The 217,411-nt window shown below is 37.2% G+C and overlaps 7 protein-coding genes and 1 long non-coding RNA gene across 30 annotated transcripts; 4 read left to right on the forward strand and 4 right to left on the reverse strand.

Annotated features, from left to right (window-relative positions):
• Positions 1–8,159: 8,159 nt before the first annotated feature.
• On the reverse strand, positions 8,160–54,437 carry LOC139963596 (nuclear pore complex protein Nup214-like). Of its 5 annotated transcripts, none has more exons than XM_071964484.1 (35): positions 54,306–54,437; positions 48,573–48,640; positions 47,672–47,804; positions 46,802–46,876; positions 46,024–46,172; positions 44,737–44,935; positions 44,225–44,353; positions 43,712–43,809; positions 42,242–42,339; positions 41,767–41,960; positions 40,994–41,146; positions 39,391–39,439; positions 38,012–38,787; positions 36,968–37,332; positions 35,942–36,091; positions 35,297–35,565; positions 34,421–34,594; positions 33,538–33,617; positions 33,266–33,343; positions 32,686–32,943; positions 31,845–32,244; positions 30,614–30,713; positions 29,665–29,743; positions 29,086–29,286; positions 28,045–28,203; positions 26,355–27,188; positions 24,733–24,912; positions 23,470–23,625; positions 21,505–21,606; positions 20,592–20,648; positions 17,912–18,004; positions 17,162–17,372; positions 15,278–15,417; positions 11,397–11,448; positions 8,160–10,711 (listed from the first exon to the last, which is right to left on the reverse strand). In XM_071964484.1, exons 2-35 carry the CDS (start codon positions 48,615–48,617, stop codon positions 10,675–10,677), a joined length of 6,273 nt encoding a protein of 2,090 aa, XP_071820585.1. In that variant the 5' UTR covers positions 48,618–48,640; positions 54,306–54,437; the 3' UTR covers positions 8,160–10,674. The 5 variants fall into 5 exon arrangements, with proteins under 5 accessions (XP_071820585.1, XP_071820587.1, XP_071820584.1 ...); XM_071964486.1 differs by having other exon boundaries at positions 29,086–29,283; positions 39,391–39,442; XM_071964483.1 differs by having other exon boundaries at positions 39,391–39,442.
• Positions 54,438–56,305: 1,868 nt separating this feature from the next.
• Positions 56,306–58,453, reverse strand: LOC139964218 (uncharacterized). The gene has a single exon (XM_071965643.1). It carries the CDS (start codon positions 58,150–58,152, stop codon positions 57,049–57,051), a length of 1,104 nt encoding a protein of 367 aa, XP_071821744.1. The 5' UTR covers positions 58,153–58,453; the 3' UTR covers positions 56,306–57,048.
• A 2,233-nt stretch (positions 58,454–60,686) lies between these two features.
• On the forward strand, positions 60,687–131,403 carry LOC139964219 (spectrin alpha chain, non-erythrocytic 1-like). Of its 19 annotated transcripts, none has more exons than XM_071965649.1 (58): positions 60,687–60,848; positions 72,871–73,137; positions 73,771–73,896; positions 74,549–74,689; positions 75,453–75,536; positions 75,856–75,960; positions 76,716–76,807; positions 77,365–77,509; positions 78,120–78,236; positions 78,817–78,990; positions 79,258–79,497; positions 80,327–80,437; positions 81,044–81,121; positions 81,593–81,748; positions 83,372–83,413; positions 86,595–86,799; positions 87,371–87,483; positions 88,040–88,225; positions 88,969–89,218; positions 89,923–89,990; positions 90,429–90,578; positions 91,210–91,302; positions 92,561–92,602; positions 96,721–96,855; positions 98,003–98,151; positions 98,594–98,708; positions 99,035–99,118; positions 99,708–99,815; positions 100,424–100,515; positions 100,962–101,106; positions 101,664–101,780; positions 102,866–103,030; positions 103,633–103,781; positions 104,297–104,596; positions 104,803–105,050; positions 105,725–105,909; positions 107,259–107,363; positions 108,197–108,306; positions 108,986–109,015; positions 110,400–110,498; positions 110,893–111,013; positions 111,678–111,710; positions 117,916–118,034; positions 118,720–118,951; positions 119,425–119,584; positions 120,071–120,284; positions 120,913–120,985; positions 121,236–121,352; positions 121,884–121,999; positions 122,710–122,886; positions 123,698–123,724; positions 124,653–124,707; positions 125,042–125,136; positions 125,643–125,744; positions 126,314–126,367; positions 126,669–126,815; positions 128,407–128,554; positions 129,692–131,403. In XM_071965649.1, exons 2-58 carry the CDS (start codon positions 72,898–72,900, stop codon positions 129,815–129,817), a joined length of 7,410 nt encoding a protein of 2,469 aa, XP_071821750.1. In that variant the 5' UTR covers positions 60,687–60,848; positions 72,871–72,897; the 3' UTR covers positions 129,818–131,403. The 19 variants fall into 19 exon arrangements, with proteins under 19 accessions (XP_071821750.1, XP_071821745.1, XP_071821754.1 ...); XM_071965644.1 differs by lacking the exon at positions 111,678–111,710 and adding an exon at positions 112,968–113,000; XM_071965648.1 differs by lacking the exons at positions 60,687–60,848; positions 111,678–111,710 and adding exons at positions 65,892–66,124; positions 112,968–113,000.
• LOC139964221 (NMDA receptor synaptonuclear signaling and neuronal migration factor-like) lies at positions 130,015–151,211 on the reverse strand. Its single transcript, XM_071965665.1, has 13 exons — positions 150,641–151,211; positions 149,701–149,807; positions 148,183–148,315; positions 146,003–146,071; positions 144,840–144,919; positions 144,016–144,114; positions 143,084–143,205; positions 142,196–142,270; positions 141,668–141,772; positions 141,203–141,288; positions 140,549–140,651; positions 139,739–139,814; positions 130,015–132,927 (listed from the first exon to the last, which is right to left on the reverse strand). The coding sequence occupies exons 1-13, from the start codon at positions 150,688–150,690 to the stop codon at positions 132,848–132,850; spliced, it is 1,185 nt and encodes a 394-aa protein (XP_071821766.1). The 5' UTR covers positions 150,691–151,211; the 3' UTR covers positions 130,015–132,847.
• Positions 134,220–135,803, forward strand: LOC139964222 (uncharacterized). The gene has a single exon (XM_071965666.1). It carries the CDS (start codon positions 134,933–134,935, stop codon positions 135,800–135,802), a length of 870 nt encoding a protein of 289 aa, XP_071821767.1. The 5' UTR covers positions 134,220–134,932; the 3' UTR covers position 135,803.
• A 957-nt stretch (positions 151,212–152,168) lies between the features above and the next one.
• LOC139964223 (uncharacterized) lies at positions 152,169–155,061 on the forward strand. The gene is made up of 3 exons (XR_011791914.1): positions 152,169–152,351; positions 152,634–152,711; positions 153,322–155,061. It is a non-coding gene; the product is annotated as an uncharacterized lncRNA (long non-coding RNA).
• A 615-nt stretch (positions 155,062–155,676) lies between these two features.
• LOC139963536 (uncharacterized) lies at positions 155,677–165,710 on the reverse strand. Its single transcript, XM_071964380.1, has 6 exons — positions 165,384–165,710; positions 159,620–159,760; positions 159,034–159,119; positions 158,128–158,356; positions 157,743–157,765; positions 155,677–156,905 (listed from the first exon to the last, which is right to left on the reverse strand). Exons 3-6 carry the CDS (start codon positions 159,091–159,093, stop codon positions 156,537–156,539), a joined length of 681 nt encoding a protein of 226 aa, XP_071820481.1. The 5' UTR covers positions 159,094–159,119; positions 159,620–159,760; positions 165,384–165,710; the 3' UTR covers positions 155,677–156,536.
• LOC139963535 (uncharacterized) lies at positions 163,186–214,934 on the forward strand. The gene is made up of 5 exons (XM_071964379.1): positions 163,186–163,545; positions 172,641–172,836; positions 179,890–180,026; positions 197,045–197,206; positions 207,528–214,934. The coding sequence occupies exons 1-5, from the start codon at positions 163,434–163,436 to the stop codon at positions 207,875–207,877; spliced, it is 957 nt and encodes a 318-aa protein (XP_071820480.1). The 5' UTR covers positions 163,186–163,433; the 3' UTR covers positions 207,878–214,934.
• Positions 214,935–217,411: the final 2,477 nt, after the last annotated feature.

Raw genomic sequence — 217,411 nt, forward strand, 5'->3', positions numbered from 1 at the left:
TACAAGAAAGCAGGCCAAAGAAGAGCGTTTGACCAAACTTGTTTTCAACTTGATAGGTACATGTCTACCCGCATATTGTTATACAGTTTCATGGCGATACGGTATCAAATTAATCTAAGAAAACGCAAAGGTAACCTATGCATAATATAGTTAATAAAGATACTTCAATATGTATAAAAAAAAATAATAGCTCAGTAATGCAAATTTTATACTGATATTGGTTCAGTTAGTATATATGAGATGGCCTATACATTTTCCATACAACATTCGTACATTTTCCCATATGATACATATAATACAAACGGGCGTGAAGTCTATTAATGAATTTAAAAATGTACTGGTTGGATAGGGAGCACTTCCGGTTGGGGTTAAGCGGGGTTGAAACGTATGCAGCATCACATATCAGATAAGATATTGATGTATGCTGTCATGAAGCTCCGTTGTGGGGGGGGGGGGGGGGGAACAATGTAACCTATGCTGAACAATGCTGAAAGGTCATCAGTAATGGAAGCTCCGTTGTGGGGGGGGGGGTGGGAACAATGTAACCTATGCTGAACAATGCTGAATGGTCATCAGTAATGGAAGCTCCGTTGTGGGGGGGGGGGGGTGGGAACAATGTAACCTATGCTGAACAATGCTGAAAGGTCATCAGTAATGGCACAAAAGTTTAGTGGGCTGAATAGAAGTTTTCAGAAGTAATTTCCGAGAGAAACTGACTCTTCTGCTTGTTCAAAAACATCCAGGAGTGTTAAACTAGGGAACTAAATGTCTCACTGTGGATAAATATCTTTAGTGTGGCTGTAAGAAAGCGATCGTCGGTGACCGTTGCCTGAATTTCTGGCATATTAAAAGACAATACTGATATAGTCTACCTTTAAGATCGGATGAAAAGTGGCATGTCTGTGAAACGAATTAGGACAAACCAGCTGCTGTAAGCAACTTATAATATTTGTTACGCAATAAAGTTAAAATTCTTTCAATTGATGCAACATGACTTAAGATCATTTACCCGATGACTATTGGTTCACCGATCCATGACGTCATCATTCGACAAATAAACTTCATTTTGAGTAGTACAAAGTTTATTTCATCATTAGTAGTGCTGACCTTCATGAAAATGGCAAACCTTTATTGCCACGAGTTCCTAATTAGCGGCCATTAATGATAAACAAATCCTAAAGAAAATGTCAAATGTCGCACAGGAAATGTGTAAGAAATTATCAACGCTGAAATTGTCATATGGTCCTCGGTTTTGTTTTAAGTGGAACGACTTTTAACTTGTTCTCTCTCAACTTAAATTGGGTTTTTTGAAACAATACTTGAAGATGATATATTTTTGAAGGGTAAAAAATGCACAATTAGTCTGAGAGTCTGTCTGATCCAATCTTCATTGGTTTGAACGAATTTTAAATGTCATCCTTCCATTGTTTTCTTATATCAAAATAATTGGTATATTTCGTAGAACAATAGATACTGAACTGACGTCATATCCGGATTTACTTTCATTACAGTTAGATCAAGTACATTCATTATTGGTATATCACATGACTTGAGCCAATATGCAAATTAACCAATAAATTTACTTCGCAATCGTTAAGACGGCGCGCCTTACAACTCTTCAACTATTTCCATGCAGAGTATAGTGAGAGCATTTGGTAGAGTAATCAACCAGGCTAACTTATGCAGTGATTTAGGTATTGCATTCTTGTACACACTGTCTGTAAGCCTTACATGATTGACTCCGCTAATATACTTCTGTAATCTCTTCATCAGTTTATATATATGCATAGCTTTCATCACTTGGGTTTCTACAACTTAAATTAACCCAGTCCTTAGTGGCTTGGCATTTGGAAATGCCTCTTGAATAAAAACACATGTTTTGAGAATGTGAACTTTGGCCCTATATATACACGGTGGACAAGAACTGTTGGTATGTAATTAACATGTCACTAAGCATGGTCAATACAACCTATGTGGCGTAAGAACATATGTTTCTTTAAATGTATAGTGTTTGCTTCTAATCTAAGATCTGAAATGATTTTTTTTCTTAATCAAGTTACATGACGATATGGTCACGTGATAATCTGAAGGACCTACACTGATTATTAATATTGTATAGGTCTGGTTTTAAATGTACTGTTGAGTCTAGAAGGTTACAATTACTAAAATTCCCAAAACGAACTTCCGTTGGTTCTAGCCTTTAAGAATAATTCCCAAGGCTATTGAAATTTAATTAAACCCTTCACCCGCCTTCCCCCTCCCACCCTCCTGCAACTAACGTCCAATATAATGTTCGACAAAAAAAGAAAAGCGAGGCATGAATGAAGCGCAGACCCAAGTTTTTTTTGCTTTGCATCCAAGTACTTGAGCTAACAAACAATTGCTTCATGACAATTCAAAGTCACCATATGCAGCAACCCCCCCCCCCCTCATTTGACCCTACCGCTGGCTTTAACAGTAGTATTAAAGCAGCTTGATATAAACTCATAAACTAGACTACGAGTTCAATTAAACACAGCTATCAGTAGAACTATTATAGCCAGACTACACACACACACATGCCATGCCAGCCTATAAGTAGGCCTATGTGTGCTATGACAAACGAAACTTTGGGTTTCTATATATATATATGTATATATATATATATATATATATATACTCCGTGTTATTGCATTATACGTGATACCATATTCTGAAACCGGGGAATGCACACCCCGTTGGTGAATTCGATAAATGGTCTTAAATTTCCTGTTCGCATGACGGGCCTGTTTCCGTTGTTAATGAATCTCAATAATAGTTTTCCTGCCGCTGAGCAGACGACAGCAGGCAGACCACAAGCGGATAGATTAAAAACAAAGAACATGAAAAACCAATCATAATCGCGAGTTAATAATGCATAAATACCCGTTGATTTATGAAGTTTGTGTTGAAGTCAGGTAGATGGATGTGAAGAATTAAATAGACCCGTGGACGGTATCCTTTGTTCGTTGTTAAGGTAGTATGATCGAAATCGATTCGAACCTTTATCATATTCAACAACTTAGGGGGAGGGGAGAGGACGGGAGGGGAGGGGAGGGGAGAGGAGGGAAGGGGAGGGGAGAGGACGGGAAGGGGAGGAGGAACTTAAAGATTAATTCAGAGTTGACGCTTTTAAATTGTCGGTGCTTTTTATCTTCAGGAATCACGCAAAAAGGTAACAATACTAAACTAGAATATATTCTATAAATGCTTTATTTCAAATTAAAAAAACAAATGAAAAAGGTCCACTTGATGCATTACAATGTTCCTTTTTTTTTCTTTTTTTCTGTTCTTAATTTTTTGTTTCTGGTAGGCCGGGGGCGTCAAACAGTGGGCTTACATTCCTTACCTCCCACAAGAAAAAAAAAAAAAAAAAGGCCACATGAAGAACAGGAAATACGTCACAGTTTGTTTATTTTGCGATTTATGCAGAACTTACCAGGAACATGCATGTTTCAACACGTTTTATCCTTCATATATAGTTTCCAATTCCTGGATTTAGTAGAAAGTTTATTATTACTTTCTGATCACAAAAATCGGATATTGCTTAACAAAATTTGCAGAAAACTGCATTCAGGAATAAAGAAATCATTGTACGGAAAGAGTATTTCCCTGCCCGTTATCGTTTCGCAAAGGGACAATACCAAAGTTAGATTTCACAAGTCGACGTAAAAAAAATAAATAAATAAATAAAATCAAAATCCTTTGCACTGATTCAGTCATTTACTTATAGAGACGGAAAGAAAATTGCATATAGTTGATATTGTTGTATATTTCACTTTTAATAGCAATATATATTGTTTGAAACCGCATTACAAAAATATTAGCACAACTCATTACCATTATTTGGTGGAATTTTCTACGTCATTAATGACGTCACAACACCCATATCCGATACATGATATGCCTGTAAAGTTTGCTTACTGTTCAAGCCTCTGTCAAACATACTTTTTTTAAATGTATTTTGTTTTGCGGATTCGCTTGACAAGATACATATCTATGAAAAGCCTATGAATTCTGGATTTTTTTTTAACGATTCCTAACGAAACCAATATCATTACTACACATTGCGGTGATAATTTTACTTTTCACACGATCCATTGTCCTAAATTAGGTGTCCTTATTAATCAATAACTGACATAAATGCACAGTAAAAATTGTACAAAGCAAGAAGGATTTATACGTATTGTTCTAACAGAAGGTTTTAAATATGGAGACAACCATACATTTCACTGACGTCACTCGATACTTTTCAAAGACCTATTTACTCTACCTTGTACAATTTGCTTCTTTACGTCTTCTCGTCCTAATCGAACGTAATTTTCCTTATTTTCCCCCTTTCTTTTCAATGTGAATATGAAAAACTTGAAGAACTCAATGGTGGGAATGGAGGGGGGGGGGGTCGATTGGTGGGTAGGGTAGTCGATTGGAGGGTATGGAAATGAGGGGTAGGTAGGGGAGAGGGTGAAGTGGTGGGAACCACTATGCCAAGATATTCTTACATCATCAGAACGTAAAAAGCATCGTCTTTAAATTAGTAAGCAAATTCTGACATTATAGCTTCCCAGCAACATTTGACGGTCTATCTAAACATACCACTGTGACGCAATTCCACGACTCTTTCCTATAAGTGAACCAATTAAATTTAAAATTACCAATTAACAAAAGCATGTCGTCCCTAAAAGGACAGCTAAAAAACACAGCTGGTTGCCATGGTGACTATTTATCTGCGGAAACACCAAATGTCAGCCAGGCAGTTATAAACCTCACTATTCTACGAACTAGATAGAAAGCTGAAAATGTTCGTTCCATTTCCTCGACAAATATCGCAACCGCTGCCTCTAATACTTTTGACTGTTATCATTGTATTGCAAGGAAAGCAGCACTCGAACCAGTCTGAAACGGCTTATAATATATCTTGAAGAAGAACCCAAACTGTTATATATTCGTTATTTGTTAATAAACCATGTGTGTTCAGTAGAGTGTCTTCTACCGTGTAATATATGAACAAGCAAGCAGGCTAGACTGCTCACGAATCAGCATAATTATAAAAGATGTTATGAAGTTTTCGGAGTCCATTCTTCAAACTTGGAACTGAGCATCACAAAATTTATCAACAAATCAGTTTTGTGTGAGTTTATAGCAGTTTATCAACCCACCAAGCATGTGTAGTCAATGTCCCTTTGTTACAAATACAATAGACTCATTGTTTGTACAAAAACTAAAGAAGGATAATCAAATCAGATTACAAAAAAAAAAACATAAAATGAAAAAGATGAATGAAAAACTCCACAGAAATTTACCCTTTTGAAGAAAAAAAATCCACATTTTTTCTTTCATTTTTTCCACCCTTGATATAGCCTCTATCACCTTGCAACAAAAAAAATGAATTTAGTCATGAATTTCCAACTAGGTATAGCCTTGACAAAATGAATGTCAATCATAGAAAACTATGGGTAAGATGCATCGCTCTGTTGCCCTGGAGTAACAGCAGGCAACTGAATATATCCTGACATATGGGGTTCTGCTAGTTTTTTCGAATAAATTATAAATTGTATAGTTAGGGGGGGGGATATAAAATCATGTTAAACTTTCAACAGTCAAATGCAAACAGTAAAACAGTTTTCATAAAACAGTCACAAAGGGACTCTTTATTTATTCATAAGCTGAACAAGTGTCTTTAAAGACTATTAAAATTGTGATCATATGTGCAGTTTTCTTTGTGATTACTTCATAAAGATATGATTGATGAGGATACCAATCACCCGTTTGAATCCATACCATCTTTTTTGTAAGATCTTTATACATAATAACTGAGATGTTTCTCTTTCAGATAAATTTCGAGCCTCAAATCAAACCCCAGGGGTTAGAGGAACACGTCACTGGTGCTTGTATAAAAGAATTGGGATTTTTTTTACGTTGCACTGACTTGAATCTCACAATGCAAATGGCACATTAAAGGTAGTCAGTATAGGCCCCAAATTATAGCACGCTATAATTACTAGAAGCTTTCAAAAAAGTACTTTACTGGAGGTCATTACTCTCCAAATTGTTCTCAGACATTGTTAAGGAACACACAAGATGACTGAATGTCCCAGTGAGGAAAATACAGTTTACGAATTTTGACCAATGGTGATCATATTTGAATATCTAGCATATCTGGGGCCAATACAGCATACCTTAAAAGCAATACACTAGGTGGAGTAGGAGGAAAATTATTTATTTCACAGTAATGTTACTTTTGCTATAGATAAAGTTACTTATTAATATAAATCATTTGATCATATTGCCTCCATTTTTTTCCAGAATGACACATAAACAAAAACAGAATGCAAAAATGCATTGAAGTTTAGTCCAAGCTTTCCAAGAGATATCGTGTTTACGTGTTTTCACAATTTGACCTCTGGTGACCTAAAATGACATTTGACCTCCCAGACAACAATAGGGTTCTTCTACTCAATGTGGTATTCCTACACACCAATTATGGAATTGGTCCATTTTTCCCTTCTTGAGATATCGTGTTTACAAGCAATGCATCAAACACACACACGCATCCACCTGTATGACTACAAAGGTTACGATTATCATCGAAACCAAAAAGCAGGATCAATAACATTCTTGTCCTGCGAAACTCCTGGTGTGATGAAGTCTTTCCTGGTTCGGTTCTCTTCACAAATCGTATCCAGAGTTTAAAATACTCTCACTACTTTTTCGCTTGGAAAGATTGCCTCACTTATTTGAAATTTTGAGCAAAGTATATGTCAAGGAATCACAAAGCCAACTGGCTTTTTCCTATGTTTTTTTTTTACAAGTCTCCTTACATTGTTAGGTTCAAATATTAGAAACAAGCATTACTTCCCAACAGATACAGTGGTGAAGTGGTTAGTGCCTGTACCTGAAGAGCAAGACAAACTCCAGATCATGGGTTCAAACCCCAGCGAAGGCAGTTTCCTTTTTATATACTTTTACCTCTTTCCTTCCATTATGAAACTTAAATATTGGAAACGAACATTATTTCTCAACAGTTACAATGGTGCAGTGTTAGTGCTCTGTGCCTGGAGAGCAAGACAAACTCCTTGTCTAGGGTTCAACCCCCAGTGAAGGCAGTTTTCCTTTTTCTATTCTTATACCTCTTTCCTTCCATTATGAACCTTAAATATTAGAAACGAGCATTATTTCTCAACAGTTACAGTGGTACAGTGGTTAGTGCTCTGAACTGGAGAGCAAGACAAACTCCTTGTCTAGGGTTCAAACCCCAGCGAAGGCAGTTTCCTTTTTATATACTTTTACCTCTTTCCTTCCATTATGAACCTTAAATATTAGAAACGAGCATTATTTCTCAACAGTTACAGTGGTGCAGTGGTAGTGCTCTGTGCCTGGAGAGCAAGACAAACTCCTTGTCTAGGGTTCAAACCCCAGTGAAGAGTGAAGGCAGTTTTCCTTTTTCTATTCCTATACCTCTTTCCTTCCAATGTGAACCTTAAATATTAGAAACGAGCATTATTTCTCAACAGTTACAATGGTGCAGTGGTTAGTGCTCTGTGCCTGAAGAGCAAGACAAACTCCTTGTCTAGGGTTCAATTCCCACAGAATGCATGTGTATGCTCCAAGTCCAGCCAGAGCCTTTTACTTTTCTGTTCTTTGGAGGACGTGGAAGTATAAAGGTAAGAAACGAAGTTTATTCATTGGGAACCAAAATGGTGTAATCGGTTGTTCCATAGGTGATTAGACATTTCTGATCAGCTCAGTTCAAGTCCAGGTTGAGTAATTGTGCAAAAGAACTTCGCCGCCACCCTCCTCCCTGACAAGAATTCCCAATCGGCCAAGGGAATTCGCCGCCACCCCTCCCCCCTGACAAGGTTCCCAAGCGGACAAGGGAATTCGCCGGCACCTCTCCCCCTGACAAGGTTCCCTCTCCCTGACAAGGATCAGTGGAGAAACAACTTGTCCAAACAACTTGATCTTTAAATATTTTGAAATGCAAGCAAAAGCCTTCTCCCACCTAATGGTCTAGTGGTAGAGAAAAAATTTTGGCAGCAGAATGTCCCTGGTTCAATCCCAACTACTGCCTTCTTTTCATCAAAATATATCCTACCTTGTTTAGCAGCTTGCAGAAAAAACTCATCTGAGCAAACAAAATGTTTCAAAAAATTCAATACATGTATCCAAAAATACATGCACTTTATTTATTTAGAACAAACCATTACATAGCAAGTGAATAAAGTACTTTTAACCATTCCTTACATGCAGATAGTTGTTAGAGAAGGATTCAATTTGATTCTAATATATTAAAGGTTAATAAAGGATAGTTTGAACATGAACTTGGATCTTTTTCATGCCAAATCTGTTCAGTGACAGGACTTTTCTCTAGTTCAATCACCACCCTTATCCTGTCCCGAAACAAAATTTTCCAATGAAAATAATCTCATAACAGACAAATGAATTTACCATAAACTTTTTTCAGCAAACTAATGCTTTACAACTTCCAAGTCATTCTCCCCCCCCCCTCCACTTACCACCTCCCAGACCACCTCCTTCAACTCCCCCCCCGCCCACACACACATATGCATTACTCCATTATCTTAGCAAGACTATAAATACACATGCCTGGGCACTTTTGAGCATTTTGGAACAAAAAATGTTCATATAATGGGCTTCAATATTTACTTCAATGCATGGATATTATTTACTCATATTTGAGTCGAAAATTCAACAAATGTTGATGTTGCAGTTTCATCATGATGATTTTCAATATTATATCAATGTAGACATGTGGACTTAAAAGCCACTTCCATGTATGATTCTGGATCACTTAGCTGATCCGAAACAAAAGCAAAGAATTAAATGATATCAGAAAATATATTAACAGATTATTGTCAAAAATGGAGTCCATCATACAATAGACTGGAATTGTATCTCCTTCTAGCAACTCCCTCCCTGGTAAGTATAACGCAGTGCAAAAAAAAGGGGGGCGGTGCAAAAATGCATTGTGGCCTCGATGATGTAGCTTGAGCAATTTTCTTCATTAATCTGAAGTAATGTAGTGAGGGTGTACAACATACTTGATCTTAGTAATACAGTGAAAAGCAGTGTGATGTGACAAACAATAAATTCACAATGCATGACACAGGCTGTCCTGAAATGACTATTGACCTCAACAACAGGCTTCTTGTACTAAATGTGATAGATACATCAACAAACTAAATATGACATCTGTCCTTGCTGAAATATTTTGATAATAAGCATGGTTTTCATAATTTGAACCATGGTGAACTCATACTTCATACGACCATTGACCTCCACCCACAACATTAGGCTTTTTGTACTAAATGACATACCAAATCTGTGATCTGTCCAAGCTTCCCTTGCGATATTATGTTTAGGAAGGTGTGTTAGTCCATGGAGCTATAAACTGTTTATAGCTCCGTGGTTAGTGTAAAGAGACAGGTAAGAGGGGAGTGAAGTAAATGTTCCGCATTTGTTGACTTCAAATGACCTTTGACCTCCACCAACAGCAATAATAGACACCTTAAATTTGATATGGTACATCTACAAACCAAAAATGAGATCTGTCCAAAATCTTGTTTACAAGGCTTTACGATTTGACCTGTTGTCCCCAAATGACCTCTGACCTCCACCAAAATCAATAGGTTTCTTTATTAATACACCTTCATACCAAATATGAGATCTGCCCATGCTTTCCATCTTGAGATATTGTGTTTACAAGGTTTTCACAATTTGACCCTTGGTGACCCCAAATGACCTTTCACCTCCACTAAAAACAATAGGCTCCTTGTACTCAATGTGGTACTTCTACACACCAAATATGAAATAGGTCTGACAGTTCCTTCTTGAGATATCATGTTTACAAGGTTTTCACAATTTGACCCTTGGTGACCCCAAATGACCTTTGACCGCCACTAAAAAATATAGATTTCTTGTACTCAATGTAGTACTTCTACACACCAAATATGAAATTTGTCTGTCCTTTCCTTTCTTGAGATATAGTGTTTACTGGGCGTCACAAACGCACTCACACACACGCATACATACGCCTTCATGAATGCAAAGGTTACGATTATAATCGAAACCAAAAAATGACACATCAAATGCTGTGATATTATTACATACTGCTGAGAAGCTAATCATGATGAATATTGCCTTAACATACAATCCACATACTTCTGATGCTTGGGTGAAGTATATTAGACAGTTAAACATCACGTACAAATTGATAAGCTCAAAAATGTCACTTCGTCAAGATCGTAAAAGAATCAACGAATCTAGACGTAAATGTTTGTAAGAGCAATACATGAGGATACAAGAAGATCTCCCATACAGGATTAAAAAACAGTTTATAAACCCACTGATTAGGAGCAACTATAAGAATGTAACTACCTCAACCTCTCAGAATGAGGAGTTATATATTACACATAAATCACATGAAATAATATATGATTTAGTATGAATGACACATATTTACAAATTAAGTCAAAATTGATGCAATATGCAATACACAATGACTTATATGCCCTCACATTTTGCACCCCTCCCCCCACCTTTTCCCTCACCCTTCCTCCTCCCTGGACAACTGTTCACAATCCTGCTCACACCTGCCACACAACTCCTGTGGGATGTCTTCTAGCTCATCTGTCTTTAATTTCTGTATTGAGAGAATGAACCAGCTCCAAAGCTGCAAGAAATAAAACAAAATCAAAATCTTTGAAACTGACAAAAGATCAGAAACAAAAGGAATATAAACTTGACAAAAGATCAGAAAACAATGGAATGGGTGCTGGTACAGCTATCTTGGATATAATCATGTCTCCATTCAGAAAGCACTGGTACAGCTATCATGGATACAATCATGTTTCCATTCAGAAAGTACTGGGTACTGGTACAGCTATCATGGATACAATCATGTTTTAATGCAGAACGTACTTCTCTCCACCCTTGTCTACTAATCCCCTTTACATCTATCCCTTTGTGTTCACCCTGCTCATTAACCTGTCTGTATTCTGTGCGTGTTTTTGTCCATTCTGTTACTGTTACTTGTCAATTAGCCTTTGAAGAAGATCTTGCTAGGATCGAAACCTCAGGCCAACTTACTTTTACACACAAAATAAAGATATATGAAATTTTTAAAAGAAAAAATTTATGACCTAGAAGGAGAACGTTTTTGTCTCTCGTTTCAAAATAAGTGGATCTATAAGCCCTTATTCAGATTCAGAAGGACTGTCATGAATATTGAGCTACTACTTTAATGGCCACTCTGTGAATTAACAACCAAAATGTTTGCGAGAATAGAATGCCATGAATCCTTGTTTACCTAGTTACACCTTTAGGTTTCAATCTGTCATAAATATAAAGAGACTTACGATGCGTTCGAATTGTTGTTCCCGAATCCACTTCCTTGAGTACTTGAAAATCCTATCGCAAAATGAAACCAAAAAAATGGAAAAAATATGAGCAAATTAAATTTACTACACTTATTAATGAGGCCAAACTCTCAGTTTATTATTTTTTTTAATCTCAGTTTGACTGACAGTAGATTGGTCGACAGAATTTCGGCTGACACTCCAGTGATTACACAAAAAAATTACACAAAAACATTAAACAAAAAAATGGAAAAAATATGAACAAATTAAATTTACTACACTTATTAATGAGGCCAAACTCTCAGTTTATTATTTTTTTTAATCTCAGTTTGACTGACAGTAGATTGGTCGACAGAATTTCGGCTGACACTCCAGTGATTACACAAAAAAATTACACAAAAACATTAAACAAAAAAATGGAAAAAATATGAGCAAATTAAATTTACTACACTTATTAATGAGGCCAAACTCTCAGTTTATTATTTTTTTTAATCTCAGTTTGACTGACAGTAGATTGGTCGACAGAATTTCGGCTGACACTCCAGTGATTACACAAAAAAATTACACAAAAACATTAAACAAAAAAATGGAAAAAATATGAACAAATTAAATTTACTACACTTATTAATGAGGCCAAACTCTCAGTTTATTATTTTTTTTAATCTCAGTTTGACTGACAGTAGATTGGTCGACAGAATTTCGGCTGACACTCCAGTGATTACACAAAAAAATTACACAAAAACATTAAACAAAAAAATGGAAAAAATATGAGCAAATTAAATTTACTACACTTATTAATGAGGCCAAACTCTCAGTTTATTATTTTTTTTAATCTCAGTTTGACTGACAGTAGATTGGTCGACAGAATTTCAGCTGACACTCCAGTGATTACACAAAAAAATTACACAAAAACATTAAACAAAAAAATGGAAAAAATATGAGCAAATTAAATTTACTACACTTATTAATGAGGCCAAACTCTCAGTTTATTATTTTTTTTAATCTCAGTTTGACTGACAGTAGATTGGTCGACAGAATTTCAGCTGACACTCCAGTGATTACACAAAAAAATTACACAAAAACATTAAACAAAAAAATGGAAAAAATATGAGCAAATTAAATTTACTACACTTATTAATGAGGCCAAACTCTCAGTTTATTATTTTTTTTAATCTCAGTTTGACTGACAGTAGATTGGTCGACAGAATTTCGGCTGACACTCAAGTGATTACACAAAAAAATTACACAAAAACATTAAACAAAAAAATGGAAAAAATATGAGCAAATTAAATTTACTACACTTATTAATGAGGCCAAACTCTCAGTTTATTATTTTTTTAATCTCAGTTTGACTGACAGTAGATTGGTCGACAGAATTTCAGCTGACACTCCAGTGATTACACAAAAAGTTACACAAAAACATTAAACAAAAAAATGGAAAAAATATGAGCAAATTAAATTTACTACACTTATTAATGAGGCCAAACTCTCAGTTTATTATTTTTTTTAATCTCAGTTTGACTGACAGTAGATTGGTCGACAGAATTTCGGCTGACACTCCAGTGATTACACAAAAAAATTACACAAAAACATTAAACAAAAAAATGGAAAAAATATGAACAAATTAAATTTACTACACTTATTAATGAGGCCAAACTCTCAGTTTATTATTTTTTTAATCTCAGTTTGACTGACAGTAGATTGGTCGACAGAATTTCAGCTGACACTCCAGTGATTACACAAAAAAATTACACAAAACCATTAAACAAAAAAATGGAAAAAATATGAGCAAATTAAATTTACTACACTTATTAATGAGGCCAAACTCTCAGTTTATTATTTTTTTTAATCTCAGTTTGACTGACAGTAGATTGGTCGACAGAATTTCGGCTGACACTCCAGTGATTACACAAAAAAATTACACAAAAACATTAAACAAAAAAATGGAAAAAATATGAGCAAATTAAATTTACTACACTTATTAATGAGGCCAAACTCTCAGTTTATTATTTTTTTTAATCTCAGTTTGACTGACAGTAGATTGGTCGACAGAATTTCGGCTGACACTCCAGTGATTACACAAAAAAATTACACAAAACCATTAAACAAAAAAATGGAAAAAATATGAGCAAATTAAATTTACTACACTTATTAATGAGGCCAAACTCTCAGTTTATTATTTTTTTTAATCTCAGTTTGACTGACAGTAGATTGGTCGACAGAATTTCGGCCGACACTCCAGTGATTACACAAAAAAATTACACAAAACCATTAAACAAAAAAATGGAAAAAATATGAGCAAATTAAATTTACTACACTTATTAATGAGGCCAAACTCTCAGTTTATTATTTTTTTTAATCTCAGTTTGACTGACAGTAGATTGGTCGACAGAATTTCGGCTGACACTCCAGTGATTACACAAAAAAATTACACAAAAACATTAAACAAAAAAATGGAAAAAATATGAGCAAATTAAATTTACTACACTTATTAATGAGGCCAAACTCTCAGTTTATTATTTTTTTTAATCTCAGTTTGACTGACAGTAGATTGGTCGACAGAATTTCGGCTGACACTCAAGTGATTACGATATCTAAGCTGATATTTTTTGTTTGCTCTCCCATTGCATTGATAATTGATTTCTCAATATTTGCTTACATTCTTAATTTCTTGGGAATATACTCAGCGATCATTGGGGCCTTCAGCTTGGTAACTAAGCTCTGATATCTGTGGGTAAATCCACCCAGTCTGGACAAGTTTGTTTCTATACTTTACTTTACTTTTACTAATACCTCTCTAAACTGTCCCATATCATGCTTCAAAGCACCGGTAGTGTCAGTATGAGCAGTATGAATATCATGTTTCTATCAGATCAACATTAGGAACTGTTCATACTGTCACTACCAGTGCTTTGAAGCATGATATGGGAGGACAGTTTAGAGAGGTATTAGCATCAGAAAACTGTCCCAACTGGCTGGTAAATCTTTGTGTTTTCAATCATGACAGCCCAAACTGACTGCAAAATTAACTATTGATTTGTATGTTATGAAGTAACCCAAAAGAACCTGTACCCACTCATGATGGCGTGAGAAACCATTTTTGTGTTTTTTTGGGACAAGCTTCCATTAAAAATCCCTGTATTTATTTACCTGGGAACCAGAAGTCTTGAAAATCCCATATGACCCCACTACAAACAATCATGTAACTTAATAAGTGAATATTAATTTATTCATAGGACAAATTCAATTTTGCATAATTTCAAGCAATGGCTCAAAATGACCCCTAGATCACTGCGATCCTTTCTAGGGTAGCGAAACTTATTTTGAGAGGTGCCCCTCCCCCCCTATACAACATTTACTCTCATTTATGAGGAACAATATGAAAAAATGTTGAACAACAATTTCTTGAATAGTTGCAACTTCTTTAAGCACCCTTACATGACTTCTTACAACATTCTCAGGATACAGGGAAAGGATACTTCCTCCTCACATACCCCTTCCCCCGGACACAACGTACCGTTTCCCTCGGACACAACGTACCCCTTCCCCCGGACACAACGTACCCCACAAGAGGTTCGCCAGGGCTATGAAGGTGAAAACTGAAAGCAAAAGCAAAAATAAAGGGGGAGAGGGGGGGGTTGAATACCAGAAGCCTTGGAGGAGAATGAATTCCTAAACACCTTGAGTGACCACCCAAACCCATCAAAGATCTAATGAGGTGCATTTTGTGAATATCGGACACACAGACCTACAGATGGACAGACAGATAGACTTTACATCTCACCGGGCTCTGCTCGTAGGAGCTAGAAATATCTACGCCGCCGTAAATCGATTCTGATTGACTGTTAAACTTGCCGTATTTTACGGTAAAGCGTTCTTACCTCCTCCGAACGCGGTGTTTCCACCAAATGCACCACCGGTCTGGGCCGCACCAAAGCCACCGCCTCCACCACCAGTGCCAAATGCAGGGGGACTGTTGGACGCTATTCCACCAAAACTGGGGGTATTTTGAGATGCAAACCTGTAAGAAAGGAGGCGAGACACAAATTGCACAAACTCAACAGAAGTCTTTCGTCTCGAGTCCCCTTGGGAAAGACAGTCCAGATTCGGAACTTATTTAATGCATATCATCGGGGTGCACTTGGTGCAATCAAAACCTTGCGTAATGTAATATGCTCTCATTGATATTCTTAGAAAGCCTATAAGACGCATCGACACCCGTAGAACCACTGTGCCCGAAGGGTCTGTGTGACACAAGGGAGGTGGAAGCACTTTTAATCTGGGGGGCACCGACATCAAAGGGCACTTTGCAGAAATTCGATTGGACTGATGCAGCCTTATATTTAGTACCCTTTATAACTCTTATTGTATTATCTTATTTGCGTATACACATCACTCCATCAACGCCCCCCCCCAAGGAAAATATGCATACTAGCACTGCAATATCCAATGTGTAAATTGGGAAACAAGGAACAAGTTTTCTTTTGAGACAAAATGAGGTGAAATCATGCTAGTTGCCATTGTAGGAATCTTCCAAATTAGAGTTTATTTCTTGTTAATATCTTTACAAATTTCCTCCATTCGAAAGAGCTTTGAGTTTGACCCACAGAAATTCATTGAAAGTCAGGGGCGTAGCCAGGATTTGCAAAGTTGTATGCACGACTATCTGAGCGGAGCGCCACCATCGGTTGGCGCGGAGCGTACAAGAAATTTTTTGGTTTTACAAACCCCTCAGATGGCTAGAAACGGCCCTTCCCGAGTGTTCATTCTGGTTCCCTGGCCTCTTGCTAACTTGAGACACCTCAATTTTTATGTAGCAAAAGGGCACATTTTTAACCTGAGGAAAAGTGGGGGGGCACGTGCCCCCTGTGCCCCCCCCGGTTCCGCCGCCCTTGGTGTGACACAAAGGTCAGGGTTTCTGTTCCTACCTTCTACCCGATGAGCCCAAAAAGGTCGAAAACCATTCGTGAAGTGGAAGTTATCTGATGTGTTGATATTTAGTATATTATATATGTATACATACAATCGTATAAAAGTGATTTACAAGATTTCTGTGACATCATTATCATCAAACAGCTTGTTAAGAGCGATTCTTTGATGAGGTTTACACAGACATTTGATCACTCTGTTAATTTCAATACGAAAGGGGAAATTGCCATCAGTGAAAGGCTAAGGTATAATAAAACCGAGCATTAATGAAACTTTCCCATGAACTCTGCCCACTAAACTTTGCCCTTCCCCTTTTGGCTAAGCAATGTCCAAACTTCCTCATAGCACAGTTACTAACACTATAAACTGTTCAAACAGGTTGTTGATTTCCTGCACATTTTAGATGAGGTTTATGTGTTCAAGGGATATTCCTTCGACAAACCGTGTAGAAAAGACTAAACTATTCCACACGGTTTGTCAAAACCACGCATCTTAATATGCTGTCCCTAAATCCATGATCACTTGATTGATTGTCAACTACTTGAATGGCTAGAAACACTCCCTAAGACCAGGAGGTGGAGCTCAGTGGGCAATCTGTCATGTCGTCTCAACCACGCATCGTTAATATTCTGTCCTTAAATCCATGATCACTTCATTGAATGTCACCTAACCTCTCAAGATGTCTCATTCTCGGTATTAAACATAACTTCTGCATTCGTGCTTGACGTACCTACCTTCCTACCTATTGTAGTTCAATATTAATACTACCATAATTTTTTTTTTATTCCAAAGGCATACAAAGAAACAGAAAAAAGGAAACAAATGGATAAACTCACCCTCCAAAGCCTGCAGAGGGTGTGTTTGGCATAGTTGATGATGAAGCCCCAAAGACAGACCCCGAGGGCGGACTCGCACCGAAGGTGCTCTGTCCCAATGGGTTAGAGAAGGCCGCTCCGGTTCCAAAACCGGAGGGTGACCCAAACGATGGTTTACCACCAAAGGCTGGAGCACCTCCAAATGAAGGGCCGCCACCAAACGCCGACGATGCTAGACCAATAAAAGAGAATAAAAGAGTCATGTACGTCCAGTGTGTTCCATATTCGTTGGCTCTTCTGCCACTGGCATGATAATACTAATGAATTATTATTATTTACCAAATTATATTTTTTATTAATATTATTATTTACCAAATTTATATAGCGCTCTTTTCATGCTTAAGCATGTTCAAAAGCCCTTATATGGCATACAAATCCCTCACTTCAATGTAACCCATTTTTGGCATCTGTAGGCCAACATTAAAAATTAATAAGACGAAAATTATATGCCTACCCCAGGTCTACGACATCATTATATTTAACTATAAATTGATTCCACGTTCAGAAAAAGATTTTTTTTTTAAATATTCATCTACTCATTTGGTAGAAGGCATAGTTACATTACTCCTCCGTCAGAAATATGTCGTACTTCACATAGTAAAGATTTTGTAAAAGCCCCCCAAAAAATCTTTTCTTATAGTTTTTTAGTTCTTTAAATCATCAACATGGAATAGAATTGTGTGAAAAGGTAATTTGAGATATTCATCCTACCTGTACTTGTCTGTGAGGCGCTGCCAAATCCACCAGCCACGACACCTCCGGCGTTTGTACTGAAAGACCCGCTGCCCCCAAAACCACCTCCACCTATACGAATATGACCAAACGAAGGAAAGGAAGACATTGGATGGCTTGTTTGTCGTTTAGACTTTTAGAATTTTAAATATGGTGTTAAAATTGCATTTGGAAATTTTTACTTTTTTCAATATTTTTTTTCAGGAATTGTACATCAGATCAGTAAATTCCAAAGGAAAAGGAAGTGGATGGTGAAATGGAAAGGGGGTCGACTGGGGTGCTGTACGAAAACCCTACCAAGTATTGATGGTAAGGTAGATGGGGAAAGTGCATGAATTGCGAGGGGACAGGTAACAGAGGAGTGACATTAATTAGCCTATATGATAACTAAGTTTTTTTTGGGGGGGAGGGGTGGGAAGGGGGGTTTGACAGACAGTTTGATGCTATTGTATGCTATTGCTCAACACAAGTTATTAATGTTTGCCTGCCACTTTTGATCACTTGATTAAGTTTAAAGCAAGTTATACCAACAATAATTTCATGGAAGAGTACTTTATGTACTTGTAACCTTCAGGTACGTCATCATTTAAAGCTCTCACATGGGAAATTCTGTTATTCATCCTTCAGCATTTAAATTTTCATTCCAATTCCTATTTCCGTCCGTTTCTATATATGTTTGCAAATACCGCTTGTACAGCAAAATATTTAGGATCACTTTAGTTTTCCTCATGAGCGCTGTAGAAATCACAATTTTCAATTGTTCAATGCTTGTCTTTTATAGCTTTGTAAATCTCTAGACATTATGAAATTCCAATCTCTTTTTTGTATGACAATCTTCGCATGCATGCTTTCAGAATTATGATATTGAATATGTTTTTTTAATTTTTAACATGGAATATCATTACACATATATAGCATAATACTATTTTCAAATATTACAACTGCAGATAAACTAATACAACTCCCAATCTTTTCCTTTTATATTTGCATCAAAATGTGCAAGTTAATTTTCCAAACCTATTTGATACTGTACAGCAGAAGCTTGGTCAGAAATAGGATGTCAAACATTGAATCTTGCAGCCTAGGGGAGGGGGTATAAGAGGTGGTGGGAGGGAGGGGGTGGGGGGTTGCATCCCACACACAACTTGCAAACTTTCCTTTGATGGAGATTGGTAATGAACCAAATGGTGGTATCATTTCGAACAGATTTTCAAGCAGGTGAAGAATTTACCATCAAAACCTTATGAAGTATACATCTGTTCTAATTTATACAAGTAGCTGGGGGGATAAAGGCGGTAGCATTTGAAGTGATGTGGTTTAGCAACCGGAAGGTTCTGGTTTCGATGCCGGGCCGGGTCATAGTGAGGTGGGGTTTTTACATCCAAGAGCAATCTACGGTTTTCCCATCTGAAAACGTCCTTAAAGGGTATTTCTTTTTGTGATCTGTTGACAGCTTCTCCCACATTAGTGGCCGCTTAAGCGTCGTAAAAATGACTGCCTAATTATCAGTTACTATTATTATTGATTAAGTGTTCGAGTTTTGCTTTCAGGTTTAGGAATTCTGTATCTACTACAATACTGAAAATGGTATTGTGCAGTGCACAAAAACTACTACACCATCTATGCCTTTATGTAGCAACTTGGTGATATTGCATAAAGCAGTTTGCTACAATAAACTGGACACATTATTCCCCATTCTTTGATATAAAACTTATAAGAATACATCACGATTGTGTTAAACCTTGCAATTGAGTATAAACCATGAGAAAATGTACTGCAGTGCGAAGATTGCATAAATGGCTCAAAATGAGGGTAAAATTTTGTATTTATTTATTTCAGTGTCTTCTGCTTTATTTTATTTCTGTTTTGACCGGCTTCCCCCCTCTCGTTACCCGTTTTTCTTCTTTCTTTTTTCGCAGAATGTCCCATGTGCCTGGACTAAAAGCCTTGCTCAAGATGGAAACATATTAAAGATGAATTTCTTTGATACATGCATTTTTGGTTGACCATAAATTCCACGACTGACGAAGCAAAGCATGAATCTCTGATCTCGGTGGAGCGATTGAAATCAAAACTTGTCGGAAACCATAGGAGCACGAATACGATGGTAGCCGAACAGATTACAGAAATGAAAACCTTCAAGAATGGTTACACGATCAAAATGCAGTTAGCTAAGTTTTCACTTTCATTCGAGGCAATTATAGTCACATAAAAAACTCTCTTCCTCTTTCCTGTCCAGGTACTCTGCCTAAAGAGCACTGACCAAAGGTAAACTACAAAATATTATTTCCTCTCACAAATATGAAAGTAACTTTGTTAAGTGCAAGATGATCCTTGTATAAATCATGGAAAATAGAATATTTTTAATTTGTGGTTGACAAAAATGGTTCGACCAGAGTTTCGACCCTCCCAGTAGATACTTGCCACATAATGAAAGGAAAAGCTGACATTAACTTAGAACGATTTTCCGAGGGATTTCCGAAGGGGTTGATATTATTGCCAAACTCCTTGGGAGGGCTGTTTTATCATCTCTATATCGAAAGGCCTAACCATTCAAGTTGAAGCTTTTTTGTTTTCTTTGACTATAGCACTGGTCACCAAAGTGACCGAAATAGAGGAAAAAAACAGCTAGTTGAACTGCTGAAGTTGTTATACTCACCAGAGCTGGTTGGAGAACCAAATGCTTTCGGTCCTTGACCACCAAACAGTGTGGTAGCTAGGAATTGTGAAAAGAAAATGTGAACAGCAAATTAAAAAAAATTTGTTCTTGATATCATCACTTATGCCTCTGCTGAGACGACGTTATTAAGAGGTCACTGGTCAATCCAATTCATTACTGAAATTACAAATTACACCATATTTTTCACTTCCCACCAGAATCAGTCAAAAAGTCAATACTGGACTGGAAATGTGACCTTTCCTCAGTTTGACTGTGGTGAACTTATTTGTGATAATCATGAAGACCCCCAGTCATGCAACTGACCCCCCCACTTCCCCACACCAACCCCTCACAAACACAAAATGTCTGATGCTCATTTAGGTCAAATGAAAGATTAATTCCCTGCATTGGTTACATTTGTTGAATCTGCCAACAGCCAGTATAAAGGAAAAAGCTACATATTGAGTTTCCAAAACTGAAGCGAAAAGACTTCAACCCTTAAATCTTGTTCGGTCATAGGCGTAAAGCACACACACACCGCCCGACCTGACAAGGACCAAAGGTTACAGTTGCATGAATGTATAGGGAGTTGCAGCATCTAGGAGGCCAATGATTCACACCAAGGCTGACTAAAGTGTGCTGGGTTTATCCCTCTATAGGCATGTTCATAGTTTTCCCATTTGGAACGGTCTCATCAATCGATAGACAAAAGCCCCATCCGAACTCTCTCCAAATCCACACGTAGCTGCTTGGCACATTAAAATAACTGCCTTTTCAGGTCGATAATAAATAAATATATAAACCTGACATTTTAGACATCGTCTCATTACCATGAAACCATCGTCAGATGTTGCTACACTTATGAATGATTCAATCAATTTTACAAAAAAATTTGGCAAAGTTTTCAATTTACTTCCACCGAAGAGACCGGATCCTCCGGCGGTCGAAGCCGCGACGCCAAACGGATTGATCTTTGCTGCCTCTGGGTTAGGTTTTCCTCCTAGGCCAAAGGCACCTACAAATAACAAGCCAGGAAAATCAAAGTTCACAATGTACATAAAACAAAAATGGCTGATTCAACCCATGACTATAGGTCACTTTCCTTCTCTTGCTATGGCAGTTTTATTTAACTCTACTTCCCGTTATCCTGATTCAAGCAATGAGTATAAACGTCTCCTACACAGTTGTGGAGTACATTTATAGCGGTAATTTGCTTTAATAACAATTGAGGGTAATATGACAACTTGTCTTGACTTGCTGATGCATCCGAGAGTGTGATATGCTTAAATCAGACCTTGTATTAAACGCCTGTTGTACTGTCTGGTCAGTGAAGAACGCTAGTCAGACCAAAACATATTAAAAAAAGAGACACTTTCTTTGTGACTTTTTCCTTGCCAAACTAATGTCAGCTTTATTAAGAAGGCAAGACAGAAAAAAAACCTTGAAAACTAAAGTATCTTTTTCGCTATGAAACCTGGTAAATAGTACACACTTTAATAAGATTGCAAATCTGTCGATCAACAAACCTTGCGTTCAATCTTTATTGACCTCGGTGACCCCAAGATTACCCTTTGTTGTCTTGGAGACCGTCCAGTGGCGATGTGGCCTGGGGAAGATGTCTACATCTGCTTCCCCGTTGAGATACTTTTATTTGATTAAGCATGCTTAGTTGGACAAGTTTGCACTATTTGGCACTAGTTTGCAACGTTTGAAGCAATTCACGTTCAAGTTTTATCCCCCCTTTCTCCCCCCCACAGATATCAACAAGTTTGATTTCTTTGGAATTTTTTGCAGACTCTTTCAAACTATTGTGAAGCCCAAGGGGAGGGTTTCAAACACTCAGTTTGAATGCCAGGGACCTGAGACACCCGATGCCTAGATTTTTACCATCATGTAAAGTTTATCGAGTAGATGATTATTGACTTATCAAAGTTTGATTGCCCAAACACCTATTCATTTTAAATAAAAATATAAACCACATATAGAATGCAGGAAGGAAAAACTAATTAAGTAAATCTTTATAGGACTTTCAGTTAATATGGAATAAATATAGAAATATTGATCAAATTCATGTCAACAAAAGGCTACTTTAAAATATTTGATCTACAGCAAACGAGTTTTGGATACATGTATCACGCAATTTGAAAAGAAAAAAAAAATCATCAAGGGGCCCCTGTGGAATCTGCTGAGTGCATCACACTATGTGAAATCATGTCACTTGGAGATTCAACACAGGAAATGTAACTGTAACCCAATCTGGTTTTACTTACCCTATAAACGAAACTAACAGTTAATAACAGGAAACTGCTACAGCTACAAAGTTTTGTATGTCCTTAATTGGTCGTTAATCGCTTTACAAGTTTACCCAGGGTGTAAGGTTCAGATGTCTCCTATCACAACAATGTAATCAGCTTCCAGAGAAGGTAAGTTTCGAGCTGTACGTGCAGACTATTTCACAATCTCTTGCTCGTTTACGGGGGCTGTGTAAATGAACCTTGCAGTTTTGTCAAGCTGTCAGTGTATGCTTTCGATTATAACTGACTTCTGGTAAAGAATTTCTTGTAAATACTGCAATTCGTATTGCACAACTCACCAAGAAGCCATAATACATTACCTCACAGCTCTCAAACATTTGAATATTTAATTGCTCAGTCAAAGAAAAGCATCTGTTATCTCTATAGATAGATGGTGACTGCCGAGATTATTGCAGAATTCATTACATCCCAAATAGAAGAACTTATACAGGATATTACCAGTCTTTCAGGAGCAGAATTTAACCACACACGACAATAAGATCAACAAGTTACTGCTTTCATTGTCTGTTCTTTCTTTTGTTCACTAGAAGCTAGAGCCCTATTTTCTTAAAATGTTTACTAACCTCCAAAGCTCACACCCCCCGAAGTGCTCTGTCCTGAAGCTGTGGTTGCGGCAGGGGTGGATGTCCCAAAGGGTCCAGCACTGGTATTGCTAGCAGTAGGTTGACTGAAGAGCCCAGTGGAAGCTGTGGTCGATGACACTGGTGCCTGTCCAAATGCTGGAACATTTCGCACAAAACAAAGAGAGTAAGATGAGAGGAGGATGAGGAGAAGCAGGAGAAGGTGGAGAATAAGAGAAAGAGAGGGAGAATGAGATGGAGGAGAAGGAGGAGGAGAAGGAAGAGAATAGGAGAAATAGAAGAAATAGAATGAGGAGGAGTAGGAGGATAAGGAGAAGAATAAGAGAAAGACAGGAAGATGGAGAAAGGAGGAGAAGGAGAAGGAGGAGGAGGAGGAGGAGGAGGAGGAGGAGGAGGAGGAGGAGGAGGAGGAGGAGGAGGAGGAGAAGAAGGAGAAGGAGGAGGAGGAGGAGGAGGAGGAGGAGGAGGAGGAGGAGGAGGAGGAGGAGGAGGAGGAGGAGGAGGAGGAGGAGGAGGAGGAGGAGGAGGAGGAGGAGGAGGAGGAGGAGGAGGAGGAGGAGGAGGAGGAGGAGGAGGAGGAGGAGAAGGAGAAGGAGAAGGAGAAGGAGAAGGAGAAGGAGAAGGAGAAGGAGAAGGAGAAGGAGAAGGAGAAGGAGAAGGAGAAGGAGAAGGAGAAGGAGAAGGAGAAGGAGAATGAGGAAACAAAAATTAGGTCTGCTGGTTGAATGCATGAACTTGAGACATATTTGGATTTTCTTTTCAGATTTTTAATAAATAATTGAGACTCTCCTTGAGCACAAACAATAACAATTCCAAAACAAATACTGAAATAGTCCAACAAACCTTGAAAACTTTCAAACCGTTTGGCCTAGAATTTGATAAATAGTAACACCAAAAAGGACCAAATGCCTCCCAGATGTTACTGTTTGTACTTTCATAGCCTATATCCACTAATCATAGGCCAATAGTGTTCCCATGAATACAACAAAATTCAACCGAAAAAATTATGCTGTTGAATGTCCTCAAGTGAAAAGGCAAAATATTTATCAATAAAAGGAAAACGACAGAGAATGACTGCCCCAAAATAGTACATATGACCTTCATTATTCAACAATTTTCTATACCTGTGATACAGTACCATTACAACCCTTGTATGATATTTTGCATTTCAGTGCAAGTACTTCCATAAAACTCCTATAAAGCAGATGACCTCTGACCCTCGTATCAAAACGGATGCAGACTAACCTGACTTTTGACCGAATGGAGAAGATGCTGATGCCGTACTGAATGGAGATGGCTGACCACCAAACACTGACTGAGTTGTGGATGTAGGCTGGCCAAAGAATGATTGGCTGGTTGTGGTAGGCTGTCCAAAAGAAAATCCACCACCAGAGCTTGTTGTTGTGGAACTAGAAACTGCAAAAGCTGTCAAGGTAAAGAATGTTGATCAACTTGTAAACAAACTGTAAACCGAGCGGAAGAATGATTGAAATATTTTCAGAATGCCGATGAAAATAGTAAGTCGAAAGGTAACAGCCACATTTCTTTCTGTAGGCATGTTTTCATACAAAAGAAAGGAAACATTTTGTGGTAATATTAATTTCTAAGAATGAATCTTACTGCATGAAATTGTACAATACTGTCACACCATGTATGCAGAATACTTTTAGAAGATCTCAGTCAATATTTCTTCACACTTCAAAACTGGTCAAAGTCATCGCCGAGATATCTTGTTGTCATAGAAACCTTGTCATGACAACCACAATTTGCTTTATTGTCACAGATAAGATCAGATGTAGCAACACAACCATCACCATCATTATCAAGGAGTATGTTTTGCAGCCACCTTTACTCAGTTATTATAAAGAATGATATTTGCCCTTCCAGCCTCCAGATAAGGGGTTGATTTTGGCCCTTCCAGTCTCTAGATAAGGGGTTGATTTCTGCCCTTCCAGTCTCTAGATAAGGGGTTGATATTGGCCCTTCCAGTCTCTAGATAAGGGGTTGATTTTTGCACTCCCAGTCTCTAGATCAGGAGTCGATTTTTGCCCTTCCAGTCTCTAGATAAGGGGTTGATTTTTGCACTCCCAGTCTCTAGATATGGGGTTGATATTGGCCCTTCCAGTCTCTAGATAAGGGGTCGATTTTTGCCCTTCCAGTCTCTAGATAAGGGGTCGAATTTTGCCCTTCCAGTCTCTAGATAAGGGGTTGATTTTGGCCCTTCCAGTCTCTAGATAAGGGGTTGATTTTTGCACTCCCAGTCTCTAGATAAGGGGTTGATTTTTACCCTTCCAGCCTCTAGATAAGGGGTTGACTTTGCCATTCCGGTCTCTAGATAAGGGGTTGATTTCTGCCCTTCTAGTCTCTAGATAAGAGGCTTTCTCAGCAGCTTGCTATGAGGGTCAGAGGCAAACTTTTGTTGCAGCAAATGACCTGACAAGACACAAAATCTTTCTCTATGCAGATTGAGCAATGTGCAGGGTAGCCCCTGAGGGTCTGAATGCCCAACTAGAGAAAGTCTGTGGTCACCTCACTTTCTAAATCTAATTAAACCTTTCACAGGTCAGATCTCTGGGTCACAGGTCACCTGTTGAGAACCCCTACTCTAGATGTACCAACATGAATCCAGTTAAGTCTCTTGGGAAATTGGGTTTATAGTTTATAGTATAACAAGAATCACTCACAAACACAGACTTGTTTAATAGAGACACTACAACATATAGAGAGAGACCAGCCGAATAATCTGACTCTCGCCACTCTCGACGTTGTGACATAGGTCAAAGGTCAAAACAAAAAAGTTCCTCATTAAAATTGACCATAATTAAAACTAAACCTTGCATCTGTTATATTACAAATATTTTACAAACCTGAAGTGCTAGCGGGTTGTCCAAACAAACTTGGTTTGGTGGTCGTTGCAGGAGATCCGAACAGCGGTTTCCCTGCACCTGAACCACCGAACAACGATTGACCAGACGAGGTCGAAGCAAATGAGAATCCTGAAGCGTCTGTTGTCGTCTGGGCAGGAACAGCGGATGTGGTAGCCGTCGCGAAAAGCGAGGGGGTCGTACCGGTAGCAGACGTGCTCGACACGATCGCGCCACTGCTGCTGGTCGGTGCGAAAGAAAAACCAGATGATGGAGCACTTACAGTCACAGGGGTAGCCTGCCCAACAAACGAAAATGAAAATGCAGATGTGGTTTGGGGTATGGTAGGTGCCTGGTTGCCGAATAAAGAGGTGGCCGTTGCACTGCTAACAGCTAGATTGCTGACAGCAGAGGTGGTAACAACAGCCGCGGCCGAAACAGACGTTGGCGTTGAGCTGCTTGGGGTGCTTCCTCCAAAGAGATTAGGCGTGCCACCAGGAGCAAACCCGGATGCTGAATCCGTACCTATCGATGGTTTAGACACCGGAAATACAAAGGGTCCAGCGGCTTCCGTTTCTACTGGTGTCGAAGCCGTCGAGGCGTTAACTGCTTCTGATGGCTGAGACGAAGGCGTTGCAGTTATGGCGGCGGATTGTCCGAAAGCAGATGATGTCTCAGCATTTGGGGCGGTAGAAGCCTTCTGACTGAAAGAGAATCCACTGTTAGATCCCCCGAACCCAAACTTAGACGAACTGGACGCAAAAGAAAAATTGATCGGAGCTGCCGGTGGTGGTGCAGCTGAAGCAGTATTCCCCTGCGGTGTAGAGCTGACAGGACCTGAAGGTAAGATAAATATAAATCATATAAAAATACATGAAAACAAGTCAGACCCAAATCCAGAAGCATTATTGTGTGTTAGAAAGCTATAGGTTTGTATGTCTAGCCCCCCACCCCCCCCCCCCCAAAGATGGTAAACTTACACACATTGTTCAATATGTTAGGGAGAAAATACTATACATTGTAGTAAGGAAAGTGTAGTTTTACTTCTGAGATTGTTGTGGAAAATTGGGGGGGGGGGGGGTACAGGGAGTTGCTGTCATAATCATACAGATTGCACAGTAAAAAGGGCAAAAAGGCATGGCTGCATGGTGAAACATATGGATCACATAATACAAATGACAGCCTTTCATTTTTGCTAATCCTTGAAGTCACTGGTTAGAATAACTTGCTAGACCAAAAAAATTCATTTAAACATCTTTTCAAACTTTCTTTTTTAGCCTTTGTTGAAACCTCTCTTGGGAACTGGGACTGCTGTATAAGCCGTACAAGATATGGGTGTGATAGAGGTACGTGAGGTTCCTGTTGAGAGCCCAACATAGCACCTTGCTTTGAAGTGCTGAGTAACGATATTGTTATCATTTCAAACCAATGACTTGGAAGGTTCCATTTTATTTTGCCCACATCTTTTTTTAGAAAACTTCTAAATGGTTACAAAAAGATCAATTTAGATTTGACAGTTTTTCTTTTTTAATACAATTTGAATTTATGGCTATAAAACATGATATTTACTTCTTTTTTGTAGATTGCTCTGCCTTGATAACTGAAAAATGATGAAAAAAATAACTGAAAAATACTGAAAAAGACTCTTCACATAAGGAGTTTTTGAAAACTAATTTGTGCCATGTATCTTTACCAGATTTTGGAGCCTTTGAGTCAGTTGGATTTTCCTCTAGAAGCCCCTTTAGGGTCCCATCTTTGGCTTCTGGGGTCTGATTTGTGTCCTGTGACGTCTGGGCTTTTCGTCCACCAAAGACTGCACTGGCTCCTGTAGGATTTTCTGTAACAGCACCACCTAGAGAGGGTTGATAAAAAGTACAGGGAATTTACAGTAAACGTTATACTAATGATAATAGCAAATAAGAAATAGTTTCTGATCGTTCAAGTAGATGATGCAACAAGCTATTTTACTGTATTGTTATTAATGATGGAAAAACACATCATAAAAAGTGGAGTCCAATTTCTCATATTTCAAACAAAGAAGACATTCGAAATGAAATAAAAAGATAGCAATGTTGTTTATTTCACAAAACCTAATGTTAAATGCACAAAGCTGCCAATATCATTTTAAATTTGGTAATAAACCCTGACTGTTGCTTTCAGCAAGTACAGTCAACACATTTCAATAAATAAGACATTTCGAATGACATGAAAGATGGTAATATTGTCGATTCCATAAAACCCAGCGTAAAATGTACAAAAACTACCTCTATCGTGAGAAATTTGATGATAGACTCCGACAATTGCTTCTATAGGCAAGTACAATCAAGAATGTAGCATAACGAGACATGCAGGTATTATGTACCTCTCCTAATACCATAGGCGTAGGAGCCCAATTTGATTTGGGGGGCTGTAACGACTTGCCCGAAAAATAAAACCAAACTTTTTCACGCGCTCTGCACGTTCAAAATGTTAATGTTCATATCATATAGGCATGCATCGGTATTTACATGGCATGCCAACTACATACAATCATTTGCCGTGTTATACCCCTTCCATATTGGTTAAAATTTTTGGGGATGTCGTTACAATAATAATGATAAGTTTAACCATTGAAAAACACATTGCAATTTATTTTTCTTTCAGTAGGTGCACGAAAAATTCTCAGCATATTGCCCGTTATTTGGTTGGGGGAGCTGCAGCCCCCCCGCCTCCTACGCCTATGCCTAATACTGACCTAAGAAAAACCCGCCAGGGACACTGGTGCTAGCGTTGTTGTTCCTTGTACCAAAATCAAACTTGGTTGATTGTGGGACTGTTGTTGCTGTGTCTGTTGGAGTCGATGCTGCCACAGGAGTGTGTAGGGCGCCCCCACTCTTTGGAGCTTCAGCAATGACGGCGCTCGGCTTAGAACTGGAGACCGACGAAGATGCACCTACTGACAAACGATACAGAGTGATTTCAAAGTTGGCAACATCTAAACTGGATTTCACCGTAAAATATGAGAAATTTCACCTTACAAAATTTCCTTAATGCAGTAAACCATCGGAGGAAAGTGGTCACTAAACTCACGTAAACTAGGAAAACAAAACAGGAAAATTATGGACAAACATTATTTGGAGTTCCTAATGTGTAGAGAGAGGGGATGGGATGAGGAGGGGAAGGGAAAGTGAAGCCACCAAGTGTGTGACTCTCAAAATGTTTCTGTGGAACCAAACCTTGCATGAAGCTGCTAATGTATGGATTACGATGGAACCCTCAAACTTAAGAATCTTAATGCTTGGCTACGTAATTTGCTCGTAAGTACTAGCTGTACCTGTTGACAAGCTTGGCTGAACGAATGGAGATGTTACTGTCGGCACTTCGACTGGTTTGGATGACACCGTTGGAGTATCCTGAAAATAATAAAAGACACCTTGACGACTCTTTGATGAAACAAATCTGATTTCCTTCAATTATTGTAATTTATGGGAAATCCAGTTAAGATGGAGTGGGGATGCGGATAATATGATGCGAGCATGATTAATTTTAGAGTATGGGAGAGGGGAAGGGGGTACAAAACAGAACCCAATGATCATCCCGATAAACTGCGAAAGCGAGCTGGATCAGGGGCCTACCAAACATGATAAAATGTTGATAAAACAAAGTATCTTATTTTAACAAGAAAGCAAGTGTAGCGGTCGTCACGTTTAAGTTTTGAATGGGACACAAAAGAGGGAGACAGAGCACAACAGACCTTAAAATGATGAATATATTAAACTAGACTAGCGACTCATGGAGATGCAATATCTTTAACTCTTTCCAAGCTGACATACATTGTGGTGAGTAGATAACTGAGTCTGTGATGAGGGAAATGTTTTACTGTCAGGGTATCAAAGTCGCACAAACACTCAACATTCTTATGACCAAGTCATGTGCTATTAGCATGTAGCTGGAACCCTACTAACTAAGGACATCTATCAGGTGTGTTCATTCTAACAGAGAGAACCTTGTGCCTACAAGACATTTCGCTACTCCTAATTACGATTTACCCAATTACTAAATCCAATACGGTCTCGTAGAGTTAAGCCAGACAACCTTTTTTTGTTCGAAAACCTTAGTATACGCCTAATTCCTTCCATTCTGGTGCAATTTTGGTTGTAACAGATCCCTATCTTTGCCTTTCAGGGTTAAGGATCATGCTAACAGATTGCTTGTAAGTTTTTTTTTAGTCGGGAACATAATATATTCCATCTTACTAACTGATTTAAAAGTAGGCAAGTTACCCTGACAGCAGTCCCTGGGGGTGGTACAGATTTACCACTGGTGGCTGTAATTTCCGAGAGCACTTGCGTTACCACCTGGGCTGTATCGGTATCCACAGAACTAAAACAATCAAAGATATGAGAGATGGTTAGTACTCAATTACCACTTCATTATATGTTTTTTGTAAACATTAAAAACACTTAACGTTGAAGTAGAATTATAAACCACTGAAACTCAGTGAAAGACTGGCTTACTCAGTCTGTGAAAGACTGGCTTACTCAGTCTTGGATAGACTGGCTTACTCAGTCTGTGATAGACTGACTTAATCAGTCTGTTATAGACTGGCTTACTCAGTCTGTGATAGACTGGCTTACTCAGTCTGTGATAGACTAGCTTACTCAGTCTGTGATAAACTGACTTACTCAGTCTGTGATAGACTGATTTACTCAGTCTGTGAAAGACTGGCTTACTCAGTCTGTGAAAGACTGACTTACTCAGTCTGTGAAAGACTAGCTTACTCAGTCTGTGATAAACTGACTTACTCAGTCTGTGATAGACTGATTTACTCAGTCTGTGAAAGACTGGCTTACTCAGTCTGTGAAAGACTGACTTACTCAGTCTGTGAAAGACTGGCTTACTCAGTCTGTGATAGACTGGCTTACTCAGTCTGTGATAGACTGGATGACTCAGTCTGTGATAGACTAGTTTACTCAGTCTGTGATAGACTGGCTTACTCAGTCTTTAATAGACTGGCTTACTCAGTCTGTGAAAGACTGGCTAACTCAGTCTGTGTCTCAGTGAAAAAGAAATGGATCACTATAATAAAAAGGATTTCATGGAAAGAAATATGATTTCCAAACCTTCAAAGAATGCTGAATGCAAGTTTAACGTCAACAATAACAATAAATTAGTCTTATATAGCCCAGAATTCAACCTGGATGCATTGCTTAATTTGCTTTACAGGTGTCAAGTTACAGTAATCAAATAGTAACAAAATGGAATGTTTTAATACCACACTTCATAAACTGTTCGAGCATGTCCAATGATCTTTAAGTGAACAGCAAGTGAGTTCCACAGTTACAGTGCACTCTGACCAATGAGAACGTCTCTCTTTTAATATGTCAATATCACCAGAGGGGTAGACTCTTGAGTAATGTGGAATTTCCCACACTTGGCATGCAACCACTGCTTTGGTCAAAAAATAAACAGTGAAATAAACTGAACTGATTCTTTTGAAAGTCTTAGCCTCACCTTGCTACGGCAGCAAAAGTCACCGGGGGAGGCATGGTAGATTTTAATGAATCAAGGTTCTTGATGTTGACGTTTGGTGGTAGTTTCGACGTGGTCGGTTCTCCGGAAGCCCCTTGTCCTTTAGTGGGTAATCTATTTAACGCAGCTGCCCCTGCCAGCTGTGCAGGAGTGGCCTTGGATGCATCTGCGCCCCATAGGACAGTACCCGTGCCAGTATGGGCAAAGGAAGATGGCGCAGTCGTGGTTGTTACCCCCGTCTGCGAGACTGCTGTCGGAGATGATACCGCCCTCGGTGGTGGCATACCGTTGCCACTTGCGACACCAACAACTGGAGGAACCCTCCCAATGTTCGTTGAACCTCCCACACTGACCGGGTGAGACATAACTGTTGTTGGATATGCTTCGAAGTGATATGAGAAGAAATATCATCAAAAAATATATATCGATTTATATAGCGCTTTACACCAGCAATAGGTCTCAAAGCGCTTTGCAGACCTTATATTACCCCTGGTCAATCCCAGAGACAATCCCTCTAGACGGCTGCAGTTATACACTGCGCCCAATGACAAGTTTCCTCACAGGTACCTATATTACCCCTGGGTGGAGAGAGGCAATTGAGATAAAGCATCTTGCCCAAGGACAAAAACATAATGAACTAGGCAGGAATCATACCAGGAATCGAACCAGGAATCGAACCAGGAATCAAACCATGTAAGCTCATTAAGCTGCAGCAATCAATGGATTTAAAGATCTATACATTCCTCAAAATTTATCCTTCTTCAATTTTCTTGAGACTTTGCTGAATTTTTACAAGTTAAGAAAACGTGTTTCTTTTTCTCACCAGGGGGCATCATGCCTTGTTTTGGAGGCATCGTGGTTTGCTTCAAAGGCATTCCATTGGTCATATCTTTCACAGGGGTACTCTCCCTCTGTGGTGTGATGGCCTGTTGGAATTTCGTCTCTTGGTTACCTCTGGTAGGGTCTGGACCGGCATCGTCCGTAAAGTCCAACTTCTTAGAGAAAGGGGCAGATGGGGTGTAACTTCCTTCAGAGGAATAACTCAGGGTAGGGGAACTGACTTGTTCTTCTCTGGATAACACTGTAAAGTGGGTACAAACGTGACTGTTCATTCGGATGTGGACTGATAGATATCGTAAAAAGTAGCAAAGTTTGCCATTTCGATCTCTCTTCATTTTACGATTTTAAAACTTTATAAACTCTTTTCAGCTTCCAAAGCTAGTAGATTACTGAACAAAATATTTTGAACTTTTTAGTCTGAAATTTGGGGGTTAATGCATCCCTAACAAAAACAGTAGGTCTTACCCCTTCCCTGCACCCCAAAGTCACCTTAGTTAGTATTTAGCAATTATTTGAAGGAACTTCAGTATACATATATATATGATAATGTCTTTTGCACTTACCTTTAGGAGATGATCTCATCGGAGTCTGTGTTCGTCTAGAGAGAATGTCACGCAGGAGTGATTGCTTCTTTGCAGATGCTGAAAAAAGTAGAAAAAATATTATTTTAGTAATGATTTTCTTCTTCTTTCGATAATACTTCTGGTAAAACTTTCCGATCCTAGTACTTAAAAAAAAGAAAAAAAAAGTATGATTCTTGGGCAGAAGACTACTCTAAAACTTTAATTTAACCTGTATTGTTTACCTACTCTAAAACTTATCCTCTATTGTTTACCTGGTGTGCGTCTTTCTCTCCTAGATGAATGGAGTTTTGTTTCCGAGAGCTTCAAGGCTAAAGGCTCAACTTCGTCAGATCTGTGATAATAAAAATAGACAACAGTAAAATATATTAGAAAACATAAACTTCAATTCAACAATTGACCTATGAAAATACAATGCTAAATTTGCTTAGACTATGTGGCTCATATAAGTGTCAAAGGAAAAGTAAATCAAGCGAAGATTATTGTCTGTAGCACAACCATCAGCAGTAACATGGTACAACTATCCCTGGCAGATTGATCGTATGGGGACTGTGATAGGGCATTGCCCTAAACAGAATAACAGTTTAAACTTATCCTGTCTGTATTCTGTGCGTGTTTTTGTCCCTTCTGTTACTGTTACTTGTCATTTAGCCTTTGAAGAAGATCCTGCTAGGATTGAAACATCAGGCCAACTTACTTTTACACAGTTTAAACTTATGGCAGTAAATGAATAAGAAAAAGCAACTGCCTACAGGAGGTCCCCCTGGGAGAGGGAAAGGGCAGGCGAAAGAGGAAGGGGCAATTCCTTATAACTGGATATCTACAGACTTTATACTTCTTGATCTAATAAATCAAAGTTGACTTGAGGAGGAGGTGGTAAGATTAGAGTGGATCTTAGGAAGTAGTTCATTAGCTCAACAGTTTGTTTGGGATATGTCTGTATATTCATTTGAGTTAACTACAAGTAATACTGATTATGAACAGAACAATATATAAGCAAGCAGAAGAATTTCTGAAGAGACAAAGAAACTGTTTGTTGCATATCCAGCAAGATTTCTGAAGAGTTGTAGCAATACAGACTGGTTTTTATTTCTCCTGATATTAGCAATACTTCATGAACAGAACTGAAATCACTACCTGAATCTCGGTGAGGGTAGGGGGCCTCTATAAAGAGCTCCGATGGGGTCATACTTCTGAGCTCGAACCAGTTTTTCTCTAATATCCTCCAGAGCAATCCTCTGTGATGCCATTATGTTGTGATGGTTACGTAACGTGTGGTAAACAGTGTCCATGGTTGGGGTGGCCAGTTTCCTATACAAAATAAATTCCAAACAAAATAAAAGAACAATATCTGGTTACATAAATCCAAGAAATAATATACCATCTTGTGGCACAATAAAAAGGGAGAGTCACCAGTAGTGCTTAATCTTGGTTGAAATTAAAAAAATGTTACTATCACTTGAAACATTAATAAACAGTAAGTTAAGTTAAAAAATTGTTTTTGTTAAAGAAGAGTTTGAATGTCAGCATAGAAAGGAACAAATCCAGTGTAAACACCTGAATGAAATATACTTTAAGGTGCATTTTGATTTTTTTTTGGGGGGGAGGGGGATTTTACCAAACCAAATGAGTATTACTTCAGTCATGATTATAATAGATCCAAGTGAAACAATCGCATGATTCTTTCTTCTTTTTGTTTTCACAGAGTAAGGTTATTGAGCTAGTCACTACTGAATCTGATGCAAAAATTCAACATTTTGACGACAAAGACACTTTCCCCGGCAGTACGAAAGACACTCCAAAAAAAAACATATTTAAAAAGTTCAAAACTAGGTCAATATTAAAATAAAAACCTTTGTATAGTAAAAAAAAAAACCTAAATCGCTTTTGGAATCTATTAATGAACAGCATCAATAAAATCATCAAATCAACCCGAAAGAAAAAAGCTGCTTAATACCAGAAAAAGGAAATGTCGGAAGTTTGTGTCGCTTGTCGCAAAAAAATCGACTTTACCTGGATCCATTCCTGTTCCCACGTCTTTGGTTTTCTTCCCATTCCATGTCCAGGCTACGATTCACATCTCTGCTCCCCACGTCCAGATAATGGTACATGCCACGGATCTCCTGCATTTTACTTGCCGTCTGGGGGTCCAGTTCACGAGCCTTCAGGAGGGTTATAAACTTGGGGTCCTTGTTGCGTTGTTTTCGGATTCTGCTCTCTTCCAGTAATGCGAAAGAACTGAGTAGTTTGGACTTGATGCTGTGGACATCTTCGTTAAGTGACTGACGAGATAAAGAGATTTTGAAAAGAGTATTTACAAAAAAAATTAGATTACTGATATGTATTTTGTGTTATGCATCTGAGGTAGTGACCTAATGACAGGTGTGCTAGTCTAAGTAGTCCAGCCGCTTCCATCGATGGGCCTCGGACAATTAAAGGCTTACTTCTCAAGAAAAAAATTTAAAGGGGTATAGAAATAGAACCTCGAATGATAGTGTTGTTAGTCCAAAACATTTGAAAAATATTTCTGTGCCCAAAGTCAACCCTTTAATGATCTCCAAACTATTATAAGACAAAAAAAAATGACCATCAGAAAAACCATAAAAAAAAAAATTCAGTGACAATTTGAATTTTATCCTTGACTTATAGATAGCATACCTTTGTACATTCCAATACATCTGCTTTAAAAGAGTCCAGATCAGCCATGTCTTTCCTTATCCGTCTGAGTTCCTCTTTATTCCCTATGGAATACTTTCCGTCTCTGGTGCGTGACTTTAGACCGTCAATTTCTTTTCCAAAATGTTCCATCTAACGAAGGAAAATAATAGCAATTTCAATTTATTTGTGTAATAGCCCACGAAACACTAAAGCATTGCAAAACTTTAATTTCTTCTTTTCTTAAACTCCAGAGGTATCTTTCATCTGACTAAAGTCCGGTAAAGTTGACTTGTCATTTGGACTTGCAACTGTTAACTCAGCACACTTGATTAACATTTGATCAGTATTTTCTATTTGTAAATATTATTGTAATATATTATTGTAAATTTTATAATAATATAATTATTTTTTATGTACAATTACACTATGGCTCAATATGACAAATCCATATACCATGTATGAGAGGTATCGATGAATTATACCATAATATAAGATATCATGTTTATGGGTTTGACCATTGGTGACCCAGATGACCTTTGACCTCCACCATAATCAATTGAGTCCTTCAATTAAATATATCGCATACACACGCCAAGTATGAAAGTATCCATGCTTCCTAACTTGAGATACCATATGTACTAAGTTTTCAATATTTGACTTCTGGTGACCTCAGATGAACTTTGACCTGCACCAAAAACAATAGGGTTCTTCTTCTCAATATGATGCATACACATGCTGAGTATAATAGTATACATGCTTCCTATCTTGAGATACAGTGTTTGCAAGGTTTTCAGCCTTTGACCTCTGATGACCTCATCTACATGCCAAGTATGAGATTCATCAAAGTTACCCTTCTTGAGATATCATGTTTACAAGCTGGGCATCACACATACACACTAACATACATACACCCCCATCATGACTGCATAGGCTTCTATTGTCATCGAAACCAACAAGCAAGAAAATAATCTTGCCTCAGTTAGCAGGATCATCTGCTTTTGACTGAATGTTTCCAACTCTTCTTACCTCATCTAGAATATTGGACATGAGGGCTGACTCTAAATGCTCTCCTCCTACTGATGTAGACACTGAGCTAACAGGACTGACCGGTTCCACTACGGGTGCATACACCTGTTTCTGTGCCTGTACTGCTGCTGCTGCCGCTGCTCTCTGTGCTTGCATGGCACTCTTCCTCTGCTCCAATGGAATGGTAACGCTCAGGTTACCGGGGGCCTTTGGGACGTCCTGGACTTTTGGTAACGTGATCTGAGATGAGGCACCTTGAGGTTCCTCTGTGACCACGAACGGTAAGGACTTCATCATGGGGGCTACCTGGTTTGGCGGGGCCACAGATGGGGGATTGCTCACCGGTGCATGACTGGTGGGAGGCACTGAAAGAGTATGAATTTCATTAGGTTATTGGTTATGCAAAGGGTTCTGGACATCGACATGTATATAAATGCATTAAAATGTCTTTATCTAACCAGTGTAACAATCAAATGACCCAAGAATCTTTCTTATTTGTTTTTAATAAGGGAGTTCATTACAAGGACCTATATTGCATGAGTTAACACTGGTAATAATATTTTGCTTATCCATTAAACACATCATATCACAACCAACCTTGCTACACTTTGGAGCAGCTACAAAGCCAAAAAAGGTAAGGAATTAAAGTGATCAGCAAATCATAACAATTATTTCAAAATTCTCTGTAAAATATGATCCGTCAGTTGCCATTGAATTAAGGGATCATAAAATCTGATCCGTAAGTTGCCACTGCATTAAGAGATCATCAAATCTGATCCATAAGTTGCAATTGCATTAAGGGATCATAAAATCTGATCCATAAGTTGCCATTGCATGAAGGGATCATAAAATCTGATCCGTAAGTTGCCATTGCATGAAGGGATCATAAAATCTGATCCGTAAGTGACCACTACATTAAGGGATCATAACAGTCTTCAATCCACTTTTGTAACATGCTATTTATATAGACATCTACTCCATATGAAACAACAAACCTTTTTCCAACATAAAAACGTAGAACAAAGAACAGTAGTTTGTTCAAACCTGTTCCTTGGGCCTTTGTGGGAGCTACCAAGGTTCCAGTTGTCTGTTGGCCTGGCCCTGCTTGACCACTGATGGGCTGTGATGGAGCCACCGGTTTGTCACTGCTTCCTGATGGTCTGGCGAAGGGGTATGCGGGAGGAGCAGAGGTTTGTCCCCCAGATGCAGATGCAACTGTCGATGGTACAGAGGCTTGGCTGGTGGTACTTCCAGGTTGTGCGTTGAACGAAAATGCCGGCTTTGAAAATGAGAAGGGCGTCCCTGAACTTTGACTCTGGTTGGTCTTGGTGGAAGAACCAAACAGACCCTGCGATTGTGTTCCTTGGCCTACGCCGGAAGAGGAACCAAAGAGACCCTGAGAAGATGCTGCACCAAAGGGAACCGTCTGGGCCGTCGATGGGGCGGGTGGGGTAAAAGATGGAAAAGAGCTGGTCGACGGAGCATCCGTGGTCGAAGAGGCTGCTTTTGCAAACGAAAATGGTGGCGTCCCGCTGGTTACGCCAGACGGTTGGAAAGAGAAGGAGAAGGGTTTAGTTTGAGCTCCAGTGGAGGGAACACGCGAATCATCTGTCGGCTGAGTCACTTGGGAGCCGGCCGTGCTCAGTACGGGTCCATCTCTTCCAAAAGCAGTCGAGCTGAAAGAGAAACCGCTTTGGGTTGTGCTTCCCGGTTGAGTGGGCGGTTTGAAGGAGAACGGCATCACAGAGGATGGCTGCGCGGTCGGGGGCTTGGGTGCAGGTGGCATCGCTCCCGTAGTAGTAGTAGTCAAATTTATGGACCTGTTAACAATGAAAGGGGAGTTAAACCTGATACGCTTGTACAACTTCTCTGGTTTTATATGTTAAGCCTCAGTTTCTTTTTATCTTCTATTCTCCTTTCTTGCCCTATTAAACACTACTTAGCTTTATGGCCCTATTAACCCCCTAAAAAACCCTTTTTATCCTAGTAGCTCTGTTCTGACTTATCTAGTCACCGTTAGGGCCCTATTAACCACTACAAAATCTCATTAATCCCTGTAGTTCTATTTCACCCCATCTACTCACCCTTATTGCCCTATTAACCCCTACAAACCCTTTTTGCCTAAGTGGTTCAATTTGAAATTGTCTACTCACCGTTAGGGCCCTATTAACCACTACAAAATCCTATCTACCCCTGTAGTTTTATTTCACCCCATCTACTCACCCTTATGACCCCATTAACCCCTGTTTACCCTTGTGGTTCTATTTCACTCTATCTACATACCCTATGGCCCTGTTAACCACTACAAAATCCTATACATCTTTGCGGTTGTTTTTTCACCCCATCTACTCACCCATATGGTCCTATTTAGCACTTCCACAGCCTATCTACCAACAGAAATGTCTTGAAAACTATCTACTCACCCTTGTGGTCCTATCCCAGCAGGTTGGCCATCCATTGCAGTTTGTCTGACTGCTGGGAGAACAATAAACAATAACATACATTTACAGAGTTATGTTCAATTAAACAAAATTAATATTAGCTAAGAAAGGTTGCACAAGAAAACAGGAAATGTCTACTACCAGGAAATGTTTTAAGCCGGTAATTTCCTGTATGATCAAACTGAGCATTCCAACCATTTAAGTGGTGGAAAATTCCTTTCAACTGGTTCTGTTCAAATGTAAACTGACACATTTCATCATAACTGCTAAGATCTTTCAAAACATTTATTACAAATGTTTGGAATAAATAGAAAACGGACAGAATGAAAAAGTAGAATGATTTCTCAGTTAGTTCTCCGTTATTCATCTAAAATAGAAAACTGACAGAATTCACGCAGGTGCAAAGAAATATATTTGACGTTGATTTTGAATATTTAGACAAATTCTTCGAGAAAACCAAACATCTTGATCCACTCTCAAACCCCATTCTCCTTACATCGAGACCTGTACCTGTATGATTATGATCATGTTACATCAAGTGAAGTATTGCATGTCAATTCGAAAGGGAAAAGATACTACACAAGATCTTGGTTAATAAGGTTGGCATGCTTTCTACCGTGGACTGTGTATCTGAGCCAACAGGAGCAGATACCTTGCCATAAAAGACACCCAAGACCTGTAACTGTGATGTTACGTAAAGTGACTATCACGAGTCTCATTGAATAAGCAATAGATACCACACATGATCAGGTTAAAGAGTGATGAGTATTTTACTGTGTAATGTTTACACGTGATCACATGATCCTAGCCAAAATACTGAAAAGAGTGGACACTACTTTTTTTTTCTTTTTTTTTAAAGTCACTCCAGGTGTTAGCTCAGTGGTTAACGTTGGCGCCTGCCAATCATAAGGTCCCCGATTCGAGTCACTCCAAGATTAATGTATTTCGTCCAATTACAGAGTTGTTGACAATTGACAATTCATAAATCATTGACGTTAAATATGAATCTAAGAGACTGACTTCGGTCAGCTTGCGGCTTTGATAAGCCAATGAGGCTTCTTCGCGAGTACCTGCTTACAGTAGGATCTAAAATACATACATAAATACATACATACATACAAGATAGAGATTGGTCATGAAAACCGATACTACAAATGATCTTAGCCAGAAAGGACTAGGATAAAAGTAAGGGAGCAGCTCCTACCAGAATCTTCTTCAACTGCAGATTAGGTACTTTCTTCAGTCATTTCATGACAGTAGGACCCTCAGTTACGAGAGAAAATGACTAAGTAATTAGTGGATGTTTGGATCCAATGCTTGACACATCTCATTAATACATGTATAAGATATCCCTGTGGGATGATCTGATCAGGAAAGAGGGCAGTTGCTCTACTATAGAAACAGGTGCCTTATTTGCATATATTGAATATGCATCACGAAGTACACCACAGATTATGCAGTTGTGTCTCACAGTGTTGTTGGAGATGTTTTTGTACCCATCCCTCAAGAACTGTTCATTTTTACTTAAGCTCAAAGGAACTTCAAAAAAATATATAAAAAAAATGATAGGACATGGGAAAATTACCTATGCCTTTGCTGACTCCCACTGTTGGTAATGGCTCAGTCCTGTACTGTAGGGACTCTTTCGATTCTTTGTTTATAATATGGAACGGGCACAGAAGTCCCTCCGATGACAGCAGTAGCAGAATCGGAACAGGGTCGAGTTTCTGTTTGTTCACTGTTTATGAAGTTAAGGACAATGGTAAGTAAACAATGGTGTGACCACACACCACCCGCTGATGGAAAAGACAAGGTATCTGGCAACACAATCTGTTTCTCTAACCCACCAAACAGAGAAATAAACTTTGACAGCAGTAGCAGAATCGGAACAGGATCGAGTTTCTGTTTGTTCACTGTTTGTGAAATTAAGGACAATGGTTAGTAAACAATGGTGTGACCACACACCACCCACTGATGGAAAAAAGACAAGGTATCTGGCAACACAATCTGTTTCTCTAATCCACCAAACAGAGACATGAAATTTTGACATAAACTTCATTGCTTTGCAATTGAGAAAATAAAATGTTTAATAAATTGTACATTGTGGGACACAATTTTTTTTTCTGTATTTAGATGAAAATTTGGATTATACTTCTTAAAGGTTAAGTATTGGAAGCTAAATTCAATCTTTCTAAAATCCCCATAAGTTCTTCTTTTTTTCCTTAGTTTCTTATTCTTATTCTTATTATTCTGTCAAATTGTTTCAGACCCAGAGGCACATAGTAACAATTCAGATGTTTTCTAGCATAGTGAGGGGCAAAAATACGACAAAAATGACCAAAATTTGTGAAAACTCACCAGCCAAGAACGGTAGTTGTGAAGAGAAATCTACGGCGAATCCCATAGGGAAGGTATCGTCACTGTCACATAGAGGGAGCTCTACCCTGGCTGTGTCCTCTAGTGTCCATACATCCCAACTAGTTTTGACATCTGGTTTGTGGCCCAGTATTCCTGTTTCCATGGAGTTTCCTGATGATGCGATGACAAATCCCCTACAGAATGGATCAAATTTTGGCATATATTTCAAAAACATGTACTTATGCTGTAAGGACAACTTTATTTCATTCTTAAGAGGAAGACAGAATATAATAAATTTGGTTCAATTTCAGCTTCAAATTTATGGAAAGGTATTAAAACAGTTTATTTGGCTGAGAAGAAAATAAGTGTCAAAAGCCAAAACACAAAATTCTAAACAATAACTAATCCAACTTTTTCCTCAAAAAACACAGAAAAGTACGAACAAAAGGTTTGAATGATAAGACGAGGGACAAACCATTTATCTAGGAACTTCATGTAGTATCTGGATTTTCTGTCCTCGCCACTTCCGTAGCAAATGTCTTCAAAATTGATGAATGACACAGGCTGTTCTTTCTACATTTGCAGGAGAAATGTACAGAACAAAATGTAAGGAACAATAGCATCTAAATACAAGGTCAACATTTATATGCATCACATAGATATTTATATGTATAAACATGTCAACAATGATTTGGTTAGGCGTAGGTTTACCAGATTCTTTTGGTTGAAGAGGGGGGGGGGGACACCGCATCCTGGAGGAGGGTCTAAGGTGTCTCACCCTTCCCATTGGAGAAAAGTTTGGGATTTTAAAGAGGGCTTCATATCAGATGGTGGTATAATAACAGCATATATATCTAATGTTTCTAACTTAGCTTCACGAAATAGCTACACTAACGTTAGTGTCAGCTCTTGTTGCATAAAATATCTTGTTGCAACCATATGTAGCCCATGTAATGCAGCTATTCTCGCCAAGCTTGTGGGTCTAATATGTATTCACTTATAATGTTTGTGTGTTGAAAACGGCTATATCATGCTTCCATAATGGCAACATATAGTGATATGCACAGCATGTGTACTTTGTTTAGTTTGCATATTGTAAATAAGTGATATTTTTGGAGATCACAAAGACCTTTAGATAATTGGGACAACTAAGTTTGCCAGGAAGACCATATTATATCGCTGCAAACACGGGACTATACCAATTAATTTGGACATACGGTAACCCTAGATAGGCTGTACAATGGTAAGGTGACACCATAGGTACAGGGGCATATACAAATATCAAGGCTAGGCTGTACTTACAGGGGCATGTACAAATATCAAGGCTAGGCTATACTTACAGGGGCATGTACAATGGCAAGGTTAGGCTGTACTTACAGGGGCATGTACAAATATCAAGGCTAGGCTATACTTACAGGGGCATGTACAAATATCAAGGCTAGGCTGTACTTACAGGGGCATGTACAAATATCAAGGCTAGGCTGTACTTACAGAGGCATGTACAATGGCAAGGTTAGGCTGTACTTACAGGGGCATGTACAAATATCACAGCTAGGCTGTACTTATAAGGGCATATACAAATATCAAGGTTAGGCTGTACTTACAGGGGTATGTACAAATATCAAGGCTAGGCTATACTTACAGGGGCATATACAAATATCAAGGCTAGGCTATACTTACAGGGGCATGTACAAGTATCAAGGCTAGGGTATACTTACAGGGGCATATACAAATATCAAGGCTAGGCTATACTTACAGGGGCATGTACAAATATCAAGGCTAGGCTGTACTTACAGGGCATATACAAATATCAAGGCTAGGCTATACTTACAGGGGCATGTACAAATATCAAGGCTAGGCTATACTTACAGGGGCATGTACAAATATCAAGGCTAGGCTGTACTTACAGGGGCATGTACAAATATCAAGGCTAGGCTGTACTTACAGGGGCATGTACAATGGCAAGGTTAGGCTGTACTGTCTCCTCCTCATCTATGTATGCAACAACCCACATGAAAGTTGAGATCCAAAGAATATCAACAACTAGAAAGAAAAAAATGACAAATATGGCAATTATTTCACTAAATCTGGCACAAACAGTTTATCACATACACATAGAATGTTCTTGGGAATATAAGTGCCATCTATATCGTACTTGACTATGGTCAACTCCAGATTGTGCACTATAAACTGTGTCCATCAGTGCACACTTTTTATGTGGTTACATTTCTGCCATGGATGCAGATTTTGGGTTAAAAAAACAAAACAAAACAACAGAAACTGGCATAAAAAGGATTCTCAGGAAATTGAGATATGATGAACCATCCAACATCAAAATGAGATGATATAACATAATCGAATAATAACAATTAAGCTGAAGACAGGGATCATTTCAAATTGCAAACACTCCCACAACAATGTTACTGTAAACCTCCGATGACATGTATCATTATAATACCTTTAACTGCTTCGTTGGTAAAGTCTGGCTTAGGCACAATTTTCTTCTGTTCCATGTTATGTGTAAACTGTAATAACTGGCCATCGTTGGTTCCAATCACAATCTGCTTCCCCTTCGGGCTCCAACAAACTGCAAACAGATAAAAAAAATATACTCAAACAAAAGTTCGCTTTCCTTTCATTTTCTCTTTTTCATACAGCATGTAATCTTTTGTGTAAGTTATCCTGCAGAGACTTCATAGTAGACCCTTTGTGGAATACATTTGAGCATTACTAAATTATGATGCGATGCAGAAATAAGCCTGTGCATAATGACACATTAACGACAGAATGAAGCGAAAGAAAAATTCAACAAAATGACATGCGGGACGAGTTGCCACTTCTCAAGTCGACATGGGTCTACACGACAGAACTTAGCCGGTTGACTAAATAAGTAAATGTTCTTGTCTTCACATAAACACTGCGGCTGGTCTGTTCCATTTCACAAGAGAAGGCAAACAAGCAAAAACTCACAAGCATCAGCTTTGAAAATCTGTGGTAAAGATGACAGCAGAGAGAGCTTGCCCTCTGACCATGTCCAAAGTTCTGCGGTGCCATCAGAGAGACAAACTGCAAAGAGTGAAGGAGTAACAGGATTCCACTGGAGATCTATCAGGTCCACATCAGTTTCCTTTGAGAGTCCAGTTGTAAGAAAGGCCTTTGCAGAGGACGCCTGAGGTAGAAGGAGATATAATAATAATAATAATCATAATAATAACAATCAGCAGTTATTTTTACGATACTTTAGCGCCCACAAATGTGGGAGAAACCCGCAAGGGCTTATGGATTACAACCTACATGTCGGGTGGCTTCCAATTGAACTTCTAAATGCAGTTTACTTGACTTGATGTTGTGCAATATTTGTTTTAAAGGAATTGGTGCAGTTCATAAGCTTGACTGAACAAGTATTGTATCAAAATAAAAGTGAAGGAAACGAACGAACACTTTCATGTTCCGCTTGCTTGCGACCATTACTGCCAAATGTGTCTGGCCAATGTCCTATTTAGAATTCAGAGTATTCACTCATAAAATAATATCTTTTACAGGATGACTTTGGGCAAAATTTTAATTTTGATGTGTAATAGTCCTAGGAAAAAGAAAGAAATTTGAGTGTTGGTAATAATGTTCCAATATTCAAGATATTCAACTTAAGTACATCTCTGGATTGCTCCTTTAAGGCTAAATTGATGATAATGTCCACTCTCCTAAATGCAGGCCTAAAAGTTTATGTTAATCCACTCTTTTATAAATTCCAACAACTAAACCAGTATGACCTGTTTTTTATAAAAATATCATATAAACAACAGAACAACCTTGCATGACATTCATCACCTTTCGCATTTAACAAATTTTGTGACCTATTGTAAACATGTTAACTGAGGCCATAAAAAAAGTCTGATGTCTCCCTATTGAGGAGTTAAGTTAATGGTCTGTGTGTTAAACCAAGTAGTCTAGCCACTTAAATAGTTGATGTCTCAATAACCAAGAGTAGTATAGAAAACAATTTGAACTTTCCTCTTTTTTTTCAGTCTTTCTATTTTTAGTTGACAAATTAATTTTGGACATAAATTTGCCCATTTTAAGGTTCCTTTGGTGAACTAACAAAAAATAGAATAGTGTCTTCAATTGCACAATATTTCATTTTATTGCAACAAATTTTCTACACTTTTTCAGTGAAAAATGCATATCTATGTACTTTCGCAATAGAAATCTTGTTTTGATACTTTGCTGCAAAGAAAATTTAAAAAAAGAGCTTCTGACCTGCTTACAAACATCCACAATATCAAAGATATGCACTCTCAAATTTGCATCTCCTTTGGTTATGACTGATATGACCTGTTCCTGACAGTCTACAGCAATGTGAAGGGGCTTGTCTGACAGAGAGAGCTTTTCATGGGGATAATCTGATACTGTAGATGAAAAGAAACAGAAGAATATCTATGAATAAAAGTAGGTAGAATAATCTCACATATGAACGATAAAAAAAAATATGTCATATTGATATTATGGTAAAAATGGTAAAATGGTAAAAGATAAAATGTATGATCCTTTTTTCACTATATTTGATATTAATATTTGTGAAATCAAAATTCAAGAGCACTGGCTTCTTTGATTTCTCTTCAGGTTGGCCATATATGTATTTAGGATGAACTGAGTGAAATGTTTCAGTCAACAGCCAAGGTACAGTACTTCACTTTGTCCCATTCTACCGACTGCCATGAAAGAGAATTCCTCTTTCTGTGTCTCACCATGAGCACAGATGGAGAACGAATAGAAACAAAAGAATCTGTCTCTACCTTGACACTTTCATGATGAGTAATCGGACTTCAGAAAGGGTAATTGTCCAGAGGTGCTAAAATTACTATTGAAAAAAGTGGTGCATAAAATTTCACTAAATGTACGGAACACCACAGCATGCTAAAGGTCCTTAATTTTTCCCCCCACTTTTCACCTTGTTTTGAGCAAAATTGTTTGCAGCTTATTTTTAATACCCACTTTCCCCTCCCCCTCCAAAAAATAATCCCATGGATAAGCATACCTGTAGTACCAGGGGATTCCTGCCTCTCATCAGAAATTCTAACAAGATCATCAATCTTAATGACCTTGATAGTGGCTGGAAAATGAGAGGAAAGATATATATTTATGCATCATTTAAAATTGGCATCATGCCATGATATAGCAGGCATAAATAATGATGTCCTTAAAATTTCAACTTGGGGCCCCTAGATGGATCAAATGGAGAAGTCTATTAGCCTACAATAGCATGCATCGGAACCTCTGTTCTGTGTTAGCCTACCATAGCATGCATGGAGACCGTTGTTGTATGTTAGCCTACCATTTAACAAGCATAGAAACCTCTGTTCTGTATTAGCCTACCATAGCATGCATGGGAACCTTTGTTCTGTGTTAGCCTACCATCATAAACATGGAAACCTCTGTTCTGTTTTATCCTACCATAGCATACCTAGTCCTTCACAGTGAAAAATCACAGCACAAACTTGCATCCATATAACCTTTTTATGAATTTGGAATCATTATTATCCAGGCTTTACGTGACCACAGTTTGAAATATAAATCATGTGACTAAGAGCTTTCTTTGCTTTGATGTCACATACCGAGATCATTATAAGATACTGTGCTTTCCTTAACTGAGCAATGAATTAGGAAGCTTTATTTGACTCCCTGAGATATGATGCATAATCTATGGATTGACTCCAAAACGATTGAACTATTTGTTGTCATCTTCAATGACAACAAGCTTTTTGAATTTGGTCATGTATATCTGACAAAGTAGCTAAGTTCTTTATCGACAGATCTGACCAATCCTGACTAATCCAGTTAATAGCTGAACAAATAGTTTCTATTATAAATCAGTGAGATGCTATTCAGAATTTTAGGGTGGCAATACCTGAATTTGTTCCAATAAATGCATAGCCATATTTTGCAGAGATTGCAACAAGCTGAAACCTTTCCTTTGGACTCAAAGTCTCTGGTTTTTCATCAAAAATCTGAAATCGACACAACTGCTGAAAGATCAAAGTCTGGAATAGTAAAAGAAACAAATATGTTATTACTTCCTTCATCAAACAAAACAAGTACAATATAGTCATGTATTTGTAAACAGTTATTTTAAAATGAGAACATATCTGCCTTCTATGCAATAACTATTGCCTCTACCAGATATTGAGGACACAAACTGAGTTCCTGGGTGGATCAAGGAGAAAATATAAGTCTTAGTGACGGGAATGGTCCAAATATGTGCTCCAAGATACCTGTTTGCTTATTTCAGTCGTTCCCCCTGGGTACCCGTTCATTACGCATTCAACTTAAAACCTAACTCGGCCTACACTATAGGGCCCATACATAAGCCAATACTACTACATATATGCTATACAGGCATTCAGTCCTGGTAAGACTGTAAAGAACCATTATATTTACCTGTGAACTGATTTATAGGGCAATGCTGCATATTGATATTTACTACTCAATATAATAACTTACTAAATAAAATTAGCACATGCAATGTTTTTCCCAATCTATGTAGTCTATTGGTAATCTATGAAAAAGATTCGCAACTTGCAAAAATGCAAGGGTGCAACTTGCAAGGGATACGGCCTTTCAAGCCTAATAGTGCAATGCCTATTGAACAAAGTACTAATGATAATGTGGTTTGCATGATTGAAGATTTTACTGAAAATTTGCATTCGTTGGGTTATATTTGCATAAAATTGCTGAAAATAAACAATGGGAAGTACATTTTACAGACCATAACTTTCTTACAAGAATTGTGTCAAGACTTCCATACGTACATTTACTTGTCGTTCACTAGGACCAATTCCTGCTTCATCTGTCATTTTGCATTATGTTGTGGTAGAAACTATCAAAGAAAAGAAAGAAAGATTTTTATACAAATTATTGTCCAGAACTTGATATAAACTGAAACATCAAGTTCAATACCTAGCCAAGGTGAATGTAGGTCCTGATGCCTCTGTCCACACTATAAGGCAATTTAGTGGATAGGCTATGGTGCACCACTAATACTACAGTACTGTGATCGCTTAACTATCGTACAAAAATTTTCAACGATCGTAGAATTTCGAATAATATCGCGTAATATCGAACAAGTTCGCACAAGTTCGTACACGAAGTTTTCAACGAAATTTCGCACAATTCTACGCATGTAAAAATCGTTCATTTGACCACAGGAATGTGTGCTTAATGAAGCAGAGAATTAACTATGAACGGGCGAGGTGAAAGATTAGAATTTTCGGAGCCGTTCCAATAAAGATGTCGAAAAAGAATCAATGAAATGAAAAGCATAGGCGCTCACTGGTCGAGGGCTAGTGGTTTTCCGCGTTCGCGGAATATCGCGGTAAAATGCGGAATTCATGAAATCTTGAAAAGCGAAAAACACGGAATTTGTTTTTCCCACCGATGCTTCTTTTAAAATGTATTTTCATGTGCGAATCAATTCACTTCAATAACGGGCACGGAAGTAATTTACGGGTAAAAAGAAAAAGTTTTTTTCTGTAAAATTTTGAACGAGATCAACATGTATTTTGCTTGGTCTATAACAACTGTCGCTACAGTGCTTAGGTTCAAACATTTGACAGTTTAATTTCGCCAATAGCCTAGCCCTTTGTTGGATTTGTATTTCAAGCACAAGAAATCGTGTTTCAAATGGATTTTGAAGCACAACGATTATTAAAATGCTTACCGTAAAATGCAGATGATGTTCAAAACAACACATTTCGTATATATTCCAATAAAGATCCGTGACGGAGGATAAACGGAAGTGCGTACGAACTACGATGTTGGTAAAACTGGGAATTTTAGACAAATTTTATTCTCACTCGGTAAGCCTTACTGATGAAAATTAGAAACTACATGTACATTAAAGTTTTAGATGTTGAAAATACCATCTTTTATATTTAGGAGGATACAAAAGATTTAGAACACCCAAACAATCCCCCTTCCCGACCACCTCAGAAAAAAAGAAAGAAACGTCTTGAAATGTACCATAGGCTCACAGTGCATTGACACAAAAGTTATTTCATAGCAGATAGCTCGACATACAGTAGATTGTTTACATGTGTCGCCAGACAGTGCAGTACCGCTCGAGACATCATTTGCATATTACACCAAAAGGCGGAATTTCTTTGCCTTGTATCAGATGTAGCTGGCTAGCAACAGGTGCACAGAATAAAATACCCTGGACGGACGGTCGACATGCAATGTTTGTTGGGAGTGATTGACAGTTGCTTTGTTACAGAAAGACGCAGCCTTTTGTTTAGTTGAAACATTGCATTTTTTTAGTCTAAACCATATGGAGTTATTTTCTACCGGGGCTTTCCTGATACGGCCAACGTTTACCACCTTTGAAAAAGTCAATGCACTGGGCAGGGAAATCATTGTTCGTACCTGAGGCGCAATATTTTGAGTGGGGATTAAGTAAAAAAAAATGTTTCATAGTTTCCAAAATGAAAATAAATCAAATGGAAAACCTAAATATAATCATATCAATTATATCTAGCAGATATGCCGACTTTGTGTGCGTACAATGTTCCAACAACTCTGGAAAACAATTTGTTCCCACACTTCACCCAAAAGAAATATTTGACCCCTAAAACAAAATGGTTGGGCTGGGATCGATGTCCGCACCTGTTTTAAACTGTACCATTGGACTAGACATAGATGTAAAAAAAATTCTTGGCAAGTTGCCAACAAGAAATTCCACTGCAATGTATTTTGCTAGTATTGCATAGTGTGTAGGCTAAACGCTTTTCTCTCCCATACACACATATGTCTCAGTACACTGGAGAGTTTTCGACATATTATTTTCGTCGCACCAAATGCCAAGCAATGCGAATACTTCATCTTCCGACCACATACTCTACTCTGTCTACTTCTGCGACATATTGTACAGGAAAATATCGATAATACTAATAATAATGATGGCCTTTCCGGTTATCTGGACGTCTTCAAGAAAGCAACTCAAACTTTATACTGTATGTATGCGGATATACACAGGCAGCTATACACTGTGTACTACTCAGCAATGCCTTACGTAATTCCTTCATTCTCGCTGCATCCGTCCATTGTACACATGCACAACCAGTATGAAAATATACACAGTTTATGTCGATACAGAAATAAGCAAGCGGCGGAAACCACAACTGATAAAATCCATCGTATCTTTTACACCCCAAGGCAATAGTTTATTTACATTGGTCAACGTTTACCCGGGCTTAGCTGTCCTAACCCCACCTCTCATTAGGGGCTTGATCAATCTTGGGCTTGGAATTCCACTATCCTTATTCCATCTTCAGACCGATATTTCCTCATACGTTACCGATATTTACCAACTACCAGTCGCCTCAACAGGGTGACCATCACCTCCCTTCACCCGTCCCCAAAATTAAAAAGACTTTGCGACTAAAACTACCTACTATGCCGATAAGTATAGTGAACAGCGCTAGCCCTGTACACATTACAGCACGTGTCTTCCTTGCATGGATCTTGCTATGACTAGCTTATATATATTACTGACGTCCAGAATGTTTGTTTTCCCCACTGATCTGTACAGATCAGTGGTTTTCCCCAGAATGCCTACGGAGGTAGGCCTACCTGAGGAAAAACGAGGAACGCGCGTACTTATTGCCCAATCACTGCAGCAGGATGAGCTAACAGGTGTTTATAGGGACCCTGGGAGTCTTTGGGCTATTGATTACCTAAATAGTAAAAAACTTCTTGTTCACGAAATGGACCACGTACGACGTTATTAAATTACGGCACTGTAAAACGGGATGGCACGGGGAACGGGCCCTCACCCACACAAGAATTGTTGTGCCACCCCCCTTCCCCCCCCCCCCAAAAATGACGAACATATTCGGAGACAGTCTGAATGTTTCTCCACTCAGACAATACCGTAACTCATTCGATATCGAGATTACGACGAATGATTACAGGGTAGGCTATATGATCAGAAAGCCTACATCGAAAGTTACGCCGTATACACCTCGCAAGAAAACTACGATAACCTTAAATGAAAAAACAATATTTTGGACTTGAAGATCTGGCTTCCCCCAAAATGCAATGATAAGGTTTAGACCCAGTACTTCTTAATACATTGAGTGTCCAATTACTAGTCAAAAATATTTTCTGAAGAAAAACCGTACGATATTTTTCACAAATATTGATGCTTAGATAAGTGCTTCCTCACAATCAACGAGACGCCCGAAATTCGCTCCGCTTACGTAAAACTTCTATATATATAACACGTTGAAAACCCGAGATTTTACACACCTAATTCCCATTGACATTGGTCACGGAACATAAGTAGGTCATCGACATTCGAACTTGGCAACTTGCCCAAGTTCATTGCACCGTGGGAACGACTCAATACATTGAACACGATGTAACATTTTCCCGCCATCTGGACGCCGAGTGTAACTTTAAAACTTATTGGAAGTAACTTTTGTATCAAATGTAAAGTATTGTATGGTACTATATTTTATAAAAGACGGTTTTCCTCAGGTGGTAGGGAAAAGGGGTGATTCGGTGAACTCAATCTCTTTGTATAGTACTTGGATACTTAAAATGACCATGTACATGCAGTTTCTATTTCTCTTTAGTAAGCTCTACTTAGCATTGTTATCCTTTGTGGATCTTTATTGGAATATATACGACAAGTATTGTTTGACGCCAGTATTTAACGGTAAGCATTTGTTAAATTTTTGACAGCTTCAAAATCCATTTTCAAAAAAGTCTGTTTCCATGAAGGTTTTATAAAATCGACATAGCTAAGGTAGGAAAATATTAACTTGACCACATAACGAAAGTTGTTCTATTATCCAAATAAAATACATGTTTCTCGTACTGAGATCTGAAAAAAAACGGGCGGCCATTTTTCTTCTTTTCCAGCGCTAATACTAGTTGGGAATATGTGGCAACCAATACAAAATAATTTTTAAGGATAGTTTAGATTTCTTGTAATCCGAATAAAAACACGGGAATCATGTAAAAGGAGGCCCATTGAGCGGACAAGAAACATGTTTTGTTTTTAACCGGCCCTTCTTCAAACTCAAAGTTGTTGGGTGGAAGTTTTTTTTTCTTTTCAGTTGTTGGGTGGATTTTTTTTTCTTTTCATTCAGTTGGAGCCAACGGTAAATTATATAAAAAAATTGACACAAGAAACGCTTAGTAACACTTTATTTTTCTTCTACGTTTTCAAATTCTTTCGGCAACTTTAATCCTATTCATTGAGCACAATAGCATTTCCTGCGTAGAAAACTCGTACATGGATTATACGAGGTGTCTACGCGGCAATTTGTTTGTCAACGAGTTTATTCGCGATTGTACTTGTTTATACGTCTTTACACGATCATGTGCGCGTACACATGTCCAGTTATACGTGAGCGGTACTGTACACTGTGCATATTGAATGTATGACATTGAGTCTCGTAACTATGTGCTTTGAACCATAGATGAAAGTTGTGTTGTATACTTTGAACACACGTAATATCAAAAAACGACTGTTGTAATTCTAAAAGGCCTATTCAACGATTTTGTGCGATTTTGTACGTTGTAAAACTGACCGCAAAAACCGCGAATAATTGTGCGAATTTCGTACAAAATTTTTCGTCCGAATTTTTCAACGATATTTTAAATCGCGCAAAATCGCATAATTTCGAATAACGTCGAATAAAATCGTACAAAATCGCAGAATATCGTTTCTTCGAAATTGTACGATCGTTAAGCGATCACAGTACTGTATATAATGACCCAATACTATAAAGCATGGAAGGTCTGATTTCTTTCACATCTATTTTCACAGTCTCACCCAGGTACAGTATGTAACAGGCTTCACTGAAAGAAGACTGCTGGATTCAAATAGGCCTAGGCTGTTTCAAGTACATCGTGGTTTGTACTTATAGGATAGGAAAACAAATTGTAGTTATCTCTTGTGTGATAAATTAAATGGGTGAACAAACATTTAGCCTGGACCTACCATTAAAGTATGATATTTGGGAGGCCAGGTTTAACCTGCATGATGCCATGGTACCACTTAACAGAAGTTTCTCATCACGGTATAATATAACAGGTTAAAGGGCCAAGAATGGCACATGCCCCATGGAAAGCCCAACCCTAGAAAACCCCAGCACAGGCATACACACACAAAAAATATAAGATTTTTAAGAAATAAATTTCCTCCGATTCGGCTAGTAGTTTTTCGTGTCCTAAGGACTAGTTGAATAAATTGTAGGCCCTCAGCATTGTGTATTTTCTTGAGAAAATGTTACAAATGCAGTTTACATGCTAAAATTAATAATACGCCTAGGCTAGACCAGTAAGCTGATGTTTTTTTCTCGCGCAATAGGTACCCGAGCAAAGTCAACGCGCGTCCATTGCATGATCGATATTTCATGTAGTATTAACTTATCAGGAACCAATGCGAAAATGTTTCCAAGTCGTAAAGCGAAATTTTACATGACAGTAAATGGTCACATCTTAAGCCAAACAAATTAAGGTTTCATATTTACCAAGATTAAAGTACCGACAGAGTGTTGAAACTACTGACTTTCCATTCATCAATACTCCAAAATTTTGAAAAACGTGATGTTGATATCATTCCGCTGCCTGACCATTTTGAGATAGTTAAAACGGCTATAATGTATGGAAGCCTCGAAAGGACAAACGACGACTCATGATAGCTTTCACCGTTCGTCAACCGATTTACAGCAGTTGATAGAACTAAAGACACCCATAGCTCCTAAAGTGTTTTTTTTCTCGTGATATAACTATTTGTTATCAAAAATATTGAGTACTTGGGGTTCTATTTGCTTCTCATACAGTGACATGCACATCATTTCAAATGTGTGTGTGTGTGTGTTTGGGGGGGGGGGGCGGATGGGGAGGGCGAGTAGGGTATCAAATTGTAAGATGTTATAAATTGGATATAATGTGGCAATTGGGTCGTAGAAGCCGACTCCCATGTAGGCGTTGTCTTCAGCCACCTTAAAGCAGAAATTGTAACTTTGACGACAAATGGTAAATTCTGAGGCATACATATTCGGACTATAAATTAGGTCTACTACAATTAGGTCTAAACGCAATATCCCATGCTATGTACTCGGTTGAAAGGGGAGTGGTCATCCCCGACTGAAGTTAAAATATTCCCCGACTGAACCATTCCCCTGACTGGCGACGGGAGTGAGTGCATGGCAGCTTTGTCGCACACCACTGCGTCAAGTAAGAATCACAATTCCATTGGCAACGGAATAAATACTATACAGACTGGGTTGCCAGTGAACAATCTACTGTGACATGACTGGTTGCGTTAGCTCTTACGTCATGTAACAATACATACTGTCACATCCTTGCATCTGGTGACTATACCAGCCTGTCTTGTCACGTGACATCTCTCAGAAGCTATGGAGCACGAAAAATAACTTCATTAGAAAAAAAATGTAAATAACAATTAACATTTTGGGTAAATCTTAGAATTTTTTAGTAAAGTACAAGTTAACCAAATTCAATTCAAATTGATTTCTCATAGGCCCTATTACCACACAGAAGAAATTCGAAAACATAGTTCAGTGGAAAACATACAATCATCGTTCACAGGAATGTACCAACTAATAAATTTGACAAATGACCCTGGTTTTGAACCCTCAGGGAGAAACAATGGCCGCCTGAGGACATGGACAAAATCAGCACATCATTTCTTATACCTGCAGTCTGTAATATGTTGGTGTATGGAACATACAGTATATATACAAATGAGTAAAGATACAAAATATGACAGAAATCAAGAATTAAAGTAAGCAGGTATTTTATTGCACTGTATTATACAAAAGAATTGAACAATTGATATATAGAACGTATACAAAGAAACTGATGTGTATGTATGACTCTTAAGAGGAATCTTTTGTAAGAACTGTAGAACAGAACCACACATACTTGACATAAGCAGTGTACAAGGCTTAAAGTCACACTGTTCAATATACTACATTGTATAGTAACTCAACATGAATTAGAGTGTTAAACAAGCAAGCTGGTGAATCTAATCTAATTGTTCTTTCTTTATCCTCACAGTTGAAACTATACGGTAAGAAATTATTAACTATACCGACCCAACAGCAAATATAATATCACCGTGGCAGTTCACAATTAAAATGTTAAAGAAATATGTGTTATCAGATTATGCATATAAATAAGTTAATGATGAACATAACACACTGATTTTCACACACTTATTAAAATGGGTTGTTGTCAATTTATAAATTTGCTCCGATATTATAAAGGTAAAGGCTCTAATATTTTATTCAATAACAAAGCATCTTTTGGAGTAAAACCAATCATTATTGAAAAAAATATATATGTATAATTGTGTTTCTACTAGTTCCCATTAGGCACAAATCATGGCCTACATAAAAAAGACTTGGTTGTGTTTTGCAGAGGCATCTATATAGCATATAGCCTTCTTTGCATATATATATATATATATATATATATATATATATATATATATATATATATATATATATATATATATATATATATATATATATATATAAATATATATATATATATATATAATTTAAAACAAGTTTAATTCATAACTATTAAAACCTCTGTATACGAAAATATCACTTTAGTTTAATATATCAAAAGCGTGTAAATATAATTTCTCTGGAACTAACAAATGATGTCATTTGAATGTATATGCGCCACATGATACTGTACATTCTTCTATACCCTATACCATAATCAGTAATTATGTACAGAAATTAAATTATTTATAGCACTCTACCATAAACCTGCAGGTATACTACACCGTGAGGCGGTAAATATATATATAACAAAGATTCAGATGTTCACTAATTCCTGTTGCAAAGTGCTCAGTACACAGAAGTACAGTAGAGCAAGTACAAAATATAGTCTACTTATACGGTAATTTACAGCATCTTGTTACTCGAGTTTCACGCCTGCAGTGTGCGGCGATCATCCCCGAATACTGAAAGTCGAGTAACAACATGCTGTAACTGGTAACCGTATAGGTAGAATATATTAATATATATTATATTACTATATATATTATATTAATATAAATTAAAAAATATATATATACATACATATATATATATATATATATAAATATATATATATATATACATATACATATACTTATATATATATATATATATATATATCGGTTTGTCTGTTATTAATTTTAATGAATCCTGGATTGATTGCACTATATCTCAGCTTCACAGGTTGTGTCTACGCACCTTTTCCATAGAAAATTGGTATAACACCGAAATTTACTGAATTATTCTCGAAATATTTAATGAGGGAATCAGCTCGAGCGACAAAAATGGCCAAAAGAGTATTTACATCGGAAACAGCATGGTGTGCTTTATCAGGGAGTTGACCAAACATGTGCTGGTATACATCAACCAATTTGTATGAATATCTGCCTCCATTTCTTCTTGGTGGTGATGGGGTGGCCAGTCTTAATGGGTCATCTTTGGTTGGTATATAGTCAACTCTGCGAGGTCTTTTATATGAGTCTGCTAAATCAAATCCCTGGGATCCTCCGCATGTTCTTTTAACCCGTAAACCAGACTGATGTTGGTCTGGCACATCAAGTTTTCTATCATGATCTTCCCTAACAATAATATGCTGGGCGCGATCATGACCAATACATTCTGAAGCTCCTTGGGTGCTACCCGGCAGCAATGACTTCGAGAAAAGACATCTTGCTACAGATGTCCGTAATCGCTTCTTTTCTGAACCAGCCATGTCGATTGGTGAGTTAGCTAACTTATAAGCTTGGCTAAATGGAACATGCCATTTTTTCGGTAATTCCCGTTTCACGTCCAAGCCATCATCTAAATCTCTGAAAGCTTGAAGCGTGTCACCGCACTTAATATCCAAGATTGGAAAATTGTAATTTATTCCCTTTAATTCCGCTTTCAACAACGGGAAATCAAACTCCATTCCATTGTGCGCTATCAAACAAATCGGTCTAGCTTGTCGAGTCAAAAACAGCTTGAGCAGAGTAGCATCCAACTCACCGAATTGTCTTTTACAAGAACCATTAAGGTTAGTATTGTCTAATCCTGAGAGTTCATAAGCAACTGAATGAACAGGTTTTCCAGGATTCAGACAAATACTCAAGCTATCTGTAACTCGCGGTAATTTTGGAGTCAGTCTGATACCGACCGTGGTTCTGATTCGTGAGACGTCTAACAATTCCTTGCGATGTACCGCAGTGAGGCAAATTTCGGTCATTTTTGGTTTGTCCATGGCGAGAACAGCTGTTGATTCTATATCCAAGAAAACAAACGTCTGAATTGGATTTCTCTCAAGAGGTTTTTCCATAATTTGACACAAAGACAAAATATTAAAGATTGACTAAATTGTTGAGCTTTGCAAGCTAATGTTTCCCTGTCTTGGGGCAGCACAATGATATACACTTGCAGTCCATTTCCTTCATATAATCATACATTACGTCGCCTCAAAATAGTCGAAGGGAAATTCTGCACTGAGTGGCTGTCGCTCTTTCATCGTGCTGTGCATAAGATATCATTAATGACGTCATCAAAACAGTTTGTCATTCGGACTGGTTTTTGGCAAGTAGCGACAAGTCTTTTGTACGGAGCTTCACAATAGACATGAAATATCGATAGCATCTAGGCCATAAATAGGCCTAGTGCAGGTTTATATCGGGTAAACATCCATTTCATCTCATTGTTAGTTTTATACATATATGGAAACGGATTTAGCTTTAATAATAATTAAAGGGATATTACGTTTTTCTATAGTTGATCGCTCGATTAAATTGCGGGAACAATTTTCTGCATATCCGCAGGTCAAAACCAGGTTCTATATTATAGGCGAATACTAATTTTTTCCTTCAAATTTGGTGATATCTATCTAATGAATGCACCTAATTGTCAGTAGCATATTTAATTACTGATTCCGTCATGGTAATTGAGTTGAAAATGTCCGTTTTGCATTGAGGATATATTCTTGCAATTATGTAGCACGTTGATGGAGTTTAAGAAGGTGTAGTATGTTTCTAATATCTAAGTGTAAATTTCTAAATCATGAGATCTCGAAATTAAGAATGTTTAGATGCATCTTACAAGGTCTTGTAAGTGCCATTTCCGGTAAATTGGGTCGCATTTTTTGGCAATAATTTCTTTCTACGCTACTCTAGGCCCAAATTTATGGTGGCGCTCCGCTTAGTGTCATGATGGTCCATTTTGGGAAACGGTCCACCAACTACAAAGTTGTTACAAATAAAAAGGCCCAAGTGTGATACGCACGTCAAAGCACTATTATGTAACATTTGGACGATAATTATGTTTCTTATCGTTCCTTAACTGTCCATGCACTTAAGGATCCTACCAAGGCTACGGCCCTGGTCGAAGTATCTTTATTTTATATGTTTGCAGGCACGTATGCAGGAATTTGTCAAGGGAGGGGCGAACCTGTAGGCAAACTAACAGAGCCGTATATATGGCTCTGCAAACTAGCGTACCGCCACCATAAGTTGGCGCGAATCGTACAAGAAAAGTTTGGCCGAAAATGCCTCCCAGATCGCTGGAAATGGCACTTCCCAGGCCTTGTAAGTTGCATTTAAGCTTTTTCTATTTTGAAATTACTAGCGATATCATAAAAAACATACAAAAAAAAGATGCTCAAGGGGGGGGGGCGGTCGCCCCTTCGCCTCCCCCCTTGGCTACGCGCCTGTATGTTTGTATGTTTCAGAACGTGTTTTATGTTTTATGAACGTGCCCAGATACTCCAATAGTGTTGCTTAAGTGCACTTATGATATCATATGCATGTTGTAAACATCTGTATAAGTGACAAGATGATTATATTCTTGTGCAAAGTTTAAGTATGTTTCCGTTTTGGGTTTAAGTTTCCATTTTTTAATCATGATATATTTATGCCCTAAGTCATGACACCCGGATGTTAAATAAATAAGTTCTTAATTTAAATCTAATCATTTGCATATTCGATAATTCGACTTTTGATAAATGATATTTATGACTGACATATATCAATTCAGGGACCAAACAGAAGCAAACTTGAAGATTTCTAGATGTGAGTCCGCCCCTTAGGTACTCCGCCGGGGCTTCACCCCTGAATGCGGCGCCGGGCCCCACCCGATAAAGGCTTTGCGCCAAGGCGCTCACGGACTACTTAAGTATATATCTATGTTCAGATAATCCCCCCCCCCCTCCCGCGGGTTGAAAAGATTGAAAAGTAGGGGCCACGGCCCCTACTTTTCAATTCGGATTGACGCCCCTGATTATAATTGGGGGATGGAAATCTTTGATGGAACACCGGCCATGCTATAGCTGATCCACTTTCCGCAGGGGTAAGGCATTTATCTGGTAAAATCACTTTACATTCAAACAACCATATATATTGAGATTTTTGAGGTTGTCATCTAAACGTTGTGTAAAATATATTTTCGCTCCCATGATTAGTGTGTCACATTGTCAGCCACCATTATGCCATCTCTTCAGTATACGTCATACTGTTATAATGTAATGGAAATCATAGCTGTCGCCTTTGTTTTCTTCATCTGAACAAGAAGTTGTAATTCCATAACAACTCCTAGCTGATCTGAATATATATATATATATATATATATATATATATATATATGTTTACAATTAAAAATTACCTTCCCCACCCCTATACAATATCCGTGACATCGATCCCAAAGCTTACCCCATCCCACCAATGCAGGCTTTCCACATTCGTAATTCTAGCAGCTTGGGACTGCATGCCTGGTCTTAGCCTGCCACCCTCCCTGCCATGCACATGCCACAACATACATACATGTATAAAACATATTGTTACCTTATAGTACATATTACATGTTACCTTGCCTATGATCGACGTGCAGACTGCAATATTATAACGTAACAAGGCTGTCAATCTGTCGTTTACAGTAGGTACAAAAAACTAAAAATTCAATCAATGGACAAACACTGAAACAGTAGTAAGCTGCAAAACGGTTTCATCTCCACAACTTAACCATTAGTATTGCAAGGTAATGATGACTACAACTATATTTTTAAAACAAATTGAACATTTATTCTGTTTGGCCTCACATTGGGGTAGATCAAAACAATTTTAAGATGTAATTTTCCAGGTATTTAAGTTTAACAAAGTAGCCTAGGCTTAACGTTAGGCCAAGGTTGGGCTTAATCCTATTCGAAGTAAAATGTAAACTGGTCCAAAGTCTAACATTAGGACTTAAGTTAGCGTACTAGGGCTACAGTATTGCGTTAAAGCTTGCAATGCATGCGTATAAATATGTAGTAAGTAATCAAACAACGGCAGCGTATTTTTTTGGCCTAACATTTGGCTCATTCAAAAGAAACATTCAAACAGAAACAACCCTTTGCTAGTGCGTAGGCCTATATAGCCTAAGCATAACCTTAATGTTAACTGTTACTTTTAATGTTAGACAATAGTGCTTAGCCTAACCATTATTTTAAGGCTAGTACTTAGTAGTGAGGTATCCCTACCCAAAAAGATCGTTTAGGACATCCAGATCCAATGCATAATGAGGCTTTAATGTAAGGCTGTAAATAGCATAAATCCAGTAATGACTAATGTAAAGAGGTTGTCATATACCTGAAAAGGCCTAAAGTTGGGGCCTATGCCTAACAAATACTAACACTAACAGGCCCCTGGGTAGTATTACTACTACTAGGCTGCTTAGTAAGGATAACCATATGTGTAGGAGGCTGGGGGGCTGCAGCCCCCCCAACCAAAAATGTTTGTGAAAATTCAGGCAATATGCTGAGAATTTTTCGAGCACCTACTGAAAAAAAAATTTGCAATGTGTTTTTCAATGGTTAAACTGATATTATTATGATCAATGTTATTGTAACGACTTCCCCAATAATTATAAGCAATATGGAAGGGTAATAACACGGCAATTGATTGTATGTTATTGGCATGCGATGTAATTACCGATGCATGCCTATGCGCATGAAAATTTTTGGATATACTTTTCGGGCAAGTCGTTACAGCCCCCCGCCAAATCAAACTGGGCTCCTACGCCTATGAGGATAACCCTACTCCCAGGGTAAGCATACATCCTGATTAATCAGGATTAGCGATCATTAGCCCTTTTTGGCAAGGTTTATGTACTGTCCCGTTTTGTGTGTTCTTAGTGATCTTCAAATATAGCCCTACAGTGTCACTGTTTTTATATATGAAAACCAAAGTACACATGTATTGTGCATCACTCTACTTGATCATTATGGAAATATAATCGTTCCCAACACAGAAACATTATTGATGGCTGTATATTAGCTACACAAGTTGACGAGGAAAGCAATGTAACATTGACTTTATAGAACTTTGCAACAAAAGCTAAACTTAAATATTAATGTAACTAATTTCTCAATACTACTTTAGGTACTGTAAACTTGTAGCTATGCTAGTAATTTATATGTTTCCCACTGTAAAAACCAAAACTTTTCTTCAGAGGGAAAATGGTACCTTAGACCCTTCCCCAGGAGACATTGTCCCACTTCTCAACCAAGAAAAGATTGTAAACTTCAAAAGTCAAATCAATTGATGTGAGATTTCAGTAATGCTGTTAAAAAAGAAAAGGTGCTAATCTTGAGATGTCATATTTTTTTGCAAGTTTAAGCTTAAAGCTATTGCCATAAATGTTTGAATTTGTGTTCCAACATATTAAAAATGCCAAGAGGCTTTCTTTTTCAATTTAACCGAACATGTAGTATTTTAAGTTCTCTTGCATGTACTGTAGGCCTATATATGTACAAACTTAGGCAAAGCTATAGATATGATGCAGATTTGTTGCCCTTGCATGATGGGAGAGCCTTTTTGGTGTGTAAATAATGAACAGTTTATTAAATAATGAAAATTTTCAGCAGAAACCCAAACCATAATAGCATGCAGGTGTATGTAACTTCACTCCCATGGCCTAAGGTGCCCAAATGAACATTTTGGCTGTCACTTAGGCTACTAAGCATTGACTTAAACTTTTCACTTTTCATAGTTGTTCAGTTGAAGCTGAAATGGAAAAATGAGAAAATCACCTTAAAGTGCGTATTTAGATTTTTTTAAGACATTTTGATGGACTTTTTTGATTATATATTACCATAACTGGGAGGAGGAGAGGGGGTCTTGATGGGGGCAGTATATGCCTCCTTGTGAGTTCACCTTCTTTTGAACTAATCTATTATAGCTTGGTAGGATCTACTATTGGATTGATATGAAAATTTGTCTGATGCTTTACAAGATCAATGGTAAAGTAAAACATAGATATATAAATGCCTTACTTTATGAACTTGTTTCTTGCGGCAGGTTCTACCTGTCAGCAACAGGAGTCTGTGCATGAATTTAGTGAAGGGTCGTGGGAATAGAAGGAAATGGGAGGGGTGGGGTAGGGGACTTGGTTGGTTGCACATGGTAAGGTACAGTATCGTTCTTTGAGAAGTGTATGGGATCTGGGGTGGTATTGCCCTTCTCATCAATAGAAAGTTACACTGTTCATTGCTGAATGTATAAATGCATATAAATATCATATGATTCGTAGCAGCTTATTGTGCATTGGGTTAGGAAATTTGTCACACCTAACAAGATTTACTCAATATAAGATGAATGATTAATTAACTCCATTTGATTCTCCTCATTTCAAGTGAACTATTTCATTCTGTACTGTGTTGAGATGGCTTGAACAGTTCTCAGATTTAATTGAGTTTGCTTTTGTTAAATACAGTCATTTCTATGCACAGTGCTAGTGGTGGTTAAACTGGAGAATGAATATATCCTACAAGTTGTGTTATTTTGTAGGGATGCACCGGATATCCGGTCCGGCCGGACTATCCGGCCGGATAGTGAGGAATTATCCGGTTCCGGCCGGATATTTTTCAAAATCGGGCCGGATCTTTTTCAAAATCTGGCCTGAATTATTCCTTAAAAAGGTGTTGGTATTAACTTAAATCAATGTAAACTATTTCCAAAAATTAATAAAAACATTCAAAGTAAGGAAAAAATTAGGTTTAACATGTTCAATTTAATTTTCTCAATGGTCTGACCCACTGTTGCTAAAGATCAATCAAAGTAATACAACTACTGTAATAATATGAAGCTATATACAATAAATACAGTTTGCAGTGAAATCATTTCTTGCAGCCTTCATCAGTTTAATATTGTGCAGTTAAAATAGACCATTCATATACTTATCAGTCAAAATACCGTTCCATCGAATCTTTACTTTCCCATTATTGTTGGCATTCATGTTTTCTCTGAATATTTATGTGTGAAACAACCTCTTATATGGTTAAATACGTCTGAATTTTTTTAAATTCCACAAAAACCACCTTCTTTATAATATGTGTATACCTCACCTAAGATTTGCTCCTTGTTTCATACTTCTACTTCTTATTAATGATTTTCTTTTGTGTAATGAAAAAATCCGGTTCCGGCCGGATCCTATCCAGCCGGATTTCATGTACTATCCGGCAAAATCCGGTTCCGGCCGGATCCAAAAATTTGGATCCGGTGCATCCCTATTATTTTGTACATGTATATGGTCAGTGGAACAATATTCCCATGCTATGCATAGGAAAGACCGAACCCTACATACTGTAGCAGTTTGTGCTGAAAGTTTGTGTTGGAAGTAACATTGAAAGCCTGTGATATTTCCTAAATGTACTAAAAAAAAATTTATAGCTGTTTGGGAAGTTGTCCATCACTGGTATCTGTATCACAAAGACCGAAGATGGCGGTCGGGTATGGGTCTCCTGTGCAAGTCATGTAATATTGTGCCCTTCATTATGTGGGTATGTAGTATATATAGTGTGAGATTGATCTCTGTATGATAATCTGTAACATTACTCACTATAAAGAAATAGAAAGAAAGAAGAGAAAATCCTCAAACTGTGTACAGTTAATGAAATCACTTCCCCATGTATTAAACACAGTTTGCTTATATATTATTTATTAATTTCATGTACAAATTCTAATGAACTTTGACTGCCATTGGTGTTTGTCAAGTTCTTCAAAAAAGAAAGAAAAATATCTCTCATTTCCTCCTACAATGCTGTTAGTAAGAAAACTGTGACATAGCAACCCATTGATCCAGTGATTTTATGTAAAGGATAGCTGAACACACACAGCAAAGTGACAAAATTCACTAATGAATCATTTGTAGACCATTAGGGTCTTAAATTAAAGCATGTTTTATTGCATTATACGGCACTAGTCCACATTACCATCTCATCTCGAGGCAGTTTGTCCTGGCAAAGCCCTCTTATGCTGTGTTAATCATGAGTAAATTTTCCTCCTGGTTCCATTTGACATCATCATCACCATGGTAACCACCGTCAGATGTTTTCTAAAACTTCATCTCATGGCTTCCATAATTGCAGCGTGTCTATATGAACAGTACATGCAGACACAGTTTCTATTTCTGAATAACGAAGCTCTGTCTTAATTGAAGCTGTTTCTCCTTGATATCAGTCTCAGATCTCACCTAATGAAATCCTCCTTTGTAAGAGTGGGTAGATGAAAACACATAATTTATCAGACAGACAGTCATACAGAGCTCTACAGTCCTATGATGGAATGCTTCTTGTCCATCCACTTGCAATTCCTGTACTAAGGTGTAGTTTTACATCTGATGCCTTCGATGACGACACTAATACTCGTCATGCAGGGATTCATGGCCTCAAGAATATGCAGTACTCGCTCAGTGCCTTTATCCGCTGTAGTCGAAGAAGTACAGTGCTAAAAGTCTGAAGATATTTATCATACCCACCGTGTCTGAGTGTTCGACATTGTCTTGACAGCTACCACGAATATTGAATACATCTGACATTGAAATATTTTCTAACTTCTTTACCTCACAACAAATCTTCAAGACTCTAAAAATGTATCTTTGAATACTATCAGATGACTTTCTTAAATGGAGTTACAGTACCTTATCCTGTGATGCGGGAAGTTTCCACATGGCTTTTGAAGATTCTGTCCTGATTGAAGATCTGCGACTCTCTTCACATTTATCTGGTCGGCCTTCCTGATGGATTATCATCAGTGAACTTTTGTAGCCACGAATGATACAAAACTTGAAGTGATTGGGTTTTATTTGCATAAACACCAGATTTGCCGTTTTGAGCTCTGACCGAGGAAGCCGAAATCCAGAGGGAATGCCAATCTGTCCGTTTTTGGACGATCACCCCGACTTATTTCTTCTCTTACTTTTTCTTCTGCTGCTTGTCTACTGCCTGTTCTATGCCTTAGCTAAAATCCTTCTTCGAATCTTTGCCCAATCAGCAGGTAGAGTTAATTTGTTGTTTTAGTTTGAAATGCTTTTTAGTTTTTACTTTTGTATGTGTCTGCTGTAATTTCTAATCTGTTTTTATGACTTTTATTTGTGCAAAATTGTTGATGGGTTGCTTACTTTGGTTGATGTTTTATGTTGTCAATTTACTGTATGATTTGAAACCTTCTACCCCTTTTTTACTTCTTTGTTATATTTATTACTTGTTTAGTAGTAATTATTATTATTTGGGGGGGGGGGAGGGAATCATCTCCTTGTTGCATGTTGTGTAGACTGCAGTACCTTCTTCTTGTATGCTCAATACATATATTCCTTATGTTGTGTTGCATCATTCAACTGTAGTTCTAGCTTTGTTGACTAAAGCACTGTCCACCGAGACTCTAGCCATTGACAGGTCCAGCCATCTGTAGGATGACTACTGTAGATCTTGTCAAGTCTCATTTGTAGATCCACGTTGGGGGGGGGGGTGGGGGAGATAGGTGTGTATAACGGTTTTAACCATTTTCAACAACAATGTGTAATAATGTACAGTATTAAATATCAACACAGGTCAATTGAAAAGACTTGCTTACTAAACAACCTTGTTTTCTATGAAGAACAGTGTAGTTTGTCCTAAATTCCATCAGCTATTTAAAATTTGAAAGTTTATTACATAGTCTACTAGCCTTCATATGGCAGCATTTGGTATATTATGGTGCTCTTGGGAGTCTTGGGAAAATTACGTGATTTTAATCATTGCAAGATTGGAGTGGTAAACTTACTGATACAATTCCTCCATGAATGCTAAGTGCACTTGATAATAGTAATGATAATAACTAATCTTATATAGCCCAGACTCCAAAAAAGTTGTTCAATGCACCTTACAGGTGCTGAAGGTGCAAAAACTAATAGTCAAGAGAATACACAAATTGGCTGTAAGATACATACATGTACCTCCTCCTTTTCGCTTTCCCCATCTCTCCCCTCCCCCCATACCCCCAGAAAGAAGTGTAAATAATAAGAAAAAATAACAAACTGTTACAGGTGCTGAAGGTGCAAAAACTAATAGTCAGAACTTGAATACACAAATTGTCTGTAAGATATCCTCTTCCCTCCCCAACCCCAGAAAATAGTGTAAATAAGAAACTGAATTGTGACGTAGGCAAATAAAGTGTTGTCAAGCGAAAAAACTGTTAACTACAGTTGGTGCTTGAAAGCAATTTTTAGAAGATATTCTGTATATGGGAAAGATGCTAAAGTTCCCAAATCTGCTCATATATCACCAGATTCTGAACTTTTCAGAACTAGATCACCGGGCTTGAATGGAAATCACCAAATTTAGCGCAAAATTTATCCAGAGTAGCAACCAAGACAGACCTATTTTGTCATCGGCAAAATGTGTATGACTTTTGTTCTTCCAAGGAAGTGTCTTGGACTCTTGGTATACCTTACTTACTTATACTTTGAAACAGATTATTCAAATAATCGCAGCTATTGTTTTCTTTATGCATCCAAATGGAATTTTTGGTGGGCGACATCATATTTTCTCCCACATTTTAAGCCGTTGGGAGAGGATACACATCCCTTCCCCATCCTCCACTCCCAGGAATTTGCCCCCGGTTTTGACATTCCTGTTAATGGTGGAGTTTTTTTCTCCCAAATTGAAGTTCAATAATACAATTTCTTTTTTTCAAACTAAGTCACTATCACTGGTCAGTAATTATCACTAGTCAGTAATGATCACTAGTCAGTAACGATTCTTGCTATACTCAACTTTTACTTGCATGTTGTCTAATAAAAAGAGTGATATGGAATATCCCCCTGATTATTCTTTCTAGAACTGTCCCGTTGTATTTGCCACACAGTATTTTGTGTCAAGTAAAAAGACAGTATTTGTAGCTCCTTTGGTCCAAATATGTGAATTTCAGATGCATTCCATCTGTTAAAATAGCCTGCCTCATAAAACGACCACAACAGCATCAGCATATTGAGAGACTTTAAACTACAGAAATTGCCCATCCCTAATACGTAAAATGTAGATTTACATGTGGGTAGCCCATTGCAGATGTTAGATAAATGGGCGTCAACAGGTGGGGGACGGGGGGGACATGTCCCCCCCCACTTTCAAAAGTGGAGGGGATATCATATCATTTGTCCCCCCCACTTTTCAGAGCAGTTATTAAAAAAATCACATGCATATGCGCGATTTTCTATCACAATTGCTGAGCTGATTCAAGTAGAATCTAACTTAAGAATCATTATCAATAAATTGCACTGGAAATTAGAACAGTGCTTGGCCCTTTATCCCCCTTCCTCCGATATTCACCCTCCCCGCTTCGTCCGAGACCTCTGATAAAAGTTTGTGCGATGTTTGAACGATGTTTTAGAGTGTTTTGTGGAAGCACCCCTTCTCGCCAGAAATGGAATTCCCCTTGCCCTACACTGTGAATCAGAGAAAACGACGCATTTCAACTTGAAAACAAGTCGAAGACCCCACCAGGAAGGTAATATCATATATTTTAGGCCCTACAGACAGTATTCTGCCTGTATGCAGGGTATTATATGATACCAAACTACCGAAAATATTTCGTTTGAGATGGACGCTGTGTAATTCGTTTCCCTTGGTGTCAGAACGGCATCTTTCTACCAGTACTTTCTGTCGGAATTTAGTTTTGTGAGACAAAATTTCTCCTCACAGATCTGGTTCTGATGTAACTAAAAACGACCCAGGAAGGCCGTCTCCTGCGATCTAGGGGGTCTTATGTACCCAAAATTTTCTGGTACGCTACGCGCCAACCAATGGTGGCGCTCCGCTTAGATAGTATAGTGTCCCCCCCACTTTCTGAAACCTGCTGACGCCCATGGTTAGATATATCCAACATGTATCCATTGTTCACCTTGTCCCACTCCCCCCTGCCTATGCAAAAAAATATGTCAAATATAAAGTACTGCCAGGTGGGCTCATCCCAGGTCACGAATCCGGCAATAAATCAGTTTCTGACACTTTGATCTCAAATTTTCCTCAAAACTTTAATGAATGATCTCATTCACAATACAAAATATGAAGACTGTTTTTTAGTTTTCAACTATCCCCTGTGACCACAGAGCTACTACATAGAAAGCCCACATCAATGTGTAGGGTATTTAGCACAGCTGTCCTGTGGTGTTCTTTTTTAATATCATAAATTTATATCTATCAAAGATGTATTTATATTATAACATTTATAATATAAGTTTTGTACAGAGGATCCATAGTAATTTAACTGTTAATAACTTCAGCGTCTTCAAAACTGCTATGTTCAGAAGTAGATTTGAACACTGCATTATTCCCCTGCAGTGCAGGATTATTCAGGAATCTAACAGTTAGTCACCACAGACTACTGTTGAGAATATCAGCATTAGACACCTGTAATCTACTTTATTTCTACCCGCTCATCTCTACAGATATATGTCAGACTAGACTAGCCCTTAGGAGCATAAATTATGACAATTTTTTATTATTAAAAAACTACCACTGCACAGATTACACTGTGTAACTGCCTCTCTGTGTCTGACTTGGCTTTCTCATCAATTCCCGCTGTTCATAATAAGTGTGCATGTACTACCCACATTACTGTTTACTGGGCTCCAATACAAACATTCCATGCAGGTCAGCTGACTGCTGCACTGTACATATACATACAGTATATGCAGTGTGAAGCTCTTTTAGTCTGCCTGTGTACGCCCAGGATCTCAAACCTGGTCTGGGCAAATAAGGATTCATAATCAAAACTAGGAGTTATTCTCATTTTCAGGTAAGCACAGAACAGTTTTTGCCTAGAATTTTCAGGGAAAATTTAAGTTTAGTCTCTATATTGGCAAATTTAAGGAAGAAGCTTTTGTTCTTTTTTTCAGAATAGAATTTAAAACATTTGAGCAGAACGTGTCTCCAGTTTGGCAGTGCTTGACACACCCAAATTTATACTGCTCTTGACTCTTGTGTTATATGTATGCATTACACACTATACATGTAGCTGTATTGATTCATTTGTGTGGGTTGAAAATATATGGTACACCATTGACATTCTTTTCTGCCAAGTGTCCCAGGATTGTGTTTGCTTTGGTTGGTAATTCAATGAATGGACTGTACTTTGAGCTTTTCAAATAACTGTGTTCTGTGTGGTAAGTGAAGTCTTTTGACTCTGTAAATCCGTTAGATTAGTAAGCAGTGGACTGTATCTAAGCTAGTGTATCAACGTTAATCATAAGTGTTAGCCGTATGAGGATTGTTGCATGAGTATACAGATGCTGCAGATTGCTTTGTAAATTTTCTTGGACATTAAAATAGCTCAGAAACTTCAAACATTTATATTTCATCTGATGGTAGGTTATTCTTTGTAAATGGAATTATCAAATTTCTGTTGAGAGTTGGAAATCACATATATGCTTACATATAATTATAAACCATACAGCTCTATTCAAGGTTGTACCAGTTCTGTTAGTTTGTTGCTTTTGTGAATTTATTTTTCTTTTTAGTTAAAACTGTATTCCTAGTGTAAGTCTTAGTTTAGTCATATGATTAGCATGTCTAATTTAGGAAATAGCATATAGTCTTTAGCAAGTACTATAGTTGTTAATAACAACAACAACACATGTACACCTACATGTATATGGTACTGGTCAGTACAGTAGAGTTAAGAAAATATATTAATAAATAAGAGAGGAGGCAATCATCTTGAGATCCTGTTTATTCCGCACGTAGCAGATAGTGGTGATATAGAGTGTCCATGATCCAATTTAGTAATTTGGTAGTTCCTGTGTACGCTTTATTGATGTGCTCAAAATGTAAGCTGCTCAATCAACAACCAAACGTACTGTGTGGTTTCAGTTGAAGGACTTTTAAGGTAATAGTTAAAACACAAAATTAATTTATATTATTAACAACAAAAAGAGCTCTACAAAAACAGAACTTTAAGAGAGAGAAATTACTTGGACTTTGTAAAATTTGAGAGGTACATGTAGAGTGCAATTGACCAAGTATTTAACTACAGTACCATTGGTGTGTAATTGTAGTTGATATAATGTAATATTCCTGTGTTGTTTTACCATTACCAATACTGTTAACTAACAGTGCTGGAAATAATCCAAAGTGCTGTTTTAAAGGGGAAGGTAGAGATATTTTAGTCAAATGTACAGTATTTTGGAACAGACTGGTTTTTAAAGTATTGCTAAGGAATCAGTTGGAATGCAGGATAATTATTAATTAATGAACATGAAAATGTTGACAGTGGGTATAAACACTATTTATGGTGAAGAGAGCAGTTAAAGAAATTCAGTGCCTGCACACCTTTGAAGTTATACCTGTCTATATATTTACTTTGGAAATAAACTGGTTTGTAACTTTTTGTACAGTAGGTAATAAAAAGAATCACTCAATTGAAAGATAATGAATGAATTTGTATCGATTTTGTTAAATTGATAAAGTTATTTTCTTTTTTCTGTAATGACAGCTTTAAAATAGTTAGTTTGTACACACCTTTCAGAAGACTGTTCTGTAGTCATACATACTGTATACTTTAGACCTTCCTACTGTAGTTCTTACAGTACTATTGTAATTACAGAATCAGTTAGAATTAGCATATATAGTTAAAAGTAACTTGTATTCGTTAGTGCTTAAGACAGCTTTCTTGCAGAATTTCTGTAAATTTAGGAATTTGTGAAAACAATGATATCTTGATCTTCTTTAATATCCTTGATTATTGTAAGCAGCTATTTGCAGTTTGTCGAAAATGTTTTTTATTAATTAATTTAGTATATGTACCGTGTACTGTAAAATTGAAAATAAGATTGTAATCGATCCAACTGAGGAAGCTTTCGAAATTGTGAAGGTTAATGAGCAAGTAATTAATTTGATTGAATGTTCCACATTTACTCCCTTAGCCACTTAACTAAGCAAATGCAGAGAACTAAGATAAAACCACCAACTTTAAAAGTTGACATTTTTGTACTGAACCCTTAAGTGCTACAACATCTAATCTTGCCTGTGAAGTACATTGTTACAGTATTTAGTATGGAATATCACTGAAAATTTATCAAAATCAAGGCTGAAACTGCAATTTAGGATGTTTTTCACAATAACGCTGAAAGTTCTACTGTACATGTCAATTGTCCATCTGTTGTGTTGTGTTGTGTTGTAATATCCTACGTATCCTGCCTACAGTAAGCTCTGTGTGGAAAGTCATTAAAGTTTCATGATTATCCGTTGTTATGCTTGATTTACTGTACATAGCTGTATGAAGCATTTCTCTATGAATGAAGGATTCTGGTGGCTGCATTATTAAAATGATAGAACCTTGTGGGGAACCTTTGAATTTTCTTTAGCCATCAAATTAGATGTGATTCTTTTTTTGTGAATCATGTGTTTACATACATCCAACCATACAGTTCATCTCGGTGCTGTGGCTGAGTGGATAAAGGCGGTGGCATTTGAAGCAATGAGGCTTAGCAATTGGGAGGTTCGGGGTTCAATTCCCGGCCGGGTCATAGTGAGGTGGGTTTTTCATCCAATAGCAATCTACGGTTTTCCCATCTGAAATGACTTTCTAAATTGAAAAGATTCCAAATTTGAGATAAAATGTTGAATTGGAAGCTAACCGACATTTAAGTTGTAATCCATAAACCCTTGTGGGTTTCTCCCACATTTGTAGTCGCTTAAGCGTCGTAAAAAATAAATGCTGATTATTATTATTATTATATATCTTTACTCTCCATTTTGGTTTTGCAGTTGAAGGAAAACTGAACCGAAAGAAAGATGACCGAAAGGAGTGAAGTCAGAATCCTGGAGACGGCCGATGACATCGCCGACAGGAGAAAGCAGGTGCTGGACAAATATGAGCAGTTCAAGCACCTAGCCAAACAGAGGAGGGAGAAATTGGAAGCTTCCAGAGAATTTCAGTTCTTCCGAAGAGACGCCGATGAACTAGAGACATGGATCTTGGAAAAATTGCAGACAGCCTCGGACGAAAGCTACAGGGATCCTGTTAATCTGCAGGTCGGTCTATATAACCATGGAGCAAACTATAGATCCTCATGTATTAAAACTCCATATCCTTAATATTGATTCCAAACCTGGAAAATGACAAAACTCTTATAAATGTGTTGTTTATGTTTGTGAACAACTTAAGTTACTTGAGAATTAAAGAAAGGCTAGTTATCAAATACAACTGCTTTATTTTGAATTGAACAGTTTTTTTTTTGTGGCCAATGCTACACTATATCCTTTTAAACCGAAGTACACTCCCACTGTATTCATTATGCTTCATAAAAGTATTTCAATTAAAATTTTAATTGCATGTTATGAGGGTTGTGAGAATTTTCCCTTTAATTTGGAAATCATGACTCCTCTGTTTAGGCTTTCCAGCCTCCAATGGTAGAACCTGTTTTGTTTCTGACTTACAATATTTTCCGTCAGCAAGAGTGAAAATAACTTGCTTGAAAACAGAAGGGAAGATTAGAAATGTTAGCAACTTAGAATACTACTGTATGTTAACACCTTACAGGATCCAAGATTGGCTACCATAAAAAAAGCTTCTGTGTTTAGAGTTATCAAGAGGTTTTCTGCCGTATCATTGCAAGGATGATTAACTAAATCGAATACATTTTGTTTCCATCCATATCTGTTTAGGCCAAGTTGCAGAAACATCAAGCCTTTGAAGCAGAGGTCCATGCCCATTCTAAGTACATAGAACAGCTCGACGAAGCCGGCGGTAAAATGATCAATGAGAGCCACTTCCAGTCAGACATTGTTGATGTAAGTATAATATATACATATCTTTCCCAAATTTGTCTCTCGGTGCAAAAAAATATAGAAAAATGAAGAAAGAAAAGATTAGAAAAAGCTGTGTAGACAGAAGATTTATATTTCATGCAAAATTGATACATTTGCTTACAAATATAAATATATAGTCTTGTCAAAATAGAATACTTTTTTGATGGGATAAAATGGAAATCAAGAGCACTCTGTTTGACTTTTCATCTGCTTGACAGGGAAAAATTGATCCAGTATCGCATCGGAAAATGCTAGTATGCAAAATTGTCAAATTGCTTTATATACAAACCCAAAGTTGTAAAGCGTTTTTTTTTTACGCAGGAACCATAGGCAGACAAAATGCCGAGCTTTCAAAACAGCTACACAAAATTTTGAACAAAAATTAAGTTTTACCTATGTTGGTGAAGCAGAAAAGTCAATTAATTATTTAATTAATGCTAATTGACTCAATCAGATAGAGGATGTTTTTCACTTTTTAAAATTGTGGATTTAATTTGTCTGCCGTACCCGTTGAATCACTCATGGCTATGAGTATTGGTTTCAAAAATTGAATTTGAATGTAATGTTCGTTGAAATTGCTAATCTGTTACGAAGATGGTGAATAGTTGAAGAGTTTTCTCCTTCCATTTGCCAGGCACGTCTGATTGAGTTACACAGGCTCTGGGACCTACTGCTGTTGAAACTGAGGGAGAAAGGTATCAAGCTCCTCCAGGCGCAGAAGCTCATCCAATTCTTCCGCATCCACGAGCAGGTCATGTTCTGGATCCACGACAAGGTCAGTTTATGCAACACCTCAAATTACTCAGAATGAAAGGAAGTTGTGTGGTTGAGTGTTGACGTTCAAGTGATGAAGTTTGTGGAATTTGAAAGCAGATGTGAAATTTTTAACAATTTTTTATAAATGATGTGTTTTGGTAGTTAATTTTTCATTAGAAGGGAATCATTGGGGCGTAGTTCATTTTGTAGTTTTGTGATCATGAAAATAAAAATAATTAAGGTGGCCAAATATAGATTGTGGAATTATAAGATTCCAAATTTGAGATTAAATGTTGAATTGGAAGTCACCGACGTGTAAGTTGTAATCCATAAGCCCACATTTGTGGTTGCTTAAGCGTGGCTAAAATAACTGCTGATTATTAAAAAATATTATTATTAAGAAAAACCTTCATGGTTGTATGTGGTTGGTTTCCTTGAAAGATAATCTGATTGTAGGACTAGATGTAATGTAGCCAAATGTTCTATATCTGCATTGATGTTCTCTAGTGTCTCCATTTACTGTTGCTATGGTAACTGTCATGTACAAATTCATCTTGAAAAATCATATGATTGTAATAACATTGTAACATGACAATGAAAGGATTTTCATAATTGCTGATAAATCATATATATATATATATGCATGATTATTCATATATATATATGGACTTTTGAATATTTACAAATAAAAACCAATTCCTTGCTGTTCAATGAATCTTCACACATAAGACTGTATTTTTTATTTCTTTCTTCATCTCTTTTCCTACTTTTCTTTGTTCCAGGAACTCATCGCGGCGTCAACAGACCTCGGTGTTGATCTCGAACATGTGGAAGTTCTCAGGAAGAATTTCCAAGAATTCAACAAGGTATTCTCTTTGTCCTGATGTATTTGTGTAGTTTTGACCTTTGTACCTCACAAATGATCTTAATGCAAGATTCTGGTATCTTATCAATAGTTTGTTGAATGATGGATGAACACAAATAATTTGCATTGGACCAAGGAGTTTGATCTGATCATCAAGTTTGCAATATAGGTGCATTCTTCACAAGTGAAACATTTTGAACTCCCCAGATTTTTAAGAACTTTCCATTTTTTGTTTGGCTCTCCCAAAAGTAACATGGAGGGCTTGTCATAATGCATGCATGCTTATATGAGCATCTTTTTTTTTTTCTTGTTTCTGCAAGGACTTGGAGGCTCATGTGGGTGAAGTGAACAAAGTCAACGAAGTGGCTGAAGAGCTTGTGGCTGATCAGCATCCAGAAACAGAGACCATTCAAGATAAACAAAAGGTATTTAATTAATTGCTTCATTATAGGAATGTTCACAGTAAAAACTTAACAGTCTTTACCCATGCGTTAATCATCGTAAATTATAGGAGGCAGGTGAATATGACAGGAAGAAAAACAAGCTTTAATAAAACAGTAAGAAGTAAAATTATTGAAGCAAATCCTCGGAGAGAGAAGAAGCAGAGTTTTAGCAGTTGTTAATTATATGTAAATGAGTTAATTATCAAAACAGTTGATATATATTATTGTGCTATGTTTATCACAAGTGTAAATGAATAACTTGTAAAAACAAAGAAATAAATAGTTAAAGGGAGCTTTCAATCAAATGTTTTTCACATGTAAAAGTGTAAATTATAAGCATCGTGAAAACGTGTCACAGAAACAATCTACCTTACGGTAAAACATTTGAAATACAAAAATGTGACACATTTTCAGAGGCCATTTAAAAAGCAAATAAGGCATTTGTAAATTTGATATTCAATTGATATGTTGACGAGGTAATTCTAGAAAAGATATTAGTAATATGGAAGTTGTTGGAATGACACACATGTAGGACGAGACAATCAGTTAGTGTATACATCGTGACAAATGTGGATGTGTCAGTTTTGTGGGTTTAATCAAACAGGAAAATTCAGAATTCAGATTTTTAAATGGTCTCCTTGGTTTTAAGAGCCTTTTCACGATGAGTGTAAGTCACAACTGACTTAGTATATTTTTGTAAGCCAGCTCATGCCCTTTGCCTTTTCATTTATTCTTAGGAAATGAACGATGCCTGGGACAGGCTCAGAATGCTCGCTCAAGTCAGATGTGAGAAATTGGATGGAGCATTGGAGATCCAGACATTCAACAGGTCAGTGCTAATTTGGTTTTATTTTTAAATACTTTGAGCCACATGTGAAACATGTATTGGTTATGCTCCCCACTCCACTTATGCTCTATTCCAGGTTTGGAAAACCTTGCAAACCATATTAACAAAGTGTGTTGGAAATTCATAGTCGTAGCAGAAAATCACCATGCAAAACATAAGATATCAAATAAACACAAAATATTATTATATATAAAGCCCAATGGTTTCATAGAAATATATGTATCAGCAGAGGGGTTAGCTTTACCTTTTCACTGTTAAATATCCTTATGTATCCAGAAATGCTGGTTTGTTTGCTGTATCTACAAAAAGCAGGAAATCGGCAGTTCTCACAAACAAAGCTTCCAGGAAATTCATCAAGGTTTCTGACCTTGGCCCTACCAATGCCCACAATGCTAGGGTAATCTGTCGACCTTTGACACTGTGCTATCTGGAGTCACTTTACCGGCTCCTAAAGTTGCTTTGCATTCTTCCCTTCTTTTCCTTCGATCCATCGATATGATGTCCTTATTTTTTGTCTCTGTCCCCCTCTTGATGTTTAGAGATGCTGATGAGACCATCAGCTGGATTAACGAGAAGGACACCCTCCTCTCCACGGACGACTACGGCCGAGATCTCCCCACTGTTCAAGCCCTGCAGCGTAAACATGATGGCTTGGAAAGAGACCTCAACGCTCTGGAAGATAAGGTAAGATTTCACACACTCTTTTCCATTCCCTCTACCATCTGTAATTTTGTCTATACTTATTATGTCTTTCTGACATGCATAAGAAAATGTCCAATGATATCAAGATGCTAATATATGCATATATTACAAATTAAGGATAAAATGAGACTTGCTTAGGAATTAGTTTCTATAATGTGATGTTTTCTGTTTCATGCTTTTTAAAAATTCAAAAGTTTTCTAGAAATTCCTTTCCCTGCTGCTTTCTTTGGTTGCATCTGAGCAAAAAAAGGTTGTGAGATCCATTGTTACATAATGTATAGATACTCATTTAAGTTCACATTACTCTCTAATGTCAATGGCATGGTGTATTGGAATGATATATGCCAAGCATTACTAAGAGTACTGTAGTGATTGGCTGTTCTAGTCACAACATTTATTGAATCTACTTAAGTCACAAAAGTATTCCTAGCTCATCTAACCACTTTTTGTGGATTGGGTAGTAGTTTGTTGGTCATAAATCTGTGATGTACCCTGAAGTTCCTGAGTGCTATTGTGTTGCTACTATCTCATTGAAATGATGGTAATCACTATTGTTCTTTTAATAAATTTGACCTTTGATCTCTTCCTGAAGGTCACTGTCCTCTGCGAAGAGGCAGACAGGTTGGAATCCTCTCATCCCGACAGCACTCTTGATATACAAAGCAAGAAAGACGAAATTGCAAACAACTGGGAGAATTTGAGGTCAAAGGTGAGTGACATATGCAAATTGATCTTCAAGATAACTTTTTCTTACTCTGCTAAGTGGCAAGAGGTTTTGTTAATAGGAGTTGAAAAAGGTGGCCCTCCGACCCACCATTCGCAATGAAAGGAAATGTCCTGGAGAAAATTTATGGCTTACACTTTCGTTTGTGGGGTAGGGGTGTTAATAGGTGGAGCATGAATGGGTGGGATGCGTTCCACGCCTGCCTCTTAATTCTATGGATGCTCACAGTGTATGCTTGGTATGAGCGGGTGTTCATCCACGATTTACTACACTGATAGGGTTTCAAGTGAGCTTTTTGTTGGCTTCCTAACCCTTGGAGAAAGTACTGAACTAAACGGAGTGCTCTCTATTGGTCTAATAAGAACACCTTGAGTGTTACATTGGACCTATCTTGAGTCAGATATAAGCCTGTTGCAGAAGAGGGGTTTGTTTGGACTTGGAAGCCCAACTTAAAATAGTAAGGGCACCATATGTGTAGCTTGCATTTTGTGTTTATTGAATTTCAAAACACTCTCTCTCTCTCACTTTTGCCATAACTATCCAACGTGTGATTATTCACCCCCAGGCTGATGACCGTAAGGTGAAGCTGGATGAATCTCAAAAGTTGCAACGATTCTTGACGGATTACAGAGAGCTGAATGTCTGGGTGGTTGAGATGAGAACCATCATCACATCAGAAGAACTCGCCAAGGACGTCCCAGGAGCAGAGGCGTTGATCGAAAGACACCAAGAACACAAGGTATTTACCAGATGACAATAAAAAACATGTATCTTTACAGGAAATACTCTTAATGTTCAAGTTTAAACAGCAGCTTCGAAGATTTCTGAATTCTGTCTCTTATAATTAAATGCTGCGGTTCCTGTGTACGAGAAATGCTATGCAACTTTGCACTTGAATAGCAACATGACTGTTTTTGCGTCGTATTTTGCCATGAAATGTGTAAAAGTAAGTTGGCCTGACGTATTTTGCCATGATTATCATTACCTGTTCATATTTTAATGTCAGAGTGAAATGGATGCTCACGAGGATAATTTCAAGAACGTGGCGGACGAGGGACAGGCTCTGCTGGATGCTGACCATCCCGCCTCTGAGGATGTCAAGGAGAAGCTTGTCACCCTGGCAGAGGAGAAGAGGAATCTGGAAGATCTCTGGGACGAACGAAACAAGAAATACGATCAGTGCATGGACCTGCAGCTGTTTTACAGGGACACTGAACAAGCCAACACATGGATGGCCAAGCAAGAGGTAATCTGGAATTGGATATTTATAAAATAGTTACTACCATGTTGAGAATGTTGTTCCTGAATGTGGGGGTTATCTTGTATTGAATTTAATTTTGATTTAACATAATTCAAGTACTACAAGGAGAAGAGGAGGGGGGGGAGGGGTGGTCGGGAATAAATGACGGAGGAGGGGTAGGATTTGTCAGCGTACACATTGATGAATAAAAACATTGTTGAACTGATCTGCATGAGTTTGTTTTTCATTGTGTACTGGAAGGAAAATATTTGTGTTCAAAACATTTATAATCTCTGAGGAAACTTGATAAGTTGGCTCATAGTTTGCTAGGGTGTTGTCATGTGGAAAATTTCTCTGTCTCCCATAAGAGTCCCAGGAAAAGCACTTTATTGAACAGGAACCAGTTTAGGTGAAAGGCACATTTCCATTGAGGTCACCAGATGTCAAATGTTATAAGCAATGTTATCAAATTGTGAACTTGCTATGGAGAAGAAAGTGATTTCTTGATATAACAAGTAAATCACAAAACCTTTTTAATTTATCATGCAACCAAGGAGTTGAATGATGAATCAGTTGCAAGAAGTGCAGTATGATTCAAAATTGTATGGCTTTGTTGGTCTGATGCAAGTTTTATCTTATGATTAATACCTTTTAGACATACCCTCCAGATCTGTGGCCAGTAACACTATCAGAACAATTATTAAATATTTATATTGAGCTGATATCTTTTTATTTCTGTATGTAATAAAGTATCGTCCACAAAGTTAGTTATTGAGTTACACCTAATTTATTGATTGCATGGCAAGCTCACAGTTGAATTCTCTTCCTTTGACAGACATTCCTACAAAATGAGGACCTTGGAGATTCCATCGATCAAGTGGAGGCCCTCATCAAGAAACAGGAAAATTTCCAGAAGACTCTCAATGCCCAAGAAGACAAAATCAAGGTGAGCTTGTAAACAATGTTTGTATATCTTTGATGCATTTTTTGTTTTATATAGAACCCTGTGTAGCTGCGTAGTTAAATTTATAGTAGTGAGGGAGGGGTGGGGTGGGCCGGGGGTGAGAGGGAGAGGAGGAGGAGGGGGAGGGGGAGGAGGAGGAGGAGAGGAAGTTGTTGGTTCCAAATTTCATACAGATATATTACGTTACCCTCACTGCTATCATCTTCTACACGAAACATTGCATGTCAAAGGTTATAGGGTTAGAATTTTAATGTCGATTTCTGGTGGTTGATCGAAGGTTAGGTGTGATACTGACATCAAGATATCTTATAACCAAATGATAATACAATTTTTCGAATTATGTGCTCTCTGCAAGAAAGGAATAATTCTGTTATTCCGTTATCAACATTTCGTATGGAAGAAACACTTGTTTTTAATATATTGTCAAGATTTTCACCAAACTTGGACAATTTTTTTTTTTTGGAGCCAATCAGTATGTTGCATTTTTTTGGGTGCTTTTTAAGCTTTTGGGGTTTATAAATCTTGCGATGAATTGATTGCAAAAAGAGCACAACATTAACTTGAAAGTGATATTTGCTATCTTTACAGGCTCTGGATGAATTTGCCACAAAACTGATCGAGAATGACCACTATGCATCTCCAGATGTAGAACAGCGTAGGGATGCAGTAAGTATTTCTTAATGAAGAAACGAAGGACATGCATCCTATCGTTCAATTCATCAAATAGTTTTACAACCATATTACTAACGTCAGAGAGGGGGGGGGGGGGGAGTGAAAAAGGGTTAAATGGTGAACATTTTTTAAAGATTGGCTGTAAGAAGTCCAAACTTTGTTTCTTGTTGTCTTCATTCCAGGAAGTTTTCTCTTGGGTTGTAAGATATAAACTTGCTGAGAACGTAGTTTTCACAGATCCACAAGAAATCGCCAGATTTGCTTTTCTTTCATACATTTTTCGTATCGATAGAGTCCTTTATTTCTCTCTGGGTCGTTAATGGACATGATTCTGTGACGAATACACCAGCCAAAGCTCTCTCATTCCAGAGTAGAGAAAGTTTGAAGCTAGAAAAAGAGTCTAAAAGATTTATTTTTGAGGTTCTTATTCTTCTCATGATGCTCAATCTTTACTTTTGTTTCCAGCTGCTCGACCGGCGCCATGCCCTCATTGATAGGTCAGATAATCGCAGCAAACTGTTGGAGGACTCGCTGCGCTACCAGAAATTTGACCGTGACGCAGACGAAGTCGAGTCCTGGATCCGGGATAAACTGAAGATCACCATGGATGAATCATACAAGGTGAGCAATATCACTACTCTGTGCCTGCTCATATTGCTAAGCAACGTCAACTAAACAAAAGCAACAGCTTTCAATATTTCTTCCTTTAAATAATAATTTTTTTTTTTAAAACAAACGCTGCCAACACAGGGGTATTTCTTTTACATTCTTTATGAAGGGCAACAAGGCAATAAACTAGTAGCTCTAACTGTGAAAGATGTTACATAATATTAATCTAAAAAGAGCATCCTGAGGTCTGTCTGAAATTTACTCTCTGACTCTTTGGATGCTTTCTTTAAATTTCCAATATTATTATTTTCAAATTGATTTGTTTTGTGATATCCAGACAATTCAAAGAACTCAATTTGTTTTCTGTGTATTTTGCTTCAATGTTGCTCAATTTTCCTTCGGAATATCATTATATAGGACAGACAGAATAAACTTTAACAGGAAATTGAAGAATGGGAAGAAATGCACCTGTCAAATGTATAAATCCTTTATCAAACTTTTTGCACATTGTATGCCCTGCAAATAAACCGTCATGCAAAATGTTATCACTTGGAGTGCACTTGGAAAAGCAAAACTTTGCAAGAATTTCTTGGCACAAAAAAGGATTAAAAATTGTCAAGAAAAAAGAGCAGAAGAAGAAGAAGAAAAAAAACAGGTGTTGGCCAGTTGCGAGCTAGTATTTGGAAAGCTCTTTTTGCCCTCTTTTTTGGTGATTTCCCTTCCTTTTTCTTTTAATATTGATTTTTATAGTCTATTCTCGTCAGTAATTGCTCTCTAAAGGTGGTGTTTTTCTTGCAGATAATAGAGGCAGTCTGTCGTCCATTAAATGCACATTCAACCATTCATTTAATTACCTGTATGCTCAGATAGATGTGTCTTTTGTTTTATTGTCCTACATGAGTATTTCGCACCCTGTTATAGTGATACATCCCTGTCCTCTTCCACAATTTCAGTTCCTCCCGTTTCATTTACGTCTCAACTCCCCCCCACCCACCCCATTCCTCTAATTTCATTTTATCCTTGTTTCTCCTTCCTATATTCAAATTTTAGTTTGTCTAATCTGTAGGCTGAGTTGTGTTAATTCATAAATTGAAATTAAATTAAAAAAAGAGAAAGGGAAAGAGAAAACAAAAGATTTGATCACACAATAGTTTAATTAAAAGTTACATGTTTGTGAATAGGTGTGTTCGATGATACTGTGGGATTCTCCACCTTTTATTTGGGCCAATGGTAGGGAGGGTCCAACAACATATCTATGCAAAGAATATTGTACGAATGCCGAAATTAACATTTTTAAAAAATTTATTTGTTTTAATTAAGGGGCTGACGCTAGTAGCATTTTCACTATATCACAAAAATCATGAGTTTTCCCTAATTCACTAACTTCACATTAATGTGCAAACTCCTAATATTAAAGCACTGTTGAAATAATGTCGTTTGTCACCCATATGCTAACTGTAACACTTGTGAAGTTTGAAAAAAGTTTTATTAACCCATCCCCCCCCCTCCACCCTCCTTACCCTCCTCTCCAACCCACCTTTTCTTCTCATCTGGGAATCAGATCCAGGCAATTAAATTATGGTACTTTTTTTTTGTTTGTTGTTTAACTCGATGATAATTTTGCCCACCATTTAGATGACTAGACGGAATGAGAGCGGTCGACTCAGCTTGATAGTGGTAAAGCAAAATATCATTCATGGCCAAGTCATGCCAATTGAATGCTGCCATATCATGAATATGCATATATTTTATTCTTTAGTTTTTACTTTTTTTTTTTGCTCTGAAGGAAAGTGCCATTTTTATCTTAGAATGATTGATTTTCCATAGTAGATAGAATCAGATATTTTCATGTTTCATCTGTAGATTTTTTTTTTAAATTTTTGTCCTTATATTCTTTCTGCTGCATGTTTTATTTAATTGAGTTTATTTATTTTTTGCTTGGTGGTGGGGACACTAATGTCACAAAAATTTGAATATTACCTTATATTTCTCTCTACAAGTTATGAACTAGGGTCTGGAAATGTCTCAGTTTTTTATAACAGCAAAACTGGAATTTTGAGTTAACCAAAGCCGCGATAGCCTCCACATGCTCGTTCTATTGGTAGATATGTCCTAAATCTTACTGTTATCCACCTTTCCAAAGTTAGTATTATATTCTTCACTGCAAGATCAGCTTCTAATGGTTGACTATTGCAAAATGTCCGATATATCAGATACACTGCATTCAAAGTAGATTCTGGGCTGTGTTTCTCTCTGAACTTTAGTTAAAGGGCTTTGATAAACTGTGTAAATTTTGGGTTGATATAAAATAGATGCAAATTTCTCAGTAACTAGCCATGACCATGAAATTTAGCTGAGTAATTTTCTTTTGCTTTTATCGTATACATTTATCATGAAATCTTTGCCACCATTTTGTTTTTTTCAATGCTGTCACACTATACTCCCTGTTTCATCTGTTGTTTTTTTCCTTAATCAACTAATATTTGTTGTGTCGTTCCTTAAAATCTCTCTCTCTCTCTCTCTTCATACACATCTTATTTGATGAGTCCTTAATTGATATTTGATCAAATGATTTGAGAATCAAATCTCATCTGATATGCAATAACATAATTTTGCTTTGTTCTTGATCAATTAATCAGGTATTTAAGTCTTGTATTATTTTGGGTTAGAGATTATGTCAGTCCTGGTTTTATAATATGCGTAGAAATACTCATTCCTGATCTCATCAGAGTAAAATATATTTCCATGTTAACTTATTCAAGAATTTACAATATTAAACATAAACAAAACCTTATCAAAAATGTTAAAGACTTGTTCAGGCTATTTATCAATAATGTGTTTGATTTTTATCTTTATCAAATAAAGTTTTTTGAGTTTTGACTCATTAAATTTGACAGCTCATAAGGAACCTTTTATCTAAGGTTGTGTTGCTAGGATACCAGTTAAGCTACTCTAATTACCAAATTTCAGTTTACACTAGCCATATGCTGCATTGGGCATAGACTTGGAGTGTTTTATAATTCAATTTATCTTGAATAATGTTTTTTTCCCCCTGTCCTTTGCCTTTGCAATGATATTATTGTCGGTTACACTAGATCACACTTCTAGTTTCAACTATAGTCTTAACAAACTTGCTCATGTCATCGGTGACATCCACTGCAAGCCAGAATCGCTAAGTCTCTTAACTGTTCTTTTGGATTCTAAGCGTCTCAGTGGTAGCATGGTTTACTAACAACGTGTTCCATCAAGGTGCATGGCATAACATTTAAGTCTATCATATCAGGGTTATATTTATATTTATAGTTTTAGTGATACTTAAAATTGCAACTGGTGCAAGTACGATCATGTAGACAAGACCCTCCTCACATTTTTCCTCCATACGAACATTTCGGTGCTTTATTCGCCATGAATAGTATATATTCGCAGCCCGTTCATTTTGTCAACTACTGTGAAATACTTTTCTCATCAGTGATAACCAGTACTCTTCAATTTATTAAAAATAAACTGTAGAAGATCAGTGCATGGATTGATGGTAGTTCACATAAGGTAGTTTTTAGATATAGTTTTTTTTAATTCACCAAAACTATCAGTGATATCCTTTAGATTTAGCCATGATTATTCTGCTCGCTTTCCAATATTTGTAATTAACGTATCAGTTAATTAAAGAATGATTGGATAAAAGAACGAGGTGGTGTTACCATTAGATTAAACCACATGTTCTATAATGCATGTTCGAAGTTCTTTAGAGCTGGACTCGAAAGGACGGTATATGATAATATGTCCCAATTGGGTGCAACCATGGGTGGTGCTATGGGAAAGTACTTTAGAGTCTAGAGCAGTGGTCTGCAAACTTTTAGGCCTGAGACAGTCGTGAGGATTGAGCCACGACCCATCACACCCCCCCTCCATCCCTCTCCCCCATTATCAGAATGCTTGGACTAATTCCTTGATGTTACACACAAAAAAATCCTTATTATATCCTCTGTTAGTAAGCTCTAAAAATTGTTGATAATTTTTTATGTCTGGATAAATGTTGGAGACCTTCCAAGAAAAAAAATTTGAACTCACTTTTGGGTCATGCCACAAAGTTTGCTGACCGTAGGGTTAGAGGGAAATAGTTTAGTTATAGTATATTTTCATATTAGTAGTTAGCTTTGTTAATCCTCCTTATCAGCACTGTAGTCTGATTTGATATCCCAAAAAGTGGACTAAGAACTTTCCTATCTTATAAACTTCAGTATTAGCTGAATCTCATTTTCAGGAGATATACTGTATAAATATATTAGTTATAAAGCCCAAGTTGGTGTAGACATTGAAATATTATTCCAACGATGCTGTAGGCTTTGATGTGACTGTAAATCAGAAGTTTATTCTTGTCAATTGTTCCACTTCTTGTTTTTCTCGGTTTATGCCGGAAGATTTATTGGAATATTCTGAACATGGACAAAAATGGTAAAAGTAATGATAATATATGTTTTAAAGTGAATCCTCAGGACCACCTCTTGTTTGTCGCACTTAAACGTGCAAGTGTTATAAGCTTTTGACTTTGACAAGAATAAGCTAGTTTTTGTCTCCAGAGTGTGTCAAATTTTGAAAAGTTCAAATGTAAATATATCAAATACATTGACTTCAAAGTTGAGTAGTAGAGGCAGGTGTAGCTAAAACAGATGGGGCTTTTTATTGAGGATAGAAAAAAAAGAAAGATTTATGTGAGAACATTTCTGGATGTTTCTTGATTCATCGTCTTCAGCTTATTATTTTTGTTTGTTTTATGGAAATATTTACATAATTTATATAATATCATAAACAAACATATATGCCTTGACTTTACACTTGACTTGTGTCTGTCCCTGTTTAGGATCCTACCAATCTACAGGGTAAGAGACAGAAGCAGAGAGCGTTCGAGGATGAGGTCAACGCCAACCAGGAACGACTGGACAAGGTGAAGGGTAGTGGGGAGGACATGATTTCTGACGAACACTACGCATCTCCAGAGATTCAGAGGCGAATTGAGGAACTTCTCAACCTCTGGGCTCAGCTCCTGCAAGAAATGGAGAAGAAAGGTAAAGCTAGGAATAATAATATAAAAAACAAAAGAAGTGCCTTCTTTGTTGTAGAAGGGGAGGAAGTGTATGTTAGGGAACACGGTTAGGGTATGATAGTTTCAGGTAATTGTAAGTTTCGTTTCTTGTGAATTGATAACGTAGCTTACAGTCTGTTTTGCTTGAGAGGAAAGGGATAGGTGTTATGTAAGGTTAGCTTATGGTTGGTCAATATTTTATGATATACTTATTTATTGTATTTGTACCTTGTAATTATTTCATGTTAAGAAATGGAAACATTGGTTTGGTCATATTTGAATGGGATAGATTTAGTTAAATTCAGTAATTTTGAGTCGGCTTACAAAGGTTGTTGTCCAGGTTGTTGGAACAATGACTTGAATCTTTGGTGAGAGGAGGGAGTAGGCGAGGTATAGTACCAAGAATGTGACCGTGGGTTGTGTTCGCTAGAATAGTCGGCTGGGTACTCAGGGCTTCGATATGAGCATATCTGTCGTTTGAAATATTTTCTTTGTCAGCATGCAGTCCATAGATCTCACTAAAAAGTGTTCTTCTCGTTAATCATTTTTAATAGCTACTCGCCTCGGTGAAGCTGACAAAGGTCTTCAGTTTGCTCGCAACGTGGACACAGTCGACATATGGCTGTCCGAGATCGACGGACAACTGGCATCTGAAGACATTGGCAAGGTAGAGTTTCTAATTAGTCTTCCCCCTCACAGTTAGTTTGCACACAATTTAAGAAAGGTTGTAACATCAAACTGTGGTAAAACACAAATAACAAAAGAAAAGTTACTTCCAACAATTTAAAGTGACACCTAAATTGGATACAGCATTTTATCTTTTGCAAATGAGGGAAGCAAACCAAATTTTTAACGTGCTGTTAGTTTTATGTCAGTTTTCTAAAAAAAAATTGGGGGGGTGGGGGGAGGGGGTATATATGGTGTGATGGTAAATTGTGCAGTGATTGTAAGGTGGTGCAAATGCCCTAGCTGTCAATCTTTTGGCAATAGCATTAGCTAGTTTGGAACTTTATCCAATGATTTCAGCTCTTTGAGTTGGCCTTCGTGATTTAAGTTGATGCAACAAGATTCTCATTGCGAACAAGACTTGTCTTATGCTGTTTTAAACTGAAACTCGCCAACCAGATTGCAGTCTGTTGTTTTAGGAATTATGATTATCCTAACGATGCTTTAACATCAACAATTTTTAGTCAGATTTTTTTAAATTAATTTTGACATAACAGGATCTGAGCAGTGTTGAGAATTTGAAGAAGAAATTCCAAAAGGTGGAGGAGGAGATCATGGCCAAAGAGGAAGTGATCCAGATGACCCAGGCTACCTCTCTGGAGTACGCAGTGGCAGATCACTTTGACAAGGACGCCATCGCAGAGAAGGAAAAAGTTGTGGTTCAGAAGTATGAAGCCCTCAGGGTGAGCTTGAACAATTAAAGAATATTAGCAAAATTACTTTTCATTGATATTGTCTCCTCATGTGATTTAACAGAATATACAGAAAAGGATGTATTAGGGATTGTCTTTCCACAGTTGCAATACCATGGCAATCTCTGATATATCAGATTATGATGGGCTACTTCTAATTTCTCCAAGGTGTTTTTTTCAAATAGTAGACATAAAAAATGAGAAACCTTCCTTTAGCTATGGTAAAATTGATTTATAGAATTTTTATCTTAAAGAAAACTTTATGTATAAAACTAATTGTAAACAACATGCTTTTAATATCAGATGGCATAACTGGAAATCTTTATTTGAAGTTTAATGATTTATTTGTTGTTGTTGATTATATTGACTAATGGTTTTAATGTACATGTTATTATGTATTGTACATTGTTTGGACTCTTGATGGAATGATGATAAAAAAAATATATATTAAAAAAAAAAAAATTGTTCAGGACATTTGAATTGTTGTGCATCAAGGTAATTAGGATATTGCCTCTGTAACATGATTACTGAAAAGTCAGTTTTTGTAAGAGGGCACTAACAAAGGAAGTGCAATGACCATTGTCTATTGGCCTCCATCCTCCTTGGCCTCCACTCTCCTTGGCATCCATCCTCCTTTGGTCTGCTCCCTCCCTGGCCTCCTCCCTCCCTGGCCTCCCCCTCCTTGGCCTCCTACCCAGCTGATGATGACTAAGTATATTCACTTTTTCCGACAGGCTCCTCTGGAGGCTCGTAAGAAGAAACTGGAAGATGCCCACCGCCTCCATGAATTCCTCCACGACTGTGACGATGAAGAGGCCTGGATCAGAGAGAAAGAACCAATCGCTTCCTCTACCAACCTTGGCAAGGATCTCTTTGGGGTCCAGAACCTGATGAAGAAACACCAGGTGTTGCAGGCCGAGATCAAAGGTCACGAACCTCGTATCACCGCTGTTCGAAAGCTGGGAGAGGAGATGATGCTGGAAGGTAATTGCGCATTGGTTGTCAAAGCAATTAGTTTTCATTCTCACATGGTTTGTCAAAGATCTGAAATAGGATATTTTCCAAGCAGTATGTTACATTTTGATCGCCAGAGAGGATTGCTATAAAGAGGCAGAGGAGCTACTTGTCTCTCTTTTGAATTTGTTTTTGTTTTTTTTTTGGCTTGTGGGGGTGGGGGAGTAGTTTATATATTAACTGAGCACTTAATCATTGTGTTGAAAATTACTACCAATATTTACAAAATGATCCTAAAAATGTTGCCAGTACTGTAATGTTTCCATAATGGATAACAAAGCAGATCTTTTTTTAGAAGCACTGGACATTTTCAAAAGACGTTCTTTCATGGTATGAGAACTCACGATAGATATAAAACATCTGATGTTTGTGCTTGCATTCTGATCATTCTGATGAAGGACAAATGATTTTTAAAAGTTTGTTTTCAGTTAAATTAAGATTAAAAAATCTTCCCAAGCTGTAAATGACGAATCTATGTTTGCCAGAGAAATACAAAGATTGTGACCTGAAAAAGCCAATGACAGTTTTCATGTGGAGGTAGGGAATAAAAAGTAGTAACTGGTACTAAGAAGTTGCAGTCTTTCAAGCTTTGGAATATTAGCTAAAACTTACAAAGTAACTCAGATTTAAGATGTGACAGGATCGATTGTTAACTCTTGTATCTACTTTCACAGGTCACTTCGCCAAGGATGAAATTGAATCTCGTCTGACCAACCTGGACGATAAGTGGAATAACTTGAAGGTAAGAACACATCAGTCTCGTAGAGTTTCATCTTCAAGGAGCAAATGGTCTTTTCAATCCTTCAGTTTCCTTTTAGAGTCATGGAGACTGGATTTGTCCAACCTCTTCTAGAATTCATTTTAAGACAAATACATGTCAACTTTTGAAAGAGTGAAGGAATGGTTTGTTTTTGGCGATAAGTCAATGAACAAGATTATGTCAAGGATTAAGAATTTCCAGATCAGAGGTAGAGATGGATATGAAAAAAAAAAAAACCAGAGTTGCAAATGTTTAATATAGAAAAGATGTACAAGGAACCTCTATAGAACAAGAAAATGAATTCATAAGAATGCAAATTATTATGATTATTTTTAATTTTTTTAAATTTTATTATTATTATTATGATTATGAAATGAGTTTCTCCAACTGTTTTTCTTTTCCAACCCTTCTTCATCCTAGGACAAAGCTGATCAGAGAGAACATGACTTGGATGATTCTCTGGAAGCTCAGCAGTATTTCGCAGATGCTGACGAAGGCCAGGATTGGCTGAAGAGTAAGGAACCAATCATCTGCAGTGAAGACTACGGTAAAGATGAGGACAGCGCTGAGGTAAGTTATAATGCACTCTGACTGCCCTGTTGTTATGCCCCATGGGAGGGGTGGAGGGGAGGGGTAGCCATTTATCTGTGTACAAAGGGTAGGTCTGAGGGGGGAGGGGTGGATAATGAGATTTTGTGCTTACTAGTGTCATTACTGTACATATCGACATGCAGGGTGCATAAGTCACAAAATTAATCACTGTAATTATATGTTTCCTTTATGTGCTTCTTATACTTTTTATAAATTTATATTTATACTGGAATAAATAAAATTGAAATTGAAAGTCTTTTCCTTCAAGACTCTTACCAGTATACTAGAACTGTTGAGTGAGTATAGAATGCACTTTGATGTGGACAAGTTAAAGGTGATGAATATCTTGAGGAACTGATTATTTCTATGCTGTGCAGTTGAGGTAAATGTGCAACTTGTGTGCAATTTGAAAAGCTAACTTCTTGAGAAGGAGGTTTTTGTCTAGAATTTTAATCTCTTCAACTTTTTCCAATATCTTAACTTTTTGTTAATATTTTTTTAAAGTCTTTCTTTAGGGATTATTTTTGTGGTCATATTGTTTTGTTTTTTTATAGGGAAAAGTATGATATTTTAACACTTTTTGTTTTGGGTTTGATTTTCTTGTCTGCAGTCCCTGCTCATGAAGCACGATGTATTAATGTCTGACTTGGAAGCTTACAAACCAACCATTGATCAGCTCCGTAACCAGGCCGAAGAGTGCAAGGTATGGTGAACAGCGAGTATTGGGGGAGGGGGGGGGGGATGGGCGACATGACGAGTGGGTTGAGGGATCAGAATTTTATAATTTGTGACTGACACAGGTACTTGATATTGGACAAAGTATTTGCTGAACTTATACGACTTAAACACACACTCAACTGCACCCTGTCGTACCAATATCTTCACCCTGTGGCACCAAAATCTTCACCCTGTGGTACCAGCATTTTGGGTCAACAGACAAGTTGCATGAGCTGGGTTTTTTTCTTTCATGTTAACTTCTCGCAAGTTTTCTGAAGTGTACTGCACAGTGGTGTGGTCCTTTAAATGAAGTTTTCTGCAGTGTCCTCGTTTCATGACGTGATGACATGTTCATCTAAATGACACTCTCAATAGCCTGTGTGGCATGAAATAACATTATCCTTTTGTTACTGTTCATGAAATAACATGATCCCTTTGTTATTGTTCATGAAATAACATAATCCTTTTGCTATTGTTAAGTTTATCTAGACTGTTCTTATCTTAACCGTTCTTAACCTAGTTTAATATCCTCTTTCAGACATAATTTCTCCTCAACTTACTTTTTATTTTGGCACATGATGCAACATTCCTTCTCGTGTTTTCCTTTCCTGTTTTACTTTGCCGGTTACAAATTTTTTTCTTCAAATTTGAGCTTTTTGTTTTCATTTTGTGTTTTTACTGAATGTGTGTGTCTTAAAATGGACCTTCCTCCATTTTTAACATGGCCTATGGAAGGACCAATGAATCAGTTTTGTTCCACGTAAAATCTCGCAGCATGTGGTTAATTCAATTATTCAAAAGTAACGCGTACCTATTTAGCATGATCATTTTTTCGAGCTTGACATTGTTTTGCTTTTCAAAAGTTTGGTACAGACAAAAACATATTCTCTCTCCATAGAGAGTAAAAATTTGAAATATTATTAGTCTGATATAGACTAACATGTCCTATATTTGCATATCTAAACCAAAATTTGAACAGAATGTCAAAAGAAAAAAAATTGTTTGTGATCTTTTTCGATAAAATTCTGCAATAACCTGCTTCATTGAAAGATGTCACCAGCAAACCTCTGGAGGAACGAAAGCATTTTAAATTTCAACCGCCATTTTTTTCCCCCCATTCTTATGATTTTCTTTCATTGTTTTTTCCATTTTCTTCACTCATCCCTGATTTTGTTTTTGCTTTGAGGGGGCAAATGCCCACAAATTTTACATTTTCTCTTTGAAAAACCATGTTTCTCTTCCAGTATGACCCTCTACTTGCAAAGAGTACTAGGGCAGGTGATAACGTAAGTCAAACCCGCACGTTTATCCCCAAAGCATCATGGTACTATGGCAACCACCTATTAACGTCTCATCTCTTTATCATCTCTTAACCTTCCTTAATTTCATATTCCTTTCATAGTTTTACTTTCCTCTAAGAAAACAAAAACAAATATGGACCGGATATGAAAATATGTACCTTTTGAATATCAATAACAAATAATGTAATATTCAACCATGCCTGGTTGATAATATGAAACATAAAAATGGTGATATGGGATAAACCATGGGTGAAAGGATACTAATAGATGAACTTGAAATGAAGATGAAAACATGAGTCGTAGCTTGGGAAACCAAGGCTAAGACTTCTTTGTGAATATTGATGGGAACGAAGGGCTTGAAAATGATGATAAAAAGAGGTTATAAAGACAATATTTTCTTGTGAATTGGCTCAATCAGACTGTTAGTTGAAACTATTAAAAGAAAACATATGAAACGGATTGACCAAGGGCTAGGGAAATCTAGGAAATGTGTTGAAGAAATTCTCTTTAGTTTTGTTAGTAAAAGAATTAACTCATTGAATATTCATTTGTAATGAAAACTTCAGAAAGAAGGGAGAAAATTATAATGTAGAAAAAAATTGTTGAATATTTAGTTATAAATAGGAGAGAAACGTGTGCAAAAGGAATTCCTCTTAGTGCATTAAATATATTACATGCGAAGAAATGGGATGGTGCTATCGGGAGGGCTGGGGGGGGGGTAGGGGGATTGGAGTGTATGAAAGTATTAATACCTGGGGTGAGAGAATTCTGAAAACATAACTAAAATTAAATGACAACAAATTAACATATATAGATCCATACATCATTTCAAATGTGAAAACTGGCAATATAAGGTTCAATAACTGCAATATAGGTTAACCTGCATATTCATTATGCTAATGACCATAATACTAACACTTATGTCATTTGTTGCAAAGGTAATCTGATATGCTTAACAATCCCAAATTTAATTTTACTGCTGGTGAAGTGGGCTGATCATGGTACAGTTATTAACAAAAGTAATATTCATGTACAAATCATTGAATTTTGGGGGAAAGTTTCAGATTGTTAAGGAAAGGCTTCATTTTGTTGGTTTTAAGTATTGGAAACTAAAATCTGCTGTTTGCCTTTTGGCATCCAGTTCCTAACCATTTCACTACACCTATTAAGTATTATTTGAATAAGATCGTAGTTGACACGAAAACAGAGGCAACCCACAAGTGTCATCACATGAATCTTTCATTAGTATTTGATTCCATTAGTCAGTAGGTCAGATCAAAATGCTCCCAGATGGGGCAAGCTGGGGTTAGCTGTTTGGGGGAGCTGTTCTTCACAAAGATCTCTGTCCTATACAGTATAAACTAAAGATGATGGTAGGGTTGGTATCTCCTTTAAGAGTTCCTTGTAAGGCAAGCATTGCATACACTTCCCCTGGACAGAGTTGCGATATAATATCATAATTATATATTTCTTCGCATTCTTAGAGGGTGTTACTAACCTTGCACCATAGTTTTATAGCTATGATAAAATATGCTTTAGTTCAGATAAAAAAAACAAATATAAAAAATATCTTCACTAGTAGGAAAATTCATAGTTGTTAACAAATCTCATACTAAAAGCTAAATGCTTTCACATACTGCCAGATAGTGCTATGCACGAGAAAGAAAATTCAACTTTAACCTTTTAGTGATGCACTTGAAAGACCTGTATGAAAATATGAGCTAGAGTAAATGATGCTTGTAAATAGCCTAAATACAAGAATGAGCTCCAGTTGTTCCAGAAATGCTAGAAGCAACTCTTTAGCTAATATTATTACTGGTTTTGATCTCTGAGAATACATACATATGTACATACTTACACGCACTCAGACACACGTACATACACGCATACATGTTGACAGACAGACATACATTCATACATCCTTAAATGCAACACTTAAATGCAACAGCATAGTAATTTTCAAATATAGTTGCTATGGAAACTAAATCTGCAAATGGCTTCATTAATGGATACCTAACAGACAGACAAGTGTTAAGATTGACTAACTTAAAAAAGTTCATTCACATCCCTCTCAATGGTACATTTTTTGCGTACCCATATTTGTATTCATTGCGATAAACGTTACCTACCACTGGTGCTCTTAAAATCCTGAGTACAAAACATCACATTAGTTTAATTCAATTTCCTTTATATCGCTGCCACCCATTTCCCATCCCCTTCCCTTCCTTCGGCTTAAAAACAATTAATCCAAATTTTGTATCGCAGAAGAAAAATTTGGTTGGAAAGACTCGTATATTTCTACTACAGTTGCAAATCCGAATACAATTTGTGTATGATGTCATCCAAATAGATAGTTTATCCCTTCACAAACATCCCGTCATAGTTTATCAGCGTCACCTAGATTTTAGAAGGGTTAGGCTTAGTAAAACATGGTTTGAGGAAGGGAAGTATTATTTTTTTATTATATATATATGAATCGTAACTTTACATTATTTTTACATGTTCAATTTTACTCTTTGCACTGTCATCAGTATTCAGGGTTTCGACACTCCATAAAAGTCTGTGAAAAAGTCACAGAAGTGTCAGATTAATGACTGGAATTTTCTAGCAAAACTTACCGCAATTTTTGTTAAAAAAGTTAGAAGCCCTGAATATTGAGCTCTTTCAACTTGACGATTTACGACTCGGAACATTCTTGTGCATTTTTGATGGATCAATCTATACACTTGGACTGCTCAATTGTTTAATATGAAGTATGACAGCATGCTCTTAGGTACTAGTTACTGACTGACAATCAATAATCACCACATTGACTCAATAATTCATTCAATATTTAAAGGGAAAGAGCACATACTTTGTAGAAATTAGCTTGCAAGCATTATTTATTTAGAAGCCGAACGACATGCCATCCGTTTTGACGGATGCGTTTATTATTCGCGTAGAGTCCGAAAGATGAAAGCATATAACTTGTAGAAATAGCTTGCATAATTTATTTGAAGCAAAACGACAATGAAGGACATCTCGGGATAGACGAGATTATAAAATTAGTAAGTACGGTATGACTTAGGTTATGTAAGTTATTTCACGTACGAAACAGTTTATAGATATTGTCTGTAAGTATGGGATGATGAAAAAAAAAATGTTCTTGATTTATAACGATTCTTGAAAAGAACGTTTATCAGAGCACGTTTCATATTTGAATTTTCTGTAATACTTTGTTCCTTTGGGAAGAATGCGACGATGATGATGATGACTGTTGTCAAATTTGGGAATAAAATTATATGTAGGAACATTTCAGATATCTAACATGTTTGAAGTCATGTATTATGAAAACCACTAATGTGTACAAGACTCTACGTTAAAAAGTTTTGCATTCTTGATAAAAGTTTTTTTTTATCTTATGTCATCCTCTCAACCGATTTCTGACTGATAACAAGCATTGAGGTGGTCTTATTATCGAAATGAACTGAATTAGTCTGTTATTCTATAATTGATAACCTCTAATAGTAAACAGCTACCATTCATTCACCTTTGACCTGTCTTAATGATGATTATGTTGTTTCCCACCTCATTTGCATACTGTCATCATGGTCCATCAGTAGTAAAGGTCCATCTAACATTATGGATGAAACCATCTCTATGAATAAGGCACAAATTTACTTCCATGGAACTTTACAAAGAGGAGGGAGGAAATATTAATACTTATTGATGAAATGACCAAGAGTAAAACTACTGCTGTTGTAAACAAATAAAACATAAATGGAATTAAATTCTCAGAAAAATTGTGGAAAGTTTGGAGGACTTGATTGGTCAGTCATTGGTAAACTTGATGTGATCCTGTGGACAACAAATTTATAAATGAACTTCTGAAAATGAAAATCTGATCAGAGATGCTTTCTGAGCAAGACAAGATAAATTGGTAAATTATTTGGAATTTTTGATAAGACTTAGGTAAACTTATATTTGAGTATCTGTATCAACTATTGCTAAGAGAAGTGTTTTTTTTCAATTAGGACAGGCTAGTGTTTTTGCTCTCCTTTTTGAAATGATGGTACACATGTTAGTTTTGGAGGTTTTCACTTTGTATTTTATGATTTTTACAGCAACAGCAATTGCCCGTGAGTGATGATGTCAGCAAAGAGTTGGTGGTAGCTCTATACGATTACACAGAGAAGAGTCCTCGAGAAGTCTCCATGAAGAAGAATGACATCCTGGTACTGCTCAACAGTGCTAACAAGGTATGTAAGCTGACATGGTAACATGAGAACCATGGTTTCATTAACTCCATATGGCTCAATAGTGCTAACAAGGTTAGTATGAACTATGAAGTCATGTAAGCTGACATGAAAACCATGGTTTCATAAACTAGATATGGCTCAATAGTGTTTACAAGGTTAGTATGAAGTCATGTAAGCTGACATGGTAACATGAAAACCATGGTTTCATAAACTCGATATGGCTCAATAGTGTTTACAAGGTTAGTAAGTCATATAGGCTTAAATGGCAACAGGGAAACCGTGGTTTCATAATTTGTTACAGCTCAACAGTGCTAACAAGGCAAGTATGAGGTCATGTAAGCATACTTGGCAACATGAAAACCGTGGTTTTCTAAATAAAAATATATTCTATTGTGCTAAGTACAAATTTGGCAACTACTGTAACATGTGCCATGGTTTGCAAGGCTGTGTGTCAATATACAGAAGGAGTCTCCATGACAAAATAATTTTGTCGTGATATTGCTCAAGACTGATATGAAGCTTAGCAAGTTAGGGGGTGCCTATATAGTAACATGAGAACCATGGTTTGGGGTAAAATGTTTGTTAGTGCTGTTTTTTGTATAGTAATGAGATGGCCCTGGTTTTGAGTGTCAATGTAGCTCGACAGACATTAAAGTCAGGGTCAAATAACATAATTTACATGAAGCTAGACACAGGTAAACATTTTACTTTATATATAAAGAGAGAAGAGAGATATGTCAGTATACTTGTTTATATATGTATACTTATATGTATCCTTGTTTATATATATAAAAATCTTGACTTGCTTACGATTGCTTACGATTGCTTACGATTGAAAGTAACTGTAATGCAATAAATTTACAGAAAACCACAGGAATATTTCTGAATGATATTGCGTCACTTCAATTATTTTGCCGATGCAGATTTTATATTCGTAAAATCAAAACCGCTACTTGTAACCTTAGGCTAGACAAGGCAAGCACACTGTACAGTATGCTCTCACCATTATATGGCTGAGCCTAACAAACTATATTTAAATCGAGAGGAGGCTGTCATCGGTAGATTTAGCAAATAGTGCCTCATTTGGTGAAGTGGATCTTTGTGATTATGTAATGATGTTTACCTCCTTTTTTCCCTCTTTGACCAGGATTGGTGGAAAGTGGAGGTCCATGACCGTCAAGGATTCGTTCCGGCCGCGTACGTCAAGAAGCTGGATGCTGCACAGTCTGCCTCTCAATCTAATCTGGTTGAGGAGCCGAGCAACATCATGGCAAGACAAGACCAGCTGGAGAACCAGTGAGTTGCAGATACTAATAGAATCAGGATCGTCTCTTCTGGATGGGGTTAAAATGGCATATGATGGGGAAGTGGGAGAGGAGGTGGGGGAGGTTGTGGGGAGAAGGAAACGACCTGATTAGTTTGTTGTATCCAAAATTAATATGGCGATTTTATCTTATCGTTATTTTTGATACTGTGTCTGATATTTTGTATGCAGCACTTCTGGAATGCTGAGCACTTTGTTAAACCCCCTGTACCGGTTCAACCCATGTAAGGGTTTAACCCCCTGTTTGGGTTTAACCCATGTACGGGTTTAACCTCTGTACGGGTTTCTAATTGCTTGGACAACCTCTTAGTTTTCCTCTTGAAATTGCTGTTGATTGCTGTACGTCCCTGTTTTGAAAGAAAATAAACGAAAGTGCATCGTTGACTCTCTAAAGAACTGCCTTTTTTCCGTCAGGTACGACAAGTTGAAGGATGCCGGCGAGGATCGTCGCCAAAAGTTGGAGGAAGCAGTGAAACGCTACGCCCTCATCAGAGAAGCTAATGACCTCATTCAGTGGGTTAAGGACAAGGTCAGTGTAAATGTGCTTAGCTTTCAGTTTAAGACTTTTCAAATACTTATGCCTTAATTGCATCGGGATTGTCATGAGAAGTAGAATATGTCTAGAATTTGAAATATGACTTGGTGCAAGAAGTTTATGAAAGATAGTGGTGGAGGGGAGGGAGGGGGGGGGGAGTGAGAGAGGTTGGTGAGGTATTTAGAATTTGAACTTTTTAAGCTTTGACATTACTATATGACAACATTTATTCTGGTTAATAGTAGAGTTTATTATAATAATAAATTTCAAACAGTCGTGTATGATTCTACTACATTGCTTTGGAATATTTTAAATCACAGGAAGCTGTTGCCAGGGCTGAAGAATTTGGTGATGACTTGGAGCAAGTGGAAGTGATGCAGAAGAAATTTGATGATTTCCAGAAGGTGATTATTATTATTATTATTACCTTTGTTCCCTTAATAATAAAGTGAATCTATCTATCTATCTATCTGTCTGTCTGTCTGTCTGTCTGTCTGTCTGTCTGTCTGTCTGTCTGTCTGTCTGTCTGTCTGTCTGTCTGTCTGTCTGTCTGTCTGTCTGTCTGTCTGTCTGTCTGTCTGTCTATCTGTCTATCTGTCTCTCTGTCTCTCTGTCTCTCTGTCTGTCTGTCTCTCTGTCTGTCTGTCTATCTACATTTCAGCTATGTAAATATGCAAACACCAATAGTTGCTTTCAAAGTATGTCCAAAACTTGCTATTGATAGGTAGCTCCCGATACTGAGTTTCATGAAAGATTCACCATTCAAGACATAAGATAATTTGTATCGTTCATGTCAAGTTTGATTCAGTACAGATCAGCTCCTTTGTCTTCTATAGTTAACTTGTAATGTAATAAGAATATTTAACATTTGGAGCAGCATATGTCAGACCCGGAGCAGCCCCCTTGTATAATAATACCTATCTATGTAACTTATATCTATATATGTAGCTAAATCTAACATACACACTGGTTACTCATATCTTTTCTCTGAAGGACTTGAAAGCAAACGAAGGTCGTCTACTGGAAATCAACCGAACTCTGCAGGACGACATTAACGTCGAGCCAACGCCAGAGGCCCAGGCTGTGGTCGAGAAAATAGAAGTAAGTTTCTTTAAAACTGAGGAGAAGATAATTCTCGTTTGTCGCAGAATGTTTGTTGTGCAGGAAGAAGGATCTGTCTAGTTTTATAACAAAATGTGTTGTTACCTGTCTGTCTGTTGTGTCATAAGTACATATAAAAGTGTCATCTTTGTGGAAAATGTAATATTCTATGCTGGTATGTGACTACCATGTATGTAAATACCATGTATTCCATGTGAATACCATGTATTCTATGCTGGTATGTGAAAGTGTGGTCCTAACACAGTGCCTCTAGCCTAATATATGCAGATATATTCATGAAACCATATTGTCAATTTAGTAGAATCTGCAAAATAAAAACATGGGATCTATTTTGATGTTAAACCGTTTGATTGAGAAAATCTGCCACAATCTTAAACAATTCAGTCTTTCTCCTGACAAAGTCAACTTTTAAAAATTTAAAATAGAAGAGAAAGGGAGAGATGAATCTTTCCTGTCGTTATGACAACAAAAACATAACAGAAATCAAGAGTAAGTGAACGTGGTGGGATTTGTCAAGCTTTCGCAGTGTATTTTTTTCCTAAGACGTTTGGAATAGTTCAAATTTGACCTTGATATCCTGTTCATAGGAACTAAACAACAGATGGACTGACTTGCAGAAGGCTGCCGATGATCGCTCTGAGAGCTTGGGTACAGCCCACGAAGTGCAACGTTTCTTCAGGTAAGGAACACATCTTGCAGTTGTTCATTCTCCTGTGTCATTAATTGGCTCTGGGAGGAAATACAATTCATGTTAATGCTGTTTTTGGACGTTTTTTTTTTGCAGTTGTTTTTGTGGTTTGACATTATTCTCATGAGCCATGTGGTTAATATTCACATACAAATGAATAATCCGTCTAATAGATACATTGGTTACACCATTTAGTACTCTTGTGTTATTAACCATTTAATCCAATAAAAAAAATACATGCTTGCCACACCAGTTTAATGTAACATGGTATCGTTTCCTTTGTAAACCATTGAAATTTAATGCTAAAATTGATTGTTCCAGGAACGGGTTTTGTTTGACCTATATGACAGATTATATGTCAATTGGAGCGTTGTAACACCACACAGTCTGTCAGATCTGTTTGTAATATTTTGAATTGTATATTTATCTCTTTCAAGGGATGCTGATGAAACCAAAGACTGGATCGATGAGAAGAACACTGCCCTCAACACCGACGATCTTGGTAACGATCTGCACAAAGTTCAGGCCTTGCAGCGCAAACACCAGGGCTTGGAGAGGGACTTGAATGCACTTGAGAAACAGGTACTGTATCGTTTGGAATCGATGGAGGATGTAGACTCCATGCTTGGGTGTTAATTTTGTCATTTAAATGCAGCACGGGGTGACCCGGGTCAGCGGTGACCTTTAAACTTCCATTGTTGTTGGTTGAAACTGCTATACTTGGTATTAGTAGCAGGGCTTCCACATCACACAGCTGTATGGTTTTGTGCATTTTTCTTGCAGTTAAAGAAACAGCAACTTACTGTACAGTGATCTCAAGCATATAGGTCTGATACCAAGCACAGTATCTAATGTAAACACACAGTTCCAAAATCAAGTTTATGCTGCATAATACCAGTTGCGAGGTCCGATCTGTAAATGTAAACCCTGCTTACCTTTGCATACAGCACCAGCAGAATATTATTATATAAAGTAGCATCCCTTTAAAACAGCTGGTTGTGTTGTCACAGTAATTTTCCTTGCCACAGAATATGTATGAACTGTAACTGTTATTGAGCCATCATTTCTACAAGTAAACTTACAACTGCGATCAACGTCAGTGTTATTCATTCATCTTTACATTCATCTTAAATCCTCAGGTGCAAAACCTTGATGAGACTGCAGTCCGACTCTGTGAGACTCATCCAGATCAAGAGGAACCAATCAAGGCAAAGAAAGCTGAGATTGATGAAGCCTGGCACACCCTCCAGGACAGGGTGAGTTATCTCTGAGAAACTTCAGATGTGCTTGAAGGTGGTTTGGATGAGTCTGTCTCTGGGGGAGGTGGAGGAGGGAGGGGGAAGGGAGAGAGGAATACAATTGGTTATTCTCTGAGTTGACTATGGAATTGTATATTCATGGGCAGTTAGGATGAGTTAGAGCAATGTGGAGTTTTGATTATAACAGTGTGTCTACGGGGCAGGTGGAAGGGGGGGGGGGGGGGAGAGGGAGAGAGGAATACAATGGGTTATTCTCTGAGTTGACTAGGGAATTGTATAATTCATGGGCAGCTAGGATGAGTTAGAGCAATGTGGAGTTTTGATTATAACAGTGTGTCTACGGGGGAGGTGGGGGGGGGGAGAGGGAGAGAGGAATACAATGGGTTATTCTCTGAGTTGACTAGGGAATTGTATAATTCATGGGCAGCTAGGATGAGTTAGAGCAATGTGGAGTTTTGATTATAACAGTGTGTCTACGATACAGGATGACATGCTACTGAAATCTACCAGATGTGACCTTACTTGGAATGTTACTCTGACATTAATGTTATGTTTTAGAGTGGCAGACAGGACTTGTAACAGAGTTGATTGTTATCGATAAGAAAGAAAGATAAACAATCTTGAATATTTCAGCAAATGGTCGTTTCCTTGTTGGTGTCTAAGTCTCCTTTAATTATGAAGATTCATTAATTAAATGGTTAATGAGAAGAAAAGAAGGTTCTCTTTTGTCCAAAATTGAGCGAAAAAATGTCCACTACGTGAAAGTTCAGACGAGATGTACCCTGCATGAGCAGTGTTCAAGTATAACATGAAATGAATAAACATATAAAACAAACACATCCAAACATCACAAAACATCATCTAATGTACACTGCTAGAGGTTTGTTCATCAACATAGGAAACATACTTAAAACTGATCCATTCGTGAATGTTTTAACATTCGACAGAAATACGGACTGTTGCTTGCTATCAGTCATGCTTAACTACACTTCTCATATTTACATCACATTCAACTCATCATTTTAGAAGATTTTAAAGTGATATTAAAAGTTGTGACTCCTTTTCGTTATTTTTATCAACAGGCCAACGGTCGCCGTGACAAGTTGGTGGATTCCCACGACTTTCAGCGTTTCCTGAGCGACTATCGCGACTTGAAGTCTTGGGTGAACGGCATGATGGTCCTGGTCTCGAGCGATGAACTGGCAAAGGATGTGACTGGTGCAGAGGCACTTCTGGACCGGCATAGGGTAGGCTAGGTTCTGTGTTTAGTAGTGATGGAATTAGTGTTCGATGAAGCAGTTCAAAAAAAGATTTGTTATTGTGTGATAATGCAGCCATAGATCCTATGAAAACAGCTTTGTCAGTCTAGTGAGCTGAGGCATCAAACGTCTGCATTTCCGGAGTGAAGGGATTTTATGAAGTCTAACATAGTTGAGAACAACTTCCATTTTAAGGCAAACCTCTGCCTTTTCCTTGTTTACAACTACCACTGAATCATAATCTTAAGTATATTGTACCACTTGGGGGCCCTCAAGAAGTTGTTTGTGGCCCACCCAACCCCTACCCCCACTAATTTTTTTATGTATATATATATTAAAAAATTGTGTTTTCCTTTTTAGGTGACTTAGCATTTGACCCTGATTTTTAATTAAAAATGATCCTTTCAAAGAATAGTTGTTGTTCAGTTACTACTAGTATTTTCGTCAACTGTTTCCCTCACATTTCGATTAAACAGAAAAATCTGTGCAATAGTCGATGTCGGTACATGTTGTGATGAAGTCAGAATAGCTGTTATCCCTCTTTTAGCTTCAAAGACATATTTATATATTTTTTCCCCTTTCATAATCAGGAGCTTCACACTGAGATGGAATCTAAAGCAGGAACCTTCCAGGCTTTTGAAGCCTTTGGAAACCAACTTATCATGAATCACCATTACTCATCTCCTGAAATCCAAGAGAAATTGGACGACCTGTCACAGGAGAAAGAAGCTTTGGATAGGTGAGTATTTTTGTGGCGCTAGGTCGGATTGGTATCAGATGGTCGCCAAAACCATGTTCTTAAACATGTAATCCTAGGTGTGTCATTGGGTGTGTTGCTTATCTATAACACTATCAGCCTAGAGGGCAGTTATTTGACTACTCTAACGCAGCCACATATTCATGTTGGAGAAGCCAAGTGCCAAACATGTAAACACTGTCACAAAATTTTTATTTCTGTTTGCAAGTTATCCCCTAATTTCGTATTTAATATTAAGGTGTAAGAGAAATTTAATATACAGGCGTAAACAAAAAAGTAGAAATTGGAAAAAGATAAGAATAAAATTAGGTATTAGTCGAGAGTATTAAAGAGCAAATTGAGGAAAACAAATGCCCCCCCCCCCACCAAAAAAAAGGGCAGTTGAAATTGTGATTGCAGACTGTCCAGGGCACTGCTAGCTTTTGAACTCTTCATGATCGTGCAAATGATATCTGTTACGTTAAATTCATGTGTTCAATACGTCTCCATTTTCTTAGGGCCTGGAATGACCGCAGAGTGAAGTTGGACCAATGCCAGGAGCTGCAGTTGTTTCTACGAGACTGCGAGCAAGCCGAGAGTTGGATGGCCTCCCGTGAGTCGTACCTGGCCAGCGAGGAGGTCACCGAGAACCTGGACAGCGTGGAGGCGCTCATCAAGAAACACGAAGACTTTGACAAGGCCATTGCCCAGCAGGAATCAAAGATCAATGCTCTAGCCTCGTTCGCTGATCAGCTGGTAAACGCCGGCCACTACGACGGACCGTACATCTCTGAAAAGAAGGATGAGGTCCTTGCCAGGTACTGAGAGTAATTTAAATTACTGTTTAAATCAAATTAATTGGGGAAATAGTATCAAGTTCTCCCTACTTTTGCACTGTTTCTCAAATAAAGTGTGAGAAATTTAGAGAATTTTTTGGAAGGATGTGTTTTTCACAGCAGAGCTAAGTTAGTTCGTTTGTCGCGATTGGTGCTTAATGTTGTTACATTTATTTTTGTTCATCTAGGTGGCAAAAGCTGAAGGAAGCTTTGATCGAGAAGAGGTCCAAGCTGGGAGAATCCCACACCCTTCAACAGTTCAGCCGAGATGCGGATGAGGTGGAGACCTGGATCATGGAGAAGATTCAGGTAGCAACCGACGAATCGTACCTGGACCCCAGCAACATCCAGAGCAAGCACCAGAAACACCAGGCATTTGAGGCAGAGGTTGCAGCTAATGCAGAGAGAATCCAAGCCATCATGGCTGTAGGACAAAGTGAGTTTATAGGAAATATATAATGGGTATGGGTGGGGAGGGAGAGGAGGAGGAGGGAGTGAAGGGGAATTGAAAAAGAAACAAGCCAAGTGAGTTTTTTGTATATAGATGATCAAGCAGGGAATGAGGGCAAAGGGTGAGGTTCTGGGGATTGGAAAGAAATAAGGGACTGCATTCGGGAGTGAATTTTGGGCAGTGAATTTTATTTGAGAAAGATCATTGTGGAAATGTGGGAAAGGACAGCTCCTGAGATTGGAAAGGAAGCAGGATTTTATCCATATGCAAATTTCTTCCTAGTGTGACGAAAATAATAGCGGTTGATTTAGCAGCAGTGGATTTTAGTAAGAAGAGGATTAGAACAGGGTTGCCAGGGGATTTGCAGTGAAAGGGTTATAATGTAGTCGAGGTTACATATAAGTCAAGAAGAGAGAAGGAGTATATTGATATATGATGCAAAAATATCCTTGCAATCAATAATCTGTATCAATAATAGACTGTACTTCCATACCCATTTCTCCCATTTTCTTACCCCCTTCCCTCTCCCATACCCTCTCATGTCACACACACTTTTCTCTTCAATATCCAATATAAACCACACATATCACTATCCTCACATCTTATATCACTCCATGATGTATTCTTCATGATGACCATCGCTCTTTGGTTTATTCCAGGGTTGATCGACAACCATCAGTGTGCAGGCACAGAGAATGCTGTCCAGAATCGCATCGTAACCATCGGCGACCAGTGGGAGTATCTCACTAAGGAATCAGCTACCAAATCAATGAAATTGAAGGAAGCCAACAAGCAGCAGACATTCAACATCAGCGTCAAGGACATTGAATTCTGGCTCGGAGAGGTAAGAACTTTTGTCTCCGAAATACTTCATTCCTCAATGTGTGACTGATTTCTTGGAATTCAGAGAAGCGATCAAAATTGTGTTTCCTGTACTGAATTTTTCTCCTTAGCTTGTTTTTCATCATCTAAGCAATCTTGAATCCACGTACTGAGGAGAAATGAATATTTTGTAGTAATTAAGTGATTTTCTTGATTGAATTAACTCTCAATTTATTCAGAGTAGTTAATATATTCACAAATTTTTACCTGCGACATTAAAATAATCTGTTAACATATTTAATAATCTTTTCCCTTGAATATATTTGTATTGATTGACACCCCTCTTTGTTTTTAATTTATTCAAAGTAGTTAATGTATTCAAATTTTTACCTGAGACATTAGAATAATCTGTTAACATATTTAATAATCTTTTCCCTTGAATATATCTGTATTGATTGACACCCCTCCTCTTTGTTCTTAATTTATTCAAAGTCGTTAATGTATTCAAATTTTTACCTGAGACATTAGAATAATCTGTTAACATATTTAATAATCTTTTACCTTGAATATATCTGTATTGATTGACACCCCTCCTCTTTGTTCTTAATTTATTCAAAGTAGTTAATGTATTCAAATTTTACCTGAGACATTAGAATAATCTGTTAACATATTTAATAATCTTTTCCCTTGAATATATCTGTATTGATTGACACCCCTCTTTGTTTTTAATTTATTCAAAGTAGTTAATGTATTTAAATTTTTACCTGCGACATTAAAATAATCTGTTAACATATTTAATAATCTTTTACCTTGAATATATCTGTATTGATTGACACCCCTCCTCTTTGTTCTTAATTTATTCAAAGTAGTTAATGTATTCAAATTTTACCTGAGACATTAGAATAATCTGTTAACATATTTAATAATCTTTTCCCTTGAATATATCTGTATTGATTGACACCCCTCCTCTTTGTTCTTAATTTATTCAAAGTCGTTAATGTTTTCAAATTTTTACCTGCGACATTAAAATAATCTGTTAACATATTTAATAATCTTTTACCTTGAATATATCTGTATTGATTGACACCCCTCCTCTTTGTTCTTAATTTATTCAAAGTAGTTAATGTATTCAAATTTTACCTGAGACATTAGAATAATCTGTTAACATATTTAATAATCTTTTCCCTTGAATATATCTGTATTGATTGACACCCCTCCTCTTTGTTCTTAATTTATTCAAAGTCGTTAATGTTTTCAAATTTTACCTGAGACATTAGAATAATCATTTAACATATTTAATAATCTTTTACCTTGAATATTTTCTGTATTGATTTACACCCGCCTCCTCGTCTGTAACTATTCCCTGTTTAGATGGAGAACACCTTGTCCTCGGAGGATGTCGGACGCGATTTGGCATCCGTCCAGAATCTCATGAAGAAACACTCTCTGCTTGAAGATGACATCAATGCTCATGAGGTACGAAAGATGGAAGTAAAAAATAATAATGCTATCAATTCCCCCAGAAGGTAGTTAGTTTAGGACATCAATGCTCATGAGGTACAAAATATGGAAGTAAAAGGTAACAAATAATAATGCTATCAATTCCCCCAGAAGGTAGTTAGTTTAGGACATCAATGCTCATGAGGTACAAAATATGGAAGTAAAAGGTAACAAATAATAATGCTATCAATTCCCCCAGAAGGTAGTTAGTTTAGGACATCAATGCTCATGGGGTACAAAATATGGAAGTAAAAGGTAACAAATAATAATGCTATCAATTCCCCCAGAAGGTAGTTAGTTTAGGACATCAATGCTCATGAGGTACAAAATATGGAAGTAAAAGGTAACAAATAATAATGCTATCAATTCCCCCAGAAGGTAGTTAGTTTAGGACATCAATGCTCATGAGGTACAAAATATGGAAGTAAAAAGTAGCAAATAATAATGCTATCAATTCCCCCAGAAGGTAGTTAGTTTAGGACATCAATGCTCATGAGGTACAAAATATGGAAGTAAAAGGTAACAAATAATAATGCTATCAATTCCCCCAGAAGGTAGTTAGTTTAGGACATCAATGCTCATGAGGTACAAAATATGGAAGTAAAAAGTAGCAAATAATAATACTATCAATTCCCCCAGAAGGTAGTTAGTTTAGGACACTAAATACAGCCCACACGTGACTTTGAGATAAGCAGAATGAATTGTAGCTCACACATAAAAGATCTTTCTACAATAAATATTAGAAAACAGCAAAGTGACGCCTGGGTTATAACGATATTCTCATTCTGCCTGTTTTTTTTCTTCTCAAGGACCGCATCAATGTACTCAATTCCCAAGCCGACCAGTTTATTGAAGCCGGACATTTCAGCCCCGAGGTCATCAAGGAGACCAAGATAACAATAAATGTCCGTTACACAAAGTAAGTCACAAAATTTGGCCATTCTCTTCATCGTTTTTTTATTTTTTATTTGTGATGCATTGGACAGAAAATATTTACTTCCAGTCATGGCAGTGTTTTGTTAATTATTTCTGAGGTGTAAAAAAAATTGAAGGGTTTCAAAAGTTATAGCTGTGTTATAAATCTATATATATCTGGTACGTGTGCCATTGGAAGATGGTAGCTGTACTGTACAGCTATATGCATCAGGGTATAGCTACTATAAAAAGTAGAAATTTATTTTGCATGTCATTTGCATATTTTCCAAAGTTTGGCATGTATAGTTTTAATATACCATTTATATATATATTTTGAAGAGTCTGTTTAGCGATCTATCCATTTGGTAATTTGATGAATGTAGCTATATAATATAGCTGTATGTATCAGTCAGTTTTTACCTGGAAGATTTGTAGCTGTGATATCACAGCTGTAGGTGTCAGTAACTCAATAGGTCAGGATGCCTACGAAAATATTAGAAGCGAAAATAGAAATAATGTCCACTTCTGATAGATTGGTATTTCATCGTTCGACAGTAAATGAAGAAAACTTTCTATTCTTCCATATGACATTTTGTATGTTTGTAGGACATTCAGTCTGCAGCATGTCTGCAGTCTCTGTGTGGAATATGTTTAGTTTCATATACTTTTTATCTTCTCATCAGGATAGAGGAATTGAAAAGAGGTTGTGAAAGGTGAAACAGTTTGATTCAATAATGTCATGCTCGCTTCAACAACAAAAAAACATGAAACAGAGAATACGATTTAATTAAAGAAACAAATGTTGTCATTCCATTTTATAAGCAATCACAAATCTTTTGACATTCTCCATTCATAATTTGCAAGTGCTGGGTAACCTTATACAGATAACTTATTTTCATAAGTGCTGAAGAAAACTTGTTCTTGGACTAGAACCTTGTCAAATTTATTTGGGGGAAGAGGGAGGGGAGGAGGGAGGGGGAGGAGAAGGGGGAGGGTGGTGGTAAAGGCAGATATGGCATGACATTCACAACTCGTACCTGAGAAACTCCATCCCAAAGATGAGTTTCTTAAATTAAAATTGCAATCCAAATTAAAAAATCATCTCATCATCATGATATCTACATGATGTACAGCTCATTATGCAGGCTTTACAGTTTTGTGATTAAATTTATATGTGTATGTATGATCTCGTCAAGAGGTAAGTTTGTAAAAGTGATTGACTTTGGTATTTGACACTGCAAAAACTTCATAATTCATTTGACAGGTTTGGATTTCACCTCCTTTGTTTTCATCTTTTGAGCACAAAAAAATAACAAAAGTGCTGGGGTGGGAGGGGAGGGGAGGGGGAACTGACATTGCAGCTGAGTTTTCGAAATCATCCTTTCTTTTGCTGCTCACTCTGACCTATGGAGACCGATCTGATCATTCTTTTGCCATATTGTCTTTTCAAGGATATTTTACGACCTACTCACCATGTGTTTTAAATTGCATTTAGAAAGCTGATTGATAAACTGTTAAACAAGTTTAAGGTCAATTGGTTCTCACACACACACAAAGTACTGTTGTCATAGCATTGCTTTGGAAAATCTTGTTTCTTTACATGAGTGAGTGCTTGGTGGGGGGGGGGGGGGGGAGTACTAGACTACAGGTCAGGAGGACATAGCAAGGTGATATAATCATTGACATAGTAGATCTTTGGGAAAAGGTTACTTTTACCAAGGACCTAATTCGTGAACAAACTGTTATGTATTCATGAGGGTCTGTTTTGATTTTGACTGTAAAATTACTTACTAGTTATTTGTGGAATACCTAAACTAGTTACCTTTAAACTGATTCACACCTCTAAGTCTTGAAAGTTTCAATTGTAACCGTAGCTTTTATGTAGCGGCGATCAGAGGAAAGAAGTTACTTTTTTGGGTCCTATCCTTTTACAGAATGACAGGTTCTAAAATATCTTTGCAAAAATAAAAACAGGAATGGAAAAGTCCCATTTTTATGCAGGTAACCTTTGATACCTTCCCTTATGAGGGCATGAGATTGGAAGAATATAATTTTGAATTCCATTTTTAACAAGTACATATTCTTCACCACCTTCAGGATCAGGACGCTCTGCGTGGTGAGACGTACCAGGCTGGACGAATCTCATCGCATCTTTGCTTTCTTCCGTGACATCGAGGACGAGGAGACCTGGATCAAGTGAGTCTTGGATGATTTATGCCTTTGGTCATTAGTTTGTACCAATTTGACAGAAAAAGCATTCCCAGTATTGTTGAAACCATGGTTCTACTGGAAACATTGATGAAATTGTGACTGGCAATTACTCCATTAAGTATTAAAGATCACAAATTGAAGAAACCATTACCAGGATAGTTGAAAATATGTTTGCAGTAGAGCAAGGATAAATGGTAGGTAGTCCACTAGTTAAAACTATGGTGTTATTTGTGACTTGACAGTTGATTCATATTGATTGGTTTAGTTCTGTGAACCCTTTATGATGTCATCCTTCATGCTTCCCATTGGTTAATGAATGAATATGATGTCATCCTTTATCCTTCCCATTGGTCAATGAGTGCATATGCTTGGTTCATAGAGAGAAGAAACTACTGACCATGTCTGATGACTTTGGTCGTGAGTTGACTGGCGTTCAGAACCTGAGGAAGAAACACAAGCGTCTGGAAGCCGAGATTACAGCCCACGAGCCAGCTATCCAGGTAAGGAAGGCCTCAAGTTTACTGCCACTTTTGTGGACAAATACTGCTGATATCATCAACGGGAGGGGAGGGAAGGGGTGGAAGTGGTTGTTTGATGTTCTCTGTTTACTTTTAGTTTCATGTTATTTGATAAATATTGCCAACTGGCACCATCATTTCTTGCTCTCGATGTATTTTTTCTTTTCAACCATTGATCTGTCTCCTTAACTTTACTTCTGACTACTCAAGGAAGTGTTCCTTTAAAGATTACCTGTAGAATAAATCAAAAGAGGCAGATAAAACTCAATTGTTACTAGAAGCTCCAACTTAATGATGAAGAACAGACAAACCTTTGCATAATATATGACATATTTGAAGGTATTAATAAAAAATGTATCTGTTTTAAACTTGTTGACACCTTGTGGTTAAATAGAGACCATCCATTATCCATAATGGACTAGGATTAAGGATTATTTCTAGCAGGTCAGCTTTTGGATAATCTGTGCTCATTCATTCAGGAAACCCCAGCTTTCTCCATTTGTTCATTTTCTCATATTTTCGCTTAATATCTTTCTACGTATCTATTTTCTTTTTTCCTCTCTCTTATTTGTTTATCTTTGAAATAGTTATTCCCTCTGATTCAGTTAAATCTATTGAAAACAAGAGAAATGTTCTTTTGTTACAGGCTATGCATGACTATGGACTTTGGGTCCTAGAGGTGAAATATTAGATATATAACAGGACCAGGCATGACCTTAGTAGAAGGGTATGACGGGCATTGAGGAGGGAAGCAGGCATTGTAAATATGAATAGTAAACCAATAACCCCCCCCAAAAAAAAGCAAAAAAAAAAGGGAAAAGATCTGTCTGTAGGAGAGTGGTCATCTCTTGTGGTCACAGTATTTTACATTGTGCATCAAAGATAAATTGCATATAGCTGATATTCTATAATACTATCAAAACTGGTGCATATTATTCATGCATATGTTACAGAGCCAGGTTTGCTCGTTCTGAAGCGGTGTGGTGGTATTCAGTGGGGAAGGGTCTGGGGAGGGAGTGTAGGGGAGTGAGTAAGGTAGCAATACAAGTAGTGTATATAAACCTCATAAGGATAATTTGTTTTATACTTTGAATGAGGATAACTTTGAGGTAATCTAAAGGTCACATGACCAGTGCCTGCTTCTTTCCTATCCTGTTTTGCTCAGAGTACTGATTTCATGCCTACTTGATTTAAAATTTGTGGGGTATATTAACCAAGGGAAAACAGCTATAAAACATTAATAGATACACTGACCAAAAATACTCACAGAGGGTGCTAACAGATGGGTGTTTTTCTGGAATCTACATTCTGTTTATATTTTGGTGCATGGAGTAACTGACTTATGTATGTTATGATTTAAGAGGCACTCAAGGTGAATTTATGGGTGAAAAAAAAACGAAAGTGAACAAACATTAGAAATTATTCTATTTTAACATGATTTAACCCAAACAAGAGGAGGACTGGTTAACTAACAAAACTATTAGGAACGATGTCTTATGTTTGTGTCAGTTTTTCTTGTTGAAAAGTTGCTATCAACCGCATTCATTAGCAAAGGAAACAATGACATCACTTTGTTGTCAAATAATGCAACAACAAAAAAAACAAAAAAAGTTGTGTTTTTGTGAAGATTTGAATGGAAATGGTTGAATAAGTACAGTACAGTAAAGTGGCCAAAAAGATGCATAGTGAACTCACCGTTCTGCTTTCGAAGGCTAAATTCCGTGGGAACTTGGGGAAGTCTCTGGTTTCAAGCATACCCGGTTGTCTTTTCCCCATCTCTGATAAATCTGTTTCTCCTCTTAGTCTTTCTGTAAAACTCCACTTTCTTCTCTCACTTTTTTTCTACTTCTCTCCTATATGTTAAATCAGTGTCTATATTCCCAGTGTTTTTTTTTTGCAGTTTTCATTTATGTTCTAACCATGCTTCTATTTACAGGATGTGCTTCAAAATGGTGATTGGGTTAAGCAGGTGACAACCACAACATTTAATAAACAAATTTTGCGTCATCATTTTCTTGTTTGTCTGCTCCAAAATAAACATTAAAATATAATTAATACTGTCAGACATTAAACTGCTATGCTGTTTTTTTCTAGCAAAATGCTTTCATTATTATTATTTTTTTAACATTGGGTGCCTTGTTTTTTCCCCCTCCATATCTGGGCATTAGAAGTCATGCTTTTGAGATGTATCAATATTTATTAGAGTGTGAAAGGGTTCTCTTTTTCTTCCCTTCATCTCTTTGACAAGTCTTGAAGTTTTGTAGCAGATGTGGATTAAATTTGACTACGTTCAAAACTTGAAATGTAAAGTAGAGTTTGTCCAAAGATTATTCCCCAATCGATGCAAATTTGATCTTTGCCGCTGGTTGTTTTCGGACTTGCTTTGTGGAAACTTTTTCCTTTTCATATACCACATGTTTTTCAAAATATATTTATTGTGAAATAATCAATGGAACTCTAACAAATAATTAGAGATGTAGGGATAGGGGAGGGGATGTGGAGGGGGGGGAGATGAAGGAAAATGAATTGGGATGGCTGCTTGAGATGACAGCAAACCTCACATAACTTTAAGCCTTCAATATTTGGTTGATTATCTCTGTGATCAATGGTCTCAAACAAAATTTGCCAAAAAAGAAATGTGTTTTAGTTGTCATAGTAGTCTTATTACAGAATGTTTCTTTGGCTTTAAAGATCTTCAAAGAAACTTCATGCATATCAGTATTAAGTGCAAATTAGTGTCCTTTTTAGCATTTTGAGCATTTTATTCAGTTCTCTGTGGAAATTTACAGGCAAAACTGTTAAAGGCCCAGTCACATCTCACCGGATTGCACGAACGGACAAGAGTACGCGCGAAAAACAGTCATCCGGTTATTTCCGTTGGCAAAAGTTGTCGGGCATGCATCTGGGGGTTGCAACGTACCGGACGTTCAACGGCGAAAACGGATTACAAACGTACAAGGGACGGACAGCAACGGACGAACAACGGATGAACAACGGAGCAACAACGAACGAACTAACGAACACCAACGGATAGTAACGAATTTACAACGGAAAATTAACGGATAAAGAACATACAAAACGTAGGAGTACCGGAAAAGTAACGGACATACCGGACTAGCAACGGAGAAGAAACGGCCTAAAACCTGGGCCTCCGGAGTGCCTTGAAATCAGGGGGTATCCTCATGAAGTTGATGAAAGATTTTGGTCTTCCATTCGCAGCTCCTGCACTAGTTGGTCATAAAGACCACACTGCCGTCTTCTCTGTGAACCTAGCAAGGCCCTAGAACAGCATTTCAGCCGAGCACGTCTTTTCCTTCTCTTCTTGACTTGTTCATTGGTCTTGATGTTGGCTTCAATGATAAGCATCTGTGCTTGTAAAGCTGCAGACACTGTGGTCTAAAGCTTGAATCTTTCTGAAGGGTCCATGGTGTATGTGTTGACGGTAGAGGTTATAGGAGCAGAATGAGGCGTGGGACGCTTGGAGTGGACAAGGTGGAGGTGACGCTGCATCTCCGTTCTATGTCCGTCTGTTATACTTTCCTGGCCTGAGTTCTTCCGTTTCTTCCGTGTAACGTCCGTTACCTATCTGTTCATTGTCAGTTCTATTCCTTTGCACTTCCGTTATTTCTACGTTAGCGTCCGTCGAATATACGGTATATGTACTGCACTTCTACGTTTCATCCGTTCTTTGTCCGTTAATGATCCGGTGAGCAATAGCAATAACCAGAGACGAACGGAGAAATACAGTATGCCAAACGCATGCAGAACGAACAAAACGCATGAGAAACTGATAAAACGGAAGCGTAACGGATTAGTAACGAATAAATAACGGAGACATTTTTCGGTGGATGTCCGTTCCAAGTTTTATGCATGTTCAAAATCGACACCGGACGAACCGGACCCCTCCGGTAATGAAACGTAGATGGACGGAGGAGAACCGCATACTAAACGGATACTAACGTACATCAACGGAGTGCCATTTTTTGTCTTCGTTCCCTCTCCGTTATTGCAATCCGGTGAGATGTGACTGGGCTTTAAGGGATAAAAATTCCCATAGTCATTTAAAGCAGTTATTGAGTTTGACCGTTAAAGTTTATCAATCATTCGTTACATCATGCATTTTATAGCAGCCTTTAGTAAGGTCCTTTTGCAATTTGGAAAATAAAGGACACTTTTCCGTTTTCTCTTTTATACTTTTCAAAAATTTAGTTCTTATGTCACCCTGTAGAGTTTTAGCTGATCTCATGCCAGGACAGAAAATCTAACTTTTTCTTGCTATTGGCTTTCAGAGTCACATTGCTTCCTCTAAAACTTCCATTCTTTAATTTAAAGTCAGTTTTATTTCACAGTGTTAGCATATATTCTTCCAAGGTTTCTTAACACTAAAATATCACAGGTTTATAATACCAGTTTTAGATCCAAGGAAAACAACTCTAAAACAGAACAGATATGGAAGAAAGTGAACATGGTTGAAATCAAACCTGTAGTAAAGAGCCAGACTTGGTATCGTTACGTCAGGAAAATGAAACATTCTTGCAAACGTCAGATGCAATTAGTTGAAATTTGATTCCTTGTTATTAAAAATATCCAAATTCAGTCTCGTTCTCTGCAACAACCGTTTTACACAGTTGGTCATTTCAGCCATTCAGTTTTCTTAACAGCTGAGGAATGTTGCTAGGCAACTGACATTTATTCTCTCTCAGTCCATCTGAATTAAAGCTACTATTAGACCAATATGGCAATACAGTCGAATACAAAAAGTTTTTTTTTTTACACATGATCCTGTTTCATCACGTCTTAGAGCTATCTAGCCATCGCATGCCGCAACACATACATGAATTAAGAACCTCGTCCTGTTCCAAATACAAGAGACGATCGGTTTTAAAAGATTTCAAAACAAATTTGCATTTCATGTTTGTTCAGTTGTAGTCTACAGATCTGTTACAAGTAAGAGCTTTCTCCCTCCAAAATGTAGTTTAGTGGTAGTAATGTCTGTGTGCCAGTGGTGAGCATGTGAATATTGAAGCGTTTAATAGGTCTTAGTTTGAATGCCACATGGTGAGGGTTTCACAACATTGCATTACTAAAGACGTGATTTAGCAAGTACCGTATAGATAGAAGTATTCTATATATAAATAAACATCTGCTTGCCTATACCAATCTTATATGGACAATAACTTTAAGACTTTAGATCCATCTGTGAGAAAAGACCCACCACCTTAATAATACCCCACATCGAAACCAAAGGTGTGTGAAAGTCATTAACAAAATGCTTTCAAAATCATGTAAAATAAATTTTTCCTTTAGTATTATTTTGCTTTACATTTGCCTACTCAGCTGTCTGTATGGGAGGCTAGCATTCTGCAAGTCATTAATATCAACAATATGGCTTAATATCTGAAGAGTTCCCTGCCCTTTGGCAAGGCTAACAACCTTTAACCATCACTTATATTAAATACTACCGTATTTTATGGCGAATATATCCAAGAGTGGACTAATATGTCTAAAAGCTTTTCTTTAACTAAAGAACACATTGACATTTCCAGACAAACAGTGTTTGGGAACATATTAATTTTTCCCTTGGTGGGGGCGGAAGGGGAGGGGGGACTTCTTTTGCACTGATTAATATTTCTTTGGGAAGCAGGAAGAGGGAGGGTGGGAAGGAACCTCCTAAATTAAATTTTGATATTTAAATACTGACCACTAGCGATTATTATTATTATTATTAATTTTTTTGCTTTCCTTTTATAATTCACTCCCGGGAATATTGTTACGGGTGAAGATTGTTTAACTCACTTGGGTATATATATAAGCGACTGCCTTCAACCTATCTCTATAAAACATGCTCACTTCTATTATTTTCATTTTCTAATGGTGCAACTTTCATAACCTTCAATGCTATACTGTAAAGTTCTTCTTTAGTCACTTTAATGAAAAAAATCAAGCAATCTATCGCCATGTCTTTATGTGCCATACATCACCACTTTCAAAATTCTAAAAATGGTTTGCAATTTATATTTTTGTACCAAATTTTATTTGATATGGTTGATGGTAGTGAGTATGTTCTGTGGAGGTGGGTAAAGTCAGGAGCCAGCCCTGGTTATATGGCATTACTAACAGTAAATTCTAAGTTTCAATAAAATAATTTAGAGTTGAGAATTTGGTTAATATTTCCAATTTGCTGTCAGGATTCTCTTGTGAATAGTTCATCCAAATGGATGTTTAATGACAAGAGTAGTTTTAGTTCTTTGGTTACTTCAACAATGTTTGTGTTCGTACACTATTTTTAAAGTAGTTTTGCTTTGCTTTGGAATTCCCTGGCTGACCGTAGAATTACATTAGACAAGTAGAATGACATCATTCACATTTATAGGTAATTGCTAGTTTCATTGTTTTCTTGAATCCATCATGTAGGTAGCTTTATCGATTGCTAAGTTCAACTCAGTGTTGTCCTCTTCCCCTTATCCTGTCCGCTGCATCGTCATTGCAGTAGTTCTGTTTTTACGGATTCAATTTTCAGTTCTTTCATTATCCTCTCAGAATCATTTAAAGATAGGGCTTATGTTGTAGGAATGGTTTATAATAGTTTAAACTGAACTTTGTAATTTGTCTGATGTTGTGATCGTTAAGCATGATGGAATTCTTTTAGTCGTTTTGCTCCAGTCTGCCTTAGAGAATAGTTTGCTGCTAAGATAGAACTTTGGAAAAAATTAACCTAGTGCTAGGTGTCTTCTCTTGTAGGATGTAGAGTCTTGTCAAATGCAATTTTATTTTCTTACCACAAAGGTTATTATTTATACTGAGATGGTTTTGTAGTTAATCTGTTATCGGTCTATCATAATGATCTGTTTGTTGATTAGATATTTGGTATTTATTATCCTCAGGCTGTGAAGGAGAAGGGTGAGCAGCTCATGTTGGACATTGACATGAATGAAGAGGTCCAGAAGAGATTGGATCACCTCCAAGAGAGCTGGGATAACCTCAGAGATCTCTCTGAAGTCAGGTGAGATTTAATCGGCCTTAAATCCTCCCAAAGGGAAACGCCCATCTAGCGTCCGTAGATTGGAGGGGGGGGGGGTGTGGGCAGGGGTAAATTTCATGAGCAATAACAGTATTAAATAGGGGCAATTATGCACACTGTTGGAGGATCCTTTGCAGATTCTCTTCCCAACTCCTTTTCTTCCCCTCTTTCAATGCTCACCACCCCTAGCTCAAGAAATTTGACACCTTATACATAGGCAGACATCATGGCTTTTACTGTATTTGTCAAGTCTTTTAAACAGAAGAGACATTTTGAAAAATTCCACTAACAGAATTGCCAAACACTATTGTCCACAAAGCCATGAACAAACTGTAGGTTCAAATGCAATAGCGTAATTTGTTGGGTAGGGATGTTTACTGGGAAAAACATTTAAATCTGAGAGACAGCCATATCTCCGAAAACTCTAGTTGGAGACAGATTGAAAAGAAAAACTAAATAATTGAAAATAATTGAAAAAATTGAAATGGAATACATATTAAGGGCATTTCAGTAGCAAATACTTTACTTTGGAGTAACTATTTTGTGTAAGCATCTTTTCAAACTGGCCTGTGTAAATTAAGTGTTCACTTGAAATATCCAGAAAATAGGGATTTATAAATTACTTCTGTGCTGATGAATTTGTTTGTTTGTCTGTTGTTTGAAACAGAGGTCGTAAGTTGGATGAATCTCTGGCCTACCAGGAGTTCTTGGCTGGAGCTGACGAGGAGGAGGCTTGGATTAACGAGAAGCAGCATGTTCTCTCCAGCGAAGACTACGGGGATACTCTGGCCGCCGTCCAGGGACTGCAGAAGAAACACAGAGCCTTCGACACTGACTTCGGTGTCCACAAGGACCGTGTGGATGACATCAAGAACAAAGGAGACGAACTCGTTAACAGCGTAAGTCAAGAAAGGAAAGGTTGCTTGCTTTGACTTTGAAGAGATCAAAGTACATAAAGTAAATCCTTGAAAAGCAATACAAAATTTGTAAGATTATGAGCAAAAAGTAGAAACTGATGCTGATTTTGTTGACCTAAATCACCGCTTTCATTACTGGTAGGATTCCAGTAACACTACAGGGGCTTCTTGTCCGAGTTTTGGTTCTGTTGTAAAGGATAGAGTTAAGAATTGTCAAACAAAACAGTCCAAACAAATAACCCAGCTTGGCTTTCGTTTCACTTGCCAACAGTTTTGGCTCCAAAACCAATACTGCCAGTTACAGATGCCTGGATTACAAGGAGTATTAATGGTGGTCATTGCTTCAGAAACTCATAATTTTAGAGCAATGCAGTTGTATGAGGATTATATATTCTACAAGTGCCAAAAGTCTCTCTTGTTTACGAGACTCTGATTGTTTTCTCTATGTGTTGCAGGAAAACTTCAACGCTGAGGCCATCGGCCAGCGATGTGACGACTTGAGTAAACGCTTGGAGGAGCTCCGTCTGGCCGCAGAAAGACGCAAGGCCAAACTGGATGAGAACTCTGCTTTCCTGCAGTTCATCTGGAAAGCTGATGTTGTAGAATCTTGGATTGGTAATTAATTAATTAATTAAGGAAGTAGGAAGGTGATGGGATGGGGGAGAAGGGTGGGGGGGGGGTTGTGACAGGTGGTCAAGGTTTATCACCTGGAATGGCTTTGGAAGAATGACTAATTAGCATGCGGATGATGATTTGACCAATGTTGATCTCACTGGATTGTTGTAATGACTTTTTGGTTTATTTTTTAGATCTGTTAAGGTAGTGTGTGATTAAGAAGCCACTTCACCATAAATCCATTAATATTCAAGCATTCAGTAAGGTACCATGTCAAAACTATTACAACTGTGTTGTTGTCTTCAGTTTCACACTATAGCCAGTGCCTGTCTGCAGAGATAATCCATATTGCTGGATATAGCTGAGGAGGATTTTTTGCGACACAGCATCTTTCAAAGTAAATGCTACTTATAATGTGCTATAAAGTAGTTATACATTCCCAGTATCTAAGTACTTGTATTTTATTGCTTCCTTTACTATCCACAGCTGAGAAGGAGAGCTTTGTCCGTTCCGATGATTACGGCCGTGACCTCTCCACTGTCCAGACTCTCTTGACCAAACAGGAGACATTCGATGCTGGTCTGCAATCATTTGAGAAGGAAGGAATCCAGCAGATCACAACATTGAAGGATAAACTGGTTGCTTCTGACCACGCCCAGACCCAGGCTATACAGGACCGCCATGCTAGCCTCATCAAGAGGTAAGAAAAAGAGTGTTTATATTATTCTACAGTGTCATAGTAGATGTAAATGTGTATTGTATTGCATTGCATATTCATGTTAATTTGCATATTCATATGATGTTTGTATATTCATTATTTGTGCATTAATATTATTTGTATATCCATATGATGTTTGTATATTCATATGATGTTGTATATTCATATGATGTTGTATATTCATATTATTTTGTATATTCATATTATTTTGTATATTTATATGATGTTTGTATATTCATATTATTTTGTAGATTCATATTTATTTTTACATTCATATTGCTTTGTTGAGTTATTATCACAGAATGAAAATAATCATTGAGTAATGAATGATTCTGCTCAGTACTAAACGTTTTGTCACTCAGAAAGTCATAAATTAATCAAACTTTTCAATTTGTTGCATTTGTTGTTTAAAATTAGCAGTGATTGATGAGCCGTGTTATTGTATGATTTAACTATGAATTTTTGTGTCTTCATACATGAACTAGTATGGAATAGTGTTATAAATACTATTAGAATGTTGTTTACCGGAGTCAACACAGATCGCTACCTGAGGTAGGTGTCTGACATCGGTAGTAATATTTGACATAAAACCTGTCGTTATCTTTTTCAGGTGGGAGAAGTTGCTTGCCGACTCTAACGACCGTAGACAGCGTCTCCTCAGAGCCCAAGAGCAGTACCAAGAGGTAAGAAGACGACTGAGTGTCATTTCATTGATGTCAGTCAAAGTACTTTTGCTCCATTTTGTAACAAAATTAACAAACTGATGTACGTTTTCTTTGTGTAATCTCATCAAGCCAGCAGTTAATTAAGACTCAAGTCTTTGCATAATCTTGTCATTGTTTCTCTTCATCTTTCTTAATTATTTTTCATATTTTGTAATGTTTTTCTGCAATCATATGTGACAGGGTTCTTTCTTGCATGTTTAATCGACAGGTTGAAGATCTCTTCCTGCTGTTTGCCAAGAAAGCCTCCGCTTTCAACAGTTGGTTTGAGAACGCCGAGGAGGATCTCACTGATCCTGTTCGTTGCAACTCTGTTGAGGAGATCAAGGTAAGGATGGAAGGCACCGTTCGAAATCGAAACTCCTTCATTAATTTTTCCTTTCGTTAATGGTGTTGTGTTGATTCTGTTTCCATAAAGCAATTTCAATGGCATTATTGCGGCTATCTAACGACAAAAAATCACTTAAAAATCAATCAAATGTGTTTTTTTCAGCTAGTAATTTGATCACAATCAGTATACTTAATGGTGACTTTAGATGCCAAAGCAAGTAGATCCTATGCCTTTGTGTTCTGCAGCAACCAATTAAAAACATTGTATTAGGTCACAAGATAAAAAGGACCAATCAGTTTGCAGCAACATTACTCTTCCTAGAAATCAATATAGGTACAGTTATAATTGCTAGTCTGCATAATTCATAATCATAAGGTTGAAGGGCGGGCATTCATTGGATTTGTGATACAACAAATGGAAGTGCTGATTTTTCGGCCCATTATATATATGTATATATATATACGTGTACATATATATATGTATCTTAATACTCATTCCTATTGTTTCTTTATTCTGATTCTATTTTAGGCTCTGAAAAAAGCTCATGAAGCCTTCTGTGCTTCCCTCAGCACAGCTCAGAATGATCTTAAACAACTAGCTGCCCTGGACAAACAAATCAAGAGCTATAACGTCACCAGCAACCCGTAAGTCAAAACACTCTTTTATCTGTTTACTAGAATGTATCTTGCAATTTCCAAGATATTTCCCAAAGTAGCTGATGCATACTGCCCCATTCCCCTTTATCAACATCACAATTATTTCTATCTGACCTTTCACCTTTTCACCACCTCATAAGTTAATGCCTCCCCCCTCGCCAGACTGATCAAATCTTTTGCCATGCCTGTTGCTACAATTGGCCCATTTTCTTTGTCATGAGTTGCTAGTGGTAAGTTGCAACTATTCCTGTCCACCCTTTTCCTTTCCTTTTTTTGAGGGAATTATGAGGTGATGGTTCTTTGTCAAATATCCATTAATGGCCCGGATTACCCTACATGTGAATCAAGACAAATTCCAGATGCTGCAACAATTTTTAACCCATTGATAAACAGGCCATGTGGGATGGTTGAATATCTCTTGTGTTGTTCTGTTGTCAAAAGTCATTTTAGGTCAATAGAGGCTTAAGTCTGAAATCCTTGTAATCACAGTAACTCCAATAGTTAAGCTTTGATTTAATTGATCCATGGTATGTGGATCCACTTTATTAAGTATGAGAACCTTTTGTGCACAGTTTACATTAACTGTTTTCACATCAAATGTGGCAAGGAATCCCTCTGCCTGTTTGCTCTCTGGTTTTACAAAGATGTGTCTATCTCTATATCAATCCTCAAGCCCTCCACCTATCTCTACCCTACAGGTACACCTGGTTCACCATGGACTCCCTCGAGGAGACCTGGCGCAACCTCCAGAAGATTATCAAAGAAAGAGAAGTGGAACTGAACAAGGAAACAGAACGCCAGGATGAGAATGACCGTCTCCGCAAACAGTTTGCCCAGATGGCCAACTCCTTCCACCAATGGCTGACAGAGACCAGGTATGTGGTATCAAAACCTAACTCTCATCTCTCCTTTGGGACAAGTCCTTAAAAAATTTGAAAAATTTGAATATAAAAAATTTGAAATTTGATTTTTTTTCTTGTCCATTTGAAAACAATGTTGATAAATTTCCATCTTTTCTGTTCGCTTGGACAATTTATTTGCAAGAAAATAAGTTTTCAGTAGGAGCAAAAAAGATGTTTGTAATGTTGAAGAGACAGAAAGATTAATTTTGAGAAATATTAAAACCCTCAAATACTAAAAAGTCCATATGTATCTGTAAGCTATATATGACAGTATGAGGCCATCTCTTGTCTTTTGGGTAAGAAATAGTTTAATATAGAACTATTTGCCAAGCAGTGTTTACCATACTGTATTGTGACCATGAATGAAGCTCAAACTGTGATTGTTCCTTAGATTCTATGAATGTGAACATCATCTTTCATTTATCTCATATTTATAAATCAGAATGGAAAAAGGTTTTGGCCTGCAAGATGGTGTTAGGTAACACCAGATGGAGATAACTGATCACTTCTAACTCATTGTTCATTTATTCATTTATCTCATAATTTCATATGGTTTATATTAATCTCATAAAGTAATTGCTCCTTAAATAAATAAAGCATGCTTTGAATATTTAAGTTTAAGTATTCATTGCTCATGGTTTTGTTTTTTTGGAAGTTTTTTTTTTTTTTTGGGAGGGGGGAGGGATCATTTTCTTTGAACTTTGGCATTCCAGTTTCTTTTCCTTCCATGGTATTCTTTGGTGGGTTTCATTCCATGTTTCCATCTCGTCTTTCTACTCCACAGGGACTTTGTCTCCGACAGAACAATCTTGTAGAGTTCAAACTTTCTTTTACATTCTCTTTCTGTTTCTAACAAAGCATTTGACTGTTTTAACACAACTAACCTTACTAAAAACAAGTCGATTAAATGAGTCATTACCTACTCTCCTCATCCCTCCAACCCAACTCAAGCAAAAACCAAAAATTATATCTCAATTAGATGAGTAGTAGAAACAAAAACATGCAGGAATAATCCTCAATCAGTATAACTATTTGAGTGAATTTTTTGGGAGGGGAATGGGGTGGGGGAAGGGGGAGTGGGGGGGAAGGGGGGAGTTGGGGGTGTTGAGACCAGTCATCAGACAGGGACTTTAGAAATATGCAGTGTATTTTTTAAATCAATTTGCATGATTGAAAATGTTTGATGCATCTTGTTGTCAGAGTTAATGAAATTATACAGCTTACATCCTCGGAAAAATGAAAGTCTCTAAAAATATTCACAGAGTTAAATTACACGCAAGTTGCGTCGGTAAAAAACCTACTAACATTTGATTTTCTGTGGCTTCCTCACCAATGGTCGAAAGCATGTTATACTATGAGATCGTGAATATTATGATCTGGCTGGCTGAATAATATTTAAATAATTAGACAAGAGTCCCACTACCCCACTTTGAATTGTTTTTTTTCTCAGCTAACAAGTTGAAACTGTGATTAAGGTCATTAAAGCTAACCAATTGTTTTCTTACAATCTTTATGCATTTTATTCTTTTGTTTCTTTTTGGTAATAAATCACGTTTTCTCTTAGCGTTTTTTTCCTGGGAGATTGCAAGATGTCCGTCCGCACTACTTAACTGACGATATGCATGGGCTTGTTTTGACCCTCAGCCAGCATGTCCCACACATCTGCAATTGTTGTAGACAATCTTGTCATTTCCATCACCATTCTAACTTGCTGTCCTTTCTTTGGCTTCTCTCCTCAGGGCTGCTATGGTGGAAGAATCTGGTAATCTAGAAAATCAACTGGATAATCTCAAGGTTTGTCTTTTTTTGGAAGAATATTAGTCTTTGACTCAAGCAGATTGTGTTTAGTGCATTATGGTCAGATGAGTGGCCATTCCTGATTGTCGTCGTAAGATTACCAAAGGAAATGGTGAAGGGGGGGGGGTTGGAGGGGGGAAGGGATACCACTAGGGTTTTTTGTTCAGATTGACAAAAGATGGTTTTGCTTTTTCTGTATTACTTGTGTTCCTTACTCATCAATTTGTTGTTGTAAAAAGTGTAAATACATTTGCCCCCACCCCACCCCCTTCAAGGGGCCTGGCATTTCGTGTTAATCTGCAATGTATCCTCTCATTTACTGCATCTCTAGGAGAAAATCAAGGAAGTGAGAGCCGAGAAAACACAGGTGAAGAAGATTGAGGAACTCGGTGCTAAGATGGAAGAGCGACTTATTCTGGACAACAGGTGAGTAACTACAGATATCTGATATTGTAAACAATTCCGGCTATGAGTCCATTTATGTCAAGGAGGTATCAAAAATTTGGTCTTAGGTTAGGTTTATCGTGGAAGAACAAAAAGGTTCCACTATTGTCTCCTGTGAAGTCATTAGGAATGACCGTTTCCCAGGATAAGCAGTTTTGGTTAAGCTACAAAGTTAATTGTTTTCTTAAAAAAAGAGATATCTTGTTTAGCATGGTTGAATTTAGTATGAGAGCTTGTGCTGCTTGAGTGTGGAACAGAATGCCTACAGCTTGCTGAAGATTGGAGTATGCAAAAGATATTGTCAGATCCCAACTGGAAGGAAAAGGTTCAGCCTTCCTTTAAAGTATTGATTTGTAGTTGGTTCCCGGTATCCTGCAGATTTCATGAAATATTGATGAGTATTACTAATATGAAGATTGGAATTGATCAAACAAAATTGACTCTGGTTGATATTGTTTATAACGTATCTATCGTTGCTCTCCACACAGATACACTGAGCATTCGACTGTAGGCATTGCTCAGCAGTGGGATCAACTGGACCAACTTGGAATGAGGATGCAGCACAATCTAGAACAACAGATACAGGCCCGGTAAGTCCCCCACCCTCCAGGGTGTTTATAGGCAGAAAAGTGGTTGAGGTGAGGATTGGTGGGTTCGGAGTGTTTGGTCAGGTGGTAAAGATATCAATGGCTGGCTGTAGTATTCCTATTCATTGTAATAGCGATGGGAGTCCTTTAACCACAAGAGGAAAATGCCATTTGTGTGCAGAATTATGTTTTGTTGACTTGAAATAGTTGAAAAAAGAAAAGGAAGGCATTGATAGAATTCCATTTATTTCTCTCCTCGCTCCTTCCCACCCAACCCCAATTCCCCCTCACCCCTCCCCCACCTTCCATCTCCATTTCAACTTTAATGTACATTCATAATTAAGTTTCCCACCAAAAAACAACTTGAAATGAAAGAACTGTGTCATAGAAACATCTAAGTTTATGATGATCTATGATGTACCAAAGTAGTTGTCATTTGGTACACAGTGTCAGGGTCAAGTACTGTATTCCACAACCTCAGATATCCCTAGTCGAGTGCCATCAAGTCTGCTAACAGAATCAAAATAAATATGAAGATTGAATTAAATGTTTTTTATTCTCTTCTTCAATAGCAACATGACTGGTGTGAGTGAAGAATCACTGAAGGAATTCAGTATGATGTTCAAGTAAGTCAATTTTATTTTTATTTTTCGTATTCCCTTCTTATCTAATCAACCATTTTACCATTCAGGTGGTTGCTAGAAGTTAATACTTTTTAACTTTTAGCTTGTTAAAAGGAATTCCAGTAAGCATCTGTCCAGTTTCAGATCTCAACACCTCACTAGATAAAAAAAAAGTTTAATTGTAAGATATTTGTGCCATATTCTTCATGCAAAGATTCCATACTTTTGTAGACACTTTTCATTTATTCAACAAACATACAGATTTCTGAAATTAATAGGTCACTTTTGTTATTATTTCTATCAGGCATTTCGACAAAGACAAGAGTGGCAAACTGGACCACCCAGAGTTCAAGTCCTGTCTGCGGTCCCTGGGTTACGATCTCCCTATGGTCGAGGAGGGCCAGGATGACCCAGAGTTCCAAGCCATATTGGATGCTGTCGATCCCAACAGGTAAGGAGAGGTTTCAACTCTCCCTTTGAAGTAGCTGCTGAGAGGTGTTTGCCAATATCCAGCAAGTTTAAAGGAGCATTAGTCATATGAGGATTGGACTTTATCAATGTTAGACACTCTATAAGATTTCCTCGCTGAATGAATGTGAATTAGTATGTAATTCATAATTCTGATGGATTCTTTGAAACTACGCACCCGTTTTAAAGGAGCATTGCTTATATTAGGATTGAACTTTATCAATGTTAGACACTCTATAAGATTTCCTCGCTGAATGAATGTGAATTAGTATGTAATTCATAATTCTGATGGATTCTTTGAAACTACGCACCCGTTTTAAAGGAGCATTGCTTATATTAGGATTGAACTTTATCAATGTTAGACACTATAAGATTTCCTCGCTGAATGAATGTGAATTAGTATGTAATTCATAATTCTGATGGATTCTTTGAAACTACACACCCGTTTTAAAGGAGCATTGCTTATATTAGGATTGAACTTTATCAATGTTAGACACTCTCTAAGATTTCCTCGCTGAATGAATGTGAATTAGTATGTAATTCATGATTCTGATGGATTCTATGAAACTACACACCCGTTTTAAAGGAGCATTGCTTATATTAGGATTGGACTTTATCAATGTTAGACACTCTCTAAGATTTCCTCGCTGAATGAATGTGAATTAGTATGTAATTCATAATTCTGATGGATTCTTTGAAACTACGCACCCGTTTTAAAGGAGCATTGCTTATATTAGGATTGAACTTTATCAATGTTAGACACTCTCTAAGATTTCCTCGCTGAATGAATGTGAATTAGTATGTAATTCATAATTCTGATGGATTCTATGAAACTACACATCCCTGTCAATAAAGTGGAAATTGAATAGTTTAAACGGTTTTAACTCTTTGTCTCAAAGTAAAACTTGACTAGTCAAGCTAATGAATGGGGTTACTGTTATTGGATAGTTTTACCAAATGGTATCGCAAAATTTACCGAACAAGAAATCATAATCTACTTTGGAAAAAGACATCGCATTGATTTCTGTTATCTCAAGTTATTCGCTGATGGAGACATTTCAGACTTGAGAGTTTCCAATTCAAAACTAAAAAAATGTAACAAAAACTGGACTTCTTTTGGCTTTTGTAATGAGTGCATTGTCCTGGCTTGAGAAAACAGTCAACAGCAATGATGAACAGAACTGTCTTCTGTGAATTTGTCACAAGCTAGCGTAAACATGGATTGGCCAGTTAATGTTCTGTGGCCAAACAGAACCTAGTGGATGAATTAGTTGCTGCAATATAAAGTTGTTCCATGAACAAAATGTGTGTAGGGTTTGATGTCAAAATATTTGAAGCTAACAGTCCAAGATAAATAAAACACAATTACATTGCAAATGTTCATTTCAGATTGATTTGACTTTGGTGATTCCATAATAATGAAGAAACAAGAAATGAGAATAGAAATAAGTCTGTTAGTATCTAATATATATCATCTTGTTATAACATGGTTATTTTTTTCTTCACCCAGTTCACAATTCTATCAGTTCTTACACTATATTTTCTCTGATTTGTTGTCTTTTCTTTAAATACAGGGATGGTTTCGTCTCTCTGCAAGAGTACATGTCCTTCATGATCAGTCGAGAGACAGAGAATGTTTCCTCTCGTGATGAGATTGAGAAGGCCTTCAAGGCGCTCAGCTCCGAAGGCAAACTTTTCGTCACCAAGCAAGAACTTTACGCAGTAAGTATCCAAGTCTGCCAAGCGCTATTGTACACTGCACTATACCGTACATTACTATAATATACCTACTACACTATACCACACTGCAGTACTACATTATACTATAGTATAATATACTACACTGTACCATTGTACACTATACCACATAACACTATATTATACGACACTATACCACACTACTAAATTATACCATACTACACGATTGTACACTATATCATTGGAGTATGCTATGTGAAGCTATATGAATGCATCATAGTAGTATTATATTATAGCAGAATCCTGTACTAAAAATGTAATTTACTATGCTATGCTAAACTATACTCTACTATGTTAGATCATACTACACCGTACAACTGTACTATATGGTACTATAGTATACTACTCTGCACAGTCCTACACTATACTGTAGCACGAAGTGTGTTATAGAAACATGTTATATTTGTAATATATGCACTAAAAGGTAACATTCCATACTATGCAGTGTTCACTACACTTCATTATACAACACCTAATTGTATTCTGGTCATTTGTTTGGTCAATTGCTCGTTGATTGCATGCAAAATCCGCTCTATTCCACTCTATGAAATAGAACCATGGGTTATACTTTTTTGGTAGCAATTTTTCCAATGGTAAGAGAGCAGAGAAACCTGTCTGTTCAAAACAATCTGTTGCATGAGTGCATTTTACCCATCTTAATATAATATGTTGTATAAAACAAATAATGAATGGTTTCCATTCGTGCAATAGTGCAAATATTTCATTCGTTGAAAGATGTTATTTGTTCCATTCAACGAGGCGAACATTCAACTCATTTCAACTCATGAAATATTTGCACTATTGCACTCCTAACCATTCATTATTTGTATACTATAATATACTACACTGCACAGTCTTACACTTAATACTGTAGCACGAAGTGTGTTATATGAACATGTTATATTTGTCATGCACTTTAAGGTAAAATTCCATACTATGCAGTTTTAACTACACTTCACTTTGTGATATTGTTATATAACAATTATAGTACAATGAATTCCATGCTACTCGTTTATTGTTTCATTTAATTGTCATATACTCCCCCTGTATTATAATCATAACACAACCCTACAATAACTTCCAATCTATACCTCCCTCCAGAATATGCCAACCAAGCTGGCCGAGTACTGCATTCTCAACATGCATCCGTTCAAGGATGGCAAGGGGCGGGAGCTTCCCAACGCCTTGGACTATGTGGAGTTCACCAACCGTATATTTCAGAATTAGCCCTAGTATACGCTAGCGCTTTACTCGTAGTGATGTGTAATTCTTCATAGATGTAGTATTCACTTTCTCCTCATACACTCTTTCTCTCATTAATTAATTAAGTAATTAATTAAAACCTGTGGTCATGTTGTGAGCCCATTAATTATAAGATCAATATTATGAAATTAATGTCGCTTTTGTACCTCAAGTATTTTATAAAATTTTACCAATGTTTGAAAGTATTTCCTTACAGCATGGGTAGCCGCCGTCAAAACAATCATAACGAAAAATATAATTCAAATCTTGCAAGTATCAATCAACATTCATCTATTTCAACTGAGCAAATGTTTAAGCAATTCATAGGTAGATTGGTGTTAATAATTCATGTAGTAATAATTCATGTCAAAATCCATTCATAAATGGTAATTTTCAAAATGTTTGAAGTTTTACTTAATATTGATAATTCTCAAAAGATCATCATAGAAAGAAAAGCAGTCATTGTTCAAGAGTTTTCCTTTTATGGTTATAAAAATTGCATTGTAACAACAGTTCATATGTAAGAATTGTGACTTGAATATGTTCTCATGCATATGCATGATCTATATCAGTGTAGTTATGAATAAATGTAGAATCTTTCCTCTTATAAATAGGTGAAGGATCTGCTAAATTGAACTGTTTAGTGTTCATGTGTTTTTTTTTTTTACTCATAAATTTTGATGTTATTCATAAATGGGTAGAGCTCATAACTCTTGTTAAGCTTTGTGACTGGTGTGGTTTTTAAGCCCCTTTAACTGCTCAATTTATTCTAAGTAACATGCTATTGTATTCAAATCAGGCATTGTATTCAGCCACTACATTCACTATAGTGGTTATTCAGTATCATCCTATGAATATTAATGAACAAACATCATTTTAAAGTTGCATTTCATCAACTAAGTAACTGTAAAACATCAATCTTTATAGCTATTTTAAATAAACATGAATATTCATCTGTTTAATAGTTTGGCAACTTCAACTCGGTGCAGCAGTTTACAATGAATCATAACTGAATACTGTTTTTGGGGTAATTATGTTCAGTTTTCCTGGTACAGTGGTAGCTTTAGCTACCACATATCTCAAAGAGAACATGTAGCCAATCATAGCCTATGATGAGATGAACACATAAATATTCACCAAGGTAAATTGCAGTCAGCCAATTGTAGCTATGAAAAACCTAAAATTCAGCAAGCTTTAAAGTATTCATCAGGTAATTTGTATTCAGCCACTACCCCATCATCGGAGGAGTGGACAATTTCACTATTCAGCCTACGAAGAAACAACCTTCTGGCTTTGGACCAGGCATGTATTCCCATGAAACAAAACACAAATACTGGAGTATTTGAAGCTTTTCAAACTTATAGTCTTAACTAAATTCATGTTAACATATTTACATTGGTATTTAATGAGTATGCATGTTTCTTGGTATTCAAATTGTTACATTCTGCATGAATATTCATTCTGTAGTAGTGAATGTAGTATTCTGATTGGTTATGTGGTGCTGCATGTTGTATTCTATGTTGTATTCATGGAGAAAGTGAATAAATTAGTTCCTGCTTCTAAAAAAAAAATCATGACTTTCATTTATTGATACACATTCAGCTAGTTTTACTTTTACTTGGGTAAGCTTTGAGCTAAGTTTGGCTTATTTTAATTTGGCTTATTGAGGGATAGCTCATTTAACAGCCTTTCATGGATTAACACTGGCTTCTGTCAAGCTCTTTTAAATATTCAGATGTGAAATTTTGGTGCCCATTCCTGCTCGGGGGACACAACCACTTACATCCTCCTCAGCAGAGAGGCTAGGGTGCACCCCAGTATCTGACTGTTTTCTCAAATACTGAGAAAAAGTGAAGGTTCCTGTTTGGTATCGCTGTAGTACAGCCATGTCAAGCAAAGTTGTTACAAATCCAGTGAAAGAAACAGCTCATTCTCTATTCACAAACCAGGATACAAATGTGCTGATGTGTTGGCTCAATAGCTTGTACATAGCAGCGATTGGGTATCGATTCAAAAGATATTTCCATTCACAAACTCCCAAGGGACAATGACAAAATTGATCTCCAGACTTAGGGGATTATCTCCAATTATCTTAATCCGACATGATTGGTCTATACGGCAATAATTGGAATAGCTCTTCATAACCAGGACAGTGAAGGACAAAGAAAAACATTGGAAATTTTTAAATTTATACTGTATTTGTATTGATTTGCAAAATTTCGAATATTCCAATAAGAACAAAATTATATCAAGGTACTACAAAGTTATCGTGCATGCATCTGAATCCAACTATGGAGTGTGTTCCAGAAGTAGACAACTGATGTTTGTCGTTTTTCTCTCATCACTGTGGGTTCATCTTCATTGCAATCTTGCCCCTGCTAGGTTCATTATATAGGTTTCAAGTTGAATTAACCTTCAACACCCATGATTCTCTTCGAAATGCGGCCTGCTATCTTGCTGCAGTGGTGTAGTCAACTTATTTCAGTAGGGCACCATGTGTGAGGAGCAGATTTAATGTTCTCAAGGAAGAGAAAGGGGCGGGGGAACTCAATTTCACTATTCTTTTATTGATGCACTCATCTCTTACCCTCCCTCCTCTTTCCTCCCACCTTCACATCTCCCTTCCGCAAACCCATGGATACACATCTTTACTTCTACTATGCCAAGCAAACTATATATATCTAATATAACTTTACAAATTATTATAACTTTATATCACTTGTCATTTAGCCTTTGAAACGTCAGGCCAACTTACTTTTACACATTCTCCTACACAGGCTCTCTAGTGGATAAGCAGTTTGCTAACAGTTTTATTTTATTTTATTTGAATATAACTTTAAGAATATCTGCGATACATCTGTATCGTAATTTCCAAGATAGAGTAAGAACCAGTTCGGAGTGAGCCAGCAGTGTTAATGGAGAAGGGGGGGGGGGGGGGGGATGGGGTCAAAGTTAAAAGCTTTGAACACTGCTTTGAACAGAGATTTATCACAGTTCCGCATGAGATGGTTCCTTCTACTCTGTCTTGGAATAGCGTCTCATCTTCCAAGTCTTGTATTTCGGCAAGTCAAAGTACGAGCTGATCATCTCCTGACCTGAAAATAAAAGCTTTGATTATTAGTGATTTAAATTTATACTCCAAATTCTAGATCATGGCATTCTACTCATCGGGCGTCGCTAGGCTTCCTTTAAGGGGCCTCGATGCTTTTCTAGAGGGCAAACAGAACCTATTTTTTCTAAAGGGGGAGGGGCGACAGAAAAATATTGGGAGGCTTAGCCACTCCCTGGCTACACCACTGATTTCCGTCTATTTCTGAAAATTTCTCTCGCTATCTAAATATGCTTCAAATGCTGAAAACTGGTTTGTTTGTAACATTAATGTCTCAATTCATGGGAAACTCGCGAATGCTGGTTACTTCTCTAGACAATTATTATTAATACTAGGCTCAATGTAAGGCATTTTCACACTATATGTGTGTAGTCTGCTTAGCATATAACAATCGGGACTAAATTCAGTATTCTCATTCACCTTTATGTCCATAAATACCAGACATTTGCACATTGTTGGTCAAGAGTTAAAGTTGTAGTGACCGCACTGCAAGCGAGCCTATATATTCCCTCTCGCAAAGTGGAACAGCCTACTTATTTTGTTTATAGACATTCTGTCGCCCAACTTTCTTGCTTATCTCCAATCCCATTTATAGTAAACTTGAACAAAGAGGACCAGTGTCCAACGAGAGAAAGTTTTGGGGTCATAAGTTCAAGTGTAGAGCGACATATTTTTATCAGTCACTTCGTTCATGGAATCGGTCAGCGAAGGTCGTTCCCTAAGCCGTAATACTACTTTATAACTACAATATATACCATTGCCTACACTACAGCGATAGCTGGCTAAAAAGGCCGATACTTCACATATTTTTCGTATATTCTTCGGGAATCCACCGGACATTTATGTGTGGGATGTAGCAATGCAACCCACCAATTACTAGCGGATTCAGTGATACATTTATTCATTTACAAGGACTTTTATATATGCGGATCTATCCTGGAACTGACAGTTCAAGTTCCCTGGACCGACGCAAGGAGGGTTAGACTAGACAGAATAATTATTAGAGGTTAGTAGTATTTATTATTATTATTTACAAGTCCTCTAAATTGGTGACCCCGACGTGATAGTTCAATTCTTCCTTGTGTTTTTATCAGGATATTGACTGTGTGTACACGAGCAGTTCAGCCAGTAAAGTATGTGTAGTCACATGACATTTCATAATTTAACTACGGTAGCTTATATACTCGCTTAGAATATCGGTCAAACCCGGCATGAACATTCATTTTCTATTCGTGGCGGATTCTCGTTCATATTCATTCGAGCGTTATTCATTACCAGCGAGTTACGACATAAACATAGACTATATAATTAAACGGGGAGCTACAGTCCAAGATTTATTATCACCGACATTATCCAGGCTCCGACATTATATCAGTGATAGTTGGGTAATAGTTAAAGTAGCTGCAGGCATCAACAATCTCACAGAATTTTCTAGTCGGGACTCCAGGGGAAAGCGCGTCCTCAAACCATCTCGCGTAACATCGCATGAGCTTTTCAACGAGTTAGAACGTTTCAAACATAGCGTACTCGCCACACACCCCAAGTCTATCGTATCATTCGCCACTATTCCACCTGCGTCGTTCTTGAAATTCCAACAGTATAGGAACTTACGATCGCCCATTTTCACGGCAGCCGAACTATCTACATTCCAACATCAGCACAATATAACAATTGACGCCATCAATCGGCAAATTAAGGAGTACAATCGTAACGCACCGAACATCATTCAGCCTTGGAATTTGTCTTGGCACACATCTATCCGCAAAGCCGACAAACGCCGATCTCGCTCCGGTCGTCCACTGCGTAGAATTCGAAACAATTTCACACACTTATATGACGGTCTACACGCGATTTCATCGATCAAGCGTAAGTGGCATATAGAGCTGGTCAAATCGTTCAGCAAGGAATTACAAGCACTTCAAGAGTTAAATTAGGCGTGTATATCCTTAATATTCTATAACATTTCATGTAACTAAATTGTTTATGTCATCATGACCGATCCAGAGAAAAAAACCGAAACCCAGTCAAGACTCGCTGCAGTTAGTTTGAAACTACCTCCCTTTTGGCCGAACGATCCGACCATATGGTTCGCACAGGTCGAAGCGCAGTTTACCACGCGTGGCATTACGTCAGAGCAGACGCAATACGCATACGTTGTCGCTTCCCTTCAGCCCGAGATAGCACAGGAAGTTAGGGATTTATTGTTGCACCCGCCCGCCAAACAACCGTATTCTACATTGAAGTCCGAGCTAATTAAGCGAACAAGTGCGTCGGAACAAAGGCGGCTACATCAACTACTCATATCAGAGGAACTCGGCGATCGCAAACCGTCACAACTATTACGGCGCATGCGCCAGCTTCTCGGGGATAGCAAATTAGATGACAATTTTCTCCGCCAGCTGTTCTTACAGCGACTACCGACTAATGTGCAGCTTATTCTAGCAACCACTAGCGAGACAATCGACGTTGAGCAACTTGCAGTCATTGCAGACAAAATCATGGAAGTAACCCCGTCTGTCCATCAGGTCTCGGCCATTGTACCTACCCCTACGGTTAATTCTGTCAATGCACCTTCTACAGAGATGGCAGAATTGAGGGAAATGGTCGCAGCTCTCACACTGAAAGTTGAGGCCCTAGGTAGACAGCAAGGTAACCGAACCAATAGGAGCAGATCTAAACCGAGGGATGGTAAGTCATCCCAACGACGAACAAGGTCTCCGTCTTCTGAGCGTTCCCATGCTGGATCTCAGTGTTGGTACCACTGGCAATATGGTGCTGCAGCGGAGAAAGGTACACCACCATGTAACTTTCAGACATCCGGCAACCAAAACAAGTCCCCAAACTCAACAGCCAGCGATTAGGAACGACGAATCGTCATGGCGCATCATCCAGCAGTCGTTTATTTTATATCACTGACCGCCGGACAGGTTCCAGATTTTTAGTTGACACCGGGGCTGAGGTGAGCGTCTTTCCTGCGACAAAAGTGGAAAAAGGGAAACAGCCATTGTTTACCTTAAATGCCGCAAACCAGACACCCATCTCTGCTTTGGTGAGAGGTCATTCACACTCGACATTGGTCTACGACGCGTTTATCGCTGGGTCTTCATACTAGCCGATGTAGCATCGCCATTACTAGGTGCTGATTTCCTCGCTCACTTTTCATTAGCCGTGGACGTCAAACATCGCAAGCTAATCGATCTCGAAACATCGCTCAGCGTAAACGTGCGCACTTCAACAGACACGTCGCCGAGTCCGTCTTATCGTATCTCCAATCTACAATCGCAGTATCACGCGTTACTCGACACATATCCGGACATCACCAGACCATGCTACAAGGAAACGGCAATCAAGCATAACATTACCCATCACATTATTACAAAGGGTACCCCTGTATTCGCACGGCCTCGTAGATTAGTGTCGGACAAATATCGGATTGCGAAAGACGAATTCGAACACATGATCCAACTAGGAATCGTCAGGCCCTCAGAGAGCTGTTGGTCTTCACCCCTTCACATGGTTCCTAAGAAGTCTGGTGACTGGCGTCCATGTGGTGACTACCGGGCCCTCAACAATTCAACCGTGCCCGATAGGTACCCCATACCACATATTCATGACTTTACATCTTCTCTCCATGGTAAAACCATTTTCTCCAAGATTGACCTTGTAAGAGCTTATCATCAGATACCTGTCGAGCCAGATGACGTTCCCAAAACTGCCATCACCACCCCATTTGGCTTGTTCGAATTTGTGAGAATGCCATTCGGTCTCAGGAATAGTGCCCAGACATTTCAGCGTTTCATCGACCAAGTATTACGAGGCCTCCCATTCGTATATGCGTACATCGATGACCTGCTCATCGCTAGTTCTTCACATGAAGAGCACTACGATCATCTGCGACAACTCTTCGATCGCCTTCATGAACACGGAATAGTAATCAATCCTTCGAAGAGCATTTTCGGCGTTTCATCTCTGGATTTTCTAGGACATCACGTCGATGCAAGTGGCATTACTCCATTAACGGACAAAGTCAAAGCAATCACTGACTTTCCGCCACCTGATACACTCCGCAAGTTACGAGAGTTTCTGGGGCTTGTTAATTGCTATAGACGGTTCATTCCAAACTGTGCTATCATCATTCAACCTCTGACTGATCTCTTACGAACTAATCTTAAGAACATGCCTATCAACTTGACGGATATTCAGTTACAGGCATTTTCGAATGTCAAAGCTTCACTTGCACAATCTACACTTCTCAATCATCTACACCCTACCGCCCAGCTCTGTCTGATGGTGGACGCTTCGGACGTAGCTGTAGGTGGGGTTCTCCAGCAGTTAGTGGGAGGTAACTGGGAGCCAATCGCATTCTTTTCGAAGCGCCTACAGAAAGCGGAAACTCGTTACAGCACATTCGGTCGCGAGTTATTGGCTGTATATCTCACCATTCGCTACTTTCGTCATCTCCTAGAAGGTAGACAATTTCACGTCTTATCAGATCATAAGCCACTTATATATTCATTCTTGACTAGTCCTGACAAGTACTCACCACGAGAAATTCGTCATTTGGATTTCGTCTCACAGTTTACTACGGACATACGTCATATCAAAGGTAAAGATAACGTTGTAGCAGATGCCTTATCTCGAAGCACAATCAACACAGTCAGTGCTTCGAATATAGATTTTAAAGCAATATCAGCGGAACAGGAAGTCGACGAAGAGCTCAGCAAGCTACGTCAGTCGTCGACTTTGCAATTCAAAGAAGTTCCGTTACCGTCATCTCAAGGTACCATCACTTGTGACATCTCTACAGGCACATCCAGGCCATACGTGCCACAAAGATTTCGTCGTGCAGTTTTCGACTCCCTGCATTCTTTATCTCATCCAGGCATTCGGGCAACACAACATCTCATCACTAAACGTTTCGTGTGGCCCGGTATCAATCGAGACGTTCGTGAATGGACTCGCTCATGCATCAGGTGTCAGCAGGCCAAGGTACATCGCCACAACGTGGCACCGGTAGGTACCTTCGTAACACCTAATGCACGTTTTGAACACATTCATATTGACATTGTAGGACCACTTCCACCATCAAACGGATATACGTACCTTCTTACTATAGTTGATCGTTTCTCTCGATGGCCGGAAGCTGTACCTATCAGTGACATCACAGCTGAAACAGTAGCCAAGGCATTCATTCAGCGATGGGTCGCTATATTTGGAGTACCATCTGTAATCACCACAGACAGGGGATCGCAATTTGAATCATCACTATTCAGAGAGCTCAGTCGCATGCTCGGTTCGAAACGCATTCGCACAACTTCATACCATCCTGTAGCGAACGGTTTAGTAGAGCGCTTTCATCGACAGCTAAAAGCCTCGCTCAAAGCGCAGCCGGATTCTACAAACTGGACAGAAGCACTTCCGCTTGCACTCCTGGGTATCCGCGCCACGGTTAAAGCCGACATTAACTGCTCCGCTGCAGAATTAGTTTTTGGTTCTCCACTTACATTACCATGCGAACTAGTAACACCCATTGATACTCCTGCCCTGACGGACCCGAGCAAATATTCAGATCGCTTAAAGCAGCATATGGCAAATCTACGTCCAGCAATAACTAGGCCGTCACGTCACACCAGCCAGTTAGACAAGAATCTACAAACTTGTACACATGTGTGGGTTCGCACTGACGCAGTTCGTAAGTCGCTACTGTCCCCGTACAAAGGACCATATCGTGTAATTAGCAAAGGCAATAAGTTTTTCAAGCTAGATTACATCACCAGGGAAGAAATTGTTAGTATAGATCGCTTGAAGGTAGCATACTTAGATAAAGATTTCAGTGACTAACTACTATCAGATCAATCATCACGACCTAGTGAGCCACCTTCTAGGAAGCCACCATCTGGTAAGCCTCCAGTACGTTCATTGCCTACGCCTATTCTTCGTAAACAAAGTAATATTTCTTCTCCGCCTCAAGTTAATAGACCAGATAGAGTAACTCGTAGTGGCCGACATGTTCATTGGCCCAACAGATTTATCCATGAAGTTAGTAGCTAGTCATTTTAGCTACGCAGTTCTAATCGATTGCCTTCCATTATTATTAGCAATCTAGGGGGGAGCTAGATGTAGTGACCGCACTGCAAGCGAGCCTATATATTCCCTCTCGCAAAGTGGAACAGCCTACTTATTTTGTTTATAGACATTCTGTCGCCCAACTTTCTTGCTTATCTCCACTCCCATTTATAGTAAACTTGAACAAAGAGGACCAGTGTCCAACGAGAGAAAGTTTTGGGGTCATAAGTTCAAGTGTAGAGCGACATATTTTTATCAGTCACTTCGTTCATGGAATCGGTCAGCGAAGGTCGTTCCCTAAGCCGTAATACTACTTTATAACTACAATATATACCATTGCCTACACTACAGCGATAGCTGGCTAAAAAGGCCGATACTTCACATATTTTTCGTACATTCTTCGGGAATCCACCGGACATTTATGTGTGGGATGTAGCAATGCAACCCACCAATTACTAGCGGATTCAGTGATACATTTATTCATTTACAAGGATTTTTATATATGCGGATCTATCCTGGAACTGACAGTTCAAGTTCCCTGGACCGACGCAAGGAGGGTTAGACTAGACAGAATAATTATTAGAGGTTAGTAGTATTTATTATTATTATTTACAAGACCTCTAAAAAGTCATAGGAGATTGAAGTAGTTAATCGAGTGTTTTGTGGGAAGTGACGTAAACCCAGCTACTTTAAGTCTCTGGTGACGAAAAATATGAATGATCAAAACCCACCTTCTTCGCTCAGTTCTAGTGGTGCTTTGAACTTCACAACGGATGGCATCATTATTGTTTCTAGACTATCAAAGAGCTGAAAATTCATACAAAGAAATAAAGAGAATTAATGATAAAATAGAAAATAACTTTATAGAGAATTGGATTGTCGACAACTAGAACGGTGAGAATATGCAGATGTGTTAGGTTTGATTTGAACAATATGCAGGGCAGCCTCCTTGTAAATTACTTTTTCTAGTTTATCACGAGTTTGCATGAAAGAAATAAGTATACGTAAGAAAAGCTGCAAGTTGCTTGGAGGTAATTACTAAGATGTTGAGGTGAAAAACATTATGTTGGGGCATTTACCGTGTGGATGATTGGCTACATAGCCTATGAAATATAATAACAGACTAATAATAGGCTACATATTATAAAATAAGGGAAACATCCTCTTGTAACATGAGGTGGTAAAGGTTGCACATGGTGGGTTATAAAGCGATATTTTCAATCGTTTTGTTGTCCTATTTCACATGGTAGACGTCACTGTACACAAATCACAACATTAAAAACAACAATAATGATAATAATTGATATTTATTAATTAATTGGTATCAGACATCAGATTAATAAGAACCACAAAACGGAATCCAAACTGCTAAACAATTGTTTACAAGTGCCGAGACTATTATTAGCTTGAACGAGATCAGAACTGTCATGGTGACCAAAGAACCCTCGTGATTTGCTAAACTGAGATATCGTATAATATCAAGTATTAAGTAAGTGCGCATGATCCCCGTTAATTTCAGGATGAAGAAGAATTTAACCTACAAGTTGACCCTTTTCGTTGCCCATGACGTTGTTACCCATTACATGTATAATGGAGTCCTGATAGCTGACTTTACTCATGCGTCTACCGACAGATTCCCAAAACCTGAAAGAAAAAATAAACGAAAACATTAAGATAATAGGTAGTCTTGGACGACAACCATCGATGTACCTTTTAAACAAAAACATTCTTTTTTTTCATGGGAAACGACCAATTGTAATTTCGCTTTGTATATTCATGACGTATGTCTAGCCCTGTTAATGCTGTAGTAAAATAAGCTGATGTAAACAGTTACACCAGATCAGAAGAAAGACACATTGCATCTGTGCATGGGGTAGAAATACCCCTGAGACAAATAGTCATAAATATGTGTTTAATTAAAAAATAAACCGTTTGTTTGGACATTGCATCGACAAATTAGGGTTGTCATCCGACTAAATCATAATTTCAAGGAACTACATCATATTTCGATGATTATTCCTTTCAGATTTTCATCTAGTTTACAATTTAATAACTGTTTTGAGACAGGCGAATAAAGTGTTACGGTATTGAAATATAAACAGATTAGTCCAATTGCCATTACAATTGACTGTACTTAATGTTGTTAATTGCGAAAAACACATTTTTAAAGCAATTTTGTGTTACTTTTAACATACCTAACTTGATCGGCCTCTGATTCTTTCTTTAATTTTGGTACCGTTAGCGCCCTCTTTTTCAACAGATACAAAACTCCCGGTCCTCCCTGCAAAGAAGGAAGATAAAAGGTAAACACTTAATTTGAAACTTAATTCAATGCTAATAAGTACGCATGCTCAAAATGACGTCATACTTAGGGATAACAAATACTGGTAAAGTATTATTCCTTCGGCATTATTTGGTTGTGAGGGCCCGACTGATCCTGAAGTGAATTGAACCTGGCTCATATACGAGATCAATCGTATTTGTAAGCAATGATCCGAACTGCCCGAGTAGCTATGATTGAGTTAAGTGTGAGCCCGTAAACAGTCTTGACCGAGTCGTGGTTTCTGGTCTCGTGTGTTGAAGGCTAATGTACCCCTGTCTGACGAGGCGGGGGGGGGGTAAGAGGTAAGTGGGGTCCGAGGTGTCTGATGCTTCCTTACCTGAGAAACAAAACATATCGACCTAGCTCTTGATCCAGGTTTGTAAGCTTCTAAATTCAACTCTAACATTTTGATTAAATTCTCGAAGGTGTCTTTAGTAAAATCCTGCAGAGAAAACAAATGATATTGAATGTGTTAGTTCAACGTTATGAAAACAATTTCAGGTCCCCGGAAACAACACAAACATCATAAGAAAATATAACACATAATGTGTTCTCAAGTACTCCGTATGAACATTACCAATTTTCGTCTCTATTGATTGGCTGCTTTATCATCAATATTGCCCTAAATGTGCATTCAAGACATATTGTGTTAAAGACGAAAATCGACTTTGTTTTGAAAACAAATTGATTTACACTCATGATTCCTATTCATGATAACTAATAATGTATTTTCATTTTCATGATATACTTAACGATAAATAAAGACGTCAAATGAGGGGGGGGGGGGTTGTGACATAATTGTCCTTTTGCCCGACCTGGCTACCGACATATTTGATAATATATTTATATGACTACATGCACTTACATAGTGAAACGTTAGAACATCTGGTAATCCCGCCTCGGTCAGCTCACTACTCTTCTGAACATTTGAAGAAATGAACTAGATAAAACAAAACACAAATATGAAACTTTATTGATGTTTAGGAAACAAAAGACGCCAGTAAAATGTCTTTAACTGAAACCTTTTCTTCACCATCAACAAATTGCAACATGGATTTTTGATATACTCCATCTGAACTTGCCCTCAAACCCAGCCATGGGACGCTATACTGAAAAGTGGGACCGCATTTTGGCGGGTCGCGGGATTTTGCAGACCTCGGAAAAGTTATCAACAATATTCAGAGCTTGCCGACGGCGGAGATCGATCAGCTAAATATTTTTCACGTCAACTCTATGATCCAAGTTATGCTGTCATGCATTCTGAGCGTTGATTCTGAGGGGAAGGGGTGGGTGGCGGGGCGGGGCGGGAGTCTGGTGGGTTCGCGGTGGTTTAGTCCTCATTGAAGATTCTTGGTAACAAAAGTTAGCGTACCACTGATTTAATACATATCATTCAATTTGAATTTGTCATAGAATTAGACTACATAGTATCGAAGTTATGAAAGCTAGGAGTGTTAGCTCAGTGGTTAACGCCAGTGCCTTTCAATCATAAGGTGCCCAGTTCGAGTCACTCCAAGATCAATGTATGTCGTCCAGTTACAGAGTTGTTGACAATTGACAATTCATAATCATGGATGTTAAATATGAATCTAAGAGACTGACTTAGGTCAGCTTGCGGCTTTGATAAGCCAATGAGGCTTCTTCGCGAGTTCCTGCTTGCAGGAGGATCTAAAATACATACAATACATACATACATATGTTGCTATTGAGACAACGGTTGTCTGGTTTGTTTTCAATTTATTGGTAAACCTACCAAGACCCTTCTAGGTGAATGTGTGTCGCCATAGACATTTCTCTCAATTTGTTGTTCAGCTTTCCATCTCAGTTCGGTTATTTCGTCTTGAAAATTTTTAAACTCTTCCTGGGTTTTCTCCCCTGTTCAAACAGAAAGGAAAAACAACAACTTGGACTATTTGACAAATGACTATTTTAGCTGGTTCTGAAAGTTGTAATATTGAGCAATATTATTTAGTATGTTGCATTTTGATACTAAAACTCATATATGGGAAACTTGTCAATCAATGCCTCTGTTTTTATGAGTAGTTTTTTGCCTAAAATCACTAAAAGGGAATCCAGTTGTCTTTTCTATTCTTCACTTGTAAAAAAATATTTTAAAAAAACCCAACTACAAACCGATTTTTTCCTCTAGAAACTACTACAGAAAGGTTTCTCTGGAATCTAAGAAATATGTTCAGCCCGAAATAATTTAAAAAAAAACAAAATTCAGAATATTTGTGCTTATATGTATTCGCGAGATAAAAGGTTACGTTGCAAAGCCATTTGCTTTAAATCGACTAATCTTTGCATGATCCTTTCCATGCACATGTGTTTAAGCACACTGAAATTCCTCGTTATATGATACGTACATTATAGCGATAAAGGGGTTTAATACAATCACCAAATTCCGTCACTACACTATCGTCAGTAGTTAAACGCAGAACTTACACAACTTTCTTAGCGGGATTATCTAGTTATGTCACGATCTTAATTGTCTATATTTTGCCATTGATAACATACAAACGTTGTAAAGTTGCTTGTATAGGAAAGTCAACATATCAACTAACAAAATACTTCAACATTGTGAGGATACTTAATATTAATATCACTATGGATTATGAGCTAAACAAGTGTTCATCTTGTAATGTTATTGGACTACACAAAGAATGGAATTCATCTAGAACTCACCAACATGAACAGAGTATTTCCTCCGTAGTAACTCAGGGGTATCATCACGCCAAGCACGGGCTCGATTTTCTCTATCGTCTCTTCTTTTATCTAAATCTTCTATCATTTCAAAGGGAATAATGATTAATGTTTTCTTTCTGTATTCATCTTCTGAAGATGAACATAGAGCCAGTAAATTTGGGAAAACAACGGTTGTAGTGGAAATCTTTTACGTAAAGTAAAGTTGATTTCAACCCTATATCAACATATACGTACAACAACAGAATTATGGAGAGTTAAAACTATAGTGATGAAGCCACGAAAACTTTACATATTAATAATAATCAAAACCGCACTCATATTTTCTTATTAATGGATAGGCCTGTTGGCCTACCACGTAGTGATAACATAATTTGCGTTGTCGAATCGTGGCTGAAGTAACGTTTGAGCGAATTCTTACTGCTGAAGCAAATTACCAACTGTGAGTGAGTTATACTATTGTTTTGTTTTTGTTTGAAAATATAATATACACATTTCTTAGAAATCGTTCTAGCCATTACAACAATACATTTCATAGATTTGGTAACGTGGTAAATTGGATTCTTTATAAATAGTTACTTATACTAGCTTTAAGCAGTAGTTTGTATGATATTTACTCTGGATCTTGTTAACTGTTAATTAAGACATTGATTCAAAAGAAAACATTTTCCAAATACCACAATTAAAGAAACCAATGTAACATTACACATGATATAGTCCTATGTGAACTTAACAGAAAGAAGTTCCAGAAAAGCTTTTGTTATAACGGTTGTTTTTCTTGTTATTATCATCCTTGGTTTACAAACCTTTTTGCTCTTCAATCTTGTCTTCCTTGGGTTTAGTTTCTCCGTCGTCAGTCTGCTGAGACATATGACGTCGAAATCGTCTATAGAAAAAAACGGAGTTTGTAAACATATGTTGTATTGAAATGATGTAGTGATGTATCCCGATGGGGTGAGTGGTAGGCTTAGAGAAGGGTAATTAGGGGAGAGGAAAATCTGCGACCAATTCGGGTGAAAAACGCCAAATACAAATTTGCTGCTATTTTATGACAATTGAATCTGTATATTGACAGGCATTGTGAGGGTTCGCAGATCCTTTGCAACTGCGGGTCTCTTAGCTGAACATTAGGGAATGAAACGTGTTATAAAAAAATCCAACATTTTGACCGACGCGCTGGCCTACATTATGCGACCTTGATTCAAATTGAAGAACATGAAGTGACTGGAATAAATTTTCTTAGGAGTAATGTGTCAAGTTTCAGCAACCTTTTGTCATAAATTGGTAGGCTATTAAAAAAAAAAACTAAAATGCAGCCTAGCAAATAAAATTCGATGAACGCAAGGGCTGCCAGTTTTGGCGTTTTAAACGCCAAAACTGGCAGCCCTGGCCGGAACCTGCATTGTGGTGCAAAGGAGGTCCATGCGAAGGAGCTGGTTTTGGTGGGAGGCGAGGCTGGGCAGGTTTCCAGTCGCCATATTCAATCCTCTTTCACCGCCCTTGAGTTAACTTAATATCACCAGTTGCATGCACCCATTGTATGAACAGAAATAGTTTGACCATTATTGGTTTCTCTAGCATATTGCTAGAAAAGATTGATTCACTTACAAGTTCACCTTCAAGCAATTTGGGTACACTTTAGAAAATATTGGACTAAAGAAGTATTAAATAAGAATGCGAATATTCATACGAATGTTTAAAATAAACTAGAAAATCCTATAATCGTTTGGACATTTTTTTTTTGTATTTCTTTTTTTGTAAGATGACTAAATGTGACTAAGTGTTTGGTCGGTCGAACGAGGTCCACAATTACTCTATATATAATTCATTTGATGAAGACATTTTTAAGAAACATGACTGAATTTGATTGTACAGCAAACAGTCTTGTTTCAAAGAGGGAGGGTTCTGTAAGTGACAAACAAACAAACACAAAACAACTGTTTTAAGACTATAGCTACATGTATCTTACCTTTGTATCTTGATAGCCATATCACTCTGCTTCTTTAAGAGTTGCCTGTCTTGATATCCTCGAAAGACGCTGTAAAGATAAATCTCAAAGTTACTCCGAGGCCTTGCCATCTTGATACCCTCAAGAGAACGTCGAATGTTGAAATTTTAATCTTTTTCTTTGTCTCGGATATTTCCTCAAAGACCTTGCAAAGTACTGTACATGAATATTATTTCATATTTTTTTGTCTAATACTGCATTAGGCGATGAAACTTCTCCCTGTCTTTGTTAATTTATAGGGGTCAATAAATTGCCGCCGGATGTTTTGTTATAACACGAAACATTTATTTTAAGGTTTTGTTGTTTTCGATTTCATTGAATAAAATCCGTACCGAAATAGATATTTCTCCTTTCAACATTTGCTGCTAATTCCTTTCACACTCACAATTCACCGCACAAGCAAATGGATATTCTCTCTATTCGGAACTTCAATATATTTGACGAAAGATGTATAAACAGTCTTGTAAAATTGTCCAAATTGTCTTCTTATTTCGTTCTAATTAGCACAACAGTCAAATTTCATCAAACAAAAAACCAATAAAAACCTTGCTGATTTACTCGATCCACAGGGAATTAAGGACAAACATTTTTTGCAAAGCAAGATCTACTTTACTGGTTGCTGCAAATAAACTAAATCATCTGTGAAATCAGATGATATATTTAGTGTTTATGTAAGATAATCCCCGATAAAAACTTTGTCGCTTCCAAGAATTATTGTTTATAGCCAAAGTGAAAAATATTCTCTAAAGGGAAAGATCAGGCTCATAAAATAAGAAACATGCACCCACGCACGCACGTTAGACTGATTTACGAACGGTTTCACGTTATGTATACATGTAACCTACTCGACCGTTGCACAATGTACCTCGTCTACTATAGATGTATTATATGTAAAGGTTTGTTAGCTTAAGCCTATCGATATAAATATATGACAGTCTATACGCTATCATCGCACGTTACTGGATATATGCGATGTATATTACATACGGGAGACATTTCCTTCTAATAAAAACACGAACCTATTTTTTTTTTGCCTTTTTTTTATTACCTATTTATGTAAAAATATAGAACTTTATTGAGTTTTACAATATAAATCGTTAATATTTTCTTGCTTGTCATCCATCAATCGATATCACATCTTCAGTTACAACAGGCAGAATAGGCCTATATAAACACATAAAAATGAAGTTATGAAATACTCAAAGCTAATTGCAAGGGAATAATAGTTGGCGCATGCGCAAATGGTTTTATCATAAAACTATTTAAGTAAGCCATCTGCATTTAAGTAAGCCATCTCGGTAAAATCAATATATAAAATGGAGGGTTGGTTTCCATTTAACACGAAATCTTGAGTTTGAAATGTCAAGATATATATTTCTGTTTTAAAATCACAAACTTGGTCATATATTTTCTTCTTGTAGACGCTGTACACATGAGAGTTAAACAATTTCGGCAAGAAAATTGCATGAAAAGAACCATTGGGGAAGAGAGAGGTGTCAGAGAGGAGGGGTCAGTGGGAGAGGTGTCATAGAGGAGGGTACAGTGGAAGAGGAGTAAAACTGTTATAGATAAATCACCGGCAAAACTAAACCTTCGTCTCATACGTTACAAAAAGTTAAAAACACTTACAATTCAAAAAGGATATACTTATATTTATCCCTTCGAGACGGTGAAGAAACTTGGTTCAGAGATGATCCTTCATCCAAAAGAAAAACACCGGGATAGAAACTAAGACGAAATTCCAGGCAGAGAAAATGTTAAGTGGCAAATGCGTAGGTTAACTTCTGAATGGTAGATTCGGCAAGAAGGACTGAGAGGGCGGAGTACCAGATCAGGATTGAGGGCGCAGTACTAAAATGTGATGCTCTTTAACCTGTCTGTATTCTGTGCGTGTTTTTGTCCCCTCTGTTACTGTAACTTGTCATTTAGCCTCTGAAGAAGATCCTGCTAGGATCGAAACGTCAGGCCAACTTACTTTTACACAGTTTGAAGGGTAGATAAAGTAGATTGGAGACAGCTGAGAGCGAAGCGAAGTAAATTTATTTTTATATTTCTAGACTAACACGGTCACCGCAGGCCTGGGTAGGTTTTGGAGGGGAGGGGAAGAGAGGGTGCATTAGCATTCTTAATACATTTTATACCTCTGTATTTTGACAACAGCTTCTTTAGGTATCTGTTCTTGGTCACCATCTTGCTGTCTATCAGAGTGGGTATCCTCCATGTTATCTTGCCTTAGGACATGTCCATTGCTATTTTGCGATGAATCGGTTCCATCTGAAAAAAAGCAAAACAAAAACAATTACGCATTAATACAGTGCGTAGTCATCATGTGTGCAATCCGTAATATAAGCTTATGCTAAACATAACATACATCGACTTTTGTTTAAACATGTTTGAAATGTATCCATAAGTTAGATAACCTCACATTACTTTGTTTTGTTATGCCATTATCGTTTTTTTTTTAATTAAATAAAGGAAAGCCGATAGTTCACTATTAAATATTTACGAAAACGCGCAAACAGGACTTATATCAACTTTGGTAATAACAAACGCCTCTATATGACTGAACAGTAACGACACGTTTCATTGTTGTATGTTTAGATCTTTAATGTTGCTTATACATGTGGTTGAATGTAAGGTTCTTTTTAATTGTTCTCATATGGATTGGTGTTGCTACTGCATATTTATTTGTTATAAAAGGTAAGCCTACGTCACTGTTAAATGGGTACGAAAAAAGAGATATTCTGTGAAATTCAGGAAGCCAGGAGAAGCAAATGCCCGTGATTGTGATTGCAACAGTATGATACTATAGCACGCTTCGTTGTTGTACTTATATATGTTTATATCGGGCTTTTAATCCCACCAAAAAACACATTCAAAATATAGTTATTATCGCAATCTTTTGCGTGTACCATAAGTTTAGATCTATTTTTAGAGCCTAACTATACCCATGAATGCACAGTTTCCCCGGGTAAGACCCAGACCCCTTAACATTGGGGGGGGGGTCTGCTGCAACGACCTTAAGGACCACACCCCTCCTTTTTAAAATTCTGGATCCACCCCAGCTGTCTCATATGGAATCAAGATATAGGTTACTGTTTTCTCGGTTACTCATTCGTGCATAAACATCCATTCATTGATTCACTTTGACGTTTTATGGCTTGACTGAAGAATATCTTTGCATTATACTTTCAAAGTTCAAATTATCCAACAGGGTTGTATGCCACACCCCTGCCCGCACTCAATGGCGTAGCTATGGGAGGGGGTCAAGGGAGGGCACGTGCCACGGGCGCCGGGTTTAGGGGGGCGCTGAAATGGGAGAATGAGAGTTAAAAAAAAAACTTTTTTAGAAAAACATGACGAAATTGATGTATGTCGTCAGGCATGAATATTTTCCAGTTACTAATAAGAATCTGAACTGAATGTAGTTGTTTTTATTAGCAAATTTGTAGATTGTGATTTCTTTTCAGTCCATTTCGACCGTTTTCTCTTTTTTAAAAATTCTGTTCTGTATTCTGTAATGTCACGCTCAATTTAATTTTCTTTCAGTAGTGGGGGGGGGGGCGCAATTTTCTACTCTTGCACACGGGCGACAAAACCTCTAGCTACGCCACTGCCCGCACTCCACCACTCTCAGCGTTTAAGCATTTAGTACTTACTATGTTTATACTGATTCCCGCCATCTTCTCCTTTATTCTTATTCTGCGCCCCCTCATCCCTCCCGGTCGCAGCTTTTTTTCCAGCATCTTCGAAAGCAGCGGTAGCCCTGTTCGAAAACAGATAAAGAAAACCAAAATACAAACACACAAACGTTTTATCATAATAGTACAGATGAGACAGGTGGAAGATTGGCGCAGTTATATGCAAATTACTTATCAGATAACTAAATGAACCATCATTGTTGATGTAGGTAATCTGAGCCAGCTTTCGACGAAACTTGTAAAAGTTGAGATCAGTTTTGCATGCTAATCTCTTTTTAGTTAGTATACAGGACAAACTTGCTGTATGTAATTAAGCAAGGAATTGTTTTTATATTTTATACTTTTAATGTTAAGACTGGTTGTCGCAATGACCATGTTGAAGATGCAATGAAAATAATAATCACTAAATAGGAACAGAAATTTGCATATTTGTTTCTATAAACATGAATATTCTAAAGCTTAACATGGAGGTTATTTTCAATTGTCATCAATCAAGACAGGCTCGTCAGGAGAAGTTGCTGTACTGACTCGATAGAGTCTGTGGCAGTCTTTAAGCCATGACCAAGGTAGGAGGGAGGGGGCTATCAATATGTCAGTCTTTCCCCGTGGGAGAGGGTGGTGGTATTGTCGGTGAAGGCGATGGTGGTAAATTGACTAGCGTTTACACTATTTCTGATGAAACTATGAATAGATTATTACTGCGGGAAGGGGAAAGACGAAAGCGATACGTATCCGGCGTATTGCTCGACTCCTGAAACGGTCACCATCTGGCCCTCACGATAGGGGGACAAATTGGGTTGAATTCCTGGTTCCCTGGTTCAATTAGAGGTATCCTCTTGCAATTGTTACTTTGTAAATACAGCGTAATAAATGATAAAAAAAAATAACTTATACTCACGTTATCACTGTCGAGACCTTCCTCGCCTTTTTGGACGATCCAGACCCCATCGTATAAATAAGATAATAACAAGTAGAAATGTAGTGGAAATATATATATTTTTTAATTATCTTGGTAATTTTCTGCAAAACAAAAGTTGCCACTTCTGTTGATTAAATATCTAGTTGATTATAAAATCATCCCAGTCCGAACGTGACATCGGTGTGTTTCCAACCGTATTTCCAACCGTGTGTAGAAATCCATTCCGCGAATTAAACACTGTAACGCACCTCATGAAGAAAAAGACAGAGATGAATAGAACTCAGAGGAGAGCACTAAACAACCACGAAATGTGTCGATATTTGATGGTAACGTTTAGCACCTCAAATAAATTTCTATTTAAATGTTTGAATGTAACGCTCGGGGTTATTTATGAGGAATTGGGGGGAAAGTTCGTGTCATTTCCTTAATGACTGGGCGCTGTAAACGAAGCTTCCGACCAATTAACTCAAAACGGATAATATGGTTTGTAACTTACTACACTACAGGTCGCACGGTCACGTCTTTTTTCGATCTCTGTAAATCGGTAACCAAGGCGCTTCCCGCTGAAGAGGTGTTCTCTTAGTTTGGTTTGTACACCCAACATTCTTTTCATACGTAACAATAGCCCTCAATAGGATCTTGGCTATTGTCCCGAAGGGAATAAAAAAAAATCAATAAGCAGTCTCACCTAACAATATGAATGTATAGGACCTACTGCAACAATGTAACCAAACTGGGTCTTTATTAGTTGGAGTGCGAGTATGTAAACAAACTATTTATGCTTGAAGAGGATGGCTGCTGCCAAATATATTCATTTAGGTTCATTAAGTGTAATCAGTTTGTCGATAGGCTACTGTCAACATAACTAACGGTTCAAAAAGTAATTGTGTTAAATGTTTACGAAGCTCGTGATTGAGTGACGTTATATTACGTTTAGTACCGAACATTTAAACAAAGGCGGGGGGGGGGGGGGGTAGCCAAATATATTTCTTTTAAATGTTTGTACGAATCGCTCGGGACTATTTATCAGAAATTGTGGAACAGTTCGTGTCATTCCTTATTGACAGAGAACTGTTTCTTAGAGAAGGCTGATGACGATTAACCTACAGGTCATAAATGAAGTATAGTATATAGTCCATCACTCTAGTTTTTCAAGAGTACTAAACTGAAGGTGCTGTCCATCTAAACTGACTCCTAGACATTGAGAATTTTGTTCAATTTAAAGATATGATTTGATTTTAACCACATTATGTGACGTTTCGGCCTCATTTGATCGAGAGGATTACAGATTCAGTTTAGTTCAGTTACAAAGCTAGGCCTCTTACCATTAACGTTACATTGCTGACTTATGCATCGGGGTCATTTCACATATTGAGCACATTTTGAAAATTCCTACAAAATGGTTCCTCCATCGGTTTTACTTATAGTAGACAATTATTACACAGCTTTGAGTAACAGTCATACGGTAGCATGATTGGCTGATTTCATTTTTCTTTAAAGAGAAAAGTCATCCGAGAGATAGAGAGCCCGGGCACGAAATCCAAACAAGTTGGTCTACTAGCTGTTAACCCTATCCCCCCTTTCATCGGAACTCTGAATGGTCAGAATGAAAACTCCTGATCGAGCAGTGCAAGGCACGGCTCCTGCATGTTATTAGAAATTTTTGAGTAAAACAGATAATAAAATTTGGGTAAGTCGATTGAAGAAAAAGACGAGCAGCACACGTCATTTGGAAGTTTTAAACTGAGGAGAAATGGAACCTATACTTAGTAAAAAATAATAGGAGGTTGCTCCATGCAGACCTGGCAAATCGGAATTCTTACCGTAATTGGTGAATGATTAGTTATTGTACTTCATAGCCTATACTCGGTTTATGAAATATAGCTATGCAAATTAAATGCATGACATTTCAGTTATTTCGTGTATACCCCTTTGTTAAAGTTACCCTAGCTCTTCCTTTGTATTTCAATAGGTCCTGTTCATTTAGAGGAGTTACCTAATTTCGTCTTCGGTGCACCTCTTCTTTCAACACCTCTGGGGGTATTCAAAAGTAACTATACGAAAGCAGATTCTCACATTAGCCTGGCGTTAATGACGTACTGGACTTGCCTAACTCAACACTCGTCAATATCTGTAAACAATGATTGGAAAGAAATAACCAGGAAAAATCTAAGGATAATTCTGGAACCCTGAAGTTTATGTCGTTACTGATAACCTTTAAAGTTTTCTGCATAACGACACATTCATTTTTATTAGGGGGGGGGGGGGGGTGGCGGAAGGGTCTTTTGCTGCGTTGCCCTATTTCGTGCTTCTGCACCAGTCCTCGCTTTTGGTACCGTCTTTTTTCACTTTCATGTTCTCACGCACGCACGAGGTTATGCATTTTGAGCACAGTGATTGCTATTCATAATTTAGTACAATGTACCGTCATCACAGATGTGTATTATATGTTGCGAAAGTTGGGCACTTTTTGATATGTGGACTGATACGGGCGGCTCGCCTGTAGGGGCGTAGCCTGAGATTAGATGGAATGGGAGATATGTTAAAGACGGGGACAAAAACAGACAATTAACCGGATTCTAATAAGTATAACTTCCGTATTGATAATTTACAACCCAAATCATGATTCCTTTTTGTCTGCCTTTCATTTTGTCTCCTAGAAATCCAAATCTTCCAACATCACAAGCTTCTACATATTTTCATCGCCACTTTGGACCCAGCTTTGAATATGAAAATAGTGACAGGTGGCCAGCGTATACAAACACACATCAAAATATTGTCTACTTGACTTCCAAGCCAAGAATTCGAGATTTTTATCGAGTACACGAAATTTCACTTTGGGAACATCTTATCCCCCAATTGGAGTCCAAGTTGAGTATTGACGAGCCGACGTCCAGAATCCCTCTTGATACAACAACCAGAGATACAACGACACCCGGAACACGCCAATCCACTTTGACGGATTCGAATTTATATTTGCATATTTCGACACAGCCAGCCATTACGGACTATGGGACCACCACAGTTAGCGCGGGAATTATTAACAATACACAAAGATATGGATATAAAATAGAACTAACCATAGTACTCGCTGCGGGTGGGTTACTCTTATTAATCAACCTTATCATTCTTGGTGTCATTTATTACCTTCGAGATCGAGGTTAGCCGCGAAATATTTGGCACACTTAGAAGAAATCAAAAAGAAGAAAGCTAACGGACGAGGTTTTATGCAGACGACACCAGACAGCGGTATCGGTTTCGCGACATTACTAAACGCACAGAACGGGAAGGGTGCCAATAGCACGATTGGAACAGGCAGCCATCAGTCCTCTAGAGATGCCACGATAAGAATCAATGAAGATGGAGATATTGAATTTGAAGTATAAATAATCATATCGCAGATGATATCACACCTGAATATCACAGTTCGGTACATGTAGACCAAAGACCGAACATCCAAGGGGTTGAAAGTACATTTCCATGAACAAATGGAAACAAAACTGATTCCTTCGTATAAATGTCCTTCTCAAACAAAGAATATTTCGCTTGGATATTTGCAAGTGAGGGATATGACTAAATTGGGTGAATATCGAATGTTTGCCACACATACGATAATCTGGCATGTTATACTGTACACGTGGCATCACCCATCCATCACAACATGTTATCCGTGCAGTGATTAACTTCATGAGGTGAGGTTAGACTTATCAATCTGAGTTCAACTTAAAAGTCAACAACAGTTTGAATATCAACCTAAATTTATACCACATTCTATATTATGGAGTGAAATAGGAATTTTGAACAGATTATTCATGCAAAATCTTTCATATTTTCTTCGCCATTATCACACACCGAGACCATTCGTCAAGATCATGATGACGTCAGAGGATCGGTAAAGAAAACAACTTTCGGACATGAACTAATATAGCTTAATTTTTGTACCCTCGTGATTACCCCTGGCCGATTCTTCTTAAAAGGTGTTCGACTTGACTCTAAGTGTAGGAGATGCCTTCGCTTGAGACTTTTAAAGAGTTGGTGTTAAAATTTGTCGTTAAACTCAAGTGTTAAAAGTTAACTTTTCAGTGACGGTTGACATATTGCATTGTTGCGTGAGCTTCGTCTTCGAGGACCAGCCTTTCCGTAACCTTTCGGAATAAATCAAATAAATAAATAGTTGCCGGCTCTCTCAGAGAAATTGCTCCCAAATTAGTCTGTAATGTCTGATTTTGTCATATATTAATGTTTGAATAATAGTTAGTATTAAACTAACTGGCAACGTTCCATGGTAATATCGTTGCGTTCCATTCTTTAATAAGAAACAGTATGTATGCTGTATCATCCTATAAGGTGATGTACCTGAAGTGTGCAAAATTGTGTATTCATTCATATGTTGGTGAATGTAAAATGACTATATATATATATATATATATATATATTTATATATATATATATATATATATATATATATATATATATAATAATAATAATAATAACTGTTATTTATATAGCGCAGGTATCCAGAGCACAAGGCAATATATATATATATATATATATATATATATATATATATATATATATATATATATATATATATATAAATATACATATACATTTGCATATACATCTATATATATATATATATATATAATATATATATAATATATATATATATATATATAACATATATATATATATATATATATATATATATATATATATATGTATATATATGTTGATACTAGATGAGACTAGTGGAACACTAGTAGTCGTAACTCGGAGTTTCACGCGTTATAGCGATCGTCAGACAACTCAACAGACGAGTTGTCTGACGATCGCTATACAACCTCCAGGTCTGGGGTCAATTTGGGGACCCGGACGAATATCGGCTAAGTAAGAAAGTATACTAATTCTCATAGTGTAACGTCACCAGGGTGTTGGTTTTCTCTTCCAGTATTTCAGGGATGTTGTAAAATATAAGAACAACATCCAGAAGGGAAATGATGAAAGAGACATGGTCATTCTGTGCGGTTGCAGTTTACCAATATATATTTACACGACACACTATATGGAATATACCAATGCTATGCATGTAGCCTATCATGACAACCATTTACAAAATTAGTCTCAAATCTCATCTGGAAACTGAAATATCGAATGAGAGTCCTCCAATCTCCGTCAATTCTCAGAGTGTAGAATCAACGAATCAAGAACTGGCCAGAGCTCATAGTGACCAAAACTGAAGCTTTTATATTCCCTTCGTGTATAATAAATGCATGTCATAGCAGTACTGTATAGTAAGTACTAGTACATGTGTTTAGCTACATTGTTCCAGTACGTTACAGCTGCACTATTCCAATATGGTATCCTGAATTAACTTCTGTACAGTAAATCCCATACATGTTAACGGCCAGATATAGCCTCAGACATACCTGTTCACCGATTGCGACCACCCAGTTGAACGTGACTTTCTCAGTATAAGCATTGCTATATTGGGAAGCAATACATTGGCATTTCCTTTATTACACTTATCTCACTACATTATGCAGAAAATGAACATTTCTAGCATTGCCTGGCTGCCAACACACACTTCATATACAATAATATACGGTACCATACGTAAGAAAAACTGAGGATTTGATAAAGTGGGCCCATTGACATATATCTTCCCGGCGCCCAACTTGGTTCTGTACAGTCTACAGTTTACCCCGCCCACCTTTATAAATGCTACTCTGGCCCTTCCATAAATGTACACGCCCCTACCTAGAACAGAGGGGGGGGGGCGGGAATTAAAATCCTCCAACCTTTGAAAGCCCATATCGCCGTACAATAAATACGCACAAATTAATTGTCCGTGTTATAATTAATTAACCAGAAGTCAACGTTTATGGCCGTAAACGAAGAAAGTGAAGTCCATACCGCGATGTAATTGCGATGTTACTTTCACCTCGATACAATTTTCGCCTGGACCACCTGCTATCCGTTGTGCATTCCCCCCTGTGTTATCGTCCCAGTTGTCGTATACTAACACACCGGTAATCGTCTCATTGGGTTTCTTGTGGTACTGAAAGGTGTACACCTTCCTCTGCAGGAACATACCGTACTCTCGACATCTATCTCTATATAGCACGAAATCCTCTACACTATTGTCTCCTAACACTACATTGTGTCGACCGGTCATTTTGGCTTTCTTGGTGATACTGGCATGGTTACGTTTCATAGCCAGTGTGATTTTACGGGGAATAACCTAACGTAATATTCGAGAGAGAGAGAGAAAAAAGAAGAAATTCTATTATCACTTTGAAATTGAAAAATTGTAGACGTAATAAGTTAATAGGGTCTATACATATATGTTCATTCTGTATAGCAATATTATAATCAATACAGAAATGTAAACGATTTGGTAACACCTATATGCATCAGGCGACCGCCAAAGATTTAAATCTGACCCGCGAACACAAAAAACCTGCTCACAATCTTGCAGAATATGTATGCTTGCCTTAACGGCTTTGAGCTTGATCGTGTCCCTATAGCTCCCCTTTGAGAAGTTTTGGTTCCAAAATGGAGGTTGCTTAGATGCAAAATGGGGCTACAGTTTGCAACTTTTGAATCAATGTTGAAGAATTTCTACTGTTTAGGTTGTACCGCACATACACGGTATATAATAAATTATTAATGATACGTGGGCGGGGGGGACCCTGATTTTCATGTAGATTGATAACTCCCATACAATAATGCACATACCTGTAAAATGTATACGATATAGCGCGTTTAGAGGGATTACCCCTTCCCCACCCTTCATACATGTAAATTGTGTGTGGTGCATGGTGAACTAAATGTATACCCACCACTCGCGACAGGTTCGAGTAAGTTTCATAAATTTCTATCATTTTGTATTGGAAATAACGGATGAAAGTATGCTGAACGTTTAAGAAATATACTTCAAACAAATTATATTTCTTCATCTTCCAAAATTTGCATATAAATAATAGTATATACAGATGGATGTATTGCAATGAATATATCAAAACGAAGAGTGTGACGTAAGTCTATAGCTTGAAAAGTCATTTTTAAGAATGTTTACCTGTGGGATCGGTTTTTTGCTCTCTGAAAGAACGATACAAGGAAGAGAATTAAAAGTTTCCAATGACGTAATAAGTGTAATTGAAATATGTTACACACCAATCTCAAAAGCCGCATTTATTCGAATTCTGTAATCGGATTTAATATATATATATCTAATTATTTATACATGCAAATATCAATCGAATATAGCATATATCTTTCATTAAATGTAGAAGATTCCTTATAATTTTACTATAACGATGTATACGTTTATTTCGAATTAGAATTATCTGTAAAGTTCGAATGAGATATATCAATAAAATATACATTATGCATTTACGATATATCTTATTCATTGAATATATATATATATATATATATATATTGCATAGAATGTAAATCACCTTGCATAACAAATACTGCTAAATCAGCTCTGTCAACCTCCGTCAGAGCTTTGGCTAAACAGCCAATGGTTGGTGGTTGCGTAGATTGTCGCTTCCATTGTAGCAGTGTCTGATATTTGATTTCTTTGCTCTTTCCTCTGTTGTCTCGTTCAATGTCATCAAGGATTCCTTCAGTCAGTCCTAGTCTTCTTCCAAGGAATCTCCACTCCACAATCTTTCCTGCCAAATCCTGAAAATTCATTGAAATAATTGGCATGAAACACATTTCAAACACACACATATAGGTGTTTTTTACATTCAGACCGATGACCCCATTGTTTTTTCCATTGTTCAAATCCATGTACACAAACCTTAACAATACCCCCATAACAATAAAATTCTTCTGAAGACGTGGTAATTCTTTTGAAATGACGTCTGAGGACCTGGAATTCCTTAGTCAGAATACAGAACAAGAGCACACGCACCCATACTAACACACCCATTATATAGGACTATACATATGCAGCGAGGTCTGGAGGGGAAGGGACATCATGTAATGCCACATGCACTCTCAGTTTATCGTCGTAACTCTAACTTCTGGAACAAAGGAGGGGGAAGGGGAGTGTGGCTATTAGGATACCCAATATGTTCAAAGGGCGTGTTTTCGTAAGAATATCAACAGAAAATCAATCTGACGGTATTTTGGTATCGAGAAACTATAATCCCTCACCATGCTACGTTCACACTTGTAAGTTCCCTTGTACCAAGAGTGTTTCATGCTTACAGTAAGTTACGTGTCCATGCTCTACGGTTCTCAACGGAACACATTCTATACGTCATATAGTTGGGTGACAGAATTAACTAAAGAAGATGAGAAATGAGCGATAAAGAAAATAACTTGAGGAAACGAGGAATCAAATTTCAAACCAGAAGAAGGGATTCAGAAGCTAGTGTTTTGTCTTGGTCTTGCACATCGTTACTTGCCATTTTCCTATATTTACATCAGCTGTGACCTGAGGGAGAGAAATGGATAAAGAATGGAACAAATCCCATTGACTGCTTTCCTATTTTGTCCCCCAAAAACTATTAAAAAAAAAACTGTGCTGCTTTCTTTTTCATAAAACAAATTCCCGCCATTGGGGGTGGGGGTTTAGGTAACCTGTCACACTTTTATAATGAGAAATGTGAATTGTTAATGATATAAAATGCCCTATTTGTTGAAAATTAACAAAACAAATGTGATTAAAATAATGACCTATTATTGAAAACAAATCATTAACTGCATAGGACCTGCAGTGGTACGAAAATCACAGAAGATAAATGTTTGAGGTCAGTTTTTGTGTCGCTCCTCAATGAAAGCCAAAAAAGTTCATCTTTTATAACAGATCGACTTGGGGTATCACATGCACGAAGTCAGATCTACATTGTAAGCCAATATATATATTTATATAGGGCTACATATAAACCTGGTACAGTTAGGCAGGTTAGATGGTAATGTAATTATCTGACTTACCATGTAAAACAATAGATGCCTCTGCCGTGACGTGATTGGATCATGGAAGTACGTATAGGCCTACACACAGTACCGTGGAACTCCCTTGTTGTTGTCCACAGTATAACAATCGGAGTTCTGCGCCAAAAATGTCCTAACAAGCTGGTTCAGATCAAGGAGTAAAAATAAATCGAGCAGAATATTCTGACAAAATATAGTAGCGACTTGTGTCCAAAATAAAACATAAATCAATCAAACGTAACGAATATACAGTCAAATGAAAGTCATTTCTATATATGTATGGCAACGAGTAATGTGTGTATGTATAGGCATACAACGGGTAGCAATACAATAGATTGTTGTCTGCGTTCTAGTATGAAGTCATCTGGTCATAGTGCATGTATTCAGCTATGTGTAGCATAAATTACATTTTGCTATTATTGGACTTTGACATCTCACTCATCTTCATAGATATATAATAGTGGCAAAGAAAAAGTAAACAAGAAAGTGTTTATAAATGATAGATGAGTCACCGAGACGACTTTTTAGTTTCACATTTAGCCTAAATCGGTCAACGTGGGAATCAATGAAGACGACCGTATTACTCCTCCTTCTGAATCTTTGATTGAAAATTGTAAGCAAGAAGTATCTTTATAGGCGACAGTACCGCCAGTTCTCCACTGCTGTTTATCATGACTTTTGGCGGTAATTGTACATTATTTGATTAATGTCCATGGTCTCTTTAGAAAGTATATTTAATTGTCCATTGGGACTCAAAGGATATTTTACCTCACAGTTGTACCAGAGTGCCAAATTTAAGACATAAAGAAATGTGCATTACATTTGAGATTCATGTACTGTGTAAGCTTAGATCTCTTTTTTATTATTCTCCTGCTTTCAATGTAGACTTTTCTATTTCAAAAACATGTAATTCACAAGATCATGAAAATATAATTAACATTCTCCTTATAATAAAACTCACAGTTTCAACTTGGATGCCAGAACAGTTAATGAGTGAAACACCCTTGATATTATCTTCTAAATTCAAATATATATAGTTCTAAATGCCCTTCATCATCTCGTATCGTTTCCCTCTTTTTATTCGCGTAATTGTCTTTACAAGCTTTACGCTAACCGATTTTACCCTTTAATGATAAAATAAATATAGAAATATAGAAACAGTTCATGCATCGATGTTACCTAGACTATACCCAGGCGCGTATCCAGGGGGGGGCGTTGGGGGCGCGCGTCCCCCGGGTAAGAAAAAGAGGGGAGAAAAAAAAGAGAAGAAAAAAGGGAAAAAAGAGGGGAAAAAAGAGGAGGGGGAGAGGAAGGAAGGGAAAAGAAAAAGAAGAAAGAGAGAAAAAGGAGAAAAGGAGGGAGTAAAAGAAAAACGCGAAGACAACGGGAAGAGAACGAGGAACAGTAACATCATTATAACGCTGATCCCTATTATATACACAGGGTAGCCAGTGACGAATCGAGGATTTCGGAAGGGGCGTGCACCTCACCCTACCCCTTACACCGACAACTCCATTTTTGACGTTTCCATTTTTCCTCTCTCACTAATGTATCTATATATATATATATATACTACATATGGTCTATCATAACGCGCGTGTGTGTATGGACGCCATAAACAATTGTACAATTGTGCTATGAAACCAACTGTGGCTGGTCTCGAACTCCACCGAGTCGTCGGGAACATGACGCATTTCGGGAAGGGGGCGACCACCCCCCTCCCCCTGAGCATATTTTTTTTATGATATCGCTAGTAATTTCAAAATAGAAAATGCTTAGATACAACTAACAAGGCCTGGGAAGTGTCATTTCCAGCGATCTAAGAGGCATTTTCGGCCAAAATTTTCTTGTACGCTTCGCGCCAACTAATGGTGGCGCTACGCTTAGATAGTTTGCCTACAGACTTCGCCCTCCCTTGGCAAATTCCTCGCTAAGCGCCTGTTCGAATTTGTAAAGCAAACAGCAGATATCAAATCATATAAATGAGCATGGAAATGGCGTCCCAGGATGAACAGCTTCAAAACTGTCTGTGTGTGTAGTCAAAGGCGAAGGAGACCAATTTGATTTGGGGAGCTGTAACGACTTGCCCGAAAAATTTAACCAATATTTTCCGCGCGCTCTGCGCGCGTTCAACATGTTAATGTCAATATCATATAAGCAAGCATTGGTTATTACATCGCATGCCATCGTGTACTGTACGGTCCGTGAAAGTTGCGCAATACACCGCGGGATGCCCATCTAAACAACGAAATGTCTTAAGTAGATGGAGAAAAAGCATGGAGGTCCAATTGTGTCAAAACTCTCTTTACATTAGTAATGGCTAATTAGTCGGCCAAGCTTAGAACTTTATTTTAATTACCAAGGAGATGATTTTTAATTAATTTCCTTTAGATGTAGCTATGTATTGCAATTTATTTTCTTTCAGTAGGTGCCCGAAAAATTCTCAGCACATTGCCCGAATTTTCAGAAAAAAATATGGGGGGGGGGGGGTGCAGCCCCCCGCCTCCTACGCCTATGTGTGTAGTGTTCGGTTTCGGAAATATCTGGTATTTGTTTCATTTCCTTCAACGAAGTTTTATAATAGCCGTTATAAGAGATTTTAATATTTGTACACCAATAAATGAACTGTGTCTGAATTTTCGAAAATTTCCTCTTCATCATACTTTCCTCTACTCGTGTAATTTTGGCCGGTCTGTTAGGGGTTCAAGGAGGTTTTTCTATATTGGTGGTCCATAGATGATTTTTTTGCAACATTATGGGTATGTTTTGAAGTGAGTTCATTCACGAGAAACGTGAATTTTCAAATTCTGAACAAATAATGGGCTTAAAAACTTCAAAAGTGGGGCTGTCGGGTATTGTGGGCCGCGACGTAGAATCACCTACAAAAGCAATGATCCACAGGACATACAATGAGGTCGAACATGATGTGTGACTGTTGACAATCTTCAAAATGGTTATGGATGGAAAAAAACTATTGGGAAATACTTGGTTCTCAGGCAAAAAGTGTACATCTGGTTGGTCATTTTCAAGGCCGAAAAGTGCCATTTCCGGTGACCTGGGGGGTATCAAACCCGAAATTTTCTTTTACGCTCCGCGCCAACCGATGGTGGCGCTCCGCTTAGATAGTAATTCGCGCCCCCCCCCCGGGTTAGAAAATCCTGGATACGCCCCTGTGTATGACGCTACTTTTTAAGAAAAGTCACCCGAGATAGAACCTGGGCACTTTCAAAGAAACTCCGTAAGCAATGAAGTAATTTTGAGGGTATGTGTAGGTTCTCCTATCCGAATGTAGATCCTTTTTAGAATTCTTTCATCGCATATTTTGACAATTTACCTGGCAGTAGGTTTCTGCACTTCTACTGAAACGTAACCGGTGACGTGATTGGCTGGTTCCTGTTTGACGTCATGTAACGCCAAGTAAATACTTATCCCATACCTATCTCAGATAATATTATGCAAAATCAACATTCCAAGTTAAACGACTGATTATAGAATTACGTTCCTGGCTTAGGCATTGGGTCATTTGACAGAATCTGTTCCGCCCTCACTTTCATTTACAGCAGACGACAGACAAACAGCAGACGATTTTCAGGATGATTCACCTCTACACATTAGTACGTGTATACGTGTGGAGGAGCCTACAGTATTGTATCGACCGCGAGCTGACTACAACCGGAGTTCAATAATGGAGTAACGTGCCGTGTGATTTATATAAACCATTCACAACACAATTACGATACGCTTTAACTGATCAAAGAGGAACTTTAGAAGAGAATAACTTACTTCAAATGAAGCCTTATGCATTTGTTTCATTATGCAACCACTTTGTACTCCATGTAGGATAAGCGATACATTACTTTTAACGATTGTGTGTTTTATCGCCATACTAGATCTCCATTTGGCATGTGCCTCTCTGAAAACTGCTGGTAAGTTGTGTTATGTGTAAGTGTAACTTTGGGTACAGATAGGTTCTTTTCTGTTTTGTTGTGGTGAAAGATTGCGAATGGTAGAACGGTTCTTAACTTGTTAGATTATCGGTTAAACGTAAAATTATAGATCACCTTACAGGACGTTTTCATATGCTTGGTCATAGCCAGGCACTGCTAAAGAACTTAATTTAACAAATTGTTCAATGTTTTGGTTATTAGACATTTAGGCCTAGTCATTCATGCATGACGTAAATAGCCTAGCTACATATGAACAGTTTACGTATGCCCATGGTTCTGTACAAACTTGGAGACGTTCTTTCCCAACTAGTAAATATGCGGGACAAGTTATTCCCAACAACAGGACATACATGTATCCTGCCACAGGCACTCCCACTTATGTCACTCGACTTATGTCACATGGTATTTATATTTAAATACTGTATGATATACTCCTGTGCATTCTGTAATCAGGTATTTTAAGTATATCCTAAACAATATTAAGATACCAAGAATTGGCAAGATATGTGTATCATAGCATTGTCAAATATGATTTTAATCCAGATTCTTGCCACCAGTATAACTGGTTGGCATGCATTCTGCTACAGCCTACAGGTGCTCCCAATTGCAACAAACATATCACATGGTATTTAGGTTATTTAAATACTGTGTCACATATGTTGGGAGCGCCTGTGAATTCTGCAATTTGGTCAAGCTTTTTGACGATATTGAAAAAAACAAGAGCAAATATGTGCATAACATTGTCAAGAACTATTTTGACTCCAAATGCTTGCCAGGATGTAATTGGTTGTTACAAGTACAGTTGGGCAGACCTGGACCTTACCTTGAATATGCCCTTCTGACTGGTGATTTACTCACAGAAGGATATGTTGCCAACCACAAGATGCTTATAGGCTTCTCAATCTCACCACCCTTAAAGTAAATGGTCACAAGGGGACTTTAATTCAGGTTTATCAGATTGTCCTTGGCATTGATAATTTCACAAATAAGTGATTTTATCAAACCTTTTGAAATCGTCAGTCAAAATGCAAAGTTGATTTTATTGAATGCTACTCAGTCTTTTCTCAACTAAGAAAGTCCCATTAATTATTGTATGCCAATTGCCATGTACATCATCTGGAAACTACAATTAAACTTTTAATTTCACTTGATGATGAAGAAAATCAAACATGTTAAGTTTAGCAAGGTGATCTATCAGAAAATATGGCAACCCATCCAAAGACAAACTAAATGGATACATACATGTGTGACATTTAGCACTTGCATTGATCAGTTAATGTAAATAAGGGGTTAATCAACGGTCTAGCGTGCGTTACTCACAGGATGCACTCGGGCTCCGCTACGCTCCGCCCTCGTGCATCGCTTGCATTAATCCCCCGATCGTGCATTAATCCTGTGAGTAACGCACGCTAGACCGTTCATTAACCCCGTTCATTCATACACTACCATTTGTGTGGGGGAAAAATCATAAAACAAAACATTTTTGGTTACATATAACCAAAGATTTATTAAAGTGATGCCCTGTAATTTTACCGTGCGTTACTCACAGGATTAACCACGGTCAGCTGACCTGAATGGACCAATAGGATTTAGGAATCTTTACTAAGTATGAATGAACAACAGTTTAATCCATTATTAAACTTGAACATTATTTAAATCTGTAGTGGAATTAAAGGTCATCAGTTTTGGTCCCTTAATTCATATGCTATACATGTACAAAGTCAAATAATCGTCACCTATGCTCCAACTGCAACATCCTCAAAATTCTTTCCTTTACTATCAGTTATTCGTGAAATTTACTGTATTATAACACTCACCAATGTTTGGAAGTAGATTCTATGCAAAACTTGCAGGAAAGTGCTTTTGGAAACTTCTAGCAAAGTGATTCGGGGCCAATGATGATGATGATCTTGAAACCTAAATTTTATTCCATTACTACATGCTGACAGTGACTTAATTAATCATGAACACAAACTTGACTGACAAAATAAATGTTCCAGACATGGACACTTTGTCTTCCTGATACAGGTAAACTTAATCATAGCTGAATGTTGCATACTTGAGATCTGCTATTAGTGTATACTTCACCCTGTTGTAGCTACCTGATGTGAGTGAAGGAATCTGTGTCAGAAATGAACGTTAACCCATTGTATTTTATGGCTGAGTAAGCCAAGCTTCTACTCAAGTGGCTTTGTGGTTGGGGAAATGGAAAAGTTTGTGGAAATTTTAATAGGTACCTGATTTATTAGGTGTTGTTGCCGTGTGGATAATGGCAGTGGCACTTGGAAGGTTCAGGCTTCAATACCCGGCTGGGTCATAGCAAGGTGTGTTTTTCATTCAAGAGCAATGTATGGTTTTTCCATCTGAAGTGACTTTCTAAATCGAAAAGATTCCAAATTTGAGATAAAATGTTGAATTGGAAGCCACCCGATGTGAAAGCTGTAATCTACATAATCCTTGTGGATTCCCGCAATTTTTCTAGAGGGTCCTGAAAAATATTTTCTCTTTGGGGGGAACTTTCCGCAACAATTCCTGGAACTTTCCGCAACTTGCACCATTACTGTAGTTACAAAACTCGCCAATAACAAGCCGGATATTGTAAAGTTTTGTTGAGTTTTGTAAGAAGTAATGTGATTGGTCAAATCTTTCCAAAAAACACTGGCTTCATTAGTGGGACACTGAACAGTTGTATTGGTCACAATGGTTGACCATTTGTACTGCACTGTATGTACTATATGTGCACTATATCTCGGGTAGGGCATACTGTATGTACGTCCCCCCAAAATTTGAAATCCCTACCCCCCCCAAAGAAAATAAAATGACTAGGGGAATACCCCTTTTTGAACATCCTAGCACTAACACTGATCCTCATACCGTTTTGTATCACAGAAATTATTATTGAATTTGATCACATTTGAAGATGGCAACAGTAGATTGAATGATATCATCAGGAAACTGCAGCTGAAAATGTCTTCTTTATTTTTCTTGAAGGAAACACTACAATATAATTCTACAAGAAAGTTGCATTTTGATGAAATTCATAATATAAATAAACACCTTGAACGATACACAAACTTGTATCAAGTTTCAAGGATAAATCTACTAAAGGAATTTAATACTGTAGAAAAGTAAAGCTTTTGAAGAATATTTTGCCTTTATGAAATAACAGACCAACTGTGATCCATTCCAGGGAAGAATTGAGGTCGATTTTAAAGTTAAACAGATTCCACATCAACCATACCTTTATTCAGGGACAACATCTTGAGATGGGGTTTTCAACTTACAAAGTGAAATTTTTTTTCTTTTCCATATAAATGTCAAATTGCCTGCCAATGGAATATTAATTCCTGTAAAGAGAGAATAAAAAATATTCCAGACTGTCAGTTTGAAAACCCCCATCACAATATCTTGGTCATAACTCGAGATATGGTTGATTGAATGCTATCCATTTTGATCGGCTGAAACCCTCGATGCTTCCAGTGAGTGCCAGATCACAGAAGGTAGTCTGTGATGTCATAATGCAGATATTTTCCAGAACCTTTACATTCCTGGTGTAATCTTCTTGTTGATTTATCCTTGAAATGTGATGAATGGGAGCTGTACCATGCTGAATAGATTCGACAAACTCTCAACCTGTGACAGAAAAAACGATTTAGATTTACTATTTCATAGTTGAGTAAGCACACAGCTCCAGCGGCTCTCTGGAAGTTGATACAATTCATATTATACAGCTTTGGGTACTCATGGAACAATGTATTGCTCAAATCAGTTTTGAAATGTGTGAATGGTTCACAGTTATAAAATACCACAGTTCCTATGTAAAAGAAAAACTGCAATACATCTGTACACTTGTCTAACAGCAAAGGCATTTTGCGTAGCATGTTGAGATGCGATATTGGATAAGTTATTCGCTGGTATTTCAGTTGATATGTGCATTATTAAAAGGCTTAAAGGTATGCTGTGTTGGGCCCCAAATATGCTAGATATTCAAAGTGGTCACCTTTGGTCAAAATTCTTAAACTGTTTTTATTAAAACCTTTGAGGAAATTGTCCTCACTGGGACATTCAGTCATCTTGTGTGTCCCTTAAAAATGTCTGAGAACAATTTGGAGAGTAAAGTCCTCCAGGAATGTACTTTTTGAAAACTTCTAGCAATTATAGCCAGTGGCGGAGCTAGGGGTATTGGTCGGGAGGGGCGAGATTGTTCTGTAGGGGTGCTTTCGACACTATCTAAGCGGAGCGCCACCACTGGTTGGCGCGTAGCGTACAGAAAATTTTTGAGTAAAGATACTCCCTAGGTCGCCGGAAATGACCCTTTCCGGGCCTGGCTAATTTTCAGATAAACAAAGAATAAATAGGTGTCATCGCCAAATTACACCAACAAAATGTGACAAATGTCAATAAGTAGATGAGAGCGCAATAAAAAATTCAATAATCGCGAATAAGTAAAAAGTGGTAAAGAGCTGAAAAGGGCGCCAGCAGTCCATTTGAGTCCGCATCCGCCCCCCCTGACTGTATGGACGATCCGCCACTGATTATAGCATGCTATAATTTGGAGCCTATACTGACTACCTTTCAAGCTTACTGTATACAAAGACAGGTCTGCAATGTTGTGTGATTAGTTCATCAATTTGGAGTTCTTGGCAATTATTGTATTTTGCATAAATGATACACACGTATTTAAACCTGTTTGACCCTATTACATATTTGACCAATTTGTCAAAATGGTGCCAGAAGATTGTTTAGGGACGAGATCATCCACAGTATGCACTCTTTATTTCTTGAGCCTCTATATCAACCATTTGACTGAAGGTGTAAATAATTTATTGCTTTACTACACAAGGTGCATGTGAAATCCTTTGAGAATAACTCTCAGTTCTTGTTAATTAATACCTTTATGAATCCAGTTCATTTAAAAGACTATTAATTACAAGTTTACAAAATGGGTTCAAACAGACTCTTTGTTATATGGGTCCATGCAAAAGGCAGGAAAGACGCATTTTGATTATCAATGTAAATCTGCTTAGAACTACAGGTTTGGTCATAAATTACTCCCTCCACAACTTAACAAATTTCTATAATTTAATATAATTACAATATTCACAGTTCTTCACTTCACACATCATGTTTTAGAACTACGGTATACTGCCAAAAGTTGTTTGAGACTTTGTGCCGAGTTCTTTCTGAAATTTATTGCCACAGGACATTAAAATGTGATTCTTAGAAGAACTTCAACTAAATCCACATATTTCTTACTTCTTGGCACTTAGCATTGCTTATCGCTTTTTGCTTTTCTTGGTATTTTTGGTTTATTGAGTTGTTTATACTGTGTTATACATGAAAACTACAAAGTGACCTACCAGACAAGTCATCTATACAAAGGTTTCTTTTAGATCACTTCCTGTTACGATGTACTGTACAGTATGTAAATATATCCTTACATGTTATCTGATAGCTTGGTTCCATATGTTTACTAACTGTGATAAAAACAAATATAGGAAATGAAATTGCTGTTGTTTTTTGGGGGGCTTTCCATTTGGAGTGGAGTCTGAACAGCAATGATGGACAGTTAGTTTTTATTGTTATGAAAAAACAGTAAATATAATAATCTTGTGACAGATCAATTCTGTGGCTGTAGCTAGGATATGCATAGGAATGTACACAAGGTGATATTTGAGTCCACTATACACTGTAGGAAAATGGCAGTGATACCTTAGAGCTATATCACCCAAAAATCTTTTATATAAAGGTTGTGGCTAGTAAGAAATTAAGCGATAAAGGAGTAGACTTTATTATAAAACAAAATAAAAATAAAAATAAAAACCTTTATAAAAAAAAAAAAAACCTGTCTGTATTCTGTGCTTGTTTTTGTCCCTTCTGTTACTGTTACTTGTCATTTGGTCTTTGAAGAAGGTCCTACTAGGATCGAAACGTCAGGCCAACTTACTTTTACGTATTATAAACAAAACGGTGCTAGTATATACTGTGACATGTTAACCTAAAAATGTCTGAATACAGATCTGTGCAGTTAAAATATCCCTTTATTTCCTGAGAAATGTGCTAAGCAGGATATCCGTATTGGTTTTGAATTTTGAAAAAGTATCATGTTTTCTTGCAGACTTTGTTTGTTTCACATTGATAATTTACCTTATTCAGGAAATTACAAATTTTGTTAAATTTACTCTAAAGACATCTCACAATCGTAGAAGGACAAAATAAAAGCTCAATTCTGATATATCTGAAGCTTCTGGTTGTGAAAAAAAAGAAGATATTATCTCCTTTTTCTTGGTTGTTTATGTACCTAATTCCTACTCCTGTATTAAATTACAAATTATCTGTTTGGTTGGACTGATTTTGATAGCTATCTTGGGGATAACTTGGCAGATCTGTGATAACGATAAAAATGTGGCTGATCAGTTCCAAAGCTTTTAATGGTTGATCTCCTGAGAGATAATTGAAATGGGTTCTGAGAAGGTATTAACAAAATAGAAAACAGTTACAGAGTGTTTGGCCATCTGAGTCAATTAACTTGAGAAACTTGGCGATTCTTAAAGTGCATACCTGGAGGCCAACAAAAAAAACTTTTTTTTTTTGGTTGGCTCATACTTAAGTATTTTAGTACACAAACAATACTGGTGTTCCCTGTTTTAGTCGAAAGAGACAGTAAGAGAAATTCGAGGTCAAAGTTAGCAGATTCTCACTGACCAGAAACGTGATGCCTGAAAGCTCATGAATGTACAGGTCACCGTGTGACGTCATTCTGCGGAGGGGAAACAATAACAAAGGACTTTCCACATACTTCTTGTAAGAACGTGAACCATTTATTAACTTCACTCATCCAATAAACATCCAGTTACAAGAGAAAGAAATGGTTGTTAGAATATTGTTCACACATATTGTAACTCATTTTGGGTAGCAACTCTTCAATTAAAAGTAAATTATGGTTAAAAAGCTTCCTAAACGTCTGGTCATATTTCTTAAGATTCACTGCTACAGTATCTAACGTGCGGCCTGTAAAATATGAATCAAGCTTAAGATCACCAAGAAGCACCATTAATTGATGTTGGCAGAATTTCTTTTCATTATTAATCATTTTTAATATCTTCTTTCACAACTTCACAAGATATAAACATCATAGTTCAGGGAATCATTCTTCATGAAAAAAAGAAGAAAAAAAGAAAGATTTTATATCAGCAAAATTCCTCCCTGCTGTTTTTGCTTGGTTACATCATGTTTTTACCTCCATGGTTACATATTGCAAACTGTTGGGTTTAATGACCTGACAAGACAATCAACATGCCATATAAACGTACAAATTAAAAATCATAAAAGGATTAAGAACTTTATACCAAGTTTTATTTTTCCTTAAAATGGATTCATATGTACCTTTTTTTCCGAGTAACTTCATATCAACTTTACGAGTACTTTCTTGGAAAAACAGCTCTTTAGATGTTGTTTGCCTCCCATTCGCTATGAATTAGATTGCTTATTCTTTAATTTCTATATCGCAAAGAACTTTTCTGATACCCTCGGTGAATGTAAAACTATAGTGGATGTAGTGATTTGGGGCTACATAGATATCATGGGACTTAATGAAATTTGCTTCAATGGTGCAATATTAGGTTGCAATTCAAGCGAGACATTTTTTAATTGTCTTAATGTAAATAGCATAAAGTACAGTAATTGGCAGTAGATTGTTTTACTTATTCCATAGGAAATAAGCTTTTTGAACTTTCCACAAAGAGTTATTTGTTCCAATATGATATGTGTGCAGACCAGGGAAAGCCTGCACTACACAGCTGATGCCATAATAATAATAATAAATGAGACTTATATAGCACCAAATCACTAGACAAAAGTCAATGTTCAAGGTGCTTTACAAAGAAAGCAGATTAATTTGCAAAAGAAAAAGTGAAAAGATGGGTCTTAAGTATACTTTTGAATGTAGAAAGTTTAGAGCATGTTCGAATGTGATGTAACGATACAAGGTTGCGGCACAAATGCACAGGCATAGAGCAGTGTTTATATACAATTAATTAGCAAAACTTCAGTCACAGCCAAAATTCATAAACCTATAAATTGCTACCCAGAATGTGACCACTACATCATTCTCTACAGATATGGACAATGCTGTCAGGAAACACCATGACCCCTTGGCATGTAGCTCACACTACAATTATTGTCTACTGTGTGAAGGGCGTTTCTTTTCTATTAATGTAAGAAGAACTTTCACATTCATCTTGTCTTATATGTACCCAGAGCTGGTATTCAAAGTGGGGGTCATGAAACTAAGGGAAATGTTGAGGGTCTCCAAAAAATTCGGAAACAAAAATAGGTTACACTTTTGGAAAAATTAGGTGGAAAACTCTTGGACATGAATAAATTAATAGCTTGCAAACTGTAATACCATTTTGCAGGTTAAGGTTATTCCAATTATGATTGTTGACTGTTTACCAAAATTTCTCTAAATTGATTGCTAATCAAATCCTTTAAAATTTAATATTTCCTAGAAAGATGTTAGTATAAGGTAAGTCATGACTATTCATGCTGATCCACCCTTTTGGATACAAGAACCACATTATTTTCAATGGAGGTCAAAGGTCGTTTGAGGTCAAAACCGTAAATCACAATAAAAACTTTTTAAATGATAATTCCACACAATAACACTTATATACATGTATGCTTTATGCTTGATATATGGATTGAACTTTCTTAGTATTGAAGTACAAGATCCTTAATTGTTTACTGTTGAGGTCAAACAAAGGTCATTTGAGGAGCAGAGGTCACAGCTTAGAGTCAAAGAATTTTGTGTAAGTTGAAACATTCTGTGTTTGTTGAAGGTTGTTCCATATTGAAGCCTTAATATTATGTCATTCGTTAGCATAAAACTCATCATAATTTGCTGCCATATTTATGCACGTTATTATCGTTATTAAATTACAATTTCGTCACAGTTAATTTGCTCATTCATGATTCTCTTAATGTGTCATTATTCTCAAGAATCCAGACCTTTAAAAATACACCAACGAAAAACTGCTGATTTCATTTCCTCATGTTTTTTTTTAATCCATCAGATTGTCTCTGTGATATCTACGGAACCGTCAACCCAAATGTTTGTGATGTAGAGGTTGCTCAGCGTTGCACATGTAAGGAGGGCCATACGGGGGCAGACTGCTCTCACTGCCTGGATGACTTCTACAGACCCAGTCAAGAGGAAGTCTGCAAGGCATGCAAATGCAACTCTCAGGGATCAGACTCGACCTGTGATAGGTATGAAATACGGCGCTTCATTGATTCGAGGCTTAATCTAATTTTGAACAGAGGCATGGTGATTTTATCTTGAGGCAGAGCTGGGGGGGGGGCAAGGGGGGGGAGGAGGGAGAAACTCAAGACAAAACGGAGTAATTTTAAAAGGGCACAGCTATGATAGTGCTGCTTCCCATATATTTCTTACAGTGTATCGAAGTAACACTGAAGATGAAAAGATCTAGGAATCCAAACTTAAGCTTAAATATTTACTATTGAATTGTACCAATATTAAATGCCAGGTGCTTCAATTGTTATTTAAGTTATTTTCCTTGTAATATAATGTTTGTTATATAACTGTTGTTGGTTTTCATTCACTTTCAATTGTTACCTAATTAGCTAAGTTTATATAGTCCCATAGGGGCTTTAATTGACAGAACTCTACAGTTAGAAGTACAACATATGTCAGTGCATGCTATGCTCCAATTTTGGAAATGTTATGCCTGTATGTTAAGGTCACCATATTTTTTAAGTAGGAATCTGGGACAAAATGTTGAAGGTGGAATGTATGGCTTGAGAAAGGGGAAGGGTTTCCCCTTCCCATTTGAGAAATATGTTCTAGTATTATGGTATTAGTCTTTCTTGGTATTCTCACTTTAATTAGGCTAACTTCCTGAGGTTTTGACTATTAATGGTCATCTGGACTGATCCCAAATATGCTAGAAATCAAATAATAATCATGCACTCAATCATGCGCCAACTTCAACATGGACGTATTTTTAGTGCTGGCCCGGCCACCCTCAAAAGGATTTTTTCCTCACTGAAACATTGAATAGTCAAAATTAACACTTCTCAATATCTGAAAATAATTTGAAGAATCAGAGCCAGGAAATTATATATAGTGTAACTCTTTCCTCTATGAGTAGCGCCGACCAGCCGATTCCTAAGATGTAGTATTGTAATTGGCCAGAGAATGAAGATGAACACAAAATAAATCCAGAGAGGTAATGGTATTTTTAACAGCTATATATTGAAAGGAACAGCGATATATTGAAAGGAAACTTCTTACAGTAAGGTTATGTGTCTTGTACTGGAAATGTGGTACAAACTTGAGGCTACTTGGCCCTGAAGCCTACCATCAAGAGCGTTTAGTCCAACAGCAACCAGAGTAGACTGGCCTGTCCCTCCCAGGTAATGCATTTTATATAAATCCCTTAACATTACGTGGAAATACCGCATGTATACAAATGATGAACTTTACCCTTACAACTTAGCTTAAGCCATAATACACAAATACTACAGTGTATTCCTACCATCCCCAAACAATTGTACTCCTTTACAGAGATGAATATGATCACATGAGTATCCCTAGAAAATATCACATGTTACATCACAATCCCAGGATAAGCCTGATACCACATGCTGATCCATAGGAACAGCCCCAAAAGCCATAATCTGCCAACAATTACAACTGGTTTACTTTATGCCAGGAGAGATAACCCCTATATAATTCCAAGGGGATTTAACTACCACAATGGTTCCACACCGTCCACACAGAACTCCCATTGCTCCGCAATACAATATTACAATTTTTTCAAAACTTTTAAGCAGTTTTTAGCACATGTGTCAATATTTGGGGTCCAAATTACAAACAAAACTAAGATAAGATACAATAACAGCTATTTTTTTTTTTTAACCTTAATGTAATAATGATTGATGAAGAACTTACAGTGTATTGTAATTTTGAACATGAATTTTGCAAATTAAAAATGTACAGTAGCGCATATCTATTCCCTTTGCATAAGTTCCTGTTTTGTAACAATTGTAGAGATCAAAACCATATTTAAAGTGTACTTTTCAAGTTATTATTTTTCTCTAAATTGATTAGTCATAATTTGTTAGTTCCTGTTGTAATGTGTTGCACTTTGTACAGTACATGGAACATTGTGTTGAGACGTTGTTCCCCGGCTCAACTTGTAAGATAAAGTACAATATACAAGTAGAACAAGGATATCAAAAGTTATTTGCAAGTAGCTGTTATCATGTTATTCACTTAATTTGGAGGAATGGTTCATTTACGATGTTTGTGTGTAACTCGTAGGAAAATTTTGCTAGTTGTTGTTAATGGCGTATTTGAATTCAAGGGGTGTCAATATCCCTGTTGACACACCCGTATTCTATTTTAGTAGGCATGACAATTTTCAAGAAAGAGCTCAACCAGGTGTGACAATTCTATCCCCTCCCATTCTAACCTTCCCCTCCCCCCAACTTGTTTTGAGTGCTTCAAAGTTACTTTCCCTAAACCCTTGGTTCTTCTTTTCATGCTTTCAAGGGGAAATTGTTGAACATACTGTAAGCAGTTTAATCACTCTAAAACCAAAATTACCAACTATGAAGTTCATGATAAGAAATATTAGAATCAACAATTTGCAAACCCCATTTCTATTATAGTAAATAGACATTATTATTAAAAAAAACCCATTAAACTTGAAGCATATATACGTAGGACTGTCGGGGGGAGGGGGGGGTGGCAGGAGGCAGGAGTGATGGAGGGAATTGGGCTATGTTTGTTTTGGGCCCTGTCTCAGATGTTAAAACTTAGGAATTTGATCTCTCCATTTGCGAACGGGGGGAATTTGGTCTGCATACGTGTAAAAGTTTTATCCAGCTCTAGGAAAAAAGTCAAATTTTATCCCTAGCACTTGTTTGATTGACAAATGTGTATATTATGATCGTCATCAAGTTTATCTTCATTCCGGAAATTCAAACAGTGAAATGCAATATCTTTATCTTAATTCAATGCTGATCTGTTGTTACTTTATTCCCAGCTGTATGTGACACATCCTCTCATAAGACTTCTTGCTGGTACTACTGTAGGCTGCACATTCTACTGTATAATCAGGAAACCTGGTATAATAGCCTGCAACGTGTTAACTGTTCACATGTCCATGCGCAGCACATGAGATATTTTGAGATGCCACGTGTGTGTGTAGGTGATAATCCTGTAGAGATTACAAGGAATGCAGTCCCCTCAGGTTGGAAAACTGTGGGAGAAAATTGATGAAGATAAATTATGTAAAGGGATAAAAATGAATAGGGTGGGCATGCAAAAAAACAAAAAGGTCTAGTAACTTCCAACTGATGGAGGCATATTAAAAAAAAATAACCACAATTAGGCCACAGTACACAATGGTGGGGAAACCTTGACATCAGCCAGGGATGAGGGTCGGGAGGGGGCTGTCCCAGACTTGACACTATCCTCCCTGGGAGGACCACCGAAAGTAGAGCCCCATCCAGTGGCTGTGCTGTCTCCTATGGGTGGGTTTCACTTGCAAGCACTAAAGCTACTGTACCAGGTTAATAAGCTATCTGTACCCCTCCCTTCCCCTCTTAAGAGCCAAGGCCTTCTCCCAGCTATTTAGCCACAATATAGACATTTTTTTTTAGATATTTTATTTATGGAGTTTGGGGCAAATTGTTAAGGTATTACAATGTACAGAGTTAATTTTGAGATTCCACCATAATATTGCATAATATTAATTATATACAAGACACACATGTATGAAAAATATTGTCGAATAGAGCTTTATAGGAATGTTGCATTAATCTTGTGAATTCAAGCCTGCTTTTTTTGTAAACCTTTGTGGTTTCTAAAATATTTGTTGATATTTAATTACTAGTGCGTGACTATCTGTTGAATTTTGCTTAAACACTGGTATTGTCATACTATCTTTTGTACTGTGCAAGTCACTCCTCCATATTTGGTTTCAGTATTTAATTTTCTACAGATTATCCTTTTGCCTTGCTTTTGCCACTGCAGTATCCAACTCCTTTGGAATAATAACACAACATAATATATATTTCAATCCAATATGATATCTAGAATTAGTATACTGTAGTATCCTATATATAGTATATACAGTATGGTGTGGTATAGTATAGTATGGTATGGTATGGTATGGTATGGTATGGTATGGTATGGTATGGTATAGTATATTATGGTATAGTGTGGTATAGTATGGTATGATATAGAATGATGCATGGTACGGTATGGTATACTGTAGTATAGTATAGTATGTTATGGTATGGTATGGTATGGTATTTTACACAAATGCAATGTTACACAATCTTTGTTACATGTGTATATATGCACTGGATTCTATTACTTTCATTTGTCTGTGTTTTGCAGTATTTACTTTAACTGATACCTTTGCACCACTTCATGCAAATGAACTTTATACAAACTATTGTATGCATTTCGTTTAGGCACTGTATAGGACTATAGGGCATGTATTGCATTTGAATACTTACTGGGAATTGAAACGGGAAGCAATGTGCATATAATTACATTTTAAGTTTGATGTCAACAGATTCAACACTTTATGTATGCAGCATTATACTTATAAGACATGAACCCTTCTTGACAGTTTCACTCTATGTACAAATTTGATTACCTTCTCCCTTTTTAAATTATGTGCTTTTATTTGCCCTATTTTGTTACTAACTCTGTGTAATATGCTAACTTGGACACCCAGTACTACTTTGTACACAAAGTCAAATGCCAGTATTTATACCGCAATAGCCACCATTTATCATTAATTATGGAATTCTCTAAATGTTTGATGTATTAAGACACTTACCCATTGATGGAAACATTTTACATCCCTTTTAAATCTGTTTAGTATTCTCTCGTTGCGAGATAATGAGAACACATGCAGGGAGAAAATTGAGACTGATGGAGAGAAAAGTTTTGAGTGGCTGTAAAATTTTGCCTACAGTATCTTCACCAATTTGTCAGTTAAAATTATTCTTAAACAATTCTGACGATTCGTGAGAGTGATTTCCGTTTACGTGACGGTATTATCAACAAGTAGTAAAAGCTGTCAAGGGAAACAAACAACAGTGATCTTTTTGTTTTTGTTGTTTGGATATTAGTCCTCCTTCATTAGTAAATGACAGTTATTAATTGACAAATTAATTGATTGAGTGCATGAGAAATCAAACCATAGTTCATACTTGCGTCATATTATAGAAAATTTTGCAAAACTTGTTCAGAGGACAGGATTATACTGATTTCCCAATTATCAAAAATGTGAAGAATTTGTAGAGTACGTAAACCATTTGCAATGTAATTTACAGTTGAGTGTGTTTGTGCTTACAGCTGTGTTTATATTTATCTCAATACATTAGTTAAAATGGTAACATACATAAAACCAGGTTAACTGGAAGAGTAAATTCTCCTTTAATTGTGGTAATTATATATAATTTAACAAACTTTGTTTGGTAAAATCACATTTAGGCAATAGAAGTAAGTCAGTAACAATTAATCAAAGTATAACTACTGGACATAACAATTTTTATCTTTTCTGAAATAAATGAACTTTAAGAATTCAAGTAATTTGTTGAATTCTAACAAAATTTGTTGATATTTCATTATGAGGTAAGTGACATCACGACATGCATGCATGCACCCAGGCCAAAAAAAAAAAAAATTGCTATCTTTCTTTACTGATGTCAGCTCAGCTTCCCTGGATGCACTGTCTACAATATAGCAGATTTAGAATAAATACCCTGAATTGTAAAACCAGTTTACTTATTTACATTTATCCTGCAATGCTGTCCATCAGTTTTAAACCCTACTGAAGTAGAATCATGTTGGCCTCCATGTTATGTGCCACATCCACGGTCAATTATGACACTAATCTGCAATTTAGAATCAGTAAAAAGGCATCTCCATATTTTTGGGGTGAGATATTGGAAGATAGATATGGAAGAATAACATGTGGATTTTGCAAAGAGGTCTACAAGCTTGATGTACGGGGTATTTAAGTAAATGAAGAACATATTTGCTCTTTGAAGGATACTGTATATAGCTTTAATGTGTAGATGTATAATGTATCTAGCTGTTATCAATCATGACAGGGCCATTTACACCGCAGCACTCTATTGCAACGACTGCTCATTCAATTATGTGTTCACTCAGATTCATTTTATATGCCCTTGCCTCAAGTTTCAGAGACACATGGAAGTAGCATAAACACTTCCAACTTGGGAGGCACAGTAGCTGCTGTACATTTTACCCTGTACTCAAATTATTCTAAGTTCAGAATTATTGAGTGAGATTCCTTTCACATTATCTTGTACATGCTGCAGACCTTATGAAATACAGTCTACTGTGTATAGCATGTACTGTAACATTTATATCAAATTGTTAATGCTTTATATATATATATATATATATATATATATATATATACATACATATATTTATGTACTATATAAAAAGAGATCTATATGCTCGTATATACATGCCTTGATTGGTTTGTAATCTACAGTACAGATCTGGATGGTATAGAAACCTAGCAATGTATATTATAGTGTTTAAGGTTCAGTGCCATACCTGTGCTTATAGCCTTGATCCCATATAATCATAAACCAAGGGGAATTCTAATTGTGCTTCTACTCAATGCTTCCTGTGCTATATCCACCACAGGTCGTTATGTATGTTAACACATGATTCCTAGTTGGTAGTGTATTAACTTTTAAAATTCGATGCACAGACCAATCATTTATATTAAATTCCTGGAATGTCAACTGGAGCTTTGACACTTCCTCTTTGTTACAAAAACTATACTGTATTTCCTTTTAGATTCACTAATCTCCTTGTCACTAATCCCTTTCTCCCATCCAACCCCCCAGATATTGTTTTCCTTTCTTTCCTAGCTATATTCAACCAATTGCCATTTAACTAAGTTACTATAGCCTCCACTGTACCTTGCATGGTTTGATCTACTTTTACCTTTCCAAAGCTTGGAACACAGGCATTATTCAACTGGTACATTTGGTCTATATATGACTGTACATCCACAATTCGTTTACAGTACCTGCATGTAATTCAGTGCTTCAGTATATTGTATGGTATATGACTATATACACTCTGTGTAGTCTATGCATCAATGGTTTAACTGACAAAAGGTGCTGATAATATTAATTGTTTCCCTTTCTTGGTATTAGTGTAAATTCCAGGGTATTTTATCCTGGCCTTGACTGATTTGCTTGCTTTTCTTAATTCCACAGGTCAGGTTCTTGCTCATGCCTGACAGGGTACGCTGGAAGAAGTTGCCACCAGTGCGACGTCGGGGCTTATGCATCAGAAAAACAAACCTGCCAGATTTGTCAATGCGAGAGCCTTGAACCCTGTTTACAGTTGAAAGGTGGGAAACGTGTAATTTCTGAATCTAAGAATATATTTATTTACTAAAGATACTTTCTCTTTTGTTCCGTTCTAGTGTTTCCATTATCGCCTCGTCTTACTGTTTGAAGTATAGTTGCACTTTCATGGGTGAAAGTCACAATTTCATGGGTTGATATTTCAGAGGAGCCAACAGGTAATGAGGTTTATTCTCAAATAAATTGCAATTCGGCAAGCTTAAAACTCCCTTCTAAACTTTTCAACCAAGTAGAGGTTAACGATCATACGAGCAATATAAAATGAATTTCATCAGATTATCAACATTTTGCTGTCCAGACACTTTGCAAACTAGTTTTCAGCCGATGCCATCAGAAAATTGAGAAACTTAAAGAAGTTTTTTCTCTTTTACTTTGATGGAACTTGATTAGTCAGTTAGCTACTGAAATACCTTCTAAATCCTGGGATTTTGGTAATGAGTAGCGTCTTGAAACGTGCAAATCAATGTCAACTCGAGAAACCTACGCTAAGGCCATATATTTTACAAGTGTTTCTCTTTAAAGAGGTAATTGACCTTTAGAGTCTGTCATAATGACTTCCTGTGGGAGAAATGATTTTTAAGAAAATTTTATGTCAGACAAGCTTCTTTTGGCAGGGTGAAAAATGTTCGTCTTTGAAGAAACAAACATGCAGATGCTTGCACTAGTAGCTGATTTTGAACGCGGTGAAAGCTATGAATCAGGAATTGAATTAACCGACAGACGATCGCCATCGTTGCCCCTGCATCTTGATGTAATGCCTTTAAAACTCATCAGTTACCAAAAGGCAACATGCCCTTTAAATCAAGTTGCCATAGGTGTCCTCCTATTTTTTATGATTGTTATCATCAAACCAAATAACACAACTACAGCAAAGATCTACAGGTACTATAGTACAGTTTAATGAACCATGGCGTGGACTGTTTTTTTTTCCTGTCGTTTCTGTGCACATTTAATTTCCTCTCATTTTGAACAAAAACCCACCACAGTGCCCTTTCAGATTTTGCAATATTTCTTTGGTGCCCTTTTAACAGCTAAAACAGTTGCTGCTGTCCCCTGTCATTTTTAAATAAAAGCTCCAAGCAATTTGTAACTCGCTCTAAAAATGTTTATCATGCCCCTCTCGATATATTTAATTCAAACCTGCTATAAAGTGTGAGATATATATCAACGGTAAATAGTCAATCTTTAGCTGATAAGTCTCTCTCTTTGTTGGCCATATCTGTTCCTGGTATAGTTAATGGACAACAAAATTAATGTTGATATGTTGTTGTAGGTTGTGTTTCTAAAAACATTTTCAGTTTTTGAGGAAAAAATGATTTATAAGCATCTGTGAGTTTCATTAATTATTAAAGTGACTGGAATATTAAAGACCAACTATGGAGACATTTCGATGAACATAAAATCCCACCATTTTTCATGTATGTAATCCTTAACTGACTCCAATCACATTGCTGTAATTAACTTTACCAATTTCGGACGTTAAATAAGTGAAAAATGGGACGAAAAGTCAGCTTCTATTTCAGACATTCCTGAAACATTCCTAAGACATCAGGTGACCATGTGACGTCAACGTTTGTATACCTCACTCACAACTATACTTTTAGTGTGTAAAGTCGTATACTTGAGCTGCCAAAAACATCAACCATATTACTCCTTTTTCCTCAAAATGTCACAATTCTGTGTTGTTGGAGGTTGCAGTTAAACCTCATCCAACAAAAGCATCAGCTTTTTTAGATTTCCGAGTAAAAGAACCGACGTAAAACGCCGCAGACTTTGGATCAATTTTTTGAGATCCACGCGGAAAGATTTTTCAGCACCCGGAGTATCTCATGCCCATGAGTCCACATGCATGACCCTGCTTCTGTGTATGCTGCAAATGTCTCATTCTGTGAAAATTATGTACTGTCGATAGCTGTGTCGGACCATGGTCGGACATAGCTAATGTGAAATTGACCGTAAACACGCCCTGGACGTCCTTACATGTAACATTATATCACGCAATTGACAGTACTATATTTACTGTAAGAGATGACCGTATATACCGTGCCAAGGGTATAGCATTGTTAGTACATGTACGGTAGTTAGTTACAACTCTCGCCGGCGTTGGCTCACAGCATGTGTAAATAGCCATGTTAGGATTTATCTATTTCATTTGTTGTATTCCAGTATCGTGAGTTCCTGATACATGTGTAATATTGTCCGTTCTGTTTATTCCGACATCTGCATGGTCCAAGGAGTTGAATAAAAACGGTAGTATGTAGCGATCGGACGTTTTATTTCGTTAGTGACTGTCTTGTGATTGTGGGATGTTAGTACTGGGCAAGGCCTGTTTCAACTAGACCTAACTCTATGGAATTACACAGACTCACGGTAGATTTTCGCCCAGGATTGAACAAGAAACGTGGATCAGGATATTCACTGCTAAATTTGTTTATTGACAGGATACTTTTTCTGTGTTTGTATACTTTTGGATATTAAAACGAGTAAGTACTATGTAAGTATATTGTACCGTACGGACCTATTGACGCTACGCTATGTAAAAGATGCCTCTATTTGAGTGGAAATTTTGCTAAGAAAATAAGCAATTTAACTAAAATTTCTGCTTATAATTGTCTTAAAACTTGTTGTTAACCTTCATGTGTTCTTGTTTTAAGCTAACAGCTTTTCAAACGCTCGAAATTGGAAATCAAAAACAGTACAATTGTTCGCTATCTGTGTACAAAAAGTGCCTATATCAGCGTTTGATTTTCGCGGTATACAAACAATGACGTCACACAGTGACCAGAGGCTCCTTTGGGTCAATCTCTGTTTTCAGACATTCCAGAGGTTCATGTCACGTGACTACCCAAAATGTCCATTTTCGTGGTCGTTTTTGATGGGTTATAGTAGGTTTTCGAAGATTATTTTTTACACATGTTGATTATGGGTATGTAAACTCCTAAATTAATGGAAAATCTCAAGAAAAAAAATTGCCTCCATATTTGGTCTTTAAGACTATTACACAGATCATTAGGTCAATTCCTCAGATGCAACACAAAACTCAAATGGAAAACATAATAGGCCATGTGGCAGAGTTTATAATTTATTTCAGTTCGCTGCAAGACCAAAGGGATTGACTATCAAAGAATATAATTATTAAAATGTTATTAAAACAACTATTTTACAAATCTTTCAAAATATTCCCACTTGTCGGAGTTGCATATCTTCATGGTAGGAAAATGCAACCTAATTTATTCAATCTGTTCTTTCGGGAGCACACTCGGTTCTGCCTGACGTAAACGGACCCCAGGCCAAATCACGGTCGAATATATTGTACAGGTATTTTGCAATACTTCTCCCATCTTGCTACATCAAACTATGGCGTTTACCATAGTGTTGGAAAAGCCTGCTGAAGACGCAAGAAATTAGAATGTGTCTCTGATATATATCTTTTGGGTAGGTTACTGAAATCACTGAAGCCGTAAAGGTCATAAGGTACATAACTGTGTCAAAGAATAGAAAAAAATAGGTGGTCAGAGGGGGAGAATAATCAAAGAAAACTCCCAGATATGGCTTTTAAACTACAATTATTCTCCCAAACAGAGCACGATTTTTTCTCTGATATATATCTTTTGGGTAGGTTACTGAAATCACTGAAACCGTAAAGGTCATAAGGTACATAACTGTGTCGAAGAATAGAAAAAAATAGGTGGTCAGAGGGGAGAATTATCAATGACAACTCCCAGATATGGCTTTTAAACTACAATTATTCTCCCAAACAGAGCACGATTTTTCATACAGTAGCTGCCTACGTGAGTTGTTCTAATTCACATGGATCTCTGTGATATTAGCTTGATACTTGAGTGTTTTATCCCTTTCATCCCAAGTGAGCTAGAGTAATTAACGAAACGGGAAGTCGTTATCTCATTTATTTGCAAAGTATTTAAAGTGTAAAAATTTCAACCAGTTACATATGTATACCTACTTGGTGTACGTACTATAAGCAAGTCATCACTTTAAAAAAAAAGTGGGAAGGAAGTGTCTCCAATTTATTAACTGTTCCCACACCCAAGTAACACCTAAATGTACACAGTCCATCGACATAGGTATGTCGTAAAGATAAAAGCTAATTTTCATCTGCGGTAAAAATCATGCCCAAGCTTCTCGTTGATAATGTGTGAACTCAATTTAAATCCAGCTGTGCTTCCTGAATAATCTTTGTACATGGATACGCATGCATGAAGGTATTAAGTATATAATAGTTCTTTCACAATATTCATTTGCTGTCAACTTTGAAATTGTTGCATACCTTTTACTTATAGTAATAGCTTAAATGAATGAAGGGTTCCGGAGTAAAACATTTTTAACACCTTGCTAGGGATGGCTAGGTTCTACTAGCTGACAGATATTTGTACAGTAATAGTTAAAAGGAAGTAATAGTTTAAATGAATGAAGGGTTCCGGAATAAAATATTTTTAACACCTTGCTACCGATGGCTATAGGTTCTACTAGCTGACAGATATATGTACAGTAAGCTTACTATAGTACAGAGTTGGTGGTGGCATTATTAATGTACATTTCATCCTTGTTGGTTTCCTTGTGTGGGTATATCTTTGTTAGCATATATTTATGCACAACTGCATTGAATCAAAACAAGTTTTCGATGGTCTAAATTGGTGTGGTGAAACTCACAAATTTATGTCAATTTTGAGAATTATACATAAAAATTATCACAGACCCTTTCAATATTCTTTAATGTAGAAGGGGACTCTTTAGCTACAGTACCTGTGCTGCTACATGTCAGCAAGTATTTTGTTTCCTCTGATACTGACAAAGGAAAATGAAAGTGAGAGACATAAATCTTATGAATTAAGAGGAAAGAGGACTTTTAGTTTACTCCTCTGTTCTTACCTGATTTTCACTCTAAACATACACTTTCCAAACTAACCATTGAACCTGCAATGATTAGTAATTAACATTTTGTACTGCAACCTTACCAACACAATTGCTAAATGTCACAGTCTGCTCATTTCTCTTCCTTCAAAATCAATTTCCATCGGAAATTAAAACCTTCTCTTTTCCCAAGCAAATATTGCCACCTGGTTTAGTGGAATTGATATTTAAAGTCAATATAAAACTTAATTTACAACATTGGTTTTTGTTTCTGTATATTTTTTTCCAACATTAATTGTGATAAAAAATTACCAATATGGCTGATTCACAAAAGGTTGTGCTCATACGGTAACTATAATTTTGTTCTTATGTGAGAAGTTGAAAAGGGGGGGGGGTGGGTGGAGGCAGGTGTTAATTGTTCATCCAATACACCACTACACCCCATGTATGTAATTGGAACCTGGTACTATAATTTTGTAGTGGAAAAATTAAGTTGAAAAAGTCGATGGTTTCATCAACCTCAGTAACACTTGTTTTTGCTTTTACTAATTTTATTGTCCCTTTAAAGCAAGTCTTGCTGGATACTGTAGTTCCATATAAATTAAATAATACTCTACATGGCTCTTAGTCTTGGCCAAGTTGTTTTTCATACTCTTTATCTCGCGTGCAACTATACATGCCTCAGAGTCTGTTTCTGCCTACCAAGAATTGCTTGCCCACTGTATTTTACATGCCCAAGGATCTGTCAGATACAAACGACTCGGACATTTCTCCAAAGAGGGGCGTGAACTTATACAAACCACAAAATCTCTATTCATATTATTGTTACGAAATTACTTGTCATGTGAGATCATATTTCTTCTACAGTGACCACCTCGCAGTGTACAAACCAATCTAAGGCTAAGTGATTGTTCACTGCAGGAGCCAGCTAGGCTTGAATAAACATTTTGGGGGAAGTGGGCCCAATTGGCAAACCTGATTGGCTTCTTCGCTTTTCCAAAGCAAATCTGCCAAAATCAAAGGAAAACATAAGATAGCTTGGGAGAAATGTGCAAGCTAGACCCTAGTATCAATCTAAAGCGTTGCCGGGGGCGTTCTCTGGGCAATACAGCAAGTAGATATGGGAAAATAGCTAATTTGTGAAATATAGAGGTACACTAGGCTGTTCACACTTAGGGTCTTATCAAGACTACATGGCTCTCTGTATGCACTGCTCCTATATATGTCTGATAATGCACTTTATATACACTCATTCTTACAGTTGTCCCCAGTGCAAAAATTGTTTATCCAAGCATCAGTGGACAGTAAAAAGATATTTACTTTACCGCAGAATTAACTTCCAGTAAACCTACCCAGCTGCACCCTAGTTACTTGTGAATTATGGTGGATGGGTTCATATAAGCTCAGTGAACTGTTTATTCTGTTATTATTGCTGGGATCTGCCCATAGAATGCAAGATTGCTTCATTTTATCACCACAAGTATGTATAGTTGTGCAACCTGTGTGATATGATGAATACAAAACTTTCCTAAGGCACAAACATTTGCGAATGTTTCATTCATGTAGTGCTAGCACTCATAAATTGTAAATTATTGTTATATGACCGTATGTGCACTGAGCAGCCTTATCGATCAAGGATGGGAAGGAGAACATGGCAGCACTCAGGATATTGATCACAATTAATGTAAATTTTCCTGTTCTGTCAGTCACATATTATAGAAATCAGAAGTGGTCACATTAAATGGAAAGACTGGAATGTTACAATTTAATTTAATTTATTAATCTACATTAAAATAATGCAAGTTTTTGTAGACATATTACTTTTCTCTGTCAATTTGTGAGTGAAATAATTTATAAAAATAATTTATAAATCTACATTAAAAAAATGCAAATTTTTGTAGACATATTACTTTTCTCTGTCAATTTGTGAGTGAAATAATTTATAAAAAAAACACACATTTTTAGCTGAATCGCTGTGGTGACATCATTCACTCTGCTGTTGCCAGGAACATTCGCAAAATATCACCAAATGTAAAAAAATTCTAATTTTCGCCACACAAAATGCTTTGAGGGTGTGGTTTATACTATATATAATGATGGAAGAATTTTGTTCTGCCCTCTTTCTGACCTCAGTTGTGAATATTCATTGATTTCCAAACAGTGGATCGAGCTAATGAGTTTGCAAGATTTGAAAACTTGATGTCGTTATCTTACGTTCTTCATAATTTCAATGAAAGTCAGTCATATTAACGACTTGATCAGGCATTAAAGGTAACGTGTGATTGATTCACTGCAATTGTGTAACGGCTTGCAGGTCCAAACTAAACACTGATTCCAACTTTAAGCAATCAACTTTAAGTTGCTGGAACATTCCTTTAACTATCAGTAAATATATTGGATTAAGAGCTGTCTAAGAACCATCTTGGATTGTGCTACTGTATGTAGCCTTAGGGAGATATATGCTTTGAAAAGTACGTACCTCGAAAGCAAAAGTAATATACTGACAGTTGTACTGTGTTGCAATTTTTCAACCTGATTTGGGTAACATTTAGCCAATCAAATGTCACATGCAGGTGGCTGTTGGAGAATGTTTTTTTTGAAAATTTGTGGTAGAATGAGAGTTGAAGTTTTTTTGGCATTCATTTTTTTCTTTTTCCCTATGTCCTAGTTTGGTGTAGTGTCGCTGACATTTTGAAATGTATGTATAGACGACTCTAAACCTTTTTCTCCATCTTTCTTGTCAGAAAGATTACCAGAACTCAGTTAAATATGTTGGTTTACATATATATTCACAAGCCTTGAGAAAAAAGCACAAAATACTGGATGCTGCAGGACATTATTGCAAAACGTGAAAGTAATTTACATCATCTTCTCGTTCTCAATGAGCTTGTATTTATGCCAGTTTTGAGTACGCATGGGAGAAGCGGAAAAAGGGTGTCACATGACACCGCAGTAAACTAAGTCCTTTAGATCCTCGCAACCTTTTTAAATCTCGAGTGCATGCTCACATATAATTCAAATGTTAAGGGGGGAAAGGTATATGGGTTGAACTTACTTAAGTATATATGTGAAGCCGTTTGTGACTTTATTCCGAAGTGGCTCTTCGTTGAATGTGATCGTACATTCTACTCCTGTACATTTGACCCAGAGTCTGAGGCCAAGGGCTCTTCAAACAAACGCAATGCACCTACTTAATTTCCTGTGGAGATAACAGAAGTATTTTCGACTGTGAATATATATACATGTATTTATTTAAACTGTGGTGGTGTCAAAATGCGAGGGGCATGAAAAATTCAGGACAATCGTCATGACGACACAGATTCGGCTACACATTGTTTGACAAGTACAGCCGATTTCTTTGACTTTCTTGGCACGGTGTCTATTGTAATGTATAATATGCCATCTCCATGAAAAGATCTTGCTATTGATGCCTCTGTAGAATAGAGAAGAAATCAGTTGAAAACCACTGTAAATTTGTATGATAGATGGCAGGCCCGTAGCCAAGGAGTGGGGGGCGAAGGGGGCATCCGCCCCCCCTTGAGCATATTTTATATATTTTTTTTTAATGTTTTTATGATATCTCTAGTATTTTCAAAAGAGAAAATGCTAAGATGCAACTTACAAGGCCTGAGAAGTGCCATTTCCAGCGATCTGGGAGGCATTTTCAGCCAAAATTTTCTTGTACGCTTCGCGCCAACCATCGTGGCGCTACGCTTAGATAGTTTACAATGCCGAATCTACAGTTTCGCCCCTCCCTTGGCAAATTCCTGGCTACGCGCCTGATAGATGGAAGCTTTAAAAAGTTAATATTCATCATGATATTTGGGAGGTATAACTTACTGAAAGACCTATATTTTGGAAAATCATAGATCAAACACGGCCTGTTAAGCAGGAAAATAATATGCTCTAAAGGGAGATATTTGCACATTGGTTCGGGTGTCTTCATGGTTTTCACCAATATATATGCATACCATATTGAATCATGTATGGTATCGTACATATAGTTATTTCAAGAAAATGAAGTTTTCTTCTGTTTCCAGCCTATAATTGCAAAATCTTTTACATTGTCTGTTATTGCTCGTATTTTGAAGAAAAGTTGTAATAGCCAGTACACATTTTTTTTCAAGTTTAAAAAAGCAACAAATATTGATTGGATTTCCTGCCTTCTATGCCAACGAGAATTGTCCTGAGATATTAACAGTCTCCTGAGGAGTTATAGATAGAGGTGATGAGAGCAGTAGCTCTTTACTCTATTAGCCTATTTTTTTTCTTACAATGAATGAGGGAATTTGAGCTGACATTTTCAGATCATCAGAGATGATTCAGATATATATATATATGGCCCAGCAGAATGATTAATAACTCCCAATGTGTCTTTCAAGTGGCTGTAGATTCTGCATTCACTCCATTTTGAAGAAATAAATTCAGGAGTGAACTACATGTGAACCAGTGCCAACTGCAAGAGACAAGAAAGTGGGGGGGGCAGAAGGTGGGTGGGTGAGGAGATGGGGGAGTTGAAGAAAAAACATGCATAGGTTCATTTACTATGCTGAATTCCTACAGTGTCTAATTCTCACAACATGTACACTTTGAGACATACTGTGTTAATGTAGTCCGGTTACCTTTTAACTGTGGCTTGAACTAAGTAACAGTAAATGCCTATTTTACAAAATCTCTTTCATGTTAAAAATTAAAAATTTATTGATTCATAGAATAAGTTATTGCATGCTTGAGCTAGCCTTAACATTTCTTAAGACTACCTGGCTAGATCTGAGTGCACATGTATAGGAGACAAGTTAGTATCATCATTCATAAATTCCCAGACCGGTATAAGTTTCTGAAATAACGAGACTGATGCCCTTTAAGATGCAACACCATCCCTGAGCTACAGTAACATACAGCTTCCTGAAAGTTTTCAGAATTCCAGGCCTGCAGAATTCCACAAATTTCAAGTTTCAAGTTTAACTTGAAATTTGTGAAATTCGGGGAATAGCCTGCACTTACCTAAAAAAATGGCATTGCATCAAAACGGTCCTAGCTAAAAAAGAAATCAACACTGGCATTTTTCTTTGATTAATTGCAAAAGTAATAACTAAGTATCTACTAGCAGAATTATGAAAGTGCCTTTTTCTCTAAATGCTAAAACATGTGAAATCCACTGTCTTTAGTTTCTTGGTTATAGTTTGAGAACAGGATATCAATTCTTGCCAAGTCTGTAATAAGAGTAAGCTAGGCCACTGCTTAAAATAGCTCTTATCATTTACTGTACAATCATGCATGCGCATTTAAATTTCTCTGTGGCTACAGTATAGGCCTATATGGAACTGACAGGTCAAGGGAAGCAAGCAATCACTTTTAATGATATTATTCAATCTTGAACCATTCTCATAATCAGGTAATTCCTTCCTCCTTGTTGAGGAATGGATGTTAATGTTGATCCATGCCTGGAAGCTTTAGCTATAAGTCATTGGATCAGGTGTACACTGGCAATTGACTTCCGATGGAGCCATTTAAACACCCAGGGGCCCTTCCATAGATTAGCTAGATGTCTTTCTGCATCGATCCAGGGGTCATTTATTCAGTGTAGCAACAGTTTCTATAGTGAACTTTACTGATTTTGGGTTTTTCTACTGATGTATCGAGGCCTGTCAGTATGAAGTTTGTCCACAGTATAAACTGTTAACTATTAATTTAATAGCTGAATGTAACAGGAAACATGTCATAGAATGTACAGGGAACCCCCCTCCCCCCCACCCCACCCGACTACTAAATGGTGTTGTTTGATATAATACATTAGATTATAAAAATTTACTAGCTCTGGTAATTTTCTCAGGCCTTGTTTACATTAAGACCGCAAGCACGCTGTTGAACCATGTCTGAGCTCGGTGTGTGAAATTTGTAATATATACGTATATATAGTACATGCATGTATAATTGTGTACATTTTATTACTTGGGATATCTAACTCATAGTTACTTACTAATGTTGAAGAAAATATGTAAATTAGCTATATTAGTGAAAGATTATTCAGCTTCAGGAAAAGAAAGATCTGCCAATTATATTAATTATACGACTGGAACAAATAATTGAATTAACTAATTGATTGAATTTCATTGCACAAATGGATGTAGGCTACCTTTTTGATGACTTTTTCAAGAGGGGACAACAAATTATACTGATTCATCTTTCTGCAGAGTGACTATTCTCTGCTATGAATAAGACATGTTTTAGTATACATATCAATGGATAGAACGTATTTCATTTTTAACGATTGACTCGATCATGCACGAGACATTGCATGAGGATTTAGTTGCTATATATATATACAGTAACAGTACTCTGCATGCAATTTAGGTTGTAACATGTATCTGAAATACTGTACCTATACTGTGGTATAAAAGCATGATACAAAATGATGATACGCTAGTCGGTTTAGATTGCAATAACTCAACAGTTTTGACATCTTTGATAGGAAAAGATTATTTGGTGCTATATAGCAAATGTGCAAATCTGTATCATACGTAACCGGATATGAGAGATCAAGGAACTGTATAATGAATTTTCAGAAACATATCTGACTGTATATGTGAAGTTGTATAGTGGCAACTGTTGAGGTTCCAGAGAACTTTGCACAGTAACAGTAACTCCCTGTATGCTCAAAGAAATTCTTAATTCTTCTCAAATTGTCAATTATTGTTTTTTTTTTTTCATTTGATCCAAATACTCCTCTTTTTAAATATATATACTGTATCTGTACTTCAAATGTCTGCAGTAAGAATATGCAGGGAATTAAAGATGTATATGTGCCTACATCGGTAATTTTTGCAAGCTGAAATTTGAGGGCAATATAGTGTATGTAAGTTAGGTTATATCTGTTTATAGCATATACATACAGTTGTCATAATCCGAGCATATGTATTGCTTCCATGCATCTACTAGGATTATATACATGCAGTTCAGTGCTCTAAAGTTAATCATAGATCTTATATATGTATCCTTGAAGCATGTTTTGTTCCTTTGAGCTTTAGCTCCTCGTCCAATGAACTTATAAAAGAACCCTTTTGCTTTCAGGGATGGGGGGAAACTTAGGCAATATACCCTGGGAGTCAGCTTAGGGATCAACAAAAATGGCTATTTCAATAAATGATTCATGTCCTCTTTAAACTTTAAGAGCTTTCTGTCAAAGAAAATCCTTCACAGCTTTGAAACCAAAATTAAAGCATCCATAAGTCATGTCAGCGGTATAACTTGCTTCCATCCTCTTGCAAGCTGTGGTTTTTAGTATGCGAGTGTTTCATGTCTGTGGGTATGTTTTCAAATAGGTCCATTCATACAGCCAGTGAGCTGTGCAAAATGATGCTGGTTCTTTGGATGGGAGATTTGGGACAGGAAAGAGGGAACTGGAAACCACAAAAATATCAAAGTTCAGGTACATGTGGACATATTTTAAAATTTGGACAAATTAAGTGAGATAAGACTATAAGAGGGGGGGGGGGTGGGGGGGGAGGGGGGTGTGGATCAATCCTTTACCCCTTTACCTCTGGCAGTCATGTAGTACAATAATACTGTTCAAGTAGAATAACTTAAAGTAGCTTTCAAACTTGACAAGTTTCATTTGATTATGTACAGCTATGGTCCATGGATATCTAACGGTTTATTCTATATATGTATACAGTATATATCTTAAGATCAAAACATCAATATAGCCAAGAAACTAGCAAACAACAGTTTAAAGGTAGAATCTGAATGAACATGCACAGTGTGGGATATTGCATATATATGTCACAAAACTGTCTGAGATACAAGTTTTGACAGATTTCCTTAGAACTCTCCATGATAATTAATTGCTAAGTATGAAGCTTTCAGCCAATCGAATTGTCAAAATATTGCAAGCTAAATATTTGAATATGCATAGATTATCTTAATTACAAACATGTTAACAGTTATATCAATGAAAGTTCTCATGTCCCAGTTCCCCTCTTGCTTGTTGTAATAGCTTTTTTTCCTGTTGACCTTTTGACCTGTCTGCGATCACTTCTAAAATCTTGTTTCTTCTCTGCATGGTTTGAACACCTGCTTCCTTAGGGAAACAGACAGTGACCCATTGAGCTAAACCCTTTGAAAATTTGAAAGATAGTAAATGTGAATTCAGTGTGTATTATCTGCCTAATTTTAAGTTTTCTGTGAACTTCAACATGAAAGTTGGCAGGGCTCAATTACATATTAAAAATTGGTTCCCGAAAGGGAAAACTATAGAGTCACTATATACCGACCATGTGATCAAAATTGTGAGGGGCAACCATGGATTGCCAAGTCGGCAATAACTATAACATGGATTGCAAAATCGGTACTTACTATCACGGTTAGGTTTCGTCAAGCAAGGCAATATACAGAAACGCTGTACTCAAAGCCGAAGACTTTGTTGGTACAAATCCTTTGGTGAGCAACTGCAGACTGTCATTTGCCAATGAATCATCAGGTCACACAATGGAGTCTATGCGTGCTAAGTTCTTCAATACCGCCCTCATTGACTTCTTGGGAAACATTTCATACTGTAATTTTGATTTACTTAACTCAATTAGCATCAAGCTGGTACCCATGCATCTGCCATCAATCTACATATGCTCTCCAATCAATGTGGCCTGTCCATGCAGCTGAATGTAACTTCCCTGCATGCATCAGAAAATTCAGTATTTACGCGAGTTGAGTAATGACTTGAGTTAAGTTTAAAGCACTGCAGAGTGTTGTATATTTATGTTTCATTTCACATATACAGAAAGAAAATTAATTGCAAGAATTTGAGCCGATAAATTTTCCCAATTGCAGTCGAGTAACTCTTCTGACAGAATTTATTTTGCTCCTCTCTTACCTGTCTCCCCTCAACATCTGCACTTTCCTATCAACCTTATCCACACTAGTGGAACATTTTAGCACTGCGCCTTCACTATCCGGACACTGCCAACTTCCTCTTCTTTTTGAATCTACCATTGACAGGACCTAATGGACTTGTTAATTAATCTTTTAGTGAAGAAAGCTTACATATTCCAGATGTGTAAGCCACTGCAGTTATATACATTTAGCAAGGTAATTGTCACAAACTTTATGCTCAAAGGAGCCTGAAAATGATCGCAAAACCACTTTGAATATTTGAAATTTAACGTACAGTACATCAAAGTTTCTCACGTGAAACAACCTTTAACAGAATTAACATACAATTTTTGGGGACTCAAATTTTTTTTTGTATTGGCATAACTAATTACAGTAATAACTCACTATAATTAGGCCAATTCAGTGGTTGTACTGACTATCTCAAATTATTTGTTAAAATATTGCACTACCGTACTGCAATGAATTATTTTTAACATGGCTTAGTTGCTCAGAATAAATCATTTCTGTAAACTGTAAATTTAGCAGCAATTAAGCCAATGATTTTCTAATGTAGCTATGTTTCTTCAAATTTTTGCTACAGAAATATATATATGCAAATAAGCATATATATGCAAATAAGCAGACTAGCTTCCAAATGGCATCACATTTTAAATTGTCTTTATTGCCATTTTAAATACTCTTTCTTATGAGTTGTATATCTATCATTTAATTTTTTGTATCTTTCAACTAGAGGTAGACATTGAATTACAAATGGGTGAACGCGACACTGATCATTTGTTCGGTGTCTGTCTGGTTCTAATAATATTGACCTATCCGGAGCAACAAGACATTTTGTCCTCGAGCGGATGTCAGATAACATCATTACCGTGGCATTGATGACTCTTTAATTCCTTTGAGTTGTTGTACCTCCAGGGGCATCTGATGTTTAATGGAATCATTTGATCTTGTGAAAATCTTGTACTCTTTTTGGGATGCTGTTGAATACCTAGGTTTAGTTTAATGAGATATATGATACATTACAACTACATGATTAGCTCATATGACGGTGAATCTGTATCAACAATCAGCTTCACTGTGGGGTATGTTCAAGTAAAGATTGAATCTGATAAATTCTGTGCCTGCATTGATTTACTTTACTTCTCCCTAACATGTCTCCCCAAAACCTTAGGGCTCTCACTCAACTGTGTTTAGAGTGACTTGGTAACACTGTATGCCCTCTGTGATTGGTCACTTCTATTTGAAGCCCCAGTTTCTTCTCATTAAATCTAACAACCCAAACTGCCTTAAGACATTGTTTTCCAATAAAATGCTGACAAAAATGCTGACTTCTGTGCACTGATTCTTGATAAGGTCTATGACAGATGATTGGTGTAAAGTTTGTAGCTGCATTGTTACAGTTTCTAACATGAAAATAGCACAAAAAATGTCTCCTACTAAGGGGATCTATGGGACAGAGATCAGCCCATCAACAAACATCCCTTCCCCAACTTGCAAAAATTAACTTAATTGACTCCCTTACTTAATTCAGAATAAAAACTCTCCCAGAGCTCTATTCCATCTCCATACCCCTGCTTCCCAGCTCTGCCCCTCCTATTTCCATCCATACAGTAGGTACCTGTCCCCTAATCCCTGTTCCCTAATTATTTCCACCTCTCCATAGATCACAGCTGAAATTGTTATTCTTAGTAATATATTCTTGAACAAACTCTATAGTGCTTTTTGTTGTTATATCAGTATGTGGAATCATCCCTTAGTATTGTATAGTACTACAGTCTGACTACTACAACAACAACAGCATGCATGAGCCTGACATTTAAAATAACTCTAGGATTTCTATGCCATGTGTGGCAATTAGTCTCATTAGTCCCTGATTTGCCCTGTTTTGCCTTCAGTAATTTGTTGCTCTAAATTTATTCTGGAGCTAATTCACACACACAGAGTATGACTACCAGTTAAATTAATAAAGGTCTGTGAAGGTGAGAAGATATATAGTAAAGTATTAACAGTTGTGGCTGGCCGGCTTGATTCGGAACTGTAAGTGGCACAGCTGTGGTACAATTCTGGCAAGTATGTATTGCCTGCTCTAGGACCTTAATTCAGGTTAAATTCACAACAGTTTATATAACTCTCAAGTAAGTGGTATTGTTTTTAATCATTTTACATTTGAGCAAGAGTTGTCTAGCATTGTAATTTCATGGTATAGTTAACAAATATGTTTACAATCTTGTACAATTGCTTTCATTATATATACTTGTGTTATTGCTGACGTTGAACAGTTTTGCTGGTCATTGTAAAGAAAGACGTCCATGCTGAGTCAGTTCCCTGTGATTTTAGTATGATCATGTGTATGTGTGGTAATGCATGTATCTTGTAGAACTTTATATAACTTATTACATTGTCAGTGTAGTGTATACTTATTTATGCTGCAGAATAATTCTCGTAATGCTTAATTAATAATGCAATAATTTGGATTTTCCGTTACACCACTGAAGCTGTGATTTATTGCTCAAGGCTGCAATATGTGTGGTAACAGGGAGTGACCATGCAGTCCTCCATGATTTCTGGGGACAATCAGTGGATTTTATGGGCCGTCCCCAGATTAACAGTGTCCTTGGAAATTGTCCCCGGATATCAGGTGTCATTAATCATTCTCAAATTTAAAAAAAAAAATATTTGGAAGTAAAATATGTTTTTTTTCTAGAGAATGTATTACAGAAACATGGGCATTTGACCATCATTCTTGGAACAGCACCAGCCATTAAACACTGTGATCTCAAAATTCCCACCTGTCCCCTTACAACTTATATATAGTGTAGATACTACCCCTTGATGTCAACATGGGGGTCAGCAAGGATGTCTTAATTTTGTCCCGGGGATTTCTGAAAAAAATTTGGTCACCTTAAATATGGTAACAATGTAAGTTAATCATGATCTGTTGCATTAACTTTGGTGGATTATTCAATTTAAATATCCAATTGGGTTAAAAAGAAAAAGGGTTCATCATTATGGCACATTTTGGTCATTGTAATTATGTGAACTTTACCCACAATTTAATTACATAATACATGTGCAGTTTTAAGTTTGTAATGGTTTTTGCCGTGTGCAGATGTATTGGCCAAGTGAGGAGAGTGCTATCAATCAGAAATGGGGAAAATAGCATGTATCACAATTGTTATTCTGTGATGTAGCTAGTTTATGTTCCTTCAGGAATCATTATAATTATTTTGTTTATTTTCCACAGATTACAGAAGTGATACCATTTGCAGCCAGTGTTTAAAGGACGTTTCCTGGACTGCACAGAGGTGTAACATCTGTGATGCGGAACATGATGTCATCATACAGGAAAATAAATTAGAATGTGTCACCCCTAAAACGTCAGCTATGGAGGCGACTTCAAGAAAAGGTTTGTAAATTAAGAATCAACAATATCTCTGCAGCACTTCTTTAAATGAAAATAAAATAAAAAATAAATAAATAAATAAATAAATAAATAAAACTAAAATTAAAATATGAATCTAAGAGACTGACTTCGGTCAGCTTGCAGCTGTAATAAGCCAATGATGGCTTCTTCACGAGTTCCTGCTTGCAGTAGGATCTTAAATACATACATACATACTTCTCCTTTACCTGTCTTCTCACACCAACTGCACTACTATTCTACCTCGTCCAGAAGGATCTAGTTTAAAACTTTTAGTATTGCTCCTGACAATTGCCAGCTGGCCACTTCCACTCTATACTGCTGCCTTTTGTTTCCATAGAAAACAAAACTGTTTGGTTTTCTATTGTATAATTTTATATAATTTTGCCATGGTGCTTGCCCCCTCATTAATATAAATATTGAGAGTAGTTAATATTAATTTGACAATCGTTCTCTCTTTGGTACACCGTTATGGAGGTTCTTCTTGACAGCAAACTCTGCCAATAGGTTGGATCTACAACTTTTGAGATGTTACTCATTGTCAACCATGCAAGTGTCAACCATTTCTCCATCTGTTCCAGCGTAGAGTGATTAAAATCACTATTCTTCTTCAAACCAGAAGAGGAAGTGTTTCCAATTAATTATCTTTTAAACTTTTTTGTCTCTCCTAATGTTACAGTTCACTGACACTTCATGTATTTCTCTATCCTGGGATACTTCAAGGTTCTTCTTTCCTGGGTTATTCACAAAATAACTCAAACTGAGCTCTAGTATATTCGTTGATCAGATTTTAGTTCTGTTTTGTGACTATTTTGGGTTAAAATGTCGGACAATGTGACAATTAACAAGACACTACAGTGCTGTCTAAATGCTTTAGTACCGATCCATGGAATGAATCTAATTTCGTACTAATTACCATACGTTATGCCCTATCATCTGACGGAGGTTTTACATAACTGCTGAAGAAATCAACGGCTAACGGTACGTAATCACGTCGGGAAAAAATCAATACAGGGCTTCTGTATTTCTTATTAACCTCATTTTCTCTGTCTATAGATTGTGGTAATGAAAGATTCCAAGTATAATGAGACAAAGCTAGAGCATGGCAGTAGGGCAGGTGGCAGGTAGCAGATGGTGGCGTCTCGATTTAAAATGAGAATAACACAGTTGGGAGCATCACTTTATAATGTACTTCTTATCAAACTTAGAAGCCATGCGCTAGGCCTGGATGTTAATCATATGATAGCTCATTTACCGATCTCTGAGCAACTATATGCACACTTGTACCAGCATGTCTATAGCGTGACCCTATAACCCAGTGCCCGAGCAATTGTGGTCCAAATTTCTTGTTATCATTGGTTGTATTTCCTTGTCTATATAGTCGAACATCGATAGATATACTCTCTAATGAGGCGAACATGTGTGTTAACAAATATCAGACATTTATGTAGTACTTAATAGTATCTCAGATTCGAACTAGGAAAAACAAAGTTAATATATTATTTGTATTAACCTTAAAATCACGAATTAATGAAGGGGAAATACATTTCTAATGCACTTAATACAGGTGTGACTGGTATTACAGTAATAACAGGTTTGTATAAATTTGTGAAAGGTCCTATATTACAACATAATCATGCAACCATATTTATATTTCCACAAATATGATGAACAGTCTGTTAGTTTTAAAATAAATTAATGCCTAGCTCTCACTCTGCTGTGTCTAGAGCACTTGTTAACCTAAGCACCGCCCTCTACAGGTGACTGCAAGCCCATTTAGGTCTAACGCCCTCCTTTTCATTCTACCGTCGAAAAGTGTCTTAATTCTCTAAGAGCTCCTTAAGACTCGCCCAAAACCGCATGCAGTCATCTGAAAAAGTTAACTTTCCGTTGCTTGCAAGTGACGTGTTGTTTGTGTCGCTACAAAATGCAGACAGTACAGTAATGAAACGTGATACCTTGTTATCTTTTATCTAGACCTGAGATGTCCATCCCTGCATTGTTTGTACACTGTGCTGTGGGTAATGACCGCAGATGTACTGGCTGTACACTAGTGTCTAATTACCAAAGGTAGCAAGCTGTGTGCGTATTTTCTGGGATAGGAGATGGTGGTGTCTAACACTTCTGTTACACCTCATTTGAAACTAGGTCAGATTACCGGCATTAGACGTTTCTTTTTGCGCGAGTCTTCACACCCTTTAAAGTGTAGAAAATTCCATATCCCCACCCCCCCTTGTTCCCAATTGTGCCATCTCTATTCAGCAGTAAATTTTGATTAAATATAAATTTTATGCGCCTGTATTAATGATAGCATTGCTCTTCTCTATACTGGTAATATTTACAGTGCCATAGCATGGCAACCATATTGGGCAACTTCTGTGCAATTTCCTGGCTATGTGAAGCATTATAATTAGCCATTGCATGTTACCAATTGCTGCCCTGCTGTAGCCATGTTGTGACTTCATACCGAATGTACCTTTAAAGCATGCAGAGCTATTATCAGAAAAATTAAAATTCTCAGAAAAGGAATTCCTACGTAACAAGGCAAATTTTGTTAGGATACCTTTCGGTCGTCCCGAACAGCAGATTTGGGTTGTCTGGGAAAAAGTAGCAAAATAACAAGGACCAATATGTAAAACGTAGTAGGGGAGATATATGTTTTGGATTCGGTGAATAGAACACCAGCTTTAGGCCAATAAAACCTCCCATTTGAGTAGTACATTTATCTAGGCCAACCAGCATTATTATTTAATTTCAGTGATGGAGGCTGAACACTACCAATTTATTTGTTTTAGCCTATTTATGCTATTATTCCTTTTAGCCTAGCCTATTTAGGGTATTGAGTGACAGTGTAATCTGAATTTGATCTAGACAACTAGTCGTCCTCAGGACGACATCGAAAGCTGATTTTGGTCGTCTGAAACAGAAATTTGGTCGTCTCAATCAACTGGACGACCATTAAAAAAATGTCCCTACAGTGATAATTTTATTCAGAGATACAGTGTATAGGACTATTTATACGGAATGTGATAAAAACTGTCACGAATCTTAGCTAACGGAACAGCTGGCAATTAAGCTAAATCTTTCTCAAATTTCCCCATTAAAGATAAAAGTTTACCGTTCTGATGATTTATAGCTGATTATGTTTCTCCCGGCTTGGATTTGAGTGATTGTCATGTAACTAAATCTCGGCATTTCGTCGTCACGGTCGTCCTGTGTCGACTCAGATGCGAGACTTTTTAAGGACCGGTGACATTGACAAACCCTCATAGCCTTTATTACTAAGATCCTCACACTTGTTGGTGACACTATATTTTAACCTTTAAAGTTGATGTCATTATGATGTCATTCAGTTTTTTTCTGGCTTATTTGATGGATGTTTTGCAATTGATGATACAGTAAGCGAGCAAGGCCTCCTTCATATTTCCTGCGGGATTTTGAGCCAGCATCTCTCTGTCACGTCGAAGTCATATGTCTCAAAGGCGCGTGGGTTACGCTTTTTATCAGACGAGATGCAGAAAAATAGCTGAAGGCGATTGTTCTTTAATCTGGTAGATTTGGATAATGCTTTTGATCCCGAGTCTGATGGTGATATGTAGGTTGTTACCTTTAGTAAAAGTCAACTTTTTTTCAAATTTTTCAAATAATAAATCAATGTTTTTTTTTAACTTGCTGTGGCTGTATTTGCATGTGCTTAATAATATCCGGCAAAAGTGTCTGGATAATGAAATTTTTTAAAAATAAAGTGGAGATTACTTGTCTTGCTAATCAAGATTCATTTTGTGAAGAAAATCATCATGTATCTACAGAACAAAATTCACAGATGTCAACTTCACTTAAAAATGTTTTATACCTGGATGCCTGAAGTTGTTCAACAACTGTCAACTTCACTAATTGAAATTTCATACACTGCTAGAAGTTGTTCAACAACTGTCAACTTCACTTATTGAAATTTCATACACTAGATGCTTGAAGTTGTTCAACAACTCTCAACTTTAGTTAGAAATTTCTTCCACTAGATGCCTGACTGAAGTTGTTCAACAACTGTCAACTTCACTAATTAAAATGTCATATACTGCTAGAAGTTGTTCAACAATTGTCAACTTCACTTTGAAATTCCCTACACTAGATATATGCAGTTGTTCAACAAATTGTCAACTTCACATAGAATTCTTGCACTAGATGCTTGAAGTTGTTCAACAACTGTCAACTTAGCTTGTAGAATCTGGATTAGAGAAATTTAGAATACTTGGGAAAATATTTCAGCAATATTCAGGATACATATAATTAAAATAAAGGACGTACATTCATATTACATATTATTATGTAATAACCACATGAACTTGATCATACAGTGAACTTAAAATTGCTAATTATTTTCAAAAGTACTCTCTGGTTGAGGGTTTTGGACTTAAAATGAAACAATTCATTAATTTTATCATCTACAAATTTGACATGTCCTCAACCGATCAACAAAATAGATTCTGTAGTTGGCAGTTACATGCTTTTTGAACTTTAAACATAAGTGCACATGAATGAAACATTGGTTAGACTAGTTGAGGATCTTATGCGGGATAAACTGATATAAGACCTCATTTCAATAGTACATGCTTGGAGGGCTTGGGCTGTTGAATAATGCATTCTATAAATATAAATATACTTTCTATATATAAATATATATATAAATACCAATAAATTTGAACTATTGCCTTTATGATGGTTCTGTAACAGTGCCCTTGGTGAATTTAGTTCATTTTGTTCAGTTTAAATTAGTTTAGTATTTCCCAAGGGTTAGGGAAACTAACTGAAACTGGTTTGAAACTAAATTAACCGTTTCCATGTGATGGTCATGGATGATATATTAAGCCACATCTCTGTAAGATCTTTTTAAGTTTTAAGTATACTGCCCTCAAGTTGCACTAAGTGTTTCTAAGTAAACTGCATTACTGAATGTACACTCTTCTTCTGTAGTTAACAACCAAGAGCTATGTATTTGTGTCATCTCTTTAATCAAGTGTTCAGTTGAGTGTAATATACCAGGCAGACGAGGAGGATGGAATTTCTTTTCGATTAGGTGTCCAGAGAGTTAATTATACCAGACAGGCGTTGTAACTGTCAAACCAAAAAACTTATATCTTGGAAAGATTCTGCCACATTGACAGGTAGACTATTTCTGGTTTGAATTCAAGGTAGTCAGTATAGGCCCCAAATTATAGCACGCTATAATTGCTAGAAGTACTTTTCTTGGAGGTCATTACTCTCCAAATTGTTCTCAGACATTTTTATGTAACACACAAGATGACCGAATGTCCCGGTGAGGATTATTTCCTCGAAGGTTGTAATAAATACAGTTTAAGAATTTTGACCAAAGGTCATGACCATATTTGAACATCGAGCATATTTGGGGTCAATACAGTAAACCTTTAAGCACTCTTATAATTCTTACATATAAAACCCTGACATATGCTCTAACTGTACGTCTCTTGAGCTTAAACATTATTATGCATTAATTGCTGGGTCATCACACCCCTGCAGCACTCCCGACCACTGAACAGGAAAATGCAAAGGTGTGAAACCAGAAACCGTGTGATGTGCATCACTGCTACTAATGTAATTGTGTCAGATTACGCGCCCGAAAAACAACAGCAATGGACATTATATATCACCTCTGATCCTTGGGTCAACCCTGTACAAATTTGACAGGAAGTGCGCGGGGTCCAACACTCGGTCCTTGTTATAAACGGGGCCTAGATAGCAGGTTTTGAGGCTTAATTCTCAAAACATATTGAAAATAGTGCAGTTCTGTATTTATAGCATTTTTTATTGCTATACATCATTGCGTAAATTTGCATAGCAATTTTCCCTTCATGCATATGCATGGTGCTATTTGATATTCGCCAGATTTATCATCCATGTGTGTATCGGTGGCTCGATCTCGTATTGTTTACGCTTGGCCCCGATGGTTGATAACTTTCGTTGATAATACGTGCCTCTGGATGTGCTTTCTCATCCTTTAGAGCTGCCAAGAAAATGATCAAGGGAGCACCAACCCAAATGGATAGACCATTTACATCAGTTCTAAATGTCAAGATAGATTACCGGTAAATGTGGTTTCCCTTTACGGGATGAGTAATAAATCAGCCGGGCTGTTATTCGTTTCTTTTGGGAATTTTTTTATCTCTGCCCCTAGGGTTGCAATCGTGCTTCAGCTTTTTCTTTGAAATTATTCTTTTTTCTTCCTTATTCTTCTTTTTCTTTCGTCCTATAGTAGTTAGCTGAAAGAATATTTGTGTGATATATAAAACCTGACTAGATAATTAACGGTGAACAAATTTTGCGGTCAAATAGAATGACAATAATAGGTGCATGTGATGTATTAAAAAGTCCATTTGTTTTAAGAAGATTTTCTTCTACATTAATGTTTCATAGGAGGGTGCATGTATGTATAAATTTGAAAGACCAGTTGCTATCTTATATGATAGGACAAAATATGACAGCTATTTAACATTCTGCTCAGTACTGTACATACTACATGACAGACTCCCGTGCACTTTATACTACTTGACTGGGAAACGAATCTGTTGGAAATGATCTCTGTGGGGAGGAGGGTTTAATGTATAAACATATGGTTAGCATCGAAAGACAACCATATCCTTGCTTCAAACAGCTAATTCACTCTGTAAACTAAGAAATGATTCAATACCTACCCAGGATAGACACAAAGTTGTTGAAGACTTTAGCTTCTTACTCTCTCAGAATCAGAATGATTTGTTATAACCTTCACAATGGATGCATGTGAAGTTACATCATAGTACAGTATCTGGAACAATGGAAAACTGACCTGGTATTATGAACAATGGCTGTCTTCCCTTCTTCTCATAGCTCTATTCCGCCTTTTTTTCTCCATTCTTTTCTGTATTTGTCCTTCTCCAGTTCCTATCCTCTTCCCTTAATCCTCTCTTTATCCCTCTCTTTATCCCTGAATGGCTGTCATCCCTCTTCTTGTAGCTCTCTTCCACCTTTTTTTCTCCCACACTTTTCTGTCTTTGTCCTTCTCCAGTTTATTCCCTACCCTCTTCCCTTAATCCTCTCTTATCCCTCTACAGTTTTCTCTCCTACAGTACCTCTCCTCATCCCCCTGTTGGTTTTATTCTTCTCTCCATCCCTTGTCTACTAATCCTCTTCCATCTATCTCTTTGTGTTCACCATGCTCATTAACCTGTCTCTGCTCTGTGTATGTATAGATTGTCCCTTCTGTTACTGTAACTTGTCATTCAGCCTCTGAAGAAGATCCTGCTAGGATCGAACATCAGGCCCTCTTACTTTTACACAAATTGCAATGAAAGAAAGAAAAACAGATTTGAACTAGTGACCTCGGCTGGGGTTGGTGATATCAACTTTGAACATCCTATGTTTGAAATATCTGATGCAAGAAAAAGATAAACATGCTATTTATTACTTCCCAAATCTACTGCAAAATTCTCAAAAGAAGATTGAAACATTCTTCACGCTCAATGACACACTGGATGATGTTATCATCCAATAATTAATGAGCACGTAATTAATACTTCCATCGGTTCTATTTATAGATTCAATACCTGCCCAAGTCAGACAGTTTGTTGAGACTATCTCGGTATCCGGAAATGATTTACAGTGTTCAGGATGGATGCACCTCGGAGGGCCGCTGAAGTTTTACATAAGTAAACAAATGTTCAATGAAAGACTAGCTGACTGTGAAATTAAAAAGGATGGGATGGAAAAAAGAAATTTTTAATGCTAAAGTGGGGTTCGAACCTCAGGAGGTGCCAGTTGATGTAAACTAAAATGTAGTTAGTTTTGTGTTTGTTGTCAATTTCCTTCACTTTTACCAAATATACTGCTAGATGCTGAAAAGAAGATAAAATGGTCTTGATTGTGAGACAAAACTCCCGGATATCATCACTCAATGAACATGAATTAATAAGCACATGGAACCTATTCCATTCAGGCTATAAAGTTTTTTTTACCATATATATGTAATGTTCCAGACCATAGATTGAGAGAACACAAATGAAACACGAACGAGATGGCCTTCAGTTGTCAAAGTGCCCACATGTGTGTAGGCCTGTATTGAGTTACTAGTGTATCATTATGAGGGTGCAACAATCTACTAACACTACCCTACACCATATATTATTAACCACAAACAAATAGTTTGCATGTGTTTGAAATGTTCAAAAGGTGTGATTTCTCTTCCTTATTTCAAATGAAACATGGAATAGTTAATCTATCTATATTGTTAGGAAACATTAATTTTTAATATTGCCAAGATTTTTATAAAAAAAAAATCAATAGCAACCTGCTTTAATGTCATCTAGATTTTTTTATTTTAATATGATTATTTTTTTTATTATTGTCATCTTTAATGAGGGTAGTCCTGCTCAGTACAGAAGCACTGCTTTCCAGAGGAGTGCTGTATTGATGACATAAAATGGTGGATTGCCAGATATGATATGCATTAGCAATAATATGTTTATATTCAGTAAGCATATGAATAATTGAATCAAGTAAATGAACAATATGATAAGTAAACGAATAATGGAAAAGTGACTGGGTTATTATATACAACGAAAAGGAGCAGAGAAATATTTTGGCTAGAATGTGCTTCGAACCCGTAATCTCAGGGTTACAATTGCCATGCCATGCACTACTGTATAGCTCTACCAACTGAGCTATCCAGCCGTAATAGCTGGTGGTGATCGATATTGAGTGATTTCTTCCATTATAAGCATTGTAGTATTATTTATGATTCCATGCTGGGAATATTAAATTAGAAATACCTGGTATATGCCTCATAGAATTATATAAATACATATACTAAATTATGTAATATCAGCATGTAATATCTGTATTCAGGAAGAATCAGATGATGTTAAAGCTTCTTGTAAGCTAAAGGTCATGTGTATCAAATTTGATCAGGGTTATACTTCTGTACAGTTCGTGACATTTATTTCTGGAGAGATTCCAGTATATGTTTACATTCAAGCTATAGTATAAAAATTGCCTAAGGTCCAATAAAAAACTTAAAGCAGAACTCTTGTCAAAACTATTACACTGATGAAAGCATGACATGAGTTAACTTGGCTGACTTTTATATGCCTATGTAACGCAAACTGATTTTGATGGCTTTTATTGACAGTTGAGGGATCAGGGGGATAGATTGGGGGATAGGGAAGGGGTGGCTGAGCAAGCAGCGTATGAAGAGGTTAACCTATCTTAAGACCCCTCTCCCACCCCAATCTGCTTGACCCAGTAAAATGGTATGTAAATGTAACATGGTTCTTTTTTTCAATGTTATCTTGGCTAATATAATGTCCAGGAACCTGGCCATGCAGACTTGATCTCATCTCATGGTTAAGCTTCTTCAGCTCTATTCCCTGTAAGATATGATAATTTCTTTTGTTAGAAAGTCATAAGAATTTTCTCAGTCTATGAGAAAATGTCACAAGATTATATCTAGGGCAAACTGGGGAAGGCAGGGGTGAAATGCCCGGCCTCTAATAATTTCTATCACATATATTTTTTATGTGGGCACGATGTTACCTCAGGCGGCAATATCACCACTACCAAACATTGATCTCACCCTCCAACCCCCCCCCCCCTCCTTCCCTTAATCTCAAACCTGCATTATAGGTTCCTGCCATGAAAACCTTATTATGGCAAACATACAAGGGATGAGGTCTATTTTATTAGCAGGAGGCTGTATAATAATGCTACATGATATGATTCTTTTGCACACTTGCCCTGTTTAATTTCTGAGAATGTCCTCTTTGTTTGTTTATCCTCTTTCCTTAATTTATATTGTATCTTCACACTTAAATGTACTTGAATCTTAACTTGTACCTTCTAAACAATAATGACTACAAGTTACATACTCTGCACATTCTGTTTACTGTATGTGTTGATTGTATGGCAACCATGTTATAAAAAGCGACTAACAGGTTTCTTGATAGCATGCACAAGGAAGAAACTGGTGACATTTGCAGGGCATCTGATCATTCTTCATGAGTTTCTTATATTTTTATTTTTCATTATTTCTTTATTTCAGAGGCCACCACCACGCCACCACAGAAAGGAAATGGTGACATTAGCAGGGCATCTGCTCATTCTTCATGAGTATCTTGTATTCATTCTTTTGTTATTTCTTCATTTCAGAGGCCACCACCACGCCACCACAGAAAGGAAATGGTGACATTAGCAGGGCATCTGATCATTCTTCATGAGTATCTTATATTTTTAATTTTTTATTATCATTTCTTCATTTCAGAGGCCACCACCACGCCACCACAGAAAGAACAGCTCGCTGTCATCCCACCGGCTACCATTTATGTTACCATCGTGGTCCTCACCCTGGCCGTGATCGCCATCATCTTCACAGTGGTCATGATTCTCAAGAAGAGACAGGGACTACGCCATCCCGCAAACTTTCCCTTCTGGACGGTGGAGTTGCAGCAAGCCGCGGATAACACGTCTCTGCCCGGCGCTAACGAAGCCAGCAACGACGGAGACGTGATGTATCTAGACGACGCCTACCTCATGGACTCCCCGGAGAACTTCACCACGGCAGTGGATACCATCCATGAAGATGACCGTATTGGGTACCACACCCTCAGATGAGGTACCACCCTCAGATGAGGTACCACACCCTCAGATGAGGTACCACACCCTCAGATGAGGAGGACTGGGATTACTGGGATCATTACTGGTACCATATTAAGGTCAAAATGTCAACACTAGATGCCATAAGATGTGTGTTTCCGATAAAGTATTAATCGACAAGCAGGGAGTGGTATCAAATATTCCACAACTTGTGAGGTGGCCGACAACAGCTTTACCCTCAAGAGGAACAATGTAGGTGCAAGGAAAAGCTATATTTTAGGGAATTAGATACAGGTATGGGTACATGGATATGAGTTGGGAGAAGTCTGAGAGGTCAGTGTGGGTCATAATTATTCTCAAATGTCACAAATACTTTTGATCATATTTCATTTCCTTAATTTGTCATTTTTAACGATATTTTATCTTGACTGCCTTTATACTTTGCCCGTTCCTTATCGACACAATCAATTAGACTTAAAAAGCCTTGTGTTCAGAGTCACGGATAGACTATTGTATAGTCTGTTAATATTTTGTTCAGATACTTGTATTTGGATATCTTTGAATAACTTAAAAGAAAGATCTTTATTTCCTTCAGTGATGTTCAAAATTTGAATGAACTTGAAGTTTGCTATGAATGTACAGTAGAATTTGGAATATGGATATGACCTATGTGGTGGTTTTAATTTTACTGTTGTATTAATTATGGACTCTAGGTCAAAGGTTAAGTGAACAGCTCTCCATTGCCCATTGTGCTGCTGTTACTACTAAGTTAATACAAATGCTATCCAAATTGTTTTATACTAAAGTACATTTAGTGGAAATGTATTGAAAAAGTCCCTCATGTGGCAAAAGGACATATTCACTTCTCAAACCTTATTCCACTTCTTAAGTTTATATTTACATTGTTTCCATACAGCACCTTCCATTTCTTAAGAATTCATATCAAGCACTGTGCCTGTGTCTTATTATAAATGTGCATTTAAATTCACAGCAGTTCACAGTAGTATTTGTTTTGCTATGCAATTTATCTCCTATTTTCATTTTGTTTTAAAGGGTGGGGTTTGATGCATGAAGGAAGAAATGGTTTGAGATGCCAGGGATCATGTTTATGCATGAAAGAAGAAATGGTTTGAGATGCCAGGGATCATGTTTTTGCATGAAAGAAGGAATGGTTTAAGGGATCATGTTTATGCATGAAAGAAGAAATGGTTTGAGATGCCAGGGATCATGTTTATGCATGAAAGAAGGAATGGTTTAAGGGATCATGTTTATGCATAAAAGAAGAAATGGTTTGAGATGCAAGGGATCATGTTAATGCATGAAAGAAGAAATGGTTTGAGATACCAGGGATCATGTTAATGCATGAAAGAAGAAATGGTTTGAGAATCCAGGGATCATGTTTATGCATGAAAGGAGAAATGGTTTGAGATGCCAGGGATCATGTTTATGCATGAAAGAAGAAATGGTTTGAGAATCCAGGGATCATGTTTATGCATGAAAGGAGAAATGGTTTGAGATGCAAGGGATCTTTGATTAAATTAATATCTCACAGGCATTACTTTTGAAACAGTTTCTTTCGAATTAGTAATATTATTTATTTGAAAATTTTTAAAGTATATATATATAAGGTTGTAAAATTATAGATAGAAAGGTTTTCCTGATATATTTTGTTCGAATCCGTGCAAGATGAGCTCTAATTGAGTCTGTTTATTAAGGAATTTTTTAGTGGCAGTCTGTTGGGTATATGAAAAAACTCCATAATTTTTTCATCATAACAGTCCTAGTTCAGGGATTTTCAGTCCTATGATTCAGGAGAAGTGAACTTTTGAACCTCGCGCCAACTAATATATTTTGAACAGTGGAGAATGATGAGTGACGGTGACATCAATGTGGCACTTTGTCTTGGGGGCTGCAGGGACGCTATGTAGCGAGGAAAGTTACAATTTCTGAAAGTAAAATAGCAATTTAGATGTAAATTTCCCCGGTGAAGTTGCAAGTTAGCAATCTTTTGGATAGTGAAAACATTCCAGAATTCCCTTACTAGTTCTTCTTCATAATATGTCGTTCAGATATTTGTTATTTGAGAGATGTTTTTAATCACTCCGTACGCAAAGTCTGTACACATTCCTGTGTATTGTATCAAGGCCAAGCTTAGAGGGAGATCTGATTGAGTCTGACCAATTTGCCGCACTGACATCACGTCTCGGCGTAAGTCTTTGTTAGATTCAAATTTCCTGGCAGGAAGGGGCCAACATTTCAAGCCCTCTATCACAGAAACTAAAATTCATCACAGGGCAAGGCTTAGGGCTATATAAAGACAAAGAATGATATGACTGGTAGGATTCCATTTTCCACTAAAAAATTCCTTTAAGAATTATCATCATTATATAAATGCTAAAATAAATGTTAGAGTTTATTTTAATAAATATTTTGATGCTGTCTGATACAAAAATCTCACAATGATGTAAGTCGTTACTTTATAAACTTCAAGTAGTTAAATTTCACTTCATGAACTGATAAGGAAGTCAAAGTGGAAAGAAAATTGAAGTGTTTGAAATTACTTTGAAACCTTTTTGATATTTCTAGAAAAGTGTCCAAGAAAAGAAATGTTGAGGATGGATTCAAGTTCATCGATTACTAACTCATAAACCTTCATTTGGTAACTTATTCCAGAAGAGTGTCTAAGTGTGTTTAGTTGCAGGTAAATGATAGGTTTTATATGGTCTGGCCAATTGCTAAAAAACATCAAATGGCTGCTTTGCTTGAGGATGCTTTTTTGTCTCTTTTGTAAAGAAATAATCTTGAATTATATTAGGTTGTAATAGAAAATATTGAATCATTTCTGAAAATAAGCTGGTTGGCTTCATGTCCTAAATTCTGTCACTTAAATTTGTACTTTTTGCAGTCTAGAAGATTCATAATATAGATTTTGGCATGGAATTCTGCTTCTCATTCTGCTATGAAATAGGAATTTCTCTGTGAAGATTTTCTATTTAGTAATAACATTATGGACAGTTCGCAAGAAAATGCCTCTGTTTTCACAATATCACCAAAAATACTGACTTCAAAAGTGAAGATAGTGTTTATCAAAAAAAAAGGGAAAAATTCATGTAAGATTTTAATAAACATTCCAAACTCATCAAGTTTATAGGATCAACAAATTAAAGAAAACTGTGAAAATTGCAGTACAAATTGTTGAAAAAAAACTGCCCATGAAAATTTCCTGTTCCATTTCTCCGGGGTGGGGGGGGGGGAAGGGGTGGGGAAGAAGAGGGCAGGGATGTGCTCATGCCCGGCGGCCCAGCACAAACAGTATCTAAAACATTTCCGCCTGGCACTATTTTTGATGACTAATTTAACAAATTTCACCAATGACAAAATATGGGTGAATACTTGACACAGAAGGTAGCTCCCCAATAGGAAAAAGATTGCACCATTTGCCATCTAAGCATACTCTATTTGCCACCCCTTAGACCCTCCCCATTACATGGATCAAATTACCTCATAAATCTGCCCGGCACTCACATTTCCCGGAGCACACCCCTGAGTGGATGCCCTTAAATAAGCAACATTAATCTTTCCAAAAGAGATAAAGTACTGAGTTGAAGATTTCACTTTGCAGTTTGGGATCATTTTGTCTTCCAAGGTATATATTCACATGGTCTACCACTTGCCAACGCCCAGCTTGTAAGTGCTTGGTGTTTATATGTCAGCACATGAGACAACTAGATACTTATATATGGATTTTAATGTTAATGTAATGGTTTAATATTCAAGTACATATGGATTTTTTGGGGGATTATAAATATAAATTTATTGTAAATGATATTTTCAAACATGTTTTTAGCGTAAACCAGTTGTAGCTGAAATTCAGGGCTTGTCAGAGATTTTACAAAGAGATATTTTGCAATTTTGGAAAAAGTTAATAAATTAAATTATGATGTAATATTTTCAAAAGAATTATAGTTTTGTTGGTTAAGTTTGGTGATAACTTTTAAAGACTTAAGATGTAATTCTATAAATAATGATTTATGATATAATATGTGATATGCATGGCATATGCATCTGAGATCTATGTGATATGTATGTTGTATGTATGTGGTATGCATGTGATATGTATGTGGTATGCATGTGGTGTGTATGTGGCATGCATTGTCATATATGCATATGATATGCTTGTGATATGCAACAACATTCAAACAATGGTCCTGTTTTTTTTACACAATTTTGCAATTAACAACTTTGGTTCCATCATGTCTACATATTTTTTTATATGCCAGTTTTATTTCATTAATCTGCTGTCCTCATTCCAGTTTAAGAAGTTCAGTTTTTCTTGAAGATCTGTCAAGTTTTAAGACCAAATAATTTTCATTCCTAAAACTACAAATTTGAGGAAAAAGAAAACAGTTAAGTAAATTCTCCCTTCATTTATAGGCCAAGTATGAAAGCTTCTTCTAACTTGACATTCGTTGGTAGTAAGTTTACAGTTAAGTGTGTATAAGTATCTTATAAGGTTGCCATGAGAAAGTTTGGAGAGGGGTGGGGGAGGTGATGGGGCAGGGAGGAAGTGGCTCTGCGAGAGCACATGGGGAAGTGTGCATAGCAAGTATAAAATCATGATACGTTTTCAAAAAGCAAAATATATAATTTATGCCTAAATAGTGATATTGGCTTAACTTCAAATTATTTGTTTAAATTTTTCTCACTATGGAGATCAAAGGTAATTACTGTTTGCTCACTTAAGGGGTCAGTGACTGAGTAAGGAGACTATTTCATTTCAAATACTCATTTTCACCCATCCCATCCCTCCCCACCCCCTCCCCACTACCAACCCCTTTGCCATTAGTTATGTGCTGACTAATGTTTTACCTATGACAGCAACATTTTAAATTTTGACTTTTTGTTGTTGTTGTTTGAGGCTGTTTGATGAGATTTTAATATCTACGTTTTTGCACAAAGGATTCATGAAACGATATTTCATGTTCTTATCTTCAAAGTTGTTCTATTTTTGTTATTATTGTCCATAGTTAATATGTAAATAGTATATATGATTGTAAATGGATGGAGAAGTCAATTGTAAGTATATACAGACAACACTGTAATAAAGGGGTAAGTGCAGATACAATATACATAAGTACTAACTAAAATTATTCATATTATGTATATGATGAAGGATAATTATGGAAATGAAATTATTAATGAATGGAAATTATTAATTGTTAATGTTACATCTATGTGGAAACATATTATACATGCAGCCTTATTTTTTCATAATCAATTCCATTCCCTTTTTCTAAGAATGTCGAGCTGCTCTCAAATAGCATTTGTGGATTGGTAACAATTTCCTTTTTTCTCTCTCACTAAATGCATTCTTAGTAGGGTAGGTTTATATCTTTTCAGGGAACCTGAAGGGACATTGGGGGGGGGGGGGCAGTGCTTGTCTTTTACCTCAAACTAGCTATATATTTTAGCTAAATATTTCACCCTCTCCCATGACCAGTATCTGTAATGTCTTTATGACCATTGTATCTGGGTTACTCGTCGTTCAATCTATCTGTATTAAATCGGTGCTAGTTACATCTTTGACCCAAGGCACATTCCCCAGCTACCAGTTGGTGTTTTAATCTACCCAATGAATCTACTGTGTTGATGTCAAAACTGTGTCATGAGAAACAGAGTATAAACGACATGTGTTGTCTGCCGTTTAACTTTATATCTGTCATTTGTTTGTTTGTTTGTTTGCTTTGTTTACTATTGTTTCAACTAAACTGGACAGTAATTCATGATGTCATACTTGATCATCCAATTAGAATAGATCCTATGAGTTCAAAATGTTGTGTTTAGTACATGATGTTCCTAATTGATAAGAAATTTGAGAAAATATCACACCAATTCTCAGAAATGTTTACATCGGTTGACGGTTCGTGAACAAATATATTTTAAAATCATTTCTCTCCAAGCTAGAAGGCACTATTGACCCTGAATGTACAGAATGGCACCAGGTTTACATCAAAGGTCTTATCCATCTGTATGCATGGTCCAACTGGTAGATTAAAGGCATTGAAGACTCGCCCCAAATCGCGTGCGGCCATCTGAAAAAGTTAACCTTCCGTTGCTTGCAAGCGACGTTTTGTTTGTGTCGCTACAAAATGCAGACAGTAATGAAACGTGATACCTTGTTATCTTTAGCGCGACCTGAGATGTCCATCGCTGTATCGTCTATACACTGTGCTGTGGGTATTGACCGCAGTTGTATGTACTGACTGTACACTAGTGTCTAATTACCGACGGTAGCAAGCTGTGTGTGTATTTTCTGGGATCGATGGTGGTGTCTAACACATCATTCGAAACTAGGTCAGATTACCGGCATTAGACGTTTCATTTTGCGCGAGTCTTCACACCCTTTAAGGTCTTCCCATGAACTGCCTTTTTAAGTATTTCCTAGATCCTCCTCCAGTTATGGTAACTGTTCTTATACTGTTGTGGCTTCTAATTAGGCTTTGTAAAACAAACCTTCCACATGACCTTCTTAGATGTACTTGTCTTGATTTATTTCATGGTTCAAGGTCTTAAGTCACAGCAACTGTTTAATGTTGCTTTTAATTAAGTTTGTTATCTTTCTTTGTATCCTGTGCCTGATAAGATACTAATTTCTCTAGATAGATGACATGTTACAATTGCTGTATTATTACTGTTATTTTTGGAGGAGGGGAGGGGGAGTGGGTTGCACGTAATGTAAGCAGAGGGGGGAAAAGCCAGTTATGAAAGGGAGGCTGTGGAATGAAAATTCAGTATACCTCTTAAAAAAGGCCTTACCTGCTGAGCAAATTATTGTCAAAGTGTTATCCTGCACGTCAAACATATCTTTTAGATTCATTCTGCTTTTTCTATATTATTGAATCGGGCTTTTTATGAACCATGAATTGGCTATTTTTGAACTTTTATCATTCATATTTAAGTTTGAAAGACATTTGGCAAAAGTTTGTCCTTTTATCTTAAATTTTCCTTTTTCTTCTGAAAACTCACATTATGTAAGTAGAAAAGATCAATATAAAGGAAGCAAAATGTCAACGTTCATGAATTGTTGTGACTTTTGTTTTTATGTTTCCTATCTCTTTTTCAAGTTGGGGACAGGTTGTCGCAAGATCCTTTGCATGGTATTTTCATTTCTTTGGAATTATCTGACAGTTTTTGATAGGCATGCCTCAATAATGTCCCTGGTTGTTGTTGTTGTTTTATTACATACATTATTTATGGACACATCTTCAGAAAAGTTTTTAAGAAATGATCCACTTTCAGACACAATCAAAGGTTGCTGCAAAATGAGAATCCACACTTACTTCACAATCAGTAGACAAAGAAGAATTCAATGGCCCTTTTACTCTGCCGTTGCTCATCCCCCCCCCCCCCCCACCAGGCCCTCTCCCATATATCATTCTTCATGCATGTTCATATATCTTTTCCATTTCAAGGGCTGCACAAGAGTGGGTTAATTTTTGTTGTTGTTCTCACAATGAAGTAAATAAATGGCACCAATATGTCTTTTAATTGAATTAGATTTGAACATATGAAGCAGAAAAACTTGCATATCACTGGATTTTGGCAACCAAAGCCTTTAACCCTCCCACAGTTCAACAAAGTTTAATGAAATAAATCTTCATTTTAGACTCCTATCCTCTCTCAAGCATATGAAACTATTGTACCACACCTACCCACTCCCCCACCCTGCCTCTGCTTTATGCACAAAAGATTTGTTGCTCAGAGGAAGTCCCTCTCTTTGCCCTCTGAAATTGATATAAGAACACGATTTTGTTGACCTGAATGTAATGATTTGATACCTGCCATTTAACAGACAGGCAAAGTGCAATTTAGATGGCGCTATAAAGAGTGCAAAGTAGATGGCGCTATAAACGTTTTCATATGTCTACATGGCTATGATCTATTTTGTTTTGCCTCAGGTCACCAAAAGAAGGTTAATTTTAGCGCAAGCAAATCGAAGTTCTTGTGGTGTTCTTCTTGCATTGACGTTACCACGGGGAAGTGGTAGGGTCATAACTATGGACGTCCCACCTCTGTCCCTTCACTTTCCTTCTCAAGTAACTAGTAATAACTTACAAGTGAATGAAAAGAGAAAACCTCTGTAAGACCCAAAGAGCAGAAGCAAGCAGCAAATTCTGTAGTAGACAACATGATATGTCACTTTAACTAATTGTTAATACAATGGTAAACTTTACATTCATCACTTGTACCCACCCCTTATCCGCCATTCTGTTTGGGATCGATTAATCTCGGGTGCTATGTGACAGTGTCAATTGCAAGCTCAGAAGATCAACGATTGATACCACAGGGCCTAGCCCACAGGTTTGAACCCGCTCTGGCACAGTCGGCACCTTCGGCCGATACTGCGGCTAAACCACAACGGAAGGAGATAGATTGTTGAGGTGGCGGGGGGGGGGGCGTTGTCATGTCACCCGTACCAAGTTTGGCTGACCTGCTTCAACCAGAAGAACGTCAGTGTCTCACTGATTCCTTGCCAAGTTTATATGAAAATTTCAAGTACGGTATTTGGGGTAGGCTCAATACATGAGCGACTACTGTCCGACAGGTTGACTACGCATTGCAACTTCCGTGGCTGTTTACCTTTGCGTGGCTGACGAGGGTTCGTGTTCTGAGTTACGTCGCTAGTTGGAAGATCGAGAATATGAGAAAGCATTTAGGTCATTTTGATTACTTTATCGTTACTGAGCGCAGCTACAGTAGTAATGCAATGGGGAGGTGCCCAGGCGGCGGGGATGGCCCGGGAAGGTACAGGAATTTCATTTCATCAGGCACTCGAAAAAGTAGCGAGAGTTAGCTCGACACTATGCAATTGATGTCAGTTACGTTTCTCTGTTAATTTATTGACAAGATATCAGGCGCGGCGGAACGGGAAAATTATTGGGGGGGGGGGGGGGGCTAATGTGTGGAGACTATCTAAGCGGAGCGCCACCATCAGTTGGCGCAGAGCGTACAAGAAAATTTTGGGTTTTTCAAACCCCCAGATGGCCGGAAACGGCACTTCCCGAGTGTTTTATGCTGCGAATACCTAGCCCTAAAATATGGGTCTCAAGCCTGCAATTTCTCAAATTGCACGTAAAATTCTGTAAAAACATGGTAATTTGTATATTCGATGGTGTTTTAAGAGAGTAGCTATTACTCGTAGTGTACTCGCAAAGACGTTTTTGAGTGTAGTAAATTACTACTTGCAATTAAATGCAATAATTAAATAAATGTTATAAGAAAGAACTGAAAGCATTTCTTAATGTCAACAAATGGGTAATTCCAAAACCATGTGCAGTTGCCAACAAATTTCTATGAACCAAGCACTGTCACGAATGCATGTACCTTATACAGTACAGGTGAAATGCTAATATTGTGCTTTTGTTATCACACTTAAGGCACTTTAGAAGGATAAACCCTACGAAAGATACATCTTCAATTAGAAGGAAATGTCCCTGAAGTATATCCATGGGAAATGTGCTACCATTAGAAGGATATATCTAACAGGGGATG

Source organism: Apostichopus japonicus, chromosome 22 (assembly GCF_037975245.1).
Source record: "Apostichopus japonicus isolate 1M-3 chromosome 22, ASM3797524v1, whole genome shotgun sequence".
In the NCBI taxonomy this organism is placed as follows: domain Eukaryota; kingdom Metazoa; phylum Echinodermata; class Holothuroidea; order Aspidochirotida; family Stichopodidae; genus Apostichopus; species Apostichopus japonicus.

What these genes read in the sequence shown, in the direction of transcription:
- LOC139963596 (XM_071964483.1), bottom strand. Translation starts at nt 48,617, where the DNA reads ATGACAGATGAAGCAGGAATTGGTCCTAGTGAACGACAAGTAAAT. An exon ending in TTGCCATTGTACATGCCCCT is followed by an intron (nt 42,340 to 43,711) that starts GTAAGTACAGCC and finishes CTGCAAATGTAG; the next exon opens with AAAGAACAGCCTGTGTCATT. An exon ending in TCAGCCAAGCTTGTCAACAG is followed by an intron (nt 29,287 to 29,664) that starts GTACAGCTAGTA and finishes ATCGTTTGTCAG; the next exon opens with TAGGTGCATCTTCGTCGGTC.
- LOC139964218 (XM_071965643.1), bottom strand. Translation starts at nt 58,152, where the DNA reads ATGGAAAAACCTCTTGAGAGAAATCCAATTCAGACGTTTGTTTTCTTG.
- LOC139964219 (XM_071965649.1), top strand. Translation starts at nt 72,898, where the DNA reads ATGACCGAAAGGAGTGAAGTCAGAATCCTGGAGACGGCCGATGACATC. An exon ending in TTGAAAAGAGGTTGTGAAAG is followed by an intron (nt 109,016 to 110,399) that starts GTGAAACAGTTT and finishes CACCACCTTCAG; the next exon opens with GATCAGGACGCTCTGCGTGG. An exon ending in GAATTCAGTATGATGTTCAA is followed by an intron (nt 126,368 to 126,668) that starts GTAAGTCAATTT and finishes TATTTCTATCAG; the next exon opens with GCATTTCGACAAAGACAAGA.
- LOC139964222 (XM_071965666.1), top strand. Translation starts at nt 134,933, where the DNA reads ATGACCGATCCAGAGAAAAAAACCGAAACCCAGTCAAGACTCGCTGCA.
- LOC139964221 (XM_071965665.1), bottom strand. Translation starts at nt 150,690, where the DNA reads ATGGGGTCTGGATCGTCCAAAAAGGCGAGGAAGGTCTCGACAGTGATA. An exon ending in ATGGCTATCAAGATACAAAG is followed by an intron (nt 144,920 to 146,002) that starts GTAAGATACATG and finishes TTTTTTCTATAG; the next exon opens with ACGATTTCGACGTCATATGT. An exon ending in ATGTTCTAACGTTTCACTAT is followed by an intron (nt 141,773 to 142,195) that starts GTAAGTGCATGT and finishes TTTTCTCTGCAG; the next exon opens with GATTTTACTAAAGACACCTT.
- LOC139963536 (XM_071964380.1), bottom strand. Translation starts at nt 159,093, where the DNA reads ATGGCAAGTAACGATGTGCAAGACCAAGACAAAACACTAGCTTCTGAA. An exon ending in AGCAGTATTTGTTATGCAAG is followed by an intron (nt 157,766 to 158,127) that starts GTGATTTACATT and finishes TCGTTCTTTCAG; the next exon opens with AGAGCAAAAAACCGATCCCA. An exon ending in GCAAAAAACCGATCCCACAG is followed by an intron (nt 156,906 to 157,742) that starts GTAAACATTCTT and finishes ATATTACGTTAG; the next exon opens with GTTATTCCCCGTAAAATCAC.
- LOC139963535 (XM_071964379.1), top strand. Translation starts at nt 163,434, where the DNA reads ATGCAACCACTTTGTACTCCATGTAGGATAAGCGATACATTACTTTTA. An exon ending in ACCCTGTTTACAGTTGAAAG is followed by an intron (nt 180,027 to 197,044) that starts GTGGGAAACGTG and finishes TATTTTCCACAG; the next exon opens with ATTACAGAAGTGATACCATT. An exon ending in GGAGGCGACTTCAAGAAAAG is followed by an intron (nt 197,207 to 207,527) that starts GTTTGTAAATTA and finishes TCTTCATTTCAG; the next exon opens with AGGCCACCACCACGCCACCA.